This window comes from Osmerus mordax, chromosome 1 (genome assembly GCF_038355195.1).
Source record: "Osmerus mordax isolate fOsmMor3 chromosome 1, fOsmMor3.pri, whole genome shotgun sequence".
NCBI classification, from domain to species: Eukaryota; Metazoa; Chordata; class Actinopteri; order Osmeriformes; family Osmeridae; genus Osmerus; species Osmerus mordax.
The window spans coordinates 52879-306018 of record NC_090050.1 but is presented as its reverse complement, the minus strand read 5'-3'; the positions used below and the strand labels follow the sequence as shown (position 1 = coordinate 306018).

At 47.5% G+C, this 253140-nt stretch overlaps 1 long non-coding RNA gene and 248 other non-coding genes across 249 annotated transcripts; 1 reads left to right on the top strand and 248 right to left on the bottom strand.

Moving 5' to 3' along the window:
- Positions 1–4334: 4334 nt before the first annotated feature.
- Positions 4335–4968, top strand: LOC136951547 (uncharacterized). The gene is made up of 3 exons (XR_010877763.1): positions 4335–4476; positions 4587–4664; positions 4828–4968. It is a non-coding gene; the product is annotated as an uncharacterized lncRNA (long non-coding RNA).
- Positions 4969–20205: 15237 nt separating this feature from the next.
- trnav-uac (transfer RNA valine (anticodon UAC)) lies at positions 20206–20278 on the bottom strand. The gene has a single exon. It is a non-coding gene; the product is annotated as a tRNA-Val (tRNA).
- A 383-nt stretch (positions 20279–20661) lies between these two features.
- Positions 20662–20734, bottom strand: trnav-aac (transfer RNA valine (anticodon AAC)). The gene has a single exon. It is a non-coding gene; the product is annotated as a tRNA-Val (tRNA).
- A 505-nt stretch (positions 20735–21239) lies between these two features.
- On the bottom strand, positions 21240–21312 carry trnav-uac (transfer RNA valine (anticodon UAC)). Its single transcript has one exon. It is a non-coding gene; the product is annotated as a tRNA-Val (tRNA).
- Positions 21313–21695: 383 nt separating this feature from the next.
- On the bottom strand, positions 21696–21768 carry trnav-aac (transfer RNA valine (anticodon AAC)). Its single transcript has one exon. It is a non-coding gene; the product is annotated as a tRNA-Val (tRNA).
- A 505-nt stretch (positions 21769–22273) lies between these two features.
- On the bottom strand, positions 22274–22346 carry trnav-uac (transfer RNA valine (anticodon UAC)). Its single transcript has one exon. It is a non-coding gene; the product is annotated as a tRNA-Val (tRNA).
- Positions 22347–22729: 383 nt separating this feature from the next.
- On the bottom strand, positions 22730–22802 carry trnav-aac (transfer RNA valine (anticodon AAC)). The gene has a single exon. It is a non-coding gene; the product is annotated as a tRNA-Val (tRNA).
- Positions 22803–23307: 505 nt separating this feature from the next.
- trnav-uac (transfer RNA valine (anticodon UAC)) lies at positions 23308–23380 on the bottom strand. The gene has a single exon. It is a non-coding gene; the product is annotated as a tRNA-Val (tRNA).
- Positions 23381–23763: 383 nt separating this feature from the next.
- trnav-aac (transfer RNA valine (anticodon AAC)) lies at positions 23764–23836 on the bottom strand. The gene has a single exon. It is a non-coding gene; the product is annotated as a tRNA-Val (tRNA).
- Positions 23837–24341: 505 nt separating this feature from the next.
- trnav-uac (transfer RNA valine (anticodon UAC)) lies at positions 24342–24414 on the bottom strand. Its single transcript has one exon. It is a non-coding gene; the product is annotated as a tRNA-Val (tRNA).
- Positions 24415–24797: 383 nt separating this feature from the next.
- Positions 24798–24870, bottom strand: trnav-aac (transfer RNA valine (anticodon AAC)). Its single transcript has one exon. It is a non-coding gene; the product is annotated as a tRNA-Val (tRNA).
- Positions 24871–25375: 505 nt separating this feature from the next.
- trnav-uac (transfer RNA valine (anticodon UAC)) lies at positions 25376–25448 on the bottom strand. The gene has a single exon. It is a non-coding gene; the product is annotated as a tRNA-Val (tRNA).
- Positions 25449–25831: 383 nt separating this feature from the next.
- trnav-aac (transfer RNA valine (anticodon AAC)) lies at positions 25832–25904 on the bottom strand. The gene has a single exon. It is a non-coding gene; the product is annotated as a tRNA-Val (tRNA).
- A 487-nt stretch (positions 25905–26391) lies between these two features.
- On the bottom strand, positions 26392–26464 carry trnav-uac (transfer RNA valine (anticodon UAC)). The gene has a single exon. It is a non-coding gene; the product is annotated as a tRNA-Val (tRNA).
- Positions 26465–26847: 383 nt separating this feature from the next.
- trnav-aac (transfer RNA valine (anticodon AAC)) lies at positions 26848–26920 on the bottom strand. Its single transcript has one exon. It is a non-coding gene; the product is annotated as a tRNA-Val (tRNA).
- A 505-nt stretch (positions 26921–27425) lies between these two features.
- On the bottom strand, positions 27426–27498 carry trnav-uac (transfer RNA valine (anticodon UAC)). The gene has a single exon. It is a non-coding gene; the product is annotated as a tRNA-Val (tRNA).
- A 383-nt stretch (positions 27499–27881) lies between these two features.
- trnav-aac (transfer RNA valine (anticodon AAC)) lies at positions 27882–27954 on the bottom strand. The gene has a single exon. It is a non-coding gene; the product is annotated as a tRNA-Val (tRNA).
- Positions 27955–28441: 487 nt separating this feature from the next.
- Positions 28442–28514, bottom strand: trnav-uac (transfer RNA valine (anticodon UAC)). Its single transcript has one exon. It is a non-coding gene; the product is annotated as a tRNA-Val (tRNA).
- Positions 28515–28897: 383 nt separating this feature from the next.
- trnav-aac (transfer RNA valine (anticodon AAC)) lies at positions 28898–28970 on the bottom strand. The gene has a single exon. It is a non-coding gene; the product is annotated as a tRNA-Val (tRNA).
- A 505-nt stretch (positions 28971–29475) lies between these two features.
- On the bottom strand, positions 29476–29548 carry trnav-uac (transfer RNA valine (anticodon UAC)). The gene has a single exon. It is a non-coding gene; the product is annotated as a tRNA-Val (tRNA).
- A 383-nt stretch (positions 29549–29931) lies between these two features.
- Positions 29932–30004, bottom strand: trnav-aac (transfer RNA valine (anticodon AAC)). Its single transcript has one exon. It is a non-coding gene; the product is annotated as a tRNA-Val (tRNA).
- A 505-nt stretch (positions 30005–30509) lies between these two features.
- trnav-uac (transfer RNA valine (anticodon UAC)) lies at positions 30510–30582 on the bottom strand. Its single transcript has one exon. It is a non-coding gene; the product is annotated as a tRNA-Val (tRNA).
- Positions 30583–30965: 383 nt separating this feature from the next.
- Positions 30966–31038, bottom strand: trnav-aac (transfer RNA valine (anticodon AAC)). The gene has a single exon. It is a non-coding gene; the product is annotated as a tRNA-Val (tRNA).
- A 487-nt stretch (positions 31039–31525) lies between these two features.
- On the bottom strand, positions 31526–31598 carry trnav-uac (transfer RNA valine (anticodon UAC)). The gene has a single exon. It is a non-coding gene; the product is annotated as a tRNA-Val (tRNA).
- Positions 31599–31981: 383 nt separating this feature from the next.
- On the bottom strand, positions 31982–32054 carry trnav-aac (transfer RNA valine (anticodon AAC)). Its single transcript has one exon. It is a non-coding gene; the product is annotated as a tRNA-Val (tRNA).
- Positions 32055–32559: 505 nt separating this feature from the next.
- trnav-uac (transfer RNA valine (anticodon UAC)) lies at positions 32560–32632 on the bottom strand. Its single transcript has one exon. It is a non-coding gene; the product is annotated as a tRNA-Val (tRNA).
- Positions 32633–33015: 383 nt separating this feature from the next.
- trnav-aac (transfer RNA valine (anticodon AAC)) lies at positions 33016–33088 on the bottom strand. The gene has a single exon. It is a non-coding gene; the product is annotated as a tRNA-Val (tRNA).
- Positions 33089–33593: 505 nt separating this feature from the next.
- On the bottom strand, positions 33594–33666 carry trnav-uac (transfer RNA valine (anticodon UAC)). The gene has a single exon. It is a non-coding gene; the product is annotated as a tRNA-Val (tRNA).
- A 383-nt stretch (positions 33667–34049) lies between these two features.
- On the bottom strand, positions 34050–34122 carry trnav-aac (transfer RNA valine (anticodon AAC)). Its single transcript has one exon. It is a non-coding gene; the product is annotated as a tRNA-Val (tRNA).
- Positions 34123–34627: 505 nt separating this feature from the next.
- On the bottom strand, positions 34628–34700 carry trnav-uac (transfer RNA valine (anticodon UAC)). Its single transcript has one exon. It is a non-coding gene; the product is annotated as a tRNA-Val (tRNA).
- A 383-nt stretch (positions 34701–35083) lies between these two features.
- Positions 35084–35156, bottom strand: trnav-aac (transfer RNA valine (anticodon AAC)). Its single transcript has one exon. It is a non-coding gene; the product is annotated as a tRNA-Val (tRNA).
- Positions 35157–35660: 504 nt separating this feature from the next.
- trnav-uac (transfer RNA valine (anticodon UAC)) lies at positions 35661–35733 on the bottom strand. Its single transcript has one exon. It is a non-coding gene; the product is annotated as a tRNA-Val (tRNA).
- A 383-nt stretch (positions 35734–36116) lies between these two features.
- On the bottom strand, positions 36117–36189 carry trnav-aac (transfer RNA valine (anticodon AAC)). The gene has a single exon. It is a non-coding gene; the product is annotated as a tRNA-Val (tRNA).
- Positions 36190–36694: 505 nt separating this feature from the next.
- trnav-uac (transfer RNA valine (anticodon UAC)) lies at positions 36695–36767 on the bottom strand. The gene has a single exon. It is a non-coding gene; the product is annotated as a tRNA-Val (tRNA).
- An 11855-nt stretch (positions 36768–48622) lies between these two features.
- trnav-aac (transfer RNA valine (anticodon AAC)) lies at positions 48623–48695 on the bottom strand. Its single transcript has one exon. It is a non-coding gene; the product is annotated as a tRNA-Val (tRNA).
- A 505-nt stretch (positions 48696–49200) lies between these two features.
- Positions 49201–49273, bottom strand: trnav-aac (transfer RNA valine (anticodon AAC)). Its single transcript has one exon. It is a non-coding gene; the product is annotated as a tRNA-Val (tRNA).
- Positions 49274–49777: 504 nt separating this feature from the next.
- Positions 49778–49850, bottom strand: trnav-uac (transfer RNA valine (anticodon UAC)). Its single transcript has one exon. It is a non-coding gene; the product is annotated as a tRNA-Val (tRNA).
- Positions 49851–50233: 383 nt separating this feature from the next.
- Positions 50234–50306, bottom strand: trnav-aac (transfer RNA valine (anticodon AAC)). Its single transcript has one exon. It is a non-coding gene; the product is annotated as a tRNA-Val (tRNA).
- Positions 50307–50810: 504 nt separating this feature from the next.
- Positions 50811–50883, bottom strand: trnav-uac (transfer RNA valine (anticodon UAC)). Its single transcript has one exon. It is a non-coding gene; the product is annotated as a tRNA-Val (tRNA).
- A 383-nt stretch (positions 50884–51266) lies between these two features.
- trnav-aac (transfer RNA valine (anticodon AAC)) lies at positions 51267–51339 on the bottom strand. The gene has a single exon. It is a non-coding gene; the product is annotated as a tRNA-Val (tRNA).
- A 505-nt stretch (positions 51340–51844) lies between these two features.
- On the bottom strand, positions 51845–51917 carry trnav-uac (transfer RNA valine (anticodon UAC)). The gene has a single exon. It is a non-coding gene; the product is annotated as a tRNA-Val (tRNA).
- A 13121-nt stretch (positions 51918–65038) lies between these two features.
- On the bottom strand, positions 65039–65111 carry trnav-uac (transfer RNA valine (anticodon UAC)). The gene has a single exon. It is a non-coding gene; the product is annotated as a tRNA-Val (tRNA).
- A 370-nt stretch (positions 65112–65481) lies between these two features.
- trnav-aac (transfer RNA valine (anticodon AAC)) lies at positions 65482–65554 on the bottom strand. The gene has a single exon. It is a non-coding gene; the product is annotated as a tRNA-Val (tRNA).
- A 499-nt stretch (positions 65555–66053) lies between these two features.
- On the bottom strand, positions 66054–66126 carry trnav-uac (transfer RNA valine (anticodon UAC)). The gene has a single exon. It is a non-coding gene; the product is annotated as a tRNA-Val (tRNA).
- A 370-nt stretch (positions 66127–66496) lies between these two features.
- On the bottom strand, positions 66497–66569 carry trnav-aac (transfer RNA valine (anticodon AAC)). Its single transcript has one exon. It is a non-coding gene; the product is annotated as a tRNA-Val (tRNA).
- A 497-nt stretch (positions 66570–67066) lies between these two features.
- On the bottom strand, positions 67067–67139 carry trnav-uac (transfer RNA valine (anticodon UAC)). The gene has a single exon. It is a non-coding gene; the product is annotated as a tRNA-Val (tRNA).
- A 382-nt stretch (positions 67140–67521) lies between these two features.
- Positions 67522–67593, bottom strand: trnav-aac (transfer RNA valine (anticodon AAC)). Its single transcript has one exon. It is a non-coding gene; the product is annotated as a tRNA-Val (tRNA).
- A 497-nt stretch (positions 67594–68090) lies between these two features.
- trnav-uac (transfer RNA valine (anticodon UAC)) lies at positions 68091–68163 on the bottom strand. Its single transcript has one exon. It is a non-coding gene; the product is annotated as a tRNA-Val (tRNA).
- Positions 68164–68545: 382 nt separating this feature from the next.
- On the bottom strand, positions 68546–68618 carry trnav-aac (transfer RNA valine (anticodon AAC)). Its single transcript has one exon. It is a non-coding gene; the product is annotated as a tRNA-Val (tRNA).
- Positions 68619–69113: 495 nt separating this feature from the next.
- Positions 69114–69186, bottom strand: trnav-uac (transfer RNA valine (anticodon UAC)). The gene has a single exon. It is a non-coding gene; the product is annotated as a tRNA-Val (tRNA).
- A 383-nt stretch (positions 69187–69569) lies between these two features.
- On the bottom strand, positions 69570–69642 carry trnav-aac (transfer RNA valine (anticodon AAC)). Its single transcript has one exon. It is a non-coding gene; the product is annotated as a tRNA-Val (tRNA).
- A 2349-nt stretch (positions 69643–71991) lies between these two features.
- On the bottom strand, positions 71992–72064 carry trnav-uac (transfer RNA valine (anticodon UAC)). The gene has a single exon. It is a non-coding gene; the product is annotated as a tRNA-Val (tRNA).
- Positions 72065–72447: 383 nt separating this feature from the next.
- Positions 72448–72520, bottom strand: trnav-aac (transfer RNA valine (anticodon AAC)). The gene has a single exon. It is a non-coding gene; the product is annotated as a tRNA-Val (tRNA).
- A 505-nt stretch (positions 72521–73025) lies between these two features.
- On the bottom strand, positions 73026–73098 carry trnav-uac (transfer RNA valine (anticodon UAC)). Its single transcript has one exon. It is a non-coding gene; the product is annotated as a tRNA-Val (tRNA).
- A 383-nt stretch (positions 73099–73481) lies between these two features.
- Positions 73482–73554, bottom strand: trnav-aac (transfer RNA valine (anticodon AAC)). The gene has a single exon. It is a non-coding gene; the product is annotated as a tRNA-Val (tRNA).
- Positions 73555–74051: 497 nt separating this feature from the next.
- Positions 74052–74124, bottom strand: trnav-uac (transfer RNA valine (anticodon UAC)). Its single transcript has one exon. It is a non-coding gene; the product is annotated as a tRNA-Val (tRNA).
- A 382-nt stretch (positions 74125–74506) lies between these two features.
- trnav-aac (transfer RNA valine (anticodon AAC)) lies at positions 74507–74579 on the bottom strand. Its single transcript has one exon. It is a non-coding gene; the product is annotated as a tRNA-Val (tRNA).
- Positions 74580–75074: 495 nt separating this feature from the next.
- On the bottom strand, positions 75075–75147 carry trnav-uac (transfer RNA valine (anticodon UAC)). The gene has a single exon. It is a non-coding gene; the product is annotated as a tRNA-Val (tRNA).
- Positions 75148–75530: 383 nt separating this feature from the next.
- Positions 75531–75603, bottom strand: trnav-aac (transfer RNA valine (anticodon AAC)). The gene has a single exon. It is a non-coding gene; the product is annotated as a tRNA-Val (tRNA).
- A 2349-nt stretch (positions 75604–77952) lies between these two features.
- trnav-uac (transfer RNA valine (anticodon UAC)) lies at positions 77953–78025 on the bottom strand. Its single transcript has one exon. It is a non-coding gene; the product is annotated as a tRNA-Val (tRNA).
- Positions 78026–78408: 383 nt separating this feature from the next.
- trnav-aac (transfer RNA valine (anticodon AAC)) lies at positions 78409–78481 on the bottom strand. The gene has a single exon. It is a non-coding gene; the product is annotated as a tRNA-Val (tRNA).
- A 505-nt stretch (positions 78482–78986) lies between these two features.
- On the bottom strand, positions 78987–79059 carry trnav-uac (transfer RNA valine (anticodon UAC)). The gene has a single exon. It is a non-coding gene; the product is annotated as a tRNA-Val (tRNA).
- A 382-nt stretch (positions 79060–79441) lies between these two features.
- trnav-aac (transfer RNA valine (anticodon AAC)) lies at positions 79442–79513 on the bottom strand. Its single transcript has one exon. It is a non-coding gene; the product is annotated as a tRNA-Val (tRNA).
- Positions 79514–80010: 497 nt separating this feature from the next.
- Positions 80011–80083, bottom strand: trnav-uac (transfer RNA valine (anticodon UAC)). The gene has a single exon. It is a non-coding gene; the product is annotated as a tRNA-Val (tRNA).
- Positions 80084–80465: 382 nt separating this feature from the next.
- On the bottom strand, positions 80466–80538 carry trnav-aac (transfer RNA valine (anticodon AAC)). The gene has a single exon. It is a non-coding gene; the product is annotated as a tRNA-Val (tRNA).
- A 505-nt stretch (positions 80539–81043) lies between these two features.
- trnav-uac (transfer RNA valine (anticodon UAC)) lies at positions 81044–81116 on the bottom strand. The gene has a single exon. It is a non-coding gene; the product is annotated as a tRNA-Val (tRNA).
- Positions 81117–81499: 383 nt separating this feature from the next.
- Positions 81500–81572, bottom strand: trnav-aac (transfer RNA valine (anticodon AAC)). The gene has a single exon. It is a non-coding gene; the product is annotated as a tRNA-Val (tRNA).
- A 2349-nt stretch (positions 81573–83921) lies between these two features.
- On the bottom strand, positions 83922–83994 carry trnav-uac (transfer RNA valine (anticodon UAC)). Its single transcript has one exon. It is a non-coding gene; the product is annotated as a tRNA-Val (tRNA).
- A 383-nt stretch (positions 83995–84377) lies between these two features.
- Positions 84378–84450, bottom strand: trnav-uac (transfer RNA valine (anticodon UAC)). Its single transcript has one exon. It is a non-coding gene; the product is annotated as a tRNA-Val (tRNA).
- A 505-nt stretch (positions 84451–84955) lies between these two features.
- Positions 84956–85028, bottom strand: trnav-uac (transfer RNA valine (anticodon UAC)). Its single transcript has one exon. It is a non-coding gene; the product is annotated as a tRNA-Val (tRNA).
- Positions 85029–85411: 383 nt separating this feature from the next.
- trnav-aac (transfer RNA valine (anticodon AAC)) lies at positions 85412–85484 on the bottom strand. Its single transcript has one exon. It is a non-coding gene; the product is annotated as a tRNA-Val (tRNA).
- Positions 85485–87605: 2121 nt separating this feature from the next.
- Positions 87606–87678, bottom strand: trnav-uac (transfer RNA valine (anticodon UAC)). The gene has a single exon. It is a non-coding gene; the product is annotated as a tRNA-Val (tRNA).
- Positions 87679–88061: 383 nt separating this feature from the next.
- On the bottom strand, positions 88062–88134 carry trnav-uac (transfer RNA valine (anticodon UAC)). Its single transcript has one exon. It is a non-coding gene; the product is annotated as a tRNA-Val (tRNA).
- Positions 88135–88639: 505 nt separating this feature from the next.
- Positions 88640–88712, bottom strand: trnav-uac (transfer RNA valine (anticodon UAC)). Its single transcript has one exon. It is a non-coding gene; the product is annotated as a tRNA-Val (tRNA).
- Positions 88713–89095: 383 nt separating this feature from the next.
- trnav-aac (transfer RNA valine (anticodon AAC)) lies at positions 89096–89168 on the bottom strand. The gene has a single exon. It is a non-coding gene; the product is annotated as a tRNA-Val (tRNA).
- A 2127-nt stretch (positions 89169–91295) lies between these two features.
- On the bottom strand, positions 91296–91368 carry trnav-uac (transfer RNA valine (anticodon UAC)). The gene has a single exon. It is a non-coding gene; the product is annotated as a tRNA-Val (tRNA).
- Positions 91369–91751: 383 nt separating this feature from the next.
- trnav-aac (transfer RNA valine (anticodon AAC)) lies at positions 91752–91824 on the bottom strand. The gene has a single exon. It is a non-coding gene; the product is annotated as a tRNA-Val (tRNA).
- A 505-nt stretch (positions 91825–92329) lies between these two features.
- Positions 92330–92402, bottom strand: trnav-uac (transfer RNA valine (anticodon UAC)). The gene has a single exon. It is a non-coding gene; the product is annotated as a tRNA-Val (tRNA).
- Positions 92403–92785: 383 nt separating this feature from the next.
- trnav-aac (transfer RNA valine (anticodon AAC)) lies at positions 92786–92858 on the bottom strand. The gene has a single exon. It is a non-coding gene; the product is annotated as a tRNA-Val (tRNA).
- A 505-nt stretch (positions 92859–93363) lies between these two features.
- On the bottom strand, positions 93364–93436 carry trnav-uac (transfer RNA valine (anticodon UAC)). The gene has a single exon. It is a non-coding gene; the product is annotated as a tRNA-Val (tRNA).
- Positions 93437–93819: 383 nt separating this feature from the next.
- trnav-aac (transfer RNA valine (anticodon AAC)) lies at positions 93820–93892 on the bottom strand. Its single transcript has one exon. It is a non-coding gene; the product is annotated as a tRNA-Val (tRNA).
- Positions 93893–94397: 505 nt separating this feature from the next.
- trnav-uac (transfer RNA valine (anticodon UAC)) lies at positions 94398–94470 on the bottom strand. The gene has a single exon. It is a non-coding gene; the product is annotated as a tRNA-Val (tRNA).
- Positions 94471–94853: 383 nt separating this feature from the next.
- Positions 94854–94926, bottom strand: trnav-aac (transfer RNA valine (anticodon AAC)). The gene has a single exon. It is a non-coding gene; the product is annotated as a tRNA-Val (tRNA).
- A 510-nt stretch (positions 94927–95436) lies between these two features.
- trnav-uac (transfer RNA valine (anticodon UAC)) lies at positions 95437–95509 on the bottom strand. Its single transcript has one exon. It is a non-coding gene; the product is annotated as a tRNA-Val (tRNA).
- Positions 95510–95892: 383 nt separating this feature from the next.
- Positions 95893–95965, bottom strand: trnav-aac (transfer RNA valine (anticodon AAC)). Its single transcript has one exon. It is a non-coding gene; the product is annotated as a tRNA-Val (tRNA).
- Positions 95966–96475: 510 nt separating this feature from the next.
- Positions 96476–96548, bottom strand: trnav-uac (transfer RNA valine (anticodon UAC)). The gene has a single exon. It is a non-coding gene; the product is annotated as a tRNA-Val (tRNA).
- Positions 96549–96931: 383 nt separating this feature from the next.
- On the bottom strand, positions 96932–97004 carry trnav-aac (transfer RNA valine (anticodon AAC)). Its single transcript has one exon. It is a non-coding gene; the product is annotated as a tRNA-Val (tRNA).
- A 510-nt stretch (positions 97005–97514) lies between these two features.
- trnav-uac (transfer RNA valine (anticodon UAC)) lies at positions 97515–97587 on the bottom strand. The gene has a single exon. It is a non-coding gene; the product is annotated as a tRNA-Val (tRNA).
- A 383-nt stretch (positions 97588–97970) lies between these two features.
- Positions 97971–98043, bottom strand: trnav-aac (transfer RNA valine (anticodon AAC)). The gene has a single exon. It is a non-coding gene; the product is annotated as a tRNA-Val (tRNA).
- Positions 98044–98553: 510 nt separating this feature from the next.
- Positions 98554–98626, bottom strand: trnav-uac (transfer RNA valine (anticodon UAC)). The gene has a single exon. It is a non-coding gene; the product is annotated as a tRNA-Val (tRNA).
- A 383-nt stretch (positions 98627–99009) lies between these two features.
- On the bottom strand, positions 99010–99082 carry trnav-aac (transfer RNA valine (anticodon AAC)). Its single transcript has one exon. It is a non-coding gene; the product is annotated as a tRNA-Val (tRNA).
- A 510-nt stretch (positions 99083–99592) lies between these two features.
- Positions 99593–99665, bottom strand: trnav-uac (transfer RNA valine (anticodon UAC)). The gene has a single exon. It is a non-coding gene; the product is annotated as a tRNA-Val (tRNA).
- A 383-nt stretch (positions 99666–100048) lies between these two features.
- On the bottom strand, positions 100049–100121 carry trnav-aac (transfer RNA valine (anticodon AAC)). The gene has a single exon. It is a non-coding gene; the product is annotated as a tRNA-Val (tRNA).
- Positions 100122–100631: 510 nt separating this feature from the next.
- On the bottom strand, positions 100632–100704 carry trnav-uac (transfer RNA valine (anticodon UAC)). Its single transcript has one exon. It is a non-coding gene; the product is annotated as a tRNA-Val (tRNA).
- A 383-nt stretch (positions 100705–101087) lies between these two features.
- trnav-aac (transfer RNA valine (anticodon AAC)) lies at positions 101088–101160 on the bottom strand. The gene has a single exon. It is a non-coding gene; the product is annotated as a tRNA-Val (tRNA).
- A 505-nt stretch (positions 101161–101665) lies between these two features.
- Positions 101666–101738, bottom strand: trnav-uac (transfer RNA valine (anticodon UAC)). The gene has a single exon. It is a non-coding gene; the product is annotated as a tRNA-Val (tRNA).
- Positions 101739–102121: 383 nt separating this feature from the next.
- trnav-aac (transfer RNA valine (anticodon AAC)) lies at positions 102122–102194 on the bottom strand. Its single transcript has one exon. It is a non-coding gene; the product is annotated as a tRNA-Val (tRNA).
- A 505-nt stretch (positions 102195–102699) lies between these two features.
- Positions 102700–102772, bottom strand: trnav-uac (transfer RNA valine (anticodon UAC)). The gene has a single exon. It is a non-coding gene; the product is annotated as a tRNA-Val (tRNA).
- Positions 102773–103155: 383 nt separating this feature from the next.
- On the bottom strand, positions 103156–103228 carry trnav-aac (transfer RNA valine (anticodon AAC)). Its single transcript has one exon. It is a non-coding gene; the product is annotated as a tRNA-Val (tRNA).
- Positions 103229–103732: 504 nt separating this feature from the next.
- On the bottom strand, positions 103733–103805 carry trnav-uac (transfer RNA valine (anticodon UAC)). The gene has a single exon. It is a non-coding gene; the product is annotated as a tRNA-Val (tRNA).
- A 383-nt stretch (positions 103806–104188) lies between these two features.
- Positions 104189–104261, bottom strand: trnav-aac (transfer RNA valine (anticodon AAC)). The gene has a single exon. It is a non-coding gene; the product is annotated as a tRNA-Val (tRNA).
- Positions 104262–104766: 505 nt separating this feature from the next.
- Positions 104767–104839, bottom strand: trnav-uac (transfer RNA valine (anticodon UAC)). The gene has a single exon. It is a non-coding gene; the product is annotated as a tRNA-Val (tRNA).
- Positions 104840–105222: 383 nt separating this feature from the next.
- Positions 105223–105295, bottom strand: trnav-aac (transfer RNA valine (anticodon AAC)). Its single transcript has one exon. It is a non-coding gene; the product is annotated as a tRNA-Val (tRNA).
- Positions 105296–105805: 510 nt separating this feature from the next.
- trnav-uac (transfer RNA valine (anticodon UAC)) lies at positions 105806–105878 on the bottom strand. Its single transcript has one exon. It is a non-coding gene; the product is annotated as a tRNA-Val (tRNA).
- Positions 105879–106261: 383 nt separating this feature from the next.
- trnav-aac (transfer RNA valine (anticodon AAC)) lies at positions 106262–106334 on the bottom strand. Its single transcript has one exon. It is a non-coding gene; the product is annotated as a tRNA-Val (tRNA).
- A 510-nt stretch (positions 106335–106844) lies between these two features.
- On the bottom strand, positions 106845–106917 carry trnav-uac (transfer RNA valine (anticodon UAC)). The gene has a single exon. It is a non-coding gene; the product is annotated as a tRNA-Val (tRNA).
- A 383-nt stretch (positions 106918–107300) lies between these two features.
- On the bottom strand, positions 107301–107373 carry trnav-aac (transfer RNA valine (anticodon AAC)). Its single transcript has one exon. It is a non-coding gene; the product is annotated as a tRNA-Val (tRNA).
- A 510-nt stretch (positions 107374–107883) lies between these two features.
- trnav-uac (transfer RNA valine (anticodon UAC)) lies at positions 107884–107956 on the bottom strand. The gene has a single exon. It is a non-coding gene; the product is annotated as a tRNA-Val (tRNA).
- Positions 107957–108339: 383 nt separating this feature from the next.
- trnav-aac (transfer RNA valine (anticodon AAC)) lies at positions 108340–108412 on the bottom strand. The gene has a single exon. It is a non-coding gene; the product is annotated as a tRNA-Val (tRNA).
- Positions 108413–108922: 510 nt separating this feature from the next.
- On the bottom strand, positions 108923–108995 carry trnav-uac (transfer RNA valine (anticodon UAC)). Its single transcript has one exon. It is a non-coding gene; the product is annotated as a tRNA-Val (tRNA).
- A 383-nt stretch (positions 108996–109378) lies between these two features.
- On the bottom strand, positions 109379–109451 carry trnav-aac (transfer RNA valine (anticodon AAC)). Its single transcript has one exon. It is a non-coding gene; the product is annotated as a tRNA-Val (tRNA).
- A 510-nt stretch (positions 109452–109961) lies between these two features.
- trnav-uac (transfer RNA valine (anticodon UAC)) lies at positions 109962–110034 on the bottom strand. The gene has a single exon. It is a non-coding gene; the product is annotated as a tRNA-Val (tRNA).
- Positions 110035–110417: 383 nt separating this feature from the next.
- trnav-aac (transfer RNA valine (anticodon AAC)) lies at positions 110418–110490 on the bottom strand. The gene has a single exon. It is a non-coding gene; the product is annotated as a tRNA-Val (tRNA).
- Positions 110491–111000: 510 nt separating this feature from the next.
- On the bottom strand, positions 111001–111073 carry trnav-uac (transfer RNA valine (anticodon UAC)). Its single transcript has one exon. It is a non-coding gene; the product is annotated as a tRNA-Val (tRNA).
- A 383-nt stretch (positions 111074–111456) lies between these two features.
- On the bottom strand, positions 111457–111529 carry trnav-aac (transfer RNA valine (anticodon AAC)). Its single transcript has one exon. It is a non-coding gene; the product is annotated as a tRNA-Val (tRNA).
- Positions 111530–112034: 505 nt separating this feature from the next.
- trnav-uac (transfer RNA valine (anticodon UAC)) lies at positions 112035–112107 on the bottom strand. The gene has a single exon. It is a non-coding gene; the product is annotated as a tRNA-Val (tRNA).
- Positions 112108–112490: 383 nt separating this feature from the next.
- On the bottom strand, positions 112491–112563 carry trnav-aac (transfer RNA valine (anticodon AAC)). The gene has a single exon. It is a non-coding gene; the product is annotated as a tRNA-Val (tRNA).
- Positions 112564–113068: 505 nt separating this feature from the next.
- Positions 113069–113141, bottom strand: trnav-uac (transfer RNA valine (anticodon UAC)). The gene has a single exon. It is a non-coding gene; the product is annotated as a tRNA-Val (tRNA).
- A 383-nt stretch (positions 113142–113524) lies between these two features.
- trnav-aac (transfer RNA valine (anticodon AAC)) lies at positions 113525–113597 on the bottom strand. The gene has a single exon. It is a non-coding gene; the product is annotated as a tRNA-Val (tRNA).
- Positions 113598–114101: 504 nt separating this feature from the next.
- trnav-uac (transfer RNA valine (anticodon UAC)) lies at positions 114102–114174 on the bottom strand. The gene has a single exon. It is a non-coding gene; the product is annotated as a tRNA-Val (tRNA).
- A 383-nt stretch (positions 114175–114557) lies between these two features.
- trnav-aac (transfer RNA valine (anticodon AAC)) lies at positions 114558–114630 on the bottom strand. Its single transcript has one exon. It is a non-coding gene; the product is annotated as a tRNA-Val (tRNA).
- A 505-nt stretch (positions 114631–115135) lies between these two features.
- On the bottom strand, positions 115136–115208 carry trnav-uac (transfer RNA valine (anticodon UAC)). The gene has a single exon. It is a non-coding gene; the product is annotated as a tRNA-Val (tRNA).
- A 383-nt stretch (positions 115209–115591) lies between these two features.
- On the bottom strand, positions 115592–115664 carry trnav-aac (transfer RNA valine (anticodon AAC)). The gene has a single exon. It is a non-coding gene; the product is annotated as a tRNA-Val (tRNA).
- A 510-nt stretch (positions 115665–116174) lies between these two features.
- trnav-uac (transfer RNA valine (anticodon UAC)) lies at positions 116175–116247 on the bottom strand. The gene has a single exon. It is a non-coding gene; the product is annotated as a tRNA-Val (tRNA).
- A 383-nt stretch (positions 116248–116630) lies between these two features.
- Positions 116631–116703, bottom strand: trnav-aac (transfer RNA valine (anticodon AAC)). Its single transcript has one exon. It is a non-coding gene; the product is annotated as a tRNA-Val (tRNA).
- Positions 116704–117213: 510 nt separating this feature from the next.
- On the bottom strand, positions 117214–117286 carry trnav-uac (transfer RNA valine (anticodon UAC)). Its single transcript has one exon. It is a non-coding gene; the product is annotated as a tRNA-Val (tRNA).
- Positions 117287–117669: 383 nt separating this feature from the next.
- Positions 117670–117742, bottom strand: trnav-aac (transfer RNA valine (anticodon AAC)). Its single transcript has one exon. It is a non-coding gene; the product is annotated as a tRNA-Val (tRNA).
- Positions 117743–118246: 504 nt separating this feature from the next.
- trnav-uac (transfer RNA valine (anticodon UAC)) lies at positions 118247–118319 on the bottom strand. Its single transcript has one exon. It is a non-coding gene; the product is annotated as a tRNA-Val (tRNA).
- A 383-nt stretch (positions 118320–118702) lies between these two features.
- trnav-aac (transfer RNA valine (anticodon AAC)) lies at positions 118703–118775 on the bottom strand. The gene has a single exon. It is a non-coding gene; the product is annotated as a tRNA-Val (tRNA).
- A 504-nt stretch (positions 118776–119279) lies between these two features.
- Positions 119280–119352, bottom strand: trnav-uac (transfer RNA valine (anticodon UAC)). The gene has a single exon. It is a non-coding gene; the product is annotated as a tRNA-Val (tRNA).
- Positions 119353–119735: 383 nt separating this feature from the next.
- On the bottom strand, positions 119736–119808 carry trnav-aac (transfer RNA valine (anticodon AAC)). Its single transcript has one exon. It is a non-coding gene; the product is annotated as a tRNA-Val (tRNA).
- A 504-nt stretch (positions 119809–120312) lies between these two features.
- trnav-uac (transfer RNA valine (anticodon UAC)) lies at positions 120313–120385 on the bottom strand. The gene has a single exon. It is a non-coding gene; the product is annotated as a tRNA-Val (tRNA).
- A 383-nt stretch (positions 120386–120768) lies between these two features.
- On the bottom strand, positions 120769–120841 carry trnav-aac (transfer RNA valine (anticodon AAC)). The gene has a single exon. It is a non-coding gene; the product is annotated as a tRNA-Val (tRNA).
- A 504-nt stretch (positions 120842–121345) lies between these two features.
- trnav-uac (transfer RNA valine (anticodon UAC)) lies at positions 121346–121418 on the bottom strand. The gene has a single exon. It is a non-coding gene; the product is annotated as a tRNA-Val (tRNA).
- A 383-nt stretch (positions 121419–121801) lies between these two features.
- Positions 121802–121874, bottom strand: trnav-aac (transfer RNA valine (anticodon AAC)). The gene has a single exon. It is a non-coding gene; the product is annotated as a tRNA-Val (tRNA).
- Positions 121875–122378: 504 nt separating this feature from the next.
- trnav-uac (transfer RNA valine (anticodon UAC)) lies at positions 122379–122451 on the bottom strand. Its single transcript has one exon. It is a non-coding gene; the product is annotated as a tRNA-Val (tRNA).
- Positions 122452–122834: 383 nt separating this feature from the next.
- On the bottom strand, positions 122835–122907 carry trnav-aac (transfer RNA valine (anticodon AAC)). Its single transcript has one exon. It is a non-coding gene; the product is annotated as a tRNA-Val (tRNA).
- Positions 122908–123411: 504 nt separating this feature from the next.
- Positions 123412–123484, bottom strand: trnav-uac (transfer RNA valine (anticodon UAC)). Its single transcript has one exon. It is a non-coding gene; the product is annotated as a tRNA-Val (tRNA).
- A 383-nt stretch (positions 123485–123867) lies between these two features.
- On the bottom strand, positions 123868–123940 carry trnav-aac (transfer RNA valine (anticodon AAC)). Its single transcript has one exon. It is a non-coding gene; the product is annotated as a tRNA-Val (tRNA).
- A 504-nt stretch (positions 123941–124444) lies between these two features.
- trnav-uac (transfer RNA valine (anticodon UAC)) lies at positions 124445–124517 on the bottom strand. The gene has a single exon. It is a non-coding gene; the product is annotated as a tRNA-Val (tRNA).
- Positions 124518–124900: 383 nt separating this feature from the next.
- Positions 124901–124973, bottom strand: trnav-aac (transfer RNA valine (anticodon AAC)). The gene has a single exon. It is a non-coding gene; the product is annotated as a tRNA-Val (tRNA).
- Positions 124974–125483: 510 nt separating this feature from the next.
- Positions 125484–125556, bottom strand: trnav-uac (transfer RNA valine (anticodon UAC)). Its single transcript has one exon. It is a non-coding gene; the product is annotated as a tRNA-Val (tRNA).
- Positions 125557–125939: 383 nt separating this feature from the next.
- Positions 125940–126012, bottom strand: trnav-aac (transfer RNA valine (anticodon AAC)). The gene has a single exon. It is a non-coding gene; the product is annotated as a tRNA-Val (tRNA).
- A 510-nt stretch (positions 126013–126522) lies between these two features.
- Positions 126523–126595, bottom strand: trnav-uac (transfer RNA valine (anticodon UAC)). The gene has a single exon. It is a non-coding gene; the product is annotated as a tRNA-Val (tRNA).
- Positions 126596–126978: 383 nt separating this feature from the next.
- trnav-aac (transfer RNA valine (anticodon AAC)) lies at positions 126979–127051 on the bottom strand. Its single transcript has one exon. It is a non-coding gene; the product is annotated as a tRNA-Val (tRNA).
- A 510-nt stretch (positions 127052–127561) lies between these two features.
- On the bottom strand, positions 127562–127634 carry trnav-uac (transfer RNA valine (anticodon UAC)). The gene has a single exon. It is a non-coding gene; the product is annotated as a tRNA-Val (tRNA).
- Positions 127635–128017: 383 nt separating this feature from the next.
- On the bottom strand, positions 128018–128090 carry trnav-aac (transfer RNA valine (anticodon AAC)). The gene has a single exon. It is a non-coding gene; the product is annotated as a tRNA-Val (tRNA).
- A 510-nt stretch (positions 128091–128600) lies between these two features.
- Positions 128601–128673, bottom strand: trnav-uac (transfer RNA valine (anticodon UAC)). The gene has a single exon. It is a non-coding gene; the product is annotated as a tRNA-Val (tRNA).
- Positions 128674–129056: 383 nt separating this feature from the next.
- On the bottom strand, positions 129057–129129 carry trnav-aac (transfer RNA valine (anticodon AAC)). The gene has a single exon. It is a non-coding gene; the product is annotated as a tRNA-Val (tRNA).
- Positions 129130–129633: 504 nt separating this feature from the next.
- Positions 129634–129706, bottom strand: trnav-uac (transfer RNA valine (anticodon UAC)). The gene has a single exon. It is a non-coding gene; the product is annotated as a tRNA-Val (tRNA).
- Positions 129707–130089: 383 nt separating this feature from the next.
- On the bottom strand, positions 130090–130162 carry trnav-aac (transfer RNA valine (anticodon AAC)). The gene has a single exon. It is a non-coding gene; the product is annotated as a tRNA-Val (tRNA).
- A 504-nt stretch (positions 130163–130666) lies between these two features.
- On the bottom strand, positions 130667–130739 carry trnav-uac (transfer RNA valine (anticodon UAC)). Its single transcript has one exon. It is a non-coding gene; the product is annotated as a tRNA-Val (tRNA).
- A 383-nt stretch (positions 130740–131122) lies between these two features.
- trnav-aac (transfer RNA valine (anticodon AAC)) lies at positions 131123–131195 on the bottom strand. The gene has a single exon. It is a non-coding gene; the product is annotated as a tRNA-Val (tRNA).
- A 504-nt stretch (positions 131196–131699) lies between these two features.
- Positions 131700–131772, bottom strand: trnav-uac (transfer RNA valine (anticodon UAC)). The gene has a single exon. It is a non-coding gene; the product is annotated as a tRNA-Val (tRNA).
- A 383-nt stretch (positions 131773–132155) lies between these two features.
- trnav-aac (transfer RNA valine (anticodon AAC)) lies at positions 132156–132228 on the bottom strand. The gene has a single exon. It is a non-coding gene; the product is annotated as a tRNA-Val (tRNA).
- Positions 132229–132732: 504 nt separating this feature from the next.
- On the bottom strand, positions 132733–132805 carry trnav-uac (transfer RNA valine (anticodon UAC)). The gene has a single exon. It is a non-coding gene; the product is annotated as a tRNA-Val (tRNA).
- Positions 132806–133188: 383 nt separating this feature from the next.
- trnav-aac (transfer RNA valine (anticodon AAC)) lies at positions 133189–133261 on the bottom strand. Its single transcript has one exon. It is a non-coding gene; the product is annotated as a tRNA-Val (tRNA).
- Positions 133262–133765: 504 nt separating this feature from the next.
- On the bottom strand, positions 133766–133838 carry trnav-uac (transfer RNA valine (anticodon UAC)). The gene has a single exon. It is a non-coding gene; the product is annotated as a tRNA-Val (tRNA).
- Positions 133839–134221: 383 nt separating this feature from the next.
- trnav-aac (transfer RNA valine (anticodon AAC)) lies at positions 134222–134294 on the bottom strand. Its single transcript has one exon. It is a non-coding gene; the product is annotated as a tRNA-Val (tRNA).
- Positions 134295–134799: 505 nt separating this feature from the next.
- trnav-uac (transfer RNA valine (anticodon UAC)) lies at positions 134800–134872 on the bottom strand. The gene has a single exon. It is a non-coding gene; the product is annotated as a tRNA-Val (tRNA).
- Positions 134873–135255: 383 nt separating this feature from the next.
- On the bottom strand, positions 135256–135328 carry trnav-gac (transfer RNA valine (anticodon GAC)). The gene has a single exon. It is a non-coding gene; the product is annotated as a tRNA-Val (tRNA).
- Positions 135329–135832: 504 nt separating this feature from the next.
- Positions 135833–135905, bottom strand: trnav-uac (transfer RNA valine (anticodon UAC)). Its single transcript has one exon. It is a non-coding gene; the product is annotated as a tRNA-Val (tRNA).
- Positions 135906–136288: 383 nt separating this feature from the next.
- On the bottom strand, positions 136289–136361 carry trnav-aac (transfer RNA valine (anticodon AAC)). Its single transcript has one exon. It is a non-coding gene; the product is annotated as a tRNA-Val (tRNA).
- Positions 136362–141975: 5614 nt separating this feature from the next.
- Positions 141976–142048, bottom strand: trnav-uac (transfer RNA valine (anticodon UAC)). Its single transcript has one exon. It is a non-coding gene; the product is annotated as a tRNA-Val (tRNA).
- A 383-nt stretch (positions 142049–142431) lies between these two features.
- On the bottom strand, positions 142432–142504 carry trnav-aac (transfer RNA valine (anticodon AAC)). Its single transcript has one exon. It is a non-coding gene; the product is annotated as a tRNA-Val (tRNA).
- A 505-nt stretch (positions 142505–143009) lies between these two features.
- trnav-aac (transfer RNA valine (anticodon AAC)) lies at positions 143010–143082 on the bottom strand. The gene has a single exon. It is a non-coding gene; the product is annotated as a tRNA-Val (tRNA).
- Positions 143083–143586: 504 nt separating this feature from the next.
- On the bottom strand, positions 143587–143659 carry trnav-uac (transfer RNA valine (anticodon UAC)). Its single transcript has one exon. It is a non-coding gene; the product is annotated as a tRNA-Val (tRNA).
- Positions 143660–144042: 383 nt separating this feature from the next.
- On the bottom strand, positions 144043–144115 carry trnav-aac (transfer RNA valine (anticodon AAC)). Its single transcript has one exon. It is a non-coding gene; the product is annotated as a tRNA-Val (tRNA).
- Positions 144116–144619: 504 nt separating this feature from the next.
- trnav-uac (transfer RNA valine (anticodon UAC)) lies at positions 144620–144692 on the bottom strand. Its single transcript has one exon. It is a non-coding gene; the product is annotated as a tRNA-Val (tRNA).
- Positions 144693–145075: 383 nt separating this feature from the next.
- Positions 145076–145148, bottom strand: trnav-aac (transfer RNA valine (anticodon AAC)). Its single transcript has one exon. It is a non-coding gene; the product is annotated as a tRNA-Val (tRNA).
- Positions 145149–145653: 505 nt separating this feature from the next.
- On the bottom strand, positions 145654–145726 carry trnav-uac (transfer RNA valine (anticodon UAC)). Its single transcript has one exon. It is a non-coding gene; the product is annotated as a tRNA-Val (tRNA).
- A 383-nt stretch (positions 145727–146109) lies between these two features.
- On the bottom strand, positions 146110–146182 carry trnav-aac (transfer RNA valine (anticodon AAC)). The gene has a single exon. It is a non-coding gene; the product is annotated as a tRNA-Val (tRNA).
- Positions 146183–151796: 5614 nt separating this feature from the next.
- trnav-uac (transfer RNA valine (anticodon UAC)) lies at positions 151797–151869 on the bottom strand. Its single transcript has one exon. It is a non-coding gene; the product is annotated as a tRNA-Val (tRNA).
- A 383-nt stretch (positions 151870–152252) lies between these two features.
- trnav-aac (transfer RNA valine (anticodon AAC)) lies at positions 152253–152325 on the bottom strand. Its single transcript has one exon. It is a non-coding gene; the product is annotated as a tRNA-Val (tRNA).
- Positions 152326–152830: 505 nt separating this feature from the next.
- On the bottom strand, positions 152831–152903 carry trnav-aac (transfer RNA valine (anticodon AAC)). The gene has a single exon. It is a non-coding gene; the product is annotated as a tRNA-Val (tRNA).
- A 493-nt stretch (positions 152904–153396) lies between these two features.
- Positions 153397–153469, bottom strand: trnav-uac (transfer RNA valine (anticodon UAC)). Its single transcript has one exon. It is a non-coding gene; the product is annotated as a tRNA-Val (tRNA).
- A 383-nt stretch (positions 153470–153852) lies between these two features.
- On the bottom strand, positions 153853–153925 carry trnav-aac (transfer RNA valine (anticodon AAC)). Its single transcript has one exon. It is a non-coding gene; the product is annotated as a tRNA-Val (tRNA).
- Positions 153926–154435: 510 nt separating this feature from the next.
- On the bottom strand, positions 154436–154508 carry trnav-uac (transfer RNA valine (anticodon UAC)). Its single transcript has one exon. It is a non-coding gene; the product is annotated as a tRNA-Val (tRNA).
- Positions 154509–154891: 383 nt separating this feature from the next.
- On the bottom strand, positions 154892–154964 carry trnav-aac (transfer RNA valine (anticodon AAC)). The gene has a single exon. It is a non-coding gene; the product is annotated as a tRNA-Val (tRNA).
- A 504-nt stretch (positions 154965–155468) lies between these two features.
- Positions 155469–155541, bottom strand: trnav-uac (transfer RNA valine (anticodon UAC)). The gene has a single exon. It is a non-coding gene; the product is annotated as a tRNA-Val (tRNA).
- A 383-nt stretch (positions 155542–155924) lies between these two features.
- Positions 155925–155997, bottom strand: trnav-aac (transfer RNA valine (anticodon AAC)). Its single transcript has one exon. It is a non-coding gene; the product is annotated as a tRNA-Val (tRNA).
- Positions 155998–156502: 505 nt separating this feature from the next.
- trnav-uac (transfer RNA valine (anticodon UAC)) lies at positions 156503–156575 on the bottom strand. Its single transcript has one exon. It is a non-coding gene; the product is annotated as a tRNA-Val (tRNA).
- A 383-nt stretch (positions 156576–156958) lies between these two features.
- Positions 156959–157031, bottom strand: trnav-aac (transfer RNA valine (anticodon AAC)). The gene has a single exon. It is a non-coding gene; the product is annotated as a tRNA-Val (tRNA).
- Positions 157032–157536: 505 nt separating this feature from the next.
- trnav-uac (transfer RNA valine (anticodon UAC)) lies at positions 157537–157609 on the bottom strand. The gene has a single exon. It is a non-coding gene; the product is annotated as a tRNA-Val (tRNA).
- Positions 157610–157992: 383 nt separating this feature from the next.
- Positions 157993–158065, bottom strand: trnav-aac (transfer RNA valine (anticodon AAC)). Its single transcript has one exon. It is a non-coding gene; the product is annotated as a tRNA-Val (tRNA).
- Positions 158066–158558: 493 nt separating this feature from the next.
- Positions 158559–158631, bottom strand: trnav-uac (transfer RNA valine (anticodon UAC)). Its single transcript has one exon. It is a non-coding gene; the product is annotated as a tRNA-Val (tRNA).
- Positions 158632–159014: 383 nt separating this feature from the next.
- Positions 159015–159087, bottom strand: trnav-aac (transfer RNA valine (anticodon AAC)). The gene has a single exon. It is a non-coding gene; the product is annotated as a tRNA-Val (tRNA).
- Positions 159088–159591: 504 nt separating this feature from the next.
- On the bottom strand, positions 159592–159664 carry trnav-uac (transfer RNA valine (anticodon UAC)). Its single transcript has one exon. It is a non-coding gene; the product is annotated as a tRNA-Val (tRNA).
- A 383-nt stretch (positions 159665–160047) lies between these two features.
- Positions 160048–160120, bottom strand: trnav-aac (transfer RNA valine (anticodon AAC)). Its single transcript has one exon. It is a non-coding gene; the product is annotated as a tRNA-Val (tRNA).
- A 505-nt stretch (positions 160121–160625) lies between these two features.
- trnav-uac (transfer RNA valine (anticodon UAC)) lies at positions 160626–160698 on the bottom strand. Its single transcript has one exon. It is a non-coding gene; the product is annotated as a tRNA-Val (tRNA).
- Positions 160699–161081: 383 nt separating this feature from the next.
- Positions 161082–161154, bottom strand: trnav-aac (transfer RNA valine (anticodon AAC)). The gene has a single exon. It is a non-coding gene; the product is annotated as a tRNA-Val (tRNA).
- Positions 161155–161659: 505 nt separating this feature from the next.
- Positions 161660–161732, bottom strand: trnav-uac (transfer RNA valine (anticodon UAC)). Its single transcript has one exon. It is a non-coding gene; the product is annotated as a tRNA-Val (tRNA).
- A 383-nt stretch (positions 161733–162115) lies between these two features.
- trnav-aac (transfer RNA valine (anticodon AAC)) lies at positions 162116–162188 on the bottom strand. Its single transcript has one exon. It is a non-coding gene; the product is annotated as a tRNA-Val (tRNA).
- Positions 162189–162693: 505 nt separating this feature from the next.
- Positions 162694–162766, bottom strand: trnav-aac (transfer RNA valine (anticodon AAC)). The gene has a single exon. It is a non-coding gene; the product is annotated as a tRNA-Val (tRNA).
- A 504-nt stretch (positions 162767–163270) lies between these two features.
- On the bottom strand, positions 163271–163343 carry trnav-uac (transfer RNA valine (anticodon UAC)). Its single transcript has one exon. It is a non-coding gene; the product is annotated as a tRNA-Val (tRNA).
- A 383-nt stretch (positions 163344–163726) lies between these two features.
- On the bottom strand, positions 163727–163799 carry trnav-aac (transfer RNA valine (anticodon AAC)). Its single transcript has one exon. It is a non-coding gene; the product is annotated as a tRNA-Val (tRNA).
- Positions 163800–164303: 504 nt separating this feature from the next.
- trnav-uac (transfer RNA valine (anticodon UAC)) lies at positions 164304–164376 on the bottom strand. The gene has a single exon. It is a non-coding gene; the product is annotated as a tRNA-Val (tRNA).
- Positions 164377–164759: 383 nt separating this feature from the next.
- trnav-aac (transfer RNA valine (anticodon AAC)) lies at positions 164760–164832 on the bottom strand. Its single transcript has one exon. It is a non-coding gene; the product is annotated as a tRNA-Val (tRNA).
- Positions 164833–165337: 505 nt separating this feature from the next.
- On the bottom strand, positions 165338–165410 carry trnav-uac (transfer RNA valine (anticodon UAC)). Its single transcript has one exon. It is a non-coding gene; the product is annotated as a tRNA-Val (tRNA).
- A 12635-nt stretch (positions 165411–178045) lies between these two features.
- On the bottom strand, positions 178046–178118 carry trnav-uac (transfer RNA valine (anticodon UAC)). The gene has a single exon. It is a non-coding gene; the product is annotated as a tRNA-Val (tRNA).
- A 370-nt stretch (positions 178119–178488) lies between these two features.
- Positions 178489–178561, bottom strand: trnav-aac (transfer RNA valine (anticodon AAC)). Its single transcript has one exon. It is a non-coding gene; the product is annotated as a tRNA-Val (tRNA).
- Positions 178562–179060: 499 nt separating this feature from the next.
- On the bottom strand, positions 179061–179133 carry trnav-uac (transfer RNA valine (anticodon UAC)). Its single transcript has one exon. It is a non-coding gene; the product is annotated as a tRNA-Val (tRNA).
- Positions 179134–179503: 370 nt separating this feature from the next.
- trnav-aac (transfer RNA valine (anticodon AAC)) lies at positions 179504–179576 on the bottom strand. The gene has a single exon. It is a non-coding gene; the product is annotated as a tRNA-Val (tRNA).
- A 505-nt stretch (positions 179577–180081) lies between these two features.
- On the bottom strand, positions 180082–180154 carry trnav-uac (transfer RNA valine (anticodon UAC)). Its single transcript has one exon. It is a non-coding gene; the product is annotated as a tRNA-Val (tRNA).
- Positions 180155–181107: 953 nt separating this feature from the next.
- trnav-uac (transfer RNA valine (anticodon UAC)) lies at positions 181108–181180 on the bottom strand. Its single transcript has one exon. It is a non-coding gene; the product is annotated as a tRNA-Val (tRNA).
- A 953-nt stretch (positions 181181–182133) lies between these two features.
- On the bottom strand, positions 182134–182206 carry trnav-uac (transfer RNA valine (anticodon UAC)). The gene has a single exon. It is a non-coding gene; the product is annotated as a tRNA-Val (tRNA).
- A 383-nt stretch (positions 182207–182589) lies between these two features.
- On the bottom strand, positions 182590–182662 carry trnav-aac (transfer RNA valine (anticodon AAC)). The gene has a single exon. It is a non-coding gene; the product is annotated as a tRNA-Val (tRNA).
- A 505-nt stretch (positions 182663–183167) lies between these two features.
- Positions 183168–183240, bottom strand: trnav-uac (transfer RNA valine (anticodon UAC)). The gene has a single exon. It is a non-coding gene; the product is annotated as a tRNA-Val (tRNA).
- A 383-nt stretch (positions 183241–183623) lies between these two features.
- Positions 183624–183696, bottom strand: trnav-aac (transfer RNA valine (anticodon AAC)). The gene has a single exon. It is a non-coding gene; the product is annotated as a tRNA-Val (tRNA).
- A 495-nt stretch (positions 183697–184191) lies between these two features.
- Positions 184192–184264, bottom strand: trnav-uac (transfer RNA valine (anticodon UAC)). The gene has a single exon. It is a non-coding gene; the product is annotated as a tRNA-Val (tRNA).
- A 953-nt stretch (positions 184265–185217) lies between these two features.
- Positions 185218–185290, bottom strand: trnav-uac (transfer RNA valine (anticodon UAC)). Its single transcript has one exon. It is a non-coding gene; the product is annotated as a tRNA-Val (tRNA).
- A 383-nt stretch (positions 185291–185673) lies between these two features.
- Positions 185674–185746, bottom strand: trnav-aac (transfer RNA valine (anticodon AAC)). Its single transcript has one exon. It is a non-coding gene; the product is annotated as a tRNA-Val (tRNA).
- Positions 185747–186251: 505 nt separating this feature from the next.
- On the bottom strand, positions 186252–186324 carry trnav-uac (transfer RNA valine (anticodon UAC)). The gene has a single exon. It is a non-coding gene; the product is annotated as a tRNA-Val (tRNA).
- A 382-nt stretch (positions 186325–186706) lies between these two features.
- trnav-aac (transfer RNA valine (anticodon AAC)) lies at positions 186707–186779 on the bottom strand. The gene has a single exon. It is a non-coding gene; the product is annotated as a tRNA-Val (tRNA).
- A 495-nt stretch (positions 186780–187274) lies between these two features.
- trnav-uac (transfer RNA valine (anticodon UAC)) lies at positions 187275–187347 on the bottom strand. Its single transcript has one exon. It is a non-coding gene; the product is annotated as a tRNA-Val (tRNA).
- Positions 187348–187730: 383 nt separating this feature from the next.
- On the bottom strand, positions 187731–187803 carry trnav-aac (transfer RNA valine (anticodon AAC)). The gene has a single exon. It is a non-coding gene; the product is annotated as a tRNA-Val (tRNA).
- Positions 187804–190152: 2349 nt separating this feature from the next.
- Positions 190153–190225, bottom strand: trnav-uac (transfer RNA valine (anticodon UAC)). The gene has a single exon. It is a non-coding gene; the product is annotated as a tRNA-Val (tRNA).
- A 383-nt stretch (positions 190226–190608) lies between these two features.
- Positions 190609–190681, bottom strand: trnav-uac (transfer RNA valine (anticodon UAC)). The gene has a single exon. It is a non-coding gene; the product is annotated as a tRNA-Val (tRNA).
- A 505-nt stretch (positions 190682–191186) lies between these two features.
- trnav-uac (transfer RNA valine (anticodon UAC)) lies at positions 191187–191259 on the bottom strand. Its single transcript has one exon. It is a non-coding gene; the product is annotated as a tRNA-Val (tRNA).
- A 383-nt stretch (positions 191260–191642) lies between these two features.
- Positions 191643–191715, bottom strand: trnav-aac (transfer RNA valine (anticodon AAC)). Its single transcript has one exon. It is a non-coding gene; the product is annotated as a tRNA-Val (tRNA).
- Positions 191716–193842: 2127 nt separating this feature from the next.
- Positions 193843–193915, bottom strand: trnav-uac (transfer RNA valine (anticodon UAC)). Its single transcript has one exon. It is a non-coding gene; the product is annotated as a tRNA-Val (tRNA).
- A 383-nt stretch (positions 193916–194298) lies between these two features.
- On the bottom strand, positions 194299–194371 carry trnav-uac (transfer RNA valine (anticodon UAC)). Its single transcript has one exon. It is a non-coding gene; the product is annotated as a tRNA-Val (tRNA).
- A 505-nt stretch (positions 194372–194876) lies between these two features.
- trnav-uac (transfer RNA valine (anticodon UAC)) lies at positions 194877–194949 on the bottom strand. Its single transcript has one exon. It is a non-coding gene; the product is annotated as a tRNA-Val (tRNA).
- Positions 194950–195332: 383 nt separating this feature from the next.
- trnav-aac (transfer RNA valine (anticodon AAC)) lies at positions 195333–195405 on the bottom strand. The gene has a single exon. It is a non-coding gene; the product is annotated as a tRNA-Val (tRNA).
- Positions 195406–196032: 627 nt separating this feature from the next.
- On the bottom strand, positions 196033–196105 carry trnav-uac (transfer RNA valine (anticodon UAC)). Its single transcript has one exon. It is a non-coding gene; the product is annotated as a tRNA-Val (tRNA).
- Positions 196106–196488: 383 nt separating this feature from the next.
- Positions 196489–196561, bottom strand: trnav-aac (transfer RNA valine (anticodon AAC)). Its single transcript has one exon. It is a non-coding gene; the product is annotated as a tRNA-Val (tRNA).
- Positions 196562–198688: 2127 nt separating this feature from the next.
- On the bottom strand, positions 198689–198761 carry trnav-uac (transfer RNA valine (anticodon UAC)). The gene has a single exon. It is a non-coding gene; the product is annotated as a tRNA-Val (tRNA).
- Positions 198762–199144: 383 nt separating this feature from the next.
- trnav-aac (transfer RNA valine (anticodon AAC)) lies at positions 199145–199217 on the bottom strand. The gene has a single exon. It is a non-coding gene; the product is annotated as a tRNA-Val (tRNA).
- A 622-nt stretch (positions 199218–199839) lies between these two features.
- Positions 199840–199912, bottom strand: trnav-uac (transfer RNA valine (anticodon UAC)). The gene has a single exon. It is a non-coding gene; the product is annotated as a tRNA-Val (tRNA).
- A 382-nt stretch (positions 199913–200294) lies between these two features.
- On the bottom strand, positions 200295–200367 carry trnav-aac (transfer RNA valine (anticodon AAC)). The gene has a single exon. It is a non-coding gene; the product is annotated as a tRNA-Val (tRNA).
- Positions 200368–200864: 497 nt separating this feature from the next.
- On the bottom strand, positions 200865–200937 carry trnav-uac (transfer RNA valine (anticodon UAC)). Its single transcript has one exon. It is a non-coding gene; the product is annotated as a tRNA-Val (tRNA).
- A 382-nt stretch (positions 200938–201319) lies between these two features.
- Positions 201320–201392, bottom strand: trnav-uac (transfer RNA valine (anticodon UAC)). Its single transcript has one exon. It is a non-coding gene; the product is annotated as a tRNA-Val (tRNA).
- Positions 201393–202019: 627 nt separating this feature from the next.
- Positions 202020–202092, bottom strand: trnav-uac (transfer RNA valine (anticodon UAC)). The gene has a single exon. It is a non-coding gene; the product is annotated as a tRNA-Val (tRNA).
- A 383-nt stretch (positions 202093–202475) lies between these two features.
- trnav-aac (transfer RNA valine (anticodon AAC)) lies at positions 202476–202548 on the bottom strand. The gene has a single exon. It is a non-coding gene; the product is annotated as a tRNA-Val (tRNA).
- A 2127-nt stretch (positions 202549–204675) lies between these two features.
- Positions 204676–204748, bottom strand: trnav-uac (transfer RNA valine (anticodon UAC)). Its single transcript has one exon. It is a non-coding gene; the product is annotated as a tRNA-Val (tRNA).
- A 383-nt stretch (positions 204749–205131) lies between these two features.
- trnav-aac (transfer RNA valine (anticodon AAC)) lies at positions 205132–205204 on the bottom strand. The gene has a single exon. It is a non-coding gene; the product is annotated as a tRNA-Val (tRNA).
- A 497-nt stretch (positions 205205–205701) lies between these two features.
- Positions 205702–205774, bottom strand: trnav-uac (transfer RNA valine (anticodon UAC)). The gene has a single exon. It is a non-coding gene; the product is annotated as a tRNA-Val (tRNA).
- A 383-nt stretch (positions 205775–206157) lies between these two features.
- Positions 206158–206230, bottom strand: trnav-aac (transfer RNA valine (anticodon AAC)). The gene has a single exon. It is a non-coding gene; the product is annotated as a tRNA-Val (tRNA).
- A 2127-nt stretch (positions 206231–208357) lies between these two features.
- Positions 208358–208430, bottom strand: trnav-uac (transfer RNA valine (anticodon UAC)). The gene has a single exon. It is a non-coding gene; the product is annotated as a tRNA-Val (tRNA).
- Positions 208431–208813: 383 nt separating this feature from the next.
- trnav-aac (transfer RNA valine (anticodon AAC)) lies at positions 208814–208886 on the bottom strand. Its single transcript has one exon. It is a non-coding gene; the product is annotated as a tRNA-Val (tRNA).
- A 497-nt stretch (positions 208887–209383) lies between these two features.
- Positions 209384–209456, bottom strand: trnav-uac (transfer RNA valine (anticodon UAC)). Its single transcript has one exon. It is a non-coding gene; the product is annotated as a tRNA-Val (tRNA).
- A 383-nt stretch (positions 209457–209839) lies between these two features.
- Positions 209840–209912, bottom strand: trnav-aac (transfer RNA valine (anticodon AAC)). Its single transcript has one exon. It is a non-coding gene; the product is annotated as a tRNA-Val (tRNA).
- A 2127-nt stretch (positions 209913–212039) lies between these two features.
- On the bottom strand, positions 212040–212112 carry trnav-uac (transfer RNA valine (anticodon UAC)). The gene has a single exon. It is a non-coding gene; the product is annotated as a tRNA-Val (tRNA).
- Positions 212113–212495: 383 nt separating this feature from the next.
- Positions 212496–212568, bottom strand: trnav-aac (transfer RNA valine (anticodon AAC)). Its single transcript has one exon. It is a non-coding gene; the product is annotated as a tRNA-Val (tRNA).
- Positions 212569–213190: 622 nt separating this feature from the next.
- On the bottom strand, positions 213191–213263 carry trnav-uac (transfer RNA valine (anticodon UAC)). Its single transcript has one exon. It is a non-coding gene; the product is annotated as a tRNA-Val (tRNA).
- Positions 213264–213646: 383 nt separating this feature from the next.
- On the bottom strand, positions 213647–213719 carry trnav-aac (transfer RNA valine (anticodon AAC)). Its single transcript has one exon. It is a non-coding gene; the product is annotated as a tRNA-Val (tRNA).
- A 612-nt stretch (positions 213720–214331) lies between these two features.
- trnav-uac (transfer RNA valine (anticodon UAC)) lies at positions 214332–214404 on the bottom strand. The gene has a single exon. It is a non-coding gene; the product is annotated as a tRNA-Val (tRNA).
- A 382-nt stretch (positions 214405–214786) lies between these two features.
- trnav-aac (transfer RNA valine (anticodon AAC)) lies at positions 214787–214859 on the bottom strand. The gene has a single exon. It is a non-coding gene; the product is annotated as a tRNA-Val (tRNA).
- Positions 214860–215374: 515 nt separating this feature from the next.
- trnav-uac (transfer RNA valine (anticodon UAC)) lies at positions 215375–215447 on the bottom strand. The gene has a single exon. It is a non-coding gene; the product is annotated as a tRNA-Val (tRNA).
- Between the last annotated feature and the right edge of the window lie 37693 nt (positions 215448–253140).

Here is a 253140-nt window from a genome sequence, read left to right as displayed (position 1 = left end):
TTCTGTGCTAGACACGGCTTGTCCATAACGAACACCATGTTCAAGCATAAGGGTGTCCATATGTGCACTTGGCACCAGGACACCCGAGGTCTCAGTTCGATGATAGACTTTGTAGTCGTGTCGTCGGATCTGAGGCCGAATGTCTTGGACACTCGGGTGAGGAGAGGGGCGGAGCTGTCAACTGATCACCATCTGGTGGTAAGTTGGCTACGATGGTGGGGGAAGACGCCGGTCAGGCCTGGCAGGCCCAAACGTAATGTGAGGGTCTGCTGGGAATGGCTGGCAGAATCCCCTGTCAGAAGGAGCTTCAACTCCCACCTCCGGGAGAGCTTCGACCATGTCTCGGGGGAGGCTGGGGACATTGAGTCTGAATGGGCCATGTTCCGGGCCTCCATTGTTGAGGCGGCTGACCGGAGCTGCGGACGCAAGGCGGTCGGTGCATGTCGCGGCGGTAACCCTCGGACTCGGTGGTGGACGCCGGAGGTGAGGGAAGCCGTCAAGCTGAAGAAGGAGGCCTATCGGACTTTGTTGGCTGGTAGGACTCCAGAGGCAGCTGATGTGTACCGGCAGGCCAAGCGGAATGCGGCTTTGGCGGTCGCGGAGGCAAAAACCCGGGCGTGGGAGGAGTTCGGCGAGGCCATGGAGAATGACTTCCGAACGTCTTCGAAAAGGTTCTGGACCACCATCCGGCGACTCAGGAGGGGGAAGCAGTGCACTGTCAACGCTGTATATGGTGGGGATGGTGCGCTGCTGACCTCGATGGGGGACGTCCTGGATCGGTGGAAGGAATACTTTGAAGACCTCCTTAATCCCACCAACAAGCGTTCCGACGTGGAGGCAGAGTCTGGGGACATTGGGGGGGGCCCTTCTATCTCTGGGGCTGAGGTCGCCGAGGTGGTTGAAAAGCTCCGCGGTGGCAAGGCCCCTGGGGTGGATGAGGTCCGCCCGGAGTTCCTTAAGGCTCTGGATGTTGTAGGGCTGTCTTGGTTGGCACGACTCGGCAACATCGCATGGACATCAGGGGCAGTGCCTCTGGACTGGCAGACCGGGGTGGTGGTTCCCCTCTTTAAAAAGGGGGACCGGAGGGTGTGCTCCAACTTTAGGGGGATCACACTCCTCAGCCTCCCTGGGAAAGTCTATTCAGGGGTGCTGGAGAGGAGGGTCCGTCGGATTGTCGAACCTTGGATTCAGGAGGAGCAATGTGGTTTTCGTCCTGGCTGTGGAACTGTGGACCAGCTCTATACCCTCGGCAGGGTTCTGGAGGGTGCATGGGAGTTCGCCCAACCAGTCTACACATGTTTTGTGGATTTGGAAAAGGCGTTCGACCGTGTCCCTCGGGGGCTCATGTGGGGGGTGCTCCGGGAGTACGGGGTACCGGACTCCCTGATCGGGGCTGTTCGGTCCCTGTACGACCGGTGCCAGAGTTTGGTCCGCATTGCCGGTAGTAAGTCGAACTTGTTCCCGGTGAGGGTTGGACTCCGCCAGGGCTGCCCTTTGTCACCGATTCTGTTCATAACTTATATGGACAGAATTTCTAGGCGCAGATGATGTGGTCCTGTTGGCTTCATCGGGCCGTGACCTCCAGCTCTCACTGGAGCGGTTCGCAACCGAATGCGAAGCGGCTGGGATGGGAATCAGCACCTCCAAATCTGAGGCCATGGTTATCGACCGGAAAAAGGTGGAGTGCAATCTCCGGGTCGGGGAGGAGATCTTGTCCCAAGTGGAGGAGTTCAAGTATCTCGGGGTCTTGTTCACGAGTGAGGGAAGGATGGAGCGCGAGATCGACAGGCGGATCGGTGCGGCGTCCGCAGTGATCCGGCTCTGCATCGGTCCGTTGTGGTGAAGAAGGAGCTGAGTCGAAAGGCGAAGCTCTCTATTTACCAGTCGATCTACGTTCCTACCCTCACCTATGGTCACAAACTGTGGGTAGTGACCGAAAGAACGAGATCGCGAATACAAGCGGCCGAAATGAGTTTTCTCCGCAGGGTGTCCGGGCTCTCCCTTAGAGATAGGGTGAGAAGCTCGGTCATCCGGAAGGGGCTCAGAGTAGAACCGCTGCTCCTCCGCGTCGAGAGGGGCCAGTTGAGGTGGCTCGGGCATCTGATAAGGATGCCTCCTGGACGCCTCCCTGGTGAGGTGTTCTGGGCACGTCCCACTGGGAAGAGGCCCCGGGGAAGACCCAGGACACGCTGGAGGAACTATGTCTCTCGGCTGGCCTGGGAACGCCTCGGGGTCCCCCAGGAAGAGCTGGTGGAAGTGGCCGAGGAGAGGAAAGTCTGGGCCTCCCTGCTTAGGTTGCTGCCCCCGCGACCCGACCCCCGGACAAGCGGAAGATGATGGATGGATGGATGGATAATCGTATCACGTTTTCAGCTGATTTACTGATTTCACGTTAAGTTTTAACTTATTACCTTTCGAGCTAAATATTGTTTAAAATTTTAGAGTTAGCTTAGCCTTTACTAGAGCCGGTCAAAAGACGCTGGCGCCGGTAAATTAGCCGTGCGCTACCCTTGTCCAAACCCGACCGCAATTCTAAACACTGGCCGCTGCTGTTTTTCTGGGGATATTAACTTGATCCAGGGTCACCAAACTGACCATCAATGCTGTCAACATATCCGGGGACGTAGTTATGTCCTCCACAATAAGATATCACGCTTCAACATCTCCAAACTATGCGATAAAATCTCAATTTGACTGTGTACCACTACCTGCTGGATGTTTTGTTGAACTCTTCTCAAAGTTTGCTAGCCCCCCATCCCTTCCTCCCCTCGACTACAGATCACGTCACACATGATCGTGTATTTTCATTGGCATGACAAAGTAGTGTTAAGCTAGCATTGAAATACACTCATATGCTAACCCATAGTAGCAGTACGATGACAACACAGACACACTTGTCAGAGTAAAGATCGTCGCCCGAGTGTCGCCGAGTGGTCTTTCGGCCAAAGTAACGTTCCTATATTGTAGACATGTAAACGTCCATATATGTTCATGAAATTTTACACATAGATTGTGACGTGACGCTACTTCAAAGGTGAGTTTCTTTACAGAAATAGTTTAAATATATAAACATATTTTCAGAAATTGGATGGGGCATGCTAATACGTATATGTTAGAAATTTAGGCCATTTAGCCTGTTTATGTGCTATCAGATTCACATTGTTTACGTTAGGATTTCGCTAGCTACAGTACAGTAGAGGTAGCCTGGCTGCCAGCCCAACTTCGTCCCGCCCACAAAAAAATTTGGTTGGGAAGTTGGGTCTGGAGGGTCTCGTATTGGGGACAACTACAGAAAACCAGAATCTGGGCGGACCAATGAAATTGCCAGGGCGGGCTTTATACGATGATGGACAGATGATCAACAGTAACGTAATCACCCACGTCACAAAAGAGCGCTTAAGTTGAATGCGTTTTGAACAAAATGGGTACCGCTGGAGATCTGGGATGTTATGATTCTGCCATCGAGTCTGTTTTAGAAGACATCGACAGCGCATTAATTTTGAAAGAGGAACAGAGAAACGCAATCAAGGCATATGTCGATGGAAAATATGTTCTTGCCGTCCTTCCTACGGGATTCGGTCAACATACTACGTTGCTCTGATTGGTTGTAGATCTATCCAATTGAGCGAAGAGGCATTTGTTTTCCAGGTTCGTTTGAAACACGCCCCATAGTCACAGCCCAACGGAGAGTTCTCAGACTCATATTCTGACTAGAATTATGAGTATGACAACGTCAGGCTATAGTAGAGGTTAAACCCTCCAGAAAGTTATGTTGAAATACTGAAAATGCATAGGCCTACATGTTATCAAAGTTTAGCGTCTCACAAATAACCCACAAAAGAATCAGTGAAAATAAACGTTCAGAACTGTTAAAAAACCTTGTCCCAAAATAGTTTATTTAGCCCGGAATTTTCAAAGACTGGAGCTAGCGTGGCTGATCACGTTTTAATCACAGTCGGTCATGGCATGCACAGCAATGGCGTCTATAAAAGTATCATGTCACTAATTTTTCCAATTTGTACATGACATCTGTTTTTGGATAAGTTTATTCGTTTTAACCTTTAGATGCGTGAGTTCTAAATATTTCCGACGCTTCCACCAGTTATTTTTCCAAAACGGCAGCTAGGTAGCTTTAATTAGCTTCCGTTACCTAGCAACCTAGCATAATACTTGTAGCAATGCTACTACCTGCTAGTGTTACTTGTTAGCCTACTAATTGTACATTTTGAAGTCATACTATAGCGTTTGTCATATAGTTTTTGTCTATCGGAAAACAGTCGGTTGGAATGTTCAGAATCACACATGTGCGACGCTACGATGTCTGGCCCTGCTTTCGAACGATCACATATGTGCAATGCTACTCATTTAATATCAATATGCTATAACTATGTACATAAACTACATTCCATTTTCATTTCTGTACAGATTATCCTACCACCGTCACACAGCCTAGCACTGTGTCCCTGGGAAATGATGGTAAAGTAATGAATGACCGTTTAAAACAGTGACAATAATTGTATGAGCCATGGCAACCTAAAGGCTATGTTTTGAAGCAAAAGCATGACTTAAAACTTTTGCATCACCAGATTCCATACCCCTAGATGTCAACTCTGGTCTGGTGGAGGTGAACCAATTGGGGGCCCAGGAAAACAGCTGGCAGCCAGGCAAGTGCAAATATAAGACACTCAAAAAAAGATATGCTTTGTATACAACCATTCAAGGTAACATTTGTTATTTACATCAATGTTACAGCTAATCTAGAAGAACCACAGTGTATGCCAATCATGCTAACTCTTGTAAACTTGTTTTACTTGTCTTTAATGACAGACACATTACAGGTTATGCTCCGGAAGATGGAGACATTGGAGGAGAACCAGCGAGAGGCTCTCCTATTCAGGCGACTACAGGGCAGACACACTGAAGAGGTGCCAGTAATGGACCTACAGGTGGCCCAAACACAGGCTGAACTCCAAGACCTTGAGGAGCGCCTTAAGGTGCTGGAGTTGCGAAAAAGAGTGGTAAGTGTTTGGAGATGCCATGAACTATGGCTTACACGCAGCGTTCAACGTTCACATTGGTGCTGACAATAAGTTCATGACTTCTAATTCCAGATGCTGTGATGAAGTGGAAGACGGGACTTGGAGAGAAAGCTGTGGAGCTCCTCATAGAGGAGACACTCAAACACACCCTGGCAGCCCATTCAAAACAAGCCAGGTGAATGAATCATGATAGCAGCTTCCATATCCAACCTTTCACATGGCTATGTGACAAAAATCTAGATTTGTTTATGATTTCTATAGCGCCTTTTTACACGTGCAATTATGTTGATAGAACACTAACTTATTTTGTGCTTCATTGTCAGGGCCAACAGACAGGACCTGTAGCGGGGACTGGCAGAAGATTTTAATTCACTGTTTGGCACTTTGTTTGAAATAAAATGACAATGTTACATGGAAATGCTGCCTTGTTTATGATTAGCTGGAGTTAGGCTACACATCACACAAACATAGTCCTCCTAAAGTTGGCTACCATGTAGCCTATTATACAAGAACAAGTAGCATTTTGGGCAAATGAGGTCTGCATAGGTCTGTCACAAGATTACGTTGCGGTTACGTTCTGGCGTCCCACAGATGCACGGTCCCCTTACGTTGCCGCGACGTCTTTGGCAACGTAACTGTGTTAGCTGGGCTAGTTGTAACTTTAAGTTAGTCGTAACTTTCAGTTCTACGTCGGACGTAGCGTTACACCCAGGCGTACGCCCAGCTGGTGCACTCGGCTCCAGAAGACTAAAGGTAAATGTATTTGTATTTTACTTGAGTTCGCAAAAAAGGTAAATACCCTGGGATTTGTGTATAGGTTGTGACTGTCATGCTGGTGTGCTGAATGGGGACCGTTATGTGAGTGTAGCTAACACCAGAACCATAACATTTACTAGCTTGCACTGTAAGCTACTTGCTAGTAGCTAGCTAAGGTAACGTTAACGGTTCAAGTTAGCTAGGTAGCCAACCTGGATAATTGAATATGTAAAATTGGTTAGCATTTCGTATTCGCTATTGAAACATGGAGTGAGAGAAAGTGAAAACCTGGCTAGTAACAGCTTGCGTTTTCTAACGATGAAGGCTCTTTTAAGCACATACAGTACTCTTTGGTCATAGCTTTAGCTCTACCTATTTTGCATGTGGTGTTGGCTACTGTTCGCGCGCTAGTTTGTATTTTAACCATAGAACAGGTGCAACGCCAGTGGTGTCGAGCTAGCATTAAATCCGTTTTTCCCAAACCCCTTTCTCTCGCAGTATATGTATTAAATGAAATATATGTAGATTTATTATCAATCAATGTATGTATTATATGAAAAAATCTCACGTATTATATGAGAAAATCTTTCAACTGTTTTGTTGTGAAACGCCTTTTAAGTTTAGCTAGCTACTTCGTTTGAGTTTTTCCCCCCACAGACAAGGCACAATGGAATCGGGACAGAGCAATGTGTGAACTTGAATGCATAGCTCGAGTATTGGTCATTGTATTGTCTGTTCCTCACCTGTATAATTTTATTTTTCTGTTCAGTGCTACAAGAGAGTGATGGGCTTTGAAAGTTTTAAATAAAACACAGTTCAGTAAGATTTCATTACTCAAATACGGCACTATCTATAAATCTAATCTTACTTTTTGACCCGTGCTATAGGTTATGGTTTGATTAGCTAGCAAAAAAGATTTAAGTGGTAGGAGTGGTTTTGTGTTATTTTACTGTAGTGAATAATGATTAAAACTTTTTTTGTCTTCTCTTTATCAGCAAATGGAGGCTAACTTAAAAAATTCTGATACCTGCATCCATTTACCTCGATGGCAGAGAGATCTGCAAGAAAGTTTACCAAGATTCATTGACATGCCACACCTGGTAAGCAAATTCTTCATACTATAATTTTTTTTAAAGCAACCCCCCATACCTCAGGAAATATAGCCTGTTAATTCAAATGAATAAATTGGATTGAATATTTATCTTTGTACATCTTAGTTTGATTTAGACTTCGATAAACAGTTCGAGGGGAAGGCTGATCTTTTTCTTCGCAAATGGGAGACGAACATCATCCCTAAGCTAATGAAGGTTGCTGCGTTGGAGATGTCTGAGGATCTGGAAAATCCTTCAACCACCGGGAATAACAGTGATGGTATGTTGGGTCGCATTCAGGAAGATGTTGGGAACATGCACTTATAACTTTTATGCAATGGATAATTACTGAAGCCAGTTCAATTGTTCAAGATGACGTAACCTAAGGGTAGATATTACATTTACATTTAGTCATTTATCAGACGCTCTTATCCAGAGCGACTTACAGTAAGTACAGGGGACATTCCCCCGAGGCAAGTAGGGTGTAGGTTGAGTGCCTTGCCCAAGGACACAACGTCATTTTGCACGGCCGGGAATCGAACTGGCAACCTTCAGATTACTAGCCCGATCCCTAACCGCTCAGCCACCTGACTCCCATATCTAATTTGGAATCTAATATTTTCATGTAGACATGCTTTGCTTCAAAGCACTTCAGGTGCTCATCTTCTTCCACCAACTGCATCAGGACGAGGGGCTGGATGGAGTCGCTGCAGTGTGAAATCAGCCATTTCCTACCTCATGGACTTGTGCAAGTATGTTTGTTGCTTATGACTTTTTGGTTGCATTACTGTTCACTGAACCTCCTGATTTTGTGTTGTGGTCTCCTCCCCATGCTGGTTTACTAATGTAGAATTTCAAACGTTTTGTGTTACAGCCTGGAACAAACATCTCATCATTGCTTGAGAATCCTGATTCATCTAGGGCCCACCAGCCTTGCATCGTGTGCATTGGACACGCAAGTGGAGCTGCCCAGCAGTATCTGATCGTCGCAAGAAGTGACAAGATTGCTGTGCCACTTGGAGATGAAGGGCTGACCTGCGCAATTGACAAGTGCTGTCCAACTGCAGTCTGTCTTCTCCTTCCTGGACCATATTTATGTGCAAGTTTAAATAAATGTTATATTCTTAAAAAGTATTGATTGATTGTATGGAAATGTATTGATTGTGTGGAAATGTATTGTTTGAATGGAAATGTATTGATTGTATGGAAATGTTCTTCATACCATCATTGTGAAGCTTCAATGATTCGTGTTTGAATTGTTTTGACGCTGTTACAAATTTGGACAGTCCTGCAATTGAAGGCCCACAGAATTTACAGTACACACAGTGCATTGCTCCGTTTTGGTACCTTAACCATTGCCGCCGCCGTCAGTATTGCAATGGCAATACTACTTTTGAAACGAGTATCAATACTTTTGAAACGAGTATCAATTTTTTTGTAGGTCCAATCAGCGAACAGAGGGAGTGGCTGAGAACGATGACGTTGATGTCGTGCACAGAGCTAATAGTGTCTTACTGAGTGTACTTCGTGACTGCCATCTGACTGTAAGTAACCAGAGTTTGTTTCATTCATTTGTGTTTTGCTAATTATTTGCCTCTTTGACAGAGGGTAAGGGTATAGCAGCTAAATTGGTCAATAGGTAGCTAGCTAGAGATCGAGTTTCAGGGTACTTGCCGCCGAGTGAGACCCTGGCTTTGTTTACATAATTAGGGCCATTGTAGAATTTGGTTAAATCAGCCCTGACTTCTGTAATCAGATTCAGAGCTAATAGTGTCTTACTGAGTGTACTTCGTGACTGCCATCTGACTGTAAGTAACCAGAGTTTGTTTCATTCATTTGTGTTTTGCTAATTATTTGCCTCTTTGACAGAGGGTAAGGGTATAGCAGCTAAATTGGTCAATAGGTAGCTAGCTAGAGATCGAGTTTCAGGGTACTTGCCGCCGAGTGAGACCCTGGCTTTGTTTACATAATTAGGGCCATTGTAGAATTTGGTTAAATCAGCCCTGACTTCTGTAATCAGATTCAGAGCTAATAGTGTCTCACTGAGTGTACTTCGTGACTGCCATCTGACTGTAAGTAACCAGAGTTTGTTTCATTCATTTGTGTTTTGCTAATTATTTGCCTCTTTGACAGAGGGTAAGGGTATAGCAGCTAAATTGGTCAATAGGTAGCTAGCTAGAGATCGAGTTTCAGGGTACTTGCCGCCGAGTGAGACCCTGGCTTTGTTTACATAATTAGGGCCATTGTAGAATTTGGTTAAATCAGCCCTGACTTCTGTAATCAGATTCAGAGCTAATAGTGTCTTACTGAGTGTACTTCGTGACTGCCATCTGACTGTAAGTAACCAGAGTTTGTTTCATTCATTTGTGTTTTGCTAATTATTTGCCTCTTTGACAGAGGGTAAGGGTATAGCAGCTAAATTGGTCAATAGGTAGCTAGCTAGAGATCGAGTTTCAGGGTACTTGCCGCCGAGTGAGACCCTGGCTTTGTTTACATAATTAGGGCCATTGTAGAATTTGGTTAAATCAGCCCTGACTTCTGTAATCAGATTCAGAGCTAATAGTGTCTTACTGAGTGTACTTCGTGACTGCCATCTGACTGTAAGTAACCAGAGTTTGTTTCATTCATTTGTGTTTTGCTAATTATTTGCCTCTTTGACAGAGGGTAAGGGTATAGCAGCTAAATTGGTCAATAGGTAGCTAGCTAGAGATCGAGTTTCAGGGTACTTGCCGCCGAGTGAGACCCTGGCTTTGTTTACATAATTAGGGCCATTGTAGAATTTGGTTAAATCAGCCCTGACTTCTGTAATCAGACTCAGAGCTAATAGTGTCTTACTGAGTGTACTTCGTGACTGCCATCTGACTGTAAGTAACCAGAGTTTGTTTCATTCATTTGTGTTTTGCTAATTATTTGCCTCTTTGACAGAGGGTAAGGGTATAGCAGCTAAATTGGTCAATAGGTAGCTAGCTAGAGATCGAGTTTCAGGGTACTTGCCGCAGAGTGAGACCCTGGCTTTGTTTACATAATTAGGGCCATTGTAGAATTTGGTTAAATCAGCCCTGACTTCTGTAATCAGATTCAGAGCTAATAGTGTCTTACTGAGTGTACTTCGTGACTGCCATCTGACTGTAAGTAACCAGAGTTTGTTTCATTCATTTGTGTTTTGCTAATTATTTACCTCTTTGACAGAGGGTAAGGGTATAGCAGCTAAATTGGTCAATAGGTAGCTAGCTAGAGATCGAGTTTCAGGGTACTTGCCGCCGAGTGAGACCCTGGCTTTGTTTACATAATTAGGGCCATTGTAGAATTTGGTTAAATCAGCCCTGACTTCTGTAATCAGATTCAGAGCTAATAGTGTCTTACTGAGTGTACTTCGTGACTGCCATCTGACTGTAAGTAACCAGAGTTTGTTTCATTCATTTGTGTTTTGCTAATTATTTGCCTCTTTGACAGAGGGTAAGGGTATAGCAGCTAAATTGGTCAATAGGTAGCTAGCTAGAGATCGAGTTTCAGGGTACTTGCCGCCGAGTGAGACCCTGGCTTTGTTTACATAATTAGGGCCATTGTAGAATTTGGTTAAATCAGCCCTGACTTCTGTAATCAGACTCAGAGCTAATAGTGTCTTACTGAGTGTACTTCGTGACTGCCATCTGACTGTAAGTAACCAGAGTTTGTTTCATTCATTTGTGTTTTGCTAATTATTTGCCTCTTTGACAGAGGGTAAGGGTATAGCAGCTAAATTGGTCAATAGGTAGCTAGCTAGAGATCGAGTTTCAGGGTACTTGCCGCAGAGTGAGACCCTGGCTTTGTTTACATAATTAGGGCCATTGTAGAATTTGGTTAAATCAGCCCTGACTTCTGTAATCAGATTCAGAGCTAATAGTGTCTTACTGAGTGTACTTCGTGACTGCCATCTGACTGTAAGTAACCAGAGTTTGTTTCATTCATTTGTGTTTTGCTAATTATTTACCTCTTTGACAGAGGGTAAGGGTATAGCAGCTAAATTGGTCAATAGGTAGCTAGCTAGAGATCGAGTTTCAGGGTACTTGCCGCCGAGTGAGACCCTGGCTTTGTTTACATAATTAGGGCCATTGTCAGCTGCGCCTTTAGCATATTTAGGCGAGTAGCACTGCAGAGGCAGCCTCGTCTGGCAGCCTCGGTGCACGAAGACTCGGTCGAACAAAGACAGGGAGTCTACCTGCGGGATTCCACCGAGGATGGCCGACGTGGTGGATCACCTCTTCTGATAAGTATCACCCTATTTGTATTCTAATCCACCTACAACATATTCATAGCTAGCATGTGTTTCTTCAGCATTCCCGTTCATTACACTACCCGTAGACGTAGATATATCACAAAGTATATACGGTCAACTTCTAACCTTCGCTACCTATCCAGATCTTCTCCACCTGCCCTCTCTCTTTCTATAGGGCTCTGGAACTGCCAGTCCGCTGTGAACAAGGCAGACTTCATCCCAGCGTTTGCATCTCATGCTTCTCTTCATGCCCTTGCGCTGACAGAGACATGGATCCGCCCTGAGAACACTGCAACTCCAGCTGCTCTCTCCGTCAACCACTCCTTCACTCACTCACCCCGCTCAACCGGGCGGGGTGGTGGGACAGGGTTGCTTCTTTCCCCACATATTAAATACACATCCACACCACTCCCTGTTACTGCCAAATCATTTGAACACCATTATGCGATGCTAACTGATCCTATCAAAGCATGCTTAATTGTTCTTTATCGCCCACCAGGCCCGCTAGCCGACTTTGTGGAGGAGCTGGACATGCTCCTCAGCGTCCTCCCGGATGATGGAACCCCCCTGATAGTCCTTGGGGACTTCAACATCCACCTCCAAGGAACTCAGGCCGTCGACTTCTTGTCTCTCCTGACCTCCTTCGACCTGACGCTGCTGAGCACACCGGCGACCCACAAGGCAGGCAAACAGCTAGACCTCATCCTGACACGTAACTGTATCACTGACTTAACCTCTGTAACCCCACTGCATATTTCTGATCACTACTTTATCCAATTCTCTATCTCTCTCCCTCCAACTCCTTCTACCTCCCCTCCCCTTGTAACTTTCCGGCGCAACCTCCGCTCCCTATCCCCCTCCCATTTCTCCTCTATTGTAACATCCTCCCTCCCCCCCATTGACGAGTTCTCGTCCCACCCCACTAACACTGCCACCGACACCTTGTTAACCACTTTAACTGCATCACTTGACTCTCTCTGTCCCCTGTCAACCAGGCCTGCACGATCTTCTCCCTCCTGCCCGTGGCTTACGGATGTTATTCGTGAAGAACGGTCCACCCTTCGGGCGGCCGAGAGGAGATGGCGCAAGTCCAAAGGCGGTCTGGACCTTGATAAGTATCACTCCCTCCTCAAATCCTTCTCTTCTCACATAACTGGTGCTAAAACCCTCTACTTTCTGAACAAAATTAACTCTGCTTCAAACCCCCACAAACTTTTCTCTACCTTCTCCACCCTTCTTAACCCACCTCCCCCACCCCCTCCCTCCACCCTGACAGCAGACGACTTCTCCTCCTTCTTTGAGAAAAAAGTCGCCGACATTAGCAGTCGGTTCCCTAAACCCACCTTTCCTACCCTCTCACCCTCCATGACTGACCCAACTAAATGTCTAAACTCTTTTTCTCCCCTGTCTGAGGCAGAGATCTCTGACCTCATTCTCTCTCATCGCCCCACCTCCTGTCCCCTTGATCCTATACCCTCCCCTCTCTTTCAAACCATCTCCCCCTCCATCATAACTTTTCTTCTCCATGTCCTAAACTCCTCTCTCACCTCTGGCACCTTCCCCTCTGCCTTCAAACAGGCTAGAGTTACCCCTCTACTCAAAAAACCCTCCCTTAACCCTGCCGTTCTCCAGAACTACAGACCGGTATCACTGTTACCCTTCCTTTCAAAAACAATTGAACGTGCTGTATCTAACCAACTGTCTAACTTTCTCTCTCAGAACAACCTGCTTGACCCCAACCAATCGGGCTTCAAGACTGGCCACTCCACAGAGACTGCCCTCCTTTCAGTCACCACTGCCCTCCAGTCTGCCAGAGCGGCTTCCAGATCATCCGTTATCATTCTGCTGGACCTTTCTGCAGCGTTTGATACGGTTAACCACCAGATCCTGCTCGCCAGACTTTCTGAGATGGGCATCACTGGCACTGCACTCCAGTGGATCTCATCCTACCTGTCGGGAAGATCCTACCAGGTTTCCTGGGGAGGCAAACTGTCGGGCCCTCGCCAGCTCTCCACTGGTGTCCCACAGGGCTCCGTCCTTGGACCCCTCCTCTTCTCTCTGTACACCACCTCACTTGGACCAATCATCACCTCCCATGGCTTCTCCTACCACTGCTACGCTGACGACACGCAGCTGTACCTGTCGTTCCCCCCGACCGATCCGGGGATCTCAGCTAGGATTGAGGCCTGCCTCACAGACATCTCCGCCTGGATGACCGAGCACCACCTCCAGCTGAACCTCGCCAAAACAGAACTTCTCATCATCCCGGCTAAACCCTCCATCTCCCACGATCTCTCAATCACCCTGGGATCTGCGACGGTGACCCCTTCATCCTCTGCCAGGAACCTTGGGGTTACCATGGACGACGAGCTCTCCCTCACGGCCCACATTGCTGCGGTCTCCCGGTCGTGTAGATTCACCCTCTACAACATCCGGAAGATCAGGAGATACCTGTCTGAGCACTCCACCCAGCTGCTAGTCCAAGCACTCGTCCTCTCCAAGTTGGACTATTGCAACTCTCTGCTCGCTGGTCTCCCAGCATGTGCAACCCGCCCTCTTCAGAGGATTCAGAACGCGGCGGCCCGCCTGGTCTACAATCTACCCAGACGCTCCCATGTTACCCCGCTCCTCATCTCTCTCCACTGGCTACCTATCATGGCCCGTATCAGATTCAAGACCCTGGTATTGACCTTCCGAGCAGTGAACGGGACTGCACCCGTCTACATCAAGTCTCTCCTGCAGCCTTACACCCCCACCCGCCACCTACGGTCTTCTTCAGACAACCGCCTGGTGGTCCCACCGCTCAAGACCGCCCGGTCCCAACACAAGCTCTTCTCCTGTCTGGCCCCCCAGTGGTGGAATCAACTCCCCACCTCCATCAGAGACACTGACTGTCTCTCCACCTTCAAGAAAAGGCTCAAGACGCACTTGTTCCGGGAGTACAACGGTACTTAGGAACGGTTCGCTTGACCCGATGTTAGTTTCCTCAAGGATCACAATGACTCTTGCTTAGAGACTTGTTGCTCTTGTGGTTAGTGGTAACTTATTTAAATTTTTGGTTCTCGCTGTGATATATTGTTTTATTACTGTTGCTTGCTTTTTCCCACAGGTACACTTGCACTTATAGCTGTTCATGTTGTTTGGTTGTGACTTGTTTAACTACATGCTCTTATGGTTCTTCCCTTTGGCACTTACTTTGGTTGTTCACAATGTGTGCTTCATGTTTTGGCTACTCGCGATGTTTTTTGGCTATCTTGTTGTTATGATCAGTGACCTATGCACTTTGTAAAGCTCTCTCTTGGAAGTCGCTTTGGATAAAAGCGTCTGCTAAATGAATAAATGTAAATGTAAATGTAGTTTGAGTTGTAGTTCAGTAATGGCAGCGGAGAAAGATGCGAGCGAAGCTATTCTGCGGTTGTGGCAACGCTGCCGAATATCCATAAGTTAAAGCCAGAGCAAGAACAATCCTTGCTGAGTTTTGTTGGTGGTCATGATGTTGTGGCCCTACTCCCCACGGGGTTCGGGAAAAGTTTGATTTTCCAGCTACGGCAGTTAGTGTAACATGTCAAGGAATGACAAATGAAAGGTTGCACAAATATTATTTATTTTGTATATATGAGTTTATTTCACCAAAATCTTGGTTTCTTTTATGGTAGCTGTTGAGAATATTGTTGTGTAAGCACCCCCTGTTGGATGGTGGTGGCTATATGTGCCGTATTTTCGTGCGCCTTGCTCTCTGTGTTCTTGGCTGAGCAAGGTACGTGTTCACACTGTAGTGCGAACACGTACAGGGAGTCAGATGGCTGAGCGGTGAGGGAATCGGGCTAGTAATCCGCAGGTTGCCAGTTCGATTCCCGGTCATGCAAACTGACGTTGTGTCCTTGGGCAAGGCACTTCACCCTACTTGCCTCGGGGGTATGTCCCTGTACTTACTGTAAGTCGCTCTGGGTAAGAGCGTCTGCTAAATGACTAAATGTAAATGTAGTGCGATGCAAATTTTCAATGTATGTATTCTAACTGGCGTTTTGGTGCACACGTTGATTTGTGCGTGTGTTTTGTGATAAGTGTACATAGAGTTGGGCAAATTGTTTTGGGAACTTTGCTGTTTTGGGAGCTTGGGGGATGGCTGACATAGCTAACTTCATGTACTGTTTTGCTGTATGCTAGCAATCGCCATTCTGTAGCCCACGTTTTAATTGTCCTTTTCTTGTTGCTGTCTGTGTTCTTGGCTGAGCAAGGTCTGTGTTCTTGGCTGAGCAAGAAACGAAAAATAAAGTGCCTAAAAGAACTTCAGCGTCCTGTCATCAGTGCACCGGAAAACAACGCAGTAGTCGGCGAAGTTCAGACCACGCCGGCTACATTGGTGCCGTGACCCGGATAACATCACTTCAGATCATCGCCAGGGTGATCGCCGGTGGTTGCTGTGACGAGAGAGAACCTTTTCGGGACGTTGACAAGTACACGGGCTAATGTTAATGTGTAACTCTTAAGTGTCTCTATCTCAGTATCATTTTACATCGTGATTTCTTTTTTTCTCTTCATATTTGCATTGACTAGTAATTCACATATTATTGCTATAGCCTAATACATCACAACTTTTGCAAAAATGGCTGATGGTAAGGATGTAAAGACACCAATTAGCTGGGGGGATGTTGGTTTGGTAAGCCTAGGTAGGGGCCAGTTTATGAGGGATGAAAGCACGCCAGTTAGAGGTGCTGGAGCACTAGGCAAACCTGAGCTCTCGTCCACACGTGTAAATACTGATGCACATTCCCCCGCACTGCTCAAGCATGGGTTAGGGTATGCCTCAGACATTGAGAGTGGTGTTAGTCCAGTGGGTCGCCCTGTATTCTCATACACCCACGCGCACACAGATGAGCATTCTCCAAGTCAGCGAGTGTCTAGTCAAGATGTGAGCTCCTCAGACCTAGGGAATCTCATTACACAATTAGCTCACGAAATCGGAGAGAACATTGCTAGTCAGCTAAAGAGATCTGTTAGTAGTGCAGATAGCCCAACCACTCCTACACCTAGTCTGAACTTAGGACATGGACAGTCTGACTTGAACATGACTGGAGTAAAGTTAGTTATGAAGACAGATGTCAAAGAGCTACTGTACTTCAGGGGTGATGGAACGGACAAACACAGTGCATGAGTGGGAAGAAATTATGAGCGTCTACTTGAATAAGAGGGGTGTGTCCTCACGAGAACAGTCCCAGGAGATAATGTCAAGACTAATGGGAAAGGCTAGAGACATCGTTAAAGTTACACTCCGCAGCATGCCAGCGCTGCGGCTAGCTAAAGACTCCAAGCTTGTCTTTGATATCCTGAAACAACATTTCAGTGAGGTAACCTACTCCTCGATGCCTCTTGCAGATTTTTATAACACTCTTCCTCTGGCCGGAGAAAGTCCCATGGACTACTGGATACGCTTGAATAAGGCTGTGGATGTCGCAGATGAGTGTCTGAGGAGGCAGGGGCGAAACATCGACGACCTCTCCCATGAGGTCACAATGATGCTGGTGAAACACTGTCCTGACCCCGCTCTTGCAAGTATCCTAAAGTGCAAAACAGCAGAGAAGTGGACAGCAAATGAGATTCAGGAACACCTCATTGAACATCAGAGAGAGGCTATAACAATTGGTGCACATGCTCAGACATCAGCAATAGAGACCGTCACTACTAATAACACCACAGACCTCACCTGCTATTCAAAGGCAATGGAGCCCCCATCCTCTACTCAGACCGAGAGCGTCTGTATCCAGTCTCTCATTGGCTTGCTGAACCGTGTGCTGGAGCAGAAGGCCCAGACAGCAGTAGCCGCGCCGCCGAACAGGAGTCCAGTAGCCATTGTTCAGAGTAGATGTAGAGTCTGTCAGTCTGCTGAACACTCAACTACTGCACATTGTAGACAGGCAAACCATAGGTTTTCTGGAGATGGGATCCGTTATTTGTGTAGACTGCTGGGTTGCACAAGATTGCAGGTAACATGAATTATGGATGACAAAAAGCTTTACGTTAGAACAGTCTCCAAATACTCAGACTATTTTGTGTTACAGGTTTCCCTAATGTCATTGGTGCGCTGGACTGCACACACATCCGAATTAAACGCCCCTCAGGGGCCCATGACGGAGATTATGTCAATCGAAAATCCTTCCACAGTATCAATGTTCAGGTAAAAATTATGTAATTACTGTCAACTAGCCAAATATTCTGTGCATTAAATGTGTAATGAATAGGCAACATTGCATCGTTTCAGATGATCTGTGACGCTTCCTGCATGATCACCAATGTGGAGGCAAAGTGGCCTGGGTCTGTCCATGACTCCCGAGTTTTCAGGTCCAGTACCATTTCCCAGCGACTGTCACAAGGTATGCCACACACATTTCACTGATAAACACAATTGCGTCAAAGGTTTAACTTATGTGTAGTTGTAATGATTACATTTTGTATTCTCAGGTGAATTCTCTGGTGTTCTTCTGGGAGACAAGGGTTATGCCTGTGATACATACCTTCTCACTCCACTAGCAGACCCTCAGACAGCAGCACAGCAAGGGTACAATCTTGCCCATGCAAGAACAAGGGGCCGAATTGAAATGGCATTTGGCTTTGTAAAGTCACGTTTTCAGTGTCTCCACCACCTGAGGGTCACCCCAGACAGGGCATGTGACATCACTGTAGCTTGCATTGTCCTACATAATGTTGCCTGTCTGAGGAGAGAAAGGGGTCCTGCACTGGCACCGGAGATTGAGTGGGACAATGCAGCAATCTTCCCAGATAACATAAATGGCAGGTTAGTCAGAGACCAATATATTAATTATTTTACAATCAAAACTTTATTTTCTTGTCCTTCTCAGGCAAGCTGGGGAGAGAGAGAGACAAAATAAATACATTGTTTTACCGATATGCAAAAGTGTGGATTGAAGTCATTTACTTCTTTTTCTAGTTTCTTTATCTCCAGATCCAGTTTCCTCAGTTTTTTGTTCTTGATTTGTACATCAAGGTCCAGATCCTGGAGACGCCTCTTATTTACAGCAATCTTTGCATCTGCCAGCTCGATTTGCTTTTTTAGATGCTGCGTGTACAGACATCTGACAGTTTGTGAAGTCTGTAAACCATTCATTGATTAGCACAGCAGGAATTGTGCATGATTTAGATTTTCATTAGCCCATACGTACTGTGTTGCCAGGCTGGCTGTCAAGCTGTACTGCGTCTAGATCCTGTTACAAATATATATTATGAGTGCTATATAACTGACTTCTCATCCATTAGGGGCTAAATATGCATTTCCATACGATTTACATGATACCTCAGGCCTTCTGGAATCCAGTGATACAGTCTCCTCGTCATCCCATATGGCAGAAGTTCCTTCCCCCTGCCATATTGAATAGACTTTTTATTGACAGGATGTGCCAAGCCTTGTGCTTTTAACGAATAATACTCACTGGATCTTCGCCTGGTGGCAGGAGTGTAACTGTGCCCCCGGACACTGCAAGGCAAAACAAGGTCAGACAGTCCACATATGCCCGTATAAATGGGTAATTGTGTTTGATATGCAGTACTGGAAAATGTACCATGGATAAGGAGGGCAGTTTCTGCAGGTGGAACACAGTCTGTCGCTGTCCCACCCTCAATCCCTTCCATCACTGGCCTTCCCTAAATTAAATCCAGGTCCAATTCCTCAGCTGGGGTGAAGCCTGGAGCTGGTGGCCCTCCCCCAGTGCCAGACAAATGAGCCTTCTTCTTAACTGCTAAAATCAGTTTAGATAAAATATGTGAGCAGGCATAGTGTAAGTAATTTCTACATACCATTTGCAAACTGTTAAGGCAATTACCAGACTGCAAAATGTTTTTATATTTAATCTTGACTTGTTGCCACAATCTTTTCTGTCCAGTCATGTTTGTTCTGTATGAACATTAATTGTAGAAAGATATTTAGAATTAGACACATCTTATAGAGATTTGTGCATATGGTTGTGAAACATATTCTTGCAAGGTGTAAGGGTTTGAAATTAGGCCTAGTCTTTAGAGTAAATTTCCAGAGGAACATTAATTCCCTGCTCACTTTTGAGGGAAAGTAGGCTTGATAATAATACATTTTATTTATAGAGTGCTTTGCATGGTAGGCTACTCAAAGAGACGTTACAGTAAAACCAGCACATAAACACAGATAGGCCTAAAGCAATAAAACCAACACATAAAACAAGCATATTAAAAGCAATTAAAACAGAGTGTACAACTTTCCTAGTAAGTACATATTTTTAAATAGGCTACTTACGCATTCAGTCGGTCAGCGATTGTCTGCCAGGCTTGTTCTCGCTATTTAATAACGGCTGCCGTATTCCCCTTTTTGCAAATAATATGCTTCACCTCCTCATACAACTCCATTATTAATTTCTGCTCAGTGGGTGAAAAATATGCTGCACGCGTGTTCTCCATTTCTGCATCAGTGAATTTGTGATCGATACCATGGTCTATTTAAGAAATCCGTGAAGGTTCACTTATCCCAACTATGTACACCTGGATTGACATAGCGCCACCTTCTCATCCTGGCTTGGCAAACTTGCAACCGATTCAGCCGCGATGAGTGGATAACACTAAGTCAAGCTGCGCTTTTTCAGTTATCCTGGATATCTTTATTCTACTTTTGTGCAATAGCCCCATAAACTAATGAGTCGTTATCAAACTCAGCAAAGACAGATAACGACTCCCTTCATTTGAATCAGGTATGTTGGAAGAGGGAAACATTTCAAACATGCAGGGGCAGGGCAGGTGGGACCAGGATGGCGAACGACTGGTCTAAAGGTCTTAGAAGTAACAAAGGTCCTTGGCCCATGACATGCATTGTAATGTTTACGAACGGGATTCTAATCACTGTTAGAAACAACGGAATGGCTTCAAGGCGAATCCGCACAAGTGGCACAAGGGTAGCTGACTTCCCATTTCAAAGAACGACATGTCAACTCCAATGAATCATGGGACTTCTTGGGACATTGGGACGACATGGGACACAAGCTACTTTGGAGGGGATCGCAATTGAATGAAAACTGAGGAGAGAAGCAGAAGTTTCCGCCCGGTCTCGAACCGGGGACCTTTCGCGTGTAAAGCGAACGTGATAACCACTACACTACGGAAACTGCCAACACCCGAGAGACAGAAACCCAGTGCACTCACAAACACACAGTAACAAGGAAACAGAACAAGGACACACATTTATAACGTAACATGGGCATTTCGGCTCATGAACTAGTTGATACCCTGCTTCAGCAAGCTAGCAACAAAGGAGATTGTCTAAAGCAACCTTTCCCAATCCTGGACCTCAGGCCTCCCTGCCCTGCATGTTTTTGACCTGATTGGACCCTTGCCAAGCTCTACAGAAGCCAGCGAAACGACCGAACATGTGGCACCAGGGAAGCTAACTTACCGCTTCAAAGAACGACAAACCAACTCCAATGAACTCATGACTGTCGATAATGCATCAAGTATTTACGAGATGATCGCAAGCTGATAAAAGGAAACATGTTTCCGCACGGTCTCGAACCGGGGACCTTTCGCGTGTTAGGCGAACGTGATAACCACTACACTACGGAAACTTCTTATAGGCAAACAACAGAAACTCAGTGCACGCACACACACGCACACACAAAACGAGGACACACCTTTACAATGTCAAATGGGCATTTTGGCTCATGAACTAGTTGATGTGGTTCATCAACAAGTCAGCAAGCACTGAGATGGTCTAAGGCAGTGGTTCTCAACCCTTGTCCTCAGGCCAGCATGCTTGAGATGTTTTCCTCTTCTGACACACCTGGTTTAAACTAATGAGTCGTTATCAAACTCAGCAAAGACGGATAACGACTCCCTTCATTTGAATCAGGTATGTTGGAAGAGGGAAACATTTCAAACATGCAGGGGCAGGGCAGGTGGGACCAGGATGGCGAAGGACTGGTCTAAAGGTCTTAGAAGTAACAAAGGTCCTTGGCCCGTGACATGTCAACTCCAATGAATCATGGGACATCTTGGGACATTGGGACGACATGGGACACAAGCTACTTTGGAGGGGATCGCAATTGAATGAAAACTGAGGAGAGAAGCAGAAGTTTCCGCCCGGTCTCGAACCGGGGACCTTTCGCGTGTAAAGCGAACGTGATAACCACTACACTACGGAAACTGCCAACACCTGAGAGACAGAAACCCAGTGCACTCACAAACACACAGTAACAAGGAAACAGAACAAGGACACACATTTATAACGTAACATGGGCATTTTGGCTCATGAACTAGTTGATACCCTGCTTCAGCAAGCTAGCAACAAAGGAGATTGTCTAAAGCAACCTTTCCCAATCCTGGACCTCAGGCCTCCCTGCCCTGCATGTTTTTGACCTGATTGGACCCTTGCCAAGCTCTACAGAAGCCAGCGAAACGACCGAACATGTGGCACCAGGGAAGCTAACTTACCGCTTCAAAGAACGACAAACCAACTCCAATGAACTCATGACTGTCGATAATGCATCAAGTATTTACGAGATGATCGCAAGCTGATAAAAGGAAACATGTTTCCGCACGGTCTCGAACCGGGGACCTTTCGCGTGTTAGGCGAACGTGATAACCACTACACTACGGAAACTTCTTATAGGCAAACAACAGAAACTCAGTGCACGCACACACACGCACACACAAAACGAGGACACACCTTTACAATGTCAAATGGGCATTTTGGCTCATGAACTAGTTGATGTGGTTCAACAACAAGTCAGCAAGCACTGAGATGGTCTAAGGCAGTGGTTCTCAACCCTTGTCCTCAGGCCAGCATGCTTGAGATGTTTTCCTCTTCTGACACACCTGGTTTAAACTAATGAGTCGTTATCAAACTCGGCAAAGACAGATAACGACTCCCTTCATTTGAATCAGGTATGTTGGAAGAGGGAAACATTTCAAACATGCAGGGGCAGGGCAGGTGGGACCAGGATGGCGAAGGACTGGTCTAAAGGTCTTAGAAGTAACAAAGGTCCTTGGCCCGTGACATGTCAACTCCAATGAATCATGGGACATCTTGGGACATTGGGACGACATGGGACACAAGCTACTTTGGAGGGGATCGCAATTGAATGAAAACTGAGGAGAGAAGCAGAAGTTTCCGCCCGGTCTCGAACCGGGGACCTTTCGCGTGTAAAGCGAACGTGATAACCACTACACTACGGAAACTGCCAACACCTGAGAGACAGAAACCCAGTGCACTCACAAACACACAGTAACAAGGAAACAGAACAAGGACACACATTTATAACGTAACATGGGCATTTTGGCTCATGAACTAGTTGATACCCTGCTTCAGCAAGCTAGCAACAAAGGAGATTGTCTAAAGCAACCTTTCCCAATCCTGGACCTCAGGCCTCCCTGCCCTGCATGTTTTTGACCTGATTGGACCCTTGCCAAGCTCTACAGAAGCCAGCGAAACGACCGAACATGTGGCACCAGGGAAGCTAACTTACCGCTTCAAAGAACGACAAACCAACTCCAATGAACTCATGACTGTCGATAATGCATCAAGTATTTACGAGATGATCGCAAGCTGATAAAAGGAAACATGTTTCCGCACGGTCTCGAACCGGGGACCTTTCGCGTGTTAGGCGAACGTGATAACCACTACACTACGGAAACTTCTTATAGGCAAACAACAGAAACTCAGTGCACGCACACACACGCACACACAAAACGAGGACACACCTTTACAATGTCAAATGGGCATTTTGGCTCATGAACTAGTTGATGTGGTTCAACAACAAGTCAGCAAGCACTGAGATGGTCTAAGGCAGTGGTTCTCAACCCTTGTCCTCAGGCCAGCATGCTTGAGATGTTTTCCTCTTCTGACACACCTGGTTTAAACTAATGAGTCGTTATCAAACTCAGCAAAGACAGATAACGACTCCCTTCATTTGAATCAGGTATGTTGGAAGAGGGAAACATTTCAAACATGCAGGGGCAGGGCAGGTGGGACCAGGATGGCGAACGACTGGTCTAAAGGTCTTAGAAGTAACAAAGGTCCTTGGCCCGTGACATGTCAACTCCAATGAATCATGGGACTTCTTGGGACATTGGGACGACATGGGACACAAGCTACCTTGGAGGGGATCGCAATTGAATGAAAACTGAGGAGAGAAGCAGAAGTTTCCGCCCGGTCTCGAACCGGGGACCTTTCGCGTGTACAGCGAACGTGATAACCACTACACTACGGAAACTGCCAACACCCGAGAGACAGAAACCCAGTGCACTCACAAACACACAGTAACAAGGAAACAGAACAAGGACACACATTTATAACGTAACATGGGCATTTCGGCTCATGAACTAGTTGATACCCTGCTTCAGCAAGCTAGCAACAAAGGAGATTGTCTAAAGCAACCTTTCCCAATCCTGGACCTCAGGCCTCCCTGCCCTGCATGTTTTTGACCTGATTGGACCCTTGCCAAGCTCTACAGAAGCCAGCGAAACGACCGAACATGTGGCACCAGGGAAGCTAACTTACCGCTTCAAAGAACGACAAACCAACTCCAATGAACTCATGACTGTCGATAATGCATCAAGTATTTACGAGATGATCGCAAGCTGATAAAAAGAACCATGTTTCCGCCCGGTCTCGAACCGGGGACCTTTCGCGTGTTAGGCGAACGTGATAACCACTACACTACGGAAACTTCTTATAGGCAAACAACAGAAACTCAGTGCACGCACACACACGCACACACAAAACGAGGACACACCTTTACAATGTCAAATGGGCATTTTGGCTCATGAACTAGTTGATGTGGTTCATCAACAAGTCAGCAAGCACTGAGATGGTCTAAGGCAGTGGTTCTCAACCCTTGTCCTCAGGCCAGCATGCTTGAGATGTTTTCCTCTTCTAACACACCTGGTTTAAACTAATGAGTCGTTATCAAACTCGGCAAAGACAGATAACGACTCCCTTCATTTGAATCAGGTATGTTGGAAGAGGGAAACATTTCAAACATGCAGGGGCAGGGCAGGGAAGGTGGGACCAGGATGGCGAAGGACTTAAGGTCTTAGAAGTAACAAAGGTCCTTGGCCCATGACATGTCAACTCCAATGAATCATGGGACTTCTTGGGACATTGGGACGACATGGGACACAAGCTACTTTGGAGGGGATCGCAATTGAATGAAAACTGAGGAGAGAAGCGGAAGTTTCCGCCCGGTCTCGAACCGGGGACCTTTCGCGTGTAAAGCGAACGTGATAACCACTACACTACGGAAACTGCCAACACCCGAGCGACAGAAACCCAGTGCACTCACAAACACACAGTAACAAGGAAACAGAACAAGGACACACATTTATAACGTAACATGGGCATTTCGGCTCATGAACTAGTTGATACCCTGCTTCAGCAAGCTAGCAACAAAGGAGATTGTCTAAAGCAACCTTTCCCAATCCTGGACCTCAGGCCTCCCTGCCCTGCATGTTTTTGACCTGATTGGACCCTTGCCAAGCTCTACAGAAGCCAGCGAAACGACCGAACATGTGGCACCAGGGAAGCTAACTTACCGCTTCAAAGAACGACAAACCAACTCCAATGAACTCATGACTGTCGATAATGCATCAAGTATTTACGAGATGATCGCAAGCTGATAAAAGGAACCATGTTTCCGCCCGGTCTCGAACCGGGGACCTTTCGCGTGTTAGGCGAACGTGATAAACACTACACTACGGAAACTTCTTATAGGCAAAAAACAGACACTCAGTGCACGCACACACACGCACACACAAAACGAGGACACACCTTTACAATGTCAAATGGGCATTTTGGCTCATGAACTAGTTGATGTGGTTCATCAACAAGTCAGCAAGCACTGAGATGGTCTAAGGCAGTGGTTCTCAACCCTTGTCCTCAGGCCAGCATGCTTGAGATGTTTTCCTCTTCTGACACACCTGGTTTAAACTAATGAGTCGTTATCAAACTCAGCAAAGACAGATAACGACTCCCTTCATTTGAATCAGGTATGTTGGAAGAGGGAAACATTTCAAACATGCAGGGGCAGGGCAGGTGGGACCAGGATGGCGAACGACTGGTCTAAAGGTCTTAGAAGTAACAAAGGTCCTTGGCCCATGACATGTCAACTCCAATGAATCATGGGACTTCTTGGGACATTGGGACGACATGGGACACAAGCTACTTTGGAGGGGATCGCAATTGAATGAAAACTGAGGAGAGAAGCAGAAGTTTCCGCCCGGTCTCGAACCGGGGACCTTTCGCGTGTAAAGCGAACGTGATAACCACTACACTACAGAAACTGCCAACACCCGAGAGACAGAAACCCAGTGCACTCACAAACACACAGTAACAAGGAAACAGAACAAGGACACACATTTATAACGTAACATGGGCATTTCGGCTCATGAACTAGTTGATACCCTGCTTCAGCAAGCTAGCAACAAAGGAGATTGTCTAAAGCAACCTTTCCCAATCCTGGACCTCAGGCCTCCCTGCCCTGCATGTTTTTGACCTGATTGGACCCTTGCCAAGCTCTACAGAAGCCAGAGAAACGACCGAACATGTGGCACCAGGGAAGCTAACTTACCGCTTCAAAGAACGACAAACCAACTCCAATGAACTCATGACTGTCGATAATGCATCAAGTATTTACGAGATGATCGCAAGCTGATAAAAGGAACCATGTTTCCGCCCGGTCTCTAACCCGGGACCTTTCGCGTGTTAGGCGAACGTGATAACCACTACACTACGGAAACTTCTTATAGGCAAACAACAGAAACTCAGTGCACGCACACACACGCACACACAAAACGAGGACACACCTTTACAATGTCAAATGGGCATTTTGGCTCATGAACTAGTTGATGTGGTTCATCAACAAGTCAGCAAGCACTGAGATGGTCTAAGGCAGTGGTTCTCAACCCTTGTCCTCAGGCCAGCATGCTTGAGATGTTTTCCTCTTCTGACACACCTGGTATAAACTAATGAGTCGTTATCAAACTCAGCAAAGACAGATAACGACTCCCTTCATTTGAATCAGGTATGTTGGAAGAGGGAAACATTTCAAACATGCAGGGGCAGGGCAGGTGGGACCAGGATGGCGAACGACTGGTCTAAAGGTCTTAGAAGTAACAAAGGTCCTTGGCCCGTGACATGTCAACTCCAATGAATCATGGGACTTCTTGGGACATAAGCTACTTTGGAGGGGATCGCAATTGAATGAAAACTGAGGAGAGAAGCAGAAGTTTCCGCCCGGTCTCGAACCGGGGACCTTTCGCGTGTAAAGCGAACGTGATAACCACTACACTACGGAAACTGCCAACACCCGAGAGACAGAAACCCAGTGCACTCACAAACACACAGTAACAAGGAAACAGAACAAGGACACACATTTATAACGTAACATGGGCATTTCGGCTCATGAACTAGTTGATACCCTGCTTCAGCAAGCTAGCAACAAAGGAGATTGTCTAAAGCAACCTTTCCCAATCCTGGACCTCAGGCCTCCCTGCCCTGCATGTTTTTGACCTGATTGGACCCTTGCCAAGCTCTACAGAAGCCAGCGAAACGACCGAACATGTGGCACCAGGGAAGCTAACTTACCGCTTCAAAGAACGACAAACCAACTCCAATGAACTCATGACTGTCGATAATGCATCAAGTATTTACGAGATGATCGCAAGCTGATAAAAAGAACCATGTTTCCGCCCGGTCTCGAACCGGGGACCTTTCGCGTGTTAGGCGAACGTGATAACCACTACACTACGGAAACTTCTTATAGGCAAACAACAGAAACTCAGTGCACGCACACACACGCACACACAAAACGAGGACACACCTTTACAATGTCAAATGGGCATTTTGGCTCATGAACTAGTTGATGTGGTTCATCAACAAGTCAGCAAGCACTGAGATGGTCTAAGGCAGTGGTTCTCAACCCTTGTCCTCAGGCCAGCATGCTTGAGATGTTTTCCTCTTCTAACACACCTGGTTTAAACTAATGAGTCGTTATCAAACTCGGCAAAGACAGATAACGACTCCCTTCATTTGAATCAGGTATGTTGGAAGAGGGAAACATTTCAAACATGCAGGGGCAGGGCAGGTGGGACCAGGATGGCGAACGACTGGTCTAAAGGTCTTAGAAGTAACAAAGGTCCTTGGCCCATGACATGTCAACTCCAATGAATCATGGGACTTCTTGGGACATTGGGACGACATGGGACACAAGCTACTTTGGAGGGGATCGCAATTGAATGAAAACTGAGGAGAGAAGCAGAAGTTTCCGCCCGGTCTCGAACCGGGGACCTTTCGCGTGTAAAGCGAACGTGATAACCACTACACTACAGAAACTGCCAACACCCGAGAGACAGAAACCCAGTGCACTCACAAACACACAGTAACAAGGAAACAGAACAAGGACACACATTTATAACGTAACATGGGCATTTCGGCTCATGAACTAGTTGATACCCTGCTTCAGCAAGCTAGCAACAAAGGAGATTGTCTAAAGCAACCTTTCCCAATCCTGGACCTCAGGCCTCCCTGCCCTGCATGTTTTTGACCTGATTGGACCCTTGCCAAGCTCTACAGAAGCCAGAGAAACGACCGAACATGTGGCACCAGGGAAGCTAACTTACCGCTTCAAAGAACGACAAACCAACTCCAATGAACTCATGACTGTCGATAATGCATCAAGTATTTACGAGATGATCGCAAGCTGATAAAAGGAACCATGTTTCCGCCCGGTCTCTAACCCGGGACCTTTCGCGTGTTAGGCGAACGTGATAACCACTACACTACGGAAACTTCTTATAGGCAAACAACAGAAACTCAGTGCACGCACACACACGCACACACAAAACGAGGACACACCTTTACAATGTCAAATGGGCATTTTGGCTCATGAACTAGTTGATGTGGTTCATCAACAAGTCAGCAAGCACTGAGATGGTCTAAGGCAGTGGTTCTCAACCCTTGTCCTCAGGCCAGCATGCTTGAGATGTTTTCCTCTTCTGACACACCTGGTATAAACTAATGAGTCGTTATCAAACTCAGCAAAGACAGATAACGACTCCCTTCATTTGAATCAGGTATGTTGGAAGAGGGAAACATTTCAAACATGCAGGGGCAGGGCAGGTGGGACCAGGATGGCGAACGACTGGTCTAAAGGTCTTAGAAGTAACAAAGGTCCTTGGCCCGTGACATGTCAACTCCAATGAATCATGGGACTTCTTGGGACATAAGCTACTTTGGACGGGATCGCAATTGAATGAAAACTGAGGAGAGAAGCAGAAGTTTCCGCCCGGTCTCGAACCGGGGACCTTTCGCGTGTAAAGCGAACGTGATAACCACTACACTACGGAAACTGCCAACACCCGAGAGACAGAAACCCAGTGCACTCACAAACACACAGTAACAAGGAAACAGAACAAGGACACACATTTATAACGTAACATGGGCATTTCGGCTCATGAACTAGTTGATACCCTGCTTCAGCAAGCTAGCAACAAAGGAGATTGTCTAAAGCAACCTTTCCCAATCCTGGACCTCAGGCCTCCCTGCCCTGCATGTTTTTGACCTGATTGGACCCTTGCCAAGCTCTACAGAAGCCAGCGAAACGACCGAACATGTGGCACCAGGGAAGCTAACTTACCGCTTCAAAGAACGACAAACCAACTCCAATGAACTCATGACTGTCGATAATGCATCAAGTATTTACGAGATGATCGCAAGCTGATAAAAAGAACCATGTTTCCGCCCGGTCTCGAACCGGGGACCTTTCGCGTGTTAGGCGAACGTGATAACCACTACACTACGGAAACTTCTTATAGGCAAACAACAGAAACTCAGTGCACGCACACACACGCACACACAAAACGAGGACACACCTTTACAATGTCAAATGGGCATTTTGGCTCATGAACTAGTTGATGTGGTTCATCAACAAGTCAGCAAGCACTGAGATGGTCTAAGGCAGTGGTTCTCAACCCTTGTCCTCAGGCCAGCATGCTTGAGATGTTTTCCTCTTCTAACACACCTGGTTTAAACTAATGAGTCGTTATCAAACTCGGCAAAGACAGATAACGACTCCCTTCATTTGAATCAGGTATGTTGGAAGAGGGAAACATTTCAAACATGCAGGGGCAGGGCAGGGAAGGTGGGACCAGGATGGCGAAGGACTTAAGGTCTTAGAAGTAACAAAGGTCCTTGGCCCATGACATGTCAACTCCAATGAATCATGGGACTTCTTGGGACATTGGGACGACATGGGACACAAGCTACTTTGGAGGGGATCGCAATTGAATGAAAACTGAGGAGAGAAGCGGAAGTTTCCGCCCGGTCTCGAACCGGGGACCTTTCGCGTGTAAAGCGAACGTGATAACCACTACACTACGGAAACTGCCAACACCCGAGAGACAGAAACCCAGTGCACTCACAAACACACAGTAACAAGGAAACAGAACAAGGACACACATTTATAACGTAACATGGGCATTTCGGCTCATGAACTAGTTGATTCCCTGCTTCAGCAAGCTAGCAACAAAGGAGATTGTCTAAAGCAACCTTTCCCAATCCTGGACCTCAGGCCTCCCTGCCCTGCATGTTTTTGACCTGATTGGACCCTTGCCAAGCTCTACAGAAGCCAGCGAAACGACCAAACATGTGGCACCAGGGAAGCTAACTTACCGCTTCAAAGAACGACAAACCAACTCCAATGAACTCATGACTGTCGATAATGCATCAAGTATTTACGAGATGATCGCAAGCTGATAAAAGGAACCATGTTTCCGCCCGGTCTCGAACCGGGGACCTTTCGCGTGTTAGGCGAACGTGATAACCACTACACTACGGAAACTTCTTATAGGCAAACAACAGAAACTCAGTGCACGCACACACACGCACACACAAAACGAGGACACACCTTTACAATGTCAAATGGGCATTTTGGCTCATGAACTAGTTGATGTGGTTCATCAACAAGTCAGCAAGCACTGAGATGGTCTAAGGCAGTGGTTCTCAACCCTTGTCCTCAGGCCAGCATGCTTGAGATGTTTTCCTCTTCTGACACACCTGGTTTAAACTAATGAGTCGTTATCAAACTCAGCAAAGACGGATAACGACTCCCTTCATTTGAATCAGGTATGTTGGAAGAGGGAAACATTTCAAACATGCAGGGGCAGGGCAGGTGGGACCAGGATGGCGAAGGACTGGTCTAAAGGTCTTAGAAGTAACAAAGGTCCTTGGCCCGTGACATGTCAACTCCAATGAATCATGGGACTTCTTGGGACATTGGGACGACATGGGACACAAGCTACTTTGGAGGGGATCGCAATTGAATGAAAACTGAGGAGAGAAGCAGAAGTTTCCGCCCGGTCTCGAACCGGGGACCTTTCGCGTGTAAAGCGAACGTGATAACCACTACACTACAGAAACTGCCAACACCCGAGAGACAGAAACCCAGTGCACTCACAAACACACAGTAACAAGGAAACAGAACAAGGACACACATTTATAACGTAACATGGGCATTTCGGCTCATGAACTAGTTGATACCCTGCTTCAGCAAGCTAGCAACAAAGGAGATTGTCTAAAGCAACCTTTCCCAATCCTGGACCTCAGGCCTCCCTGCCCTGCATGTTTTTGACCTGATTGGACCCTTGCCAAGCTCTACAGAAGCCAGAGAAACGACCGAACATGTGGCACCAGGGAAGCTAACTTACCGCTTCAAAGAACGACAAACCAACTCCAATGAACTCATGACTGTCGATAATGCATCAAGTATTTACGAGATGATCGCAAGCTGATAAAAGGAACCATGTTTCCGCCCGGTCTCTAACCCGGGACCTTTCGCGTGTTAGGCGAACGTGATAACCACTACACTACGGAAACTTCTTATAGGCAAACAACAGAAACTCAGTGCACGCACACACACGCACACACAAAACGAGGACACACCTTTACAATGTCAAATGGGCATTTTGGCTCATGAACTAGTTGATGTGGTTCATCAACAAGTCAGCAAGCACTGAGATGGTCTAAGGCAGTGGTTCTCAACCCTTGTCCTCAGGCCAGCATGCTTGAGATGTTTTCCTCTTCTGACACACCTGGTATAAACTAATGAGTCGTTATCAAACTCAGCAAAGACAGATAACGACTCCCTTCATTTGAATCAGGTATGTTGGAAGAGGGAAACATTTCAAACATGCAGGGGCAGGGCAGGTGGGACCAGGATGGCGAACGACTGGTCTAAAGGTCTTAGAAGTAACAAAGGTCCTTGGCCCGTGACATGTCAACTCCAATGAATCATGGGACTTCTTGGGACATAAGCTACTTTGGAGGGGATCGCAATTGAATGAAAACTGAGGAGAGAAGCAGAAGTTTCCGCCCGGTCTCGAACCGGGGACCTTTCGCGTGTAAAGCGAACGTGATAACCACTACACTACGGAAACTGCCAACACCCGAGAGACAGAAACCCAGTGCACTCACAAACACACAGTAACAAGGAAACAGAACAAGGACACACATTTATAACGTAACATGGGCATTTCGGCTCATGAACTAGTTGATACCCTGCTTCAGCAAGCTAGCAACAAAGGAGATTGTCTAAAGCAACCTTTCCCAATCCTGGACCTCAGGCCTCCCTGCCCTGCATGTTTTTGACCTGATTGGACCCTTGCCAAGCTCTACAGAAGCCAGCGAAACGACCGAACATGTGGCACCAGGGAAGCTAACTTACCGCTTCAAAGAACGACAAACCAACTCCAATGAACTCATGACTGTCGATAATGCATCAAGTATTTACGAGATGATCGCAAGCTGATAAAAAGAACCATGTTTCCGCCCGGTCTCGAACCGGGGACCTTTCGCGTGTTAGGCGAACGTGATAACCACTACACTACGGAAACTTCTTATAGGCAAACAACAGAAACTCAGTGCACGCACACACACGCACACACAAAACGAGGACACACCTTTACAATGTCAAATGGGCATTTTGGCTCATGAACTAGTTGATGTGGTTCATCAACAAGTCAGCAAGCACTGAGATGGTCTAAGGCAGTGGTTCTCAACCCTTGTCCTCAGGCCAGCATGCTTGAGATGTTTTCCTCTTCTAACACACCTGGTTTAAACTAATGAGTCGTTATCAAACTCGGCAAAGACAGATAACGACTCCCTTCATTTGAATCAGGTATGTTGGAAGAGGGAAACATTTCAAACATGCAGGGGCAGGGCAGGGAAGGTGGGACCAGGATGGCGAAGGACTTAAGGTCTTAGAAGTAACAAAGGTCCTTGGCCCATGACATGTCAACTCCAATGAATCATGGGACTTCTTGGGACATTGGGACGACATGGGACACAAGCTACTTTGGAGGGGATCGCAATTGAATGAAAACTGAGGAGAGAAGCGGAAGTTTCCGCCCGGTCTCGAACCGGGGACCTTTCGCGTGTAAAGCGAACGTGATAACCACTACACTACGGAAACTGCCAACACCCGAGAGACAGAAACCCAGTGCACTCACAAACACACAGTAACAAGGAAACAGAACAAGGACACACATTTATAACGTAACATGGGCATTTCGGCTCATGAACTAGTTGATACCCTGCTTCAGCAAGCTAGCAACAAAGGAGATTGTCTAAAGCAACCTTTCCCAATCCTGGACCTCAGGCCTCCCTGCCCTGCATGTTTTTGACCTGATTGGACCCTTGCCAAGCTCTACAGAAGCCAGCGAAACGACCGAACATGTGGCACCAGGGAAGCTAACTTACCGCTTCAAAGAACGACAAACCAACTCCAATGAACTCATGACTGTCGATAATGCATCAAGTATTTACGAGATGATCGCAAGCTGATAAAAGGAACCATGTTTCCGCCCGGTCTCGAACCGGGGACCTTTCGCGTGTTAGGCGAACGTGATAACCACTACACTACGGAAACTTCTTATAGGCAAACAACAGAAACTCAGTGCACGCACACACACGCACACACAAAACGAGGACACACCTTTACAATGTCAAATGGGCATTTTGGCTCATGAACTAGTTGATGTGGTTCATCAACAAGTCAGCAAGCACTGAGATGGTCTAAGGCAGTGGTTCTCAACCCTTGTCCTCAGGCCAGCATGCTTGAGATGTTTTCCTCTTCTGACACACCTGGTTTAAACTAATGAGTCGTTATCAAACTCAGCAAAGACGGATAACGACTCCCTTCATTTGAATCAGGTATGTTGGAAGAGGGAAACATTTCAAACATGCAGGGGCAGGGCAGGTGGGACCAGGATGGCGAAGGACTGGTCTAAAGGTCTTAGAAGTAACAAAGGTCCTTGGCCCGTGACATGTCAACTCCAATGAATCATGGGACTTCTTGGGACATTGGGACGACATGGGACACAAGCTACTTTGGAGGGGATCGCAATTGAATGAAAACTGAGGAGAGAAGCAGAAGTTTCCGCCCGGTCTCGAACCGGGGACCTTTCGCGTGTAAAGCGAACGTGATAACCACTACACTACAGAAACTGCCAACGCCCGAGAGACAGAAACCCAGTGCACTCACAAACACACAGTAACAAGGAAACAGAACAAGGACACACATTTATAACGTAACATGGGCATTTCGGCTCATGAACTAGTTGATACCCTGCTTCAGCAAGCTAGCAACAAAGGAGATTGTCTAAAGCAACCTTTCCCAATCCTGGACCTCAGGCCTCCCTGCCCTGCATGTTTTTGACCTGATTGGACCCTTGCCAAGCTCTACAGAAGCCAGAGAAACGACCGAACATGTGGCACCAGGGAAGCTAACTTACCGCTTCAAAGAACGACAAACCAACTCCAATGAACTCATGACTGTCGATAATGCATCAAGTATTTACGAGATGATCGCAAGCTGATAAAAGGAACCATGTTTCCGCCCGGTCTCTAACCCGGGACCTTTCGCGTGTTAGGCGAACGTGATAACCACTACACTACGGAAACTTCTTATAGGCAAACAACAGAAACTCAGTGCACGCACACACACGCACACACAAAACGAGGACACACCTTTACAATGTCAAATGGGCATTTTGGCTCATGAACTAGTTGATGTGGTTCATCAACAAGTCAGCAAGCACTGAGATGGTCTAAGGCAGTGGTTCTCAACCCTTGTCCTCAGGCCAGCATGCTTGAGATGTTTTCCTCTTCTGACACACCTGGTTTAAACTAATGAGTCGTTATCAAACTCAGCAAAGACGGATAACGACTCCCTTCATTTGAATCAGGTATGTTGGAAGAGGGAAACATTTCAAACATGCAGGGGCAGGGCAGGTGGGACCAGGATGGCGAACGACTGGTCTAAAGGTCTTAGAAGTAACAAAGGTCCTTGGCCCGTGACATGTCAACTCCAATGAATCATGGGACTTCTTGGGACATTGGGACGACATGGGACACAAGCTACTTTGGAGGGGATCGCAATTGAATGAAAACTGAGGAGAGAAGCGGAAGTTTCCGCCCGGTCTCGAACCGGGGACCTTTCGCGTGTAAAGCAAACGTGATAACCACTACACTACGGAAACTTCCAACACCCGAGAGACAGAAACCCAGTGCACTCACAAACACACAGTAACAAGGAAACAGAACAAGGACACACATTTATAACGTAACATGGGCATTTCGGCTCATGAACTAGTTGATACCCTGCTTCAGCAAGCTAGCAACAAAGGAGATTGTCTAAAGCAACCTTTCCCAATCCTGGACCTCAGGCCTCCCTGCCCTGCATGTTTTTGACCTGATTGGACTCTTGCCAAGCTCTACAGAAGCCAGCGAAACGACCGAACATGTGGCACCAGGGAAGCTAACTTACCGCTTCAAAGAACGACAAACCAACTCCAATGAACTCATGACTGTCGATAATGCATCAAGTATTTACGAGATGATCGCAAGCTGATAAAAGGAACCATGTTTCCGCCCGGTCTCGAACCGGGGACCTTTCGCGTGTTAGGCGAACGTGATAACCACTACACTACGGAAACTTCTTATAGGCAAACAACAGAAACTCAGTGCACGCACACACACACAAAACGAGGACACACCTTTACAATGTCAAATGGGCATTTTGGCTCATGAACTAGTTGATGTGGTTCATCAACAAGTCAGCAAGCACTGAGATGGTCTAAGGCAGTGGTTCTCAACCCTTGTCCTCAGGCCAGCATGCTTGAGATGTTTTCCTCTTCTAACACACCTGGTTTAAACTAATGAGTCGTTATCAAACTCAGCAAAGACAGATAACGACTCCCTTCATTTGAATCAGGTATGTTGGAAGAGGGAAACATTTCAAACATGCAGGGGCAGGGCAGGGAAGGTGGGACCAGGATGGCGAAGGACTGGTCTAAAGGTCTTAGAAGTAACAAAGGTCCTTGGCCCATGACATGTCAACTCCAATGAATCATGGGACTTCTTGGGACATTGGGACGACATGGGACACAAGCTACTTTGGAGGGGATCGCAATTGAATGAAAACTGAGGAGAGAAGCGGAAGTTTCCGCCCGGTCTCGAACCGGGGACCTTTCGCGTGTAAAGCGAACGTGATAACCACTACACTACGGAAACTGCCAACACCCGAGAGACAGAAACCCAGTGCACTCACAAACACACAGTAACAAGGAAACAGAACAAGGACACACATTTATAACGTAACATGGGCATTTCGGCTCATGAACTAGTTGATACCCTGCTTCAGCAAGCTAGCAACAAAGGAGATTGTCTAAAGCAACCTTTCCCAATCCTGGACCTCAGGCCTCCCTGCCCTGCATGTTTTTGACCTGATTGGACCCTTGCCAAGCTCTACAGAAGCCAGCGAAACGACCGAACATGTGGCACCAGGGAAGCTAACTTACCGCTTCAAAGAACGACAAACCAACTCCAATGAACTCATGACTGTCGATAATGCATCAAGTATTTACGAGATGATCGCAAGCTGATAAAAGGAACCATGTTTCCGCCCGGTCTCGAACCGGGGACCTTTCGCGTGTTAGGCGAACGTGATAACCACTACACTACGGAAACTTCTTATAGGCAAACAACAGAAACTCAGTGCACGCACACACACGCACACACAAAACGAGGACACACCTTTACAATGTCAAATGGGCATTTTGGCTCATGAACTAGTTGATGTGGTTCATCAACAAGTCAGCAAGCACTGAGATGGTCTAAGGCAGTGGTTCTCAACCCTTGTCCTCAGGCCAGCATGCTTGAGATGTTTTCCTCTTCTGACACACCTGGTTTAAACTAATGAGTCGTTATCAAACTCAGCAAAGACGGATAACGACTCCCTTCATTTGAATCAGGTATGTTGGAAGAGGGAAACATTTCAAACATGCAGGGGCAGGGCAGGTGGGACCAGGATGGCGAAGGACTGGTCTAAAGGTCTTAGAAGTAACAAAGGTCCTTGGCCCGTGACATGTCAACTCCAATGAATCATGGGACTTCTTGGGACATTGGGACGACATGGGACACAAGCTACTTTGGAGGGGATCGCAATTGAATGAAAACTGAGGAGAGAAGCGGAAGTTTCCGCCCGGTCTCGAACCGGGGACCTTTCGCGTGTAAAGCGAACGTGATAACCACTACACTACGGAAACTGCCAACACCCGAGAGACAGAAACCCAGTGCACTCACAAACACACAGTAACAAGGAAACAGAACAAGGACACACATTTATAACGTAACATGGGCATTTCGGCTCATGAACTAGTTGATACCCTGCTTCAGCAAGCTAGCAACAAAGGAGATTGTCTAAAGCAACCTTTCCCAATCCTGGACCTCAGGCCTCCCTGCCCTGCATGTTTTTGACCTGATTGGACCCTTGCCAAGCTCTACAGAAGCCAGCGAAACGACCGAACATGTGGCACCAGGGAAGCTAACTTACCGCTTCAAAGAACGACAAACCAACTCCAATGAACTCATGACTGTCGATAATGCATCAAGTATTTACGAGATGATCGCAAGCTGATAAAAGGAACCATGTTTCCGCCCGGTCTTGAAGGATTCAAAATCTTTGTGTCTATTCCAATAAGTAATGATGGTATTCTATGACACAAATCTGTGTTCTAGAAAGAGTGGTCTGGAGTCACAGAGGTCCGATAATCTCAGCTTTAATGCAGCAGTTGGAAATCAACAAGTACAGAGCTCTGGGGCTGTCTACGTTTCCCTACCCGCAACAGAGTTTGGGCTGGTTCACGAAGTCCAACTGGCTATCTTTCCCTGCCCCAGCATATCATATACAATGGAATTGAAAACACAAGTATCAAAAAAGGGTTGAGCTTGTTCTCTCGTGCATCAGGGAGTTGTTCTTGCCTCCGCGTCCCACCTGCTCGGGTGCCGTCTCCACCCGGTTTCAAGGTTGTTTCTGAAAATGAAGAGATAGAGACACAAAGAACAGCCTGCTTCCCACACACAGTGTGAGACCCAATGTTTAAGCCTGGGCACACTTCTAAGTTCATAACTTTAATAAGCACAATGCATAACTTTAATAAGCACAATATATTCTTTAAGACATGCCTCCTTCATAAATCCTGTTGTTATATTCACTCGTGCACAGTGCCCGTGATGCATTCAGTGATTAAAATGCCACACATATTAATAACTGGGATCATAGTTAGTGTCGTGCCTGATATGCAGCTGGTGATTACAGTTCTAAAATATGTGTTGTAATGTATTATACATTCTTTAATCCCTCTTTTGATCTCTGAAAACACCAGAGATCAATCAACATAGCCCGGACCAACCACCGCCTCCTCGTCCTGGTCTGCCAGCCCCAGCAACGGCATTTGGAACCCCTTCGTCGGGTTCTCCACAGCCGAGACAATGATCCTGTTACACAGGGACCTGATACATGGGATACAACAACACCCACACAGAGCAAACATGCACAACATACCAAATATGGAGAGAAAGACAGAGACAATCATCGTCTTCCAACGACCAAAAGTGTTATTTAGCCAATCGTTGAGGGGATTCTGAATTCCCGAATTGTCGTGCATTTCTTTAGATAATGTACGCAAGCCTTCTAAGGCCCTGGTCACCGATCCATCCGGGGCAGTATTATTGGGGATAAATGTACAACAGGCTTCACCAAACATCGCGCAGACCCCCCCTTTCTCAGCTAATAGCATGTCTAGTGCCAAACGGTTTTGAACAGCCATAAGTGAGGTGGCAGAGAGTTGCTCTGCCAGTCCTTCTACCGCATCCCTAGTCAGATTCGCCAGTCGCAAGACATTGTAGTTGACATAATTAATACGGTCTACATTTTTGTTTGGGGTGATGGGAAACAGAGCACTCAACAAAGGTATGTTTTCGAAACCTGCGGCGATTTGGTCAGCCAATTTAAATTCGTCGGGAACCCCCCGGGGAATTCCAATAGAGTCTATGTACGTAAGGCCATCCTTGGTTAGATCGAAATTGGTGCTCCTGCGCTGCCTAGCGGACACTGTATTACTTTGTTTATGACCTAGGAAGAAAACCGGTGTTGCCAGGCGAACGAGTGCACATCGACCCCACCATCCTATTGGTAGCCTGGGCAACAGAGAACTTCCCCCACAGGACCAATATAAATCCGTGCGTGCCCAGGACAGGGTGTATTTAATGATGTTCATGGTATAAGTTTTGTTACACCTGTCTCTAGGGATTGTCCCCACCGCCCGAGTGGCACTAGCAGAACTGTTTCGGGAGAAGCAAATCAGTAGGTGAGGCCCCGGCCTAAATGGTGGAGGACGGGTGTAATTAGATATGGGTGGGAAGATCTTACTGAGCTGATTACAATTGAGAGATTCTATCCCAGACAGTAGTTCTATCATGCATCTAAACCCTGGTTTGTCTGTTTGTGGTAAGAGGGGTGCCGGTTCACTGTATAAAATGGGGCGCCCAACTGAACAAGCCACACAGTCGGCCATGTGGTTTTCTTTTGCCGTTGCCGTCAACCACCCCAGCCACAGGTTCTGCCCCACTCCTCCGGTAGCCAACATGATAACGTCCGAGGTACTAAGTTGGGAGTAGTCGACGGAGTGGATACCAGTCATTTGATGTATTAAAATTGGTTTAGTAGTGGAGTTGTCCGGTCGAATAACGGGATCAAGTATATTAATTTTAATCATGCCCATGGTGTCCCCCCCAGGTTGTTCTACCCCTAAGATCAAGTACACAGTGTCCTTCCCCTCACTCGTGCCCCCTAAGCCGTATGGGCCTTTAGGGAGATGTTTAAGAGTTAACTGCACTGGGTTGGACTCCGTCGTGCCCCCTCCCCCCAAACGACTGAATGTGACGTTTTCCCAATATTTGTCTGCTCCCGGGGTCCAGTGGGGACCCGTATATTTGACCACAAAACCCCACGCCGGGCACCACTGTTCATGGATGAGTCGCCCCTGCGCGCAACGGGTATGGACATATGGTTGTGAGCATAGGTAAAGGTCATACCCCCTCCATAAACTGTTCTGACCGTTACACTTGATGACGCGGCAGAGGTCAAAGGTGAATGTGGTGGCACTCCCCCTGGTGTAGTTCAATTCGATGCCCTGATAGGCAGTCAGGCATACCTCCGGTGGATTGTTCTGTCTTGCCCGTCTCTCCAACTGTTGTGGTAAATACAAAAAATAATACACTTGCAAGCCTATGACTAAGCTAAGCAATCCCAGCCAGGCTAACCCTGTAACACACTTCATGTTGATATTGATAAAACACACTCTTAAGCGAAATAGCGAAAACTGTCTTAGTCCAGTACAACTCTAGTGTGATCAAGCAGTATTACTCTTGACCTCGTCGTAACCCTCTTTTCCGGACTCTCACATTCGTAGCAAATAGCAAACAGTTCACTGGCCCCCTTGGCCCTTCTCCACCAACTCCTGCAACGTACGACTGGGTTCTGGAGCAGCAGAACACATGCTCCAGTGGTACCACGTACTCCCTTTTCCCAGCACCCTTAGGGCGTGCGAGGTTCTCTCGATGACCTTGAACGGTCCTGTCCACCGAGGTTCTGTCCACTTTCTCTTAATGGCTTTCACCCACACCCAGTCAGCAGTGAAGGCCTTGACTGGATCCTGTGCTGTCCCCCGTTTCTCCTGTACCTGTTTGGAGAAGGATGATACCAGAGCAGACAGCTGATCATAGTATGGTTGATGCGCCAACTCACCCTCCGCCTCCAGTAGGTCCAGCCCAGCTCCCGGTCCCGGAAACTGTCGCCCCGTCAGAAGTTCATATGGGGTGAATCCTGTAGAGGTGTTCACTGAACTCCTGATAGCTGCTAGGGCAATAGGGAGAGCATCTACCCAATTCATGTTAGTTGTTGCACAGATTTTGGCCAACTTGCATTTCAGATTTCGATTCATGCGTTCAACCTTTCCCTGTGACTGGGGGTGATACACTGCCCCAAACGCGTGCACCAACCCCAGACTTTGTTCTACCAATTGGAGATGTTTGTTTTTGAAGTGTGACCCATTGTCTGACCTGATTCGTTTTGGGAACCCATGGAACGGAATATAATTGTTAGTCAAAAATTTACATACAGATTTTGCATCCTCATGTTTTGTGGGGACAGCCTCAGGCCATCCTGTGTACCCATCCACCGCCACGAGAAGGTAGCGATGACCACGTACTGAGTTTATCATGTCGGTGTAATCAATGACTATTTCCTGACCTGGGGTTTTTGGTAGTGGAAACATTCCTTGATGTGGTTTCAGAGTTGGTCTTACATTATACTCCTGACACACCCGACATTCAGCCACATAGTTAGCCACCATAGCTGGTAGATGAGGGTGCCACCAATGTGTAAGACGCACCATCATCTCTTTATATCCTGCGTGTTCTAACCCATGACTCTGTTTAAATATGCCCTGTCGCATACCTGCCGGCAGAGCTGGGCGCCCGTCCGGGCCCCTCCATAGAAGGGTCTGACCTTCCACCGCCCCTGTCACCGGACAGGGAGCTTTTTGTGCTCCTCTTTGTCTCCACACCTCTTTTTCCTGTGGGGAGACGGCCTCTTGAGCCTCGATTACCTGTGTCATCAAATCCGGTTTCATCTCCTGTGAAACCATTATATACATAGGGAGATAACCAGCAGCTTTCTTGGCCGCTTCGTCTGCTGCTTCATTCCCCAGGGCCACCTTAGTTTTAGACCCGTCATGTCCTTTACATTTCATTACTGCTACTTGAGCTGGTTTTAGGACGGCTTTGGCCAATTGTCTCATTTGTTTTTCATGTCTAATGGGTGTACCCGTGGTTGTCAAGAACCCCGCCCGCAGCCACTGACTCAGTTCCACATGGAGTGCGCCCACTACATATGCTGAGTCGGAGAAAATATTTACAGTTTTGCCCTCGGCTCCTTCGAGAGCCTTAATCATGGCTGTTAGTTCAGCCAGCTGTGCTGACTCCTTACCTACCACCCGTCCTGATTCGACTTCTTCAAACCCTTCTCCTGTCTGTCTGACTACTGCCCATGCAGCTTTTAACCCTTCCTCCGGATGTCTGTAACAACACCCATCTGTGAACAGTACCTCTTCTGCTTCTGCCAATGGTGTTGCACTTAGATCCGGTCGGACCTTGACCTCTTTTTGCACCCTGTGTTCACATACATGACTGTCACCTTCTCCCCCTGTCATTCCCTCTGCCATATTGATCCCTTCATGTGTGTATGTTACATTTGGTGCCCCTAATACATTGTCGATCCTGATGCGCCTGTTTGTTGTTAATGTGAACATGTTTGAATTGATGTAGGCCATAACTCCGTGCGACGTCAGTACCGTGATTGGGTGGCCCATGACTATGTGAGCCGATTTTTGAAGTAGTTTTGCTACTCCTGCCGCATGTTTTGTGCATAATGGCTGTCGTTTCTCTGTGTTGTCAAACATTGCGCTGAGATATAGCAGTACTCTCCTGCCACCCTCTTTTTTCTGAAACAACACCCCATTCGCCGATAGGGTGGTTTCAGAAACATCCAAATAAAAAGGCAATGTGTAGTCCGGAAGCGCCAGTTCAGCCGCGCGGGCGAGATCCTGTTTCAATTTGATAAAAGCTTCCTCGGCCGGAATGTCCCATGTCAGGACATTGTTTAGGTTGCGCATGCCTTGTGCATTAATGATGGTGCGTAAGGGGGCTGTGCTGTCCACGTACCCGGGGACATACTGTCGACTGAAACCTGTCAACCCCAAAAATGACAGCATGTCCTTGACCGTGCGAGGTTTGTCATGCTGAAGAATCGCCGAACGATGCGCAGCGGACACTCCTGATCCTTCCCCCGATATAACACGTCCCAAGAAAGTGACAGACCGACGGCAACACTGGAGTTTGGACTTTGAGACTTTGAACCCGCAATTGAACAAATGACGCAGAACAGTCTGAGTGGCATTCAGGCAGCTGAGGGGCGTGGTGGCCGCCAATAATAAATCGTCCACATACTGAAGTAAAACCACCCCGTCCGGTAGTGGCACATCCTGCAAAAGTTTGCGTAGCTCCTGATTGAACACGCCCGGCGATAAAACGAAACCCTGGGGGAGAACAGTGTACTCGTATTTACGGCCTTGAAATGTAAATGCGAAAATGTGGCGAAGATGCTCTGCCAGGGGGAGACAGAAGAACGCATTGGCCAAATCAATACATGAAAACCACTGATGTTGAGGGCCTACCGCCGCCATACAGGTGTAGGGGTTTGGAACAGAGACTGTTGGGGTGGTAACAATTCGATTGATGCGTCGTAGGTCATGAGTCATCCTGTATTTGTCGGTGCCTGGTTTGGGGACGGGGAGAATGGGTGTATTCCACCGAGAGGCAGATGGAACCAAAACCCCTACTTTTAACAGACCGGATATTGTGTCAGCCACGCCTGCCTCTGCCTCTGGTTTGTGTCGGTATTGGCGATGGTCAATGTAGTATGGAAAGGGGCAGTCAAATGTGAATGTAATAGGTGTTACTGAGTGACAGTGACCAACGTCTGTGGCCCCTGTGGACCACAGGGCCGTTGGCAAGGTAGCTAACATGGCGGCGGTGTCCTCGTGATCTGTTTTTTCCCTACCGTGTGAGCGAGACAGCTGGCGGTGTTGCATGATAATATCATCTGAGGCTGCAATGGCGATTCTATACATACTACCGGTTTTAGACCACTGTACCGCCGGAATTTGGGTGTCCTGCCAATCCGGAAGAGACATGCCGTATTTAACCATTGGTCCTAATTCTTTAGCCTGATGGTTAGCTTGCAATGCCAATGAGAGATGTGGAACCGATTCGTCAGACATTTTGTACCACGCGGCCGTTTCCGATGGTAGAGTGACGTCCGCTGCCACTCCCTTGTTGCCTACATAGATATGTTGGAATGTGACTGCTGCGGTGGTGTCTAATAAGGAGTCAAAAAATGCTTGTTTGTATGTCTCATCCCCGACCCTATCATAGAACAGAGTGACATGCCAGGGGTCATTCAATGTATGATAAGCATCAATCAAATCAATCCAAGGGCACCACTCCCAGTAAGTGGATAGTAGGCCACCATGGTTAACCGTCTCCGCGGACAGAGCACCCCAGTAAATGTCAGCGGGCGTTTCCTCACGGTGGGAGGTAAGTAACATCTGAGAGGCCGACGTCAACCCATCAACGGAGCAATTGACCGTGTGTCCATTCGGAAATGTCACTCTGACCCCATCCGCAGAACAGAGTATTGAAGCCCCCACCAAAGTCAGAATATCTCGACCCAGGAGATTGACTGGACATGCCGGTGACTGGACAAAAGAGTGTAACAATGTTTGATTAGCCACCTTGATAGGTAGCGGCTTAGTGAGAGGCAGGCGTTGAGGAGTCCCAGAAAAACCCATAAGTTCCACTGTCGCGGTTGAGACCAAGTTCCTGGGCACTGGCTTGGACAATGTGGAGTATCGTGCGCCAGTGTCCACTAGAAATGACAGAGAGTCTCCACCCACAGTTACGGAGAGCAGGGGGTCTGCCAGCCCCTGCTCGTTAGGGCTCTTCGGGCCCCCTCATGCATCAGGATAGCCCTCACCCGGGATCCAGTGGTCATCTGGACACCTGACCGGGTACTGCCCCCGAGGTGGACCCCCTCTACCGCCTCTGAACCCTCCCTGTGGAGCGGCTCCGGCAAAAGGTGCTTGATGAAGACCTCGCTGCCCTCGCCCATATCCGGGAGGAGCCTGACCCCCCATTTGAGACTGTCCCTGACCACCGTTTGGACAGTCACGCAGCCAGTGGTCCATCTGTCCGCAGACAAAGCATCCCATGGATCTCCCCGGTCCACCCCTTCCCCTTGCTCTACCCCGACCCCTGTCCTGCCACTGTCCACCAGGGGGTCCCCAGGGCCCCTGCTGGTAACCTGGGTGGGGCTGAGACATAGCACCTACCACTGCTGAATATGTCTGTGGATGATCTAAAGGATATAAATTATCTGCCGGGAGCATGGGAGGACCTGTCACTACCGCCGGATGTTGCTGCACCATCTGATTACCATCTGAGCGTTTGTTTTTCGACGCCTGGCCCGCTGCTTTACGTGCCTCCTCTAGTTGGAGTTTGAGGAGCTGGACCTCTATGTCCTTACCCGCTCCCTTTTCTTTGTCCGCTATAGTTTTAGATTGTTTTAGGTGATGTACCAGGTGGTTTTCCCATATGGCCGGGCGGGCTCCTGCCATATCCGGGTTTTCAATCATACGCGCTTAAACCTTGTCTGGGCAACCTGCCAAAACCGCCGCTCGATAGACCTGTGTGTGTGAGGGGTCCCTATCTGGATGTACGCCAGTGGCTTGGGTCCACTCTTCCTTGCACTCGGACAGGAATTTAAACGGACTGGTATCTGGGTCGAATTTGAATAAGATGGTGTGCAGTGCGGTGACTGGTTGGGGCCATTTGAGATCCATAGCATCTCCCACACAGGCTGACACCTGATTGAATGGGGTTTGGTCTGCGGTGTTAGTTATATCAGCGGCTCGTTCAATCTGTTCCAAATCCCACCCCGTGGTCTGTCTGCCCATGAGCTGTCTCCAATCTCCCACCGCGAGCGTCATCCCCTGAGTTAATTGGGCTAGTTTGCGCATCCACTTCCGCCCCCCTTCCTCTGTTGGAGGCATTGCCTCAGCTATGTTTGATGTGTCCTGAAACGCCCATGGTTTGTAGCGCATGCCTCCGCCTGGTGCTGCCATTAAGGGAAATTGCCTCCCAGTATATTGTGCCCCCGATCTCGTATGTCTCGTCATGTCGCCGGGGGTGTGTTCTGTGGGTATGGGTTTTAGGTCAGCCAAGGTAATCGAGCCTGACATTGTAGCGCCGTAAGTAGTCGGTGTCGTGCTCACATCCCCCTCCCTCGCCTGGTTTTCTCCTTCCATCCCCGCCCTCTCAAAAAACCTGTCTCGTGCCTTTCCCTCTGAATAAGTTTTTTCCATTGCCATCAGGTCCTCTCTAATTTGTATTTCCTCCCTACGTCTACGAGCACTGATCTCCGTTAATTCAGCTAAATTTGAAAACGAGCCGCCGATGTCGTGGTTTCTGCGAGCGCGTTTACAGAAGGCATCCTCCGCAGGGCTGTGATGCGAGGGGCCGGCACGGTCCAGTGACCCTGTCCTACGGCCAACGAGTGGTGAGCTGGAACGTACACTTGCTGCCCCCAAACTTTCGGTTCCCGCATCTGCCACTTCCTCCATATCTAACTGACCGCTGTGGACTCTATACACCGGCATTTGATGCGAGTACGGAGGTGGGGCGGTGGCTTTTTTTGGAAGTGAAGGGTACAGTCTAGGGGCGTACGGAGCCGGTGGTAATTCTATGGGGACTGTTTTAACCTCATCTTCGCGACATTTGTTTCCCTCGTAATTATAATTTACGGAAGATATGGCTACACCCAAATTATGACACAGTCGCCTGCCATTCTCCCATTCATCACATTCTTTTTTCCATTTTCCTTTTTTGAAAATACCACTCGGGCATGTTCCGAGTGCTTTCTTTGCTTTTATGGCCGCTGCCTCACTTTCAATCATTATCCGTTTTAAGCACATACGGTCCCCTTCATCCCAGTTATTTAGTATCAAATGTCGTTTCCAGAACTCGTCATACTCGGCACGTACTTGTTTACGTTTATCTTTCTCCGTGCCACTTATTATTTGAGCGACCGCTATGTCATATTGGAAACAAAGGGTTTGACGTTTATCTGACATTTCCTCTAATTTATGTATACCCTTGGTAAAAGAAGAAAGCACGAGATTGATAAAAGTGAGTGATTTAACAATTTGACAACTTGTTAGATTTTGCACTGAAGACAATTATGGTCCTTGGAGGACACCTAGTGGATCTTTTATTTTTATTTTATTTTTTAAAGAACGACAGATCTGTTTAAAATACCGTTCAACTCAACCCGACTCCACACAATTATTACTTTTTCACATCAATTCAATTCTGTAACCCTCTTGTACCGGAGAGGACAAAGAAAAGACACACCACACTCCTCTCTATTTTTATTACACTCAATCTGACTCCACACAAATAGACAGTATTCAGAGATTCTAACCCTTGGAGAGGACTCTAACCTCCCTCTGGACAAAGACAACGAATTTAGGGACTCTAACCCCTGGAGAGGACTCTAACCTCCCCTTGGACAAGACAACGAGTTTAGGGACTCTAACCCCTGGAGAGGACTCTAACCTCCCCTTGGACAAGACAACGAGTTTAGGGACTCTAACCCCTGGAGAGGACTCTAACCTCCCCTTGGACAAGACAACGAGTTTAGGGACTCTAACCCCTGGAGAGGACTCTAACCTCCCCTTGGACAAGACAACGAATTTAGGGACTCTAACCCCTGGAGAGGACTCTAACCTCCCCTTGGACAAGACAACGAATTTAGGGACTCTAACCCCTGGAGAGGACTCTAACCTCCCCTTGGACAAGACAACGAGTTTAGGGACTCTAACCCCTGGAGAGGACTCTAACCTCCCCTTGGACAAGACAACGAATTTAGGGACTCTAACCCCTGGAGAGGACTCTAACCTCCCCTTGGACAAGACAACGAGTTAAGGGACTCTAACCCCTGGAGAGGACTCTAACCTCCCCTTGGACAAGGACAACGAGTTTAGGGACTCTAACCCCTGGAGAGGACTCTAACCTCCCCTTGGACAAGACAACGAATTTAGGGACTCTAACCCCTGGAGAGGACTCTAACCTCCCCTTGGACAAGACAACGAGTTTAGGGACTCTAACCCCTGGAGAGGACTCTAACCTCCCCTTGGACAAGACAACGAGTTTAGGGACTCTAACCCCTGGAGAGGACTCTAACCTCCCCTTGGACAAGACAACGAGTTTAGGGACTCTAACCCCTGGAGAGGACTCTAACCTCCCCTTGGACAAGACAACGAATTTAGGGACTCTAACCCCTGGAGAGGACTCTAACCTCCCCTTGGACAAGACAACGAGTTTAGGGACTCTAACCCCTGGAGAGGACTCTAACCTCCCCTTGGACAAGACAACGAGTTTAGGGACTCTAACCCCTGGAGAGGACTCTAACCTCCCCTTGGACAAGACAACGAATTTAGGGACTCTAACCCCTGGAGAGGACTCTAACCTCCCCTTGGACAAGACAACGAGTTTAGGGACTCTAACCCCTGGAGAGGACTCTAACCTCCCCTTGGACAAGACAACGAGTTTAGGGACTCTAACCCCTGGAGAGGACTCTAACCTCCCCTTGGACAAGACAACGAATTTAGGGACTCTAACCCCTGGAGAGGACTCTAACCTCCCCTTGGACAAGACAAAACACAAAAACGGTTGATTTCCCACCACTGTTGGTTTGACTAGGTACGATGAAACATAGTAATCGTCTAAATTTGGTTCTCAGTTCCGAATAGCAGTACTTTGAATTAACAGGTGTCTGCTTACCTTTTTTTATGTTGAGGCCTCTGACGATTACGTCTGTCTCCTCGCACCGGTGTATGGGTCTCTCCCCCGATCCGTCGGTCGGGCCGGAACCCTCTGGACTCCCTCTTTTCAGCGTCGGGGTCACCAGTTGAAGGATTCAAAATCTTTGTGTCTATTCCAATAAGTAATGATGGTATTCTATGACACAAATCTACTGACCACTACACTACGGAAACTGCCAACACCCGAGAGACAGAAACCCAGTGCACTCACAAACACACAGTAACAAGGAAACAGAACAAGGACACACATTTATAACGTAACATGGGCATTTCGGCTCATGAACTAGTTGATACCCTGCTTCAGCAAGCTAGCAACAAAGGAGATTGTCTAAAGCAACCTTTCCCAATCCTGGACCTCAGGCCTCCCTGCCCTGCATGTTTTTGACCTGATTGGACCCTTGCCAAGCTCTACAGAAGCCAGCGAAACGACCGAACATGTGGCACCAGGGAAGCTAACTTACCGCTTCAAAGAACGACAAACCAACTCCAATGAACTCATGACTGTCGATAATGCATCAAGTATTTACGAGATGATCGCAAGCTGATAAAAGGAACCATGTTTCCGCCCGGTCTCGAACCAGGGACCTTTCGCGTGTTAGGCGAACGTGATAAACACTACACTACGGAAACTTCTTATAGGCAAAAAACAGACACTCAGTGCACGCACACACACGCACACACAAAACGAGGACACACCTTTACAATGTCAAATGGGCATTTTGGCTCATGAACTAGTTGATGTGGTTCATCAACAAGTCAGCAAGCACTGAGATGGTCTAAGGCAGTGGTTCTCAACCCTTGTCCTCAGGCCAGCATGCTTGAGATGTTTTCCTCTTCTGACACACCTGGTTTAAACTAATGAGTCGTTATCAAACTCAGCAAAGACAGATAACGACTCCCTTCATTTGAATCAGGTATGTTGGAAGAGGGAAACATTTCAAACATGCAGGGGCAGGGCAGGTGGGACCAGGATGGCGAACGACTGGTCTAAAGGTCTTAGAAGTAACAAAGGTCCTTGGCCCATGACATGTCAACTCCAATGAATCATGGGACTTCTTGGGACATTGGGACGACATGGGACACAAGCTACTTTGGAGGGGATCGCAATTGAATGAAAACTGAGGAGAGAAGCGGAAGTTTCCGCCCGGTCTCGAACCGGGGACCTTTCGCGTGTTAGGCGAACGTGATAACCACTACACTACGGAAACTTCTTATAGGCAAACAACAGAAACTCAGTGCACGCACACACACACAAAACGAGGACACACCTTTACAATGTCAAATGGGCATTTTGGCTCATGAACTAGTTGATGTGGTTCATCAACAAGTCAGCAAGCACTGAGATGGTCTAAGGCAGTGGTTCTCAACCCTTGTCCTCAGGCCAGCATGCTTGAGATGTTTTCCTCTTCTAACACACCTGGTTTAAACTAATGAGTCGTTATCAAACTCAGCAAAGACAGATAACGACTCCCTTCATTTGAATCAGGTATGTTGGAAGAGGGAAACATTTCAAACATGCAGGGGCAGGGCAGGGAAGGTGGGACCAGGATGGCGAAGGACTGGTCTAAAGGTCTTAGAAGTAACAAAGGTCCTTGGCCCATGACATGTCAACTCCAATGAATCATGGGACTTCTTGGGACATTGGGACGACATGGGACACAAGCTACTTTGGAGGGGATCGCAATTGAATGAAAACTGAGGAGAGAAGCGGAAGTTTCCGCCCGGTCTCGAACCGGGGACCTTTCGCGTGTAAAGCGAACGTGATAACCACTACACTACGGAAACTGCCAACACCCGAGAGACAGAAACCCAGTGCACTCACAAACACACAGTAACAAGGAAACAGAACAAGGACACACATTTATAACGTAACATGGGCATTTCGGCTCATGAACTAGTTGATACCCTGCTTCAGCAAGCTAGCAACAAAGGAGATTGTCTAAAGCAACCTTTCCCAATCCTGGACCTCAGGCCTCCCTGCCCTGCATGTTTTTGACCTGATTGGACCCTTGCCAAGCTCTACAGAAGCCAGCGAAACGACCGAACATGTGGCACCAGGGAAGCTAACTTACCGCTTCAAAGAACGACAAACCAACTCCAATGAACTCATGACTGTCGATAATGCATCAAGTATTTACGAGATGATCGCAAGCTGATAAAAGGAACCATGTTTCCGCCCGGTCTCGAACCGGGGACCTTTCGCGTGTTAGGCGAACGTGATAACCACTACACTACGGAAACTTCTTATAGGCAAACAACAGAAACTCAGTGCACGCACACACACACAAAACGAGGACACACCTTTACAATGTCAAATGGGCATTTTGGCTCATGAACTAGTTGATGTGGTTCATCAACAAGTCAGCAAGCACTGAGATGGTCTAAGGCAGTGGTTCTCAACCCTTGTCCTCAGGCCAGCATGCTTGAGATGTTTTCCTCTTCTAACACACCTGGTTTAAACTAATGAGTCGTTATCAAACTCAGCAAAGACAGATAACGACTCCCTTCATTTGAATCAGGTATGTTGGAAGAGGGAAACATTTCAAACATGCAGGGGCAGGGCAGGGAAGGTGGGACCAGGATGGCGAAGGACTGGTCTAAAGGTCTTAGAAGTAACAAAGGTCCTTGGCCCATGACATGTCAACTCCAATGAATCATGGGACTTCTTGGGACATTGGGACGACATGGGACACAAGCTACTTTGGAGGGGATCGCAATTGAATGAAAACTGAGGAGAGAAGCGGAAGTTTCCGCCCGGTCTCGAACCGGGGACCTTTCGCGTGTAAAGCGAACGTGATAACCACTACACTACGGAACCTGCCAACACCCGAGAGACAGAAACCCAGTGCACTCACAAACACACAGTAACAAGGAAACAGAACAAGGACACACATTTATAACGTAACATGGGCATTTCGGCTCATGAACTAGTTGATACCCTGCTTCAGCAAGCTAGCAACAAAGGAGATTGTCTAAAGCAACCTTTCCCAATCCTGGACCTCAAGCCTCCCTGCCCTGCATGTTTTTGACCTGATTGGACCCTTGCCAAGCTCTACAGAAGCCAGCGAAACGACCGAACATGTGGCACCAGGGAAGCTAACTTACCGCTTCAAAGAACGACAAACCAACTCCAATGAACTCATGACTGTCGATAATGCATCAAGTATTTACGAGATGATCGCAAGCTGATAAAAGGAACCATGTTTCCGCCCGGTCTCGAACCGGGGACCTTTCGCGTGTTAGGCGAACGTGATAACCACTACACTACGGAAACTTCTTATAGGCAAACAACAGAAACTCAGTGCACGCACACACACGCACACACAAAACGAGGACACACCTTTACAATGTCAAATGGGCATTTTGGCTCATGAACTAGTTGATGTGGTTCATCAACAAGTCAGCAAGCACTGAGATGGTCTAAGGCAGTGGTTCTCAACCCTTGTCCTCAGGCCAGCATGCTTGAGATGTTTTCCTCTTCTGACACACCTGGTTTAAACTAATGAGTCGTTATCAAACTCAGCAAAGACAGATAACGACTCCCTTCATTTGAATCAGGTATGTTGGAAGAGGGAAACATTTCAAACATGCAGGGGCAGGGCAGGTGGGACCAGGATGGCGAACGACTGGTCTAAAGGTCTTAGAAGTAACAAAGGTCCTTGGCCCGTGACATGTCAACTCCAATGAATCATGGGACTTCTTGGGACATTGGGACGACATGGGACACAAGCTACTTTGGAGGGGATCGCAATTGAATGAAAACTGAGGAGAGAAGCAGAAGTTTCCGCCCGGTCTCGAACCGGGGATCTTTCGCGTGTAAAGCGAACGTGATAACCACTACACTACGGAAACTGCCAACAGCCGAGAGACAGAAACCCAGTGCACTCACAAACACACAGTAACAAGGAAACAGAACAAGGACACACATTTATAACGTAACATGGGCATTTCGGCTCATGAACTAGTTGATACCCTGCTTCAGCAAGCTAGCAACAAAGGAGATTGTCTAAAGCAACCTTTCCCAATCCTGGACCTCAGGCCTCCCTGCCCTGCATGTTTTTGACCTGATTGGACCCTTGCCAAGCTCTACAGAAGCCAGCGAAACGACCGAACATGTGGCACCAGGGAAGCTAACTTACCGCTTCAAAGAACGACAAACCAACTCCAATGAACTCATGACTGTCGATAATGCATCAAGTATTTACGAGATGATCGCAAGCTGATAAAAGGAACCATGTTTCCGCCCGGTCTTGAAGGATTCAAAATCTTTGTGTCTATTCCAATAAGTAATGATGGTATTCTATGACACAAATCTGTGTTCTAGAAAGAGTGGTCTGGAGTCACAGAGGTCCGATAATCTCAGCTTTAATGCAGCAGTTGGAAATCAACAAGTACAGAGCTCTGGGGCTGTCTACGTTTCCCTACCCGCAACAGAGTTTGGGCTGGTTCACGAAGTCCAACTGGCTATCTTTCCCTGCCCCAGCATATCATATACAATGGAATTGAAAACACAAGTATCAAAAAAGGGTTGAGCTTGTTCTCTCGTGCATCAGGGAGTTGTTCTTGCCTCCGCGTCCCACCTGCTCGGGTGCCGTCTCCACCCGGTTTCAAGGTTGTTTCTGAAAATGAAGAGATAGAGACACAAAGAACAGCCTGCTTCCCACACACAGTGTGAGACCCAATGTTTAAGCCTGGGCACACTTCTAAGTTCATAACTTTAATAAGCACAATGCATAACTTTAATAAGCACAATATATTCTTTAAGACATGCCTCCTTCATAAATCCTGTTGTTATATTCACTCGTGCACAGTGCCCGTGATGCATTCAGTGATTAAAATGCCACACATATTAATAACTGGGATCATAGTTAGTGTCGTGCCTGATATGCAGCTGGTGATTACAGTTCTAAAATATGTGTTGTAATGTATTATACATTCTTTAATCCCTCTTTTGATCTCTGAAAACACCAGAGATCAATCAACATAGCCCGGACCAACCACCGCCTCCTCGTCCTGGTCTGCCAGCCCCAGCAACGGCATTTGGAACCCCTTCGTCGGGTTCTCCACAGCCGAGACAATGATCCTGTTACACAGGGACCTGATACATGGGATACAACAACACCCACACAGAGCAAACATGCACAACATACCAAATATGGAGAGAAAGACAGAGACAATCATCGTCTTCCAACGACCAAAAGTGTTATTTAGCCAATCGTTGAGGGGATTCTGAATTCCCGAATTGTCGTGCATTTCTTTAGATAATGTACGCAAGCCTTCTAAGGCCCTGGTCACCGATCCATCCGGGGCAGTATTATTGGGGATAAATGTACAACAGGCTTCACCAAACATCGCGCAGACCCCCCCTTTCTCAGCTAATAGCATGTCTAGTGCCAAACGGTTTTGAACAGCCATAAGTGAGGTGGCAGAGAGTTGCTCTGCCAGTCCTTCTACCGCATCCCTAGTCAGATTCGCCAGTCGCAAGACATTGTAGTTGACATAATTAATACGGTCTACATTTTTGTTTGGGGTGATGGGAAACAGAGCACTCAACAAAGGTATGTTTTCGAAACCTGCGGCGATTTGGTCAGCCAATTTAAATTCGTCGGGAACCCCCCGGGGAATTCCAATAGAGTCTATGTACGTAAGGCCATCCTTGGTTAGATCGAAATTGGTGCTCCTGCGCTGCCTAGCGGACACTGTATTACTTTGTTTATGACCTAGGAAGAAAACCGGTGTTGCCAGGCGAACGAGTGCACATCGACCCCACCATCCTATTGGTAGCCTGGGCAACAGAGAACTTCCCCCACAGGACCAATATAAATCCGTGCGTGCCCAGGACAGGGTGTATTTAATGATGTTCATGGTATAAGTTTTGTTACACCTGTCTCTAGGGATTGTCCCCACCGCCCGAGTGGCACTAGCAGAACTGTTTCGGGAGAAGCAAATCAGTAGGTGAGGCCCCGGCCTAAATGGTGGAGGACGGGTGTAATTAGATATGGGTGGGAAGATCTTACTGAGCTGATTACAATTGAGAGATTCTATCCCAGACAGTAGTTCTATCATGCATCTAAACCCTGGTTTGTCTGTTTGTGGTAAGAGGGGTGCCGGTTCACTGTATAAAATGGGGCGCCCAACTGAACAAGCCACACAGTCGGCCATGTGGTTTTCTTTTGCCGTTGCCGTCAACCACCCCAGCCACAGGTTCTGCCCCACTCCTCCGGTAGCCAACATGATAACGTCCGAGGTACTAAGTTGGGAGTAGTCGACGGAGTGGATACCAGTCATTTGATGTATTAAAATTGGTTTAGTAGTGGAGTTGTCCGGTCGAATAACGGGATCAAGTATATTAATTTTAATCATGCCCATGGTGTCCCCCCCAGGTTGTTCTACCCCTAAGATCAAGTACACAGTGTCCTTCCCCTCACTCGTGCCCCCTAAGCCGTATGGGCCTTTAGGGAGATGTTTAAGAGTTAACTGCACTGGGTTGGACTCCGTCGTGCCCCCTCCCCCCAAACGACTGAATGTGACGTTTTCCCAATATTTGTCTGCTCCCGGGGTCCAGTGGGGACCCGTATATTTGACCACAAAACCCCACGCCGGGCACCACTGTTCATGGATGAGTCGCCCCTGCGCGCAACGGGTATGGACATATGGTTGTGAGCATAGGTAAAGGTCATACCCCCTCCATAAACTGTTCTGACCGTTACACTTGATGACGCGGCAGAGGTCAAAGGTGAATGTGGTGGCACTCCCCCTGGTGTAGTTCAATTCGATGCCCTGATAGGCAGTCAGGCATACCTCCGGTGGATTGTTCTGTCTTGCCCGTCTCTCCAACTGTTGTGGTAAATACAAAAAATAATACACTTGCAAGCCTATGACTAAGCTAAGCAATCCCAGCCAGGCTAACCCTGTAACACACTTCATGTTGATATTGATAAAACACACTCTTAAGCGAAATAGCGAAAACTGTCTTAGTCCAGTACAACTCTAGTGTGATCAAGCAGTATTACTCTTGACCTCGTCGTAACCCTCTTTTCCGGACTCTCACATTCGTAGCAAATAGCAAACAGTTCACTGGCCCCCTTGGCCCTTCTCCACCAACTCCTGCAACGTACGACTGGGTTCTGGAGCAGCAGAACACATGCTCCAGTGGTACCACGTACTCCCTTTTCCCAGCACCCTTAGGGCGTGCGAGGTTCTCTCGATGACCTTGAACGGTCCTGTCCACCGAGGTTCTGTCCACTTTCTCTTAATGGCTTTCACCCACACCCAGTCAGCAGTGAAGGCCTTGACTGGATCCTGTGCTGTCCCCCGTTTCTCCTGTACCTGTTTGGAGAAGGATGATACCAGAGCAGACAGCTGATCATAGTATGGTTGATGCGCCAACTCACCCTCCGCCTCCAGTAGGTCCAGCCCAGCTCCCGGTCCCGGAAACTGTCGCCCCGTCAGAAGTTCATATGGGGTGAATCCTGTAGAGGTGTTCACTGAACTCCTGATAGCTGCTAGGGCAATAGGGAGAGCATCTACCCAATTCATGTTAGTTGTTGCACAGATTTTGGCCAACTTGCATTTCAGATTTCGATTCATGCGTTCAACCTTTCCCTGTGACTGGGGGTGATACACTGCCCCAAACGCGTGCACCAACCCCAGACTTTGTTCTACCAATTGGAGATGTTTGTTTTTGAAGTGTGACCCATTGTCTGACCTGATTCGTTTTGGGAACCCATGGAACGGAATATAATTGTTAGTCAAAAATTTACATACAGATTTTGCATCCTCATGTTTTGTGGGGACAGCCTCAGGCCATCCTGTGTACCCATCCACCGCCACGAGAAGGTAGCGATGACCACGTACTGAGTTTATCATGTCGGTGTAATCAATGACTATTTCCTGACCTGGGGTTTTTGGTAGTGGAAACATTCCTTGATGTGGTTTCAGAGTTGGTCTTACATTATACTCCTGACACACCCGACATTCAGCCACATAGTTAGCCACCATAGCTGGTAGATGAGGGTGCCACCAATGTGTAAGACGCACCATCATCTCTTTATATCCTGCGTGTTCTAACCCATGACTCTGTTTAAATATGCCCTGTCGCATACCTGCCGGCAGAGCTGGGCGCCCGTCCGGGCCCCTCCATAGAAGGGTCTGACCTTCCACCGCCCCTGTCACCGGACAGGGAGCTTTTTGTGCTCCTCTTTGTCTCCACACCTCTTTTTCCTGTGGGGAGACGGCCTCTTGAGCCTCGATTACCTGTGTCATCAAATCCGGTTTCATCTCCTGTGAAACCATTATATACATAGGGAGATAACCAGCAGCTTTCTTGGCCGCTTCGTCTGCTGCTTCATTCCCCAGGGCCACCTTAGTTTTAGACCCGTCATGTCCTTTACATTTCATTACTGCTACTTGAGCTGGTTTTAGGACGGCTTTGGCCAATTGTCTCATTTGTTTTTCATGTCTAATGGGTGTACCCGTGGTTGTCAAGAACCCCGCCCGCAGCCACTGACTCAGTTCCACATGGAGTGCGCCCACTACATATGCTGAGTCGGAGAAAATATTTACAGTTTTGCCCTCGGCTCCTTCGAGAGCCTTAATCATGGCTGTTAGTTCAGCCAGCTGTGCTGACTCCTTACCTACCACCCGTCCTGATTCGACTTCTTCAAACCCTTCTCCTGTCTGTCTGACTACTGCCCATGCAGCTTTTAACCCTTCCTCCGGATGTCTGTAACAACACCCATCTGTGAACAGTACCTCTTCTGCTTCTGCCAATGGTGTTGCACTTAGATCCGGTCGGACCTTGACCTCTTTTTGCACCCTGTGTTCACATACATGACTGTCACCTTCTCCCCCTGTCATTCCCTCTGCCATATTGATCCCTTCATGTGTGTATGTTACATTTGGTGCCCCTAATACATTGTCGATCCTGATGCGCCTGTTTGTTGTTAATGTGAACATGTTTGAATTGATGTAGGCCATAACTCCGTGCGACGTCAGTACCGTGATTGGGTGGCCCATGACTATGTGAGCCGATTTTTGAAGTAGTTTTGCTACTCCTGCCGCATGTTTTGTGCATAATGGCTGTCGTTTCTCTGTGTTGTCAAACATTGCGCTGAGATATAGCAGTACTCTCCTGCCACCCTCTTTTTTCTGAAACAACACCCCATTCGCCGATAGGGTGGTTTCAGAAACATCCAAATAAAAAGGCAATGTGTAGTCCGGAAGCGCCAGTTCAGCCGCGCGGGCGAGATCCTGTTTCAATTTGATAAAAGCTTCCTCGGCCGGAATGTCCCATGTCAGGACATTGTTTAGGTTGCGCATGCCTTGTGCATTAATGATGGTGCGTAAGGGGGCTGTGCTGTCCACGTACCCGGGGACATACTGTCGACTGAAACCTGTCAACCCCAAAAATGACAGCATGTCCTTGACCGTGCGAGGTTTGTCATGCTGAAGAATCGCCGAACGATGCGCAGCGGACACTCCTGATCCTTCCCCCGATATAACACGTCCCAAGAAAGTGACAGACCGACGGCAACACTGGAGTTTGGACTTTGAGACTTTGAACCCGCAATTGAACAAATGACGCAGAACAGTCTGAGTGGCATTCAGGCAGCTGAGGGGCGTGGTGGCCGCCAATAATAAATCGTCCACATACTGAAGTAAAACCACCCCGTCCGGTAGTGGCACATCCTGCAAAAGTTTGCGTAGCTCCTGATTGAACACGCCCGGCGATAAAACGAAACCCTGGGGGAGAACAGTGTACTCGTATTTACGGCCTTGAAATGTAAATGCGAAAATGTGGCGAAGATGCTCTGCCAGGGGGAGACAGAAGAACGCATTGGCCAAATCAATACATGAAAACCACTGATGTTGAGGGCCTACCGCCGCCATACAGGTGTAGGGGTTTGGAACAGAGACTGTTGGGGTGGTAACAATTCGATTGATGCGTCGTAGGTCATGAGTCATCCTGTATTTGTCGGTGCCTGGTTTGGGGACGGGGAGAATGGGTGTATTCCACCGAGAGGCAGATGGAACCAAAACCCCTACTTTTAACAGACCGGATATTGTGTCAGCCACGCCTGCCTCTGCCTCTGGTTTGTGTCGGTATTGGCGATGGTCAATGTAGTATGGAAAGGGGCAGTCAAATGTGAATGTAATAGGTGTTACTGAGTGACAGTGACCAACGTCTGTGGCCCCTGTGGACCACAGGGCCGTTGGCAAGGTAGCTAACATGGCGGCGGTGTCCTCGTGATCTGTTTTTTCCCTACCGTGTGAGCGAGACAGCTGGCGGTGTTGCATGATAATATCATCTGAGGCTGCAATGGCGATTCTATACATACTACCGGTTTTAGACCACTGTACTGCCGGAATTTGGGTGTCCTGCCAATCCGGAAGAGACATGCCGTATTTAACCATTGGTCCTAATTCTTTAGCCTGATGGTTAGCTTGCAATGCCAATGAGAGATGTGGAACCGATTCGTCAGACATTTTGTACCACGCGGCCGTTTCCGATGGTAGAGTGACGTCCGCTGCCACTCCCTTGTTGCCTACATAGATATGTTGGAATGTGACTGCTGCGGTGGTGTCTAATAAGGAGTCAAAAAATGCTTGTTTGTATGTCTCATCCCCGACCCTATCATAGAACAGAGTGACATGCCAGGGGTCATTCAATGTATGATAAGCATCAATCAAATCAATCCAAGGGCACCACTCCCAGTAAGTGGATAGTAGGCCACCATGGTTAACCGTCTCCGCGGACAGAGCACCCCAGTAAATGTCAGCGGGCGTTTCCTCACGGTGGGAGGTAAGTAACATCTGAGAGGCCGACGTCAACCCATCAACGGAGCAATTGACCGTGTGTCCATTCGGAAATGTCACTCTGACCCCATCCGCAGAACAGAGTATTGAAGCCCCCACCAAAGTCAGAATATCTCGACCCAGGAGATTGACTGGACATGCCGGTGACTGGACAAAAGAGTGTAACAATGTTTGATTAGCCACCTTGATAGGTAGCGGCTTAGTGAGAGGCAGGCGTTGAGGAGTCCCAGAAAAACCCATAAGTTCCACTGTCGCGGTTGAGACCAAGTTCCTGGGCACTGGCTTGGACAATGTGGAGTATCGTGCGCCAGTGTCCACTAGAAATGACAGAGAGTCTCCACCCACAGTTACGGAGAGCAGGGGGTCTGCCAGCCCCTGCTCGTTAGGGCTCTTCGGGCCCCCTCATGCATCAGGATAGCCCTCACCCGGGATCCAGTGGTCATCTGGACACCTGACCGGGTACTGCCCCCGAGGTGGACCCCCTCTACCGCCTCTGAACCCTCCCTGTGGAGCGGCTCCGGCAAAAGGTGCTTGATGAAGACCTCGCTGCCCTCGCCCATATCCGGGAGGAGCCTGACCCCCCATTTGAGACTGTCCCTGACCACCGTTTGGACAGTCACGCAGCCAGTGGTCCATCTGTCCGCAGACAAAGCATCCCATGGATCTCCCCGGTCCACCCCTTCCCCTTGCTCTACCCCGACCCCTGTCCTGCCACTGTCCACCAGGGGGTCCCCAGGGCCCCTGCTGGTAACCTGGGTGGGGCTGAGACATAGCACCTACCACTGCTGAATATGTCTGTGGATGATCTAAAGGATATAAATTATCTGCCGGGAGCATGGGAGGACCTGTCACTACCGCCGGATGTTGCTGCACCATCTGATTACCATCTGAGCGTTTGTTTTTCGACGCCTGGCCCGCTGCTTTACGTGCCTCCTCTAGTTGGAGTTTGAGGAGCTGGACCTCTATGTCCTTACCCGCTCCCTTTTTTTGTCCGCTATAGTTTTAGATTGTTTTAGGTGATGTACCAGGTGGTTTTCCCATATGGCCGGGCGGGCTCCTGCCATATCCGGGTTTTCAATCATACGCGCTTTAACCTTGTCTGGGCAACCTGCCAAAACCGCCGCTCGATAGACCTGTGTGTGTGAGGGGTCCCTATCTGGATGTACGCCAGTGGCTTGGGTCCACTCTTCCTTGCACTCGGACAGGAATTTAAACGGACTGGTATCTGGGTCGAATTTGAATAAGATGGTGTGCAGTGCGGTGACTGGTTGGGGCCATTTGAGATCCATAGCATCTCCCACACAGGCTGACACCTGATTGAATGGGGTTTGGTCTGCGGTGTTAGTTATATCAGCGGCTCGTTCAATCTGTTCCAAATCCCACCCCGTGGTCTGTCTGCCCATGAGCTGTCTCCAATCTCCCACCGCGAGCGTCATCCCCTGAGTTAATTGGGCTAGTTTGCGCATCCACTTCCGCCCCCCTTCCTCTGTTGGAGGCATTGCCTCAGCTATGTTTGATGTGTCCTGAAACGCCCATGGTTTGTAGCGCATGCCTCCGCCTGGTGCTGCCATTAAGGGAAATTGCCTCCCAGTATATTGTGCCCCCGATCTCGTATGTCTCGTCATGTCGCCGGGGGTGTGTTCTGTGGGTATGGGTTTTAGGTCAGCCAAGGTAATCGAGCCTGACATTGTAGCGCCGTAAGTAGTCGGTGTCGTGCTCACATCCCCCTCCCTCGCCTGGTTTTCTCCTTCCATCCCCGCCCTCTCAAAAAACCTGTCTCGTGCCTTTCCCTCTGAATAAGTTTTTTCCATTGCCATCAGGTCCTCTCTAATTTGTATTTCCTCCCTACGTCTACGAGCACTGATCTCCGTTAATTCAGCTAAATTTGAAAACGAGCCGCCGATGTCGTGGTTTCTGCGAGCGCGTTTACAGAAGGCATCCTCCGCAGGGCTGTGATGCGAGGGGCCGGCACGGTCCAGTGACCCTGTCCTACGGCCAACGAGTGGTGAGCTGGAACGTACACTTGCTGCCCCCAAACTTTCGGTTCCCGCATCTGCCACTTCCTCCATATCTAACTGACCGCTGTGGACTCTATACACCGGCATTTGATGCGAGTACGGAGGTGGGGCGGTGGCTTTTTTTGGAAGTGAAGGGTACAGTCTAGGGGCGTACGGAGCCGGTGGTAATTCTATGGGGACTGTTTTAACCTCATCTTCGCGACATTTGTTTCCCTCGTAATTATAATTTACGGAAGATATGGCTACACCCAAATTATGACACAGTCGCCTGCCATTCTCCCATTCATCACATTCTTTTTTCCATTTTCCTTTTTTGAAAATACCACTCGGGCATGTTCCGAGTGCTTTCTTTGCTTTTATGGCCGCTGCCTCACTTTCAATCATTATCCGTTTTAAGCACATACGGTCCCCTTCATCCCAGTTATTTAGTATCAAATGTCGTTTCCAGAACTCGTCATACTCGGCACGTACTTGTTTACGTTTATCTTTCTCCGTGCCACTTATTATTTGAGCGACCGCTATGTCATATTGGAAACAAAGGGTTTGACGTTTATCTGACATTTCCTCTAATTTATGTATACCCTTGGTAAAAGAAGAAAGCACGAGATTGATAAAAGTGAGTGATTTAACAATTTGACAACTTGTTAGATTTTGCACTGAAGACAATTATGGTCCTTGGAGGACACCTAGTGGATCTTTTATTTTTATTTTATTTTTTAAAGAACGACAGATCTGTTTAAAATACCGTTCAACTCAACCCGACTCCACACAATTATTACTTTTTCACATCAATTCAATTCTGTAACCCTCTTGTACCGGAGAGGACAAAGAAAAGACACACCACACTCCTCTCTATTTTTATTACACTCAATCTGACTCCACACAAATAGACAGTATTCAGAGATTCTAACCCTTGGAGAGGACTCTAACCTCCCTCTGGACAAAGACAACGAATTTAGGGACTCTAACCCCTGGAGAGGACTCTAACCTCCCCTTGGACAAGACAACGAGTTTAGGGACTCTAACCCCTGGAGAGGACTCTAACCTCCCCTTGGACAAGACAACGAGTTTAGGGACTCTAACCCCTGGAGAGGACTCTAACCTCCCCTTGGACAAGACAACGAGTTTAGGGACTCTAACCCCTGGAGAGGACTCTAACCTCCCCTTGGACAAGACAACGAATTTAGGGACTCTAACCCCTGGAGAGGACTCTAACCTCCCCTTGGACAAGACAACGAATTTAGGGACTCTAACCCCTGGAGAGGACTCTAACCTCCCCTTGGACAAGACAACGAGTTTAGGGACTCTAACCCCTGGAGAGGACTCTAACCTCCCCTTGGACAAGACAACGAATTTAGGGACTCTAACCCCTGGAGAGGACTCTAACCTCCCCTTGGACAAGACAACGAGTTAAGGGACTCTAACCCCTGGAGAGGACTCTAACCTCCCCTTGGACAAGGACAACGAGTTTAGGGACTCTAACCCCTGGAGAGGACTCTAACCTCCCCTTGGACAAGACAACGAATTTAGGGACTCTAACCCCTGGAGAGGACTCTAACCTCCCCTTGGACAAGACAACGAGTTTAGGGACTCTAACCCCTGGAGAGGACTCTAACCTCCCCTTGGACAAGACAACGAGTTTAGGGACTCTAACCCCTGGAGAGGACTCTAACCTCCCCTTGGACAAGACAACGAGTTTAGGGACTCTAACCCCTGGAGAGGACTCTAACCTCCCCTTGGACAAGACAACGAATTTAGGGACTCTAACCCCTGGAGAGGACTCTAACCTCCCCTTGGACAAGACAACGAGTTTAGGGACTCTAACCCCTGGAGAGGACTCTAACCTCCCCTTGGACAAGACAACGAGTTTAGGGACTCTAACCCCTGGAGAGGACTCTAACCTCCCCTTGGACAAGACAACGAATTTAGGGACTCTAACCCCTGGAGAGGACTCTAACCTCCCCTTGGACAAGACAACGAGTTTAGGGACTCTAACCCCTGGAGAGGACTCTAACCTCCCCTTGGACAAGACAACGAGTTTAGGGACTCTAACCCCTGGAGAGGACTCTAACCTCCCCTTGGACAAGACAACGAATTTAGGGACTCTAACCCCTGGAGAGGACTCTAACCTCCCCTTGGACAAGACAAAACACAAAAACGGTTGATTTCCCACCACTGTTGGTTTGACTAGGTACGATGAAACATAGTAATCGTCTAAATTTGGTTCTCAGTTCCGAATAGCAGTACTTTGAATTAACAGGTGTCTGCTTACCTTTTTTTATGTTGAGGCCTCTGACGATTACGTCTGTCTCCTCGCACCGGTGTATGGGTCTCTCCCCCGATCCGTCGGTCGGGCCGGAACCCTCTGGACTCCCTCTTTTCAGCGTCGGGGTCACCAGTTGAAGGATTCAAAATCTTTGTGTCTATTCCAATAAGTAATGATGGTATTCTATGACACAAATCTACTGACCACTACACTACGGAAACTGCCAACACCCGAGAGACAGAAACCCAGTGCACTCACAAACACACAGTAACAAGGAAACAGAACAAGGACACACATTTATAACGTAACATGGGCATTTCGGCTCATGAACTAGTTGATACCCTGCTTCAGCAAGCTAGCAACAAAGGAGATTGTCTAAAGCAACCTTTCCCAATCCTGGACCTCAGGCCTCCCTGCCCTGCATGTTTTTGACCTGATTGGACCCTTGCCAAGCTCTACAGAAGCCAGCGAAACGACCGAACATGTGGCACCAGGGAAGCTAACTTACCGCTTCAAAGAACGACAAACCAACTCCAATGAACTCATGACTGTCGATAATGCATCAAGTATTTACGAGATGATCGCAAGCTGATAAAAGGAACCATGTTTCCGCCCGGTCTTGAAGGATTCAAAATCTTTGTGTCTATTCCAATAAGTAATGATGGTATTCTATGACACAAATCTGTGTTCTAGAAAGAGTGGTCTGGAGTCACAGAGGTCCGATAATCTCAGCTTTAATGCAGCAGTTGGAAATCAACAAGTACAGAGCTCTGGGGCTGTCTACGTTTCCCTACCCGCAACAGAGTTTGGGCTGGTTCACGAAGTCCAACTGGCTATCTTTCCCTGCCCCAGCATATCATATACAATGGAATTGAAAACACAAGTATCAAAAAAGGGTTGAGCTTGTTCTCTCGTGCATCAGGGAGTTGTTCTTGCCTCCGCGTCCCACCTGCTCGGGTGCCGTCTCCACCCGGTTTCAAGGTTGTTTCTGAAAATGAAGAGATAGAGACACAAAGAACAGCCTGCTTCCCACACTCAGTGTGAGACCCAATGTTTAAGCCTGGGCACACTTCTAAGTTCATAACTTTAATAAGCACAATGCATAACTTTAATAAGCACAATATATTCTTTAAGACATGCCTCCTTCATAAATCCTGTTGTTATATTCACTCGTGCACAGTGCCCGTGATGCATTCAGTGATTAAAATGCCACACATATTAATAACTGGGATCATAGTTAGTGTCGTGCCTGATATGCAGCTGGTGATTACAGTTCTAAAATATGTGTTGTAATGTATTATACATTCTTTAGTCTCGAACCGGGGACCTTTCGCGTGTTAGGCGAACGTGATAACCACTACACTACGGAAACTTCTTATAGGCAAACAACAGAAACTCAGTGCACGCACACACACACAAAACGAGGACACACCTTTACAATGTCAAATGGGCATTTTGGCTCATGAACTAGTTGATGTGGTTCATCAACAAGTCAGCAAGCACTGAGATGGTCTAAGGCAGTGGTTCTCAACCCTTGTCCTCAGGCCAGCATGCTTGAGATGTTTTCCTCTTCTGACACACCTGGTTTAAACTAATGAGTCGTTATCAAACTCAGCAAAGACAGATAACGACTCCCTTCATTTGAATCAGGTATGTTGGAAGAGGGAAACATTTCAAACATGCAGGGGCAGGGCAGGTGGGACCAGGATGGCGAACGACTGGTCTAAAGGTCTTAGAAGTAACAAAGGTCCTTGGCCCGTGACATGTCAACTCCAATGAATCATAGGACTTCTTGGGACATTGGGACGACATGGGACACAAGCTACTTTGGAGGGGATCGCAATTGAATGAAAACTGAGGAGAGAAGCGGAAGTTTCCGCCCGGTCTCGAACCGGGGACCTTTCGCGTGTAAAGCGAACGTGATAACCACTACACTACGGAAACTGCCAACACCCGAGAGACAGAAACCCAGTGCACTCACAAACACACAGTAACAAGGACACACATTTATAACGTAACATGGGCATTTCGGCTCATGAACTAGTTGATACCCTGCTTCAGCAAGCTAGCAACAAAGGAGATTGTCTAAAGCAACCTTTCCCAATCCTGGACCTCAGGCCTCCCTGCCCTGCATGTTTTTGACCTGATTGGACCCTTGCCAAGCTCTACAGAAGCCAGCGAAACGACCGAACATGTGGCACCAGGGAAGCTAACTTACCGCTTCAAAGAACGACAAACCAACTCCAATGAACTCATGACTGTCGATAATGCATCAAGTATTTACGAGATGATCGCAAGCTGATAAAAGGAACCATGTTTCCGCCCGGTCTCGAACCGGGGACCTTTCGCGTGTTAGGCGAACGTGATAACCACTACACTACGGAAACTTCTTATAGGCAAACAACAGAAACTCAGTGCACGCACACACACACAAAACGAGGACACACCTTTACAATGTCAAATGGGCATTTTGGCTCATGAACTAGTTGATGTGGTTCATCAACAAGTCAGCAAGCACTGAGATGGTCTAAGGCAGTGGTTCTCAACCCTTGTCCTCAGGCCAGCATGCTTGAGATGTTTTCCTCTTCTGACACACCTGGTTTAAACTAATGAGTCGTTATCAAACTCAGCAAAGACAGATAACGACTCCCTTCATTTGAATCAGGTATGTTGGAAGAGGGAAACATTTCAAACATGCAGGGGCAGGGCAGGTGGGACCAGGATGGCGAACGACTGGTCTAAAGGTCTTAGAAGTAACAAAGGTCCTTGGCCCGTGACATGTCAACTCCAATGAATCATGGGACTTCTTGGGACATTGGGACGACATGGGACACAAGCTACTTTGGAGGGGATCGCAATTGAATGAAAACTGAGGAGAGAAGCGGAAGTTTCCGCCCGGTCTCGAACCGGGGACCTTTCGCGTGTAAAGCGAACGTGATAACCACTACACTACGGAAACTGCCAACACCCGAGAGACAGAAACCCAGTGCACTCACAAACACACAGTAACAAGGACACACATTTATAACGTAACATGGGCATTTCGGCTCATGAACTAGTTGATACCCTGCTTCAGCAAGCTAGCAACAAAGGAGATTGTCTAAAGCAACCTTTCCCAATCCTGGACCTCAGGCCTCCCTGCCCTGCATGTTTTTGACCTGATTGGACCCTTGCCAAGCTCTACAGAAGCCAGCGAAACGACCGAACATGTGGCACCAGGGAAGCTAACTTACCGCTTCAAAGAACGACAAACCAACTCCAATGAACTCATGACTGTCGATAATGCATCAAGTATTTACGAGATGATCGCAAGCTGATAAAAGGAACCATGTTTCCGCCCGGTCTCGAACCGGGGACCTTTCGCGTGTTAGGCGAACGTGATAAACACTACACTACGGAAACTTCTTATAGGCAAAAAACAGACACTCAGTGCACGCACACACACGCACACACAAAACGAGGACACACCTTTACAATGTCAAATGGGCATTTTGGCTCATGAACTAGTTGATGTGGTTCATCAACAAGTCAGCAAGCACTGAGATGGTCTAAGGCAGTGGTTCTCAACCCTTGTCCTCAGGCCAGCATGCTTGAGATGTTTTCCTCTTCTGACACACCTGGTTTAAACTAATGAGTCGTTATCAAACTCAGCAAAGACAGATAACGACTCCCTTCATTTGAATCAGGTATGTTGGAAGAGGGAAACATTTCAAACATGCAGGGGCAGGGCAGGTGGGACCAGGATGGCGAACGACTGGTCTAAAGGTCTTAGAAGTAACAAAGGTCCTTGGCCCGTGACATGTCAACTCCAATGAATCATGGGACTTCTTGGGACGACATGGGACACAAGCTACTTTGGAGGGGATCGCAATTGAATGAAAACTGAGGAGAGAAGCGGAAGTTTCCGCCCGGTCTCGAACCGGGGAACTTTCGCGTGTAAAGCGAACGTGATAACCACTACACTACGGAAACTGCCAACACCCGAGAGACAGAAACCCAGTGCACTCACAAACACACAGTAACAAGGAAACAGAACAAGGACACACATTTATAACGTAACATGGGCATTTCGGCTCATGAACTAGTTGATACCCTGCTTCAGCAAGCTAGCAACAAAGGAGATTGTCTAAAGCAACCTTTCCCAATCCTGGACCTCAGGCCTCCCTGCCCTGCATGTTTTTGACCTGATTGGACCCTTGCCAAGCTCTACAGAAGCCAGCGAAACGACCGAACATGTGGCACCAGGGAAGCTAACTTAAGGTTCAAAGAACGACAAACCAACTCCAATGAACTCATGACTGTCGATAATGCATCAAGTATTTACGAGATGATCGCAAGCTGATAAAAGGAACCATGTTTCCGCCCGGTCTCGAACCGGGGACCTTTCGCGTGTTAGGCGAACGTGATAACCACTACACTACGGGACTTCTTAGAGGCAAAAAACAGAAACTCAGTGCACGCACACACACGCACACACAAAACGAGGACACACCTTTACAATGTCAAATGGGCATTTTGGCTCATGAACTAGTTGATGTGGTTCATCAACAAGTCAGCAAGCACTGAGATGGTCTAAGGCAGTGGTTCTCAACCCTTGTCCTCAGGCCAGCATGCTTGAGATGTTTTCCTCTTCTGACACACCTGGTTTAAACTAATGAGTCGTTATCAAACTCAGCAAAGACAGATAACGACTCCCTTCATTTGAACCAGGTATGTTGGAAGAGGGAAACATTTCAAACATGCAGGGGCAGGGCAGGTGGGACCAGGATGGCGAAGGACTGGTCTAAAGGTCTTAGAAGTAACAAAGGTCCTTGGCCCGTGACATGTCAACTCCAATGAATCATGGGACTTATTGGGACGACATGGGACACAAGCTACTTTGGAGGGGATCGCAATTGAATGAAAACTGAGGAGAGAAGCAGACGTTTCCGCCCGGTCTCGAACCGGGGACCTTTCGCGTGTAAAGCGAACGTGATAACCACTACACTACGGAAACTGCCAACACCCGAGAGACAGAAACCCAGTGCACTCACAAACACACAGTAACAAGGAAACAGAACAAGGACACACATTTATAACGTAACATGGGCATTTCGGCTCATGAACTAGTTGATACCCTGCTTCAGCAAGCTAGCAACAAAGGAGATTGTCTAAAGCAACCTTTCCCAATCCTGGACCTCAGGCCTCCCTGCCCTGCATGTTTTTGACCTGATTGGACCCTTGCCAAGCTCTACAGAAGCCAGCGAAACGACCGAACATGTGGCACCAGGGAAGCTAACTTAAGGTTCAAAGAACGACAAACCAACTCCAATGAACTCATGACTGTCGATAATGCATCAAGTATTTACGAGATGATCGCAAGCTGATAAAAGGAACCATGTTTCCGCCCGGTCTCGAACCGGGGACCTTTCGCGTGTTAGGCGAACGTGATAACCACTACACTACGGAAACTTCTTATAGGCAAACAACAGAAACTCAGTGCACGCACACACAAAACGAGGACACACCTTTACAATGTCAAATGGGCATTTTGGCTCATGAACTAGTTGATGTGGTTCATCAACAAGTCAGCAAGCACTGAGATGGTCTAAGGCAGTGGTTCTCAACCCTTGTCCTCAGGCCAGCATGCTTGAGATGTTTTCCTCTTCTAACACACCTGGTTTAAACTAATGAGTCGTTATCAAACTCAGCAAAGACAGATAACGACTCCCTTCATTTGAATCAGGTATGTTGGAAGAGGGAAACATTTCAAACATGCAGGGGCAGGGCAGGTGGGACCAGGATGGCGAACGACTGGTCTAAAGGTCTTAGAAGTAACAAAGGTCCTTGGCCCGTGACATGTCAACTCCAATGAATCATGGGACTTCTTGGGACATTGGGACGACATGGGACACAAGCTACTTTGGAGGGGATCGCAATTGAATGAAAACTGAGGAGAGAAGCGGAAGTTTCCGCCCGGTCTCGAACCGGGGACCTTTCGCGTGTAAAGCGAACATGATAACCACTACACTACGGAAACTGCCAACACCCGAGAGACAGAAACCCAGTGCACTCACAAACACACAGTAACAAGGAAACAGAACAAGGACACACATTTATAACGTAACATGGGCATTTCGGCTCATGAACTAGTTGATACCCTGCTTCAGCAAGCTAGCAACAAAGGAGATTGTCTAAAGCAACCTTTCCCAATCCTGGACCTCAGGCCTCCCTGCCCTGCATGTTTTTGACCTGATTGGACCCTTGCCAAGCTCTACAGAAGCCAGCGAAACGACCGAACATGTGGCACCAGGGAAGCTAACTTACCGCTTCAAAGAACGACAAACCAACTCCAACGAACTCATGACTGTCGATAATGCATCAAGTATTTACGAGATGATCGCAAGCTGATAAAAGGAACCATGTTTCCGCCCGGTCTCGAACCGGGGACCTTTCGCGTGTTAGGCGAACGTGATAACCACTACACTACGGAAACTTCTTATAGGCAAACAACAGAAACTCAGTGCACGCACACACAAAACGAGGACACACCTTTACAATGTCAAATGGGCATTTTGGCTCATGAACTAGTTGATGTGGTTCATCAACAAGTCAGCAAGCACTGAGATGGTCTAAGGCAGTGGTTCTCAACCCTTGTCCTCAGGCCAGCATGCTTGAGATGTTTTCCTCTTCTAACACACCTGGGGGGTATTCGTCGTAGCTCGCTAAGCAGTTTAGCGAGCTAATTTTCAGGCTAAGATAAAAAACGCCCCTCTTTTTGGTTCGTGGAAGCAACTTTCGATAAATCACCATAGTAACATATCAATTAGCACTAACCTGCTCCAGAGCAGGCTAACGTAAGTGTAGCTGGATAAGCTTGCCACACCCCCGGAAAATAACATGGCAGCTCCCTTTTTGAGAGACCCAGTTGACCAAGGAGCTATATTTTAGTTCGATTAGCTTTCCATACCAATAGTGTTCTTCGCGATTGCCAAGATCGTTTATTTCACACGGATGAGTTCTTGTTTGAGCGATATCGATTCAGCCGACAAGAACTCATTTATTTGCAAGACCTTCTACATTGCCGTACATTGCAAATATCACACGCCGCAGCAAGCTTTATGCTTTATTATGAGCTTATGCTGCTGTATGTGAATATGTAACGCTATGTTTTACGAAATGTCTTGTCTTATCTGTTGTGCCTGTGCTTTTTATATGTTTCACTGTGGGAGAGTGGGAAACGTCATATCGATTCCTTTTTATGTCTTGACATGTGAAGAAATTGACAATAAAGCTACTTGAAACTTTAACTGTTCTTCAGACTGCATAGCCTTGAGGTTTTTTGCGTCAGGTAGGCTATAGGCTACATTTTTATACAGTATAGGCGATGCAGAAAACATTGGTAAAGCCGCAGCATGCGTTGCTGTAAGAAAAGTGTACTTGGCGCTTAACCAGCTGATGAATCAATTCATCATATTCCCTGGCCATCTCCCAGTCAATTAAATCAAAGAGGGATTTACACATAGGCCTAAATGCACATGTATAGTAGGCCTACATGATATAAGCGCAGTATATCCTCATAATTGTCTATGAATTCGTATCAATTAGATACTCTTTGGCCTTGTTTTTATCTAGCCTACTTATTCTGAAAGAGTTGAGATCATTATTTTCGCTAGCAAGATCTCATTCGATTATTAATAGTCCATTAAGCCTATACCAGCAGGCACATTTAAAGAAATGTGATCTGATTGATTGGGGTAATGAGAGGGTGTCATGGGAGTCAGGTGGCTGAGCGGTTAGGGAAGCGGGCTTGTAATCAGAAGGTTGCCAGTTCGATTCCCGGCCGTGCCAGATGACGTTATGTCCTTGGGCAAGGCACTTCACCCTACTTGCCTCGGGGAGAATGTCCCTGTACTTACTGTAAGTCGCTCTGGATAAGAGCGTCTGCTAAATGACTAAATGTAATGTAAATGTAAATGTAATGAGGCACTTAAAATGAGCCTATACATTTCCTCAAAACTTTCGCATTTAGCTTATTGGCAATTTTTTGCCAAGCTGCTTGTCTTGCTCTGGCAGCGGTGGCGGTGTTTGACTTAGCCATGATAATGTATGCTTATTGTCTTATAGTGACTCATTATAATAGTTTTGCTCGGATGGCGAGAATAGCCTATCACCGCTCTCTCTTTCGTTTTTTCCGCCATCATTCCGTTAGAAAATCACGGTTTTGGTGATCGACCTTTCCTGCCTTTTGAAGTAGGACGTGCACGTGCAATTTCCCTGATAAGTTTAGCCTGATTGAAATTAACCACATGATTTGGATGCGGATCAGCCGTTGACGAACCGATATTTGCTATTCTCACTCATCTCGCTAATGTTAACGGGCTAAAGGGACAATTGATTAACTTAGCTTCAACCCTTACGACGAACGGGGCCCTGGTTTAAACTAATGAGTCGTTATCAAACTCAGCAAAGACAGATAACGACTCCCTTCATTTGAATCAGGTATGTTGGAAGAGGGAAACATTTCAAACATGCAGGGGCAGGGCAGGGCAGGTGGGACCAGGATGGCGATGGACTGGTCTAAAGGTCTTAGAAGTAACAAAGGTCCTTGGCCCATGACATGCATTGTAATGTTTACGAACGGGATTCTAATCACTGTTGGAAACAACGGAATGGCTTAAAGGCGAATCCGCACAAGTGGCACAAGGGTAGCTGACTTCCCATTTCAAAGAACGACATGTCAACTCCAATGAATCATGGGACTTCTTGGGACATTGGGACGACATGGGACACAAGCTACTTTGGAGGGGATCGCAATTGAATGAAAACTGAGGAGAGAAGCAGAAGTTTCCGCCCGGTCTCGAACCGGGGACCTTTCGCGTGTAAAGCGAACGTGATAACCACTACACTACGGAAACTGCCAACACCCGAGAGACAGAAACCCAGTGCACTCACATACACACAGTAACAAGGAAACAGAACAAGGACACACATTTATAACGTAACATGGGCATTTCGGCTCATGAACTAGTTGATACCCTGCTTCAGCAAGCTAGCAACAAAGGAGATTGTCTAAAGCAACCTTTCCCAATCCTGGACCTCAGGCCTCCCTGCCCTGCATGTTTTTGACCTGATTGGACCCTTGCCAAGCTCTACAGAAGCCAGCGAAACGACCGAACATGTGGCACCAGGGAAGCTAACTTACCGCTTCAAAGAACGACAAACCAACTCCAATGAACTCATGACTGTCGATAATGCATCAAGTATTTACGAGATGATCGCAAGCTGATAAAAGGAACCATGTTTCCGCCCGGTCTCGAACCGGGGACCTTTCGCGTGTTAGGCGAACGTGATAACCACTACACTACGGAAACTTCTTATAGGCAAACAACAGAAACTCAGTGCACGCACACACACGCACACACAAAACGAGGACACACCTTTACAATGTCAAATGGGCATTTTGGCTCATGAACTAGTTGATGTGGTTCATCAACAAGTCAGCAAGCACTGAGATGGTCTAAGGCAGTGGTTCTCAACCCTTGTCCTCAGGCCAGCATGCTTGAGATGTTTTCCTCTTCTGACACACCTGGTTTAAACTAATGAGTCGTTATCAAACTCAGCAAAGACAGATAACGACTCCCTTCATTTGAATCAGGTATGTTGGAAGAGGGAAACATTTCAAACATGCAGGGGCAGGGCAGGTGGGACCAGGATGGCGAACGACTGGTCTAAAGGTCTTAGAAGTAACAAAGGTCCTTGGCCCGTGACATGTCAACTCCAATGAATCATGGGACTTCTTGGGACATTGGGACGACATGGGACACAAGCTACTTTGGAGGGGATCGCAATTGAATGAAAACTGAGGAGAGAAGCGGAAGTTTCCGCCCGGTCTCGAACCGGGGACCTTTCGCGTGTAAAGCGAACGTGATAACCACTACACTACGGAAACTGCCAACACCCGAGAGACAGAAACCCAGTGCACTCACAAACACACAGTAACAAGGAAACAGAACAAGGACACACATTTATAACGTAACATGGGCATTTCGGCTCATGAACTAGTTGATACCCTGCTTCAGCAAGCTAGCAACAAAGGAGATTGTCTAAAGCAACCTTTCCCAATCCTGGACCTCAGGCCTCCCTGCCCTGCATGTTTTTGACCTGATTGGACCCTTGCCAAGCTCTACAGAAGCCAGCGAAACGACCGAACATGTGGCACCAGGGAAGCTAACTTACCGCTTCAAAGAACGACAAACCAACTCCAATGAACTCATGACTGTCGATAATGCATCAAGTATTTACGAGATGATCGCAAGCTGATAAAAGGAACCATGTTTCCGCCCGGTCTCGAACCGGGGACCTTTAGCGTGTTAGGCGAACGTGATAACCACTACACTACGGAAACTTCTTATAGGCAAACAACAGAAACTCAGTGCACGCACACACACGCACACACAAAACGAGGACACACCTTTACAATGTCAAATGGGCATTTTGGCTCATGAACTAGTTGATGTGGTTCATCAACAAGTCAGCAAGCACTGAGATGGTCTAAGGCAGTGGTTCTCAACCCTTGTCCTCAGGCCAGCATGCTTGAGATGTTTTCCTCTTCTGACACACCTGGTTTAAACTAATGAGTCGTTATCAAACTCAGCAAAGACAGATAACGACTCCCTTCATTTGAACCAGGTATGTTGGAAGAGGGAAACATTTCAAACATGCAGGGGCAGGGCAGGTGGGACCAGGATGGCGAAGGACTGGTCTAAAGGTCTTAGAAGTAACAAAGGTCCTTGGCCCGTGACATGTCAACTCCAATGAATCATGGGACTTATTGGGACGACATGGGACACAAGCTACTTTGGAGGGGATCGCAATTGAATGAAAACTGAGGAGAGAAGCAGACGTTTCCGCCCGGTCTCGAACCGGGGACCTTTCGCGTGTAAAGCGAACGTGATAACCACTACACTACGGAAACTGCCAACACCCGAGAGACAGAAACCCAGTGCACTCACAAACACACAGTAACAAGGAAACAGAACAAGGACACACATTTATAACGTAACATGGGCATTTCGGCTCATGAACTAGTTGATACCCTGCTTCAGCAAGCTAGCAACAAAGGAGATTGTCTAAAGCAACCTTTCCCAATCCTGGACCTCAGGCCTCCCTGCCCTGCATGTTTTTGACCTGATTGGACCCTTGCCAAGCTCTACAGAAGCCAGCGAAACGACCGAACATGTGGCACCAGGGAAGCTAACTTAAGGTTCAAAGAACGACAAACCAACTCCAATGAACTCATGACTGTCGATAATGCATCAAGTATTTACGAGATGATCGCAAGCTGATAAAAGGAACCATGTTTCCGCCCGGTCTCGAACCGGGGACCTTTCGCGTGTTAGGCGAACGTGATAACCACTACACTACGGAAACTTCTTATAGGCAAACAACAGAAACTCAGTGCACGCACACACAAAACGAGGACACACCTTTACAATGTCAAATGGGCATTTTGGCTCATGAACTAGTTGATGTGGTTCATCAACAAGTCAGCAAGCACTGAGATGGTCTAAGGCAGTGGTTCTCAACCCTTGTCCTCAGGCCAGCATGCTTGAGATGTTTTCCTCTTCTAACACACCTGGTTTAAACTAATGAGTCGTTATCAAACTCAGCAAAGACAGATAACGACTCCCTTCATTTGAATCAGGTATGTTGGAAGAGGGAAACATTTCAAACATGCAGGGGCAGGGCAGGTGGGACCAGGATGGCGAACGACTGGTCTAAAGGTCTTAGAAGTAACAAAGGTCCTTGGCCCGTGACATGTCAACTCCAATGAATCATGGGACTTCTTGGGACATTGGGACGACATGGGACACAAGCTACTTTGGAGGGGATCGCAATTGAATGAAAACTGAGGAGAGAAGCGGAAGTTTCCGCCCGGTCTCGAACCGGGGACCTTTCGCGTGTAAAGCGAACGTGATAACCACTACACTACGGAAACTGCCAACACCCGAGAGACAGAAACCCAGTGCACTCACAAACACACAGTAACAAGGAAACAGAACAAGGACACACATTTATAACGTAACATGGGCATTTCGGCTCATGAACTAGTTGATACCCTGCTTCAGCAAGCTAGCAACAAAGGAGATTGTCTAAAGCAACCTTTCCCAATCCTGGACCTCAGGCCTCCCTGCCCTGCATGTTTTTGACCTGATTGGACCCTTGCCAAGCTCTACAGAAGCCAGCGAAACGACCGAACATGTGGCACCAGGGAAGCTAACTTACCGCTTCAAAGAACGACAAACCAACTCCAACGAACTCATGACTGTCGATAATGCATCAAGTATTTACGAGATGATCGCAAGCTGATAAAAGGAACCATGTTTCCGCCCGGTCTCGAACCGGGGACCTTTCGCGTGTTAGGCGAACGTGATAACCACTACACTACGGAAACTTCTTATAGGCAAACAACAGAAACTCAGTGCACGCACACACAAAACGAGGACACACCTTTACAATGTCAAATGGGCATTTTGGCTCATGAACTAGTTGATGTGGTTCATCAACAAGTCAGCAAGCACTGAGATGGTCTAAGGCAGTGGTTCTCAACCCTTGTCCTCAGGCCAGCATGCTTGAGATGTTTTCCTCTTCTAACACACCTGGGGGGTATTCGTCGTAGCTCGCTAAGCAGTTTAGCGAGCTAATTTTCAGGCTAAGATAAAAAACGCCCCTCTTTTTGGTTCGTGGAAGCAACTTTCGATAAATCACCATAGTAACATATCAATTAGCACTAACCTGCTCCAGAGCAGGCTAACGTAAGTGTAGCTGGATAAGCTTGCCACACCCCCGGAAAATAACATGGCAGCTCCCTTTTTGAGAGACCCAGTTGACCAAGGAGCTATATTTTAGTTCGATTAGCTTTCCATACCAATAGTGTTCTTCGCGATTGCCAAGATCGTTTATTTCACACGGATGAGTTCTTGTTTGAGCGATATCGATTCAGCCGACAAGAACTCATTTATTTGCAAGACCTTCTACATTGCCGTACATTGCAAATATCACACGCCGCAGCAAGCTTTATGCTTTATTATGAGCTTATGCTGCTGTATGTGAATATGTAACGCTATGTTTTACGAAATGTCTTGTCTTATCTGTTGTGCCTGTGCTTTTTATATGTTTCACTGTGGGAGAGTGGGAAACGTCATATCGATTCCTTTTTATGTCTTGACATGTGAAGAAATTGACAATAAAGCTACTTGAAACTTTAACTGTTCTTCAGACTGCATAGCCTTGAGGTTTTTTGCGTCAGGTAGGCTATAGGCTACATTTTTATACAGTATAGGCGATGCAGAAAACATTGGTAAAGCCGCAGCATGCGTTGCTGTAAGAAAAGTGTACTTGGCGCTTAACCAGCTGATGAATCAATTCATCATATTCCCTGGCCATCTCCCAGTCAATTAAATCAAAGAGGGATTTACACATAGGCCTAAATGCACATGTATAGTAGGCCTACATGATATAAGCGCAGTATATCCTCATAATTGTCTATGAATTCGTATCAATTAGATACTCTTTGGCCTTGTTTTTATCTAGCCTACTTATTCTGAAAGAGTTGAGATCATTATTTTCGCTAGCAAGATCTCATTCGATTATTAATAGTCCATTAAGCCTATACCAGCAGGCACATTTAAAGAAATGTGATCTGATTGATTGGGGTAATGAGAGGGTGTCATGGGAGTCAGGTGGCTGAGCGGTTAGGGAAGCGGGCTTGTAATCAGAAGGTTGCCAGTTCGATTCCCGGCCGTGCCAGATGACGTTATGTCCTTGGGCAAGGCACTTCACCCTACTTGCCTCGGGGAGAATGTCCCTGTACTTACTGTAAGTCGCTCTGGATAAGAGCGTCTGCTAAATGACTAAATGTAATGTAAATGTAAATGTAATGAGGCACTTAAAATGAGCCTATACATTTCCTCAAAACTTTCGCATTTAGCTTATTGGCAATTTTTTGCCAAGCTGCTTGTCTTGCTCTGGCAGCGGTGGCGGTGTTTGACTTAGCCATGATAATGTATGCTTATTGTCTTATAGTGACTCATTATAATAGTTTTGCTCGGATGGCGAGAATAGCCTATCACCGCTCTCTCTTTCGTTTTTTCCGCCATCATTCCGTTAGAAAATCACGGTTTTGGTGATCGACCTTTCCTGCCTTTTGAAGTAGGACGTGCACGTGCAATTTCCCTGATAAGTTTAGCCTGATTGAAATTAACCACATGATTTGGATGCGGATCAGCCGTTGACGAACCGATATTTGCTATTCTCACTCATCTCGCTAATGTTAACGGGCTAAAGGGACAATTGATTAACTTAGCTTCAACCCTTACGACGAACGGGGCCCTGGTTTAAACTAATGAGTCGTTATCAAACTCAGCAAAGACAGATAACGACTCCCTTCATTTGAATCAGGTATGTTGGAAGAGGGAAACATTTCAAACATGCAGGGGCAGGGCAGGGCAGGTGGGACCAGGATGGCGATGGACTGGTCTAAAGGTCTTAGAAGTAACAAAGGTCCTTGGCCCATGACATGCATTGTAATGTTTACGAACGGGATTCTAATCACTGTTGGAAACAACGGAATGGCTTAAAGGCGAATCCGCACAAGTGGCACAAGGGTAGCTGACTTCCCATTTCAAAGAACGACATGTCAACTCCAATGAATCATGGGACTTCTTGGGACATTGGGACGACATGGGACACAAGCTACTTTGGAGGGGATCGCAATTGAATGAAAACTGAGGAGAGAAGCAGAAGTTTCCGCCCGGTCTCGAACCGGGGACCTTTCGCGTGTAAAGCGAACGTGATAACCACTACACTACGGAAACTGCCAACACCTGAGAGACAGAAACCCAGTGCACTCACATACACACAGTAACAAGGAAACAGAACAAGGACACACATTTATAACGTAACATGGGCATTTCGGCTCATGAACTAGTTGATACCCTGCTTCAGCAAGCTAGCAACAAAGGAGATTGTCTAAAGCAACCTTTCCCAATCCTGGACCTCAGGCCTCCCTGCCCTGCATGTTTTTGACCTGATTGGACCCTTGCCAAGCTCTACAGAAGCCAGCGAAACGACCGAACATGTGGCACCAGGGAAGCTAACTTACCGCTTCAAAGAACGACAAACCAACTCCAATGAACTCATGACTGTCGATAATGCATCAAGTATTTACGAGATGATCGCAAGCTGATAAAAGGAACCATGTTTCCGCCCGGTCTCGAACCGGGGACCTTTCGCGTGTTAGGCGAACGTGATAACCACTACACTACGGAAACTTCTTATAGGCAAACAACAGAAACTCAGTGCACGCACACACACGCACACACAAAACGAGGACACACCTTTACAATGTCAAATGGGCATTTTGGCTCATGAACTAGTTGATGTGGTTCATCAACAAGTCAGCAAGCACTGAGATGGTCTAAGGCAGTGGTTCTCAACCCTTGTCCTCAGGCCAGCATGCTTGAGATGTTTTCCTCTTCTGACACACCTGGTTTAAACTAATGAGTCGTTATCAAACTCAGCAAAGACAGATAACGACTCCCTTCATTTGAATCAGGTATGTTGGAAGAGGGAAACATTTCAAACATGCAGGGGCAGGGCAGGTGGGACCAGGATGGCGAACGACTGGTCTAAAGGTCTTAGAAGTAACAAAGGTCCTTGGCCCGTGACATGTCAACTCCAATGAATCATGGGACTTCTTGGGACATTGGGACGACATGGGACACAAGCTACTTTGGAGGGGATCGCAATTGAATGAAAACTGAGGAGAGAAGCGGAAGTTTCCGCCCGGTCTCGAACCGGGGACCTTTCGCGTGTAAAGCGAACGTGATAACCACTACACTACGGAAACTGCCAACACCCGAGAGACAGAAACCCAGTGCACTCACAAACACACAGTAACAAGGAAACAGAACAAGGACACACATTTATAACGTAACATGGGCATTTCGGCTCATGAACTAGTTGATACCCTGCTTCAGCAAGCTAGCAACAAAGGAGATTGTCTAAAGCAACCTTTCCCAATCCTGGACCTCAGGCCTCCCTGCCCTGCATGTTTTTGACCTGATTGGACCCTTGCCAAGCTCTACAGAAGCCAGCGAAACGACCGAACATGTGGCACCAGGGAAGCTAACTTAAGGTTCAAAGAACGACAAACCAACTCCAATGAACTCATGACTGTCGATAATGCATCAAGTATTTACGAGATGATCGCAAGCTGATAAAAGGAACCATGTTTCCGCCCGGTCTCGAACCGGGGACCTTTCGCGTGTTAGGCGAACGTGATAACCACTACACTACGGGACTTCTTAGAGGCAAAAAACAGAAACTCAGTGCACGCACACACACGCACACACAAAACGAGGACACACCTTTACAATGTCAAATGGGCATTTTGGCTCATGAACTAGTTGATGTGGTTCATCAACAAGTCAGCAAGCACTGAGATGGTCTAAGGCAGTGGTTCTCAACCCTTGTCCTCAGGCCAGCATGCTTGAGATGTTTTCCTCTTCTGACACACCTGGTTTAAACTAATGAGTCGTTATCAAACTCAGCAAAGACAGATAACGACTCCCTTCATTTGAACCAGGTATGTTGGAAGAGGGAAACATTTCAAACATGCAGGGGCAGGGCAGGTGGGACCAGGATGGCGAAGGACTGGTCTAAAGGTCTTAGAAGTAACAAAGGTCCTTGGCCCGTGACATGTCAACTCCAATGAATCATGGGACTTATTGGGACGACATGGGACACAAGCTACTTTGGAGGGGATCGCAATTGAATGAAAACTGAGGAGAGAAGCAGACGTTTCCGCCCGGTCTCGAACCGGGGACCTTTCGCGTGTAAAGCGAACGTGATAACCACTACACTACGGAAACTGCCAACACCCGAGAGACAGAAACCCAGTGCACTCACAAACACACAGTAACAAGGAAACAGAACAAGGACACACATTTATAACGTAACATGGGCATTTCGGCTCATGAACTAGTTGATACCCTGCTTCAGCAAGCTAGCAACAAAGGAGATTGTCTAAAGCAACCTTTCCCAATCCTAGACCTCAGGCCTCCCTGCCCTGCATGTTTTTGACCTGATTGGACCCTTGCCAAGCTCTACAGAAGCCAGCGAAACGACCGAACATGTGGCACCAGGGAAGCTAACTTAAGGTTCAAAGAACGACAAACCAACTCCAATGAACTCATGACTGTCGATAATGCATCAAGTATTTACGAGATGATCGCAAGCTGATAAAAGGAACCATGTTTCCGCCCGGTCTCGAACCGGGGACCTTTCGCGTGTTAGGCGAACGTGATAACCACTACACTACGGAAACTTCTTATAGGCAAACAACAGAAACTCAGTGCACGCACACACACGCACACACAAAACGAGGACACACCTTTACAATGTCAAATGGGCATTTTGGCTCATGAACTAGTTGATGTGGTTCATCAACAAGTCAGCAAGCACTGAGATGGTCTAAGGCAGTGGTTCTCAACCCTTGTCCTCAGGCCAGCATGCTTGAGATGTTTTCCTCTTCTAACACACCTGGTTTAAACTAATGAGTCGTTATCAAACTCAGCAAAGACAGATAACGACTCCCTTCATTTGAATCAGGTATGTTGGAAGAGGGAAACATTTCAAACATGCAGGGGCAGGGCAGGTGGGACCAGGATGGCGAACGACTGGTCTAAAGGTCTTAGAAGTAACAAAGGTCCTTGGCCCGTGACATGTCAACTCCAATGAATCATGGGACTTCTTGGGACATTGGGACGACATGGGACACAAGCTACTTTGGAGGGGATCGCAATTGAATGAAAACTGAGGAGAGAAGCGGAAGTTTCCGCCCGGTCTCGAACCGGGGACCTTTCGCGTGTAAAGCGAACGTGATAACCACTACACTACGGAAACTGCCAACACCCGAGAGACAGAAACCCAGTGCACTCACAAACACACAGTAACAAGGAAACAGAACAAGGACACACATTTATAACGTAACATGGGCATTTCGGCTCATGAACTAGTTGATACCCTGCTTCAGCAAGCTAGCAACAAAGGAGATTGTCTAAAGCAACCTTTCCCAATCCTGGACCTCAGGCCTCCCTGCCCTGCATGTTTTTGACCTGATTGGACCCTTGCCAAGCTCTACAGAAGCCAGCGAAACGACCGAACATGTGGCACCAGGGAAGCTAACTTACCGCTTCAAAGAACGACAAACCAACTCCAACGAACTCATGACTGTCGATAATGCATCAAGTATTTACGAGATGATCGCAAGCTGATAAAAGGAACCATGTTTCCGCCCGGTCTCGAACCGGGGACCTTTCGCGTGTTAGGCGAACGTGATAACCACTACACTACGGAAACTTCTTATAGGCAAACAACAGAAACTCAGTGCACGCACACACAAAACGAGGACACACCTTTACAATGTCAAATGGGCATTTTGGCTCATGAACTAGTTGATGTGGTTCATCAACAAGTCAGCAAGCACTGAGATGGTCTAAGGCAGTGGTTCTCAACCCTTGTCCTCAGGCCAGCATGCTTGAGATGCTTTCCTCTTCTAACACACCTGGGGGGTATTCGTCGTAGCTCGCTAAGCAGTTTAGCGAGCTAATTTTCAGGCTAAGATAAAAAACGCCCCTCTTTTTGGTTCGTGGAAGCAACTTTCGATAAATCACCATAGTAACATATCAATTAGCACTAACCTGCTCCAGAGCAGGCTAACGTAAGTGTAGCTGGATAAGCTTGCCACACCCCCGGAAAATAACATGGCAGCTCCCTTTTTGAGAGACCCAGTTGACCAAGGAGCTATATTTTAGTTCGATTAGCTTTCCATACCAATAGTGTTCTTCGCGATTGCCAAGATCGTTTATTTCACACGGATGAGTTCTTGTTTGAGCGATATCGATTCAGCCGACAAGAACTCATTTATTTGCAAGACCTTCTACATTGCCGTACATTGCAAATATCACACGCCGCAGCAAGCTTTATGCTTTATTATGAGCTTATGCTGCTGTATGTGAATATGTAACGCTATGTTTTACGAAATGTCTTGTCTTATCTGTTGTGCCTGTGCTTTTTATATGTTTCACTGTGGGAGAGTGGGAAACGTCATATCGATTCCTTTTTATGTCTTGACATGTGAAGAAATTGACAATAAAGCTACTTGAAACTTTAACTGTTCTTCAGACTGCATAGCCTTGAGGTTTTTTGCGTCAGGTAGGCTATAGGCTACATTTTTATACAGTATAGGCGATGCAGAAAACATTGGTAAAGCCGCAGCATGCGTTGCTGTAAGAAAAGTGTACTTGGCGCTTAACCAGCTGATGAATCAATTCATCATATTCCCTGGCCATCTCCCAGTCAATTAAATCAAAGAGGGATTTACACATAGGCCTAAATGCACATGTATAGTAGGCCTACATGATATAAGCGCAGTATATCCTCATAATTGTCTATGAATTCGTATCAATTAGATACTCTTTGGCCTTGTTTTTATCTAGCCTACTTATTCTGAAAGAGTTGAGATCATTATTTTCGCTAGCAAGATCTCATTCGATTATTAATAGTCCATTAAGCCTATACCAGCAGGCACATTTAAAGAAATGTGATCTGATTGATTGGGGTAATGAGAGGGTGTCATGGGAGTCAGGTGGCTGAGCGGTTAGGGAAGCGGGCTTGTAATCAGAAGGTTGCCAGTTCGATTCCCGGCCGTGCCAGATGACGTTATGTCCTTGGGCAAGGCACTTCACCCTACTTGCCTCGGGGAGAATGTCCCTGTACTTACTGTAAGTCGCTCTGGATAAGAGCGTCTGCTAAATGACTAAATGTAATGTAAATGTAAATGTAATGAGGCACTTAAAATGAGCCTATACATTTCCTCAAAACTTTCGCATTTAGCTTATTGGCAATTTTTTGCCAAGCTGCTTGTCTTGCTCTGGCAGCGGTGGCGGTGTTTGACTTAGCCATGATAATGTATGCTTATTGTCTTATAGTGACTCATTATAATAGTTTTGCTCGGATGGCGAGAATAGCCTATCACCGCTCTCTCTTTCGTTTTTTCCGCCATCATTCCGTTAGAAAATCACGGTTTTGGTGATCGACCTTTCCTGCCTTTTGAAGTAGGACGTGCACGTGCAATTTCCCTGATAAGTTTAGCCTGATTGAAATTAACCACATGATTTGGATGCGGATCAGCCGTTGACGAACCGATATTTGCTATTCTCACTCATCTCGCTAATGTTAACGGGCTAAAGGGACAATTGATTAACTTAGCTTCAACCCTTACGACGAACGGGGCCCTGGTTTAAACTAATGAGTCGTTATCAAACTCAGCAAAGACAGATAACGACTCCCTTCATTTGAATCAGGTATGTTGGAAGAGGGAAACATTTCAAACATGCAGGGGCAGGGCAGGGCAGGTGGGACCAGGATGGCGATGGACTGGTCTAAAGGTCTTAGAAGTAACAAAGGTCCTTGGCCCATGACATGCATTGTAATGTTTACGAACGGGATTCTAATCACTGTTGGAAACAACGGAATGGCTTAAAGGCGAATCCGCACAAGTGGCACAAGGGTAGCTGACTTCCCATTTCAAAGAACGACATGTCAACTCCAATGAATCATGGGACTTCTTGGGACATTGGGACGACATGGGACACAAGCTACTTTGGAGGGGATCGCAATTGAATGAAAACTGAGGAGAGAAGCAGAAGTTTCCGCCCGGTCTCGAACCGGGGACCTTTCGCGTGTAAAGCGAACGTGATAACCACTACACTACGGAAACTGCCAACACCCGAGAGACAGAAACCCAGTGCACTCACATACACACAGTAACAAGGAAACAGAACAAGGACACACATTTATAACGTAACATGGGCATTTCGGCTCATGAACTAGTTGATACCCTGCTTCAGCAAGCTAGCAACAAAGGAGATTGTCTAAAGCAACCTTTCCCAATCCTGGACCTCAGGCCTCCCTGCCCTGCATGTTTTTGACCTGATTGGACCCTTGCCAAGCTCTACAGAAGCCAGCGAAACGACCGAACATGTGGCACCAGGGAAGCTAACTTACCGCTTCAAAGAACGACAAACCAACTCCAATGAACTCATGACTGTCGATAATGCATCAAGTATTTACGAGATGATCGCAAGCTGATAAAAGGAACCATGTTTCCGCCCGGTCTCGAACCGGGGACCTTTCGCGTGTAAGGCGAACGTGATAACCACTACACTACGGAAACTTCTTATAGGCAAACAACAGAAACTCATTGCACGCACACACACGCACACACAAAACGAGGACACACCTTTACAATGTCAAATGGGCATTTTGGCTCATGAACTAGTTGATGTGGTTCATCAACAAGTCAGCAAGCACTGAGATGGTCTAAGGCAGTGGTTCTCAACCCTTGTCCTCAGGCCAGCATGCTTGAGATGTTTTCCTCTTCTAACACACCTGGTTTAAACTAATGAGTCGTTATCAAACTCAGCAAAGACAGATAACGACTCCCTTCATTTGAATCAGGTATGTTGGAAGAGGGAAACATTTCAAACATGCAGGGGCAGGGCAGGTGGGACCAGGATGGCGAACGACTGGTCTAAAGGTCTTAGAAGTAACAAAGGTCCTTGGCCCGTGACATGTCAACTCCAATGAATCATGGGACTTCTTGGGACATTGGGACGACATGGGACACAAGCTACTTTGGAGGGGATCGCAATTGAATGAAAACTGAGGAGAGAAGCGGAAGTTTCCGCCCGGTCTCGAACCGGGGACCTTTCGCGTGTAAAGCGAACGTGATAACCACTACACTACGGAAACTGCCAACACCCGAGAGACAGAAACCCAGTGCACTCACAAACACACAGTAACAAGGAAACAGAACAAGGACACACATTTATAACGTAACATGGGCATTTCGGCTCATGAACTAGTTGATACCCTGCTTCAGCAAGCTAGCAACAAAGGAGATTGTCTAAAGCAACCTTTCCCAATCCTGGACCTCAGGCCTCCCTGCCCTGCATGTTTTTGACCTGATTGGACCCTTGCCAAGCTCTACAGAAGCCAGCGAAACGACCGAACATGTGGCACCAGGGAAGCTAACTTACCGCTTCAAAGAACGACAAACCAACTCCAATGAACTCATGACTGTCGATAATGCATCAAGTATTTACGAGATGATCGCAAGCTGATAAAAGGAACCATGTTTCCGCCCGGTCTCGAACCGGGGACCTTTCGCGTGTTAGGCGAACGTGATAACCACTACACTACGGAAACTTCTTATAGGCAAACAACAGAAACTCAGTGCACGCACACACAAAACGAGGACACACCTTTACAATGTCAAATGGGCATTTTGGCTCATGAACTAGTTGATGTGGTTCATCAACAAGTCAGCAAGCACTGAGATGGTCTAAGGCAGTGGTTCTCAACCCTTGTCCTCAGGCCAGCATGCTTGAGATGTTTTCCTCTTCTAACACACCTGGGGGGTATTCGTCGTAGCTCGCTAAGCAGTTTAGCGAGCTAATTTTCAGGCTAAGATAAAAAACGCCCCTCTTTTTGGTTCGTGGAAGCAACTTTCGATAAATCACCATAGTAACATATCAATTAGCACTAACCTGCTCCAGAGCAGGCTAACGTAAGTGTAGCTGGATAAGCTTGCCACACCCCCGGAAAATAACATGGCAGCTCCCTTTTTGAGAGACCCAGTTGACCAAGGAGCTATATTTTAGTTCGATTAGCTTTCCATACCAATAGTGTTCTTCGCGATTGCCAAGATCGTTTATTTCACACGGATGAGTTCTTGTTTGAGCGATATCGATTCAGCCGACAAGAACTCATTTATTTGCAAGACCTTCTACATTGCCGTACATTGCAAATATCACACGCCGCAGCAAGCTTTATGCTTTATTATGAGCTTATGCTGCTGTATGTGAATATGTAACGTTATGTTTTACGAAATGTCTTGTCTTATCTGTTGTGCCTGTGCTTTTTATATGTTTCACTGTGGGAGAGTGGGAAACGTCATATCGATTCCTTTTTATGTCTTGACATGTGAAGAAATTGACAATAAAGCTACTTGAAACTTTAACTGTTCTTCAGACTGCATAGCCTTGAGGTTTTTTGCGTCAGGTAGGCTATAGGCTACATTTTTATACAGTATAGGCGATGCAGAAAACATTGGTAAAGCCGCAGCATGCGTTGCTGTAAGAAAAGTGTACTTGGCGCTTAACCAGCTGATGAATCAATTCATCATATTCCCTGGCCATCTCCCAGTCAATTAAATCAAAGAGGGATTTACACATAGGCCTAAATGCACATGTATAGTAGGCCTACATGATATAAGCGCAGTATATCCTCATAATTGTCTATGAATTTGTATCAATTAGATACTCTTTGGCCTTGTTTTTATCTAGCCTACTTATTCTGAAAGAGTTGAGATCATTATTTTCGCTAGCAAGATCTCATTCGATTATTAATTTCCATTAAGCCTATACCAGCAGGCACATTTAAAGAAATGTGATCTGATTGATTGGGGTAATGAGGCACTTAAAATGAGCCTATACATTTCCTCAAAACTTTCTCATTTAGCTTATTGGCAATTTTTTGCCAAGCTGCTTGTCTTGCTCTGGCAGCGGTGTTTGACTTAGCCATGATAATATATGCTTATTGTCTTATAGTGACTCATTATAATAGTTTTGCTCGGATGGCGAGAATAGCCTATCACCGCTCTCTCTTTCGTATTTTCCGCCATCATACCGTTAGAAAATCACGGTTTTGGTGATCGACCTTTCCTGCCTTTTGAAGTAGGACGTGCACGTGCAATTTCCCTGATAAGTTTAGCCTGATTGAAATTAACCACATGATTTGGATGCGGATCAGCCGTTGACGAACCGATATTTGCTATTCTCACTCATCTCGCTAATGTTAACGGGCTAAAGGGACAATTGATTAACTTAGCTTCAACCCTTACGACGAACGGGGCCCTGGTTTAAACTAATGAGTCGTTATCAAACTCAGCAAAGACAGATAACGACTCCCTTCATTTGAATCAGGTATGTTGGAAGAGGGAAACATTTCAAACATGCAGGGGCAGGGCAGGGCAGGTGGGACCAGGATGGCGATGGACTGGTCTAAAGGTCTTAGAAGTAACAAAGGTCCTTGGCCCATGACATGCATTGTAATGTTTACGAACGGGATTCTAATCACTGTTGGAAACAACGGAATGGCTTAAAGGCGAATCCGCACAAGTGGCACAAGGGTAGCTGACTTCCCATTTCAAAGAACGACATGTCAACTCCAATGAATCATGGGACTTCTTGGGACATTGGGACGACATGGGACACAAGCTACTTTGGAGGGGATCGCAATTGAATGAAAACTGAGGAGAGAAGCAGAAGTTTCCGCCCGGTCTCGAACCGGGGACCTTTCGCGTGTAAAGCGAACGTGATAACCACTACACTACGGAAACTGCCAACACCCGAGAGACAGAAACCCAGTGCACTCACATACACACAGTAACAAGGAAACAGAACAAGGACACACATTTATAACGTAACATGGGCATTTCGGCTCATGAACTAGTTGATACCCTGCTTCAGCAAGCTAGCAACAAAGGAGATTGTCTAAAGCAACCTTTCCCAATCCTGGACCTCAGGCCTCCCTGCCCTGCATGTTTTTGACCTGATTGGACCCTTGCCAAGCTCTACAGAAGCCAGCGAAACGACCGAACATGTGGCACCAGGGAAGCTAACTTACCGCTTCAAAGAACGACAAACCAACTCCAATGAACTCATGACTGTCGATAATGCATCAAGTATTTACGAGATGATCGCAAGCTGATAAAAGGAACCATGTTTCCGCCCGGTCTCGAACCGGGGACCTTTCGCGTGTAAGGCGAACGTGATAACCACTACACTACGGAAACTTCTTATAGGCAAACAACAGAAACTCATTGCACGCACACACACGCACACACAAAACGAGGACACACCTTTACAATGTCAAATGGGCATTTTGGCTCATGAACTAGTTGATGTGGTTCATCAACAAGTCAGCAAGCACTGAGATGGTCTAAGGCAGTGGTTCTCAACCCTTGTCCTCAGGCCAGCATGCTTGAGATGTTTTCCTCTTCTAACACACCTGGTTTAAACTAATGAGTCGTTATCAAACTCAGCAAAGACAGATAACGACTCCCTTCATTTGAATCAGGTATGTTGGAAGAGGGAAACATTTCAAACATGCAGGGGCAGGGCAGGTGGGACCAGGATGGCGAACGACTGGTCTAAAGGTCTTAGAAGTAACAAAGGTCCTTGGCCCATGACATGTCAACTCCAATGAATCATGGGACTTCTTGGGACATTGGGACGACATGGGACACAAGCTACTTTGGAGGGGATCGCAATTGAATGAAAACTGAGGAGAGAAGCGGAAGTTTCCGCCCGGTCTCGAACCGGGGACCTTTCGCGTGTAAAGCGAACGTGATAACCACTACACTACGGAAACTGCCAACACCCGAGAGACAGAAACCCAGTGCACTCACAAACACACAGTAACAAGGAAACAGAACAAGGACACACATTTATAACGTAACATGGGCATTTCGGCTCATGAACTAGTTGATACCCTGCTTCAGCAAGCTAGCAACAAAGGAGATTGTCTAAAGCAACCTTTCCCAATCCTGGACCTCAGGCCTCCCTGCCCTGCATGTTTTTGACCTGATTGGACCCTTGCCAAGCTCTACAGAAGCCAGCGAAACGACCGAACATGTGGCACCAGGGAAGCTAACTTACCGCTTCAAAGAACGACAAACCAACTCCAATGAACTCATGACTGTCGATAATGCATCAAGTATTTACGAGATGATCGCAAGCTGATAAAAGGAACCATGTTTCCGCCCGGTCTCGAACCGGGGACCTTTCGCGTGTTAGGCGAACGTGATAACCACTACACTACGGAAACTTCTTATAGGCAAACAACAGAAACTCAGTGCACGCACACACAAAACGAGGACACACCTTTACAATGTCAAATGGGCATTTTGGCTCATGAACTAGTTGATGTGGTTCATCAACAAGTCAGCAAGCACTGAGATGGTCTAAGGCAGTGGTTCTCAACCCTTGTCCTCAGGCCAGCATGCTTGAGATGTTTTCCTCTTCTAACACACCTGGGGGGTATTCGTCGTAGCTCGCTAAGCAGTTTAGCGAGCTAATTTTCAGGCTAAGATAAAAAACGCCCCTCTTTTTGGTTCGTGGAAGCAACTTTCGATAAATCACCATAGTAACATATCAATTAGCACTAACCTGCTCCAGAGCAGGCTAACGTAAGTGTAGCTGGATAAGCTTGCCACACCCCCGGAAAATAACATGGCAGCTCCCTTTTTGAGAGACCCAGTTGACCAAGGAGCTATATTTTAGTTCGATTAGCTTTCCATACCAATAGTGTTCTTCGCGATTGCCAAGATCGTTTATTTCACACGGATGAGTTCTTGTTTGAGCGATATCGATTCAGCCGACAAGAACTCATTTATTTGCAAGACCTTCTACATTGCCGTACATTGCAAATATCACACGCCGCAGCAAGCTTTATGCTTTATTATGAGCTTATGCTGCTGTATGTGAATATGTAACGTTATGTTTTACGAAATGTCTTGTCTTATCTGTTGTGCCTGTGCTTTTTATATGTTTCACTGTGGGAGAGTGGGAAACGTCATATCGATTCCTTTTTATGTCTTGACATGTGAAGAAATTGACAATAAAGCTACTTGAAACTTTAACTGTTCTTCAGACTGCATAGCCTTGAGGTTTTTTGCGTCAGGTAGGCTATAGGCTACATTTTTATACAGTATAGGCGATGCAGAAAACATTGGTAAAGCCGCAGCATGCGTTGCTGTAAGAAAAGTGTACTTGGCGCTTAACCAGCTGATGAATCAATTCATCATATTCCCTGGCCATCTCCCAGTCAATTAAATCAAAGAGGGATTTACACATAGGCCTAAATGCACATGTATAGTAGGCCTACATGATATAAGCGCAGTATATCCTCATAATTGTCTATGAATTTGTATCAATTAGATACTCTTTGGCCTTGTTTTTATCTAGCCTACTTATTCTGAAAGAGTTGAGATCATTATTTTCGCTAGCAAGATCTCATTCGATTATTAATTTCCATTAAGCCTATACCAGCAGGCACATTTAAAGAAATGTGATCTGATTGATTGGGGTAATGAGGCACTTAAAATGAGCCTATACATTTCCTCAAAACTTTCTCATTTAGCTTATTGGCAATTTTTTGCCAAGCTGCTTGTCTTGCTCTGGCAGCGGTGGCGGTGTTTGACTTAGCCATGATAATATATGCTTATTGTCTTATAGTGACTCATTATAATAGTTTTGCTCGGATGGCGAGAATAGCCTATCACCGCTCTCTCTTTCGTATTTTCCGCCATCATACCGTTAGAAAATCACGGTTTTGGTGATCGACCTTTCCTGCCTTTTGAAGTAGGACGTGCACGTGCAATTTCCCTGATAAGTTTAGCCTGATTGAAATTAACCACATGATTTGGATGCGGATCAGCCGTTGACGAACCGATATTTGCTATTCTCACTCATCTCGCTAATGTTAACGGGCTAAAGGGACAATTGATTAACTTAGCTTCAACCCTTACGACGAACGGGGCCCTGGTTTAAACTAATGAGTCGTTATCAAACTCAGCAAAGACAGATAACGACTCCCTTCATTTGAATCAGGTATGTTGGAAGAGGGAAACATTTCAAACATGCAGGGGCAGGGCAGGGCAGGTGGGACCAGGATGGCGATGGACTGGTCTAAAGGTCTTAGAAGTAACAAAGGTCCTTGGCCCATGACATGCATTGTAATGTTTACGAACGGGATTCTAATCACTGTTGGAAACAACGGAATGGCTTAAAGGCGAATCCGCACAAGTGGCACAAGGGTAGCTGACTTCCCATTTCAAAGAACGACATGTCAACTCCAATGAATCATGGGACTTCTTGGGACATTGGGACGACATGGGACACAAGCTACTTTGGAGGGGATCGCAATTGAATGAAAACTGAGGAGAGAAGCGGAAGTTTCCGCCCGGTCTCGAACCGGGGACCTTTCGCGTGTAAAGCGAACGTGATAACCACTACACTACGGAAACTGCCAACACCCGAGAGACAGAAACCCAGTGCACTCACAAACACACAGTAACAAGGAAACAGAACAAGGACACACATTTATAACGTAACATGGGCATTTCGGCTCATGAACTAGTTGATACCCTGCTTCAGCAAGCTAGCAACAAAGGAGATTGTCTAAAGCAACCTTTCCCAATCCTGGACCTCAGGCCTCCCTGCCCTGCATGTTTTTGACCTGATTGGACCCTTGCCAAGCTCTACAGAAGCCAGCGAAACGACCGAACATGTGGCACCAGGGAAGCTAACTTACCGCTTCAAAGAACGACAAACCAACTCCAATGAACTCATGACTGTCGATAATGCATCAAGTATTTACGAGATGATCGCAAGCTGATAAAAGGAACCATGTTTCCGCCCGGTCTCGAACCGGGGACCTTTCGCGTGTTAGGCGAACGTGATAACCACTACACTACGGAAACTTCTTATAGGCAAACAACAGAAACTCATTGCACGCACACACACGCACACACAAAACGAGGACACACCTTTACAATGTCAAATGGGCATTTTGGCTCATGAACTAGTTGATGTGGTTCATCAACAAGTCAGCAAGCACTGAGATGGTCTAAGGCAGTGGTTCTCAACCCTTGTCCTCAGGCCAGCATGCTTGAGATGTTTTCCTCTTCTAACACACCTGGTTTAAACTAATGAGTCGTTATCAAACTCAGCAAAGACAGATAACGACTCCCTTCATTTGAATCAGGTATGTTGGAAGAGGGAAACATTTCAAACATGCAGGGGCAGGGCAGGTGGGACCAGGATGGCGAACGACTGGTCTAAAGGTCTTAGAAGTAACAAAGGTCCTTGGCCCGTGACATGTCAACTCCAATGAATCATGGGACTTCTTGGGACATTGGGACGACATGGGACACAAGCTACTTTGGAGGGGATCGCAATTGAATGAAAACTGAGGAGAGAAGCGGAAGTTTCCGCCCGGTCTCGAACCGGGGACCTTTCGCGTGTAAAGCGAACGTGATAACCACTACACTACGGAAACTGCCAACACCCGAGAGACAGAAACCCAGTGCACTCACAAACACACAGTAACAAGGAAACAGAACAAGGACACACATTTATAACGTAACATGGGCATTTCGGCTCATGAACTAGTTGATACCCTGCTTCAGCAAGCTAGCAACAAAGGAGATTGTCTAAAGCAACCTTTCCCAATCCTGGACCTCAGGCCTCCCTGCCCTGCATGTTTTTGACCTGATTGGACCCTTGCCAAGCTCTACAGAAGCCAGCGAAACGACCGAACATGTGGCACCAGGGAAGCTAACTTACCGCTTCAAAGAACGACAAACCAACTCCAATGAACTCATGACTGTCGATAATGCATCAAGTATTTACGAGATGATCGCAAGCTGATAAAAGGAACCATGTTTCCGCCCGGTCTCGAACCAGGGACCTTTCGCGTGTTAGGCGAACGTGATAAACACTACACTACGGAAACTTCTTATAGGCAAAAAACAGACACTCAGTGCACGCACACACACGCACACACAAAACGAGGACACACCTTTACAATGTCAAATGGGCATTTTGGCTCATGAACTAGTTGATGTGGTTCATCAACAAGTCAGCAAGCACTGAGATGGTCTAAGGCAGTGGTTCTCAACCCTTGTCCTCAGGCCAGCATGCTTGAGATGTTTTCCTCTTCTGACACACCTGGTTTAAACTAATGAGTCGTTATCAAACTCAGCAAAGACAGATAACGACTCCCTTCATTTGAATCAGGTATGTTGGAAGAGGGAAACATTTCAAACATGCAGGGGCAGGGCAGGTGGGACCAGGATGGCGAACGACTGGTCTAAAGGTCTTAGAAGTAACAAAGGTCCTTGGCCCGTGACATGTCAACTCCAATGAATCATGGGACTTCTTGGGACATTGGGACGACATGGGACACAAGCTACTTTGGAGGGGATCGCAATTGAATGAAAACTGAGGAGAGAAGCAGAAGTTTCCGCCCGGTCTCGAACCGGGGACCTTTCGCGTGTAAAGCGAACGTGATAACCACTACACTACGGAAACTGCCAACACCCGAGAGACAGAAACCCAGTGCACTCACAAACACACAGTAACAAGGAAACAGAACAAGGACACACATTTATAACGTAACATGGGCATTTCGGCTCATGAACTAGTTGATACCCTGCTTCAGCAAGCTAGCAACAAAGGAGATTGTCTAAAGCAACCTTTCCCAATCCTGGACCTCAGGCCTCCCTGCCCTGCATGTTTTTGACCTGATTGGACCCTTGCCAAGCTCTACAGAAGCCAGCGAAACGACCGAACATGTGGCACCAGGGAAGCTAACTTACCGCTTCAAAGAACGACAAACCAACTCCAATGAACTCATGACTGTCGATAATGCATCAAGTATTTACGAGATGATCGCAAGCTGATAAAAGGAACCATGTTTCCGCCCGGTCTCTAACCCGGGACCTTTCGCGTGTTAGGCGAACGTGATAACCACTACACTACGGAAACTTCTTATAGGCAAACAACAGAAACTCAGTGCACGCACACACACGCACACACAAAACGAGGACACACCTTTACAATGTCAAATGGGCATTTTGGCTCATGAACTAGTTGATGTGGTTCATCAACAAGTCAGCAAGCACTGAGATGGTCTAAGGCAGTGGTTCTCAACCCTTGTCCTCAGGCCAGCATGCTTGAGATGTTTTCCTCTTCTGACACACCTGGTTTAAACTAATGAGTCGTTATCAAACTCAGCAAAGACAGATAACGACTCCCTTCATTTGAATCAGGTATGTTGGAAGAGGGAAACATTTCAAACATGCAGGGGCAGGGCAGGTGGGACCAGGATGGCGAACGACTGGTCTAAAGGTCTTAGAAGTAACAAAGGTCCTTGGCCCGTGACATGTCAACTCCAATGAATCATGGGACTTCTTGGGACATTGGGACGACATGGGACACAAGCTACTTTGGAGGGGATCGCAATTGAATGAAAACTGAGGAGAGAAGCAGAAGTTTCCGCCCGGTCTCGAACCGGGGACCTTTCGCGTGTAAAGCGAACGTGATAACCACTACACTACGGAAACTGCCAACACCCGAGAGACAGAAACCCAGTGCACTCACAAACACACAGTAACAAGGAAACAGAACAAGGACACACATTTATAACGTAACATGGGCATTTCGGCTCATGAACTAGTTGATACCCTGCTTCAGCAAGCTAGCAACAAAGGAGATTGTCTAAAGCAACCTTTCCCAATCCTGGACCTCAGGCCTCCCTGCCCTGCATGTTTTTGACCTGATTGGACCCTTGCCAAGCTCTACAGAAGCCAGCGAAACGACCGAACATGTGGCACCAGGGAAGCTAACTTACCGCTTCAAAGAACGACAAACCAACTCCAATGAACTCATGACTGTCGATAATGCATCAAGTATTTACGAGATGATCGCAAGCTGATAAAAGGAACCATGTTTCCGCCCGGTCTCGAACCGGGGACCTTTCGCGTGTTAGGCGAACGTGATAACCACTACACTACGGAAACTTCTTATAGGCAAACAACAGAAACTCAGTGCACGCACACACACGCACACACAAAACGAGGACACACCTTTACAATGTCAAATGGGCATTTTGGCTCATGAACTAGTTGATGTGGTTCATCAACAAGTCAGCAAGCACTGAGATGGTCTAAGGCAGTGGTTCTCAACCCTTGTCCTCAGGCCAGCATGCTTGAGATGTTTTCCTCTTCTGACACACCTGGTTTAAACTAATGAGTCGTTTTTAAACTCAGCAAAGACAGATAACGACTCCCTTCATTTGAATCAGGTATGTTGGAAGAGGGAAACATTTCAAACATGCAGGGGCAGGGCAGGGAAGGTGGGACCAGGATGGCGAACGACTGGTCTAAAGGTCTTAGAAGTAACAAAGGTCCTTGGCCCGTGACATGTCAACTCCAATGAATCATGGGACTTCTTGGGACATTGGGACGACATGGGACACAAGCTACTTTGGAGGGGATCGCAATTGAATGAAAACTGAGGAGAGAAGCGGAAGTTTCCGCCCGGTCTCGAACCGGGGACCTTTCGCGTGTAAAGCGAACGTGATAACCACTACACTACGGAAACTGCCAACACCCGAGAGACAGAAACCCAGTGCACTCACAAACACACAGTAACAAGGAAACAGAACAAGGACACACATTTATAACGTAACATGGGCATTTCGGCTCATGAACTAGTTGATACCCTGCTTCAGCAAGCTAGCAACAAAGGAGATTGTCTAAAGCAACCTTTCCCAATCCTGGACCTCAGGCCTCCCTGCCCTGCATGTTTTTGACCTGATTGGACCCTTGCCAAGCTCTACAGAAGCCAGCGAAACGACCGAACATGTGGCACCAGGGAAGCTAACTTACCGCTTCAAAGAACGACAAACCAACTCCAATGAACTCATGACTGTCGATAATGCATCAAGTATTTACGAGATGATCGCAAGCTGATAAAAGGAACCATGTTTCCGCCCGGTCTCGAACCGGGGACCTTTCGCGTGTTAGGCGAACGTGATAACCACTACACTACGGAAACTTCTTATAGGCAAACAACAGAAACTCAGTGCACGCACACACACGCACACACAAAACGAGGACACACCTTTACAATGTCAAATGGGCATTTTGGCTCATGAACTAGTTGATGTGGTTCATCAACAAGTCAGCAAGCACTGAGATGGTCTAAGGCAGTGGTTCTCAACCCTTGTCCTCAGGCCAGCATGCTTGAGATGTTTTCCTCTTCTAACACACCTGGTTTAAACTAATGAGTCGTTATCAAACTCAGCAAAGACAGATAACGACTCCCTTCATTTGAATCAGGTATGTTGGAAGAGGGAAACATTTCAAACATGCAGGGGCAGGGCAGGGAAGGTGGGACCAGGATGGCGAAGGACTGGTCTAAAGGTCTTAGAAGTAACAAAGGTCCTTGGCCCATGACATGTCAACTCCAATGAATCATGGGACTTCTTGGGACATTGGGACGACATGGGACACAAGCTACTTTGGAGGGGATCGCAATTGAATGAAAACTGAGGAGAGAAGCGGAAGTTTCCGCCCGGTCTCGAACCGGGGACCTTTCGCGTGTAAAGCGAACGTGATAACCACTACACTACGGAAACTGCCAACACCCGAGAGACAGAAACCCAGTGCACTCACAAACACACAGTAACAAGGAAACAGAACAAGGACACACATTTATAACGTAACATGGGCATTTCGGCTCATGAACTAGTTGATACCCTGCTTCAGCAAGCTAGCAACAAAGGAGATTGTCTAAAGCAACCTTTCCCAATCCTGGACCTCAGGCCTCCCTGCCCTGCATGTTTTTGACCTGATTGGACCCTTGCCAAGCTCTACAGAAGCCAGCGAAACGACCGAACATGTGGCACCAGGGAAGCTAACTTACCGCTTCAAAGAACGACAAACCAACTCCAATGAACTCATGACTGTCGATAATGCATCAAGTATTTACGAGATGATCGCAAGCTGATAAAAGGAACCATGTTTCCGCCCGGTCTCGAACCGGGGACCTTTCGCGTGTTAGGCGAACGTGATAACCACTACACTACGGAAACTTCTTATAGGCAAACAACAGAAACTCAGTGCACGCACACACACGCACACACAAAACGAGGACACACCTTTACAATGTCAAATGGGCATTTTGGCTCATGAACTAGTTGATGTGGTTCATCAACAAGTCAGCAAGCACTGAGATGGTCTAAGGCAGTGGTTCTCAACCCTTGTCCTCAGGCCAGCATGCTTGAGATGTTTTCCTCTTCTGACACACCTGGTTTAAACTAATGAGTCGTTTTTAAACTCAGCAAAGACAGATAACGACTCCCTTCATTTGAATCAGGTATGTTGGAAGAGGGAAACATTTCAAACATGCAGGGGCAGGGCAGGGAAGGTGGGACCAGGATGGCGAACGACTGGTCTAAAGGTCTTAGAAGTAACAAAGGTCCTTGGCCCGTGACATGTCAACTCCAATGAATCATGGGACTTCTTGGGACATTGGGACGACATGGGACACAAGCTACTTTGGAGGGGATCGCAATTGAATGAAAACTGAGGAGAGAAGCGGAAGTTTCCGCCCGGTCTCGAACCGGGGACCTTTCGCGTGTAAAGCGAACGTGATAACCACTACACTACGGAAACTGCCAACACCCGAGAGACAGAAACCCAGTGCACTCACAAACACACAGTAACAAGGAAACAGAACAAGGACACACATTTATAACGTAACATGGGCATTTCGGCTCATGAACTAGTTGATACCCTGCTTCAGCAAGCTAGCAACAAAGGAGATTGTCTAAAGCAACCTTTCCCAATCCTGGACCTCAGGCCTCCCTGCCCTGCATGTTTTTGACCTGATTGGACCCTTGCCAAGCTCTACAGAAGCCAGCGAAACGACCGAACATGTGGCACCAGGGAAGCTAACTTACCGCTTCAAAGAACGACAAACCAACTCCAATGAACTCATGACTGTCGATAATGCATCAAGTATTTACGAGATGATCGCAAGCTGATAAAAGGAACCATGTTTCCGCCCGGTCTCGAACCGGGGACCTTTCGCGTGTTAGGCGAACGTGATAACCACTACACTACGGAAACTTCTTATAGGCAAACAACAGAAACTCAGTGCACGCACACACACGCACACACAAAACGAGGACACACCTTTACAATGTCAAATGGGCATTTTGGCTCATGAACTAGTTGATGTGGTTCATCAACAAGTCAGCAAGCACTGAGATGGTCTAAGGCAGTGGTTCTCAACCCTTGTCCTCAGGCCAGCATGCTTGAGATGTTTTCCTCTTCTAACACACCTGGTTTAAACTAATGAGTCGTTATCAAACTCAGCAAAGACAGATAACGACTCCCTTCATTTGAATCAGGTATGTTGGAAGAGGGAAACATTTCAAACATGCAGGGGCAGGGCAGGGAAGGTGGGACCAGGATGGCGAAGGACTGGTCTAAAGGTCTTAGAAGTAACAAAGGTCCTTGGCCCATGACATGTCAACTCCAATGAATCATGGGACTTCTTGGGACATTGGGACGACATGGGACACAAGCTACTTTGGAGGGGATCGCAATTGAATGAAAACTGAGGAGAGAAGCGGAAGTTTCCGCCCGGTCTCGAACCGGGGACCTTTCGCGTGTAAAGCGAACGTGATAACCACTACACTACGGAAACTGCCAACACCCGAGAGACAGAAACCCAGTGCACTCACAAACACACAGTAACAAGGAAACAGAACAAGGACACACATTTATAACGTAACATGGGCATTTCGGCTCATGAACTAGTTGATACCCTGCTTCAGCAAGCTAGCAACAAAGGAGATTGTCTAAAGCAACCTTTCCCAATCCTGGACCTCAGGCCTCCCTGCCCTGCATGTTTTTGACCTGATTGGACCCTTGCCAAGCTCTACAGAAGCCAGCGAAACGACCGAACATGTGGCACCAGGGAAGCTAACTTACCGCTTCAAAGAACGACAAACCAACTCCAATGAACTCATGACTGTCGATAATGCATCAAGTATTTACGAGATGATCGCAAGCTGATAAAAGGAACCATGTTTCCGCCCGGTCTCGAACCGGGGACCTTTCGCGTGTTAGGCGAACGTGATAACCACTACACTACGGAAACTTCTTATAGGCAAACAACAGAAACTCAGTGCACGCACACACACGCACACACAAAACGAGGACACACCTTTACAATGTCAAATGGGCATTTTGGCTCATGAACTAGTTGATGTGGTTCATCAACAAGTCAGCAAGCACTGAGATGGTCTAAGGCAGTGGTTCTCAACCCTTGTCCTCAGGCCAGCATGCTTGAGATGTTTTCCTCTTCTAACACACCTGGTTTAAACTAATGAGTCGTTATCAAACTCAGCAAAGACAGATAACGACTCCCTTCATTTGAATCAGGTATGTTGGAAGAGGGAAACATTTCAAACATGCAGGGGCAGGGCAGGGAAGGTGGGACCAGGATGGCGAAGGACTGGTCTAAAGGTCTTAGAAGTAACAAAGGTCCTTGGCCCATGACATGTCAACTCCAATGAATCATGGGACTTCTTGGGACATTGGGACGACATGGGACACAAGCTACTTTGGAGGGGATCGCAATTGAATGAAAACTGAGGAGAGAAGCGGAAGTTTCCGCCCGGTCTCGAACCGGGGACCTTTCGCGTGTAAAGCGAACGTGATAACCACTACACTACGGAAACTGCCAACACCCGAGAGACAGAAACCCAGTGCACTCACAAACACACAGTAACAAGGAAACAGAACAAGGACACACATTTATAACGTAACATGGGCATTTCGGCTCATGAACTAGTTGATACCCTGCTTCAGCAAGCTAGCAACAAAGGAGATTGTCTAAAGCAACCTTTCCCAATCCTGGACCTCAGGCCTCCCTGCCCTGCATGTTTTTGACCTGATTGGACCCTTGCCAAGCTCTACAGAAGCCAGCGAAACGACCGAACATGTGGCACCAGGGAAGCTAACTTACCGCTTCAAAGAACGACAAACCAACTCCAATGAACTCATGACTGTCGATAATGCATCAAGTATTTACGAGATGATCGCAAGCTGATAAAAGGAACCATGTTTCCGCCCGGTCTCGAACCGGGGACCTTTCGCGTGTTAGGCGAACGTGATAACCACTACACTACGGAAACTTCTTATAGGCAAACAACAGAAACTCAGTGCACGCACACACACGCACACACAAAACGAGGACACACCTTTACAATGTCAAATGGGCATTTTGGCTCATGAACTAGTTGATGTGGTTCATCAACAAGTCAGCAAGCACTGAGATGGTCTAAGGCAGTGGTTCTCAACCCTTGTCCTCAGGCCAGCATGCTTGAGATGTTTTCCTCTTCTAACACACCTGGTTTAAACTAATGAGTCGTTATCAAACTCAGCAAAGACAGATAACGACTCCCTTCATTTGAATCAGGTATGTTGGAAGAGGGAAACATTTCAAACATGCAGGGGCAGGGCAGGGAAGGTGGGACCAGGATGGCGAAGGACTGGTCTAAAGGTCTTAGAAGTAACAAAGGTCCTTGGCCCATGACATGTCAACTCCAATGAATCATGGGACTTCTTGGGACATTGGGACGACATGGGACACAAGCTACTTTGGAGGGGATCGCAATTGAATGAAAACTGAGGAGAGAAGCGGAAGTTTCCGCCCGGTCTCGAACCGGGGACCTTTCGCGTGTAAAGCGAACGTGATAACCACTACACTACGGAAACTGCCAACACCCGAGAGACAGAAACCCAGTGCACTCACAAACACACAGTAACAAGGAAACAGAACAAGGACACACATTTATAACGTAACATGGGCATTTCGGCTCATGAACTAGTTGATACCCTGCTTCAGCAAGCTAGCAACAAAGGAGATTGTCTAAAGCAACCTTTCCCAATCCTGGACCTCAGGCCTCCCTGCCCTGCATGTTTTTGACCTGATTGGACCCTTGCCAAGCTCTACAGAAGCCAGCGAAACGACCGAACATGTGGCACCAGGGAAGCTAACTTACCGCTTCAAAGAACGACAAACCAACTCCAATGAACTCATGACTGTCGATAATGCATCAAGTATTTACGAGATGATCGCAAGCTGATAAAAGGAACCATGTTTCCGCCCGGTCTCGAACCCGGGACCTTTCGCGCGTTAGGCGAACGTGATAACCACTACACTACGGAAACTTCTTATAGGCAAACAACGGAAACTCAGTGCACGCACACACACGCACACACAAAACGAGGACACACCTTTACAATGTCAAATGGGCATTTTGGCTCATGAACTAGTTGATGTGGTTCATCAACAAGTCAGCAAGCACTGAGATGGTCTAAGGCAGTGGTTCTCAACCCTTGTCCTCAGGCCAGCATGCTTGAGATGTTTTCCTCTTCTGACACACCTGGTTTAAACTAATGAGTCGTTATCAAACTCAGCAAAGACGGATAACGACTCCCTTCATTTGAATCAGGTATGTTGGAAGAGGGAAACATTTCAAACATGCAGGGGCAGGGCAGGTGGGACCAGGATGGCGAAGGACTGGTCTAAAGGTCTTAGAAGTAACAAAGGTCCTTGGCCCGTGACATGTCAACTCCAATGAATCATGGGACTTCTTGGGACATTGGGACGACATGGGACACAAGCTACTTTGGAGGGGATCGCAATTGAATGAAAACTGAGGAGAGAAGCGGAAGTTTCCGCCCGGTCTCGAACCGGGGACCTTTCGCGTGTAAAGCAAACGTGATAACCACTACACTACGGAAACTTCCAACACCCGAGAGACAGAAACCCAGTGCACTCACAAACACACAGTAACAAGGAAACAGAACAAGGACACACATTTATAACGTAACATGGGCATTTCGGCTCATGAACTAGTTGATACCCTGCTTCAGCAAGCTAGCAACAAAGGAGATTGTCTAAAGCAACCTTTCCCAATCCTGGACCTCAGGCCTCCCTGCCCTGCATGTTTTTGACCTGATTGGACCCTTGCCAAGCTCTACAGAAGCCAGCGAAACGACCGAACATGTGGCACCAGGGAAGCTAACTTACCGCTTCAAAGAACGACAAACCAACTCCAATGAACTCATGACTGTCGATAATGCATCAAGTATTTACGAGATGATCGCAAGCTGATAAAAGGAACCATGTTTCCGCCCGGTCTCGAACCGGGGACCTTTCGCGTGTTAGGCGAACGTGATAACCACTACACTACGGAAACTTCTTATAGGCAAACAACAGAAACTCAGTGCACGCACACACACGCACACACAAAACGAGGACACACCTTTACAATGTCAAATGGGCATTTTGGCTCATGAACTAGTTGATGTGGTTCATCAACAAGTCAGCAAGCACTGAGATGGTCTAAGGCAGTGGTTCTCAACCCTTGTCCTCAGGCCAGCATGCTTGAGATGTTTTCCTCTTCTGACACACCTGGTTTAAACTAATGAGTCGTTATCAAACTCAGCAAAGACGGATAACGACTCCCTTCATTTGAATCAGGTATGTTGGAAGAGGGAAACATTTCAAACATGCAGGGGCAGGGCAGGTGGGACCAGGATGGCGAAGGACTGGTCTAAAGGTCTTAGAAGTAACAAAGGTCCTTGGCCCGTGACATGTCAACTCCAATGAATCATGGGACTTCTTGGGACATTGGGACGACATGGGACACAAGCTACTTTGGAGGGGATCGCAATTGAATGAAAACTGAGGAGAGAAGCGGAAGTTTCCGCCCGGTCTCGAACCGGGGACCTTTCGCGTGTAAAGCAAACGTGATAACCACTACACTACGGAAACTTCCAACACCCGAGAGACAGAAACCCAGTGCACTCACAAACACACAGTAACAAGGAAACAGAACAAGGACACACATTTATAACGTAACATGGGCATTTCGGCTCATGAACTAGTTGATACCCTGCTTCAGCAAGCTAGCAACAAAGGAGATTGTCTAAAGCAACCTTTCCCAATCCTGGACCTCAGGCCTCCCTGCCCTGCATGTTTTTGACCTGATTGGACTCTTGCCAAGCTCTACAGAAGCCAGCGAAACGACCGAACATGTGGCACCAGGGAAGCTAACTTACCGCTTCAAAGAACGACAAACCAACTCCAATGAACTCATGACTGTCGATAATGCATCAAGTATTTACGAGATGATCGCAAGCTGATAAAAGGAACCATGTTTCCGCCCGGTCTCGAACCGGGGACCTTTCGCGTGTTAGGCGAACGTGATAACCACTACACTACGGAAACTTCTTATAGGCAAACAACAGAAACTCAGTGCACGCACACACACACAAAACGAGGACACACCTTTACAATGTCAAATGGGCATTTTGGCTCATGAACTAGTTGATGTGGTTCATCAACAAGTCAGCAAGCACTGAGATGGTCTAAGGCAGTGGTTCTCAACCCTTGTCCTCAGGCCAGCATGCTTGAGATGTTTTCCTCTTCTAACACACCTGGTTTAAACTAATGAGTCGTTATCAAACTCAGCAAAGACAGATAACGACTCCCTTCATTTGAATCAGGTATGTTGGAAGAGGGAAACATTTCAAACATGCAGGGGCAGGGCAGGGAAGGTGGGACCAGGATGGCGAAGGACTGGTCTAAAGGTCTTAGAAGTAACAAAGGTCCTTGGCCCATGACATGTCAACTCCAATGAATCATGGGACTTCTTGGGACATTGGGACGACATGGGACACAAGCTACTTTGGAGGGGATCGCAATTGAATGAAAACTGAGGAGAGAAGCGGAAGTTTCCGCCCGGTCTCGAACCGGGGACCTTTCGCGTGTAAAGCGAACGTGATAACCACTACACTACGGAAACTGCCAACACCCGAGAGACAGAAACCCAGTGCACTCACAAACACACAGTAACAAGGAAACAGAACAAGGACACACATTTATAACGTAACATGGGCATTTCGGCTCATGAACTAGTTGATACCCTGCTTCAGCAAGCTAGCAACAAAGGAGATTGTCTAAAGCAACCTTTCCCAATCCTGGACCTCAGGCCTCCCTGCCCTGCATGTTTTTGACCTGATTGGACCCTTGCCAAGCTCTACAGAAGCCAGCGAAACGACCGAACATGTGGCACCAGGGAAGCTAACTTACCGCTTCAAAGAACGACAAACCAACTCCAATGAACTCATGACTGTCGATAATGCATCAAGTATTTACGAGATGATCGCAAGCTGATAAAAGGAACCATGTTTCCGCCCGGTCTCGAACCGGGGACCTTTCGCGTGTTAGGCGAACGTGATAACCACTACACTACGGAAACTTCTTATAGGCAAACAACAGAAACTCAGTGCACGCACACACACGCACACACAAAACGAGGACACACCTTTACAATGTCAAATGGGCATTTTGGCTCATGAACTAGTTGATGTGGTTCATCAACAAGTCAGCAAGCACTGAGATGGTCTAAGGCAGTGGTTCTCAACCCTTGTCCTCAGGCCAGCATGCTTGAGATGTTTTCCTCTTCTGACACACCTGGTTTAAACTAATGAGTCGTTATCAAACTCAGCAAAGACGGATAACGACTCCCTTCATTTGAATCAGGTATGTTGGAAGAGGGAAACATTTCAAACATGCAGGGGCAGGGCAGGTGGGACCAGGATGGCGAAGGACTGGTCTAAAGGTCTTAGAAGTAACAAAGGTCCTTGGCCCGTGACATGTCAACTCCAATGAATCATGGGACTTCTTGGGACATTGGGACGACATGGGACACAAGCTACTTTGGAGGGGATCGCAATTGAATGAAAACTGAGGAGAGAAGCGGAAGTTTCCGCCCGGTCTCGAACCGGGGACCTTTCGCGTGTAAAGCGAACGTGATAACCACTACACTACGGAAACTGCCAACACCCGAGAGACAGAAACCCAGTGCACTCACAAACACACAGTAACAAGGAAACAGAACAAGGACACACATTTATAACGTAACATGGGCATTTCGGCTCATGAACTAGTTGATACCCTGCTTCAGCAAGCTAGCAACAAAGGAGATTGTCTAAAGCAACCTTTCCCAATCCTGGACCTCAGGCCTCCCTGCCCTGCATGTTTTTGACCTGATTGGACCCTTGCCAAGCTCTACAGAAGCCAGCGAAACGACCGAACATGTGGCACCAGGGAAGCTAACTTACCGCTTCAAAGAACGACAAACCAACTCCAATGAACTCATGACTGTCGATAATGCATCAAGTATTTACGAGATGATCGCAAGCTGATAAAAGGAACCATGTTTCCGCCCGGTCTCGAACCGGGGACCTTTCGCGTGTTAGGCGAACGTGATAACCACTACACTACGGAAACTTCTTATAGGCAAACAACAGAAACTCAGTGCACGCACACACACGCACACACAAAACGAGGACACACCTTTACAATGTCAAATGGGCATTTTGGCTCATGAACTAGTTGATGTGGTTCATCAACAAGTCAGCAAGCACTGAGATGGTCTAAGGCAGTGGTTCTCAACCCTTGTCCTCAGGCCAGCATGCTTGAGATGTTTTCCTCTTCTAACACACCTGGTTTAAACTAATGAGTCGTTATCAAACTCAGCAAAGACAGATAACGACTCCCTTCATTTGAATCAGGTATGTTGGAAGAGGGAAACATTTCAAACATGCAGGGGCAGGGCAGGGAAGGTGGGACCAGGATGGCGAAGGACTGGTCTAAAGGTCTTAGAAGTAACAAAGGTCCTTGGCCCATGACATGTCAACTCCAATGAATCATGGGACTTCTTGGGACATTGGGACGACATGGGACACAAGCTACTTTGGAGGGGATCGCAATTGAATGAAAACTGAGGAGAGAAGCGGAAGTTTCCGCCCGGTCTCGAACCGGGGACCTTTCGCGTGTAAAGCGAACATGATAACCACTACACTACGGAAACTGCCAACACCCGAGAGACAGAAACCCAGTGCACTCACAAACACACAGTAACAAGGAAACAGAACAAGGACACACATTTATAACGTAACATGGGCATTTCGGCTCATGAACTAGTTGATACCCTGCTTCAGCAAGCTAGCAACAAAGGAGATTGTCTAAAGCAACCTTTCCCAATCCTGGACCTCAGGCCTCCCTGCCCTGCATGTTTTTGACCTGATTGGACCCTTGCCAAGCTCTACAGAAGCCAGCGAAACGACCGAACATGTGGCACCAGGGAAGCTAACTTACCGCTTCAAAGAACGACAAACCAACTCCAATGAACTCATGACTGTCGATAATGCATCAAGTATTTACGAGATGATCGCAAGCTGATAAAAGGAACCATGTTTCCGCCCGGTCTCGAACCGGGGACCTTTCGCGTGTTAGGCGAACGTGATAACCACTACACTACGGAAACTTCTTATAGGCAAACAACAGAAACTCAGTGCACGCACACACACGCACACACAAAACGAGGACACACCTTTACAATGTCAAATGGGCATTTTGGCTCATGAACTAGTTGATGTGGTTCATCAACAAGTCAGCAAGCACTGAGATGGTCTAAGGCAGTGGTTCTCAACCCTTGTCCTCAGGCCAGCATGCTTGAGATGTTTTCCTCTTCTGACACACCTGGTTTAAACTAATGAGTCGTTTTTAAACTCAGCAAAGACAGATAACGACTCCCTTCATTTGAATCAGGTATGTTGGAAGAGGGAAACATTTCAAACATGCAGGGGCAGGGCAGGGAAGGTGGGACCAGGATGGCGAACGACTGGTCTAAAGGTCTTAGAAGTAACAAAGGTCCTTGGCCCGTGACATGTCAACTCCAATGAATCATGGGACTTCTTGGGACATTGGGACGACATGGGACACAAGCTACTTTGGAGGGGATCGCAATTGAATGAAAACTGAGGAGAGAAGCGGAAGTTTCCGCCCGGTCTCGAACCGGGGACCTTTCGCGTGTAAAGCGAACGTGATAACCACTACACTACGGAAACTGCCAACACCCGAGAGACAGAAACCCAGTGCACTCACAAACACACAGTAACAAGGAAACAGAACAAGGACACACATTTATAACGTAACATGGGCATTTCGGCTCATGAACTAGTTGATACCCTGCTTCAGCAAGCTAGCAACAAAGGAGATTGTCTAAAGCAACCTTTCCCAATCCTGGACCTCAGGCCTCCCTGCCCTGCATGTTTTTGACCTGATTGGACCCTTGCCAAGCTCTACAGAAGCCAGCGAAACGACCGAACATGTGGCACCAGGGAAGCTAACTTACCGCTTCAAAGAACGACAAACCAACTCCAATGAACTCATGACTGTCGATAATGCATCAAGTATTTACGAGATGATCGCAAGCTGATAAAAGGAACCATGTTTCCGCCCGGTCTCGAACCGGGGACCTTTCGCGTGTTAGGCGAACGTGATAACCACTACACTACGGAAACTTCTTATAGGCAAACAACAGAAACTCAGTGCACGCACACACACGCACACACAAAACGAGGACACACCTTTACAATGTCAAATGGGCATTTTGGCTCATGAACTAGTTGATGTGGTTCATCAACAAGTCAGCAAGCACTGAGATGGTCTAAGGCAGTGGTTCTCAACCCTTGTCCTCAGGCCAGCATGCTTGAGATGTTTTCCTCTTCTAACACACCTGGTTTAAACTAATGAGTCGTTATCAAACTCAGCAAAGACAGATAACGACTCCCTTCATTTGAATCAGGTATGTTGGAAGAGGGAAACATTTCAAACATGCAGGGGCAGGGCAGGGAAGGTGGGACCAGGATGGCGAAGGACTGGTCTAAAGGTCTTAGAAGTAACAAAGGTCCTTGGCCCATGACATGTCAACTCCAATGAATCATGGGACTTCTTGGGACATTGGGACGACATGGGACACAAGCTACTTTGGAGGGGATCGCAATTGAATGAAAACTGAGGAGAGAAGCGGAAGTTTCCGCCCGGTCTCGAACCGGGGACCTTTCGCGTGTAAAGCGAACGTGATAACCACTACACTACGGAAACTGCCAACACCCGAGAGACAGAAACCCAGTGCACTCACAAACACACAGTAACAAGGAAACAGAACAAGGACACACATTTATAACGTAACATGGGCATTTCGGCTCATGAACTAGTTGATACCCTGCTTCAGCAAGCTAGCAACAAAGGAGATTGTCTAAAGCAACCTTTCCCAATCCTGGACCTCAGGCCTCCCTGCCCTGCATGTTTTTGACCTGATTGGACCCTTGCCAAGCTCTACAGAAGCCAGCGAAACGACCGAACATGTGGCACCAGGGAAGCTAACTTACCGCTTCAAAGAACGACAAACCAACTCCAATGAACTCATGACTGTCGATAATGCATCAAGTATTTACGAGATGATCGCAAGCTGATAAAAGGAACCATGTTTCCGCCCGGTCTCGAACCGGGGACCTTTCGCGTGTTAGGCGAACGTGATAACCACTACACTACGGAAACTTCTTATAGGCAAACAACAGAAACTCAGTGCACGCACACACACGCACACACAAAACGAGGACACACCTTTACAATGTCAAATGGGCATTTTGGCTCATGAACTAGTTGATGTGGTTCATCAACAAGTCAGCAAGCACTGAGATGGTCTAAGGCAGTGGTTCTCAACCCTTGTCCTCAGGCCAGCATGCTTGAGATGTTTTCCTCTTCTGACACACCTGGTTTAAACTAATGAGTCGTTTTTAAACTCAGCAAAGACAGATAACGACTCCCTTCATTTGAATCAGGTATGTTGGAAGAGGGAAACATTTCAAACATGCAGGGGCAGGGCAGGGAAGGTGGGACCAGGATGGCGAACGACTGGTCTAAAGGTCTTAGAAGTAACAAAGGTCCTTGGCCCGTGACATGTCAACTCCAATGAATCATGGGACTTCTTGGGACATTGGGACGACATGGGACACAAGCTACTTTGGAGGGGATCGCAATTGAATGAAAACTGAGGAGAGAAGCGGAAGTTTCCGCCCGGTCTCGAACCGGGGACCTTTCGCGTGTAAAGCGAACGTGATAACCACTACACTACGGAAACTGCCAACACCCGAGAGACAGAAACCCAGTGCACTCACAAACACACAGTAACAAGGAAACAGAACAAGGACACACATTTATAACGTAACATGGGCATTTCGGCTCATGAACTAGTTGATACCCTGCTTCAGCAAGCTAGCAACAAAGGAGATTGTCTAAAGCAACCTTTCCCAATCCTGGACCTCAGGCCTCCCTGCCCTGCATGTTTTTGACCTGATTGGACCCTTGCCAAGCTCTACAGAAGCCAGCGAAACGACCGAACATGTGGCACCAGGGAAGCTAACTTACCGCTTCAAAGAACGACAAACCAACTCCAATGAACTCATGACTGTCGATAATGCATCAAGTATTTACGAGATGATCGCAAGCTGATAAAAGGAACCATGTTTCCGCCCGGTCTCGAACCGGGGACCTTTCGCGTGTTAGGCGAACGTGATAACCACTACACTACGGAAACTTCTTATAGGCAAACAACAGAAACTCAGTGCACGCACACACACGCACACACAAAACGAGGACACACCTTTACAATGTCAAATGGGCATTTTGGCTCATGAACTAGTTGATGTGGTTCATCAACAAGTCAGCAAGCACTGAGATGGTCTAAGGCAGTGGTTCTCAACCCTTGTCCTCAGGCCAGCATGCTTGAGATGTTTTCCTCTTCTAACACACCTGGTTTAAACTAATGAGTCGTTATCAAACTCAGCAAAGACAGATAACGACTCCCTTCATTTGAATCAGGTATGTTGGAAGAGGGAAACATTTCAAACATGCAGGGGCAGGGCAGGGAAGGTGGGACCAGGATGGCGAAGGACTGGTCTAAAGGTCTTAGAAGTAACAAAGGTCCTTGGCCCATGACATGTCAACTCCAATGAATCATGGGACTTCTTGGGACATTGGGACGACATGGGACACAAGCTACTTTGGAGGGGATCGCAATTGAATGAAAACTGAGGAGAGAAGCGGAAGTTTCCGCCCGGTCTCGAACCGGGGACCTTTCGCGTGTAAAGCGAACGTGATAACCACTACACTACGGAAACTGCCAACACCCGAGAGACAGAAACCCAGTGCACTCACAAACACACAGTAACAAGGAAACAGAACAAGGACACACATTTATAACGTAACATGGGCATTTCGGCTCATGAACTAGTTGATACCCTGCTTCAGCAAGCTAGCAACAAAGGAGATTGTCTAAAGCAACCTTTCCCAATCCTGGACCTCAGGCCTCCCTGCCCTGCATGTTTTTGACCTGATTGGACCCTTGCCAAGCTCTACAGAAGCCAGCGAAACGACCGAACATGTGGCACCAGGGAAGCTAACTTACCGCTTCAAAGAACGACAAACCAACTCCAATGAACTCATGACTGTCGATAATGCATCAAGTATTTACGAGATGATCGCAAGCTGATAAAAGGAACCATGTTTCCGCCCGGTCTCGAACCGGGGACCTTTCGCGTGTTAGGCGAACGTGATAACCACTACACTACGGAAACTTCTTATAGGCAAACAACAGAAACTCAGTGCACGCACACACACGCACACACAAAACGAGGACACACCTTTACAATGTCAAATGGGCATTTTGGCTCATGAACTAGTTGATGTGGTTCATCAACAAGTCAGCAAGCACTGAGATGGTCTAAGGCAGTGGTTCTCAACCCTTGTCCTCAGGCCAGCATGCTTGAGATGTTTTCCTCTTCTAACACACCTGGTTTAAACTAATGAGTCGTTATCAAACTCAGCAAAGACAGATAACGACTCCCTTCATTTGAATCAGGTATGTTGGAAGAGGGAAACATTTCAAACATGCAGGGGCAGGGCAGGGAAGGTGGGACCAGGATGGCGAAGGACTGGTCTAAAGGTCTTAGAAGTAACAAAGGTCCTTGGCCCATGACATGTCAACTCCAATGAATCATGGGACTTCTTGGGACATTGGGACGACATGGGACACAAGCTACTTTGGAGGGGATCGCAATTGAATGAAAACTGAGGAGAGAAGCGGAAGTTTCCGCCCGGTCTCGAACCGGGGACCTTTCGCGTGTAAAGCGAACGTGATAACCACTACACTACGGAAACTGCCAACACCCGAGAGACAGAAACCCAGTGCACTCACAAACACACAGTAACAAGGAAACAGAACAAGGACACACATTTATAACGTAACATGGGCATTTCGGCTCATGAACTAGTTGATACCCTGCTTCAGCAAGCTAGCAACAAAGGAGATTGTCTAAAGCAACCTTTCCCAATCCTGGACCTCAGGCCTCCCTGCCCTGCATGTTTTTGACCTGATTGGACCCTTGCCAAGCTCTACAGAAGCCAGCGAAACGACCGAACATGTGGCACCAGGGAAGCTAACTTACCGCTTCAAAGAACGACAAACCAACTCCAATGAACTCATGACTGTCGATAATGCATCAAGTATTTACGAGATGATCGCAAGCTGATAAAAGGAACCATGTTTCCGCCCGGTCTCGAACCGGGGACCTTTCGCGTGTTAGGCGAACGTGATAACCACTACACTACGGAAACTTCTTATAGGCAAACAACAGAAACTCAGTGCACGCACACACACGCACACACAAAACGAGGACACACCTTTACAATGTCAAATGGGCATTTTGGCTCATGAACTAGTTGATGTGGTTCATCAACAAGTCAGCAAGCACTGAGATGGTCTAAGGCAGTGGTTCTCAACCCTTGTCCTCAGGCCAGCATGCTTGAGATGTTTTCCTCTTCTGACACACCTGGTTTAAACTAATGAGTCGTTATCAAACTCAGCAAAGACGGATAACGACTCCCTTCATTTGAATCAGGTATGTTGGAAGAGGGAAACATTTCAAACATGCAGGGGCAGGGCAGGTGGGACCAGGATGGCGAAGGACTGGTCTAAAGGTCTTAGAAGTAACAAAGGTCCTTGGCCCGTGACATGTCAACTCCAATGAATCATGGGACTTCTTGGGACATTGGGACGACATGGGACACAAGCTACTTTGGAGGGGATCGCAATTGAATGAAAACTGAGGAGAGAAGCGGAAGTTTCCGCCCGGTCTCGAACCGGGGACCTTTCGCGTGTAAAGCAAACGTGATAACCACTACACTACGGAAACTTCCAACACCCGAGAGACAGAAACCCAGTGCACTCACAAACACACAGTAACAAGGAAACAGAACAAGGACACACATTTATAACGTAACATGGGCATTTCGGCTCATGAACTAGTTGATACCCTGCTTCAGCAAGCTAGCAACAAAGGAGATTGTCTAAAGCAACCTTTCCCAATCCTGGACCTCAGGCCTCCCTGCCCTGCATGTTTTTGACCTGATTGGACCCTTGCCAAGCTCTACAGAAGCCAGCGAAACGACCGAACATGTGGCACCAGGGAAGCTAACTTACCGCTTCAAAGAACGACAAACCAACTCCAATGAACTCATGACTGTCGATAATGCATCAAGTATTTACGAGATGATCGCAAGCTGATAAAAGGAACCATGTTTCCGCCCGGTCTCGAACCGGGGACCTTTCGCGTGTTAGGCGAACGTGATAACCACTACACTACGGAAACTTCTTATAGGCAAACAACAGAAACTCAGTGCACGCACACACACGCACACACAAAACGAGGACACACCTTTACAATGTCAAATGGGCATTTTGGCTCATGAACTAGTTGATGTGGTTCATCAACAAGTCAGCAAGCACTGAGATGGTCTAAGGCAGTGGTTCTCAACCCTTGTCCTCAGGCCAGCATGCTTGAGATGTTTTCCTCTTCTGACACACCTGGTTTAAACTAATGAGTCGTTATCAAACTCAGCAAAGACGGATAACGACTCCCTTCATTTGAATCAGGTATGTTGGAAGAGGGAAACATTTCAAACATGCAGGGGCAGGGCAGGTGGGACCAGGATGGCGAAGGACTGGTCTAAAGGTCTTAGAAGTAACAAAGGTCCTTGGCCCGTGACATGTCAACTCCAATGAATCATGGGACTTCTTGGGACATTGGGACGACATGGGACACAAGCTACTTTGGAGGGGATCGCAATTGAATGAAAACTGAGGAGAGAAGCGGAAGTTTCCGCCCGGTCTCGAACCGGGGACCTTTCGCGTGTAAAGCAAACGTGATAACCACTACACTACGGAAACTTCCAACACCCGAGAGACAGAAACCCAGTGCACTCACAAACACACAGTAACAAGGAAACAGAACAAGGACACACATTTATAACGTAACATGGGCATTTCGGCTCATGAACTAGTTGATACCCTGCTTCAGCAAGCTAGCAACAAAGGAGATTGTCTAAAGCAACCTTTCCCAATCCTGGACCTCAGGCCTCCCTGCCCTGCATGTTTTTGACCTGATTGGACTCTTGCCAAGCTCTACAGAAGCCAGCGAAACGACCGAACATGTGGCACCAGGGAAGCTAACTTACCGCTTCAAAGAACGACAAACCAACTCCAATGAACTCATGACTGTCGATAATGCATCAAGTATTTACGAGATGATCGCAAGCTGATAAAAGGAACCATGTTTCCGCCCGGTCTCGAACCGGGGACCTTTCGCGTGTTAGGCGAACGTGATAACCACTACACTACGGAAACTTCTTATAGGCAAACAACAGAAACTCAGTGCACGCACACACACACAAAACGAGGACACACCTTTACAATGTCAAATGGGCATTTTGGCTCATGAACTAGTTGATGTGGTTCATCAACAAGTCAGCAAGCACTGAGATGGTCTAAGGCAGTGGTTCTCAACCCTTGTCCTCAGGCCAGCATGCTTGAGATGTTTTCCTCTTCTAACACACCTGGTTTAAACTAATGAGTCGTTATCAAACTCAGCAAAGACAGATAACGACTCCCTTCATTTGAATCAGGTATGTTGGAAGAGGGAAACATTTCAAACATGCAGGGGCAGGGCAGGGAAGGTGGGACCAGGATGGCGAAGGACTGGTCTAAAGGTCTTAGAAGTAACAAAGGTCCTTGGCCCATGACATGTCAACTCCAATGAATCATGGGACTTCTTGGGACATTGGGACGACATGGGACACAAGCTACTTTGGAGGGGATCGCAATTGAATGAAAACTGAGGAGAGAAGCGGAAGTTTCCGCCCGGTCTCGAACCGGGGACCTTTCGCGTGTAAAGCGAACGTGATAACCACTACACTACGGAAACTGCCAACACCCGAGAGACAGAAACCCAGTGCACTCACAAACACACAGTAACAAGGAAACAGAACAAGGACACACATTTATAACGTAACATGGGCATTTCGGCTCATGAACTAGTTGATACCCTGCTTCAGCAAGCTAGCAACAAAGGAGATTGTCTAAAGCAACCTTTCCCAATCCTGGACCTCAGGCCTCCCTGCCCTGCATGTTTTTGACCTGATTGGACCCTTGCCAAGCTCTACAGAAGCCAGCGAAACGACCGAACATGTGGCACCAGGGAAGCTAACTTACCGCTTCAAAGAACGACAAACCAACTCCAATGAACTCATGACTGTCGATAATGCATCAAGTATTTACGAGATGATCGCAAGCTGATAAAAGGAACCATGTTTCCGCCCGGTCTCGAACCGGGGACCTTTCGCGTGTTAGGCGAACGTGATAACCACTACACTACGGAAACTTCTTATAGGCAAACAACAGAAACTCAGTGCACGCACACACACGCACACACAAAACGAGGACACACCTTTACAATGTCAAATGGGCATTTTGGCTCATGAACTAGTTGATGTGGTTCATCAACAAGTCAGCAAGCACTGAGATGGTCTAAGGCAGTGGTTCTCAACCCTTGTCCTCAGGCCAGCATGCTTGAGATGTTTTCCTCTTCTGACACACCTGGTTTAAACTAATGAGTCGTTATCAAACTCAGCAAAGACGGATAACGACTCCCTTCATTTGAATCAGGTATGTTGGAAGAGGGAAACATTTCAAACATGCAGGGGCAGGGCAGGTGGGACCAGGATGGCGAAGGACTGGTCTAAAGGTCTTAGAAGTAACAAAGGTCCTTGGCCCGTGACATGTCAACTCCAATGAATCATGGGACTTCTTGGGACATTGGGACGACATGGGACACAAGCTACTTTGGAGGGGATCGCAATTGAATGAAAACTGAGGAGAGAAGCGGAAGTTTCCGCCCGGTCTCGAACCGGGGACCTTTCGCGTGTAAAGCAAACGTGATAACCACTACACTACGGAAACTTCCAACACCCGAGAGACAGAAACCCAGTGCACTCACAAACACACAGTAACAAGGAAACAGAACAAGGACACACATTTATAACGTAACATGGGCATTTCGGCTCATGAACTAGTTGATACCCTGCTTCAGCAAGCTAGCAACAAAGGAGATTGTCTAAAGCAACCTTTCCCAATCCTGGACCTCAGGCCTCCCTGCCCTGCATGTTTTTGACCTGATTGGACCCTTGCCAAGCTCTACAGAAGCCAGCGAAACGACCGAACATGTGGCACCAGGGAAGCTAACTTACCGCTTCAAAGAACGACAAACCAACTCCAATGAACTCATGACTGTCGATAATGCATCAAGTATTTACGAGATGATCGCAAGCTGATAAAAGGAACCATGTTTCCGCCCGGTCTCGAACCGGGGACCTTTCGCGTGTTAGGCGAACGTGATAACCACTACACTACGGAAACTTCTTATAGGCAAACAACAGAAACTCAGTGCACGCACACACACGCACACACAAAACGAGGACACACCTTTACAATGTCAAATGGGCATTTTGGCTCATGAACTAGTTGATGTGGTTCATCAACAAGTCAGCAAGCACTGAGATGGTCTAAGGCAGTGGTTCTCAACCCTTGTCCTCAGGCCAGCATGCTTGAGATGTTTTCCTCTTCTAACACACCTGGTTTAAACTAATGAGTCGTTATCAAACTCAGCAAAGACAGATAACGACTCCCTTCATTTGAATCAGGTATGTTGGAAGAGGGAAACATTTCAAACATGCAGGGGCAGGGCAGGGAAGGTGGGACCAGGATGGCGAAGGACTGGTCTAAAGGTCTTAGAAGTAACAAAGGTCCTTGGCCCATGACATGTCAACTCCAATGAATCATGGGACTTCTTGGGACATTGGGACGACATGGGACACAAGCTACTTTGGAGGGGATCGCAATTGAATGAAAACTGAGGAGAGAAGCGGAAGTTTCCGCCCGGTCTCGAACCGGGGACCTTTCGCGTGTAAAGCGTACGTGATAACCACTACACTACGGAAACTGCCAACACCCGAGAGACAGAAACCCAGTGCACTCACAAACACACAGTAACAAGGAAACAGAACAAGGACACACATTTATAACGTAACATGGGCATTTCGGCTCATGAACTAGTTGATACCCTGCTTCAGCAAGCTAGCAACAAAGGAGATTGTCTAAAGCAACCTTTCCCAATCCTGGACCTCAGGCCTCCCTGCCCTGCATGTTTTTGACCTGATTGGACCCTTGCCAAGCTCTACAGAAGCCAGCGAAACGACCGAACATGTGGCACCAGGGAAGCTAACTTACCGCTTCAAAGAACGACAAACCAACTCCAATGAACTCATGACTGTCGATAATGCATCAAGTATTTACGAGATGATCGCAAGCTGATAAAAGGAACCATGTTTCCGCCCGGTCTCGAACCGGGGACCTTTCGCGTGTTAGGCGAACGTGATAACCACTACACTACGGAAACTTCTTATAGGCAAACAACAGAAACTCAGTGCACGCACACACACGCACACACAAAACGAGGACACACCTTTACAATGTCAAATGGGCATTTTGGCTCATGAACTAGTTGATGTGGTTCATCAACAAGTCAGCAAGCACTGAGATGGTCTAAGGCAGTGGTTCTCAACCCTTGTCCTCAGGCCAGCATGCTTGAGATGTTTTCCTCTTCTAACACACCTGGTTTAAACTAATGAGTCGTTATCAAACTCAGCAAAGACAGATAACGACTCCCTTCATTTGAATCAGGTATGTTGGAAGAGGGAAACATTTCAAACATGCAGGGGCAGGGCAGGGAAGGTGGGACCAGGATGGCGAAGGACTGGTCTAAAGGTCTTAGAAGTAACAAAGGTCCTTGGCCCATGACATGTCAACTCCAATGAATCATGGGACTTCTTGGGACATTGGGACGACATGGGACACAAGCTACTTTGGAGGGGATCGCAATTGAATGAAAACTGAGGAGAGAAGCGGAAGTTTCCGCCCGGTCTCGAACCGGGGACCTTTCGCGTGTAAAGCGAACGTGATAACCACTACACTACGGAAACTGCCAACACCCGAGAGACAGAAACCCAGTGCACTCACAAACACACAGTAACAAGGAAACAGAACAAGGACACACATTTATAACGTAACATGGGCATTTCGGCTCATGAACTAGTTGATACCCTGCTTCAGCAAGCTAGCAACAAAGGAGATTGTCTAAAGCAACCTTTCCCAATCCTGGACCTCAGGCCTCCCTGCCCTGCATGTTTTTGACCTGATTGGACCCTTGCCAAGCTCTACAGAAGCCAGCGAAACGACCGAACATGTGGCACCAGGGAAGCTAACTTACCGCTTCAAAGAACGACAAACCAACTCCAATGAACTCATGACTGTCGATAATGCATCAAGTATTTACGAGATGATCGCAAGCTGATAAAAGGAACCATGTTTCCGCCCGGTCTCGAACCGGGGACATTTCGCGTGTTAGGCGAACGTGATAACCACTACACTACGGAAACTTCTTATAGGCAAACAACAGAAACTCAGTGCACGCACACACACACAAAACGAGGACACACCTTTACAATGTCAAATGGGCATTTTGGCTCATGAACTAGTTGATGTGGTTCATCAACAAGTCAGCAAGCACTGAGATGGTCTAAGGCAGTGGTTCTCAACCCTTGTCCTCAGGCCAGCATGCTTGAGATGTTTTCCTCTTCTAACACACCTGGTTTAAACTAATGAGTCGTTATCAAACTCAGCAAAGACAGATAACGACTCCCTTCATTTGAATCAGGTATGTTGGAAGAGGGAAACATTTCAAACATGCAGGGGCAGGGCAGGGAAGGTGGGACCAGGATGGCGAAGGACTGGTCTAAAGGTCTTAGAAGTAACAAAGGTCCTTGGCCCATGACATGTCAACTCCAATGAATCATGGGACTTCTTGGGACATTGGGACGACATGGGACACAAGCTACTTTGGAGGGGATCGCAATTGAATGAAAACTGAGGAGAGAAGCGGAAGTTTCCGCCCGGTCTCGAACCGGGGACCTTTCGCGTGTAAAGCGAACGTGATAACCACTACACTACGGAAACTGCCAACACCCGAGAGACAGAAACCCAGTGCACTCACAAACACACAGTAACAAGGAAACAGAACAAGGACACACATTTATAACGTAACATGGGCATTTCGGCTCATGAACTAGTTGATACCCTGCTTCAGCAAGCTAGCAACAAAGGAGATTGTCTAAAGCAACCTTTCCCAATCCTGGACCTCAGGCCTCCCTGCCCTGCATGTTTTTGACCTGATTGGACCCTTGCCAAGCTCTACAGAAGCCAGCGAAACGACCGAACATGTGGCACCAGGGAAGCTAACTTACCGCTTCAAAGAACGACAAACCAACTCCAATGAACTCATGACTGTCGATAATGCATCAAGTATTTACGAGATGATCGCAAGCTGATAAAAGGAACCATGTTTCCGCCCGGTCTCGAACCGGGGACCTTTCGCGTGTTAGGCGAACGTGATAACCACTACACTACGGAAACTTCTTATAGGCAAACAACAGAAACTCAGTGCACGCACACACACACAAAACGAGGACACACCTTTACAATGTCAAATGGGCATTTTGGCTCATGAACTAGTTGATGTGGTTCATCAACAAGTCAGCAAGCACTGAGATGGTCTAAGGCAGTGGTTCTCAACCCTTGTCCTCAGGCCAGCATGCTTGAGATGTTTTCCTCTTCTAACACACCTGGTTTAAACTAATGAGTCGTTATCAAACTCAGCAAAGACAGATAACGACTCCCTTCATTTGAATCAGGTATGTTGGAAGAGGGAAACATTTCAAACATGCAGGGGCAGGGCAGGGAAGGTGGGACCAGGATGGCGAAGGACTGGTCTAAAGGTCTTAGAAGTAACAAAGGTCCTTGGCCCATGACATGTCAACTCCAATGAATCATGGGACTTCTTGGGACATTGGGACGACATGGGACACAAGCTACTTTGGAGGGGATCGCAATTGAATGAAAACTGAGGAGAGAAGCGGAAGTTTCCGCCCGGTCTCGAACCGGGGACCTTTCGCGTGTAAAGCGAACGTGATAACCACTACACTACGGAAACTGCCAACACCCGAGAGACAGAAACCCAGTGCACTCACAAACACACAGTAACAAGGAAACAGAACAAGGACACACATTTATAACGTAACATGGGCATTTCGGCTCATGAACTAGTTGATACCCTGCTTCAGCAAGCTAGCAACAAAGGAGATTGTCTAAAGCAACCTTTCCCAATCCTGGACCTCAGGCCTCCCTGCCCTGCATGTTTTTGACCTGATTGGACCCTTGCCAAGCTCTACAGAAGCCAGCGAAACGACCGAACATGTGGCACCAGGGAAGCTAACTTACCGCTTCAAAGAACGACAAACCAACTCCAATGAACTCATGACTGTCGATAATGCATCAAGTATTTACGAGATGATCGCAAGCTGATAAAAGGAACCATGTTTCCGCCCGGTCTCGAACCGGGGACATTTCGCGTGTTAGGCGAACGTGATAACCACTACACTACGGAAACTTCTTATAGGCAAACAACAGAAACTCAGTGCACGCACACACACACAAAACGAGGACACACCTTTACAATGTCAAATGGGCATTTTGGCTCATGAACTAGTTGATGTGGTTCATCAACAAGTCAGCAAGCACTGAGATGGTCTAAGGCAGTGGTTCTCAACCCTTGTTCTCAGGCCAGCATGCTTGAGATGTTTTCCTCTTCTAACACACCTGGTTTAAACTAATGAGTCGTTATCAAACTCAGCAAAGACAGATAACGACTCCCTTCATTTGAATCAGGTATGTTGGAAGAGGGAAACATTTCAAACATGCAGGGGCAGGGCAGGGAAGGTGGGACCAGGATGGCGAAGGACTGGTCTAAAGGTCTTAGAAGTAACAAAGGTCCTTGGCCCATGACATGTCAACTCCAATGAATCATGGGACTTCTTGGGACATTGGGACGACATGGGACACAAGCTACTTTGGAGGGGATCGCAATTGAATGAAAACTGAGGAGAGAAGCGGAAGTTTCCGCCCGGTCTCGAACCGGGGACCTTTCGCGTGTAAAGCGAACGTGATAACCACTACACTACGGAAACTGCCAACACCCGAGAGACAGAAACCCAGTGCACTCACAAACACACAGTAACAAGGAAACAGAACAAGGACACACATTTATAACGTAACATGGGCATTTCGGCTCATGAACTAGTTGATACCCTGCTTCAGCAAGCTAGCAACAAAGGAGATTGTCTAAAGCAACCTTTCCCAATCCTGGACCTCAGGCCTCCCTGCCCTGCATGTTTTTGACCTGATTGGACCCTTGCCAAGCTCTACAGAAGCCAGCGAAACGACCGAACATGTGGCACCAGGGAAGCTAACTTACCGCTTCAAAGAACGACAAACCAACTCCAATGAACTCATGACTGTCGATAATGCATCAAGTATTTACGAGATGATCGCAAGCTGATAAAAGGAACCATGTTTCCGCCCGGTCTCGAACCGGGGACCTTTCGCGTGTTAGGCGAACGTGATAACCACTACACTACGGAAACTTCTTATAGGCAAACAACAGAAACTCAGTGCACGCACACACACACAAAACGAGGACACACCTTTACAATGTCAAATGGGCATTTTGGCTCATGAACTAGTTGATGTGGTTCATCAACAAGTCAGCAAGCACTGAGATGGTCTAAGGCAGTGGTTCTCAACCCTTGTCCTCAGGCCAGCATGCTTGAGATGTTTTCCTCTTCTAACACACCTGGTTTAAACTAATGAGTCGTTATCAAACTCAGCAAAGACAGATAACGACTCCCTTCATTTGAATCAGGTATGTTGGAAGAGGGAAACATTTCAAACATGCAGGGGCAGGGCAGGGAAGGTGGGACCAGGATGGCGAAGGACTGGTCTAAAGGTCTTAGAAGTAACAAAGGTCCTTGGCCCATGACATGTCAACTCCAATGAATCATGGGACTTCTTGGGACATTGGGACGACATGGGACACAAGCTACTTTGGAGGGGATCGCAATTGAATGAAAACTGAGGAGAGAAGCGGAAGTTTCCGCCCGGTCTCGAACCGGGGACCTTTCGCGTGTAAAGCGAACGTGATAACCACTACACTACGGAAACTGCCAACACCCGAGAGACAGAAACCCAGTGCACTCACAAACACACAGTAACAAGGAAACAGAACAAGGACACACATTTATAACGTAACATGGGCATTTCGGCTCATGAACTAGTTGATACCCTGCTTCAGCAAGCTAGCAACAAAGGAGATTGTCTAAAGCAACCTTTCCCAATCCTGGACCTCAGGCCTCCCTGCCCTGCATGTTTTTGACCTGATTGGACCCTTGCCAAGCTCTACAGAAGCCAGCGAAACGACCGAACATGTGGCACCAGGGAAGCTAACTTACCGCTTCAAAGAACGACAAACCAACTCCAATGAACTCATGACTGTCGATAATGCATCAAGTATTTACGAGATGATCGCAAGCTGATAAAAGGAACCATGTTTCCGCCCGGTCTCGAACCGGGGACATTTCGCGTGTTAGGCGAACGTGATAACCACTACACTACGGAAACTTCTTATAGGCAAACAACAGAAACTCAGTGCACGCACACACACACAAAACGAGGACACACCTTTACAATGTCAAATGGGCATTTTGGCTCATGAACTAGTTGATGTGGTTCATCAACAAGTCAGCAAGCACTGAGATGGTCTAAGGCAGTGGTTCTCAACCCTTGTCCTCAGGCCAGCATGCTTGAGATGTTTTCCTCTTCTAACACACCTGGTTTAAACTAATGAGTCGTTATCAAACTCAGCAAAGACAGATAACGACTCCCTTCATTTGAATCAGGTATGTTGGAAGAGGGAAACATTTCAAACATGCAGGGGCAGGGCAGGGAAGGTGGGACCAGGATGGCGAAGGACTGGTCTAAAGGTCTTAGAAGTAACAAAGGTCCTTGGCCCATGACATGTCAACTCCAATGAATCATGGGACTTCTTGGGACATTGGGACGACATGGGACACAAGCTACTTTGGAGGGGATCGCAATTGAATGAAAACTGAGGAGAGAAGCGGAAGTTTCCGCCCGGTCTCGAACCGGGGACCTTTCGCGTGTAAAGCGAACGTGATAACCACTACACTACGGAAACTGCCAACACCCGAGAGACAGAAACCCAGTGCACTCACAAACACACAGTAACAAGGAAACAGAACAAGGACACACATTTATAACGTAACATGGGCATTTCGGCTCATGAACTAGTTGATACCCTGCTTCAGCAAGCTAGCAACAAAGGAGATTGTCTAAAGCAACCTTTCCCAATCCTGGACCTCAGGCCTCCCTGCCCTGCATGTTTTTGACCTGATTGGACCCTTGCCAAGCTCTACAGAAGCCAGCGAAACGACCGAACATGTGGCACCAGGGAAGCTAACTTACCGCTTCAAAGAACGACAAACCAACTCCAATGAACTCATGACTGTCGATAATGCATCAAGTATTTACGAGATGATCGCAAGCTGATAAAAGGAACCATGTTTCCGCCCGGTCTCGAACCGGGGACCTTTCGCGTGTTAGGCGAACGTGATAACCACTACACTACGGAAACTTCTTATAGGCAAACAACAGAAACTCAGTGCACGCACACACACACAAAACGAGGACACACCTTTACAATGTCAAATGGGCATTTTGGCTCATGAACTAGTTGATGTGGTTCATCAACAAGTCAGCAAGCACTGAGATGGTCTAAGGCAGTGGTTCTCAACCCTTGTCCTCAGGCCAGCATGCTTGAGATGTTTTCCTCTTCTAACACACCTGGTTTAAACTAATGAGTCGTTATCAAACTCAGCAAAGACAGATAACGACTCCCTTCATTTGAATCAGGTATGTTGGAAGAGGGAAACATTTCAAACATGCAGGGGCAGGGCAGGGAAGGTGGGACCAGGATGGCGAAGGACTGGTCTAAAGGTCTTAGAAGTAACAAAGGTCCTTGGCCCATGACATGTCAACTCCAATGAATCATGGGACTTCTTGGGACATTGGGACGACATGGGACACAAGCTACTTTGGAGGGGATCGCAATTGAATGAAAACTGAGGAGAGAAGCGGAAGTTTCCGCCCGGTCTCGAACCGGGGACCTTTCGCGTGTAAAGCGAACGTGATAACCACTACACTACGGAAACTGCCAACACCCGAGAGACAGAAACCCAGTGCACTCACAAACACACAGTAACAAGGAAACAGAACAAGGACACACATTTATAACGTAACATGGGCATTTCGGCTCATGAACTAGTTGATACCCTGCTTCAGCAAGCTAGCAACAAAGGAGATTGTCTAAAGCAACCTTTCCCAATCCTGGACCTCAGGCCTCCCTGCCCTGCATGTTTTTGACCTGATTGGACCCTTGCCAAGCTCTACAGAAGCCAGCGAAACGACCGAACATGTGGCACCAGGGAAGCTAACTTACCGCTTCAAAGAACGACAAACCAACTCCAATGAACTCATGACTGTCGATAATGCATCAAGTATTTACGAGATGATCGCAAGCTGATAAAAGGAACCATGTTTCCGCCCGGTCTCGAACCGGGGACCTTTCGCGTGTTAGGCGAACGTGATAACCACTACACTACGGAAACTTCTTATAGGCAAACAACAGAAACTCAGTGCACGCACACACACACAAAACGAGGACACACCTTTACAATGTCAAATGGGCATTTTGGCTCATGAACTAGTTGATGTGGTTCATCAACAAGTCAGCAAGCACTGAGATGGTCTAAGGCAGTGGTTCTCAACCCTTGTTCTCAGGCCAGCATGCTTGAGATGTTTTCCTCTTCTAACACACCTGGTTTAAACTAATGAGTCGTTATCAAACTCAGCAAAGACAGATAACGACTCCCTTCATTTGAATCAGGTATGTTGGAAGAGGGAAACATTTCAAACATGCAGGGGCAGGGCAGGGAAGGTGGGACCAGGATGGCGAAGGACTGGTCTAAAGGTCTTAGAAGTAACAAAGGTCCTTGGCCCATGACATGTCAACTCCAATGAATCATGGGACTTCTTGGGACATTGGGACGACATGGGACACAAGCTACTTTGGAGGGGATCGCAATTGAATGAAAACTGAGGAGAGAAGCGGAAGTTTCCGCCCGGTCTCGAACCGGGGACCTTTCGCGTGTAAAGCGAACGTGATAACCACTACACTACGGAAACTGCCAACACCCGAGAGACAGAAACCCAGTGCACTCACAAACACACAGTAACAAGGAAACAGAACAAGGACACACATTTATAACGTAACATGGGCATTTCGGCTCATGAACTAGTTGATACCCTGCTTCAGCAAGCTAGCAACAAAGGAGATTGTCTAAAGCAACCTTTCCCAATCCTGGACCTCAGGCCTCCCTGCCCTGCATGTTTTTGACCTGATTGGACCCTTGCCAAGCTCTACAGAAGCCAGCGAAACGACCGAACATGTGGCACCAGGGAAGCTAACTTACCGCTTCAAAGAACGACAAACCAACTCCAATGAACTCATGACTGTCGATAATGCATCAAGTATTTACGAGATGATCGCAAGCTGATAAAAGGAACCATGTTTCCGCCCGGTCTCGAACCGGGGACCTTTCGCGTGTTAGGCGAACGTGATAACCACTACACTACGGAAACTTCTTATAGGCAAACAACAGAAACTCAGTGCACGCACACACACGCACACACAAAACGAGGACACACCTTTACAATGTCAAATGGGCATTTTGGCTCATGAACTAGTTGATGTGGTTCATCAACAAGTCAGCAAGCACTGAGATGGTCTAAGGCAGTGGTTCTCAACCCTTGTCCTCAGGCCAGCATGCTTGAGATGTTTTCCTCTTCTAACACACCTGGTTTAAACTAATGAGTCGTTATCAAACTCAGCAAAGACAGATAACGACTCCCTTCATTTGAATCAGGTATGTTGGAAGAGGGAAACATTTCAAACATGCAGGGGCAGGGCAGGGAAGGTGGGACCAGGATGGCGAAGGACTGGTCTAAAGGTCTTAGAAGTAACAAAGGTCCTTGGCCCATGACATGTCAACTCCAATGAATCATGGGACTTCTTGGGACATTGGGACGACATGGGACACAAGCTACTTTGGAGGGGATCGCAATTGAATGAAAACTGAGGAGAGAAGCGGAAGTTTCCGCCCGGTCTCGAACCGGGGACCTTTCGCGTGTAAAGCGAACGTGATAACCACTACACTACGGAAACTGCCAACACCCGAGAGACAGAAACCCAGTGCACTCACAAACACACAGTAACAAGGAAACAGAACAAGGACACACATTTATAACGTAACATGGGCATTTCGGCTCATGAACTAGTTGATACCCTGCTTCAGCAAGCTAGCAACAAAGGAGATTGTCTAAAGCAACCTTTCCCAATCCTGGACCTCAGGCCTCCCTGCCCTGCATGTTTTTGACCTGATTGGACCCTTGCCAAGCTCTACAGAAGCCAGCGAAACGACCGAACATGTGGCACCAGGGAAGCTAACTTACCGCTTCAAAGAACGACAAACCAACTCCAATGAACTCATGACTGTCGATAATGCATCAAGTATTTACGAGATGATCGCAAGCTGATAAAAGGAACCATGTTTCCGCCCGGTCTCGAACCGGGGACCTTTCGCGTGTTAGGCGAACGTGATAACCACTACACTACGGAAACTTCTTATAGGCAAACAACAGAAACTCAGTGCACGCACACACACGCACACACAAAACGAGGACACACCTTTACAATGTCAAATGGGCATTTTGGCTCATGAACTAGTTGATGTGGTTCATCAACAAGTCAGCAAGCACTGAGATGGTCTAAGGCAGTGGTTCTCAACCCTTGTCCTCAGGCCAGCATGCTTGAGATGTTTTCCTCTTCTAACACACCTGGTTTAAACTAATGAGTCGTTATCAAACTCAGCAAAGACAGATAACGACTCCCTTCATTTGAATCAGGTATGTTGGAAGAGGGAAACATTTCAAACATGCAGGGGCAGGGCAGGGAAGGTGGGACCAGGATGGCGAAGGACTGGTCTAAAGGTCTTAGAAGTAACAAAGGTCCTTGGCCCATGACATGTCAACTCCAATGAATCATGGGACTTCTTGGGACATTGGGACGACATGGGACACAAGCTACTTTGGAGGGGATCGCAATTGAATGAAAACTGAGGAGAGAAGCGGAAGTTTCCGCCCGGTCTCGAACCGGGGACCTTTCGCGTGTAAAGCGAACGTGATAACCACTACACTACGGAAACTGCCAACACCCGAGAGACAGAAACCCAGTGCACTCACAAACACACAGTAACAAGGAAACAGAACAAGGACACACATTTATAACGTAACATGGGCATTTCGGCTCATGAACTAGTTGATACCCTGCTTCAGCAAGCTAGCAACAAAGGAGATTGTCTAAAGCAACCTTTCCCAATCCTGGACCTCAGGCCTCCCTGCCCTGCATGTTTTTGACCTGATTGGACCCTTGCCAAGCTCTACAGAAGCCAGCGAAACGACCGAACATGTGGCACCAGGGAAGCTAACTTACCGCTTCAAAGAACGACAAACCAACTCCAATGAACTCATGACTGTCGATAATGCATCAAGTATTTACGAGATGATCGCAAGCTGATAAAAGGAACCATGTTTCCGCCCGGTCTCGAACCGGGGACCTTTCGCGTGTTAGGCGAACGTGATAACCACTACACTACGGAAACTTCTTATAGGCAAACAACAGAAACTCAGTGCACGCACACACACGCACACACAAAACGAGGACACACCTTTACAATGTCAAATGGGCATTTTGGCTCATGAACTAGTTGATGTGGTTCATCAACAAGTCAGCAAGCACTGAGATGGTCTAAGGCAGTGGTTCTCAACCCTTGTCCTCAGGCCAGCATGCTTGAGATGTTTTCCTCTTCTAACACACCTGGTTTAAACTAATGAGTCGTTATCAAACTCAGCAAAGACAGATAACGACTCCCTTCATTTGAATCAGGTATGTTGGAAGAGGGAAACATTTCAAACATGCAGGGGCAGGGCAGGGAAGGTGGGACCAGGATGGCGAAGGACTGGTCTAAAGGTCTTAGAAGTAACAAAGGTCCTTGGCCCATGACATGTCAACTCCAATGAATCATGGGACTTCTTGGGACATTGGGACGACATGGGACACAAGCTACTTTGGAGGGGATCGCAATTGAATGAAAACTGAGGAGAGAAGCGGAAGTTTCCGCCCGGTCTCGAACCGGGGACCTTTCGCGTGTAAAGCGAACGTGATAACCACTACACTACGGAAACTGCCAACACCCGAGAGACAGAAACCCAGTGCACTCACAAACACACAGTAACAAGGAAACAGAACAAGGACACACATTTATAACGTAACATGGGCATTTCGGCTCATGAACTAGTTGATACCCTGCTTCAGCAAGCTAGCAACAAAGGAGATTGTCTAAAGCAACCTTTCCCAATCCTGGACCTCAGGCCTCCCTGCCCTGCATGTTTTTGACCTGATTGGACCCTTGCCAAGCTCTACAGAAGCCAGCGAAACGACCGAACATGTGGCACCAGGGAAGCTAACTTACCGCTTCAAAGAACGACAAACCAACTCCAATGAACTCATGACTGTCGATAATGCATCAAGTATTTACGAGATGATCGCAAGCTGATAAAAGGAACCATGTTTCCGCCCGGTCTCGAACCGGGGACCTTTCGCGTGTTAGGCGAACGTGATAACCACTACACTACGGAAACTTCTTATAGGCAAACAACAGAAACTCAGTGCACGCACACACACGCACACACAAAACGAGGACACACCTTTACAATGTCAAATGGGCATTTTGGCTCATGAACTAGTTGATGTGGTTCATCAACAAGTCAGCAAGCACTGAGATGGTCTAAGGCAGTGGTTCTCAACCCTTGTCCTCAGGCCAGCATGCTTGAGATGTTTTCCTCTTCTAACACACCTGGTTTAAACTAATGAGTCGTTATCAAACTCAGCAAAGACAGATAACGACTCCCTTCATTTGAATCAGGTATGTTGGAAGAGGGAAACATTTCAAACATGCAGGGGCAGGGCAGGGAAGGTGGGACCAGGATGGCGAAGGACTGGTCTAAAGGTCTTAGAAGTAACAAAGGTCCTTGGCCCATGACATGTCAACTCCAATGAATCATGGGACTTCTTGGGACATTGGGACGACATGGGACACAAGCTACTTTGGAGGGGATCGCAATTGAATGAAAACTGAGGAGAGAAGCGGAAGTTTCCGCCCGGTCTCGAACCGGGGACCTTTCGCGTGTAAAGCGAACGTGATAACCACTACACTACGGAAACTGCCAACACCCGAGAGACAGAAACCCAGTGCACTCACAAACACACAGTAACAAGGAAACAGAACAAGGACACACATTTATAACGTAACATGGGCATTTCGGCTCATGAACTAGTTGATACCCTGCTTCAGCAAGCTAGCAACAAAGGAGATTGTCTAAAGCAACCTTTCCCAATCCTGGACCTCAGGCCTCCCTGCCCTGCATGTTTTTGACCTGATTGGACCCTTGCCAAGCTCTACAGAAGCCAGCGAAACGACCGAACATGTGGCACCAGGGAAGCTAACTTACCGCTTCAAAGAACGACAAACCAACTCCAATGAACTCATGACTGTCGATAATGCATCAAGTATTTACGAGATGATCGCAAGCTGATAAAAGGAACCATGTTTCCGCCCGGTCTCGAACCGGGGACATTTCGCGTGTTAGGCGAACGTGATAACCACTACACTACGGAAACTTCTTATAGGCAAACAACAGAAACTCAGTGCACGCACACACACACAAAACGAGGACACACCTTTACAATGTCAAATGGGCATTTTGGCTCATGAACTAGTTGATGTGGTTCATCAACAAGTCAGCAAGCACTGAGATGGTCTAAGGCAGTGGTTCTCAACCCTTGTCCTCAGGCCAGCATGCTTGAGATGTTTTCCTCTTCTAACACACCTGGTTTAAACTAATGAGTCGTTATCAAACTCAGCAAAGACAGATAACGACTCCCTTCATTTGAATCAGGTATGTTGGAAGAGGGAAACATTTCAAACATGCAGGGGCAGGGCAGGGAAGGTGGGACCAGGATGGCGAAGGACTGGTCTAAAGGTCTTAGAAGTAACAAAGGTCCTTGGCCCATGACATGTCAACTCCAATGAATCATGGGACTTCTTGGGACATTGGGACGACATGGGACACAAGCTACTTTGGAGGGGATCGCAATTGAATGAAAACTGAGGAGAGAAGCGGAAGTTTCCGCCCGGTCTCGAACCGGGGACCTTTCGCGTGTAAAGCGAACGTGATAACCACTACACTACGGAAACTGCCAACACCCGAGAGACAGAAACCCAGTGCACTCACAAACACACAGTAACAAGGAAACAGAACAAGGACACACATTTATAACGTAACATGGGCATTTCGGCTCATGAACTAGTTGATACCCTGCTTCAGCAAGCTAGCAACAAAGGAGATTGTCTAAAGCAACCTTTCCCAATCCTGGACCTCAGGCCTCCCTGCCCTGCATGTTTTTGACCTGATTGGACCCTTGCCAAGCTCTACAGAAGCCAGCGAAACGACCGAACATGTGGCACCAGGGAAGCTAACTTACCGCTTCAAAGAACGACAAACCAACTCCAATGAACTCATGACTGTCGATAATGCATCAAGTATTTACGAGATGATCGCAAGCTGATAAAAGGAACCATGTTTCCGCCCGGTCTCGAACCGGGGACATTTCGCGTGTTAGGCGAACGTGATAACCACTACACTACGGAAACTTCTTATAGGCAAACAACAGAAACTCAGTGCACGCACACACACACAAAACGAGGACACACCTTTACAATGTCAAATGGGCATTTTGGCTCATGAACTAGTTGATGTGGTTCATCAACAAGTCAGCAAGCACTGAGATGGTCTAAGGCAGTGGTTCTCAACCCTTGTCCTCAGGCCAGCATGCTTGAGATGTTTTCCTCTTCTAACACACCTGGTTTAAACTAATGAGTCGTTATCAAACTCAGCAAAGACAGATAACGACTCCCTTCATTTGAATCAGGTATGTTGGAAGAGGGAAACATTTCAAACATGCAGGGGCAGGGCAGGGAAGGTGGGACCAGGATGGCGAAGGACTGGTCTAAAGGTCTTAGAAGTAACAAAGGTCCTTGGCCCATGACATGTCAACTCCAATGAATCATGGGACTTCTTGGGACATTGGGACGACATGGGACACAAGCTACTTTGGAGGGGATCGCAATTGAATGAAAACTGAGGAGAGAAGCGGAAGTTTCCGCCCGGTCTCGAACCGGGGACCTTTCGCGTGTAAAGCGAACGTGATAACCACTACACTACGGAAACTGCCAACACCCGAGAGACAGAAACCCAGTGCACTCACAAACACACAGTAACAAGGAAACAGAACAAGGACACACATTTATAACGTAACATGGGCATTTCGGCTCATGAACTAGTTGATACCCTGCTTCAGCAAGCTAGCAACAAAGGAGATTGTCTAAAGCAACCTTTCCCAATCCTGGACCTCAGGCCTCCCTGCCCTGCATGTTTTTGACCTGATTGGACCCTTGCCAAGCTCTACAGAAGCCAGCGAAACGACCGAACATGTGGCACCAGGGAAGCTAACTTACCGCTTCAAAGAACGACAAACCAACTCCAATGAACTCATGACTGTCGATAATGCATCAAGTATTTACGAGATGATCGCAAGCTGATAAAAGGAACCATGTTTCCGCCCGGTCTCGAACCGGGGACCTTTCGCGTGTTAGGCGAACGTGATAACCACTACACTACGGAAACTTCTTATAGGCAAACAACAGAAACTCAGTGCACGCACACACACACAAAACGAGGACACACCTTTACAATGTCAAATGGGCATTTTGGCTCATGAACTAGTTGATGTGGTTCATCAACAAGTCAGCAAGCACTGAGATGGTCTAAGGCAGTGGTTCTCAACCCTTGTCCTCAGGCCAGCATGCTTGAGATGTTTTCCTCTTCTAACACACCTGGTTTAAACTAATGAGTCGTTATCAAACTCAGCAAAGACAGATAACGACTCCCTTCATTTGAATCAGGTATGTTGGAAGAGGGAAACATTTCAAACATGCAGGGGCAGGGCAGGGAAGGTGGGACCAGGATGGCGAAGGACTGGTCTAAAGGTCTTAGAAGTAACAAAGGTCCTTGGCCCATGACATGTCAACTCCAATGAATCATGGGACTTCTTGGGACATTGGGACGACATGGGACACAAGCTACTTTGGAGGGGATCGCAATTGAATGAAAACTGAGGAGAGAAGCGGAAGTTTCCGCCCGGTCTCGAACCGGGGACCTTTCGCGTGTAAAGCGAACGTGATAACCACTACACTACGGAAACTGCCAACACCCGAGAGACAGAAACCCAGTGCACTCACAAACACACAGTAACAAGGAAACAGAACAAGGACACACATTTATAACGTAACATGGGCATTTCGGCTCATGAACTAGTTGATACCCTGCTTCAGCAAGCTAGCAACAAAGGAGATTGTCTAAAGCAACCTTTCCCAATCCTGGACCTCAGGCCTCCCTGCCCTGCATGTTTTTGACCTGATTGGACCCTTGCCAAGCTCTACAGAAGCCAGCGAAACGACCGAACATGTGGCACCAGGGAAGCTAACTTACCGCTTCAAAGAACGACAAACCAACTCCAATGAACTCATGACTGTCGATAATGCATCAAGTATTTACGAGATGATCGCAAGCTGATAAAAGGAACCATGTTTCCGCCCGGTCTCGAACCGGGGACCTTTCGCGTGTTAGGCGAACGTGATAACCACTACACTACGGAAACTTCTTATAGGCAAACAACAGAAACTCAGTGCACGCACACACACACAAAACGAGGACACACCTTTACAATGTCAAATGGGCATTTTGGCTCATGAACTAGTTGATGTGGTTCATCAACAAGTCAGCAAGCACTGAGATGGTCTAAGGCAGTGGTTCTCAACCCTTGTCCTCAGGCCAGCATGCTTGAGATGTTTTCCTCTTCTAACACACCTGGTTTAAACTAATGAGTCGTTATCAAACTCAGCAAAGACAGATAACGACTCCCTTCATTTGAATCAGGTATGTTGGAAGAGGGAAACATTTCAAACATGCAGGGGCAGGGCAGGGAAGGTGGGACCAGGATGGCGAAGGACTGGTCTAAAGGTCTTAGAAGTAACAAAGGTCCTTGGCCCATGACATGTCAACTCCAATGAATCATGGGACTTCTTGGGACATTGGGACGACATGGGACACAAGCTACTTTGGAGGGGATCGCAATTGAATGAAAACTGAGGAGAGAAGCGGAAGTTTCCGCCCGGTCTCGAACCGGGGACCTTTCGCGTGTAAAGCGAACGTGATAACCACTACACTACGGAAACTGCCAACACCCGAGAGACAGAAACCCAGTGCACTCACAAACACACAGTAACAAGGAAACAGAACAAGGACACACATTTATAACGTAACATGGGCATTTCGGCTCATGAACTAGTTGATACCCTGCTTCAGCAAGCTAGCAACAAAGGAGATTGTCTAAAGCAACCTTTCCCAATCCTGGACCTCAGGCCTCCCTGCCCTGCATGTTTTTGACCTGATTGGACCCTTGCCAAGCTCTACAGAAGCCAGCGAAACGACCGAACATGTGGCACCAGGGAAGCTAACTTACCGCTTCAAAGAACGACAAACCAACTCCAATGAACTCATGACTGTCGATAATGCATCAAGTATTTACGAGATGATCGCAAGCTGATAAAAGGAACCATGTTTCCGCCCGGTCTCGAACCGGGGACCTTTCGCGTGTTAGGCGAACGTGATAACCACTACACTACGGAAACTTCTTATAGGCAAACAACAGAAACTCAGTGCACGCACACACACACAAAACGAGGACACACCTTTACAATGTCAAATGGGCATTTTGGCTCATGAACTAGTTGATGTGGTTCATCAACAAGTCAGCAAGCACTGAGATGGTCTAAGGCAGTGGTTCTCAACCCTTGTTCTCAGGCCAGCATGCTTGAGATGTTTTCCTCTTCTAACACACCTGGTTTAAACTAATGAGTCGTTATCAAACTCAGCAAAGACAGATAACGACTCCCTTCATTTGAATCAGGTATGTTGGAAGAGGGAAACATTTCAAACATGCAGGGGCAGGGCAGGGAAGGTGGGACCAGGATGGCGAAGGACTGGTCTAAAGGTCTTAGAAGTAACAAAGGTCCTTGGCCCATGACATGTCAACTCCAATGAATCATGGGACTTCTTGGGACATTGGGACGACATGGGACACAAGCTACTTTGGAGGGGATCGCAATTGAATGAAAACTGAGGAGAGAAGCGGAAGTTTCCGCCCGGTCTCGAACCGGGGACCTTTCGCGTGTAAAGCGAACGTGATAACCACTACACTACGGAAACTGCCAACACCCGAGAGACAGAAACCCAGTGCACTCACAAACACACAGTAACAAGGAAACAGAACAAGGACACACATTTATAACGTAACATGGGCATTTCGGCTCATGAACTAGTTGATACCCTGCTTCAGCAAGCTAGCAACAAAGGAGATTGTCTAAAGCAACCTTTCCCAATCCTGGACCTCAGGCCTCCCTGCCCTGCATGTTTTTGACCTGATTGGACCCTTGCCAAGCTCTACAGAAGCCAGCGAAACGACCGAACATGTGGCACCAGGGAAGCTAACTTACCGCTTCAAAGAACGACAAACCAACTCCAATGAACTCATGACTGTCGATAATGCATCAAGTATTTACGAGATGATCGCAAGCTGATAAAAGGAACCATGTTTCCGCCCGGTCTCGAACCGGGGACCTTTCGCGTGTTAGGCGAACGTGATAACCACTACACTACGGAAACTTCTTATAGGCAAACAACAGAAACTCAGTGCACGCACACACACGCACACACAAAACGAGGACACACCTTTACAATGTCAAATGGGCATTTTGGCTCATGAACTAGTTGATGTGGTTCATCAACAAGTCAGCAAGCACTGAGATGGTCTAAGGCAGTGGTTCTCAACCCTTGTCCTCAGGCCAGCATGCTTGAGATGTTTTCCTCTTCTGACACACCTGGTTTAAACTAATGAGTCGTTATCAAACTCAGCAAAGACAGATAACGACTCCCTTCATTTGAATCAGGTATGTTGGAAGAGGGAAACATTTCAAACATGCAGGGGCAGGGCAGGTGGGACCAGGATGGCGAAGGACTGGTCTAAAGGTCTTAGAAGTAACAAAGGTCCTTGGCCCGTGACATGTCAACTCCAATGAATCATGGGACTTCTTGGGACATTGGGACGACATGGGACACAAGCTACTTTGGAGGGGATCGCAATTGAATGAAAACTGAGGAGAGAAGCGGAAGTTTCCGCCCGGTCTCGAACCGGGGACCTTTCACGTGTAAAGCGAACGTGATAACCACTACACTACGGAAACTGCCAACACCCGAGAGACAGAAACCCAGTGCACTCACAAACACACAGTAACAAGGAAACAGAACAAGGACACACATTTATAACGTAACATGGGCATTTCGGCTCATGAACTAGTTGATACCCTGCTTCAGCAAGCTAGCAACAAAGGAGATTGTCTAAAGCAACCTTTCCCAATCCTGGACCTCAGGCCTCCCTGCCCTGCATGTTTTTGACCTGATTGGACCCTTGCCAAGCTCTACAGAAGCCAGCGAAACGACCGAACATGTGGCACCAGGGAAGCTAACTTACCGCTTCAAAGAACGATAAACCAACTCCAATGAACTCATGACTGTCGATAATGCATCAAGTATTTACGAGATGATCGCAAGCTGATAAAAGGAACCATGTTTCCGCCCGGTCTCGAACCGGGGACCTTTCGCGTGTCAGGCGAACGTGATAACCACTACACTACGGAAACTTCTTATAGGCAAACAACAGAAACTCAGTGCACGCACACACACACAAAACGAGGACACACCTTTACAATGTCAAATGGGCATTTTGGCTCATGAACTAGTTGATGTGGTTCATCAACAAGTCAGCAAGCACTGAGATGGTCTAAGGCAGTGGTTCTCAACCCTTGTCCTCAGGCCAGCATGCTTGAGATGTTTTCCTCTTCTAACACACCTGGTTTAAACTAATGAGTCGTTATCAAACTCAGCAAAGACAGATAACGACTCCCTTCATTTGAATCAGGTATGTTGGAAGAGGGAAACATTTCAAACATGCAGGGGCAGGGCAGGGAAGGTGGGACCAGGATGGCGAAGGACTGGTCTAAAGGTCTTAGAAGTAACAAAGGTCCTTGGCCCATGACATGTCAACTCCAATGAATCATGGGACTTCTTGGGACATTGGGACGACATGGGACACAAGCTACTTTGGAGGGGATCGCAATTGAATGAAAACTGAGGAGAGAAGCGGAAGTTTCCGCCCGGTCTCGAACCGGGGACCTTTCGCGTGTAAAGCGAACGTGATAACCACTACACTACGGAAACTGCCAACACCCGAGAGACAGAAACCCAGTGCACTCACAAACACACAGTAACAAGGAAACAGAACAAGGACACACATTTATAACGTAACATGGGCATTTCGGCTCATGAACTAGTTGATACCCTGCTTCAGCAAGCTAGCAACAAAGGAGATTGTCTAAAGCAACCTTTCCCAATCCTGGACCTCAGGCCTCCCTGCCCTGCATGTTTTTGACCTGATTGGACCCTTGCCAAGCTCTACAGAAGCCAGCGAAACGACCGAACATGTGGCACCAGGGAAGCTAACTTACCGCTTCAAAGAACGACAAACCAACTCCAATGAACTCATGACTGTCGATAATGCATCAAGTATTTACGAGATGATCGCAAGCTGATAAAAGGAACCATGTTTCCGCCCGGTCTCGAACCGGGGACCTTTCGCGTGTTAGGCGAACGTGATAACCACTACACTACGGAAACTTCTTATAGGCAAACAACAGAAACTCAGTGCACGCACACACACGCACACACAAAACGAGGACACACCTTTACAATGTCAAATGGGCATTTTGGCTCATGAACTAGTTGATGTGGTTCATCAACAAGTCAGCAAGCACTGAGATGGTCTAAGGCAGTGGTTCTCAACCCTTGTCCTCAGGCCAGCATGCTTGAGATGTTTTCCTCTTCTGACACACCTGGTTTAAACTAATGAGTCGTTATCAAACTCAGCAAAGACAGATAACGACTCCCTTCATTTGAATCAGGTATGTTGGAAGAGGGAAACATTTCAAACATGCAGGGGCAGGGCAGGTGGGACCAGGATGGCGAACGACTGGTCTAAAGGTCTTAGAAGTAACAAAGGTCCTTGGCCCGTGACATGTGAAGGATTCTAAATCTTTGTGTCTATTCCAATATGTAATGATGGTATTCTATGACACAAATCTGTGTTCTAGAAAGAGTGGTCTGGAGTCGCAGAGGTCCGATAATATCAGCTTTAATGCAGCAGTTGGAAATCAACAAGTACAGAGCTCTGGGGTTGTCTACGTTTCCCTACCCGCAACAGAGTTTGGGCTGGTTCACGAAGTCCAACTGGCTATCTTTCCCTGCCCCAGCATATAATATACAGTGCAATTAAAACAGAAAGATGAAAAGAGGGTTGAGCTTGTTCTCTCGTGCATCAGGGAGTTGTTCTTGCCTCCGCGTCCCACCTGCTCGGGTGCCATCTCCACCCAGATTCAAGGTTGTTTCTGAAAATGAAAAGATAGAGACACAAAGAACAGCCTGCTTCCCACACTCAGTGTGAGACCCAATGTTTAAGCCTGAGCACACTTCTAAGTTTCATAAGTTTAATAAGCACAATGCATAACTTTAATAAGCACAATACATAACTTTAAGACATGCCTCCTTCATAAATCCTGTTGTTATATTCACTCGTGCACAGTGCCCGTGATGCATTCAGTGATTAAAATGCCACACATATTAATAACTGGGATCATAGTTAGTGCCGTGCCTGATATGCAGCTGGTGATTACAGTTCTAGAATATGTGTTGTAATGTATTATACATTCTTTAATCCCTCTTTTGATCTCTGAAAACACCAGAGATCAATCAACATAGCCCGGACCAACCACTGCCTCCTCGTCCTGGTCAGCCAGCCCCAGCAACGGCATTTGGAACCCCTTCGTCGGGTTATCCTCAGCCGAGACAATGATCCTGTTACACAGGGACCTGATACATGGGATACAGCAACAGTCATGTTGATATTGATATAGCACACTCTTAAGTAAAATAGCGGAAACCTTCTTAGTCCAGTACAATTCTAGTGTGGTCAAGCAGTATCACTCTTGGCCTTGTCGTAACCCTCTTTTCCGGACTCTCACATTCGTAGCAATAGCAAAAGGTTCACTGGCCCTTCTCCACCAACTCCTGCAACGTACAACTGGATTCTGGAGCAGCACAACACATGCTCCAGTGGTACCACGTACTTCCTTTCCCCAGCACCCTTAGGGCGTGCAAGGTTCTCTCGATGACCTTGAATGGTCCTGTCCATAAATGTACAACAGGCTTCTCCGAACATCGGATGATGTATTGGGGCAAGTGGGGCAGGGTCTTCAAGGGGAAGGGGGGGGGCAGACCACTCATAGGTCTGATGAGGCATAGGGGCAGATGGGGCAGGGTCTCCAGGGGAATGGGGCCTTAGAACAGGGGTTAGGTAGTCAGACCCGCCGGTCTGACTCGTCCTGAAGCAGAAAAGAGTTACAGTCCCAGCATCACCTTATCTCCCATGATCCATGATCAAGCAGTAACTGAGTCAAATGAGATGCGAACAGTCGAACACCAATGATTAAACACAGATATTGAAATCAAGAACCCATTTAAGGATTTAAAGTGGATATTTTTAAAGTTCAAATAAATCCCTCCTTTCACACCCTTTTAGGGTGTGACAACAAACACAAATAAAAAAATATCCCATTACTGATTACACAATGTTGGCATACAAATCAACAATAATGATGAGACTATGCAGCGTTATGGCCAAGTGGTGAGGACACACTGGACACAGTGGGAAAACCCTAATGATGTTATAGGGGAAAACCCACCGTCACTCCACAGAGTGGACATTCGACATCCATGTATCCACGGCAGACCTGGACATGCTCACAGGCCCCCTTCACCACATACATACAACTTCAGCCAAGCTTTTAGAATTGTAATAAAATAAAATAAATTCGAAACAAATAGAAAAACCAGAAATTAGACAGGATATTTTAAAGATTTCATAAGATCCCTCCTTTCATTGATAACTTTAATCAATACCCAATCTCCTCGTTTGACTCCTCCACTCTTTGGTTTACTGCTTCACCTGGAACAGAATTTAGCAGAAGACATCTCTTTTCTAGTTAGCATTTTTTATAAAATTGGTTAACCATTTGATTCGCCTCTTCATCATGCTATGTGAAAAGTTTAAGTTGTGGTATTACATATGATCTCCAATAAATCAATTCAAATGGTGTTATGCATCTGGTATAGGACTGGGAAAGACTTCAATTCACATAGTAAACATACTGTATCTATAATTACCAGGCAGTATTGACCCTTCAGTTTTCTTATTGTTGAGCAAACACATGTAACAGCATCTAATAAGACCATACATCATCATTTGATATTCAACTCCTATTAGTCATGCCTAGAAATGACAATCTGTTTCTTTGTTCCCTTCTTTAGAAAATCAACTGTTAGTCTAATTTCTTTCACTCCAAAAAACCTTTTCTGTCTTTTAAAACAGTTAAGTTTAAGACCAATATTGTTTTAGATTCTCTATTTTACCAAATCACAGCTCTTTTTATCAAAGATATGATCAAAGCAATTTTCATTATGCCAAACCAGAATCCGTATGCTTCTTAAATGAAATATAAACCAAATCATGTTCTTAATGTAGCTATTAACCAAACATTTTTCCCAACTATATTTTCTATAAAGGTCAGATAGGTAGAACTTCATAACTCGTTTTGCTGCAGTTCAAAACGAGCCAATTAGCTCAAACCATCATAACCACAATTTATCAGACTTGATGAGTCTTCCCAAATTATTTCAGAACTTAATGTTATAATAACCCTCTTCATAATACAACATTATCACAGCCTAACTGTTTATCCCAAACAGTATGCCAGGCTCTGATAAAACTCTCAAATAAAACTTAAAACCAAATTATAATTAAACTCCAAATAAAAGTACATTTATTTATTTTCTCTTTCTCATTTTTAACCAAATTACATCTAATACCTTTATCAAAACTCTTAAAAACCCTATATTTTACTATTTTGACTTAAAATGTTATCCCATATACCTTCAAAGTATATTCGTAGTTTCCTCTTCAAAACATCAGTTTTTAAACCAATCATCTCTTCACATCCACAAAACGTTCTTGTTTTATTTCATAACCTTCCATGATCCTCTCTAAACCAATCCTTTATGTAACTTTCCAATTGCTTCCTCATAATTTTTCACATACATTTCCTCAAACCATTCTTTGACCAACACAGCTGTTTAGCGTTTACCGTCTATTCACTTAATTTTGCTCTAGTATAACTCTTCCAATTGTATTAGAACCAATTTATAAACCAGGGGTATACCCTCTGGGATCAACTTTGTAAGATCTCGACGTAACTGACTCTTTTAGCCCCCACCTTTCTCCAACTCTCCTCGGGATTTCTTTAACTTCTTGGTCAAAGGAAAAAACACACCACACTCCTCTCTATTTTTATTAAACTCAATCTGACTCCACACAAATAGACAGTGTTCAGGGATTCTAACCCTTGGAGAGGACTCTAACCTCCCTCTGGACAAAGACAATGAGTTTAGGGACTCTAACCCCTGGAGAGGACTCTAACCTCCCCTTGGACAAGACAACGAGTTTAGGGACTCTAACCCCTGGAGAGGACTCTAACCTCCCCTTGGACAAGACAACGAATTTAGGGACTCTAACCCCTGGAGAGGACTCTAACCTCCCCTTGGACAAGACAACAAGTTTAGGGACTCTAACCCCTGGAGAGGACTCTAACCTCCCCTTGGACAAGACAACGAATTTAGGGACTCTAACCCCTGGAGAGGACTCTAACCTCCCCTTGGACAAGACAACGAATTTAGGGACTCTAACCCCTGGAGAGGACTCTAACCTCCCCTTGGACAAGGACAACGAGTTTAGGGACTCTAACCCCTGGAGAGGACTCTAACCTCCCCTTGGACAAGACAACGAATTTAGGGACTCTAACCCCTGGAGAGGACTCTAACCTCCCCTTGGACAAGACAACGAATTTAGGGACTCTAACCCCTGGAGAGGACTCTAACCTCCCCTTGGACAAGACAACGAATTTAGGGACTCTAACCCCTGGAGAGGACTCTAACCTCCCCTTGGACAAGGACAACGAGTTTAGGGACTCTAACCCCTGGAGAGGACTCTAACCTCCCCTTGGACAAGGACAACGAGTTTAGGGACTCTAACCCCTGGAGAGGACTCTAACCTCCCCTTGGACAAGACAAAACACAAAAACGGTTGATTTCCCACCACTGTTGGTTTGACTAGGTACGATGAAACATAGTAATCGTCTAAATTTGGTTCTCAGTTCCGAATAGCAGTACTTTGAATTAACAGGTGTCTGCTTACCTTTTTTTTATGTTGAGGCCTCTGACGATTACGTCTGTCTCCTCGCACCGGTGTATGGGTCTCTCCCCCGATCCGTCGGTCGGGCCGGAACCCTCTGGACTCCCTCTTTTCAGCGTCGGGGTCACCAGTTGAAGGATTCTAAATCTTTGTGTCTATTCCAATATGTAATGATGGTATTCTATGACACAAATCTGTGTTCTAGAAAGAGTGGTCTGGAGTCGCAGAGGTCCGATAATATCAGCTTTAATGCAGCAGTTGGAAATCAACAAGTACAGAGCTCTGGGGTTGTCTACGTTTCCCTACCCGCAACAGAGTTTGGGCTGGTTCACGAAGTCCAACTGGCTATCTTTCCCTGCCCCAGCATATAATATACAGTGCAATTAAAACAGAAAGATGAAAAGAGGGTTGAGCTTGTTCTCTCGTGCATCAGGGAGTTGTTCTTGCCTCCGCGTCCCACCTGCTCGGGTGCCATCTCCACCCAGATTCAAGGTTGTTTCTGAAAATGAAAAGATAGAGACACAAAGAACAGCCTGCTTCCCACACTCAGTGTGAGACCCAATGTTTAAGCCTGAGCACACTTCTAAGTTTCATAAGTTTAATAAGCACAATGCATAACTTTAATAAGCACAATACATAACTTTAAGACATGCCTCCTTCATAAATCCTGTTGTTATATTCACTCGTGCACAGTGCCCGTGATGCATTCAGTGATTAAAATGCCACACATATGAATAACTGGGATCATAGTTAGTGCCGTGCCTGATATGCAGCTGGTGATTACAGTTCTAGAATATGTGTTGTAATGTATTATACATTCTTTACATGTCAACTCCAATGAATCATGGGACTTCTTGGGACATTGGGACGACATGGGACACAAGCTACTTTGGAGGGGATCGCAATTGAATGAAAACTGAGGAGAGAAGCGGAAGTTTCCGCCCGGTCTCGAACCGGGGATCTTTCGCGTGTAAAGCGAACGTGATAACCACTACACTACGGAAACTGCCAACACCCGAGAGACAGAAACCCAGTGCACTCACAAACACACAGTAACAAGGAAACAGAACAAGGACACACATTTATAACGTAACATGGGCATTTCGGCTCATGAACTAGTTGATACCCTGCTTCAGCAAGCTAGCAACAAAGGAGATTGTCTAAAGCAACCTTTCCCAATCCTGGACCTCAGGCCTCCCTGCCCTGCATGTTTTTGACCTGATTGGACCCTTGCCAAGCTCTACAGAAGCCAGCGAAACGACCGAACATGTGGCACCAGGGAAGCTAACTTACCGCTTCAAAGAACGACAAACCAACTCCAATGAACTCATGACTGTCGATAATGCATCAAGTATTTACGAGATGATCGCAAGCTGATAAAAGGAACCATGTTTCCGCCCGGTCTCGAACCGGGGACCTTTCGCGTGTTAGGCGAACGTGATAACCACTACACTACGGAAACTTCTTATAGGCAAACAACAGAAACTCAGTGCACGCACACACACGCACACACAAAACGAGGACACACCTTTACAATGTCAAATGGGCATTTTGGCTCATGAACTAGTTGATGTGGTTCATCAACAAGTCAGCAAGCACTGAGATGGTCTAAGGCAGTGGTTCTCAACCCTTGTCCTCAGGCCAGCATGCTTGAGATGTTTTCCTCTTCTGACACACCTGGTTTAAACTAATGAGTCGTTATCAAACTCAGCAAAGACAGATAACGACTCCCTTCATTTGAATCAGGTATGTTGGAAGAGGGAAACATTTCAAACATGCAGGGGCAGGGCAGGTGGGACCAGGATGGCGAACGACTGGTCTAAAGGTCTTAGAAGTAACAAAGGTCCTTGGCCCGTGACATGTCAACTCCAATGAATCATGGGACTTCTTGGGACATTGGGACGACATGGGACACAAGCTACTTTGGAGGGGATCGCAATTGAATGAAAACTGAGGAGAGAAGCGGAAGTTTCCGCCCGGTCTCGAACCGGGGACCTTTCGCGTGTTAGGCGAACGTGATAACCACTACACTACGGAAACTTCTTATAGGCAAACAACAGAAACTCAGTGCACGCACACACACACAAAACGAGGACACACCTTTACAATGTCAAATGGGCATTTTGGCTCATGAACTAGTTGATGTGGTTCATCAACAAGTCAGCAAGCACTGAGATGGTCTAAGGCAGTGGTTCTCAACCCTTGTCCTCAGGCCAGCATGCTTGAGATGTTTTCCTCTTCTAACACACCTGGTTTAAACTAATGAGTCGTTATCAAACTCAGCAAAGACAGATAACGACTCCCTTCATTTGAATCAGGTATGTTGGAAGAGGGAAACATTTCAAACATGCAGGGGCAGGGCAGGGAAGGTGGGACCAGGATGGCGAAGGACTGGTCTAAAGGTCTTAGAAGTAACAAAGGTCCTTGGCCCATGACATGTCAACTCCAATGAATCATGGGACTTCTTGGGACATTGGGACGACATGGGACACAAGCTACTTTGGAGGGGATCGCAATTGAATGAAAACTGAGGAGAGAAGCGGAAGTTTCCGCCCGGTCTCGAACCGGGGACCTTTCGCGTGTAAAGCGAACGTGATAACCACTACACTACGGAAACTGCCAACACCCGAGAGACAGAAACCCAGTGCACTCACAAACACACAGTAACAAGGAAACAGAACAAGGACACACATTTATAACGTAACATGGGCATTTCGGCTCATGAACTAGTTGATACCCTGCTTCAGCAAGCTAGCAACAAAGGAGATTGTCTAAAGCAACCTTTCCCAATCCTGGACCTCAGGCCTCCCTGCCCTGCATGTTTTTGACCTGATTGGACCCTTGCCAAGCTCTACAGAAGCCAGCGAAACGACCGAACATGTGGCACCAGGGAAGCTAACTTACCGCTTCAAAGAACGACAAACCAACTCCAATGAACTCATGACTGTCGATAATGCATCAAGTATTTACGAGATGATCGCAAGCTGATAAAAGGAACCATGTTTCCGCCCGGTCTCGAACCGGGGACCTTTCGCGTGTTAGGCGAACGTGATAACCACTACACTACGGAAACTTCTTATAGGCAAACAACAGAAACTCAGTGCACGCACACACACACAAAACGAGGACACACCTTTACAATGTCAAATGGGCATTTTGGCTCATGAACTAGTTGATGTGGTTCATCAACAAGTCAGCAAGCACTGAGATGGTCTAAGGCAGTGGTTCTCAACCCTTGTCCTCAGGCCAGCATGCTTGAGATGTTTTCCTCTTCTAACACACCTGGTTTAAACTAATGAGTCGTTATCAAACTCAGCAAAGACAGATAACGACTCCCTTCATTTGAATCAGGTATGTTGGAAGAGGGAAACATTTCAAACATGCAGGGGCAGGGCAGGGAAGGTGGGACCAGGATGGCGAAGGACTGGTCTAAAGGTCTTAGAAGTAACAAAGGTCCTTGGCCCATGACATGTCAACTCCAATGAATCATGGGACTTCTTGGGACATTGGGACGACATGGGACACAAGCTACTTTGGAGGGGATCGCAATTGAATGAAAACTGAGGAGAGAAGCGGAAGTTTCCGCCCGGTCTCGAACCGGGGACCTTTCGCGTGTAAAGCGAACGTGATAACCACTACACTACGGAAACTGCCAACACCCGAGAGACAGAAACCCAGTGCACTCACAAACACACAGTAACAAGGAAACAGAACAAGGACACACATTTATAACGTAACATGGGCATTTCGGCTCATGAACTAGTTGATACCCTGCTTCAGCAAGCTAGCAACAAAGGAGATTGTCTAAAGCAACCTTTCCCAATCCTGGACCTCAGGCCTCCCTGCCCTGCATGTTTTTGACCTGATTGGACCCTTGCCAAGCTCTACAGAAGCCAGCGAAACGACCGAACATGTGGCACCAGGGAAGCTAACTTACCGCTTCAAAGAACGACAAACCAACTCCAATGAACTCATGACTGTCGATAATGCATCAAGTATTTACGAGATGATCGCAAGCTGATAAAAGGAACCATGTTTCCGCCCGGTCTCGAACCGGGGACCTTTCGCGTGTTAGGCGAACGTGATAACCACTACACTACGGAAACTTCTTATAGGCAAACAACAGAAACTCAGTGCACGCACACACACGCACACACAAAACGAGGACACACCTTTACAATGTCAAATGGGCATTTTGGCTCATGAACTAGTTGATGTGGTTCATCAACAAGTCAGCAAGCACTGAGATGGTCTAAGGCAGTGGTTCTCAACCCTTGTCCTCAGGCCAGCATGCTTGAGATGTTTTCCTCTTCTGACACACCTGGTTTAAACTAATGAGTCGTTATCAAACTCAGCAAAGACAGATAACGACTCCCTTCATTTGAATCAGGTATGTTGGAAGAGGGAAACATTTCAAACATGCAGGGGCAGGGCAGGTGGGACCAGGATGGCGAACGACTGGTCTAAAGGTCTTAGAAGTAACAAAGGTCCTTGGCCCGTGACATGTCAACTCCAATGAATCATGGGACTTCTTGGGACATTGGGACGACATGGGACACAAGCTACTTTGGAGGGGATCGCAATTGAATGAAAACTGAGGAGAGAAGCGGAAGTTTCCGCCCGGTCTCGAACCGGGGATCTTTCGCGTGTAAAGCGAACGTGATAACCACTACACTACGGAAACCGCCAACACCCGAGAGACAGAAACCCAGTGCACTCACAAACACACAGTAACAAGGAAACAGAACAAGGACACACATTTATAACGTAACATGGGCATTTCGGCTCATGAACTAGTTGATACCCTGCTTCAGCAAGCTAGCAACAAAGGAGATTGTCTAAAGCAACCTTTCCCAATCCTGGACCTCAGGCCTCCCTGCCCTGCATGTTTTTGACCTGATTGGACCCTTGCCAAGCTCTACAGAAGCCAGCGAAACGACCGAACATGTGGCACCAGGGAAGCTAACTTACCGCTTCAAAGAACGACAAACCAACTCCAATGAACTCATGACTGTCGATAATGCATCAAGTATTTACGAGATGATCGCAAGCTGATAAAAGGAACCATGTTTCCGCCCGGTCTCGAACCGGGGACCTTTCGCGTGTTAGGCGAACGTGATAACCACTACACTACGGAAACTTCTTATAGGCAAACAACAGAAACTCAGTGCACGCACACACACGCACACACAAAACGAGGACACACCTTTACAATGTCAAATGGGCATTTTGGCTCATGAACTAGTTGATGTGGTTCATCAACAAGTCAGCAAGCACTGAGATGGTCTAAGGCAGTGGTTCTCAACCCTTGTCCTCAGGCCAGCATGCTTGAGATGTTTTCCTCTTCTGACACACCTGGTTTAAACTAATGAGTCGTTATCAAACTCAGCAAAGACAGATAACGACTCCCTTCATTTGAATCAGGTATGTTGGAAGAGGGAAACATTTCAAACATGCAGGGGCAGGGCAGGTGGGACCAGGATGGCGAACGACTGGTCTAAAGGTCTTAGAAGTAACAAAGGTCCTTGGCCCGTGACATGTGAAGGATTCTAAATCTTTGTGTCTATTCCAATATGTAATGATGGTATTCTATGACACAAATCTGTGTTCTAGAAAGAGTGGTCTGGAGTCGCAGAGGTCCGATAATATCAGCTTTAATGCAGCAGTTGGAAATCAACAAGTACAGAGCTCTGGGGTTGTCTACGTTTCCCTACCCGCAACAGAGTTTGGGCTGGTTCACGAAGTCCAACTGGCTATCTTTCCCTGCCCCAGCATATAATATACAGTGCAATTAAAACAGAAAGATGAAAAGAGGGTTGAGCTTGTTCTCTCGTGCATCAGGGAGTTGTTCTTGCCTCCGCGTCCCACCTGCTCGGGTGCCATCTCCACCCAGATTCAAGGTTGTTTCTGAAAATGAAAAGATAGAGACACAAAGAACAGCCTGCTTCCCACACTCAGTGTGAGACCCAATGTTTAAGCCTGAGCACACTTCTAAGTTTCATAAGTTTAATAAGCACAATGCATAACTTTAATAAGCACAATACATAACTTTAAGACATGCCTCCTTCATAAATCCTGTTGTTATATTCACTCGTGCACAGTGCCCGTGATGCATTCAGTGATTAAAATGCCACACATATTAATAACTGGGATCATAGTTAGTGCCGTGCCTGATATGCAGCTGGTGATTACAGTTCTAGAATATGTGTTGTAATGTATTATACATTCTTTAATCCCTCTTTTGATCTCTGAAAACACCAGAGATCAATCAACATAGCCCGGACCAACCACTGCCTCCTCGTCCTGGTCAGCCAGCCCCAGCAACGGCATTTGGAACCCCTTCGTCGGGTTATCCTCAGCCGAGACAATGATCCTGTTACACAGGGACCTGATACATGGGATACAGCAACAGTCATGTTGATATTGATATAGCACACTCTTAAGTAAAATAGCGGAAACCTTCTTAGTCCAGTACAATTCTAGTGTGGTCAAGCAGTATCACTCTTGGCCTTGTCGTAACCCTCTTTTCCGGACTCTCACATTCGTAGCAATAGCAAAAGGTTCACTGGCCCTTCTCCACCAACTCCTGCAACGTACAACTGGATTCTGGAGCAGCACAACACATGCTCCAGTGGTACCACGTACTTCCTTTCCCCAGCACCCTTAGGGCGTGCAAGGTTCTCTCGATGACCTTGAATGGTCCTGTCCATAAATGTACAACAGGCTTCTCCGAACATCGGATGATGTATTGGGGCAAGTGGGGCAGGGTCTTCAAGGGGAAGGGGGGGGGCAGACCACTCATAGGTCTGATGAGGCATAGGGGCAGATGGGGCAGGGTCTCCAGGGGAATGGGGCCTTAGAACAGGGGTTAGGTAGTCAGACCCGCCGGTCTGACTCGTCCTGAAGCAGAAAAGAGTTACAGTCCCAGCATCACCTTATCTCCCATGATCCATGATCAAGCAGTAACTGAGTCAAATGAGATGCGAACAGTCGAACACCAATGATTAAACACAGATATTGAAATCAAGAACCCATTTAAGGATTTAAAGTGGATATTTTTAAAGTTCAAATAAATCCCTCCTTTCACACCCTTTTAGGGTGTGACAACAAACACAAATAAAAAAATATCCCATTACTGATTACACAATGTTGGCATACAAATCAACAATAATGATGAGACTATGCAGCGTTATGGCCAAGTGGTGAGGACACACTGGACACAGTGGGAAAACCCTAATGATGTTATAGGGGAAAACCCACCGTCACTCCACAGAGTGGACATTCGACATCCATGTATCCACGGCAGACCTGGACATGCTCACAGGCCCCCTTCACCACATACATACAACTTCAGCCAAGCTTTTAGAATTGTAATAAAATAAAATAAATTCGAAACAAATAGAAAAACCAGAAATTAGACAGGATATTTTAAAGATTTCATAAGATCCCTCCTTTCATTGATAACTTTAATCAATACCCAATCTCCTCGTTTGACTCCTCCACTCTTTGGTTTACTGCTTCACCTGGAACAGAATTTAGCAGAAGACATCTCTTTTCTAGTTAGCATTTTTTATAAAATTGGTTAACCATTTGATTCGCCTCTTCATCATGCTATGTGAAAAGTTTAAGTTGTGGTATTACATATGATCTCCAATAAATCAATTCAAATGGTGTTATGCATCTGGTATAGGACTGGGAAAGACTTCAATTCACATAGTAAACATACTGTATCTATAATTACCAGGCAGTATTGACCCTTCAGTTTTCTTATTGTTGAGCAAACACATGTAACAGCATCTAATAAGACCATACATCATCATTTGATATTCAACTCCTATTAGTCATGCCTAGAAATGACAATCTGTTTCTTTGTTCCCTTCTTTAGAAAATCAACTGTTAGTCTAATTTCTTTCACTCCAAAAAACCTTTTCTGTCTTTTAAAACAGTTAAGTTTAAGACCAATATTGTTTTAGATTCTCTATTTTACCAAATCACAGCTCTTTTTATCAAAGATATGATCAAAGCAATTTTCATTATGCCAAACCAGAATCCGTATGCTTCTTAAATGAAATATAAACCAAATCATGTTCTTAATGTAGCTATTAACCAAACATTTTTCCCAACTATATTTTCTATAAAGGTCAGATAGGTAGAACTTCATAACTCGTTTTGCTGCAGTTCAAAACGAGCCAATTAGCTCAAACCATCATAACCACAATTTATCAGACTTGATGAGTCTTCCCAAATTATTTCAGAACTTAATGTTATAATAACCCTCTTCATAATACAACATTATCACAGCCTAACTGTTTATCCCAAACAGTATGCCAGGCTCTGATAAAACTCTCAAATAAAACTTAAAACCAAATTATAATTAAACTCCAAATAAAAGTACATTTATTTATTTTCTCTTTCTCATTTTTAACCAAATTACATCTAATACCTTTATCAAAACTCTTAAAAACCCTATATTTTACTATTTTGACTTAAAATGTTATCCCATATACCTTCAAAGTATATTCGTAGTTTCCTCTTCAAAACATCAGTTTTTAAACCAATCATCTCTTCACATCCACAAAACGTTCTTGTTTTATTTCATAACCTTCCATGATCCTCTCTAAACCAATCCTTTATGTAACTTTCCAATTGCTTCCTCATAATTTTTCACATACATTTCCTCAAACCATTCTTTGACCAACACAGCTGTTTAGCGTTTACCGTCTATTCACTTAATTTTGCTCTAGTATAACTCTTCCAATTGTATTAGAACCAATTTATAAACCAGGGGTATACCCTCTGGGATCAACTTTGTAAGATCTCGACGTAACTGACTCTTTTAGCCCCCACCTTTCTCCAACTCTCCTCGGGATTTCTTTAACTTCTTGGTCAAAGGAAAAAACACACCACACTCCTCTCTATTTTTATTAAACTCAATCTGACTCCACACAAATAGACAGTGTTCAGGGATTCTAACCCTTGGAGAGGACTCTAACCTCCCTCTGGACAAAGACAACGAGTTTAGGGACTCTAACCCCTGGAGAGGACTCTAACCTCCCCTTGGACAAGACAACGAGTTTAGGGACTCTAACCCCTGGAGAGGACTCTAACCTCCCCTTGGACAAGACAACGAATTTAGGGACTCTAACCCCTGGAGAGGACTCTAACCTCCCCTTGGACAAGACAACAAGTTTAGGGACTCTAACCCCTGGAGAGGACTCTAACCTCCCCTTGGACAAGACAACGAATTTAGGGACTCTAACCCCTGGAGAGGACTCTAACCTCCCCTTGGACAAGACAACGAATTTAGGGACTCTAACCCCTGGAGAGGACTCTAACCTCCCCTTGGACAAGGACAACGAGTTTAGGGACTCTAACCCCTGGAGAGGACTCTAACCTCCCCTTGGACAAGACAACGAATTTAGGGACTCTAACCCCTGGAGAGGACTCTAACCTCCCCTTGGACAAGACAACGAATTTAGGGACTCTAACCCCTGGAGAGGACTCTAACCTCCCCTTGGACAAGACAACGAATTTAGGGACTCTAACCCCTGGAGAGGACTCTAACCTCCCCTTGGACAAGGACAACGAGTTTAGGGACTCTAACCCCTGGAGAGGACTCTAACCTCCCCTTGGACAAGGACAACGAGTTTAGGGACTCTAACCCCTGGAGAGGACTCTAACCTCCCCTTGGACAAGACAAAACACAAAAACGGTTGATTTCCCACCACTGTTGGTTTGACTAGGTACGATGAAACATAGTAATCGTCTAAATTTGGTTCTCAGTTCCGAATAGCAGTACTTTGAATTAACAGGTGTCTGCTTACCTTTTTTTTATGTTGAGGCCTCTGACGATTACGTCTGTCTCCTCGCACCGGTGTATGGGTCTCTCCCCCGATCCGTCGGTCGGGCCGGAACCCTCTGGACTCCCTCTTTTCAGCGTCGGGGTCACCAGTTGAAGGATTCTAAATCTTTGTGTCTATTCCAATATGTAATGATGGTATTCTATGACACAAATCTGTGTTCTAGAAAGAGTGGTCTGGAGTCGCAGAGGTCCGATAATATCAGCTTTAATGCAGCAGTTGGAAATCAACAAGTACAGAGCTCTGGGGTTGTCTACGTTTCCCTACCCGCAACAGAGTTTGGGCTGGTTCACGAAGTCCAACTGGCTATCTTTCCCTGCCCCAGCATATAATATACAGTGCAATTAAAACAGAAAGATGAAAAGAGGGTTGAGCTTGTTCTCTCGTGCATCAGGGAGTTGTTCTTGCCTCCGCGTCCCACCTGCTCGGGTGCCATCTCCACCCAGATTCAAGGTTGTTTCTGAAAATGAAAAGATAGAGACACAAAGAACAGCCTGCTTCCCACACTCAGTGTGAGACCCAATGTTTAAGCCTGAGCACACTTCTAAGTTTCATAAGTTTAATAAGCACAATGCATAACTTTAATAAGCACAATACATAACTTTAAGACATGCCTCCTTCATAAATCCTGTTGTTATATTCACTCGTGCACAGTGCCCGTGATGCATTCAGTGATTAAAATGCCACACATATTAATAACTGGGATCATAGTTAGTGCCGTGCCTGATATGCAGCTGGTGATTACAGTTCTAGAATATGTGTTGTAATGTATTATACATTCTTTACATGTCAACTCCAATGAATCATGGGACTTCTTGGGACATTGGGACGACATGGGACACAAGCTACTTTGGAGGGGATCGCAATTGAATGAAAACTGAGGAGAGAAGCGGAAGTTTCCGCCCGGTCTCGAACCGGGGATCTTTCGCGTGTAAAGCGAACGTGATAACCACTACACTACGGAAACTGCCAACACCCGAGAGACAGAAACCCAGTGCACTCACAAACACACAGTAACAAGGAAACAGAACAAGGACACACATTTATAACGTAACATGGGCATTTCGGCTCATGAACTAGTTGATACCCTGCTTCAGCAAGCTAGCAACAAAGGAGATTGTCTAAAGCAACCTTTCCCAATCCTGGACCTCAGGCCTCCCTGCCCTGCATGTTTTTGACCTGATTGGACCCTTGCCAAGCTCTACAGAAGCCAGCGAAACGACCGAACATGTGGCACCAGGGAAGCTAACTTACCGCTTCAAAGAACGACAAACCAACTCCAATGAACTCATGACTGTCGATAATGCATCAAGTATTTACGAGATGATCGCAAGCTGATAAAAGGAACCATGTTTCCGCCCGGTCTCGAACCGGGGACCTTTCGCGTGTTAGGCGAACGTGATAACCACTACACTACGGAAACTTCTTATAGGCAAACAACAGAAACTCAGTGCACGCACACACACGCACACACAAAACGAGGACACACCTTTACAATGTCAAATGGGCATTTTGGCTCATGAACTAGTTGATGTGGTTCATCAACAAGTCAGCAAGCACTGAGATGGTCTAAGGCAGTGGTTCTCAACCCTTGTCCTCAGGCCAGCATGCTTGAGATGTTTTCCTCTTCTGACACACCTGGTTTAAACTAATGAGTCGTTATCAAACTCAGCAAAGACAGATAACGACTCCCTTCATTTGAATCAGGTATGTTGGAAGAGGGAAACATTTCAAACATGCAGGGGCAGGGCAGGTGGGACCAGGATGGCGAACGACTGGTCTAAAGGTCTTAGAAGTAACAAAGGTCCTTGGCCCGTGACATGTCAACTCCAATGAATCATGGGACTTCTTGGGACATTGGGACGACATGGGACACAAGCTACTTTGGAGGGGATCGCAATTGAATGAAAACTGAGGAGAGAAGCGGAAGTTTCCGCCCGGTCTCGAACCGGGGACCTTTCGCGTGTTAGGCGAACGTGATAACCACTACACTACGGAAACTTCTTATAGGCAAACAACAGAAACTCAGTGCACGCACACACACACAAAACGAGGACACACCTTTACAATGTCAAATGGGCATTTTGGCTCATGAACTAGTTGATGTGGTTCATCAACAAGTCAGCAAGCACTGAGATGGTCTAAGGCAGTGGTTCTCAACCCTTGTCCTCAGGCCAGCATGCTTGAGATGTTTTCCTCTTCTAACACACCTGGTTTAAACTAATGAGTCGTTATCAAACTCAGCAAAGACAGATAACGACTCCCTTCATTTGAATCAGGTATGTTGGAAGAGGGAAACATTTCAAACATGCAGGGAAGGTGGGACCAGGATGGCGAAGGACTGGTCTAAAGGTCTTAGAAGTAACAAAGGTCCTTGGCCCATGACATGTCAACTCCAATGAATCATGGGACTTCTTGGGACATTGGGACGACATGGGACACAAGCTACTTTGGAGGGGATCGCAATTGAATGAAAACTGAGGAGAGAAGCGGAAGTTTCCGCCCGGTCTCGAACCGGGGACCTTTCGCGTGTAAAGCGAACGTGATAACCACTACACTACGGAAACTGCCAACACCCGAGAGACAGAAACCCAGTGCACTCACAAACACACAGTAACAAGGAAACAGAACAAGGACACACATTTATAACGTAACATGGGCATTTCGGCTCATGAACTAGTTGATACCCTGCTTCAGCAAGCTAGCAACAAAGGAGATTGTCTAAAGCAACCTTTCCCAATCCTGGACCTCAGGCCTCCCTGCCCTGCATGTTTTTGACCTGATTGGACCCTTGCCAAGCTCTACAGAAGCCAGCGAAACGACCGAACATGTGGCACCAGGGAAGCTAACTTACCGCTTCAAAGAACGACAAACCAACTCCAATGAACTCATGACTGTCGATAATGCATCAAGTATTTACGAGATGATCGCAAGCTGATAAAAGGAACCATGTTTCCGCCCGGTCTCGAACCGGGGACCTTTCGCGTGTTAGGCGAACGTGATAACCACTACACTACGGAAACTTCTTATAGGCAAACAACAGAAACTCAGTGCACGCACACACACGCACACACAAAACGAGGACACACCTTTACAATGTCAAATGGGCATTTTGGCTCATGAACTAGTTGATGTGGTTCATCAACAAGTCAGCAAGCACTGAGATGGTCTAAGGCAGTGGTTCTCAACCCTTGTCCTCAGGCCAGCATGCTTGAGATGTTTTCCTCTTCTGACACACCTGGTTTAAACTAATGAGTCGTTTTTAAACTCAGCAAAGACAGATAACGACTCCCTTCATTTGAATCAGGTATGTTGGAAGAGGGAAACATTTCAAACATGCAGGGGCAGGGCAGGGAAGGTGGGACCAGGATGGCGAACGACTGGTCTAAAGGTCTTAGAAGTAACAAAGGTCCTTGGCCCGTGACATGTCAACTCCAATGAATCATGGGACTTCTTGGGACATTGGGACGACATGGGACACAAGCTACTTTGGAGGGGATCGCAATTGAATGAAAACTGAGGAGAGAAGCGGAAGTTTCCGCCCGGTCTCGAACCGGGGACCTTTCGCGTGTAAAGCGAACGTGATAACCACTACACTACGGAACCTGCCAACACCCGAGAGACAGAAACCCAGTGCACTCACAAACACACAGTAACAAGGAAACAGAACAAGGACACACATTTATAACGTAACATGGGCATTTCGGCTCATGAACTAGTTGATACCCTGCTTCAGCAAGCTAGCAACAAAGGAGATTGTCTAAAGCAACCTTTCCCAATCCTGGACCTCAGGCCTCCCTGCCCTGCATGTTTTTGACCTGATTGGACCCTTGCCAAGCTCTACAGAAGCCAGCGAAACGACCGAACATGTGGCACCAGGGAAGCTAACTTACCGCTTCAAAGAACGACAAACCAACTCCAATGAACTCATGACTGTCGATAATGCATCAAGTATTTACGAGATGATCGCAAGCTGATAAAAGGAACCATGTTTCCGCCCGGTCTCGAACCGGGGACCTTTCGCGTGTTAGGCGAACGTGATAACCACTACACTACGGAAACTTCTTATAGGCAAACAACAGAAACTCAGTGCACGCACACACACACAAAACGAGGACACACCTTTACAATGTCAAATGGGCATTTTGGCTCATGAACTAGTTGATGTGGTTCATCAACAAGTCAGCAAGCACTGAGATGGTCTAAGGCAGTGGTTCTCAACCCTTGTCCTCAGGCCAGCATGCTTGAGATGTTTTCCTCTTCTAACACACCTGGTTTAAACTAATGAGTCGTTATCAAACTCAGCAAAGACAGATAACGACTCCCTTCATTTGAATCAGGTATGTTGGAAGAGGGAAACATTTCAAACATGCAGGGGCAGGGCAGGGAAGGTGGGACCAGGATGGCGAAGGACTGGTCTAAAGGTCTTAGAAGTAACAAAGGTCCTTGGCCCATGACATGTCAACTCCAATGAATCATGGGACTTCTTGGGACATTGGGACGACATGGGACACAAGCTACTTTGGAGGGGATCGCAATTGAATGAAAACTGAGGAGAGAAGCGGAAGTTTCCGCCCGGTCTCGAACCGGGGACCTTTCGCGTGTAAAGCGAACGTGATAACCACTACACTACGGAACCTGCCAACACCCGAGAGACAGAAACCCAGTGCACTCACAAACACACAGTAACAAGGAAACAGAACAAGGACACACATTTATAACGTAACATGGGCATTTCGGCTCATGAACTAGTTGATACCCTGCTTCAGCAAGCTAGCAACAAAGGAGATTGTCTAAAGCAACCTTTCCCAATCCTGGACCTCAGGCCTCCCTGCCCTGCATGTTTTTGACCTGATTGGACCCTTGCCAAGCTCTACAGAAGCCAGCGAAACGACCGAACATGTGGCACCAGGGAAGCTAACTTACCGCTTCAAAGAACGACAAACCAACTCCAATGAACTCATGACTGTCGATAATGCATCAAGTATTTACGAGATGATCGCAAGCTGATAAAAGGAACCATGTTTCCGCCCGGTCTCGAACCGGGGACCTTTCGCGTGTTAGGCGAACGTGATAACCACTACACTACGGAAACTTCTTATAGGCAAACAACAGAAACTCAGTGCACGCACACACACGCACACACAAAACGAGGACACACCTTTACAATGTCAAATGGGCATTTTGGCTCATGAACTAGTTGATGTGGTTCATCAACAAGTCAGCAAGCACTGAGATGGTCTAAGGCAGTGGTTCTCAACCCTTGTCCTCAGGCCAGCATGCTTGAGATGTTTTCCTCTTCTGACACACCTGGTTTAAACTAATGAGTCGTTATCAAACTCAGCAAAGACAGATAACGACTCCCTTCATTTGAATCAGGTATGTTGGAAGAGGGAAACATTTCAAACATGCAGGGGCAGGGCAGGTGGGACCAGGATGGCGAACGACTGGTCTAAAGGTCTTAGAAGTAACAAAGGTCCTTGGCCCGTGACATGTCAACTCCAATGAATCATGGGACTTCTTGGGACATTGGGACGACATGGGACACAAGCTACTTTGGAGGGGATCGCAATTGAATGAAAACTGAGGAGAGAAGCGGAAGTTTCCGCCCGGTCTCGAACCGGGGATCTTTCGCGTGTAAAGCGAACGTGATAACCACTACACTACGGAAACTGCCAACACCTGAGAGACAGAAACCCAGTGCACTCACAAACACACAGTAACAAGGAAACAGAACAAGGACACACATTTATAACGTAACATGGGCATTTCGGCTCATGAACTAGTTGATACCCTGCTTCAGCAAGCTAGCAACAAAGGAGATTGTCTAAAGCAACCTTTCCCAATCCTGGACCTCAGGCCTCCCTGCCCTGCATGTTTTTGACCTGATTGGACCCTTGCCAAGCTCTACAGAAGCCAGCGAAACGACCGAACATGTGGCACCAGGGAAGCTAACTTACCGCTTCAAAGAACGACAAACCAACTCCAATGAACTCATGACTGTCGATAATGCATCAAGTATTTACGAGATGATCGCAAGCTGATAAAAGGAACCATGTTTCCGCCCGGTCTCGAACCGGGGACCTTTCGCGTGTTAGGCGAACGTGATAACCACTACACTACGGAAACTTCTTATAGGCAAACAACAGAAACTCAGTGCACGCACACACACGCACACACAAAACGAGGACACACCTTTACAATGTCAAATGGGCATTTTGGCTCATGAACTAGTTGATGTGGTTCATCAACAAGTCAGCAAGCACTGAGATGGTCTAAGGCAGTGGTTCTCAACCCTTGTCCTCAGGCCAGCATGCTTGAGATGTTTTCCTCTTCTGACACACCTGGTTTAAACTAATGAGTCGTTATCAAACTCAGCAAAGACAGATAACGACTCCCTTCATTTGAATCAGGTATGTTGGAAGAGGGAAACATTTCAAACATGCAGGGGCAGGGCAGGTGGGACCAGGATGGCGAACGACTGGTCTAAAGGTCTTAGAAGTAACAAAGGTCCTTGGCCCGTGACATGTCAACTCCAATGAATCATGGGACTTCTTGGGACATTGGGACGACATGGGACACAAGCTACTTTGGAGGGGATCGCAATTGAATGAAAACTGAGGAGAGAAGCGGAAGTTTCCGCCCGGTCTCGAACCGGGGATCTTTCGCGTGTAAAGCGAACGTGATAACCACTACACTACGGAAACTGCCAACACCCGAGAGACAGAAACCCAGTGCACTCACAAACACACAGTAACAAGGAAACAGAACAAGGACACACATTTATAACGTAACATGGGCATTTCGGCTCATGAACTAGTTGATACCCTGCTTCAGCAAGCTAGCAACAAAGGAGATTGTCTAAAGCAACCTTTCCCAATCCTGGACCTCAGGCCTCCCTGCCCTGCATGTTTTTGACCTGATTGGACCCTTGCCAAGCTCTACAGAAGCCAGCGAAACGACCGAACATGTGGCACCAGGGAAGCTAACTTACCGCTTCAAAGAACGACAAACCAACTCCAATGAACTCATGACTGTCGATAATGCATCAAGTATTTACGAGATGATCGCAAGCTGATAAAAGGAACCATGTTTCCGCCCGGTCTCGAACCGGGGACCTTTCGCGTGTTAGGCGAACGTGATAACCACTACACTACGGAAACTTCTTATAGGCAAACAACAGAAACTCAGTGCACGCACACACACACAAAACGAGGACACACCTTTACAATGTCAAATGGGCATTTTGGCTCATGAACTAGTTGATGTGGTTCATCAACAAGTCAGCAAGCACTGAGATGGTCTAAGGCAGTGGTTCTCAACCCTTGTCCTCAGGCCAGCATGCTTGAGATGTTTTCCTCTTCTAACACACCTGGTTTAAACTAATGAGTCGTTATCAAACTCAGCAAAGACAGATAACGACTCCCTTCATTTGAATCAGGTATGTTGGAAGAGGGAAACATTTCAAACATGCAGGGAAGGTGGGACCAGGATGGCGAAGGACTGGTCTAAAGGTCTTAGAAGTAACAAAGGTCCTTGGCCCATGACATGTCAACTCCAATGAATCATGGGACTTCTTGGGACATTGGGACGACATGGGACACAAGCTACTTTGGAGGGGATCGCAATTGAATGAAAACTGAGGAGAGAAGCGGAAGTTTCCGCCCGGTCTCGAACCGGGGACCTTTCGCGTGTAAAGCGAACGTGATAACCACTACACTACGGAAACTGCCAACACCCGAGAGACAGAAACCCAGTGCACTCACAAACACACAGTAACAAGGAAACAGAACAAGGACACACATTTATAACGTAACATGGGCATTTCGGCTCATGAACTAGTTGATACCCTGCTTCAGCAAGCTAGCAACAAAGGAGATTGTCTAAAGCAACCTTTCCCAATCCTGGACCTCAGGCCTCCCTGCCCTGCATGTTTTTGACCTGATTGGACCCTTGCCAAGCTCTACAGAAGCCAGCGAAACGACCGAACATGTGGCACCAGGGAAGCTAACTTACCGCTTCAAAGAACGACAAACCAACTCCAATGAACTCATGACTGTCGATAATGCATCAAGTATTTACGAGATGATCGCAAGCTGATAAAAGGAACCATGTTTCCGCCCGGTCTCGAACCGGGGACCTTTCGCGTGTTAGGCGAACGTGATAACCACTACACTACGGAAACTTCTTATAGGCAAACAACAGAAACTCAGTGCACGCACACACACACAAAACGAGGACACACCTTTACAATGTCAAATGGGCATTTTGGCTCATGAACTAGTTGATGTGGTTCATCAACAAGTCAGCAAGCACTGAGATGGTCTAAGGCAGTGGTTCTCAACCCTTGTCCTCAGGCCAGCATGCTTGAGATGTTTTCCTCTTCTAACACACCTGGTTTAAACTAATGAGTCGTTATCAAACTCAGCAAAGACAGATAACGACTCCCTTCATTTGAATCAGGTATGTTGGAAGAGGGAAACATTTCAAACATGCAGGGGCAGGGCAGGGAAGGTGGGACCAGGATGGCGAAGGACTGGTCTAAAGGTCTTAGAAGTAACAAAGGTCCTTGGCCCATGACATGTCAACTCCAATGAATCATGGGACTTCTTGGGACATTGGGACGACATGGGACACAAGCTACTTTGGAGGGGATCGCAATTGAATGAAAACTGAGGAGAGAAGCGGAAGTTTCCGCCCGGTCTCGAACCGGGGACCTTTCGCGTGTAAAGCGAACGTGATAACCACTACACTACGGAACCTGCCAACACCCGAGAGACAGAAACCCAGTGCACTCACAAACACACAGTAACAAGGAAACAGAACAAGGACACACATTTATAACGTAACATGGGCATTTCGGCTCATGAACTAGTTGATACCCTGCTTCAGCAAGCTAGCAACAAAGGAGATTGTCTAAAGCAACCTTTCCCAATCCTGGACCTCAGGCCTCCCTGCCCTGCATGTTTTTGACCTGATTGGACCCTTGCCAAGCTCTACAGAAGCCAGCGAAACGACCGAACATGTGGCACCAGGGAAGCTAACTTACCGCTTCAAAGAACGACAAACCAACTCCAATGAACTCATGACTGTCGATAATGCATCAAGTATTTACGAGATGATCGCAAGCTGATAAAAGGAACCATGTTTCCGCCCGGTCTCGAACCGGGGACCTTTCGCGTGTTAGGCGAACGTGATAACCACTACACTACAGAAACTTCTTATAGGCAAACAACAGAAACTCAGTGCACGCACACACACGCACACACAAAACGAGGACACACCTTTACAATGTCAAATGGGCATTTTGGCTCATGAACTAGTTGATGTGGTTCATCAACAAGTCAGCAAGCACTGAGATGGTCTAAGGCAGTGGTTCTCAACCCTTGTCCTCAGGCCAGCATGCTTGAGATGTTTTCCTCTTCTGACACACCTGGTTTAAACTAATGAGTCGTTATCAAACTCAGCAAAGACAGATAACGACTCCCTTCATTTGAATCAGGTATGTTGGAAGAGGGAAACATTTCAAACATGCAGGGGCAGGGCAGGTGGGACCAGGATGGCGAACGACTGGTCTAAAGGTCTTAGAAGTAACAAAGGTCCTTGGCCCGTGACATGTCAACTCCAATGAATCATGGGACTTCTTGGGACATTGGGACGACATGGGACACAAGCTACTTTGGAGGGGATCGCAATTGAATGAAAACTGAGGAGAGAAGCGGAAGTTTCCGCCCGGTCTCGAACCGGGGATCTTTCGCGTGTAAAGCGAACGTGATAACCACTACACTACGGAAACTGCCAACACCCGAGAGACAGAAACCCAGTGCACTCACAAACACACAGTAACAAGGAAACAGAACAAGGACACACATTTATAACGTAACATGGGCATTTCGGCTCATGAACTAGTTGATACCCTGCTTCAGCAAGCTAGCAACAAAGGAGATTGTCTAAAGCAACCTTTCCCAATCCTGGACCTCAGGCCTCCCTGCCCTGCATGTTTTTGACCTGATTGGACCCTTGCCAAGCTCTACAGAAGCCAGCGAAACGACCGAACATGTGGCACCAGGGAAGCTAACTTACCGCTTCAAAGAACGACAAACCAACTCCAATGAACTCATGACTGTCGATAATGCATCAAGTATTTACGAGATGATCGCAAGCTGATAAAAGGAACCATGTTTCCGCCCGGTCTCGAACCGGGGACCTTTCGCGTGTTAGGCGAACGTGATAACCACTACACTACGGAAACTTCTTATAGGCAAACAACAGAAACTCAGTGCACGCACACACACGCACACACAAAACGAGGACACACCTTTACAATGTCAAATGGGCATTTTGGCTCATGAACTAGTTGATGTGGTTCATCAACAAGTCAGCAAGCACTGAGATGGTCTAAGGCAGTGGTTCTCAACCCTTGTCCTCAGGCCAGCATGCTTGAGATGTTTTCCTCTTCTGACACACCTGGTTTAAACTAATGAGTCGTTATCAAACTCAGCAAAGACAGATAACGACTCCCTTCATTTGAATCAGGTATGTTGGAAGAGGGAAACATTTCAAACATGCAGGGGCAGGGCAGGTGGGACCAGGATGGCGAACGACTGGTCTAAAGGTCTTAGAAGTAACAAAGGTCCTTGGCCCGTGACATGTCAACTCCAATGAATCATGGGACTTCTTGGGACATTGGGACGACATGGGACACAAGCTACTTTGGAGGGGATCGCAATTGAATGAAAACTGAGGAGAGAAGCGGAAGTTTCCGCCCGGTCTCGAACCGGGGATCTTTCGCGTGTAAAGCGAACGTGATAACCACTACACTACGGAAACTGCCAACACCCGAGAGACAGAAACCCAGTGCACTCACAAACACACAGTAACAAGGAAACAGAACAAGGACACACATTTATAACGTAACATGGGCATTTCGGCTCATGAACTAGTTGATACCCTGCTTCAGCAAGCTAGCAACAAAGGAGATTGTCTAAAGCAACCTTTCCCAATCCTGGACCTCAGGCCTCCCTGCCCTGCATGTTTTTGACCTGATTGGACCCTTGCCAAGCTCTACAGAAGCCAGCGAAACGACCGAACATGTGGCACCAGGGAAGCTAACTTACCGCTTCAAAGAACGACAAACCAACTCCAATGAACTCATGACTGTCGATAATGCATCAAGTATTTACGAGATGATCGCAAGCTGATAAAAGGAACCATGTTTCCGCCCGGTCTCGAACCGGGGACCTTTCGCGTGTTAGGCGAACGTGATAACCACTACACTACGGAAACTTCTTATAGGCAAACAACAGAAACTCAGTGCACGCACACACACGCACACACAAAACGAGGACACACCTTTACAATGTCAAATGGGCATTTTGGCTCATGAACTAGTTGATGTGGTTCATCAACAAGTCAGCAAGCACTGAGATGGTCTAAGGCAGTGGTTCTCAACCCTTGTCCTCAGGCCAGCATGCTTGAGATGTTTTCCTCTTCTGACACACCTGGTTTAAACTAATGAGTCGTTATCAAACTCAGCAAAGACAGATAACGACTCCCTTCATTTGAATCAGGTATGTTGGAAGAGGGAAACATTTCAAACATGCAGGGGCAGGGCAGGTGGGACCAGGATGGCGAACGACTGGTCTAAAGGTCTTAGAAGTAACAAAGGTCCTTGGCCCATGACATGTCAACTCCAATGAATCATGGGACTTCTTGGGACATTGGGACGACATGGGACACAAGCTACTTTGGAGGGGATCGCAATTGAATGAAAACTGAGGAGAGAAGCGGAAGTTTCCGCCCGGTCTCGAACCGGGGACCTTTCGCGTGTTAGGCGAACGTGATAACCACTACACTACGGAAACTTCTTATAGGCAAACAACAGAAACTCAGTGCACGCACACACACACAAAACGAGGACACACCTTTACAATGTCAAATGGGCATTTTGGCTCATGAACTAGTTGATGTGGTTCATCAACAAGTCAGCAAGCACTGAGATGGTCTAAGGCAGTGGTTCTCAACCCTTGTCCTCAGGCCAGCATGCTTGAGATGTTTTCCTCTTCTAACACACCTGGTTTAAACTAATGAGTCGTTATCAAACTCAGCAAAGACAGATAACGACTCCCTTCATTTGAATCAGGTATGTTGGAAGAGGGAAACATTTCAAACATGCAGGGGCAGGGCAGGGAAGGTGGGACCAGGATGGCGAAGGACTGGTCTAAAGGTCTTAGAAGTAACAAAGGTCCTTGGCCCATGACATGTCAACTCCAATGAATCATGGGACTTCTTGGGACATTGGGACGACATGGGACACAAGCTACTTTGGAGGGGATCGCAATTGAATGAAAACTGAGGAGAGAAGCGGAAGTTTCCGCCCGGTCTCGAACCGGGGACCTTTCGCGTGTAAAGCGAACGTGATAACCACTACACTACGGAAACTGCCAACACCCGAGAGACAGAAACCCAGTGCACTCACAAACACACAGTAACAAGGAAACAGAACAAGGACACACATTTATAACGTAACATGGGCATTTCGGCTCATGAACTAGTTGATACCCTGCTTCAGCAAGCTAGCAACAAAGGAGATTGTCTAAAGCAACCTTTCCCAATCCTGGACCTCAGGCCTCCCTGCCCTGCATGTTTTTGACCTGATTGGACCCTTGCCAAGCTCTACAGAAGCCAGCGAAACGACCGAACATGTGGCACCAGGGAAGCTAACTTACCGCTTCAAAGAACGACAAACCAACTCCAATGAACTCATGACTGTCGATAATGCATCAAGTATTTACGAGATGATCGCAAGCTGATAAAAGGAACCATGTTTCCGCCCGGTCTCGAACCGGGGACCTTTCGCGTGTTAGGCGAACGTGATAACCACTACACTACGGAAACTTCTTATAGGCAAACAACAGAAACTCAGTGCACGCACACACACACAAAACGAGGACACACCTTTACAATGTCAAATGGGCATTTTGGCTCATGAACTAGTTGATGTGGTTCATCAACAAGTCAGCAAGCACTGAGATGGTCTAAGGCAGTGGTTCTCAACCCTTGTCCTCAGGCCAGCATGCTTGAGATGTTTTCCTCTTCTAACACACCTGGTTTAAACTAATGAGTCGTTATCAAACTCAGCAAAGACAGATAACGACTCCCTTCATTTGAATCAGGTATGTTGGAAGAGGGAAACATTTCAAACATGCAGGGGCAGGGCAGGGAAGGTGGGACCAGGATGGCGAAGGACTGGTCTAAAGGTCTTAGAAGTAACAAAGGTCCTTGGCCCATGACATGTCAACTCCAATGAATCATGGGACTTCTTGGGACATTGGGACGACATGGGACACAAGCTACTTTGGAGGGGATCGCAATTGAATGAAAACTGAGGAGAGAAGCGGAAGTTTCCGCCCGGTCTCGAACCGGGGACCTTTCGCGTGTAAAGCGAACGTGATAACCACTACACTACGGAACCTGCCAACACCCGAGAGACAGAAACCCAGTGCACTCACAAACACACAGTAACAAGGAAACAGAACAAGGACACACATTTATAACGTAACATGGGCATTTCGGCTCATGAACTAGTTGATACCCTGCTTCAGCAAGCTAGCAACAAAGGAGATTGTCTAAAGCAACCTTTCCCAATCCTGGACCTCAAGCCTCCCTGCCCTGCATGTTTTTGACCTGATTGGACCCTTGCCAAGCTCTACAGAAGCCAGCGAAACGACCGAACATGTGGCACCAGGGAAGCTAACTTACCGCTTCAAAGAACGACAAACCAACTCCAATGAACTCATGACTGTCGATAATGCATCAAGTATTTACGAGATGATCGCAAGCTGATAAAAGGAACCATGTTTCCGCCCGGTCTCGAACCGGGGACCTTTCGCGTGTTAGGCGAACGTGATAACCACTACACTACGGAAACTTCTTATAGGCAAACAACAGAAACTCAGTGCACGCACACACACGCACACACAAAACGAGGACACACCTTTACAATGTCAAATGGGCATTTTGGCTCATGAACTAGTTGATGTGGTTCATCAACAAGTCAGCAAGCACTGAGATGGTCTAAGGCAGTGGTTCTCAACCCTTGTCCTCAGGCCAGCATGCTTGAGATGTTTTCCTCTTCTGACACACCTGGTTTAAACTAATGAGTCGTTATCAAACTCAGCAAAGACAGATAACGACTCCCTTCATTTGAATCAGGTATGTTGGAAGAGGGAAACATTTCAAACATGCAGGGGCAGGGCAGGTGGGACCAGGATGGCGAACGACTGGTCTAAAGGTCTTAGAAGTAACAAAGGTCCTTGGCCCGTGACATGTCAACTCCAATGAATCATGGGACTTCTTGGGACATTGGGACGACATGGGACACAAGCTACTTTGGAGGGGATCGCAATTGAATGAAAACTGAGGAGAGAAGCAGAAGTTTCCGCCCGGTCTCGAACCGGGGATCTTTCGCGTGTAAAGCGAACGTGATAACCACTACACTACGGAAACTGCCAACAGCCGAGAGACAGAAACCCAGTGCACTCACAAACACACAGTAACAAGGAAACAGAACAAGGACACACATTTATAACGTAACATGGGCATTTCGGCTCATGAACTAGTTGATACCCTGCTTCAGCAAGCTAGCAACAAAGGAGATTGTCTAAAGCAACCTTTCCCAATCCTGGACCTCAGGCCTCCCTGCCCTGCATGTTTTTGACCTGATTGGACCCTTGCCAAGCTCTACAGAAGCCAGCGAAACGACCGAACATGTGGCACCAGGGAAGCTAACTTACCGCTTCAAAGAACGACAAACCAACTCCAATGAACTCATGACTGTCGATAATGCATCAAGTATTTACGAGATGATCGCAAGCTGATAAAAGGAACCATGTTTCCGCCCGGTCTTGAAGGATTCAAAATCTTTGTGTCTATTCCAATAAGTAATGATGGTATTCTATGACACAAATCTGTGTTCTAGAAAGAGTGGTCTGGAGTCACAGAGGTCCGATAATCTCAGCTTTAATGCAGCAGTTGGAAATCAACAAGTACAGAGCTCTGGGGCTGTCTACGTTTCCCTACCCGCAACAGAGTTTGGGCTGGTTCACGAAGTCCAACTGGCTATCTTTCCCTGCCCCAGCATATCATATACAATGGAATTGAAAACACAAGTATCAAAAAAGGGTTGAGCTTGTTCTCTCGTGCATCAGGGAGTTGTTCTTGCCTCCGCGTCCCACCTGCTCGGGTGCCGTCTCCACCCGGTTTCAAGGTTGTTTCTGAAAATGAAGAGATAGAGACACAAAGAACAGCCTGCTTCCCACACACAGTGTGAGACCCAATGTTTAAGCCTGGGCACACTTCTAAGTTCATAACTTTAATAAGCACAATGCATAACTTTAATAAGCACAATATATTCTTTAAGACATGCCTCCTTCATAAATCCTGTTGTTATATTCACTCGTGCACAGTGCCCGTGATGCATTCAGTGATTAAAATGCCACACATATTAATAACTGGGATCATAGTTAGTGTCGTGCCTGATATGCAGCTGGTGATTACAGTTCTAAAATATGTGTTGTAATGTATTATACATTCTTTAATCCCTCTTTTGATCTCTGAAAACACCAGAGATCAATCAACATAGCCCGGACCAACCACCGCCTCCTCGTCCTGGTCTGCCAGCCCCAGCAACGGCATTTGGAACCCCTTCGTCGGGTTCTCCACAGCCGAGACAATGATCCTGTTACACAGGGACCTGATACATGGGATACAACAACACCCACACAGAGCAAACATGCACAACATACCAAATATGGAGAGAAAGACAGAGACAATCATCGTCTTCCAACGACCAAAAGTGTTATTTAGCCAATCGTTGAGGGGATTCTGAATTCCCGAATTGTCGTGCATTTCTTTAGATAATGTACGCAAGCCTTCTAAGGCCCTGGTCACCGATCCATCCGGGGCAGTATTATTGGGGATAAATGTACAACAGGCTTCACCAAACATCGCGCAGACCCCCCCTTTCTCAGCTAATAGCATGTCTAGTGCCAAACGGTTTTGAACAGCCATAAGTGAGGTGGCAGAGAGTTGCTCTGCCAGTCCTTCTACCGCATCCCTAGTCAGATTCGCCAGTCGCAAGACATTGTAGTTGACATAATTAATACGGTCTACATTTTTGTTTGGGGTGATGGGAAACAGAGCACTCAACAAAGGTATGTTTTCGAAACCTGCGGCGATTTGGTCAGCCAATTTAAATTCGTCGGGAACCCCCCGGGGAATTCCAATAGAGTCTATGTACGTAAGGCCATCCTTGGTTAGATCGAAATTGGTGCTCCTGCGCTGCCTAGCGGACACTGTATTACTTTGTTTATGACCTAGGAAGAAAACCGGTGTTGCCAGGCGAACGAGTGCACATCGACCCCACCATCCTATTGGTAGCCTGGGCAACAGAGAACTTCCCCCACAGGACCAATATAAATCCGTGCGTGCCCAGGACAGGGTGTATTTAATGATGTTCATGGTATAAGTTTTGTTACACCTGTCTCTAGGGATTGTCCCCACCGCCCGAGTGGCACTAGCAGAACTGTTTCGGGAGAAGCAAATCAGTAGGTGAGGCCCCGGCCTAAATGGTGGAGGACGGGTGTAATTAGATATGGGTGGGAAGATCTTACTGAGCTGATTACAATTGAGAGATTCTATCCCAGACAGTAGTTCTATCATGCATCTAAACCCTGGTTTGTCTGTTTGTGGTAAGAGGGGTGCCGGTTCACTGTATAAAATGGGGCGCCCAACTGAACAAGCCACACAGTCGGCCATGTGGTTTTCTTTTGCCGTTGCCGTCAACCACCCCAGCCACAGGTTCTGCCCCACTCCTCCGGTAGCCAACATGATAACGTCCGAGGTACTAAGTTGGGAGTAGTCGACGGAGTGGATACCAGTCATTTGATGTATTAAAATTGGTTTAGTAGTGGAGTTGTCCGGTCGAATAACGGGATCAAGTATATTAATTTTAATCATGCCCATGGTGTCCCCCCCAGGTTGTTCTACCCCTAAGATCAAGTACACAGTGTCCTTCCCCTCACTCGTGCCCCCTAAGCCGTATGGGCCTTTAGGGAGATGTTTAAGAGTTAACTGCACTGGGTTGGACTCCGTCGTGCCCCCTCCCCCCAAACGACTGAATGTGACGTTTTCCCAATATTTGTCTGCTCCCGGGGTCCAGTGGGGACCCGTATATTTGACCACAAAACCCCACGCCGGGCACCACTGTTCATGGATGAGTCGCCCCTGCGCGCAACGGGTATGGACATATGGTTGTGAGCATAGGTAAAGGTCATACCCCCTCCATAAACTGTTCTGACCGTTACACTTGATGACGCGGCAGAGGTCAAAGGTGAATGTGGTGGCACTCCCCCTGGTGTAGTTCAATTCGATGCCCTGATAGGCAGTCAGGCATACCTCCGGTGGATTGTTCTGTCTTGCCCGTCTCTCCAACTGTTGTGGTAAATACAAAAAATAATACACTTGCAAGCCTATGACTAAGCTAAGCAATCCCAGCCAGGCTAACCCTGTAACACACTTCATGTTGATATTGATAAAACACACTCTTAAGCGAAATAGCGAAAACTGTCTTAGTCCAGTACAACTCTAGTGTGATCAAGCAGTATTACTCTTGACCTCGTCGTAACCCTCTTTTCCGGACTCTCACATTCGTAGCAAATAGCAAACAGTTCACTGGCCCCCTTGGCCCTTCTCCACCAACTCCTGCAACGTACGACTGGGTTCTGGAGCAGCAGAACACATGCTCCAGTGGTACCACGTACTCCCTTTTCCCAGCACCCTTAGGGCGTGCGAGGTTCTCTCGATGACCTTGAACGGTCCTGTCCACCGAGGTTCTGTCCACTTTCTCTTAATGGCTTTCACCCACACCCAGTCAGCAGTGAAGGCCTTGACTGGATCCTGTGCTGTCCCCCGTTTCTCCTGTACCTGTTTGGAGAAGGATGATACCAGAGCAGACAGCTGATCATAGTATGGTTGATGCGCCAACTCACCCTCCGCCTCCAGTAGGTCCAGCCCAGCTCCCGGTCCCGGAAACTGTCGCCCCGTCAGAAGTTCATATGGGGTGAATCCTGTAGAGGTGTTCACTGAACTCCTGATAGCTGCTAGGGCAATAGGGAGAGCATCTACCCAATTCATGTTAGTTGTTGCACAGATTTTGGCCAACTTGCATTTCAGATTTCGATTCATGCGTTCAACCTTTCCCTGTGACTGGGGGTGATACACTGCCCCAAACGCGTGCACCAACCCCAGACTTTGTTCTACCAATTGGAGATGTTTGTTTTTGAAGTGTGACCCATTGTCTGACCTGATTCGTTTTGGGAACCCATGGAACGGAATATAATTGTTAGTCAAAAATTTACATACAGATTTTGCATCCTCATGTTTTGTGGGGACAGCCTCAGGCCATCCTGTGTACCCATCCACCGCCACGAGAAGGTAGCGATGACCACGTACTGAGTTTATCATGTCGGTGTAATCAATGACTATTTCCTGACCTGGGGTTTTTGGTAGTGGAAACATTCCTTGATGTGGTTTCAGAGTTGGTCTTACATTATACTCCTGACACACCCGACATTCAGCCACATAGTTAGCCACCATAGCTGGTAGATGAGGGTGCCACCAATGTGTAAGACGCACCATCATCTCTTTATATCCTGCGTGTTCTAACCCATGACTCTGTTTAAATATGCCCTGTCGCATACCTGCCGGCAGAGCTGGGCGCCCGTCCGGGCCCCTCCATAGAAGGGTCTGACCTTCCACCGCCCCTGTCACCGGACAGGGAGCTTTTTGTGCTCCTCTTTGTCTCCACACCTCTTTTTCCTGTGGGGAGACGGCCTCTTGAGCCTCGATTACCTGTGTCATCAAATCCGGTTTCATCTCCTGTGAAACCATTATATACATAGGGAGATAACCAGCAGCTTTCTTGGCCGCTTCGTCTGCTGCTTCATTCCCCAGGGCCACCTTAGTTTTAGACCCGTCATGTCCTTTACATTTCATTACTGCTACTTGAGCTGGTTTTAGGACGGCTTTGGCCCATTGTCTCATTTGTTTTTCATGTCTAATGGGTGTACCCGTGGTTGTCAAGAACCCCGCCCGCAGCCACTGACTCAGTTCCACATGGAGTGCGCCCACTACATATGCTGAGTCGGAGAAAATATTTACAGTTTTGCCCTCGGCTCCTTCGAGAGCCTTAATCATGGCTGTTAGTTCAGCCAGCTGTGCTGACTCCTTACCTACCACCCGTCCTGATTCGACTTCTTCAAACCCTTCTCCTGTCTGTCTGACTACTGCCCATGCAGCTTTTAACCCTTCCTCCGGATGTCTGTAACAACACCCATCTGTGAACAGTACCTCTTCTGCTTCTGCCAATGGTGTTGCACTTAGATCCGGTCGGACCTTGACCTCTTTTTGCACCCTGTGTTCACATACATGACTGTCACCTTCTCCCCCTGTCATTCCCTCTGCCATATTGATCCCTTCATGTGTGTATGTTACATTTGGTGCCCCTAATACATTGTCGATCCTGATGCGCCTGTTTGTTGTTAATGTGAACATGTTTGAATTGATGTAGGCCATAACTCCGTGCGACGTCAGTACCGTGATTGGGTGGCCCATGACTATGTGAGCCGATTTTTGAAGTAGTTTTGCTACTCCTGCCGCATGTTTTGTGCATAATGGCTGTCGTTTCTCTGTGTTGTCAAACATTGCGCTGAGATATAGCAGTACTCTCCTGCCACCCTCTTTTTTCTGAAACAACACCCCATTCGCCGATAGGGTGGTTTCAGAAACATCCAAATAAAAAGGCAATGTGTAGTCCGGAAGCGCCAGTTCAGCCGCGCGGGCGAGATCCTGTTTCAATTTGATAAAAGCTTCCTCGGCCGGAATGTCCCATGTCAGGACATTGTTTAGGTTGCGCATGCCTTGTGCATTAATGATGGTGCGTAAGGGGGCTGTGCTGTCCACGTACCCGGGGACATACTGTCGACTGAAACCTGTCAACCCCAAAAATGACAGCATGTCCTTGACCGTGCGAGGTTTGTCATGCTGAAGAATCGCCGAACGATGCGCAGCGGACACTCCTGATCCTTCCCCCGATATAACACGTCCCAAGAAAGTGACAGACCGACGGCAACACTGGAGTTTGGACTTTGAGACTTTGAACCCGCAATTGAACAAATGACGCAGAACAGTCTGAGTGGCATTCAGGCAGCTGAGGGGCGTGGTGGCCGCCAATAATAAATCGTCCACATACTGAAGTAAAACCACCCCGTCCGGTAGTGGCACATCCTGCAAAAGTTTGCGTAGCTCCTGATTGAACACGCCCGGCGATAAAACGAAACCCTGGGGGAGAACAGTGTACTCGTATTTACGGCCTTGAAATGTAAATGCGAAAATGTGGCGAAGATGCTCTGCCAGGGGGAGACAGAAGAACGCATTGGCCAAATCAATACATGAAAACCACTGATGTTGAGGGCCTACCGCCGCCATACAGGTGTAGGGGTTTGGAACAGAGACTGTTGGGGTGGTAACAATTCGATTGATGCGTCGTAGGTCATGAGTCATCCTGTATTTGTCGGTGCCTGGTTTGGGGACGGGGAGAATGGGTGTATTCCACCGAGAGGCAGATGGAACCAAAACCCCTACTTTTAACAGACCGGATATTGTGTCAGCCACGCCTGCCTCTGCCTCTGGTTTGTGTCGGTATTGGCGATGGTCAATGTAGTATGGAAAGGGGCAGTCAAATGTGAATGTAATAGGTGTTACTGAGTGACAGTGACCAACGTCTGTGGCCCCTGTGGACCACAGGGCCGTTGGCAAGGTAGCTAACATGGCGGCGGTGTCCTCGTGATCTGTTTTTTCCCTACCGTGTGAGCGAGACAGCTGGCGGTGTTGCATGATAATATCATCTGAGGCTGCAATGGCGATTCTATACATACTACCGGTTTTAGACCACTGTACTGCCGGAATTTGGGTGTCCTGCCAATCCGGAAGAGACATGCCGTATTTAACCATTGGTCCTAATTCTTTAGCCTGATGGTTAGCTTGCAATGCCAATGAGAGATGTGGAACCGATTCGTCAGACATTTTGTACCACGCGGCCGTTTCCGATGGTAGAGTGACGTCCGCTGCCACTCCCTTGTTGCCTACATAGATATGTTGGAATGTGACTGCTGCGGTGGTGTCTAATAAGGAGTCAAAAAATGCTTGTTTGTATGTCTCATCCCCGACCCTATCATAGAACAGAGTGACATGCCAGGGGTCATTCAATGTATGATAAGCATCAATCAAATCAATCCAAGGGCACCACTCCCAGTAAGTGGATAGTAGGCCACCATGGTTAACCGTCTCCGCGGACAGAGCACCCCAGTAAATGTCAGCGGGCGTTTCCTCACGGTGGGAGGTAAGTAACATCTGAGAGGCCGACGTCAACCCATCAACGGAGCAATTGACCGTGTGTCCATTCGGAAATGTCACTCTGACCCCATCCGCAGAACAGAGTATTGAAGCCCCCACCAAAGTCAGAATATCTCGACCCAGGAGATTGACTGGACATGCCGGTGACTGGACAAAAGAGTGTAACAATGTTTGATTAGCCACCTTGATAGGTAGCGGCTTAGTGAGAGGCAGGCGTTGAGGAGTCCCAGAAAAACCCATAAGTTCCACTGTCGCGGTTGAGACCAAGTTCCTGGGCACTGGCTTGGACAATGTGGAGTATCGTGCGCCAGTGTCCACTAGAAATGACAGAGAGTCTCCACCCACAGTTACGGAGAGCAGGGGGTCTGCCAGCCCCTGCTCGTTAGGGCTCTTCGGGCCCCCTCATGCATCAGGATAGCCCTCACCCGGGATCCAGTGGTCATCTGGACACCTGACCGGGTACTGCCCCCGAGGTGGACCCCCTCTACCGCCTCTGAACCCTCCCTGTGGAGCGGCTCCGGCAAAAGGTGCTTGATGAAGACCTCGCTGCCCTCGCCCATATCCGGGAGGAGCCTGACCCCCCATTTGAGACTGTCCCTGACCACCGTTTGGACAGTCACGCAGCCAGTGGTCCATCTGTCCGCAGACAAAGCATCCCATGGATCTCCCCGGTCCACCCCTTCCCCTTGCTCTACCCCGACCCCTGTCCTGCCACTGTCCACCAGGGGGTCCCCAGGGCCCCTGCTGGTAACCTGGGTGGGGCTGAGACATAGCACCTACCACTGCTGAATATGTCTGTGGATGATCTAAAGGATATAAATTATCTGCCGGGAGCATGGGAGGACCTGTCACTACCGCCGGATGTTGCTGCACCATCTGATTACCATCTGAGCGTTTGTTTTTCGACGCCTGGCCCGCTGCTTTACGTGCCTCCTCTAGTTGGAGTTTGAGGAGCTGGACCTCTATGTCCTTACCCGCTCCCTTTTTTTGTCCGCTATAGTTTTAGATTGTTTTAGGTGATGTACCAGGTGGTTTTCCCATATGGCCGGGCGGGCTCCTGCCATATCCGGGTTTTCAATCATACGCGCTTTAACCTTGTCTGGGCAACCTGCCAAAACCGCCGCTCGATAGACCTGTGTGTGTGAGGGGTCCCTATCTGGATGTACGCCAGTGGCTTGGGTCCACTCTTCCTTGCACTCGGACAGGAATTTAAACGGACTGGTATCTGGGTCGAATTTGAATAAGATGGTGTGCAGTGCGGTGACTGGTTGGGGCCATTTGAGATCCATAGCATCTCCCACACAGGCTGACACCTGATTGAATGGGGTTTGGTCTGCGGTGTTAGTTATATCAGCGGCTCGTTCAATCTGTTCCAAATCCCACCCCGTGGTCTGTCTGCCCATGAGCTGTCTCCAATCTCCCACCGCGAGCGTCATCCCCTGAGTTAATTGGGCTAGTTTGCGCATCCACTTCCGCCCCCCTTCCTCTGTTGGAGGCATTGCCTCAGCTATGTTTGATGTGTCCTGAAACGCCCATGGTTTGTAGCGCATGCCTCCGCCTGGTGCTGCCATTAAGGGAAATTGCCTCCCAGTATATTGTGCCCCCGATCTCGTATGTCTCGTCATGTCGCCGGGGGTGTGTTCTGTGGGTATGGGTTTTAGGTCAGCCAAGGTAATCGAGCCTGACATTGTAGCGCCGTAAGTAGTCGGTGTCGTGCTCACATCCCCCTCCCTCGCCTGGTTTTCTCCTTCCATCCCCGCCCTCTCAAAAAACCTGTCTCGTGCCTTTCCCTCTGAATAAGTTTTTTCCATTGCCATCAGGTCCTCTCTAATTTGTATTTCCTCCCTACGTCTACGAGCACTGATCTCCGTTAATTCAGCTAAATTTGAAAACGAGCCGCCGATGTCGTGGTTTCTGCGAGCGCGTTTACAGAAGGCATCCTCCGCAGGGCTGTGATGCGAGGGGCCGGCACGGTCCAGTGACCCTGTCCTACGGCCAACGAGTGGTGAGCTGGAACGTACACTTGCTGCCCCCAAACTTTCGGTTCCCGCATCTGCCACTTCCTCCATATCTAACTGACCGCTGTGGACTCTATACACCGGCATTTGATGCGAGTACGGAGGTGGGGCGGTGGCTTTTTTTGGAAGTGAAGGGTACAGTCTAGGGGCGTACGGAGCCGGTGGTAATTCTATGGGGACTGTTTTAACCTCATCTTCGCGACATTTGTTTCCCTCGTAATTATAATTTACGGAAGATATGGCTACACCCAAATTATGACACAGTCGCCTGCCATTCTCCCATTCATCACATTCTTTTTTCCATTTTCCTTTTTTGAAAATACCACTCGGGCATGTTCCGAGTGCTTTCTTTGCTTTTATGGCCGCTGCCTCACTTTCAATCATTATCCGTTTTAAGCACATACGGTCCCCTTCATCCCAGTTATTTAGTATCAAATGTCGTTTCCAGAACTCGTCATACTCGGCACGTACTTGTTTACGTTTATCTTTCTCCGTGCCACTTATTATTTGAGCGACCGCTATGTCATATTGGAAACAAAGGGTTTGACGTTTATCTGACATTTCCTCTAATTTATGTATACCCTTGGTAAAAGAAGAAAGCACGAGATTGATAAAAGTGAGTGATTTAACAATTTGACAACTTGTTAGATTTTGCACTGAAGACAATTATGGTCCTTGGAGGACACCTAGTGGATCTTTTATTTTTATTTTATTTTTTAAAGAACGACAGATCTGTTTAAAATACCGTTCAACTCAACCCGACTCCACACAATTATTACTTTTTCACATCAATTCAATTCTGTAACCCTCTTGTACCGGAGAGGACAAAGAAAAGACACACCACACTCCTCTCTATTTTTATTACACTCAATCTGACTCCACACAAATAGACAGTATTCAGAGATTCTAACCCTTGGAGAGGACTCTAACCTCCCTCTGGACAAAGACAACGAATTTAGGGACTCTAACCCCTGGAGAGGACTCTAACCTCCCCTTGGACAAGACAACGAGTTTAGGGACTCTAACCCCTGGAGAGGACTCTAACCTCCCCTTGGACAAGACAACGAGTTTAGGGACTCTAACCCCTGGAGAGGACTCTAACCTCCCCTTGGACAAGACAACGAGTTTAGGGACTCTAACCCCTGGAGAGGACTCTAACCTCCCCTTGGACAAGACAACGAATTTAGGGACTCTAACCCCTGGAGAGGACTCTAACCTCCCCTTGGACAAGACAACGAATTTAGGGACTCTAACCCCTGGAGAGGACTCTAACCTCCCCTTGGACAAGACAACGAGTTTAGGGACTCTAACCCCTGGAGAGGACTCTAACCTCCCCTTGGACAAGACAACGAATTTAGGGACTCTAACCCCTGGAGAGGACTCTAACCTCCCCTTGGACAAGACAACGAGTTAAGGGACTCTAACCCCTGGAGAGGACTCTAACCTCCCCTTGGACAAGGACAACGAGTTTAGGGACTCTAACCCCTGGAGAGGACTCTAACCTCCCCTTGGACAAGACAACGAATTTAGGGACTCTAACCCCTGGAGAGGACTCTAACCTCCCCTTGGACAAGACAACGAGTTTAGGGACTCTAACCCCTGGAGAGGACTCTAACCTCCCCTTGGACAAGACAACGAGTTTAGGGACTCTAACCCCTGGAGAGGACTCTAACCTCCCCTTGGACAAGACAACGAGTTTAGGGACTCTAACCCCTGGAGAGGACTCTAACCTCCCCTTGGACAAGACAACGAATTTAGGGACTCTAACCCCTGGAGAGGACTCTAACCTCCCCTTGGACAAGACAACGAGTTTAGGGACTCTAACCCCTGGAGAGGACTCTAACCTCCCCTTGGACAAGACAACGAGTTTAGGGACTCTAACCCCTGGAGAGGACTCTAACCTCCCCTTGGACAAGACAACGAATTTAGGGACTCTAACCCCTGGAGAGGACTCTAACCTCCCCTTGGACAAGACAACGAGTTTAGGGACTCTAACCCCTGGAGAGGACTCTAACCTCCCCTTGGACAAGACAACGAGTTTAGGGACTCTAACCCCTGGAGAGGACTCTAACCTCCCCTTGGACAAGACAACGAATTTAGGGACTCTAACCCCTGGAGAGGACTCTAACCTCCCCTTGGACAAGACAAAACACAAAAACGGTTGATTTCCCACCACTGTTGGTTTGACTAGGTACGATGAAACATAGTAATCGTCTAAATTTGGTTCTCAGTTCCGAATAGCAGTACTTTGAATTAACAGGTGTCTGCTTACCTTTTTTTATGTTGAGGCCTCTGACGATTACGTCTGTCTCCTCGCACCGGTGTATGGGTCTCTCCCCCGATCCGTCGGTCGGGCCGGAACCCTCTGGACTCCCTCTTTTCAGCGTCGGGGTCACCAGTTGAAGGATTCAAAATCTTTGTGTCTATTCCAATAAGTAATGATGGTATTCTATGACACAAATCTGTGTTCTAGAAAGAGTGGTCTGGAGTCACAGAGGTCCGATAATCTCAGCTTTAATGCAGCAGTTGGAAATCAACAAGTACAGAGCTCTGGGGCTGTCTACGTTTCCCTACCCGCAACAGAGTTTGGGCTGGTTCACGAAGTCCAACTGGCTATCTTTCCCTGCCCCAGCATATCATATACAATGGAATTGAAAACACAAGTATCAAAAAAGGGTTGAGCTTGTTCTCTCGTGCATCAGGGAGTTGTTCTTGCCTCCGCGTCCCACCTGCTCGGGTGCCGTCTCCACCCGGTTTCAAGGTTGTTTCTGAAAATGAAGAGATAGAGACACAAAGAACAGCCTGCTTCCCACACTCAGTGTGAGACCCAATGTTTAAGCCTGGGCACACTTCTAAGTTCATAACTTTAATAAGCACAATGCATAACTTTAATAAGCACAATATATTCTTTAAGACATGCCTCCTTCATAAATCCTGTTGTTATATTCACTCGTGCACAGTGCCCGTGATGCATTCAGTGATTAAAATGCCACACATATTAATAACTGGGATCATAGTTAGTGTCGTGCCTGATATGCAGCTGGTGATTACAGTTCTAAAATATGTGTTGTAATGTATTATACATTCTTTAGTCTCGAACCGGGGACCTTTCGCGTGTTAGGCGAACGTGATAACCACTACACTACGGAAACTTCTTATAGGCAAACAACAGAAACTCAGTGCACGCACACACACACAAAACGAGGACACACCTTTACAATGTCAAATGGGCATTTTGGCTCATGAACTAGTTGATGTGGTTCATCAACAAGTCAGCAAGCACTGAGATGGTCTAAGGCAGTGGTTCTCAACCCTTGTCCTCAGGCCAGCATGCTTGAGATGTTTTCCTCTTCTGACACACCTGGTTTAAACTAATGAGTCGTTATCAAACTCAGCAAAGACAGATAACGACTCCCTTCATTTGAATCAGGTATGTTGGAAGAGGGAAACATTTCAAACATGCAGGGGCAGGGCAGGTGGGACCAGGATGGCGAACGACTGGTCTAAAGGTCTTAGAAGTAACAAAGGTCCTTGGCCCGTGACATGTCAACTCCAATGAATCATAGGACTTCTTGGGACATTGGGACGACATGGGACACATGCTACTTTGGAGGGGATCGCAATTGAATGAAAACTGAGGAGAGAAGCGGAAGTTTCCGCCCGGTCTCGAACCGGGGACCTTTCGCGTGTAAAGCGAACGTGATAACCACTACACTACGGAAACCGCCAACACCCGAGAGACAGAAACCCAGTGCACTCACAAACACACAGTAACAAGGACACACATTTATAACGTAACATGGGCATTTCGGCTCATGAACTAGTTGATACCCTGCTTCAGCAAGCTAGCAACAAAGGAGATTGTCTAAAGCAACCTTTCCCAATCCTGGACCTCAGGCCTCCCTGCCCTGCATGTTTTTGACCTGATTGGACCCTTGCCAAGCTCTACAGAAGCCAGCGAAACGACCGAACATGTGGCACCAGGGAAGCTAACTTACCGCTTCAAAGAACGACAAACCAACTCCAATGAACTCATGACTGTCGATAATGCATCAAGTATTTACGAGATGATCGCAAGCTGATAAAAGGAACCATGTTTCCGCCCGGTCTCGAACCGGGGACCTTTCGCGTGTTAGGCGAACGTGATAACCACTACACTACGGAAACTTCTTATAGGCAAACAACAGAAACTCAGTGCACGCACACACACACAAAACGAGGACACACCTTTACAATGTCAAATGGGCATTTTGGCTCATGAACTAGTTGATGTGGTTCATCAACAAGTCAGCAAGCACTGAGATGGTCTAAGGCAGTGGTTCTCAACCCTTGTCCTCAGGCCAGCATGCTTGAGATGTTTTCCTCTTCTGACACACCTGGTTTAAACTAATGAGTCGTTATCAAACTCAGCAAAGACAGATAACGACTCCCTTCATTTGAATCAGGTATGTTGGAAGAGGGAAACATTTCAAACATGCAGGGGCAGGGCAGGTGGGACCAGGATGGCGAACGACTGGTCTAAAGGTCTTAGAAGTAACAAAGGTCCTTGGCCCGTGACATGTCAACTCCAATGAATCATGGGACTTCTTGGGACATTGGGACGACATGGGACACAAGCTACTTTGGAGGGGATCGCAATTGAATGAAAACTGAGGAGAGAAGCGGAAGTTTCCGCCCGGTCTCGAACCGGGGACCTTTCGCGTGTAAAGCGAACGTGATAACCACTACACTACGGAAACTGCCAACACCCGAGAGACAGAAACCCAGTGCACTCACAAACACACAGTAACAAGGACACACATTTATAACGTAACATGGGCATTTCGGCTCATGAACTAGTTGATACCCTGCTTCAGCAAGCTAGCAACAAAGGAGATTGTCTAAAGCAACCTTTCCCAATCCTGGACCTCAGGCCTCCCTGCCCTGCATGTTTTTGACCTGATTGGACCCTTGCCAAGCTCTACAGAAGCCAGCGAAACGACCGAACATGTGGCACCAGGGAAGCTAACTTACCGCTTCAAAGAACGACAAACCAACTCCAATGAACTCATGACTGTCGATAATGCATCAAGTATTTACGAGATGATCGCAAGCTGATAAAAGGAACCATGTTTCCGCCCGGTCTCGAACCGGGGACCTTTCGCGTGTTAGGCGAACGTGATAACCACTACACTACGGAAACTTCTTATAGGCAAACAACAGAAACTCAGTGCACGCACACACACGCACACACAAAACGAGGACACACCTTTACAATGTCAAATGGGCATTTTGGCTCATGAACTAGTTGATGTGGTTCATCAACAAGTCAGCAAGCACTGAGATGGTCTAAGGCAGTGGTTCTCAACCCTTGTCCTCAGGCCAGCATGCTTGAGATGTTTTCCTCTTCTGACACACCTGGTTTAAACTAATGAGTCGTTATCAAACTCAGCAAAGACAGATAACGACTCCCTTCATTTGAATCAGGTATGTTGGAAGAGGGAAACATTTCAAACATGCAGGGGCAGGGCAGGTGGGACCAGGATGGCGAACGACTGGTCTAAAGGTCTTAGAAGTAACAAAGGCCCTTGGCCCGTGACATGTCAACTCCAATGAATCATGGGACTTCTTGGGACATTGGGACGACATGGGACACAAGCTACTTTGGAGGGGATCGCAATTGAATGAAAACTGAGGAGAGAAGCGGAAGTTTCCGCCCGGTCTCGAACCGGGGACCTTTCGCGTGTAAAGCGAACGTGATAACCACTACACTACGGAAACTGCCAACACCCGAGAGACAGAAACCCAGTGCACTCACAAACACACAGTAACAAGGAAACAGAACAAGGACACACATTTATAACGTAACATGGGCATTTCGGCTCATGAACTAGTTGATACCCTGCTTCAGCAAGCTAGCAACAAAGGAGATTGTCTAAAGCAACCTTTCCCAATCCTGGACCTCAAGCCTCCCTGCCCTGCATGTTTTTGACCTGATTGGACCCTTGCCAAGCTCTACAGAAGCCAGCGAAACGACCGAACATGTGGCACCAGGGAAGCTAACTTACCGCTTCAAAGAACGACAAACCAACTCCAATGAACTCATGACTGTCGATAATGCATCAAGTATTTACGAGATGATCGCAAGCTGATAAAGGGAACCATATTTCCGCCCGGTCTCTAACCCGGGACCTTTCGCGTGTTAGGCGAACGTGATAACCACTACACTAAGGAAACTTCTTATAGGCAAACAACAGAAACTCAGTGCACGCACACACACGCACACACAAAACGAGGACACACCTTTACAATGTCAAATGGGCATTTTGGCTCATGAACTAGTTGATGTGGTTCATCAACAAGTCAGCAAGCACTGAGATGGTCTAAGGCAGTGGTTCTCAACCCTTGTCCTCAGGCCAGCATGCTTGAGATGTTTTCCTCTTCTGACACACCTGGTATAAACTAATGAGTCGTTATCAAACTCAGCAAAGACAGATAACGACTCCCTTCATTTGAATCAGGTATGTTGGAAGAGGGAAACATTTCAAACATGCAGGGGCAGGGCAGGTGGGACCAGGATGGCGAACGACTGGTCTAAAGGTCTTAGAAGTAACAAAGGTCTTTGGCCCGTGACATGTCAACTCCAATGAATCATGGGACTTCTTGGGACGACATGGGACACAAGCTACTTTGGAGGGGATCGCAATTGAATGAAAACTGAGGAGAGAAGCGGAAGTTTCCGCCCGGTCTCGAACCGGGGATCTTTCGCGTGTAAAGCGAACGTGATAACCACTACACTACGGAAACTGCCAACACCCGAGAGACAGAAACCCAGTGCACTCACAAACACACAGTAACAAGGAAACAGAACAAGGACACACATTTATAACGTAACATGGGCATTTCGGCTCATGAACTAGTTGATACCCTGCTTCAGCAAGCTAGCAACAAAGGAGATTGTCTAAAGCAACCTTTCCCAATCCTGGACCTCAAGCCTCCCTGCCCTGCATGTTTTTGACCTGATTGGACCCTTGCCAAGCTCTACAGAAGCCAGCGAAACGACCGAACATGTGGCACCAGGGAAGCTAACTTACCGCTTCAAAGAACGACAAACCAACTCCAATGAACTCATGACTGTCGATAATGCATCAAGTATTTACGAGATGATCGCAAGCTGATAAAGGGAACCATATTTCCGCCCGGTCTCTAACCCGGGACCTTTCGCGTGTTAGGCGAACGTGATAACCACTACACTAAGGAAACTTCTTATAGGCAAACAACAGAAACTCAGTGCACGCACACACACGCACACACAAAATGAGGACACACCTTTACAATGTCAAATGGGCATTTTGGCTCATGAACTAGTTGATGTGGTTCATCAACAAGTCAGCAAGCACTGAGATGGTCTAAGGCAGTGGTTCTCAACCCTTGTCCTCAGGCCAGCATGCTTGAGATGTTTTCCTCTTCTGACACACCTGGTATAAACTAATGAGTCGTTATCAAACTCAGCAAAGACAGATAACGACTCCCTTCATTTGAATCAGGTATGTTGGAAGAGGGAAACATTTCAAACATGCAGGGGCAGGGCAGGTGGGACCAGGATGGCGAACGACTGGTCTAAAGGTCTTAGAAGTAACAAAGGTCTTTGGCCCGTGACATGTCAACTCCAATGAATCATGGGACTTCTTGGGACGACATGGGACACAAGCTACTTTGGAGGGGATCGCAATTGAATGAAAACTGAGGAGAGAAGCGGAAGTTTCCGCCCGGTCTCGAACCGGGGACCTTTCGCGTGTAAAGCGAACGTGATAACCACTACACTACGGAAACTGCCAACACCCGAGAGACAGAAACCCAGTGCACTCACAAACACACAGTAACAAGGAAACAGAACAAGGACACACATTTATAACGTAACATGGGCATTTCGGCTCATGAACTAGTTGATACCCTGCTTCAGCAAGCTAGCAACAAAGGAGATTGTCTAAAGCAACCTTTCCCAATCCTGGACCTCAAGCCTCCCTGCCCTGCATGTTTTTGACCTGATTGGACCCTTGCCAAGCTCTACAGAAGCCAGCGAAACGACCGAACATGTGGCACCAGGGAAGCTAACTTACCGCTTCAAAGAACGACAAACCAACTCCAATGAACTCATGACTGTCGATAATGCATCAAGTATTTACGAGATGATCGCAAGCTGATAAAAGGAACCATGTTGCCGCCCGGTCTTGAACCGGGGACCTTTCGCGTGTTAGGCGAACGTGATAACCACTACACTACGGAAACTTCTTATAGGCAAACAACATAAACTCAGTGCACGCACACACACGCACACACAAAACGAGGACACACCTTTACAATGTCAAATGGGCATTTTGGCTCATGAACTAGTTGATGTGGTTCATCAACAAGTCAGCAAGCACTGAGATGGTCTAAGGCAGTGGTTCTCAACCCTTGTCCTCAGGCCAGCATGCTTGAGATGTTTTCCTCTTCTGACACACCTGGTTTAAACTAATGAGTCGTTATCAAACTCAGCAAAGACAGATAACGACTCCCTTCATTTGAATCAGGTATGTTGGAAGAGGGAAACATTTCAAACATGCAGGGGCAGGGCAGGTGGGACCAGGATGGCGAACGACTGGTCTAAAGGTCTTAGAAGTAACAAAGGTCCTTGGCCCGTGACATGTCAACTCCAATGAATCATGGGACTTCTTGGGACATTGGGACGACATGGGACACAAGCTACTTTGGAGGGGATCGCAATTGAATGAAAACTGAGGAGAGAAGCGGAAGTTTCCGCCCGGTCTCGAACCGGGGACCTTTCGCGTGTAAAGCGAACGTGATAACCACTACACTACGGAAACTGCCAACACCCGAGAGACAGAAACCCAGTGCACTCACAAACACACAGTAACAAGGAAACAGAACAAGGACACACATTTATAACGTAACATGGGCATTTCGGCTCATGAACTAGTTGATACCCTGCTTCAGCAAGCTAGCAACAAAGGAGATTGTCTAAAGCAACCTTTCCCAATCCTGGACCTCAGGCCTCCCTGCCCTGCATGTTTTTGACCTGATTGGACCCTTGCCAAGCTCTACAGAAGCCAGCGAAACGACCGAACATGTGGCACCAGGGAAGCTAACTTACCGCTTCAAAGAACGACAAACCAACTCCAATGAACTCATGACTGTCGATAATGCATCAAGTATTTACGAGATGATCGCAAGCTGATAAAAGGAACCATGTTTCCGCCCGGTCTCGAACCGGGGACCTTTCGCGTGTTAGGCGAACGTGATAACCACTACACTACGGAAACTTCTTATAGGCAAACAACAGAAACTCAGTGCACGCACACACAAAACGAGGACACACCTTTACAATGTCAAATGGGCATTTTGGCTCATGAACTAGTTGATGTGGTTCATCAACAAGTCAGCAAGCACTGAGATGGTCTAAGGCAGTGGTTCTCAACCCTTGTCCTCAGGCCAGCATGCTTGAGATGTTTTCCTCTTCTGACACACCTGGTTTAAACTAATGAGTCGTTATCAAACTCAGCAAAGACAGATAACGACTCCCTTCATTTGAGTCAGGTATGTTGGAAGAGGGAAACATTTCAAACATGCAGGGGCAGGGCAGGTGGGACCAGGATGGCGAACGACTGGTCTAAAGGTCTTAGAAGTAACAAAGGTCCTTGGCCCGTGACATGTCAACTCCAATGAATCATGGGACTTCTTGGGACATTGGGACGACATGGGACACAAGCTACTTTGGAGGGGATCGCAATTGAATGAAAACTGAGGAGAGAAGCAGAAGTTTCCGCCCGGTCTCGAACCGGGGACCTTTCGCGTGTAAAGCGAACGTGATAACCACTACACTACGGAAACTGCCAACACCCGAGAGACAGAAACCCAGTGCACTCACAAACACACAGTAACAAGGAAACAGAACAAGGACACACATTTATAACGTAACATGGGCATTTCGGCTCATGAACTAGTTGATACCCTGCTTCAGCAAGCTAGCAACAAAGGAGATTGTCTAAAGCAACCTTTCCCAATCCTGGACCTCAAGCCTCCCTGCCCTGCATGTTTTTGACCTGATTGGACCCTTGCCAAGCTCTACAGAAGCCAGCGAAACGACCGAACATGTGGCACCAGGGAAGCTAACTTACCGCTTCAAAGAACGACAAACCAACTCCAATGAACTCATGACTGTCGATAATGCATCAAGTATTTACGAGATGATCGCAAGCTGATAAAGGGAACCATATTTCCGCCCGGTCTCTAACCCGGGACCTTTCGCGTGTTAGGCGAACGTGATAACCACTACACTAAGGAAACTTCTTATAGGCAAACAACAGAAACTCAGTGCACGCACACACACGCACACACAAAATGAGGACACACCTTTACAATGTCAAATGGGCATTTTGGCTCATGAACTAGTTGATGTGGTTCATCAACAAGTCAGCAAGCACTGAGATGGTCTAAGGCAGTGGTTCTCAACCCTTGTCCTCAGGCCAGCATGCTTGAGATGTTTTCCTCTTCTGACACACCTGGTATAAACTAATGAGTCGTTATCAAACTCAGCAAAGACAGATAACGACTCCCTTCATTTGAATCAGGTATGTTGGAAGAGGGAAACATTTCAAACATGCAGGGGCAGGGCAGGTGGGACCAGGATGGCGAACGACTGGTCTAAAGGTCTTAGAAGTAACAAAGGTCTTTGGCCCGTGACATGTCAACTCCAATGAATCATGGGACTTCTTGGGACGACATGGGACACAAGCTACTTTGGAGGGGATCGCAATTGAATGAAAACTGAGGAGAGAAGCGGAAGTTTCCGCCCGGTCTCGAACCGGGGACCTTTCGCGTGTAAAGCGAACGTGATAACCACTACACTACGGAAACTGCCAACACCCGAGAGACAGAAACCCAGTGCACTCACAAACACACAGTAACAAGGAAACAGAACAAGGACACACATTTATAACGTAACATGGGCATTTCGGCTCATGAACTAGTTGATACCCTGCTTCAGCAAGCTAGCAACAAAGGAGATTGTCTAAAGCAACCTTTCCCAATCCTGGACCTCAAGCCTCCCTGCCCTGCATGTTTTTGACCTGATTGGACCCTTGCCAAGCTCTACAGAAGCCAGCGAAACGACCGAACATGTGGCACCAGGGAAGCTAACTTACCGCTTCAAAGAACGACAAACCAACTCCAATGAACTCATGACTGTCGATAATGCATCAAGTATTTACGAGATGATCGCAAGCTGATAAAAGGAACCATGTTGCCGCCCGGTCTTGAACCGGGGACCTTTCGCGTGTTAGGCGAACGTGATAACCACTACACTACGGAAACTTCTTATAGGCAAACAACATAAACTCAGTGCACGCACACACACGCACACACAAAACGAGGACACACCTTTACAATGTCAAATGGGCATTTTGGCTCATGAACTAGTTGATGTGGTTCATCAACAAGTCAGCAAGCACTGAGATGGTCTAAGGCAGTGGTTCTCAACCCTTGTCCTCAGGCCAGCATGCTTGAGATGTTTTCCTCTTCTGACACACCTGGTTTAAACTAATGAGTCGTTATCAAACTCAGCAAAGACAGATAACGACTCCCTTCATTTGAATCAGGTATGTTGGAAGAGGGAAACATTTCAAACATGCAGGGGCAGGGCAGGTGGGACCAGGATGGCGAACGACTGGTCTAAAGGTCTTAGAAGTAACAAAGGTCCTTGGCCCGTGACATGTCAACTCCAATGAATCATGGGACTTCTTGGGACATTGGGACGACATGGGACACAAGCTACTTTGGAGGGGATCGCAATTGAATGAAAACTGAGGAGAGAAGCGGAAGTTTCCGCCCGGTCTCGAACCGGGGACCTTTCGCGTGTAAAGCGAACGTGATAACCACTACACTACGGAAACTGCCAACACCCGAGAGACAGAAACCCAGTGCACTCACAAACACACAGTAACAAGGAAACAGAACAAGGACACACATTTATAACGTAACATGGGCATTTCGGCTCATGAACTAGTTGATACCCTGCTTCAGCAAGCTAGCAACAAAGGAGATTGTCTAAAGCAACCTTTCCCAATCCTGGACCTCAGGCCTCCCTGCCCTGCATGTTTTTGACCTGATTGGACCCTTGCCAAGCTCTACAGAAGCCAGCGAAACGACCAAACATGTGGCACCAGGGAAGCTAACTTAAGGTTCAAAGAACGACAAACCAACTCCAATGAACTCATGACTGTCGATAATGCATCAAGTATTTACGAGATGATCGCAAGCTGATAAAAGGAACCATGTTTCCGCCCGGTCTCGAACCGGGGACCTTTCGCGTGTTAGGCGAACGTGATAACCACTACACTATGGAAACTTCTTATAGGCAAACAACAGAAACTCAGTGCACGCACACACAAAACGAGGACACACCTTTACAATGTCAAATGGGCATTTTGGCTCATGAACTAGTTGATGTGGTTCATCAACAAGTCAGCAAGCACTGAGATGGTCTAAGGCAGTGGTTCTCAACCCTTGTCCTCAGGCCAGCATGCTTGAGATGTTTTCCTCTTCTAACACACCTGGTTTAAACTAATGAGTCGTTATCAAACTCAGCAAAGACAGATAACGACTCCCTTCATTTGAATCAGGTATGTTGGAAGAGGGAAACATTTCAAACATGCAGGGGCAGGGCAGGTGGGACCAGGATGGCGAACGACTGGTCTAAAGGTCTTAGAAGTAACAAAGGTCCTTGGCCCGTGACATGTCAACTCCAATGAATCATGGGACTTCTTGGGACATTGGGACGACATGGGACACAAGCTACTTTGGAGGGGATCGCAATTGAATGAAAACTGAGGAGAGAAGCGGAAGTTTCCGCCCGGTCTCGAACCGGGGACCTTTCGCGTGTAAAGCGAACGTGATAACCACTACACTACGGAAACTGCCAACACCCGAGAGACAGAAACCCAGTGCACTCACAAACACACAGTAACAAGGAAACAGAACAAGGACACACATTTATAACGTAACATGGGCATTTCGGCTCATGAACTAGTTGATACCCTGCTTCAGCAAGCTAGCAACAAAGGAGATTGTCTAAAGCAACCTTTCCCAATCCTGGACCTCAGGCCTCCCTGCCCTGCATGTTTTTGACCTGATTGGACCCTTGCCAAGCTCTACAGAAGCCAGCGAAACGACCGAACATGTGGCACCAGGGAAGCTAACTTACCGCTTCAAAGAACGACAAACCAACTCCAACGAACTCATGACTGTCGATAATGCATCAAGTATTTACGAGATGATCGCAAGCTGATAAAAGGAACCATGTTTCCGCCCGGTCTCGAACCGGGGACCTTTCGCGTGTTAGGCGAACGTGATAACCACTACACTACGGAAACTTCTTATAGGCAAACAACAGAAACTCAGTGCACGCACACACAAAACGAGGACACACCTTTACAATGTCAAATGGGCATTTTGGCTCATGAACTAGTTGATGTGGTTCATCAACAAGTCAGCAAGCACTGAGATGGTCTAAGGCAGTGGTTCTCAACCCTTGTCCTCAGGCCAGCATGCTTGAGATGTTTTCCTCTTCTAACACACCTGGGGGGTATTCGTCGTAGCTCGCTAAGCAGTTTAGCGAGCTAATTTTCAGGCTAAGATAAAAAACGCCCCTCTTTTTGGTTCGTGGAAGCAACTTTCGATAAATCACCATAGTAACATATCAATTAGCACTAACCTGCTCCAGAGCAGGCTAACGTAAGTGTAGCTGGATAAGCTTGCCACACCCCCGGAAAATAACATGGCAGCTCCCTTTTTGAGAGACCCAGTTGACCAAGGAGCTATATTTTAGTTCGATTAGCTTTCCATACCAATAGTGTTCTTCGCGATTGCCAAGATCGTTTATTTCACACGGATGAGTTCTTGTTTGAGCGATATCGATTCAGCCGACAAGAACTCATTTATTTGCAAGACCTTCTACATTGCCGTACATTGCAAATATCACACGCCGCAGCAAGCTTTATGCTTTATTATGAGCTTATGCTGCTGTATGTGAATATGTAACGCTATGTTTTACGAAATGTCTTGTCTTATCTGTTGTGCCTGTGCTTTTTATATGTTTCACTGTGGGAGAGTGGGAAACGTCATATCGATTCCTTTTTATGTCTTGACATGTGAAGAAATTGACAATAAAGCTACTTGAAACTTTAACTGTTCTTCAGACTGCATAGCCTTGAGGTTTTTTGCGTCAGGTAGGCTATAGGCTACATTTTTATACAGTATAGGCGATGCAGAAAACATTGGTAAAGCCGCAGCATGCGTTGCTGTAAGAAAAGTGTACTTGGCGCTTAACCAGCTGATGAATCAATTCATCATATTCCCTGGCCATCTCCCAGTCAATTAAATCAAAGAGGGATTTACACATAGGCCTAAATGCACATGTATAGTAGGCCTACATGATATAAGCGCAGTATATCCTCATAATTGTCTATGAATTCGTATCAATTAGATACTCTTTGGCCTTGTTTTTATCTAGCCTACTTATTCTGAAAGAGTTGAGATCATTATTTTCGCTAGCAAGATCTCATTCGATTATTAATAGTCCATTAAGCCTATACCAGCAGGCACATTTAAAGAAATGTGATCTGATTGATTGGGGTAATGAGAGGGTGTCATGGGAGTCAGGTGGCTGAGCGGTTAGGGAAGCGGGCTTGTAATCAGAAGGTTGCCAGTTCGATTCCCGGCCGTGCCAGATGACGTTATGTCCTTGGGCAAGGCACTTCACCCTACTTGCCTCGGGGAGAATGTCCCTGTACTTACTGTAAGTCGCTCTGGATAAGAGCGTCTGCTAAATGACTAAATGTAATGTAAATGTAAATGTAATGAGGCACTTAAAATGAGCCTATACATTTCCTCAAAACTTTCGCATTTAGCTTATTGGCAATTTTTTGCCAAGCTGCTTGTCTTGCTCTGGCAGCGGTGGCGGTGTTTGACTTAGCCATGATAATGTATGCTTATTGTCTTATAGTGACTCATTATAATAGTTTTGCTCGGATGGCGAGAATAGCCTATCACCGCTCTCTCTTTCGTTTTTTCCGCCATCATTCCGTTAGAAAATCACGGTTTTGGTGATCGACCTTTCCTGCCTTTTGAAGTAGGACGTGCACGTGCAATTTCCCTGATAAGTTTAGCCTGATTGAAATTAACCACATGATTTGGATGCGGATCAGCCGTTGACGAACCGATATTTGCTATTCTCACTCATCTCGCTAATGTTAACGGGCTAAAGGGACAATTGATTAACTTAGCTTCAACCCTTACGACGAACGGGGCCCTGGTTTAAACTAATGAGTCGTTATCAAACTCAGCAAAGACAGATAACGACTCCCTTCATTTGAATCAGGTATGTTGGAAGAGGGAAACATTTCAAACATGCAGGGGCAGGGCAGGGCAGGTGGGACCAGGATGGCGATGGACTGGTCTAAAGGTCTTAGAAGTAACAAAGGTCCTTGGCCCATGACATGCATTGTAATGTTTACGAACGGGATTCTAATCACTGTTGGAAACAACGGAATGGCTTAAAGGCGAATCCGCACAAGTGGCACAAGGGTAGCTGACTTCCCATTTCAAAGAACGACATGTCAACTCCAATGAATCATGGGACTTCTTGGGACATTGGGACGACATGGGACACAAGCTACTTTGGAGGGGATCGCAATTGAATGAAAACTGAGGAGAGAAGCAGAAGTTTCCGCCCGGTCTCGAACCGGGGACCTTTCGCGTGTAAAGCGAACGTGATAACCACTACACTACGGAAACTGCCAACACCCGAGAGACAGAAACCCAGTGCACTCACATACACACAGTAACAAGGAAACAGAACAAGGACACACATTTATAACGTAACATGGGCATTTCGGCTCATGAACTAGTTGATACCCTGCTTCAGCAAGCTAGCAACAAAGGAGATTGTCTAAAGCAACCTTTCCCAATCCTGGACCTCAGGCCTCCCTGCCCTGCATGTTTTTGACCTGATTGGACCCTTGCCAAGCTCTACAGAAGCCAGCGAAACGACCGAACATGTGGCACCAGGGAAGCTAACTTACCGCTTCAAAGAACGACAAACCAACTCCAATGAACTCATGACTGTCGATAATGCATCAAGTATTTACGAGATGATCGCAAGCTGATAAAAGGAACCATGTTTCCGCCCGGTCTCGAACCGGGGACCTTTCGCGTGTAAGGCGAACGTGATAACCACTACACTACGGAAACTTCTTATAGGCAAACAACAGAAACTCATTGCACGCACACACACGCACACACAAAACGAGGACACACCTTTACAATGTCAAATGGGCATTTTGGCTCATGAACTAGTTGATGTGGTTCATCAACAAGTCAGCAAGCACTGAGATGGTCTAAGGCAGTGGTTCTCAACCCTTGTCCTCAGGCCAGCATGCTTGAGATGTTTTCCTCTTCTAACACACCTGGTTTAAACTAATGAGTCGTTATCAAACTCAGCAAAGACAGATAACGACTCCCTTCATTTGAATCAGGTATGTTGGAAGAGGGAAACATTTCAAACATGCAGGGGCAGGGCAGGTGGGACCAGGATGGCGAACGACTGGTCTAAAGGTCTTAGAAGTAACAAAGGTCCTTGGCCCATGACATGTCAACTCCAATGAATCATGGGACTTCTTGGGACATTGGGACGACATGGGACACAAGCTACTTTGGAGGGGATCGCAATTGAATGAAAACTGAGGAGAGAAGCGGAAGTTTCCGCCCGGTCTCGAACCGGGGACCTTTCGCGTGTAAAGCGAACGTGATAACCACTACACTACGGAAACTGCCAACACCCGAGAGACAGAAACCCAGTGCACTCACAAACACACAGTAACAAGGAAACAGAACAAGGACACACATTTATAACGTAACATGGGCATTTCGGCTCATGAACTAGTTGATACCCTGCTTCAGCAAGCTAGCAACAAAGGAGATTGTCTAAAGCAACCTTTCCCAATCCTGGACCTCAGGCCTCCCTGCCCTGCATGTTTTTGACCTGATTGGACCCTTGCCAAGCTCTACAGAAGCCAGCGAAACGACCGAACATGTGGCACCAGGGAAGCTAACTTACCGCTTCAAAGAACGACAAACCAACTCCAATGAACTCATGACTGTCGATAATGCATCAAGTATTTACGAGATGATCGCAAGCTGATAAAAGGAACCATGTTTCCGCCCGGTCTCGAACCGGGGACCTTTCGCGTGTTAGGCGAACGTGATAACCACTACACTACGGAAACTTCTTATAGGCAAACAACAGAAACTCAGTGCACGCACACACAAAACGAGGACACACCTTTACAATGTCAAATGGGCATTTTGGCTCATGAACTAGTTGATGTGGTTCATCAACAAGTCAGCAAGCACTGAGATGGTCTAAGGCAGTGGTTCTCAACCCTTGTCCTCAGGCCAGCATGCTTGAGATGTTTTCCTCTTCTAACACACCTGGGGGGTATTCGTCGTAGCTCGCTAAGCAGTTTAGCGAGCTAATTTTCAGGCTAAGATAAAAAACGCCCCTCTTTTTGGTTCGTGGAAGCAACTTTCGATAAATCACCATAGTAACATATCAATTAGCACTAACCTGCTCCAGAGCAGGCTAACGTAAGTGTAGCTGGATAAGCTTGCCACACCCCCGGAAAATAACATGGCAGCTCCCTTTTTGAGAGACCCAGTTGACCAAGGAGCTATATTTTAGTTCGATTAGCTTTCCATACCAATAGTGTTCTTCGCGATTGCCAAGATCGTTTATTTCACACGGATGAGTTCTTGTTTGAGCGATATCGATTCAGCCGACAAGAACTCATTTATTTGCAAGACCTTCTACATTGCCGTACATTGCAAATATCACACGCCGCAGCAAGCTTTATGCTTTATTATGAGCTTATGCTGCTGTATGTGAATATGTAACGTTATGTTTTACGAAATGTCTTGTCTTATCTGTTGTGCCTGTGCTTTTTATATGTTTCACTGTGGGAGAGTGGGAAACGTCATATCGATTCCTTTTTATGTCTTGACATGTGAAGAAATTGACAATAAAGCTACTTGAAACTTTAACTGTTCTTCAGACTGCATAGCCTTGAGGTTTTTTGCGTCAGGTAGGCTATAGGCTACATTTTTATACAGTATAGGCGATGCAGAAAACATTGGTAAAGCCGCAGCATGCGTTGCTGTAAGAAAAGTGTACTTGGCGCTTAACCAGCTGATGAATCAATTCATCATATTCCCTGGCCATCTCCCAGTCAATTAAATCAAAGAGGGATTTACACATAGGCCTAAATGCACATGTATAGTAGGCCTACATGATATAAGCGCAGTATATCCTCATAATTGTCTATGAATTTGTATCAATTAGATACTCTTTGGCCTTGTTTTTATCTAGCCTACTTATTCTGAAAGAGTTGAGATCATTATTTTCGCTAGCAAGATCTCATTCGATTATTAATTTCCATTAAGCCTATACCAGCAGGCACATTTAAAGAAATGTGATCTGATTGATTGGGGTAATGAGGCACTTAAAATGAGCCTATACATTTCCTCAAAACTTTCTCATTTAGCTTATTGGCAATTTTTTGCCAAGCTGCTTGTCTTGCTCTGGCAGCGGTGGCGGTGTTTGACTTAGCCATGATAATATATGCTTATTGTCTTATAGTGACTCATTATAATAGTTTTGCTCGGATGGCGAGAATAGCCTATCACCGCTCTCTCTTTCGTATTTTCCGCCATCATACCGTTAGAAAATCACGGTTTTGGTGATCGACCTTTCCTGCCTTTTGAAGTAGGACGTGCACGTGCAATTTCCCTGATAAGTTTAGCCTGATTGAAATTAACCACATGATTTGGATGCGGATCAGCCGTTGACGAACCGATATTTGCTATTCTCACTCATCTCGCTAATGTTAACGGGCTAAAGGGACAATTGATTAACTTAGCTTCAACCCTTACGACGAACGGGGCCCTGGTTTAAACTAATGAGTCGTTATCAAACTCAGCAAAGACAGATAACGACTCCCTTCATTTGAATCAGGTATGTTGGAAGAGGGAAACATTTCAAACATGCAGGGGCAGGGCAGGGCAGGTGGGACCAGGATGGCGATGGACTGGTCTAAAGGTCTTAGAAGTAACAAAGGTCCTTGGCCCATGACATGCATTGTAATGTTTACGAACGGGATTCTAATCACTGTTGGAAACAACGGAATGGCTTAAAGGCGAATCCGCACAAGTGGCACAAGGGTAGCTGACTTCCCATTTCAAAGAACGACATGTCAACTCCAATGAATCATGGGACTTCTTGGGACATTGGGACGACATGGGACACAAGCTACTTTGGAGGGGATCGCAATTGAATGAAAACTGAGGAGAGAAGCAGAAGTTTCCGCCCGGTCTCGAACCGGGGACCTTTCGCGTGTAAAGCGAACGTGATAACCACTACACTACGGAAACTGCCAACACCCGAGAGACAGAAACCCAGTGCACTCACATACACACAGTAACAAGGAAACAGAACAAGGACACACATTTATAACGTAACATGGGCATTTCGGCTCATGAACTAGTTGATACCCTGCTTCAGCAAGCTAGCAACAAAGGAGATTGTCTAAAGCAACCTTTCCCAATCCTGGACCTCAGGCCTCCCTGCCCTGCATGTTTTTGACCTGATTGGACCCTTGCCAAGCTCTACAGAAGCCAGCGAAACGACCGAACATGTGGCACCAGGGAAGCTAACTTACCGCTTCAAAGAACGACAAACCAACTCCAATGAACTCATGACTGTCGATAATGCATCAAGTATTTACGAGATGATCGCAAGCTGATAAAAGGAACCATGTTTCCGCCCGGTCTCGAACCGGGGACCTTTCGCGTGTAAGGCGAACGTGATAACCACTACACTACGGAAACTTCTTATAGGCAAACAACAGAAACTCATTGCACGCACACACACGCACACACAAAACGAGGACACACCTTTACAATGTCAAATGGGCATTTTGGCTCATGAACTAGTTGATGTGGTTCATCAACAAGTCAGCAAGCACTGAGATGGTCTAAGGCAGTGGTTCTCAACCCTTGTCCTCAGGCCAGCATGCTTGAGATGTTTTCCTCTTCTAACACACCTGGTTTAAACTAATGAGTCGTTATCAAACTCAGCAAAGACAGATAACGACTCCCTTCATTTGAATCAGGTATGTTGGAAGAGGGAAACATTTCAAACATGCAGGGGCAGGGCAGGTGGGACCAGGATGGCGAACGACTGGTCTAAAGGTCTTAGAAGTAACAAAGGTCCTTGGCCCATGACATGTCAACTCCAATGAATCATGGGACTTCTTGGGACATTGGGACGACATGGGACACAAGCTACTTTGGAGGGGATCGCAATTGAATGAAAACTGAGGAGAGAAGCGGAAGTTTCCGCCCGGTCTCGAACCGGGGACCTTTCGCGTGTAAAGCGAACGTGATAACCACTACACTACGGAAACTGCCAACACCCGAGAGACAGAAACCCAGTGCACTCACAAACACACAGTAACAAGGAAACAGAACAAGGACACACATTTATAACGTAACATGGGCATTTCGGCTCATGAACTAGTTGATACCCTGCTTCAGCAAGCTAGCAACAAAGGAGATTGTCTAAAGCAACCTTTCCCAATCCTGGACCTCAGGCCTCCCTGCCCTGCATGTTTTTGACCTGATTGGACCCTTGCCAAGCTCTACAGAAGCCAGCGAAACGACCGAACATGTGGCACCAGGGAAGCTAACTTACCGCTTCAAAGAACGACAAACCAACTCCAATGAACTCATGACTGTCGATAATGCATCAAGTATTTACGAGATGATCGCAAGCTGATAAAAGGAACCATGTTTCCGCCCGGTCTCGAACCTGGGACCTTTAGCGTGTTAGGCGAACGTGATAACCACTACACTACGGAAACTTCTTATAGGCAAACAACAGAAACTCATTGCACGCACACACACGCACACACAAAACGAGGACACACCTTTACAATGTCAAATGGGCATTTTGGCTCATGAACTAGTTGATGTGGTTCATCAACAAGTCAGCAAGCACTGAGATGGTCTAAGGCAGTGGTTCTCAACCCTTGTCCTCAGGCCAGCATGCTTGAGATGTTTTCCTCTTCTAACACACCTGGTTTAAACTAATGAGTCGTTATCAAACTCAGCAAAGACAGATAACGACTCCCTTCATTTGAATCAGGTATGTTGGAAGAGGGAAACATTTCAAACATGCAGGGGCAGGGCAGGGCAGGTGGGACCAGGATGGCGATGGACTGGTCTAAAGGTCTTAGAAGTAACAAAGGTCCTTGGCCCATGACATGCATTGTAATGTTTACGAACGGGATTCTAATCACTGTTGGAAACAACGGAATGGCTTAAAGGCGAATCCGCACAAGTGGCACAAGGGTAGCTGACTTCCCATTTCAAAGAACGACATGTCAACTCCAATGAATCATGGGACTTCTTGGGACATTGGGACGACATGGGACACAAGCTACTTTGGAGGGGATCGCAATTGAATGAAAACTGAGGAGAGAAGCAGAAGTTTCCGCCCGGTCTCGAACCGGGGACCTTCCGCGTGTAAAGCGAACGTGATAACCACTACACTACGGAAACTGCCAACACCCGAGAGACAGAAACCCAGTGCACTCACATACACACAGTAACAAGGAAACAGAACAAGGACACACATTTATAACGTAACATGGGCATTTCGGCTCATGAACTAGTTGATACCCTGCTTCAGCAAGCTAGCAACAAAGGAGATTGTCTAAAGCAACCTTTCCCAATCCTGGACCTCAGGCCTCCCTGCCCTGCATGTTTTTGACCTGATTGGACCCTTGCCAAGCTCTACAGAAGCCAGCGAAACGACCGAACATGTGGCACCAGGGAAGCTAACTTACCGCTTCAAAGAACGACAAACCAACTCCAATGAACTCATGACTGTCGATAATGCATCAAGTATTTACGAGATGATCGCAAGCTGATAAAAGGAACCATGTTTCCGCCCGGTCTTGAACCGGGGACCTTTCGCGTGTTAGGCGAACGTGATAACCACTACACTACGGAAACTTCTTAGAGGCAAACAACAGAAACTCAGTGCACGCACACACAAAACGAGGACACACCTTTACAATGTCAAATGGGCATTTTGGCTCATGAACTAGTTGATGTGGTTCATCAACAAGTCAGCAAGCACTGAGATGGTCTAAGGCAGTGGTTCTCAACCCTTGTCCTCAGGCCAGCATGCTTGAGATGTTTTCCTCTTCTAACACACCTGGGGGGTATTCGTCGTAGCTCGCTAAGCAGTTTAGCGAGCTAATTTTCAGGCTAAGATAAAAAACGCCCCTCTTTTTGGTTCGTGGAAGCAACTTTCGATAAATCACCATAGTAACATATCAATTAGCACTAACCTGCTCCAGAGCAGGCTAACGTAAGTGTAGCTGGATAAGCTTGCCACACCCCCGGAAAATAACATGGCAGCTCCCTTTTTGAGAGACCCAGTTGACCAAGGAGCTATATTTTAGTTCGATTAGCTTTCCATACCAATAGTGTTCTTCGCGATTGCCAAGATCGTTTATTTCACACGGATGAGTTCTTGTTTGAGCGATATCGATTCAGCCGACAAGAACTCATTTATTTGCAAGACCTTCTACATTGCCGTACATTGCAAATATCACACGCCGCAGCAAGCTTTATGCTTTATTATGAGCTTATGCTGCTGTATGTGAATATGTAACGCTATGTTTTACGAAATGTCTTGTCTTATCTGTTGTGCCTGTGCTTTTTATATGTTTCACTGTGGGAGAGTGGGAAACGTCATATCGATTCCTTTTTATGTCTTGACATGTGAAGAAATTGACAATAAAGCTACTTGAAACTTTAACTGTTCTTCAGACTGCATAGCCTTGAGGTTTTTTGCGTCAGGTAGGCTATAGGCTACATTTTTTTACAGTATAGGCGATGCAGAAAACATTGGTAAAGCCGCAGCATGCGTTGCTGTAAGAAAAGTGTACTTGGCGCTTAACCAGCTGATGAATCAATTCATCATATTCCCTGGCCATCTCCCAGTCAATTAAATCAAAGAGGGATTTACACATAGGCCTAAATGCACATGTATAGTAGGCCTACATGATATAAGCGCAGTATATCCTCATAATTGTCTATGAATTCGTATCAATTAGATACTCTTTGGCCTTGTTTTTATCTAGCCTACTTATTCTGAAAGAGTTGAGATCATTATTTTCGCTAGCAAGATCTCATTCGATTATTAATTTCCATTAAGCCTATACCAGCAGGCACATTTAAAGAAATGTGATCTGATTGATTGGGGTAATGAGGCACTTAAAATGAGCCTATACATTTCCTCAAAACTTTCGCATTTAGCTTATTGGCAATTTTTTGCCAAGCTGCTTGTCTTGCTCTGGCAGCGGTGGCGGTGTTTGACTTAGCCATGATAATATATGCTTATTGTCTTATAGTGACTCATTATAATAGTTTTGCTCGGATGGCGAGAATAGCCTATCACCGCTCTCTCTTTCGTATTTTCCGCCATCATACCGTTAGAAAATCACGGTTTTGGTGATCGACCTTTCCTGCCTTTTGAAGTAGGACGTGCACGTGCAATTTCCCTGATAAGTTTAGCCTGATTGAAATTAACCACATGATTTGGATGCGGATCAGCCGTTGACGAACCGATATTTGCTATTCTCACTCATCTCGCTAATGTTAACGGGCTAAAGGGACAATTGATTAACTTAGCTTCAACCCTTACGACGAACGGGGCCCTGGTTTAAACTAATGAGTCGTTATCAAACTCAGCAAAGACAGATAACGACTCCCTTCATTTGAATCAGGTATGTTGGAAGAGGGAAACATTTCAAACATGCAGGGGCAGGGCAGGGCAGGTGGGACCAGGATGGCGATGGACTGGTCTAAAGGTCTTAGAAGTAACAAAGGTCCTTGGCCCATGACATGCATTGTAATGTTTACGAACGGGATTCTAATCACTGTTGGAAACAACGGAATGGCTTAAAGGCGAATCCGCACAAGTGGCACAAGGGTAGCTGACTTCCCATTTCAAAGAACGACATGTCAACTCCAATGAATCATGGGACTTCTTGGGACATTGGGACGACATGGGACACAAGCTACTTTGGAGGGGATCGCAATTGAATGAAAACTGAGGAGAGAAGCGGAAGTTTCCGCCCGGTCTCGAACCGGGGACCTTTCGCGTGTAAAGCGAACGTGATAACCACTACACTACGGAAACTGCCAACACCCGAGAGACAGAAACCCAGTGCACTCACATACACACAGTAACAAGGAAACAGAACAAGGACACACATTTATAACGTAACATGGGCATTTCGGCTCATGAACTAGTTGATACCCTGCTTCAGCAAGCTAGCAACAAAGGAGATTGTCTAAAGCAACCTTTCCCAATCCTGGACCTCAGGCCTCCCTGCCCTGCATGTTTTTGACCTGATTGGACCCTTGCCAAGCTCTACAGAAGCCAGCGAAACGACCGAACATGTGGCACCAGGGAAGCTAACTTACCGCTTCAAAGAACGACAAACCAACTCCAATGAACTCATGACTGTCGATAATGCATCAAGTATTTACGAGATGATCGCAAGCTGATAAAAGGAACCATGTTTCCGCCCGGTCTCGAACCGGGGACCTTTCGCGTGTTAGGCGAACGTGATAACCACTACACTACGGAAACTTCTTAGAGGCAAACAACAGAAACTCAGTGCACGCACACACACGCACACACAAAACGAGGACACACCTTTACAATGTCAAATGGGCATTTTGGCTCATGAACTAGTTGATGTGGTTCATCAACAAGTCAGCAAGCACTGAGATGGTCTAAGGCAGTGGTTCTCAACCCTTGTCCTCAGGCCAGCATGCTTGAGATGTTTTCCTCTTCTAACACACCTGGTTTAAACTAATGAGTCGTTATCAAACTCAGCAAAGACAGATAACGACTCCCTTCATTTGAATCAGGTATGTTGGAAGAGGGAAACATTTCAAACATGCAGGGGCAGGGCAGGTGGGACCAGGATGGCGAACGACTGGTCTAAAGGTCTTAGAAGTAACAAAGGTCCTTGGCCCATGACATGCATTGTAATGTTTACGAACGGGATTCTAATCACTGTTAGAAACAACGGAATGGCTTCAAGGCGAATCCGCACAAGTGGCACAAGGGTAGCTGACTTCCCATTTCAAAGAACGACATGTCAACTCCAATGAATCATGGGACTTCTTGGGACATTGGGACGACATGGGACACAAGCTACTTTGGAGGGGATCGCAATTGAATGAAAACTGAGGAGAGAAGCGGAAGTTTCCGCCCGGTCTCGAACCGGGGACCTTTTGCGTGTAAAGCGAACGTGATAACCACTACACTACGGAAACTGCCAACACCCGAGAGACAGAAACCCAGTGCACTCACAAACACACAGTAACAAGGAAACAGAACAAGGACACACATTTATAACGTAACATGGGCATTTCGGCTCATGAACTAGTTGATACCCTGCTTCAGCAAGCTAGCAACAAAGGAGATTGTCTAAAGCAACCTTTCCCAATCCTGGACCTCAGGCCTCCCTGCCCTGCATGTTTTTGACCTGATTGGACCCTTGCCAAGCTCTACAGAAGCCAGCGCAACGACCGAACATGTGGCACCAGGGAAGCTAACTTAAGGTTCAAAGAACGACAAACCAACTCCAATGAACTCATGACTGTCGATAATGCATCAAGTATTTACGAGATGATCGCAAGCTGATAAAAGGAACCATGTTTCCGCCCGGTCTCTAACCCGGGACCTTTCGCGTGTTAGGCGAACGTGATAACCACTACACTACGGAAACTTCTTATAGGCAAACAACAGAAACTCAGTGCACGCACACACACGCACACACAAAACGAGGACACACCTTTACAATGTCAAATGGGCATTTTGGCTCATGAACTAGTTGATGTGGTTCATCAACAAGTCAGCAAGCACTGAGATGGTCTAAGGCAGTGGTTCTCAACCCTTGTCCTCAGGCCAGCATGCTTGAGATGTTTTCCTCTTCTGACACACCTGGTTTAAACTAATGAGTCGTTATCAAACTCAGCAAAGACGGATAACGACTCCCTTCATTTGAATCAGGTATGTTGGAAGAGGGAAACATTTCAAACATGCAGGGGCAGGGCAGGTGGGACCAGGATGGCGAACGACTGGTCTAAAGGTCTTAGAAGTAACAAAGGTCCTTGGCCCGTGACATGTCAACTCCAATGAATCATGGGACTTATTGGGACGACATGGGACACAAGCTACTTTGGAGGGGATCGCAATTGAATGAAAACTGAGGAGAGAAGCAGACGTTTCCGCCCGGTCTCGAACCGGGGACCTTTCGCGTGTAAAGCGAACGTGATAACCACTACACTACGGAAACTGCCAACACCCGAGAGACAGAAACCCAGTGCACTCACAAACACACAGTAACAAGGAAACAGAACAAGGACACACATTTATAACGTAACATGGGCATTTCGGCTCATGAACTAGTTGATACCCTGCTTCAGCAAGCTAGCAACAAAGGAGATTGTCTAAAGCAACCTTTCCCAATCCTGGACCTCAGGCCTCCCTGCCCTGCATGTTTTTGACCTGATTGGACCCTTGCCAAGCTCTACAGAAGCCAGCGAAACGACCGAACATGTGGCACCAGGGAAGCTAACTTAAGGTTCAAAGAACGACAAACCAACTCCAATGAACTCATGACTGTCGATAATGCATCAAGTATTTACGAGATGATCGCAAGCTGATAAAAGGAACCATGTTTCCGCCCGGTCTCGAACCGGGGACCTTTCGCGTGTAAGGCGAACGTGATAACCACTACACTACGGAAACTTCTTATAGGCAAACAACAGAAACTCATTGCACGCACACACACGCACACACAAAACGAGGACACACCTTTACAATGTCAAATGGGCATTTTGGCTCATGAACTAGTTGATGTGGTTCATCAACAAGTCAGCAAGCACTGAGATGGTCTAAGGCAGTGGTTCTCAACCCTTGTCCTCAGGCCAGCATGCTTGAGATGTTTTCCTCTTCTAACACACCTGGTTTAAACTAATGAGTCGTTATCAAACTCAGCAAAGACAGATAACGACTCCCTTCATTTGAATCAGGTATGTTGGAAGAGGGAAACATTTCAAACATGCAGGGGCAGGGCAGGGCAGGTGGGACCAGGATGGCGATGGACTGGTCTAAAGGTCTTAGAAGTAACAAAGGTCCTTGGCCCATGACATGCATTGTAATGTTTACGAACGGGATTCTAATCACTGTTGGAAACAACGGAATGGCTTAAAGGCGAATCCGCACAAGTGGCACAAGGGTAGCTGACTTCCCATTTCAAAGAACGACATGTCAACTCCAATGAATCATGGGACTTCTTGGGACATTGGGACGACATGGGACACAAGCTACTTTGGAGGGGATCGCAATTGAATGAAAACTGAGGAGAGAAGCAGAAGTTTCCGCCCGGTCTCGAACCGGGGACCTTCCGCGTGTAAAGCGAACGTGATAACCACTACACTACGGAAACTGCCAACACCCGAGAGACAGAAACCCAGTGCACTCACATACACACAGTAACAAGGAAACAGAACAAGGACACACATTTATAACGTAACATGGGCATTTCGGCTCATGAACTAGTTGATACCCTGCTTCAGCAAGCTAGCAACAAAGGAGATTGTCTAAAGCAACCTTTCCCAATCCTGGACCTCAGGCCTCCCTGCCCTGCATGTTTTTGACCTGATTGGACCCTTGCCAAGCTCTACAGAAGCCAGCGAAACGACCGAACATGTGGCACCAGGGAAGCTAACTTACCGCTTCAAAGAACGACAAACCAACTCCAACGAACTCATGACTGTCGATAATGCATCAAGTATTTACGAGATGATCGCAAGCTGATAAAAGGAACCATGTTTCCGCCCGGTCTCGAACCGGGGACCTTTCGCGTGTTAGGCGAACGTGATAACCACTACACTACGGAAACTTCTTAGAGGCAAACAACAGAAACTCAGTGCACGCACACACAAAACGAGGACACACCTTTACAATGTCAAATGGGCATTTTGGCTCATGAACTAGTTGATGTGGTTCATCAACAAGTCAGCAAGCACTGAGATGGTCTAAGGCAGTGGTTCTCAACCCTTGTCCTCAGGCCAGCATGCTTGAGATGTTTTCCTCTTCTAACACACCTGGGGGGTATTCGTCGTAGCTCGCTAAGCAGTTTAGCGAGCTAATTTTCAGGCTAAGATAAAAAACGCCCCTCTTTTTGGTTCGTGGAAGCAACTTTCGATAAATCACCATAGTAACATATCAATTAGCACTAACCTGCTCCAGAGCAGGCTAACGTAAGTGTAGCTGGATAAGCTTGCCACACCCCCGGAAAATAACATGGCAGCTCCCTTTTTGAGAGACCCAGTTGACCAAGGAGCTATATTTTAGTTCGATTAGCTTTCCATACCAATAGTGTTCTTCGCGATTGCCAAGATCGTTTATTTCACACGGATGAGTTCTTGTTTGAGCGATATCGATTCAGCCGACAAGAACTCATTTATTTGCAAGACCTTCTACATTGCCGTACATTGCAAATATCACACGCCGCAGCAAGCTTTATGCTTTATTATGAGCTTATGCTGCTGTATGTGAATATGTAACGCTATGTTTTACGAAATGTCTTGTCTTATCTGTTGTGCCTGTGCTTTTTATATGTTTCACTGTGGGAGAGTGGGAAACGTCATATCGATTCCTTTTTATGTCTTGACATGTGAAGAAATTGACAATAAAGCTACTTGAAACTTTAACTGTTCTTCAGACTGCATAGCCTTGAGGTTTTTTGCGTCAGGTAGGCTATAGGCTACATTTTTTTACAGTATAGGCGATGCAGAAAACATTGGTAAAGCCGCAGCATGCGTTGCTGTAAGAAAAGTGTACTTGGCGCTTAACCAGCTGATGAATCAATTCATCATATTCCCTGGCCATCTCCCAGTCAATTAAATCAAAGAGGGATTTACACATAGGCCTAAATGCACATGTATAGTAGGCCTACATGATATAAGCGCAGTATATCCTCATAATTGTCTATGAATTCGTATCAATTAGATACTCTTTGGCCTTGTTTTTATCTAGCCTACTTATTCTGAAAGAGTTGAGATCATTATTTTCGCTAGCAAGATCTCATTCGATTATTAATTTCCATTAAGCCTATACCAGCAGGCACATTTAAAGAAATGTGATCTGATTGATTGGGGTAATGAGGCACTTAAAATGAGCCTATACATTTCCTCAAAACTTTCGCATTTAGCTTATTGGCAATTTTTTGCCAAGCTGCTTGTCTTGCTCTGGCAGCGGTGGCGGTGTTTGACTTAGCCATGATAATATATGCTTATTGTCTTATAGTGACTCATTATAATAGTTTTGCTCGGATGGCGAGAATAGCCTATCACCGCTCTCTCTTTCGTATTTTCCGCCATCATACCGTTAGAAAATCACGGTTTTGGTGATCGACCTTTCCTGCCTTTTGAAGTAGGACGTGCACGTGCAATTTCCCTGATAAGTTTAGCCTGATTGAAATTAACCACATGATTTGGATGCGGATCAGCCGTTGACGAACCGATATTTGCTATTCTCACTCATCTCGCTAATGTTAACGGGCTAAAGGGACAATTGATTAACTTAGCTTCAACCCTTACGACGAACGGGGCCCTGGTTTAAACTAATGAGTCGTTATCAAACTCAGCAAAGACAGATAACGACTCCCTTCATTTGAATCAGGTATGTTGGAAGAGGGAAACATTTCAAACATGCAGGGGCAGGGCAGGGCAGGTGGGACCAGGATGGCGATGGACTGGTCTAAAGGTCTTAGAAGTAACAAAGGTCCTTGGCCCATGACATGCATTGTAATGTTTACGAACGGGATTCTAATCACTGTTGGAAACAACGGAATGGCTTAAAGGCGAATCCGCACAAGTGGCACAAGGGTAGCTGACTTCCCATTTCAAAGAACGACATGTCAACTCCAATGAATCATGGGACTTCTTGGGACATTGGGACGACATGGGACACAAGCTACTTTGGAGGGGATCGCAATTGAATGAAAACTGAGGAGAGAAGCAGAAGTTTCCGCCCGGTCTCGAACCGGGGACCTTTCGCGTGTAAAGCGAACGTGATAACCACTACACTACGGAAACTGCCAACACCCGAGAGACAGAAACCCAGTGCACTCACATACACACAGTAACAAGGAAACAGAACAAGGACACACATTTATAACGTAACATGGGCATTTCGGCTCATGAACTAGTTGATACCCTGCTTCAGCAAGCTAGCAACAAAGGAGATTGTCTAAAGCAACCTTTCCCAATCCTGGACCTCAGGCCTCCCTGCCCTGCATGTTTTTGACCTGATTGGACCCTTGCCAAGCTCTACAGAAGCCAGCGAAACGACCGAACATGTGGCACCAGGGAAGCTAACTTACCGCTTCAAAGAACGACAAACCAACTCCAATGAACTCATGACTGTCGATAATGCATCAAGTATTTACGAGATGATCGCAAGCTGATAAAAGGAACCATGTTTCCGCCCGGTCTCTAACCCGGGACCTTTCGCGTGTTAGGCGAACGTGATAACCACTACACTACGGAAACTTCTTATAGGCAAACAACAGAAACTCAGTGCACGCACACACACGCACACACAAAACGAGGACACACCTTTACAATGTCAAATGGGCATTTTGGCTCATGAACTAGTTGATGTGGTTCATCAACAAGTCAGCAAGCACTGAGATGGTCTAAGGCAGTGGTTCTCAACCCTTGTCCTCAGGCCAGCATGCTTGAGATGTTTTCCTCTTCTGACACACCTGGTTTAAACTAATGAGTCGTTATCAAACTCAGCAAAGACGGATAACGACTCCCTTCATTTGAATCAGGTATGTTGGAAGAGGGAAACATTTCAAACATGCAGGGGCAGGGCAGGTGGGACCAGGATGGCGAACGACTGGTCTAAAGGTCTTAGAAGTAACAAAGGTCCTTGGCCCGTGACATGTCAACTCCAATGAATCATGGGACTTATTGGGACGACATGGGACACAAGCTACTTTGGAGGGGATCGCAATTGAATGAAAACTGAGGAGAGAAGCAGACGTTTCCGCCCGGTCTCGAACCGGGGACCTTTCGCGTGTAAAGCGAACGTGATAACCACTACACTACGGAAACTGCCAACACCCGAGAGACAGAAACCCAGTGCACTCACAAACACACAGTAACAAGGAAACAGAACAAGGACACACATTTATAACGTAACATGGGCATTTCGGCTCATGAACTAGTTGATACCCTGCTTCAGCAAGCTACCAACAAAGGAGATTGTCTAAAGCAACCTTTCCCAATCCTGGACCTCAGGCCTCCCTGCCCTGCATGTTTTTGACCTGATTGGACCCTTGCCAAGCTCTACAGAAGCCAGCGAAACGACCGAACATGTGGCACCAGGGAAGCTAACTTACCGCTTCAAAGAACGACAAACCAACTCCAACGAACTCATGACTGTCGATAATGCATCAAGTATTTACGAGATGATCGCAAGCTGATAAAAGGAACCATGTTTCCGCCCGGTCTCGAACCGGGGACCTTTCGCGTGTTAGGCGAACGTGATAACCACTACACTACGGAAACTTCTTATAGGCAAACAACAGAAACTCAGTGCACGCACACACAAAACGAGGACACACCTTTACAATGTCAAATGGGCATTTTGGCTCATGAACTAGTTGATGTGGTTCATCAACAAGTCAGCAAGCACTGAGATGGTCTAAGGCAGTGGTTCTCAACCCTTGTCCTCAGGCCAGCATGCTTGAGATGTTTTCCTCTTCTAACACACCTGGGGGGTATTCGTCGTAGCTCGCTAAGCAGTTTAGCGAGCTAATTTTCAGGCTAAGATAAAAAACGCCCCTCTTTTTGGTTCGTGGAAGCAACTTTCGATAAATCACCATAGTAACATATCAATTAGCACTAACCTGCTCCAGAGCAGGCTAACGTAAGTGTAGCTGGATAAGCTTGCCACACCCCCGGAAAATAACATGGCAGCTCCCTTTTTGAGAGACCCAGTTGACCAAGGAGCTATATTTTAGTTCGATTAGCTTTCCATACCAATAGTGTTCTTCGCGATTGCCAAGATCGTTTATTTCACACGGATGAGTTCTTGTTTGAGCGATATCGATTCAGCCGACAAGAACTCATTTATTTGCAAGACCTTCTACATTGCCGTACATTGCAAATATCACACGCCGCAGCAAGCTTTATGCTTTATTATGAGCTTATGCTGCTGTATGTGAATATGTAACGCTATGTTTTACGAAATGTCTTGTCTTATCTGTTGTGCCTGTGCTTTTTATATGTTTCACTGTGGGAGAGTGGGAAACGTCATATCGATTCCTTTTTATGTCTTGACATGTGAAGAAATTGACAATAAAGCTACTTGAAACTTTAACTGTTCTTCAGACTGCATAGCCTTGAGGTTTTTTGCGTCAGGTAGGCTATAGGCTACATTTTTTTACAGTATAGGCGATGCAGAAAACATTGGTAAAGCCGCAGCATGCGTTGCTGTAAGAAAAGTGTACTTGGCGCTTAACCAGCTGATGAATCAATTCATCATATTCCCTGGCCATCTCCCAGTCAATTAAATCAAAGAGGGATTTACACATAGGCCTAAATGCACATGTATAGTAGGCCTACATGATATAAGCGCAGTATATCCTCATAATTGTCTATGAATTCGTATCAATTAGATACTCTTTGGCCTTGTTTTTATCTAGCCTACTTATTCTGAAAGAGTTGAGATCATTATTTTCGCTAGCAAGATCTCATTCGATTATTAATTTCCATTAAGCCTATACCAGCAGGCACATTTAAAGAAATGTGATCTGATTGATTGGGGTAATGAGGCACTTAAAATGAGCCTATACATTTCCTCAAAACTTTCGCATTTAGCTTATTGGCAATTTTTTGCCAAGCTGCTTGTCTTGCTCTGGCAGCGGTGGCGGTGTTTGACTTAGCCATGATAATATATGCTTATTGTCTTATAGTGACTCATTATAATAGTTTTGCTCGGATGGCGAGAATAGCCTATCACCGCTCTCTCTTTCGTATTTTCCGCCATCATACCGTTAGAAAATCACGGTTTTGGTGATCGACCTTTCCTGCCTTTTGAAGTAGGACGTGCACGTGCAATTTCCCTGATAAGTTTAGCCTGATTGAAATTAACCACATGATTTGGATGCGGATCAGCCGTTGACGAACCGATATTTGCTATTCTCACTCATCTCGCTAATGTTAACGGGCTAAAGGGACAATTGATTAACTTAGCTTCAACCCTTACGACGAACGGGGCCCTGGTTTAAACTAATGAGTCGTTATCAAACTCAGCAAAGACAGATAACGACTCCCTTCATTTGAATCAGGTATGTTGGAAGAGGGAAACATTTCAAACATGCAGGGGCAGGGCAGGGCAGGTGGGACCAGGATGGCGATGGACTGGTCTAAAGGTCTTAGAAGTAACAAAGGTCCTTGGCCCATGACATGCATTGTAATGTTTACGAACGGGATTCTAATCACTGTTGGAAACAACGGAATGGCTTAAAGGCGAATCCGCACAAGTGGCACAAGGGTAGCTGACTTCCCATTTCAAAGAACGACATGTCAACTCCAATGAATCATGGGACTTCTTGGGACATTGGGACGACATGGGACACAAGCTACTTTGGAGGGGATCGCAATTGAATGAAAACTGAGGAGAGAAGCAGAAGTTTCCGCCCGGTCTCGAACCGGGGACCTTTCGCGTGTAAAGCGAACGTGATAACCACTACACTACGGAAACTGCCAACACCCGAGAGACAGAAACCCAGTGCACTCACATACACACAGTAACAAGGAAACAGAACAAGGACACACATTTATAACGTAACATGGGCATTTCGGCTCATGAACTAGTTGATACCCTGCTTCAGCAAGCTAGCAACAAAGGAGATTGTCTAAAGCAACCTTTCCCAATCCTGGACCTCAGGCCTCCCTGCCCTGCATGTTTTTGACCTGATTGGACCCTTGCCAAGCTCTACAGAAGCCAGCGAAACGACCGAACATGTGGCACCAGGGAAGCTAACTTACCGCTTCAAAGAACGACAAACCAACTCCAATGAACTCATGACTGTCGATAATGCATCAAGTATTTACGAGATGATCGCAAGCTGATAAAAGGAACCATGTTTCCGCCCGGTCTCTAACCCGGGACCTTTCGCGTGTTAGGCGAACGTGATAACCACTACACTACGGAAACTTCTTATAGGCAAACAACAGAAACTCAGTGCACGCACACACACGCACACACAAAACGAGGACACACCTTTACAATGTCAAATGGGCATTTTGGCTCATGAACTAGTTGATGTGGTTCATCAACAAGTCAGCAAGCACTGAGATGGTCTAAGGCAGTGGTTCTCAACCCTTGTCCTCAGGCCAGCATGCTTGAGATGTTTTCCTCTTCTGACACACCTGGTTTAAACTAATGAGTCGTTATCAAACTCAGCAAAGACGGATAACGACTCCCTTCATTTGAATCAGGTATGTTGGAAGAGGGAAACATTTCAAACATGCAGGGGCAGGGCAGGTGGGACCAGGATGGCGAACGACTCGTCTAAAGGTCTTAGAAGTAACAAAGGTCCTTGGCCCGTGACATGTCAACTCCAATGAATCATGGGACTTATTGGGACGACATGGGACACAAGCTACTTTGGAGGGGATCGCAATTGAATGAAAACTGAGGAGAGAAGCAGACGTTTCCGCCCGGTCTCGAACCGGGGACCTTTCGCGTGTAAAGCGAACGTGATAACCACTACACTACGGAAACTGCCAACACCCGAGAGACAGAAACCCAGTGCACTCACAAACACACAGTAACAAGGAAACAGAACAAGGACACACATTTATAACGTAACATGGGCATTTCGGCTCATGAACTAGTTGATACCCTGCTTCAGCAAGCTACCAACAAAGGAGATTGTCTAAAGCAACCTTTCCCAATCCTGGACCTCAGGCCTCCCTGCCCTGCATGTTTTTGACCTGATTGGACCCTTGCCAAGCTCTACAGAAGCCAGCGAAACGACCGAACATGTGGCACCAGGGAAGCTAACTTACCGCTTCAAAGAACGACAAACCAACTCCAACGAACTCATGACTGTCGATAATGCATCAAGTATTTACGAGATGATCGCAAGCTGATAAAAGGAACCATGTTTCCGCCCGGTCTCGAACCGGGGACCTTTCGCGTGTTAGGCGAACGTGATAACCACTACACTACGGAAACTTCTTATAGGCAAACAACAGAAACTCAGTGCACGCACACACAAAACGAGGACACACCTTTACAATGTCAAATGGGCATTTTGGCTCATGAACTAGTTGATGTGGTTCATCAACAAGTCAGCAAGCACTGAGATGGTCTAAGGCAGTGGTTCTCAACCCTTGTCCTCAGGCCAGCATGCTTGAGATGTTTTCCTCTTCTAACACACCTGGGGGGTATTCGTCGTAGCTCGCTAAGCAGTTTAGCGAGCTAATTTTCAGGCTAAGATAAAAAACGCCCCTCTTTTTGGTTCGTGGAAGCAACTTTCGATAAATCACCATAGTAACATATCAATTAGCACTAACCTGCTCCAGAGCAGGCTAACGTAAGTGTAGCTGGATAAGCTTGCCACACCCCCGGAAAATAACATGGCAGCTCCCTTTTTGAGAGACCCAGTTGACCAAGGAGCTATATTTTAGTTCGATTAGCTTTCCATACCAATAGTGTTCTTCGCGATTGCCAAGATCGTTTATTTCACACGGATGAGTTCTTGTTTGAGCGATATCGATTCAGCCGACAAGAACTCATTTATTTGCAAGACCTTCTACATTGCCGTACATTGCAAATATCACACGCCGCAGCAAGCTTTATGCTTTAATATGAGCTTATGCTGCTGTATGTGAATATGTAACGCTATGTTTTACGAAATGTCTTGTCTTATCTGTTGTGCCTGTGCTTTTTATATGTTTCACTGTGGGAGAGTGGGAAACGTCATATCGATTCCTTTTTATGTCTTGACATGTGAAGAAATTGACAATAAAGCTACTTGAAACTTTAACTGTTCTTCAGACTGCATAGCCTTGAGGTTTTTTGCGTCAGGTAGGCTATAGGCTACATTTTTATACAGTATAGGCGATGCAGAAAACATTGGTAAAGCCGCAGCATGCGTTGCTGTAAGAAAAGTGTACTTGGCGCTTAACCAGCTGATGAATCAATTCATCATATTCCCTGGCCATCTCCCAGTCAATTAAATCAAAGAGGGATTTACACATAGGCCTAAATGCACATGTATAGTAGGCCTACATGATATAAGCGCAGTATATCCTCATAATTGTCTATGAATTCGTATCAATTAGATACTCTTTGGCCTTGTTTTTATCTAGCCTACTTATTCTGAAAGAGTTGAGATCATTATTTTCGCTAGCAAGATCTCATTCGATTATTAATTTCCATTAAGCCTATACCAGCAGGCACATTTAAAGAAATGTGATCTGATTGATTGGGGTAATGAGGCACTTAAAATGAGCCTATACATTTCCCCAAAACTTTCGCATTTAGCTTATTGGCAATTTTTTGCCAAGCTGCTTGTCTTGCTCTGGCAGCGGTGGCGGTGTTTGACTTAGCCATGATAATATATGCTTATTGTCTTATAGTGACTCATTATAATAGTTTTGCTCGGATGGCGAGAATAGCCTATCACCGCTCTCTCTTTCGTATTTTCCGCCATCATACCGTTAGAAAATCACGGTTTTGGTGATCGACCTTTCCTGCCTTTTGAAGTAGGACGTGCACGTGCAATTTCCCTGATAAGTTTAGCCTGATTGAAATTAACCACATGATTTGGATGCGGATCAGCCGTTGACGAACCGATATTTGCTATTCTCACTCATCTCGCTAATGTTAACGGGCTAAAGGGACAATTGATTAACTTAGCTTCAACCCTTACGACGAACGGGGCCCTGGTTTAAACTAATGAGTCGTTATCAAACTCAGCAAAGACAGATAACAACTCCCTTCATTTGAATCAGGTATGTTGGAAGAGGGAAACATTTCAAACATGCAGGGGCAGGGCAGGGCAGGTGGGACCAGGATGGCGATGGACTGGTCTAAAGGTCTTAGAAGTAACAAAGGTCCTTGGCCCATGACATGCATTGTAATGTTTACGAACGGGATTCTAATCACTGTTGGAAACAACGGAATGGCTTAAAGGCGAATCCGCACAAGTGGCACAAGGGTAGCTGACTTCCCATTTCAAAGAACGACATGTCAACTCCAATGAATCATGGGACTTCTTGGGACATTGGGACGACATGGGACACAAGCTACTTTGGAGGGGATCGCAATTGAATGAAAACTGAGGAGAGAAGCAGAAGTTTCCGCCCGGTCTCGAACCGGGGACCTTTCGCGTGTAAAGCGAACGTGATAACCACTACACTACGGAAACTGCCAACACCCGAGAGACAGAAACCCAGTGCACTCACAAACACACAGTAACAAGGAAACAGAACAAGGACACACATTTATAACGTAACATGGGCATTTCGGCTCATGAACTAGTTGATACCCTGCTTCAGCAAGCTAGCAACAAAGGAGATTGTCTAAAGCAACCTTTCCCAATCCTGGACCTCAGGCCTCCCTTCCCTGCATGTTTTTGACCTGATTGGACCCTTGCCAAGCTCTACAGAAGCCAGCGAAACGACCGAACATGTGGCACCAGGGAAGCTAACTTACCGCTTCAAAGAACGACAAACCAACTCCAATGAACTCATGACTGTCGATAATGCATCAAGTATTTACGAGATGATCGCAAGCTGATAAAAGGAACCATGTTTCCGCCCGGTCTTGAACCGGGGACCTTTCGCGTGTTAGGCAAACGTGATAACCGCTACACTACGGAAACTTCTTAGAGGCAAACAACAGAAACTCAGTGCACGCACACACACGCACACACAAAACGAGGACAGACCTTTACAATGTCAAATGGGCATTTTGGCTCATGAACTAGTTGATGTGGTTCATCAACAAGTCAGCAAGCACTGAGATGGTCTAAGGCAGTGGTTCTCAACCCTTGTCCTCAGGCCAGCATGCTTGAGATGTTTTCCTCTTCTAACACACCTGGTTTAAACTAATGAGTCGTTATCAAACTCAGCAAAGACAGATAACGACTCCCTTCATTTGAATCAGGTATGTTGGAAGAGGGAAACATTTCAAACATGCAGGGGCAGGGCAGGTGGGACCAGGATGGCGAACGACTGGTCTAAAGGTCTTAGAAGTAACAAAGGTCCTTGGCCCATGACATGCATTGTAATGTTTACGAACGGGATTCTAATGACTGTTAGAAACAACGGAATGGCTTCAAGGCGAATCCGCACAAGTGGCACAAGGGTAGCTGACTTCCCATTTCAAAGAACGACATGTCAACTCCAATGAATCATGGGACTTCTTGGGACATTGGGACGACATGGGACACAAGCTACTTTGGAGGGGATCGCAATTGAATGAAAACTGAGGAGAGAAGCGGAAGTTTCTGCCCGGTCTCGAACCGGGGACCTTTCGCGTGTAAAGCGAACGTGATAACCACTACACTACGGAAACTGCCAACACCCGAGAGACAGAAACCCAGTGCACTCACAAACACACAGTAACAAGGAAACAGAACAAGGACACACATTTATAACGTAACATGGGCATTTCGGCTCATGAACTAGTTGATACCCTGCTTCAGCAAGCTAGCAACAAAGGAGATTGTCTAAAGCAACCTTTCCCAATCCTGGACCTCAGGCCTCCCTGCCCTGCATGTTTTTGACCTGATTGGACCCTTGCCAAGCTCTACAGAAGCCAGCGAAACGACCGAACATGTGGCACCAGGGAAGCTAACTTACCGCTTCAAAGAACGACAAACCAACTCCAATGAACTCATGACTGTCGATAATGCATCAAGTATTTACGAGATGATCGCAAGCTGATAAAAGGAACCATGTTTCCGCCCGGTCTCGAACCGGGGACCTTTCGCGTGTTAGGCAAACGTGATAACCACTACACTACGGAAACTTCTTAGAGGCAAACAACAGAAACTCAGTGCACGCACACACACGCACACACAAAACGAGGACAGACCTTTACAATGTCAAATGGGCATTTTGGCTCATGAACTAGTTGATGTGGTTCATCAACAAGTCAGCAAGCACTGAGATGGTCTAAGGCAGTGGTTCTCAACCCTTGTCCTCAGGCCAGCATGCTTGAGATGTTTTCCTCTTCTAACACACCTGGTTTAAACTAATGAGTCGTTATCAAACTCAGCAAAGACAGATAACGACTCCCTTCATTTGAATCAGGTATGTTGGAAGAGGGAAACATTTCAAACATGCAGGGGCAGGGCAGGTGGGACCAGGATGGCGAACGACTGGTAAAGGTCTTAGAAGTAACAAAGGTCCTTGGCCCATGACTTGCATTGTAATGTTTACGAACGGGATTCTAATGACTGTTAGAAACAACGGAATGGCTTCAAGGCGAATCCGCACAAGTGGCACAAGGGTAGCTGACTTCCCATTTCAAAGAACGACATGTCAACTCCAATGAATCATGGGACTTCTTGGGACGACATGGGACACAAGCTACTTTGGAGGGGATCGCAATTGAATGAAAACTGAGGAGAGAAGCGGAAGTTTCCGCCCGGTCTCGAACCGGGGACCTTTCGCGTGTAAAGCGAACGTGATAACCACTACACTACGGAAACTGCCAACACCTGAGAGACAGAAACCCAGTGCACTCACAAACACACAGTAACAAGGAAACAGAACAAGGACACACATTTATAACGTAACATGGGCATTTCGGCTCATGAACTAGTTTATACCCTGCTTCAGCAAGCTAGCAACAAAGGAGATTGTCTAAAGCAACCTTTCCCAATCCTGGACCTCAGGCCTCCCTGCCCTGCATGTTTTTGACCTGATTGGACCCTTGCCAAGCTCTACAGAAGCCAGCGAAACGACCGAACATGTGGCACCAGGGAAGCTAACTTAAGGTTCAAAGAACGACAAACCAACTCCAATGAACTCATGACTGTCGATAATGCATCAAGTATTTACGAGATGATCGCAAGCTGATAAAAGGAACCATGTTTCCGCCCGGTCTCTAACCCGGGACCTTTCGCGTGTTAGGCGAACGTGATAACCACTACACTACGGAAACTTCTTATAGGCAAACAACAGAAACTCAGTGCACGCACACACACGCACACACAAAACGAGGACACACCTTTACAATGTCAAATGGGCATTTTGGCTCATGAACTAGTTGATGTGGTTCATCAACAAGTCAGCAAGCACTGAGATGGTCTAAGGCAGTGGTTCTCAACCCTTGTCCTCAGGCCAGCATGCTTGAGATGTTTTCCTCTTCTGACACACCTGGTTTAAACTAATGAGTCGTTATCAAACTCAGCAAAGACGGATAACGACTCCCTTCATTTGAATCAGGTATGTTGGAAGAGGGAAACATTTCAAACATGCAGGGGCAGGGCAGGTGGGACCAGGATGGCGAAGGACTGGTCTAAAGGTCTTAGAAGTAACAAAGGTCCTTGGCCCGTGACATGTCAACTCCAATGAATCATGGGACTTCTTGGGACTTCTTGGGACATTGGGACGACATGGGACACAAGCTACTTTGGAGGGGATCGCAATTGAATGAAAACTGAGGAGAGAAGCAGAAGTTTCCTCCCGGTCTCGAACCGGGGACCTTTCGCGTGTAAAGCGAACGTGATAACCACTACACTACGGACACTGCCAACACCCGAGAGACAGAAACCCAGTGCACTCACAAACACACAGTAACAAGGAAACAGAACAAGGACACACATTTATAACGTAACATGGGCATTTCGGCTCATGAACTAGTTGATACCCTGCTTCAGCAAGCTAGCAACAAAGGAGATTGTCTAAAGCAACCTTTCCCAATCCTGGACCTCAGGCCTCCCTGCCCTGCATGTTTTTGACCTGATTGGACCCTTGCCAAGCTCTACAGAAGCCAGCGAAACGACCGAACATGTGGCACCAGGGAAGCTAACTTACCGCTTCAAAGAACGACAAACCAACTCCAATGAACTCATGACGAGGCGAATCCGCACAAGTGGCACAAGGGTAGCTGACTTCCCCTTTCAAAGAACGACATGTCAACTCCAATGAATCATGAGGGTTAGGGTTAGGTGTGGTAGCATTAACGAGGAAACACCCTGTGGGTTAGGTTAGGCGACAGATAGTGTTAGGGTTAGCAGTAATAACGAGGAAACACCCTGTGGGACCCCAACGGGACCACAGTACAGGTGAGACCCCATTTAGGCACGCGCACCTTAAACCCCACTCACTCTGTCCCCCTGAAATGAATGAATGAGCAGGAGTCTGTTTTATAGGCTCCTCCCTTTCCACTGCCAGACCTATTGACCAATAGGAGTAGTATTAGTAACCCTCAGGGATACAGTTGTCCGAAGACTTTACTACTACCAATTGTAACATAGGATATTCTTCTTGGACGTATTGTTCCTGATGATCCTGTGTCCATGTCTTGTTTTCTTCTTTCCAACCTGACCCTATTGGCAAATAGGAGCCTATCAGTATTAACAACCCCCAGGGATGACATACTGTTGTCCGAAGACATTAACACTACCCATTGCTAAGGTCATCAGAATAAAAATATCTTGAGTCCAAGTCTTCATCCAACATCTTGTGTCCAAGTCTTCTTCCAATATCCTGTGTTCAGAATATCCATGTCTTGTTGTCTTCTTTCCAGCCAGACCCTATTGGCAAATAGGAGCTTATCAGTATTAACAACCCCCAGGGATGACATACTGTTGTCCGAAGACATTAACACTACCCATTGCTAAGGTCATCGAATAAAAATATCTTGTGTCCAAGTCTTCATCCAACATCTTGTGTCCCAGTCTTCTTCCAATAACCTGTGTTCAAGTCTTCATCCCACATCCTGTGTCCAAATCTTCTTCCAATATCCTGCGTTCAGAATATCCATGTCTTGTTGTCTTCTTTCCAACCTGACCCTATTGGCAAACAGGAGCCTATCAGTATTAACAACCCCCAGGGATGACATACTGTTGTCCGAAGACATTAACACTACCCATTGCTAAGGTCATCAGAATAAAAAAAATATTGTGTCCAAGTCTTCATCCAACATCTTGGGTCCAAGTCTTCTTCCAATAACCTGTGTTCAAGTCTTCATCCAACATCCTGCGTCCAAGTCTTCTTCCAATATCCTGTGTTCAAGTCTTCATCCAACATCCTGTGTCAAAGTCTTCTGTCACTGTCTGGTCTTCTTCTTTAAGACCTAACCTTTTTTGGCAAGTAGGAGCCTATCAGCATTAACATCCCTCAGGGATGACATACTGTTGTCCGAAGACTTTAACACTACCCATTGCTAACATAAGTACAGCTGTCTTATCGTCTGTCAGAAGTGAGAAATAAATCCAAATGTGAATCTAAATTGTGGAAACACATCATCAGTAGTATACCTAGGATCATCGGGCGTTTCGGCCTTCGAAACACTAGACACCCTCCCCCTAGGCAGGCCCACCAGGGTTGATCAAATCCCCAGGGTTAGGGTTAGGTTTAATGTCTGAAAATCCCCCGAGCCCAGTATTTCGGTACTTCGACCCACTTAGGCTCAGGACTGAGGCACACGCTATGCCAATGCTGAGTCATCCACCACATCCGAACAGGGGCTAGGCCCCTCCAGGAACCCCGAGGGGAACCCAGGCAGGGTAACCCCTGAAGCGCTCGCCACTCGACACAGGGTGAGTGAGGAGTACTCAGGGGGATAGTAATATATAAACATACAACAAGAAACAATGCATAATATATAAGTATAGGTCGAGCACATGGATGGCCGTCTCCGTATCTACTTGACATTTTCAGGTAGCAGGGTCAATGCGGGAGCATGCTCAGAGTCAGAAAGGTCCCTTGTTGTTAGTAGAAGTTAATATCTGGAGGGTCTCTGTCCACCTGGGGGACAAAGTAAACACCATCAGAGTATATAAAAGTCATAAAGTGTTTGAAACCGAGTTATTATTCCAATTATGGTATCAATCCTTAAGAGTCCCGATCCCCAAGGGGTCAAGGTACACATCCTCAGATTATAAATAGGTTTGATGTCTGATGATCACCCGAGCCCAGCAGTTTTGTGCTTCGACCCGCTTAGGTGTGAACTCTCACTGGTTGGGGTTAGAAAAAGTGACTCAGTGAGGTGGCCCAGTGATCAGGGCTAAATCCAGTGGGGGGAAGCGACAGTTATGTTAAGGTGTCAACTCTCACTGGTAGGGATTAGAATAGATGACTCAGTGAGGTCGCCCAGGAATTGGAGCCAAGTCCATCAGGGGGAAGTGACGGTTATGTTCAGGCGTGAACTCTCACTGGTTGGGGTTAGGACAGGTGACCCAGAGAGGTGGCCCAGTAATCAGAGATAAACCCACTGGGGGGAAGCAACGGTTAAGTTTTAGGTGTAGACCCCCCCAGGTTGGGGTTAGGATAAGTGACAGGGGGGCTATCCCACCCCATTAAGTCACAGTAGGTTAGTCGTCCGGTTAAGTTTTAGGCGTAGGCCCTCCCAGTTTGGGGTTAGGATAAGTGACAGGGGGGCTATCTCACCCCATTAAGTCACAGCAGGTCAGTCGTCTGGTTAAGTTTTAGGGTTAGGGTTAGGTTGTTATCTCTGATGCCCCCCGCGCCAAGCAGTTCAGTACTTCGACCCGCATAGGCTTAGGGGGAAATGCACTCGTATCCTAGAGCCATGTAGATCTTCCACCAGAGGGGGTAGGGGAGTAGACCCCCTCCAGGACCCCAAAGGGGTCCCAGGCCTGTAGACCCTGTTGCGCTTGCGGCCCAGGGTAAGTAAAGGCCTAAGCACTAAAGAGGACGTTAGTAACCGATGGGTACATGGATGACCACCCCCGAATCCACTGACGGACGTGTGCGCACCACAGGGTCTAAGCAGGAGCGTGCTCTGAGGTCTTCTGTCCCCACAAGAGAGGTTCCCCCCGAGAGAGGTAGGTGACCTCGGGTGTCAAGGTTCACTGTGGGTAGCAGAGGTGACCGGCCACCGTAGCACATTCTACATCCTAGTGTAGACACAGGGGGGTTCCCCTCGTCCAATCCGAAGCGCGCAGCGCCGAGGTGCCGCGCTGAGGTAGTCCATCTAATCTTCTTCACCAGTGGAGCAGCAGGGCCGTCTACCTCTTCCGTCGGTAGGAAGCATGAGAAGGGAGGGGTCACTCCTGTCTCCTCCCCCTGAGTCCGGTCAGGAGGAGTGACTCGTAAAGCAGCGGAGCCGGTAAAACCGTGGTCCAAGCCTGAGGCCGGCTTGAAAATCAACCGTAGCCACGGCTTGAAAATCAACCGTAGCCACGTCAGGACTGCTTTAGATGAAGTGGTGGGGTGGGCTGGACCGTAGCCTGGGCCTACGGCCGGAGGGGTCAAAGATCCCCCTGTTGCCGTGTGAGGGCCGGATGATGTGTAGTACACATCACCGAAGGAGGGAGCTGAGACAGCTCGGTCATCAGAGATGACAGAGGATCAAAGGCTATGTGCGGAGGACCAAGTCCCCGACGGTCCAGCCCCCAGGATGGGCGATGATGGTCCAGTGGAGGCCAATCCGGGTCCTCTTCAAGAGATGGGGCATGAGCGTGAGTGAATGGATGCACCTGAGTGTGTGAGTGCGTGTCCTACCTTGGCCCGGTAGCTAACCTAATCTAGGGGGAGCCTGCCTGAAAAATTCAAAAGCCTATCCAGGGCCTGGTTTTGATGAGTAGAGGACATCTGCACTTGTCGTGCTGCTGGGGAGGAAAGGGGGGTTAATGGACAGGACACATGAGTGCCATGAATGCAATAAATGAGGGCGCTCTGGGGAAGAGCGCCGCAGACATACATGAGTATGTGGAAGACAGGGCATGGGAGACAGAATTAAAACCTGGGCGTGGGTGTGTGTGTGTGTGTGTGTGTGAGAGAGAGAGAGCAGTTAGGGGAGAGCAGTTAGGGGAGAGCAGATAGAGGGAGATCAGCTAGAGCGAGAGAGAACAGCTAGAGAGAGCACGCGTGTGTGTGGGTGTGTGAGAGAGAGAGAGAGAGAGAGCAAGAGAGGGGCTCTTCCGAGCAAATAAAAGGTGTAGTCAAAAACGCAGAACTCCACTCCCTGGGAGGTGCCTTCCTGCTGGCACCTATCACAACATTAAGCAGGGAATCGTGAGGTTCTAACCGGCCACGACTGCAGTTTCGCTCTCCTCAGAGCTCGTCAGGTAGCAAAGTATGAAATAAAACACGTTATGCAGGTCAAGGGCCGTCCTACGACTAAGGACTATCAAGAACTCAGGGGTGACGACAAAAAGCATCATCCCCCCTGTGCCTTGGGCGCCCACCAGAATCGGTAATCTCAATTAAACATCTAGGGAAAAGAGGAGACAAGAGAGAGAGAGGGAGAGGGAGAGGGTGTGTGTGTATATATAAGTCAATATGGATGGATAGATAGTGTGAGACCAACCGGATCTGTGAAGGGAGAAGGTGTACAGGTTAGGGTTAGTGGGGTGCAAGAGTGAACCTGTAAAGAAAACCGTGTGGATTAGGGTTAATCTGAATCAGAATCAGAAAGGGATTTATTCGCCATGAAAGTTTGCACAGACAAGGAATTTGCTTTGGCAGGAAGGTGCATACAATAAACATATACCTAAAATTTTAATATGAGGGGGTCAAGGAGATAGTAGACACAGACACCACAGGCCAGGGAAGAGTAAGGGGTGGGGGAAACAAGAGAGAGAGAGAGCAGGTAGTGAGAGCAGGGAGTGGGAAAGGGCAAGCAGGGAGAGCAAGAGAGAGAGAGAGAGAGAGAGAGATAGAGAGAGAGCAAGGAAAGAGAGAGGAGAGCGGAGAGAGAGCAGGAGAGAGCAGGGGAGAGAGGGCGGGTAGAGAGAGCAAAGGAGAGAGAGGAGCGCACGAGAGAGCGGAGAGAGAGGTTGGAGGCTAGCAGGCGACAGAGGGGAGCATGAACAGCAATGTCAATGAAAACGTCCAGGAACAGTCAATGTAGGGAGCAGGGTGCAGGAGGCTGGCCCGTTCATATTGATAGAGGGATAGTTTCCTCACAAGAAGGAAAGGAGTAGCAGTGTCCAATTTTCGAATTAAAAGTCGTTTTCTCTGTCGTCGAGGTGCGGTGAGGCGGTTCGAAGAGCAAAGAGGCCGTGGCCGTGAAGCCAGAGGTTTTTATAGGGGTGCGCGAGCTGAGAATGATGCCAGGTAAACCCGGCCAATGTCAATCCAGGTAGATTCAGCCAATGAACAGCCCGGGGGCGGGACAGAAGGTCAAGTGTGGAATGTGAGCGGTGACGTGGCTCCTAGCAACGGTATTGCCGTTTTTCGCTAGTTTTCGGTTTTTAAGAAGTAGAAATCCCAGCAAAGTACGAATGTGACAATTATGGGATTGATTGGGAGATGTCCAGGGATATAGATGGTTAGATTAGGATAGGTGAGGACCTCTGAGTAATTTAAATTCCAGGCGATCTTGTAGTGTTGCAGTTGTTGAGCCAGGCAAGCAGCTGAGTGCACGTTGGGTTTGTTTACATCCCGTGCGGCACTCAAGCTGCGCTGCGTCGGCCAATGGAATGAATGAAAGCCAGTGTGAACAAAGCATGGCACAGTTAAAACAATAACCGGCACGCAGTCACAACATAGCCATGCCATACCACATCAGATAATTAATTACCCAGCGGAAAACAGCATATTTGAATCTCCCCAGCGTTGACAGGGTCCAGGGCCATGCAAAGAGCAGCCATATAGCAAGCAGGCGGCTAAGCTACGCCATGCTAAGCTAACCCAGTGCAGAGGGCTGTGAGGTGGTCCAGGCAGTTAGCATGTTGCGCTAACGTAGCGATGTTAAGCTACAGGGAGCATGGATGGATCCCAGAGAGAGCAAGCTAACGGGAGGGGGAGACAGCTAGCAGGAGAGCTACAGGGAGGGGTATAGGGAGCTGACTAACCCCAGTGGCTAGGCTGCTCAGGGGGACCAGGGCAGGGAGGGAACTGGCTAGGGTCCATGTTAGTCTATTAAAATTGTGATCAGTGACCACAAAGGGCAATAATTGGCCAATTATGTAATCCTGATGGAATGCAAATCGAGTACCCACAACAATTTGTCACAAGCACTAAACCGCATGTCCCATCATGAGAAGGATAAACAGAGTGCCCATCACATATGTCAGACCACACACACGGCCGTGCGCAATCTGCACAACAAGGTCCATGTATGTGACGAGACACTTGATGTGCACTCTGTCCATATACTACAAGGGAGAACCAAAAGGATGGTGGGGGGATGTCCCTATGCCCCAGCCCAGCCCGGGCAGCCAGGTCCACTACTCTTAAGAGCCAAAGGTCAGTAGCCCTCAAAGGTCAGCACCACAGGGTCCAGAGGACACAGCCGTGGCACGTGCCCCTCAATAGCCACCGACCCGAGACAGTCAGACAGCAGAAACGTCCAAGGTGTACGGGGAGAGCTAAAAGTAGGCCTATACCACTTACAACGGTGAGGAGTTGTAGTTGGTCTTCACTCTTTGCTCCCATAGTGGCATTTGATGTGGCAGCAGACATGGTACAGAACATGCACAGGCTCTACTCAACAGGCGGTTAATGATGTTGATGACAGGTAATGTTACATCTGTCAGGGGATAACAGCACCTGGAGGAGGTGTGTGTGATACTTTGTTGTGTGTGAGAGGTGCAGTGAGAACACAATCCACAGAGTCCAGATCCATTTAGTTGAATATATTGAAGATTTGTACAGTGCACAGGTTGTTGGATTGATGATAACATCCCAAGGGTTGCATCCACGTCAGATAGATTGTGTTATTATTTCAAAGAGTACATGCCAGAACCAACAACACACATATGCATCGATGGAGAAGGTGTAAACAGTCCACAGTGTAACACATCACATCTCATGCAATAGACAGTGTGGTGGCGAGGGGCAGTGAGTCTCTGGGTGGAGCGTAGGAGGAACAGCAGTCCGCCGTCCGGTCTGGGGGTTTCGTACACCGTCAGTGTTCCAATAGGCCGTCCCCGATTGGTCCTGGGTATGTGTTTGAGAGGGAGTGGAGGAGAGTGTCACATGGCATCGCATACATCCTGGCAGTGTTACATCCATAGACTATGTGATTGAGCGTGTGCAGATGGACAAGGGAGCATGCAGGGGGGGCGTGTGAGTCTGACAGAGGAATGATAATTAAACCAACCTCAGGCTCATCACCCGAGGAGAGAGGTCGGCTGCGTCGCAGCCAAGCATCTCAGCTCACGGTAGTCTGGGACGAGTCCCAGCATCAGCCGCACAGGAACAACTGCTTCTTGCCTTGTGTGAGAGGGGGTGGAAGGTGTTGTCACATGGCATCGCATACAGTCAAGCAGTGTTATATCCCAGGACCTTGTGGGTCAGTGCATGCAGATGTACAGAGGAGCATGCGGGGGGGTGTGCGTGAGTCTGACAGAGGAATGATATTAAACCAACCTCTGGCTCAGCACTGGAAGTGAGAAGTAGGCTGCATAGCAGCCACATCATCTCAGCTCGTGGCAGTCTGCGATGCGTATCAGCATCAGCTGCACAGGAATCACAGCGTCTCGCCTTGTCTGCAGCGCTATAGAGAGGGGGGATGTGTTTACATGCATGCAGTGCACACCACAGTAATGACTCCAGCATCCAAATGACAGTATCACACACACGACGGATGCAGTTCAGCGTACCACGTCGCACTTTCCACAGTTGTCCAGTAGGTGGTGCCAGGGAGAGGAAGAGCGGTGCTTCACTTGGACGGTGAAGTTGGTGGAGCAGCTCAGCTTGTGTAGTTTGACCCTGGGGAACACGTCCTCGGGCGTCCCGTGCGGGACGTCCGATTGTTGAGACCGAGCTGAAAGACAGAGCATGTTCAGTCCGGGGTTGAAGAAAGGCGCCGTGCAACACAAACGTAGGACCCGTCCTGGTAAGAGTAGGGATCAATTCTTCTTGAGAGTTGAGTTAACTACCATGGAACGGGTCTCCCGACGACTGAGTCCAACTGTTTCCACACTGCGCCGATCGCCACCCTGAGAGGTCCTCCCTCCGAGACTGCTACTCGGCCCATTCGTCGATACCATAGCAGCTAGACGCCCCCACTGGAGGCGAATGCGGAGGACGTCAGGGACAGTTTGTCGATTGAGGCACAGATAGGAAGAGGGGTCAGATGCGTAGTGAAACGCAGTCGATGACGGTTCGTTATTTTACCCGTGACAGGAAGTGCTGTCTCCCTCCCAGAAGACTCCCCGTCGTCGGCTCAGCGAGGCTCGGTGTTGTCCGGCCCCGGGGTAGGCGTGGTACCGGGGGAAGCGTGGCCTAGTCACCACCCGTGGGTCCAGAGCAAGCCGCCTGGGGGGTGGGGGGTCAGGACACGTCCACGGCCGGTCCAGCAGACACAGGAAAGGGTTAGGGTTAGGTTTGGGTTAGGGTAGGGTTAAAAGAAAAACTGTGTGGTCCTAAGGAGCACGGGCCTATTATTTCTGTGTTTTAAAATATAACAAAAGAAAGGAAAACAGAAATACAAAAAAATGTGTTGAGAAATAATGTGTGTGTTTTTTTCTTTTGCAGGTGCTGTGTGGTGGTGGTGACTGAGTGGATGGTGCTGAGGATTGGAGTGGATGGTGCTGATCAAGGTAAGTGTTGTTGAAGGTGTAATTTATTCATTGAGTGAAGCAGGTCTTGTATGAGGTGAAGAGTGTTATGTTTTTTCATTCAGTCCCAGGGGTGTAATTGTGTTTAACTGTGTGATCCATTTTCTTTCGGCGTGTTTCCGCTGTCCACTGGACCACCCGGACCCCGACTCCACACCAGATATGATGAGGTGAGTGACGGGGTGCTCCTGGAAGTGTGTGACGAGTGTTGTTTGTAGGTGTGCCCGTGAGATGTTGTATAGGTGTTGTTTGAGCCTAGTGTCTATTGATGAACCGGTTTCTCCTATGTAGTGTTTGTGACAGAGGGTGCAGGTGATGATGTATACTGCATTGGAGGTTTGTAAGGTGAGGTTGTCCGGGACTGGAGCTGATGTGTGACTGTGAGGGTTTGTGATGAATTTTCTGTATTTATAATGAAGTGTATGAGGTTTGGCTGCTGGAGAGGGCATGGTGCTGAATTTGGTGTGTATGAGTATGTCCTTTAAGCTTTTATTTTTCCTGTATGCTGAAATGATCTTGTAGGGTTTTAGTGCCGGGTATGTGCGTTGAGCCGTGGTGAAGTTGTGTTTGAATGCATGTTGTAGGGGCCGAGTTTTATGTGAAAATGTGGTGACTAGGGGAATGATTATCAACGGGTCCGTGACGGTGTCTGAGGTGAACGGTGTGCCGGTGTTGGTTGTGGGTGGTGGGGACGGGGGGGTGAAAACAGAATCCTGAGTGTTGTTAAAATCAGGATCGGGAAGAATGGTGGGGTTAAAGGGCGGGTCAACATTCAGTGGGGAACTAGGGAGGGTATTAAAGGTAGGGTGGGGATGGGGAGGCAGGGTGGAATTAAAGGGCGGGTTGGGAAGGGTGGTGGGATTAAAGGGTGGGTCAACACCCAGTGGGGAACTAGGAAGGGGATTAAAGGTAGGGTGGGAATGGGAAGGCAGGGTGGGGTTAAGGGACGGGTTGAAGGGACTTCTAAAGGGAGGGTTGGGTTTAGGCCTAGGGTTAAAGGGAGGGGTGGGGTTACAGGGAGGGTTGGGGTTAGGTATGGGGTCCGAGGGGTTGGGGTTAGGATGAGGGAACAGGCTGGGTGTAGTTCTTGGGGCGGGCAGAGTGGGGTTAAAGGGCGGGTTGAAGGGAGTTTTAAAGGGAGGGTTGGGTTTAGGCCTCGGGTTTGAGGGGTTGGGTTTAGGGTTTGGGCCTGGACTGGGTTTAGTCCTAGGTTTCAGGGGAGGGGTGGGGTTACAGGGAGGGTTGGGGTTGGGCGTGGGGTCCGAGGGGTTGGGATTAGGATGAGGGACCAGGCTGGGTGTAGTTCTTGGGGCGGGCAGAGTGGGGTTAAAGGGAAGGTTGGGTTAGGGTTAGGGTTAGGTGTGGCAGTAATCACGAGGAAACACCCTGTGGGACCCCAACGGGACCACAGTACAGGTGAGACCCCATTTAGGCACGCGCACCTGAAACCCCACTCACTCTGTCCCCCTGAAATGAATGAATGAGCAGGAGTCTGTTTTATAGGCTCCTCCCTTTCCCCTGCCAGACCTATCGACCAATAGGAGTAGTATTATTAACCCTCAGGGATACAGTTGTCCGAAGACTTTACTACTACCTATTGTAACATAGGATATTCTTCTTGGACGTATTGTTCCTGATGATCCCATGTCCATGTCTTGTTTTCTTCTTTCCAACCTGACCCTTTTGGCAAATAGGAGCCTACCAGTATTAACAACCCCCAGGGATGACATACTGTTGTCCGAAGACATTAACACTACCCATTGCTAAGGTCATCGAATAAAAATATCTTGTGTCCAAGTCTTCATCCAACATCTTGTGTCCCAGTCTTCTTCCAATAACCTGTGTTCAAGTCTTCATCCCACATCCTGTGTCCAAATCTTCTTCCAATATCCTGCGTTCAGAATATCCTTGTCTTGTTGTCTTCTTTCCAACCTGACCCTATTGGCAAATAGGAGCCTACCAGTATTAACAACCCCCAGGGATGACATACTGTTGTCCGAAGACATTAACACTACCCATTGCTAAGGTCATCCGAATAAAAAAATCTTGTGTCCAAGTCTTCATCCAACATCTTGGGTCCAAGTCTTCTTCCAATAACCTGTGTTCAAGTCTTCATCCAACATCCTGCGTCCAAGTCTTCTTCCAATATCCTGTGTACAAGTCTTCATCCAACATCCCGTGTCAAAGTCTTCTGTCACTGTCTGGTCTTCTTCTTTAAGACCTAACCTTTTTTGGCAAGTAGGAGCCTATCAGCATTAACATCCCTCAGGGATGACATACTGTTGTCCGAAGACATTAACACTACCCATTGCTAAGGTCATCAGAATAAAGATATCTTGTGTCCAAGTCTTCATCCAACATCTTGTGTCCAAGTCTTCTTCCAATAACCTGTGTTCAAGTCTTCATCCAACATCCTGTGTCCAAGTCTTCTTCCAATATCCTGTGTTCAAGTCTTCATCCAAAATCCTGTGTCCAAGTCTTCCTCCAAAATCCAGTGTCCAAGTTTTCTTCCAATATCCTGTGTACAAGTTTTCATCCAACATCCCGTGTCAAAGTCTTCTGTCACTGTCAGGTCTTCTTTAAAACCTAACCTTTTTTGGCAAGTAGGAGCCTATCAGCATTAACATCCCTCAGGGATGACATACTGTTGTCCGAAGACTTTAACACTCCCCATTGCTAACATAAGTACAGCTGTCTTATCGTCTGTCAGTCAAGTAGAAGTGAGAAATAAATCCAAATGTGAATCTAAATTGTGGAAACACATCATCAGTAGTATACCTAGGATCATCGGGCGTTTCGGCCTTCGAAACACTAGACACCCTCCCCATAGGCAGGCCCACCAGGGTTGATCAAATCCCCAGTGTGTGTTTCCAGTCCAATTGGTGAATCAACATATAAATTTAGAAAAAGTCTGGTCCACAGAAAAACAGTCCATCCTAATTGCAGTCTTGAGGTGTAACTGGGGATAATAAAGAAAATACCAACGGAATACATATACATTTATTAATTAAACAGCCGCCTTGAACCAAAGCGTCTTTACAATAAAAAGTCACTTAACAATAAAACAACATGAATGTCAACAATAATACTTACCAATAAAAAGTCACTTAACAATAAAACAACATGAATGTCAACAATAATACTTACCTGTGCCAGGAGTAAAAGAGGGTTAGGGTTAGAAGAGAAAGCAAGAAGGGTTAGGTTTAAGACAAGAAAAAGAGAGACCCACCAGGGGTCTAGGGTTGGGGTTAGGATAGGGTGCAGGTGGGGTTAGGGTTGAGAGCAGGAGGGTTGGGTTTAGGTAAGAGAAGGAGAGGAAAATTAAATCAGTGACTCATACAGGGTCGACACCCACAGGGCGAATGACACTGCTGCCCACGGGGCTTGAGTCGAATTCTCCCGCCCAGCCCAAAGGAATCAATCCCAGGGGGTGGAAGGCAGAGACAGAGTAGGAAAAGCAGGGAATAGTGAAGAAGATCTGTTTGACCCGGTCCAAAATGATGTGAAGAATCCAAAATTAGGAGAGCCACAAGCCATCCTAAATTAATTGTAAAGTGAAAAAATCCTGTAGAAGACTGGAATGAGGAAGTCCTGTTTACTTCAGTCCAGAGTGTTGTGAAAAATCTTGTTCAAGCTTGTCCAGAGTGTTGTGAAAAATCCAAAAATAGGAGAGCAAGGCCACAGGCTATCTTACAAAAATTGTAGAGTGAACAAAACCTTGTAAAATATCTTCTTGAGGTAATATAATAAATAAGAGCGGAAATGGAAAGGGGGCAATATGAGCAAGTGGGGCCAAGGCCCCGGCAGAGTTAGGTGTGGCAGTAATCACGAGGAAACACCCTGTGGGACCCCAACGGGACCACAGTACAGGTGAGACCCCATTTAGGCACGCGCACCTGAAACCCCACTCACTCTGTCCCCCTGAAATGAATGAATGAGCAGGAGTCTGTTTTATAGGCTCCTCCCTTTCCCCTGCCAGACCTATCGACCAATAGGAGTAGTATTATTAACCCTCAGGGATACAGTTGTCCGAAGACTTTACTACTACCTATTGTAACATAGGATATTCTTCTTGGACGTATTGTTCCTGATGATCCCATGTCCATGTCTTGTTTTCTTCTTTCCAACCTGACCCTTTTGGCAAATAGGAGCCTACCAGTATTAACAACCCCCAGGGATGACATACTGTTGTCCGAAGACATTAACACTACCCATTGCTAAGGTCATCGAATAAAAATATCTTGTGTCCAAGTCTTCATCCAACATCTTGTGTCCCAGTCTTCTTCCAATAACCTGTGTTCAAGTCTTCATCCCACATCCTGTGTCCAAATCTTCTTCCAATATCCTGCGTTCAGAATATCCTTGTCTTGTTGTCTTCTTTCCAACCTGACCCTATTGGCAAATAGGAGCCTATCAGTATTAACAACCCCCAGGGATGACATACTGTTGTCCGAAGACATTAACACTACCCATTGCTAAGGTCATCCGAATAAAAAAATCTTGTGTCCAAGTCTTCATCCAACATCCTGCGTCCAAGTCTTCTTCCAATATCCTGTGTACAAGTCTTCATCCAACATCCCGTGTCAAAGTCTTCTGTCACCGTCTGGTCTTCTTCTTTAAGACCTAACCTTTTGTGGCAAGTAGGAGCCTATCAGCATTAACATCCCTCAGGGATGACATACTGTTGTCCGAAGACATTAACACTACCCATTGCTAAGGTCATCAGAATAAAGATATCTTGTGTCCAAGTCTTCATCCAACATCTTGTGTCCAAGTCTTCTTCCAATAACCTGTGTTCAAGTCTTCATCCAACATCCTGTGTCCAAGTCTTCTTCCAATATCCTGTGTTCAAGTCTTCATCCAACATCCTGTGTCCAAGTCTTCCTCCAAAATCCCGTGTCCAAGTCTTCTTCCAATATCCTGTGTACAAGTCTTCATCCAACATCCCGTGTCAAAGTCTTCTTTAAAACCTAACCTTTTGTGGCAAGTAGGAGCCTATCAGCATTAACATCCCTCAGGGATGACATACTGTTGTCCGAAGACTTTAACACTCCCCATTGCTAACATAAGTACAGCTGTCTTATCGTCTGTCAGTCAAGTAGAAGTGAGAAATAAATCCAAATGTGAATCTAAATTGTGGAAACACATCATCAGTAGTATACCTAGGATCATCGGGCGTTTCGGCCTTCGAAACACTAGACACCCTCCCCATAGGCAGGCCCACCAGGGTTGATCAAATCCCCAGTGTGTGTTTCCAGTCCAATTGGTGAATCAACATATAAATTTGGAAAAAGTCTGGTCCACAGAAAAACAGTCCATCCTAATGTAGTCTTGAGGTGTAACTGGGGATAATACAGAAAATACCAACGGAATACATATACATTTATTAATTAAACAGCCGCCTTGAACCAAAGCGTCTTTACAATAAAAAGTCACTTCACAATAAAACAACATGAATGTCAACAATACTTACCAATACAAAGTCACTAAACAATAAAACAACATGAATGTCAACAATAATACTTACCAATAAAACGTCACTTAACAATAAAACAACATGAATGTCAACAATAATACTTACCTGTGCTAGGAGTAAAAGAGGGTTAGGGTTAGAAGAGAAAGCAAGAAGGGTTAGGTTTAAGACAAGAAAAAGAGAGACCCACCAGGGGCCTAGGGTTGGGGTTAGGATAGGGTGCAGGTGGGGTTAGGGTTGAGAGCAGGAGGGTTGGGTTTAGGTAAGAGAAGGAGAGGAAAATTAAATCAGTGACTCATACAGGGTCGACACCCACAGGGCGAATGACACTGCTGCCCACGGGGCTTGAGTCGAATTCTCCCGCCCAGCCCAAAGGAATCAATCCCAGGGGGTGGAAGGCAGAGACAGAGTAGGAAAAGCAGGGAATAGCGAAGAGGATCTGTTTGACCCGGTCCAGAATGGTGTGAAGAATCCAAAATTAGGAGAGCCACAAGCCATCCTAAATTAATTGTAAAGTGAAAAAATCCTGTAGAAGACTGGAATGAGGAAGTCCTGTTTACTTCAGTCCAGAGTGTTGTGAAAAATCTTGTTCAAGCTTGTCCAGAGTGTTGTGAAAAATCCAAAAATAGGAGAGCAAGGCCACAGGCCATCTTACAAAAATTGTAGAGTGAACAAAACCTTGTAAAATATCTTCTTGAGGCAATATAATAAATAAGAGCGGAAATGGAAAGGGGGCAATATGAGCAAGTGGGGCCAAGGCCCCGGCAGAGTTAGGTGTGGCAGTAATCACGAGGAAACACCCTGTGGGACCCCAACGGGACCACAGTACAGGTGAGACCCCATTTAGGCACGCGCACCTGAAACCCCACTCACTCTGTCCCCCTGAAATGAATGAATGAGCAGGAGTCTGTTTTATAGGCTCCTCCCTTTCCCCTGCCAGACCTATCGACCAATAGGAGTAGTATTATTAACCCTCAGGGATACAGTTGTCCGAAGACTTTACTACTACCTATTGTAACATAGGATATTCTTCTTGGACGTATTGTTCCTGATGATCCCATGTCCATGTCTTGTTTTCTTCTTTCCAACCTGACCCTTTTGGCAAATAGGAGCCTATCAGTATTAACAACCCCCAGGGATGACATACTGTTGTCCGAAGACATTAACACTACCCATTGCTAAGGTCATCGAATAAAAATATCTTGTGTCCAAGTCTTCATCCAACATCTTGTGTCCCAGTCTTCTTCCAATAACCTGTGTTCAAGTCTTCATCCCACATCCTGTGTCCAAATCTTCTTCCAATATCCTGCGTTCAGAATATCCTTGTCTTGTTGTCTTCTTTCCAACCTGACCCTATTGGCAAATAGGAGCCTATCAGTATTAACAACCCCCAGGGATGACATGCTGTTGTCCGAAGACATTAACACTACCCATTGCTAAGGTCATCCGAATAAAAAAATCTTGTGTCCAAGTCTTCATCCAACATCCTGCGTCCAAGTCTTCTTCCAATATCCTGTGTACAAGTCTTCATCCAACATCCCGTGTCAAAGTCTTCTGTCACCGTCTGGTCTTCTTCTTTAAGACCTAACCTTTTGTGGCAAGTAGGAGCCTATCAGCATTAACATCCCTCAGGGATGACATACTGTTGTCCGAAGACATTAACACTACCCATTGCTAAGGTCATCAGAATAAAGATATCTTGTGTCCAAGTCTTCATCCAACATCTTGTGTCCAAGTCTTCTTCCAATAACCTGTGTTCAAGTCTTCATCCAACATCCTGTGTCCAAGTCTTCTTCCAATATCCTGTGTTCAAGTCTTCATCCAACATCCTGTGTCCAAGTCTTCCTCCAAAATCCCGTGTCCAAGTCTTCTTCCAATATCCTGTGTACAAGTCTTCATCCAACATCCCGTGTCAAAGTCTTCTGTCACTGTCGGGTCTTCTTTAAAACCTAACCTTTTGTGGCAAGTAGGAGCCTATCAGCATTAACATCCCTCAGGGATGACATACTGTTGTCCGAAGACTTTAACACTCCCCATTGCTAACATAAGTACAGCTGTCTTATCGTCTGTCAGTCAAGTAGAAGTGAGAAATAAATCCAAATGTGAATCTAAATTGTGGAAACACATCATCAGTAGTATACCTAGGATCATCGGGCGTTTCGGCCTTCGAAACACTAGACACCCTCCCCATAGGCAGGCCCACCAGGGTTGATCAAATCCCCAGTGTGTGTTTCCAGTCCAATTGGTGAATCAACATATAAATTTGGAAAAAGTCTGGTCCACAGAAAAACAGTCCATCCTAATGTAGTCTTGAGGTGTAACTGGGGATAATACAGAAAATACCAACGGAATACATATACATTTATTAATTAAACAGCCGCCTTGAACCAAAGCGTCTTTACAATAAAAAGTCACTTCACAATAAAACAACATGAATGTCAACAATACTTACCAATACAAAGTCACTAAACAATAAAACAACATGAATGTCAACAATAATACTTACCAATAAAACGTCACTTAACAATAAAACAACATGAATGTCAACAATAATACTTACCTGTGCTAGGAGTAAAAGAGGGTTAGGGTTAGAAGAGAAAGCAAGAAGGGTTAGGTTTAAGACAAGAAAAAGAGAGACCCACCAGGGGCCTAGGGTTGGGGTTAGGATAGGGTGCAGGTGGGGTTAGGGTTGAGAGCAGGAGGGTTGGGTTTAGGTAAGAGAAGGAGAGGAAAATTAAATCAGTGACTCATACAGGGTCGACACCCACAGGGCGAATGACACTGCTGCCCACGGGGCTTGAGTCGAATTCTCCCGCCCAGCCCAAAGGAATCAATCCCAGGGGGTGGAAGGCAGAGACAGAGTAGGAAAAGCAGGGAATAGCGAAGAGGATCTGTTTGACCCGGTCCAGAATGGTGTGAAGAATCCAAAATTAGGAGAGCCACAAGCCATCCTAAATTAATTGTAAAGTGAAAAAATCCTGTAGAAGACTGGAATGAGGAAGTCCTGTTTACTTCAGTCCAGAGTGTTGTGAAAAATCTTGTTCAAGCTTGTCCAGAGTGTTGTGAAAAATCCAAAAATAGGAGAGCAAGGCCACAGGCCATCTTACAAAAATTGTAGAGTGAACAAAACCTTGTAAAATATCTTCTTGAGGCAATATAATAAATAAGAGCGGAAATGGAAAGGGGGCAATATGAGCAAGTGGGGCCAAGGCCCCGGCAGAGTTAGGTGTGGCAGTAATCACGAGGAAACACCCTGTGGGACCCCAACGGGACCACAGTACAGGTGAGACCCCATTTAGGCACGCGCACCTGAAACCCCACTCACTCTGTCCCCCTGAAATGAATGAATGAGCAGGAGTCTGTTTTATAGGCTCCTCCCTTTCCCCTGCCAGACCTATCGACCAATAGGAGTAGTATTATTAACCCTCAGGGATACAGTTGTCCGAAGACTTTACTACTACCTATTGTAACATAGGATATTCTTCTTGGACGTATTGTTCCTGATGATCCCATGTCCATGTCTTGTTTTCTTCTTTCCAACCTGACCCTTTTGGCAAATAGGAGCCTACCAGTATTAACAACCCCCAGGGATGACATACTGTTGTCCGAAGACATTAACACTACCCATTGCTAAGGTCATCGAATAAAAATATCTTGTGTCCAAGTCTTCATCCAACATCTTGTGTCCCAGTCTTCTTCCAATAACCTGTGTTCAAGTCTTCATCCCACATCCTGTGTCCAAATCTTCGGGTTAGGGTTAGGGTTAGGGGTTAGGGTTAGGTTTGGGTTAGGGTGGGGTTAAAAAGAAAAACTGGATGGTCTTAAAAAGCGCGGGCCTATCATTTCTGTGTTTAAAAAATATATATAACAAAGGACAGGAGGGAAAACAGAAATACAAAAAAATGTGTTGTGAAATAATGTGTGTGTTTTCTTTTACAGGTGCTGTGTGGTGGTGGCTGAGTGGATGGTGCTGAGGATTGGAGGACCAAGGTAGGTGTTGTTGAATTTGTTCTTTAGTGTGTAGATCTATGTGCCAGTATGTAAGTGTGTGCGTGTGTATGGATATATAGTCAGGTAAGTTATGTGTGTGTATATTACTTTAGGTCATGTATGCGTAAGAATATGTATGAATGTGTACATGTATATGTTCCAAAGTGTTGTGAAGTAATGTGTTTGTTCTTTTACAGATGCTGTGTGACGATGGATGAGTGGATGGTGCTGATCAAGGTAAGTGTTAATTTATTTATTGAGTGAAGCAGGTCTTGTATGAGATGAAGAGTGTTATGTTTTTTCATTCAGTCCCAGGGGTGTAATTGTGTTTAACTGTGTGATCCATTTTCTTTCGGCGTGTTTCCGCTGTCCACTGGACCACCCGGACCCCGACTCCACACCAGATATGATGAGGTGAGTGACGGGGTGCTCCTGGAAGTGTGTGACGAGTGTTGTTTGTAGGTGTGCCCGTGAGATGTTGTATAGGGTTAGGGTTAGGGTTAGGGTTAGGTTTGTGAAAAGGTCTCAGCCCAATGTTGGACTGGAGTTGCACTGGCACAAGTCCTGTGTTTCTATTCAAAGATTTTTTGTCCCCAGAAAAGAAGGTGAAGAGGAGGATTATTATATTCCCATCAAGGTAGGTATTCTAGTAGGTAAGTATCTAGGGTAAGTAAACAACTAAAATACCCCATACTTTGGATCTGTGTTGATCTTTTTTTCTTTTTTTGTCCTACAGGAACCCTTCTGCCCCCCACTGGTCATCACAGGTAAGTATCAAAGGTAAGTAGGTATGTGCATATATATACACTCTTTTCTGATTCCTGGTATTGTTAAAATAACTTTTTTTCTCTTCCCCCAGGAATCCCTCACCTCCCACCCGGAAGACAGCAGAGGGTATGCAACCTTTGGATGTTCATATTAATAAATCACTAATCCATAATTTTAGTATTCTTTCAGCGGTTCCCGTGGTCCAGAGAACTGGATCCCGTCCCGTCACCTGGAATTGGAGTTTATCCATCTCAGGTAACGTTTGAAAAGGAGATTTATTATCAATATAAAAGTTAAAAGCGTCAAATAATTTATGCTGGTCTTTAGCCAACCTGTCTGAGAAATTAATGAATGGCACGTAGATAACAGCCTTGGGAAATTGTTTTTGACAAGTTTTCCAAAGCTGCTGCAGTTGCTTCACGGTGGTCGTGGGTTTCTGTCTGTCGAGACAGTTAACCATCCCCACTGACAGGATGACATGCTCTGTGTTAGAGTTTGGTGTCAATTTCTCTAGCACCCCCCTTAAATGATGGCAGTTCGCCCCTGGGAAACTGTCAACCTGGATAAAATCATCCTTAAAAGTAGGGATAGCCGAGAGATTATTGTCCCCCACCACCACTATGGGTTTCACCACGTCTAACTGCCAATCTTGTATTTTCCTCCAACAGGTCGGATGGATAACGGGCTCCTCTCGATGGAGGACCTTTGGCTGTGACTGGCTGAGGGCGTGACGGTAAGTAGGTTCCAGGGGAAGGGAAAGGGGGAGGGGGGAGGGGGGAGGGTTGGGGTGAGGTATAGGAGAGGGAGGGTTGGGGTTAGGATGAGGGATCAGGGAGGGGTTAAGTCCCCCTTCCACCATGGGGTTTGGGGAAGGGGGAGGATTAGATATAGGGAAGGGAGGGTTGGGGTTAGGGTTCAGGGTTAAGGTGGGGTTAGGACCCCTTATACCCACCATGGTGTCACTCAGCCGCGTCAACAGCACTTTGGGAGGGAGACTGGTCTCCACTGTTGGGGGTGGGCTGGCAATAGTCGGGCTAATTGCCACCTCACTGCCACTACTGGGGGCAACTTGGACCCTCTCCCTCACAATTTCAGAGACCCCATATGTAATGTTCAGGGCCTCTTTAAAGGTAAGTAAGATAGTTCCACTTGTGTTTAACCCATGTGACTGTTTAATGTTTTCTGTTTTCCCCACAGGAGATGTTCCAGAGACCTCTGGAGTTTCCCTCATCCCTACCAAAGGTAAGTATCCATCCCCCTGGGTGACCACACTGGTATTGGAGTCCTCCTGTATTGGAGTTAGGACCCCCATATCCATGGATGCAGGCAATGGCGGGAAGTCCTCCGGACTCATCGGCCGGAGGGCTTGAGAAGATGGATTTTCTCCTGGAGAGGTGAGTAATTCCCGCAATGTTTTCACTGATGTTATTGTGAATTTGCGTTTGTATCTCAACCTTCCCCAGCCCACCGCCACTCGAAAAGCCTCCTCATCCATCCCAGGTAAGTCACCCAGTAAAAAGACCAACATATCATCATAATGACACTTTAAAATCTCCAAGTTCCCCTCTAACCATTTGTTGGTGTTGATTTTCACCTTACTGGTGGTATCAAACGAGGGGGACGCAGGTTTAATAAAAGTTGTTAATTTATTAACCTGCCTCTGCATCCCTTTTGGACAGGATCCCTTGGAGATGGAATCATCCAGGATCTCTGTGTGATGCAGAGCTTGGAGAAGTTTAAAATAAATTTTGGCCAGTGGGACATTCAGGCATTTGGGTCTGTTTCTCCCGTTTCCTGTTTCTGTTGGTCCCACTTCCATGCTCCTTATAAAAAGTAAAACCGCTAAAATTGCTAAAAGTATTTCTAAAATGTCTCAATAAAATTGTTCAGACATCAATAAAATGCATTTATTGCCTATGGTATCCTGTTTAGTCCTTTTATTGCACATAGATTCTTGGCCTTTAGAAAAGCCTGTCTAAAAAGAGCCCTTGCTGCAAGGGTTATCTTTTTTTGCCCCAATGACACCTGTGCAGGGTGAAGATAGCCCCTTCCTTGGTCAGTCCCTGTAGAACAGCACACTGTGCTTTTGAAAAAGAGGTTCCAAACCAGGAATAAGGTAAGTGCACCACACTCACACACACACACTCACCCCACACAAAGAGGGAACTGAGCCAACCAGGGTTCTCTCCCCTGCTCACAAAGTGCCAAGTGCTGGGTGCAAAAATGTGCAACTGTTTGTTTAAAACAAAGGACTAAAAAAAGTTCAAAGATGGACTGGGTCCACTCTGAATAAAACCATAGATTAAAATGCACTCTAAAAGTTTTTGCCCCCCATAAAAGAATAAAAGAGTAAAAGAATAAAAGAAGGAGCTCCTAACGTTTCACCTTCATAAGGCTTCCTCAGAGGAGAACTGAGTTGGATGAGGCAGACAGGAAGTTAAGTAGTGGAAGAGGGGTGGGGGCTTGGCCACTTCCTGTGGTTTCTAATTGGCCAATCTGCCATACCCCTCTCACCCCCTCCTGTGTTCAATTAAGGCTTAATTAGGCCCAACACTTTCTTTGTAAAAGTTACCAGTTACTTAATTCCTAGGGTTAGGGTTAGGGTTAGGTTTGGGTTAGGGTGGGGTTAAAAAGAAAAACTGGATGGTCTTAAAAAGCGCGGGCCTATCATTTCTGTGTTTAAAAAAATATATAACAAAGGACAGGAGGGAAAACAGAAATACAAAAAAAAAATTGTGTTGTGAAATAATGTGTGTGTTTTCTTTTACAGGTGCTGTGTGGTGGTGGCTGAGTGGATGGTGCTGAGGATTGGAGGACCAAGGTAGGTGTTGTTGAATTTGTTCTTTAGTGTGTAGATCTATGTGCCAGTATGTAAGTGTGTGCGTGTGTATGGATATATAGTCAGGTAAGTTATGTGTGTGTATATTACTTTAGGTCATGTATGCGTAAGAATATGTATGAGTGTGTACATGTATATGTTCCAAAGTGTTGTGCAGTAATGTGTTTGTTCTTTTACAGATGTTGTGTGACGATGGATGAGTGGATGGTGCTGATCAAGGTAAGTGTTAATTTATTTATTGAGTGAAGCAGGTCTTGTATGAGATGAAGAGTGTTATGTTTTTTCATTCAGTCCCAGGGGTGTAATTGTGTTTAACTGTGTGATCCATTTTCTTTCGGCGTGTTTCCGCTGTCCACTGGACCACCCGGACCCCGACTCCACACCAGATATGATGAGGTGAGTGACGGGGTGCTCCTGGAAGTGTGTGACGAGTGTTGTTTGTAGGTGTGCCCGTGAGATGTTGTATAGGTGTTGTTTGAGCCTAGTGTCTATTGATGAACCGGTTTCTCCTATGTAGTGTTTGTGACAGAGGGTGCAGGTGATGATGTATACTGCATTGGAGGTTTGTAAGGTGAGGTTGTCCGGGACTGGAGCTGATGTGTGACTGTGAGGGTTTGTAATGAATTTTCTGTATTTATAATGAAGTGTATGAGGTTTGGCTGCTGGAGAGGGCATGGTGCTGAATTTGGTGTGTATGAGTATGTCCTTTAAGCTTTTATTTTTCCTGTATGCTGAAATGATCTTGTAGGGTTTTAGTGCGGGGTATGTGCGTTGAGCCGTGGTGAAGTTGTGTTTGAATGCATGTTGTAGGGGTCGAGTTTTATGTGAAAAAGTGGTGACTAGGGGAATGATAATCAACGGGTCCGTGACGGTGTCTGAGGTGAACGGTGTGCCGGTGTTGGTTGTGGGTGGTGGGGACGGGGGGGTGAAAACAGAATCCTGAGTGTTGTTACAATCAGGATCGGGAAGAATGGTGGGGTTAAAGGGAGGGTCAACATTCCGTGGGGAACTAGGGAGGGTATTAAAGGTAGGGTGGGGATGGGAAGGCAGGGTGGAATTAAAGGGCGGGTTGGGAAGGGTGGTGGGATTAAAGGGTGGGTCAACACCCAGTGGGGAACTAGGAAGGGGATTAAAGGAAGGGTGGGAATGGGAAGGCAGGGTGGGGTTAAAGGGCGGGTTGAAGGGACTTTTAAAGGGGGGGTTGGGTTTAGGCCTAGGGTTAAAGGGAGGGGTGGGGTTACAGGGAAGGTTGGGGTTGGGTATGGGGTCGGAGGGACTTTTAAAGGGAGGGTTGGGTTTAGGCCTAGGGTTAAAGGGAGGGGTGGGGTTACAGGGAGGGTTGGGGTTGGGTATGGGGTCGGAGGGACTTTTAGGGGGAGGGTTGGGTTTAGGCCTATGGTTAAAGGGAGGGGTGGGGTTACAGGGAGGGTTGGGGTTGGGTATGGGGTCCGAGGGGTTGGGGTTAGGATGAGGGACCAGGTTGGGTGTAGCTCTTGGGGTGGGCAGAGAGGGGTTAAAGGGAAGGTTGGGTTGGGGTTTAGGGTTAGGGTTAGGGTTAGGGTTAGGGTTAGGGTTAGGTTTGGGTTAGGGTGGGGTTAAAAAGAAAAACTGGATGGTCTTAAAGAGCGCGGGCCTATCATTTCTGTGTTTAAAAAAAATATACATAGGGTTAGGGTTAGGGTTAGGGTTAGGGTTAGGGTTAGGGTTAGGTTGTTATCTCTGATGCCCCCCGCGCCAAGCAGTTCAGTACTTCGACCCGCATAGGCTTAGGGGGAAATGCACTCGTATCCTAGAGCCATGTAGATCTTCCACCAGAGGGGGTAGGGGAGTAGACCCCCTCCAGGACCCCAAAGGGGTCCCAGGCCTGTAGACCCTGTTGCGCTCGCGGCCCAGGGTAAGTAAAGGCCTAAGCACTAAAGAGGACGTTAGTAACCGATGGGTACATGGATGACCACCCCCGAATCCACTGACGGACGTGTGCGCACCACAGGGTCTAAGCAGGAGCGTGCTCTGAGGTCTTCTGTCCCCACAAGAGAGGTTCCCCCCGAGAGAGGTAGGTGACCTCGGGTGCCAAGGTTCACTCGTGGGTAGCAGAGGTGACCGGCCACCGTAGCACATGCTACATCCGAGTGTAGACACAGGGGGGTTCCACTCGTCCAATCCGAAGCGCGCAGCGCCGAGGCGCGTAGCGCCGAGGTGCCGCGCTGAGGTAGTCCATCTAATCTTCTTCACCCCACTGGTGATGGCAGCAGGGCCGTCTACCTCTTCCGTCGGTAGGAAGCATGAGAAGGGAGGGGTCACTCCTGTCTCCTCCCCCTGAGTCCGGTCAGGAGGAGTGACTCGTAAAGCAGCGGAGCCGGTAAAACCGTGGTCCAAGCCTGAGGCCGGCTTGAAAATCAACCGTAGCCACGGCTTGAAAATCAACCGTAGCCACGTCAGGACTGCTTTAGATGAAGTGGTGGGGGGGGCTGGACCGTAGCCTGGGCCTACGGCCGGAGGGGTCAAAGATCCCCCCGTTGCCGTGTGAGGGCCGGATGATGTGTAGTACACATCACCGAAGGAGGGAGCTGAGACAGCTCGGTCATCAGAGATGACAGAGGATCACAGGCTATGACCGAGGATCACAGGCTATGTGCGGAGGACCAAGTCCCCGACGGTCCAGCCCCCAGGATGGGCGATGATGGTCCAGTGGAGGCCAATCCGGGTCCTCTTCAAGAGATGGGGCATGAGCGTGAGTGAATGGATGCACCTGAGTGTGTGAGTGCGTGTCCTACCTTGGCCCGGTAGCTAACCTAATCTAGGGGGAGCCTGCCTGAAAAATTCAAAAGCCTATCCAGGGCCTGGTTTTGATGAGTAGAGGACATCTGCACTTGTCGTGCTGCTGGGGAGGAAAGGGGGGTTAATGGACAGGACACATGAGTGCCATGAATGCAATAAATGAGGGCGCTCTGGGGAAGAGCGCCGCAGACATACATGAGTATGTGGAAGACGGGTGTGTGTGTGAGAGAGAGAGAGAGAGAGAGAGAGAGCAGTTAGGGGAGAGCGGATAGAGGGAGATCAGCTAGAGAGAGAAAAGCTAGAGAGAGAACAGCTAGAGAGAGCACGCGTGTGTGTGGGTGTGTGAGGGAGAGAGAGAGCAAGAGAGGGGCTCTTCCGAGCAAATAAAAGGTGTAGTCAAAAACGCAGAACTCCACTCCCTGGGAGGTGCCTTCCTGCTGGCACCTACCACAACATTAAGCAGGGAATCGTGAGGTTCTAACCGGCCACGACTGCAGTTTCGCTCTCCTCAGAGCTCGTCAGGTAGCAAAGTATGAAATAAAACACGTTATGCAGGTCAAGGGCCGTCCTACGACTAAGGACTATCAAGAACTCAGGGGTGACGACAAAAAGCGTCATCCCCCCTGTGCCTTGGGCGCCCACCAGAATCGGTAATCTCAATTAAACATCTAGGGAAAAGAGGAGACAAGAGAGAGAGAGAGAGAGAGAGAGAGAGTATGTGTGTGTGTGTGTGCATAGAAGGCAACATGGATGGACCATGTGTGACAGGTGACCAAGGAACTGTGAAAGGAGAAAGGAACACAGGTTAGGGTTAGAGTGGTGCCAGAGTGGATCTGTAAGGAAAAAAGTGTGTAAATTAGAATTAGTAGGAAGGCCAGGGAGAGCCGAAGACACCGAAACCATAGGCCCAAAAGGGAGGTGATAGTGAAACAAAGAGAGAGAACGGCCTAGGGTTGGGGTGAGGAGACTAAGGAGGAGGTAGGGGGGTGGGAGAAAAGACACCAGGGCGGGACCTATGGTTAGGTAAGAGGTAGGAGGGGTTGGGGTTAGGGTAAACAGGTCGGCAAGGAGGTAGGGGTTAAGGAAGGATGGAAACAAGGTCAGCAGGGTTAAGGTTAGAGCAGGAGAGACAAAGCCGAAAGAAGAACCATCAGTGGATATCAGTATGGGATGTGGGTGGAAAGGAGAGACGGGCTCCACAACATGAGTGTGGAGGTGTGGTGGAGGGACTCACAGATGGCCACAGGTGAAGGAATGTAGAGAGGAGTGTCCAGTCCATGCAGGGGAGGAGTCCACGTGTAGATGGGAAGCCTGGGTGAATAGGGAGCGATGAATGGGCTGGTGTGATCATGACATGGCACAGTCAACAATGACCCGCACGCAGTCACAACACAGCCATGCTATACCACCGGAGATAGACAACTACCCCGTGGAAAAATAGCATATTGAGAATCCCACGATGTAGACTGAATCCAGGGTTGTGGCCATGCCAAGCCGCAGGGAGCACAGGCAGTATCCAGAGAGAACAGGCCCACCACTCCGAAGGTCAAAGGTCAAAAGCTCCCAGGGGTCAGAACCACACGTACGTCAGGTCCCCCAGTCACAACGGCCACCTACGGTGCAGGGTGTTTAAGGGTCACGTCCGATATTCCCCCAGCCTGGCAAAGGGTCACAAGCTGATCTTCCCCCGCGCACACACACCACCCATGCAAATCAGAGGTGCTTGGTCAAAGAACGTCACCCAGGCACCCGCAACCGGCGCAATGCACAGGTCACATCCGATATTCCCAGGCACTGCAACCAGCATAAGCAACGCCCTAGTAACGGTAGACCAAGGCTTCTGCAAGGGGCCAGAGGCCCCACAGAAGGCGCGAGCGGCAGGGGAGCAAAGTGACGCGACCGTAGAACGTGACCCCCCAGAGCCAAAGGCCAGAGACAGTCAGAGCAGGAACCGTCCAGCAGATGGTGCCACAGAGAGGGAGAGCGGTGCTTCACATAGGCCGTGAAGTTGGTGGAGCAGCTCAGCTTATGTAGTTTGACCCCGTGGGGACACGTCCTCCCGGGTCCAAGGAGGGACGGCGGGTAGATGAACCAGACCTGAGATCAGCCTGGGGTTGAAGAAAAGCGCAGTGTAACACAGACGTAGGACCCGTCATGGTAGAGGTGAATCCAAATCTTCCGGGATGTGAGCAGGCTACCATTAAGCAGGTCTTCCCGATGACAGAGTGCAACTGTTTCCACACTACGCCGACCGCCACCCTGAGAGGTCCTCCCCCTGCGTACTACTACTCAGCCCATTCGTCGATACCATAGCAGACAGACACCCCCGCCCAGAACGGACGTTTGTGGAGTGAATGCGGAGGACGTCAGGGACAGTTCGTCGATTGAGGCATAGATAGGAAGAGAGGTCAGATGCGTAGTGAAACGCAGTCAATGACGGTTTATTTTGCCCATGACAGGAGGTGCTGTCTCTCTCCCAGAAGACCCGTCATCGGCTTTAGCGTGGCTCGGTGGTGTCCCGCCCCGGGGAAGGCGTGGTACCGGGGGGAGCGTGGCCTAGTTACCACCCGAGGGTCCAGAGAAGGCCGTCTGGGGGCGGGGTCAGGACACGTCCACGGCCGGTCCAGCAGACACAGGAAAGGTGGGTATGACACTCCATGATGTGACAAGACCCGCTCCGGCTGTGAGTGTAGGCCTTGTGCCGTCTCTAGAAGACGGGGAGGCCGAGAGGAGTAGAGAGGCCAGGGGTCGAAGGTCAAGTGGAGTGCCCAGCAGGTCAAGCCCCCTGTTCAGGAGGGCCTTCTTCTGTGGGGGCATGTTTATAGGTGGGGGCAAGGCTATAGCAGGGTGGCCCTTGGACCGTCAGTGCGTTGCAGAGTGTCTCTGTTCTTCAGCCCGAGAGCTTGTGTGAGGAGAGGAGCTCCCCACTGCTTCGATCGGGGCAATGCCGGTAAAGGGCATTCTAACCTACGTGTTGAGTGTAGAGGGCGTGCGAGGCCCGGTCCCCCTTGGGACTATAGCCGTATACCCCGAAGAGGCGTTTCGTTGGCCCGCCCGCTGGGTCTCCAATGTAACCGCGAGGATCTGGCAGGATGAAGCAAATGGCCGTGAGTTGTCACGCGCACTTATGAAGTTTCAACACCGTTTCCCTCGCTGAGTCGAACCCGATTGTAGGCCGGTCTCTCTCCAGAATCCCACGACGACGACCATCTTCTTGCGTCTGCATGCTAATGCGTCAGCGACAACACTCACAGTCCGTGTCTGTCCCAGGGAGGACTGCAGCGCGCGCGAGGGGGAAGCGTCCATCTTCCAGACTACGCTGTGTTACACGTGGGGACTGAGCGCCCGTGGAGAGAGGTGGGGCTTACGCAACAAGGAATCCGACGTTCCCCTGAGGGGTAATTCGGTGGCCCCCCAATGGGGCCTCAGCGGCATGGCCCTACATGCGCTGGCTGGGTTAGGTTGTTATCTCTGATGCCCCCCGCGCCAAGCAGTTCAGTACTTCGACCCGCATAGGCTTAGGGGGAAATGCACTCGTATCCTAGAGCCATGTAGATCTTCCACCAGAGGGGGTAGGGGAGTAGACCCCCTCCAGGACCCCAAAGGGGTCCCAGGCCTGTAGACCCTGTTGCGCTCGCGGCCCAGGGTAAGTAAAGGCCTAAGCACTAAAGAGGACGTTAGTAACCGATGGGTACATGGATGACCACCCCCGAATCCACTGACGGACGTGTGCGCACCACAGGGTCTAAGCAGGAGCGTGCTCTGAGGTCTTCTGTCCCCACAAGAGAGGTTCCCCCCGAGAGAGGTAGGTGACCTCGGGTGCCAAGGTTCACTCGTGGGTAGCAGAGGTGACCGGCCACCGTAGCACATGCTACATCCGAGTGTAGACACAGGGGGGTTCCACTCGTCCAATCCGAAGCGCGCAGCGCCGAGGCGCGTAGCGCCGAGGTGCCGCGCTGAGGTAGTCCATCTAATCTTCTTCACCCCACTGGTGATGGCAGCAGGGCCGTCTACCTCTTCCGTCGGTAGGAAGCATGAGAAGGGAGGGGTCACTCCTGTCTCCTCCCCCTGAGTCCGGTCAGGAGGAGTGACTCGTAAAGCAGCGGAGCCGGTAAAACCGTGGTCCAAGCCTGAGGCCGGCTTGAAAATCAACCGTAGCCACGGCTTGAAAATCAACCGTAGCCACGTCAGGACTGCTTTAGATGAAGTGGTGGGGGGGGCTGGACCGTAGCCTGGGCCTACGGCCGGAGGGGTCAAAGATCCCCCCGTTGCCGTGTGAGGGCCGGATGATGTGTAGTACACATCACCGAAGGAGGGAGCTGAGACAGCTCGGTCATCAGAGATGACAGAGGATCACAGGCTATGACCGAGGATCACAGGCTATGTGCGGAGGACCAAGTCCCCGACGGTCCAGCCCCCAGGATGGGCGATGATGGTCCAGTGGAGGCCAATCCGGGTCCTCTTCAAGAGATGGGGCATGAGCGTGAGTGAATGGATGCACCTGAGTGTGTGAGTGCGTGTCCTACCTTGGCCCGGTAGCTAACCTAATCTAGGGGGAGCCTGCCTGAAAAATTCAAAAGCCTATCCAGGGCCTGGTTTTGATGAGTAGAGGACATCTGCACTTGTCGTGCTGCTGGGGAGGAAAGGGGGGTTAATGGACAGGACACATGAGTGCCATGAATGCAATAAATGAGGGCGCTCTGGGGAAGAGCGCCGCAGACATACATGAGTATGTGGAAGACGGGTGTGTGTGTGAGAGAGAGAGAGAGAGAGAGAGAGAGCAGTTAGGGGAGAGCGGATAGAGGGAGATCAGCTAGAGAGAGAAAAGCTAGAGAGAGAACAGCTAGAGAGAGCACGCGTGTGTGTGGGTGTGTGAGGGAGAGAGAGAGCAAGAGAGGGGCTCTTCCGAGCAAATAAAAGGTGTAGTCAAAAACGCAGAACTCCACTCCCTGGGAGGTGCCTTCCTGCTGGCACCTACCACAACATTAAGCAGGGAATCGTGAGGTTCTAACCGGCCACGACTGCAGTTTCGCTCTCCTCAGAGCTCGTCAGGTAGCAAAGTATGAAATAAAACACGTTATGCAGGTCAAGGGCCGTCCTACGACTAAGGACTATCAAGAACTCAGGGGTGACGACAAAAAGCGTCATCCCCCCTGTGCCTTGGGCGCCCACCAGAATCGGTAATCTCAATTAAACATCTAGGGAAAAGAGGAGACAAGAGAGAGAGAGAGAGAGAGAGAGAGAGAGTATGTGTGTGTGTGTGTGCATAGAAGGCAACATGGATGGACCATGTGTGACAGGTGACCAAGGAACTGTGAAAGGAGAAAGGAACACAGGTTAGGGTTAGAGTGGTGCCAGAGTGGATCTGTAAGGAAAAAAGTGTGTAAATTAGAATTAGTAGGAAGGCCAGGGAGAGCCGAAGACACCGAAACCATAGGCCCAAAAGGGAGGTGATAGTGAAACAAAGAGAGAGAACGGCCTAGGGTTGGGGTGAGGAGACTAAGGAGGAGGTAGGGGGGTGGGAGAAAAGACACCAGGGCGGGACCTATGGTTAGGTAAGAGGTAGGAGGGGTTGGGGTTAGGGTAAACAGGTCGGCAAGGAGGTAGGGGTTAAGGAAGGATGGAAACAAGGTCAGCAGGGTTAAGGTTAGAGCAGGAGAGACAAAGCCGAAAGAAGAACCATCAGTGGATATCAGTATGGGATGTGGGTGGAAAGGAGAGACGGGCTCCACAACATGAGTGTGGAGGTGTGGTGGAGGGACTCACAGATGGCCACAGGTGAAGGAATGTAGAGAGGAGTGTCCAGTCCATGCAGGGGAGGAGTCCACGTGTAGATGGGAAGCCTGGGTGAATAGGGAGCGATGAATGGGCTGGTGTGATCATGACATGGCACAGTCAACAATGACCCGCACGCAGTCACAACACAGCCATGCTATACCACCGGAGATAGACAACTACCCCGTGGAAAAATAGCATATTGAGAATCCCACGATGTAGACTGAATCCAGGGTTGTGGCCATGCCAAGCCGCAGGGAGCACAGGCAGTATCCAGAGAGAACAGGCCCACCACTCCGAAGGTCAAAGGTCAAAAGCTCCCAGGGGTCAGAACCACACGTACGTCAGGTCCCCCAGTCACAACGGCCACCTACGGTGCAGGGTGTTTAAGGGTCACGTCCGATATTCCCCCAGCCTGGCAAAGGGTCACAAGCTGATCTTCCCCCGCGCACACACACCACCCATGCAAATCAGAGGTGCTTGGTCAAAGAACGTCACCCAGGCACCCGCAACCGGCGCAATGCACAGGTCACATCCGATATTCCCAGGCACTGCAACCAGCATAAGCAACGCCCTAGTAACGGTAGACCAAGGCTTCTGCAAGGGGCCAGAGGCCCCACAGAAGGCGCGAGCGGCAGGGGAGCAAAGTGACGCGACCGTAGAACGTGACCCCCCAGAGCCAAAGGCCAGAGACAGTCAGAGCAGGAACCGTCCAGCAGATGGTGCCACAGAGAGGGAGAGCGGTGCTTCACATAGGCCGTGAAGTTGGTGGAGCAGCTCAGCTTATGTAGTTTGACCCCGTGGGGACACGTCCTCCCGGGTCCAAGGAGGGACGGCGGGTAGATGAACCAGACCTGAGATCAGCCTGGGGTTGAAGAAAAGCGCAGTGTAACACAGACGTAGGACCCGTCATGGTAGAGGTGAATCCAAATCTTCCGGGATGTGAGCAGGCTACCATTAAGCAGGTCTTCCCGATGACAGAGTGCAACTGTTTCCACACTACGCCGACCGCCACCCTGAGAGGTCCTCCCCCTGCGTACTACTACTCAGCCCATTCGTCGATACCATAGCAGACAGACACCCCCGCCCAGAACGGACGTTTGTGGAGTGAATGCGGAGGACGTCAGGGACAGTTCGTCGATTGAGGCATAGATAGGAAGAGAGGTCAGATGCGTAGTGAAACGCAGTCAATGACGGTTTATTTTGCCCATGACAGGAGGTGCTGTCTCTCTCCCAGAAGACCCGTCATCGGCTTTAGCGTGGCTCGGTGGTGTCCCGCCCCGGGGAAGGCGTGGTACCGGGGGGAGCGTGGCCTAGTTACCACCCGAGGGTCCAGAGAAGGCCGTCTGGGGGCGGGGTCAGGACACGTCCACGGCCGGTCCAGCAGACACAGGAAAGGTGGGTATGACACTCCATGATGTGACAAGACCCGCTCCGGCTGTGAGTGTAGGCCTTGTGCCGTCTCTAGAAGACGGGGAGGCCGAGAGGAGTAGAGAGGCCAGGGGTCGAAGGTCAAGTGGAGTGCCCAGCAGGTCAAGCCCCCTGTTCAGGAGGGCCTTCTTCTGTGGGGGCATGTTTATAGGTGGGGGCAAGGCTATAGCAGGGTGGCCCTTGGACCGTCAGTGCATTGCAGAGTGTCTCTGTTCTTCAGCCCGAGAGCTTGTGTGAGGAGAGGAGCTCCCCACTGCTTCGATCGGGGCAATGCCGGTAAAGGGCATTCTAACCTACGTGTTGAGTGTAGAGGGCGTGCGAGGCCCGGTCCCCCTTGGGACTATAGCCGTATACCCCGAAGAGGCGTTTCGTTGGCCCGCCCGCTGGGTCTCCAATGTAACCGCGAGGATCTGGCAGGATGAAGCAAATGGCCGTGAGTTGTCACGCGCACTTATGAAGTTTCAACACCGTTTCCCTCGCTGAGTCGAACCCGATTGTAGGCCGGTCTCTCTCCAGAATCCCACGACGACGACCATCTTCTTGCGTCTGCATGCTAATGCGTCAGCGACAACACTCACAGTCCGTGTCTGTCCCAGGGAGGACTGCAGCGCGCGCGAGGGGGAAGCGTCCATCTTCCAGACTACGCTGTGTTACACGTGGGGACTGAGCGCCCGTGGAGAGAGGTGGGGCTTACGCAACAAGGAATCCGACGTTCCCCTGAGGGGTAATTCGGTGGCCCCCCAATGGGGCCTCAGCGGCATGGCCCTACATGCGCTGGCTGGGTTAGGTTGTTATCTCTGATGCCCCCCGCGCCAAGCAGTTCAGTACTTCGACCCGCATAGGCTTAGGGGGAAATGCACTCGTATCCTAGAGCCATGTAGATCTTCCACCAGAGGGGGTAGGGGAGTAGACCCCCTCCAGGACCCCAAAGGGGTCCCAGGCCTGTAGACCCTGTTGCGCTCGCGGCCCAGGGTAAGTAAAGGCCTAAGCACTAAAGAGGACGTTAGTAACCGATGGGTACATGGATGACCACCCCCGAATCCACTGACGGACGTGTGCGCACCACAGGGTCTAAGCAGGAGCGTGCTCTGAGGTCTTCTGTCCCCACAAGAGAGGTTCCCCCCGAGAGAGGTAGGTGACCTCGGGTGCCAAGGTTCACTCGTGGGTAGCAGAGGTGACCGGCCACCGTAGCACATGCTACATCCGAGTGTAGACACAGGGGGGTTCCACTCGTCCAATCCGAAGCGCGCAGCGCCGAGGCGCGTAGCGCCGAGGTGCCGCGCTGAGGTAGTCCATCTAATCTTCTTCACCCCACTGGTGATGGCAGCAGGGCCGTCTACCTCTTCCGTCGGTAGGAAGCATGAGAAGGGAGGGGTCACTCCTGTCTCCTCCCCCTGAGTCCGGTCAGGAGGAGTGACTCGTAAAGCAGCGGAGCCGGTAAAACCGTGGTCCAAGCCTGAGGCCGGCTTGAAAATCAACCGTAGCCACGGCTTGAAAATCAACCGTAGCCACGTCAGGACTGCTTTAGATGAAGTGGTGGGGGGGGCTGGACCGTAGCCTGGGCCTACGGCCGGAGGGGTCAAAGATCCCCCCGTTGCCGTGTGAGGGCCGGATGATGTGTAGTACACATCACCGAAGGAGGGAGCTGAGACAGCTCGGTCATCAGAGATGACAGAGGATCACAGGCTATGACCGAGGATCACAGGCTATGTGCGGAGGACCAAGTCCCCGACGGTCCAGCCCCCAGGATGGGCGATGATGGTCCAGTGGAGGCCAATCCGGGTCCTCTTCAAGAGATGGGGCATGAGCGTGAGTGAATGGATGCACCTGAGTGTGTGAGTGCGTGTCCTACCTTGGCCCGGTAGCTAACCTAATCTAGGGGGAGCCTGCCTGAAAAATTCAAAAGCCTATCCAGGGCCTGGTTTTGATGAGTAGAGGACATCTGCACTTGTCGTGCTGCTGGGGAGGAAAGGGGGGTTAATGGACAGGACACATGAGTGCCATGAATGCAATAAATGAGGGCGCTCTGGGGAAGAGCGCCGCAGACATACATGAGTATGTGGAAGACGGGTGTGTGTGTGAGAGAGAGAGAGAGAGAGAGAGAGAGCAGTTAGGGGAGAGCGGATAGAGGGAGATCAGCTAGAGAGAGAAAAGCTAGAGAGAGAACAGCTAGAGAGAGCACGCGTGTGTGTGGGTGTGTGAGGGAGAGAGAGAGCAAGAGAGGGGCTCTTCCGAGCAAATAAAAGGTGTAGTCAAAAACGCAGAACTCCACTCCCTGGGAGGTGCCTTCCTGCTGGCACCTACCACAACATTAAGCAGGGAATCGTGAGGTTCTAACCGGCCACGACTGCAGTTTCGCTCTCCTCAGAGCTCGTCAGGTAGCAAAGTATGAAATAAAACACGTTATGCAGGTCAAGGGCCGTCCTACGACTAAGGACTATCAAGAACTCAGGGGTGACGACAAAAAGCGTCATCCCCCCTGTGCCTTGGGCGCCCACCAGAATCGGTAATCTCAATTAAACATCTAGGGAAAAGAGGAGACAAGAGAGAGAGAGAGAGAGAGAGAGAGTATGTGTGTGTGTGTGTGCATAGAAGGCAACATGGATGGACCATGTGTGACAGGTGACCAAGGAACTGTGAAAGGAGAAAGGAACACAGGTTAGGGTTAGAGTGGTGCCAGAGTGGATCTGTAAGGAAAAAAGTGTGTAAATTAGAATTAGTAGGAAGGCCAGGGAGAGCCGAAGACACCGAAACCATAGGCCCAAAAGGGAGGTGATAGTGAAACAAAGAGAGAGAACGGCCTAGGGTTGGGGTGAGGAGACTAAGGAGGAGGTAGGGGGGTGGGAGAAAAGACACCAGGGCGGGACCTATGGTTAGGTAAGAGGTAGGAGGGGTTGGGGTTAGGGTAAACAGGTCGGCAAGGAGGTAGGGGTTAAGGAAGGATGGAAACAAGGTCAGCAGGGTTAAGGTTAGAGCAGGAGAGACAAAGCCGAAAGAAGAACCATCAGTGGATATCAGTATGGGATGTGGGTGGAAAGGAGAGACGGGCTCCACAACATGAGTGTGGAGGTGTGGTGGAGGGACTCACAGATGGCCACAGGTGAAGGAATGTAGAGAGGAGTGTCCAGTCCATGCAGGGGAGGAGTCCACGTGTAGATGGGAAGCCTGGGTGAATAGGGAGCGATGAATGGGCTGGTGTGATCATGACATGGCACAGTCAACAATGACCCGCACGCAGTCACAACACAGCCATGCTATACCACCGGAGATAGACAACTACCCCGTGGAAAAATAGCATATTGAGAATCCCACGATGTAGACTGAATCCAGGGTTGTGGCCATGCCAAGCCGCAGGGAGCACAGGCAGTATCCAGAGAGAACAGGCCCACCACTCCGAAGGTCAAAGGTCAAAAGCTCCCAGGGGTCAGAACCACACGTACGTCAGGTCCCCCAGTCACAACGGCCACCTACGGTGCAGGGTGTTTAAGGGTCACGTCCGATATTCCCCCAGCCTGGCAAAGGGTCACAAGCTGATCTTCCCCCGCGCACACACACCACCCATGCAAATCAGAGGTGCTTGGTCAAAGAACGTCACCCAGGCACCCGCAACCGGCGCAATGCACAGGTCACATCCGATATTCCCAGGCACTGCAACCAGCATAAGCAACGCCCTAGTAACGGTAGACCAAGGCTTCAGCAAGGGGCCAGAGGCCCCACAGAAGGCGCGAGCGGCAGGGGAGCAAAGTGACGCGACCGTAGAACGTGACCCCCCAGAGCCAAAGGCCAGAGACAGTCAGAGCAGGAACCGTCCAGCAGATGGTGCCACAGAGAGGGAGAGCGGTGCTTCACATAGGCCGTGAAGTTGGTGGAGCAGCTCAGCTTATGTAGTTTGACCCCGTGGGGACACGTCCTCCCGGGTCCAAGGAGGGACGGCGGGTAGATGAACCAGACCTGAGATCAGCCTGGGGTTGAAGAAAAGCGCAGTGTAACACAGACGTAGGACCCGTCATGGTAGAGGTGAATCCAAATCTTCCGGGATGTGAGCAGGCTACCATTAAGCAGGTCTTCCCGATGACAGAGTGCAACTGTTTCCACACTACGCCGACCGCCTCCCTGAGAGGTCCTCCCCCTGCGTACTACTACTCAGCCCATTCGTCGATACCATAGCAGACAGACACCCCCGCCCAGAACGGACGTTTGTGGAGTGAATGCGGAGGACGTCAGGGACAGTTCGTCGATTGAGGCATAGATAGGAAGAGAGGTCAGATGCGTAGTGAAACGCAGTCAATGACGGTTTATTTTGCCCATGACAGGAGGTGCTGTCTCTCTCCCAGAAGACCCGTCATCGGCTTTAGCGTGGCTCGGTGGTGTCCCGCCCCGGGGAAGGCGTGGTACCGGGGGGAGCGTGGCCTAGTTACCACCCGAGGGTCCAGAGAAGGCCGTCTGGGGGCGGGGTCAGGACACGTCCACGGCCGGTCCAGCAGACACAGGAAAGGTGGGTATGACACTCCATGATGTGACAAGACCCGCTCCGGCTGTGAGTGTAGGCCTTGTGCCGTCTCTAGAAGACGGGGAGGCCGAGAGGAGTAGAGAGGCCAGGGGTCGAAGGTCAAGTGGAGTGCCCAGCAGGTCAAGCCCCCTGTTCAGGAGGGCCTTCTTCTGTGGGGGCATGTTTATAGGTGGGGGCAAGGCTATAGCAGGGTGGCCCTTGGACCGTCAGTGCGTTGCAGAGTGTCTCTGTTCTTCAGCCCGAGAGCTTGTGTGAGGAGAGGAGCTCCCCACTGCTTCGATCGGGGCAATGCCGGTAAAGGGCATTCTAACCTACGTGTTGAGTGTAGAGGGCGTGCGAGGCCCGGTCCCCCTTGGGACTATAGCCGTATACCCCGAAGAGGCGTTTCGTTGGCCCGCCCGCTGGGTCTCCAATGTAACCGCGAGGATCTGGCAGGATGAAGCAAATGGCCGTGAGTTGTCACGCGCACTTATGAAGTTTCAACACCGTTTCCCTCGCTGAGTCGAACCCGATTGTAGGCCGGTCTCTCTCCAGAATCCCACGACGACGACCATCTTCTTGCGTCTGCATGCTAATGCGTCAGCGACAACACTCACAGTCCGTGTCTGTCCCAGGGAGGACTGCAGCGCGCGCGAGGGGGAAGCGTCCATCTTCCAGACTACGCTGTGTTACACGTGGGGACTGAGCGCCCGTGGAGAGAGGTGGGGCTTACGCAACAAGGAATCCGACGTTCCCCTGAGGGGTAATTCGGTGGCCCCCCAATGGGGCCTCAGCGGCATGGCCCTACATGCGCTGGCTGGGTTAGGTTGTTATCTCTGATGCCCCCCGCGCCAAGCAGTTCAGTACTTCGACCCGCATAGGCTTAGGGGGAAATGCACTCGTATCCTAGAGCCATGTAGATCTTCCACCAGAGGGGGTAGGGGAGTAGACCCCCTCCAGGACCCCAAAGGGGTCCCAGGCCTGTAGACCCTGTTGCGCTCGCGGCCCAGGGTAAGTAAAGGCCTAAGCACTAAAGAGGACGTTAGTAACCGATGGGTACATGGATGACCACCCCCGAATCCACTGACGGACGTGTGCGCACCACAGGGTCTAAGCAGGAGCGTGCTCTGAGGTCTTCTGTCCCCACAAGAGAGGTTCCCCCCGAGAGAGGTAGGTGACCTCGGGTGCCAAGGTTCA